This window comes from Misgurnus anguillicaudatus, chromosome 24, assembly GCF_027580225.2.
Source record: "Misgurnus anguillicaudatus chromosome 24, ASM2758022v2, whole genome shotgun sequence".
NCBI classification, from domain to species: Eukaryota; Metazoa; Chordata; class Actinopteri; order Cypriniformes; family Cobitidae; genus Misgurnus; species Misgurnus anguillicaudatus.
In genome coordinates, this window is record NC_073360.2 from 26,183,437 (window position 1) to 26,471,794 (window position 288,358).

A 288,358-nucleotide genomic window follows, 5' to 3' on the forward strand; every position below is an offset into this window, starting at 1 on the left:
CGAACAAATCTCTTAAAAGTCTTTAAAAGAAAAATATCAATGTAATGTACATTTCTGTCACAATTTCTGTCAAGATGTATAAATGTATATAAACTATAGAATGTATTATATATAACCATTATAAACAATACCCTATTATAATACTGCAGTATGTACTGAATTATAAAAGTGCTCCAGAATTAAACAACAACAACCTATCTACTTAAGCCATATTTACTATAATGAAGAAAGAAAGGATTTATAATGTTTATGGGATATTTTTGGCCACTTTTTCATATGTTTAAAACAAGACTGAAGAGCAGGCAAATGCTTAATCTGGGTTTGATTAATTGGATTTTTACTATGAACAACATTTGACATGAAAAATGTGATGTAAAAATTGAAACCAAAATACAAAATAATTGTTTTGTTTACAGAAGTATAATTCCTATGAAACTAATAAACTGTCAGCAGACTTAACAAATGCAGACTTGTGTCAGTTTTAACCATTTAAAAGCAACAAATATCATATCACATGTTCATTGCTACAATACAGTATCTTATTTCTGCTGTGTGTTTCAAAACAATTTGCCATAAATACAATACGTGACAATTTCACATTTAGTTGACATTCGGTCAGTTTCCCGGACAGGGATTAGCTTAAGCCAGGACTAGACTTTAGTTTAATTAGGAAAATAAATAGTTTTAACAAAGATGCCTAAAAACATTACTTGTGTGCATTTTGAGGCAAAACAAAGGGCACTGATGTATTTTATGATATGTTAGTGCAAGATGTTTTCAGTTTGGACAGCTCTTAAATTTATTTTAATCTAGGACTAGTCTAATCCCTGTCTGGGAAACTGCCCCTTAATGTACAGTATTTAGCTCAACTAATAGAGCATGATTCAAAAGGAACGGCAAAATAATGGGTAAAGTTTACGGGGAAGCCCTGTATTGTGCCCTATATCTTGAATGACCAGTAGGTTGTTCTGTATTAACCTCTTGAAAAGCACCCCCACTCCACCATTTAGAGTATAAGCATAACTGTGGTATCATTAGAAAGAAGACACTTTGAGCTTCATTTCCCAGTTTTCAAAATTATTTTAAGATAAAAATTAATAAAATTAGAGAGGCTGAAGTACATTGTAATACATTTTTTTTGCATAACATCTTTTTTAATACTAAAACTCTTAATGATAACTATGTGTGTGAAACCTAGAAATGCAATGATGCCAAAGCCACACGTCTAAAGAAGTTATGTTTCACGTTTGAGGTCAATAGGCCCAAAAATGAACTTCTTACAAGAGTTTTTGTAAGACTAGTGCCTTTTCTAAGTGCCAGTAAGCCCCAAAATAAAAGTCTTTGTTTACATGCATACACGTTCGTCCTTTTTTTTATTTATCCTTATGTAAGTGTATAAAATGCCGTTTCCACACCAGGAAATAAAACGTCACACAAAGATCGTTGGATTTGTTATCTAATTGGCTACACATTCTGTCTATCAATATTTTCCATGAAGTCATTGGAGGAATGAGCGAGTCAGATGACGTCACGATATTTGACAGTGCTGTTTGGATATTATGTATTATACTCCCACCTACTTTTAGAAACAAACTATGACCGCTGTTTTGAATGCGAATGTAATCTCATATTCAAGTGTTACGATGTAAATAGTCCTCAGATTGTATATTATTTTCTATTACAAGACGTTCATGTGAAATCTGATGTAAACAATGGACAATATATCTAATATATCGTATTTCACAGATTATACGCATTTGTGGACAATACTGGCCATTGGATGTATTTTATTGGAGAGTTTTTATGGGTTATTCACACATCTGAAACAGACTGGATTCGATTCGCGATCGTTATATCAACACAAAGGTAAGGAGTCCGTTACTATTTTGCATGTTGTCATCTGGACTTCTGTAACAAAATACTATATTTATGATGCTAGAGCATCTGTATCTCAAAACAGAGACCATACACTGATGCTAAACCTATAGCCCTTTTAAACTATGTATAGTAATGTTAATAGTATCATTGTTTGTAGACAGTAGGCTATATAGATATTGGTAGCAGCGTTAAAAAAACTGACGTCTTTCCGCCCCCGAGCTAGTGCGCGTCGAGTGGTTAAACACATAAATAAAACACTTAACTGCACTTAACTGGCGCAGGCCTTTTTGAGTGTGTGTGTGTGTGTGTGGGTAGGTGATGTACACCTTTAAATTAACATGACTCTGGCATTTTTTGGTCTAGAAGCCTAATCTTGGTCTAGTTTTAAAGAAGACACTTTACAGTTCCTTTCAGTCGGTCACTACGATGTCACATCTTGACCGATGAATTAGGAACATGTTTCTCGGGACCAATCTACTTCGAGAAGCTACTAAATCGCCAATGATCTTGGCATGCAGGTATTTGCATCTGCCGGCACCACCCCGCTGCGCGATCATAAAGTGAGCAGCAGGTGCAATACCAAATCAGCTTTTTACACTTAGAAAGCCAGCAGATATCTGCTATTGAGAAGCTCTCACCTTTCCTGCTGGGAAACATGCCCCCTGCTAGAAGTTGGTTGGACAGACAGCACCACAGCGGACATGTCTGTCGCTGCAGCATGGGGGGTTGTCTATTTCCAAGGTCAGTTCGGATCCGCTCCCACCTTCGGGCCGGGTAGCACAACCTGAGTTCGACCTGGAAATGGCGGCCTAAAAAAGGCGGCCATGCTCTCTCGGGCGGCAGCAGCAGTAGGGATGGAGTATACTCAAACCTCCACTGTCCCGGATTTACGACTAGTATTTTGGAGTTGCTCGGACGTCTCAACCCACACCTCTAATACCTTTCTTCCCCAAGGTTCATTATGAGCTGACTCTGTCCTGGAAAACTTGGTTTTTCTCTCGTCACCGGCCATTTTAGCCATCACCCCTCACCTCTCTCTTTGGCAGAACTGCTAAGGGCTATGTTGAAGCCCCTACAATGGAGTGGGCGGTTGCGATGCAGCTGTGTCCAGCCACCGCTACCTCCTGGAAGGACCGAAACAGGTCTCACCTGTCGCATCTCGCCCGTCATCTCCTCCTGTGTATTCAGAAGAATCTGAGGTCTCTTCATGCTATTCACATTCCGGGATTGCCCAATGTAGTGGCCGATGCGCTTTCACAAGCAGCGCGCCCCAGCGAATGGCAACTTCACCTCCAGTCGGTTCAGCTGATTTGGAGTCGTTTCGGCAGATCGATCTGTTTTTCTCACCAGAGATGACTCATTGTCGCCTGTTTTATTTACTAACCGACGGTTCACTTGGAATCGATGCACTGGCACACAGCTGGCTGCGGGGTTTGCCCAAATATGCGTTTCCCCAAGTGGGGCTTCTCACACAACTCTAACCTACTCTAGATGCACTCTAACCTACCGCGCTCTGTTCAAACTTGCCTTTTCCGTATGGAGCGAGATATGCGTCTTTATTACATGCGATAAATTAAATGATCTGAGAGAAATAAAACTATTTGAAAGAAAAAGTTATCACACTGATAGCAAAGAAGCATTTCATGAGAAAAAAAAAAGAATATTTGAGAGAAAGTTTTCATACCAATAGCAAAAAATAATAATATTTGAGACTAAAAAAAAGTTTTGAGAGAAAGTATTTTCTCATGATAGAACATAAAAAGTATAAATTTGAAATTTTTAAAATTATTTTTGAGAAAAAAAATCTCTCAAGTATATGTTTTTTGCTATTAGTGTGAAAACATTTTCTCTAAAAAAAAAAAGTGTTTCTATCAAAACGCTTTTCTTTGCTCTCGATGCAATTTCTTGCTCTCGTGTCAGGATTTTGCTTTCTGTGTGAAAATTGTGTCATGGGCGTGGCCACGTTCCTATTGGCCAGTCGGGAAAGCATCGTCTTGTCTTGGGAATCGAACTGAATCATTACACCGTTGTTCGGTTCACCTAGATAGATGGCGTCTCTGCTTTTATTTGAGCACGGACACTCTAATGTTTGAGTAAGATGATGACACACAACTCGATGGATAGCTGGCTGAGCAAGTTCACAGCACTGAAGATTAAACATTAAAAAATGAAATGGTACTCTTATTCATGAATGAATGTGTATTATATTATTAGCTTGCTAATCGCTAATTAGGCATCATGCTAGGTAAACTTGCAAATGCCAAATGAATGTTTTGATTCACTCCTTATTTAGTGAGTAGTGATCTAGTTTCTACCTTTGCACTTGCTAGCCTCAAAGCACCTGAAGAGTAGCTGCTTGTTCATCATATACAACCTCCTGTATAACTTTTAACCAACGTTAGTGTGCATGGAGGAAGTACAGAAAAATAAGGGACGCCTAGCTGCCGCAGCGCGGGGGGCCACACACGTCGGGGCTACGCCGGTGACCACAGTCCCGATGTACGTGCCAGTGGTGGTATATCATAACTTAAATGTGTTTTTTTGTTTTCATAAAAATATTAACATTAATACCATTATAATAAGATAGCTGCTATTGAAATCAGTGTGAACAGATGCACTCAGTCTCTCAATATCAATACACAGCTATGACAATAATAAATAGGGCAACAAAGTAATAATAATAATAATAATAATTTGTTACACTTATTTAGCGCTTTTCTGCAACACTCAAAGCGCTTTACATATAAAAGGGGGAATCTCCTCAACCACCACCACAAAAAATAAGCTTTGGAGGAACTTGTGAGATTTGAACCATATTTAACTTATTAAATTAACAGATCCATATGTAGTGGTACAAGGTGATTGACATGTAGTGGCACAAGGTGTTTGACAGCTGTGTTCACCTATCGGATCATCAAATATCAATATCAATAATGTGTTATGTTTGTAACAACACTGGGTGTGTTAATTGTAACACATTGTTTTATGTTAAACTATTCAACACATTATGTGTTATTTCGTATTGATTTTGAGTTCATGTAAATAAAACACTAGATGTGTTGTCCGATGTCTCAATTGAACACATTCGTTTTAAGAGTGTATGTAAAACAAATCGCGTCCCGTATTGATTTGATACGCGTCATTTTGCCTGTAAATACGGGACGATTTCGTGTTTCACGGGACGGGTGGCATTGCCACCTTCCATGCACAATAACGTTGGTTGAAAGTTAAACAGGAGGTTGCACATGATGAACAAGCAGCCACCCCCCAGGTGCCCCGAGGCCAGCAAGCGCAAAGGCAGAAACCAGACCACCACCCACCAAACAAGGAGCGACCCAAAACATCCATTTGGCATTTGCAAGTTTACCTAGCATGATGGCTAATTAGCGATTAGCAAGCTAATAATATAATACACATTCATTCATGAATAAGAGTACCATTTCATTTTTTAATGTTTAATCTTCAGTGCTGTGAACTTGCTCAGCCAGCTATCCATCGAGTTGTGTGTCATCATCTTACTCAAACATTAGAGTCCGTGCTCAACCAAAAGCAGAGACAGCATCCATCTAGGTGAACCGAACAACGGTGTAATGATTCAGTTCGATTACCAAGACTGGAGAGACGATGCTTTCCCGACTGGCCAATAGGAACGTGGCCACGCCCATGACACAATTTTCACAGAGAAAGCAAAATCCTGACACAAGAGCAAGAAATTGCATCGAGAGCAAAGAAAAGCGTTTTGATAGAAACACTTTTTTTTTAGAGAAAATGTTTTCACACTAATAGCAAAAAACATATACTTGAGAGATTTTTTTTTTCTCAAAAATAATTTTAAAAATTTCAAATTTATACTTTTTATGTTCTATCATGAGAAAATACTTTCTCTCAAAACTTTTTTTAGTCTCAAATATTATTATTTTTTGCAATTGGTATGAAAACTTTTTCTCTCAAATATTCTTTTTTTTCTCATGAAATGCTTCTTTGCTATCAGTGTAATAACTTTTTCTTTCAAATAGTTTTATTTCTCTCAGATCATTTAATTTATCGCATGTAATAAAGACGCATATCTCGCTCCATATTTCCGCTGTAGAAAACAGCAGCGATTGATGGACAGAAAGCAGGAAATTACAGTAATAAACCATATATTGCCAAAAAGCACAATATGTTTTCTTTAGGAGCAATTCTAATTTTTTGATAGCTCAAATGGTTGAAGAGTTAGGTTGAATCAAAAAACAATGTATTTCCATGGATCTGATTGGGTGGCCAAGCTGTCAATCCACCCGTAGATCTGCCCCTGGCTGAACGCTGATCCTGATGCAATGAGACAAATTAAATAAACAATAATTAAAATAGCATTAAGATAATATCGCAGCGGTTCTCATTTTAATGTCTTTTACAAATAAATTTGTATGATTTGACTCTATATGAACACTATATATTTGGCATTGTAACTTGGTTAACATGTTTGTCATTTCTGAGGACGGGCCAGAATGATTTTAACTGAAATATTTTGACAGCGCAAAGCAAAGTGCAAAGAGCGGGCAGCCTGTTGTAAGCTCTAACATTTACATCCACCTTCCTTTTGAATTTGCAATCTACATTGGCATGCACGCAAAAAAAAAGGAACAATTATCTTACATAATAAAATACTTTAACTACCTGCTATCTTGGTATTGTGAGCATGTAAATTTTTAAAATATATTTTGTATCTAAAATTATGAGTGGAACATTTTATGCATCTTTATTTGACATCAAAGCATCAGATCCTGCAGACCCCTGGTTGGGAACCATTGTTCTAGAGCATGTTTGATATGGGTTACCCAAAGTGTTAATTAATGCATTAACTAACAATTGAAAATTGAATTGAATTGAACATGATTATTCATGTACTGTTATTGTAAAGTGTTACCAATTTTTGATTGAGGGTATAGGGAGCTAGTTTGGACACAGCCAGTATTGTTTTCTTTGGAGAAAATGCTCTTTAAATGTACAAAATTAATTATGACTGATAACTGAGTGTACATTGGTTGTAAACTCATTATTGAGGTGCATTATGGGATTAAATTAGGGGACTTGATCATGTCCACTATAATTTCGAACACCACTACAAAATTTCTGTCCCCTCAAATAGTGCAATATTTAAGCTATTGTGTAATGAGCTATTTTGGACACAGCCAGTATTGTTTTCTTTGGATAAAATGCTCTTTAAATGTACAAAATGACTGATAAACTGTGGGATTTCATATACACCTATAAGCAATAACCGTGTGTCTCAGAGGAAATGTGCCAGCTTTACCAGCAGTTTTTAAATTGTTAACATTCACCAGCACCAAAACAAAATAAGCTGTGGATTAGCAGAGAAATGTGCAAATGGGGTTTTAAAAAATGTCAGATTCTGCTTTTGAACTTAAATGTTTTATAAAAGTTTACACCAAGAATTTCACTGCAAGTTGTATCCCGTGAAAAACAGTGTAGGTGACATTAAATTACTATAAACTTTGGGATATGGCTCAATGTACACATTTAGTTTGCTTCAAATGTGTCTTAAGGCTTAGTGTAACTTGATTCACTGCAAGCACACTACTGTCATTCTGATCTAGACATACTCCAATAAAAACTCTGTTTAAAATTCTGATAAAAATTCACTTAAATTAAAACACCATCATTAGTGAACATTTCTGAGTTTTTTTTCTTACTGCAATAATCAGTGGCAATAAAAACAACATACATTTTATAAGAAATAAAATACATTGTTATTGATGAATAAAATTTATGCATGAAATGATTGTCAATAACAGCATGCACATGAGGCACTTAAAAAAGGGTAGAAATATAATGTATACTGTATATATCATGAAAATAATATATAAAATATAAAACAGTTTTACACAAGCTTTAGTTGTTCAAACTGTCTATACTTTTCTTGAAGCAAGTGACAATTTTCTGTCGGATTTCTTTAGTTTTAAAACCATAAACCAGTGGATTCACAATAGGAGGAAACACCAGAGCACATATAGAGAAAACCCTGCGCAGATACGCTGGAACATATTCAGATCGATGTGCAATAAGAGGGAAAAAGGTGTTGAACTCCAAAAACAGAAAGACCACCAGATGAGTACCACATGTTTGAAGGGCCTTATTCTTGGCATCAGACTGCTTCTTTGTAATACAAGTGATCAGTATATGAATGTAAGTAAATGCCACAATAGAAAGTGAAACAATATGATAAAAACATAAAATAAACAATCCATAGATGTTGTTTACTCGCGTGTCCTCACACACAATTTTCATTATAGATGGATTGTAGCATATAAGCTCATCCATGTAGGTCTTACAAATCTTGTATGGCAGAAGCAGCAAGAAAAGTACAAATATAATGACAAAATTAATGAACCACATTCCAGTTATAATTCTCAACAAGTTATTATTGGTCATAATAGCACCGTATCTTAACGGATAGCAAATGGCAATATACCTGTCATAGGCCATAGCTGTGAGAATGATATGAGATGCACCTCCATATATGTGCACAAAAAAGCCTTGAAGGAAACACACAGAATAGGAAATCAATCTTTTCTGACACCAAATGCTATACAATAGCTGTGGGAAAAGACTTGTTGCACCTATTGTGTCATTGATAGGCATGTTCAATAACAAAATGTACATTGGTTTGTGAAGATTTCTATTACAGCAAATAGTAAAAGCAACTGTTAAATTGCAGATTAAGATGATTAAATATGCCAATAATCCAAATATGAATGCTGAATGAATGCTTGTCTCAGACAGCTCCAATGAGTGAAGAGTCAGCATCAATGACAGAACAGATTCATTTGAAGACATGGTGAATAGATGACCTCTATATTTTTACATCAACACTATACACAGAATCAATTTTAAATAAATGACATTTAAATCTCATCCGAACTTTAAAGTTATGTTGCCGCACCGTCTTTCATTTTGCCCAATCCAGCAACTTACATCCTGTTAAAAAAGCAAACCCTGTTTTACTAGAACAGGTTAATCCTTCACAAAACTATCAATTAAACCAAACAACAGCATAACAGAGTACAAAGCTGATTCTGTAGCATGCAAGATGATGAATAAAAACACATTACTTTATAATAGTTAATTACAATCATTAGTTCACTTCACAGATTGTTTGTAAGCTATGAAGTGGCTGTTGATATTTTCATAAAGGCCTAATGTTTTATAATTGTAATGTTTATATCACGTTGTTACATTTCATATGGCTAATGCATAAAATTTGATAAATGCAATGTTTAGCCACCTTAAGTGTTCATCCTTCATCGCTGTTACAATGTGCTTTGTTGATATCCTCTGTAATCTGATTTATACTCATTCTTTGTTTACTGTGTATTAACTATGGCAAGGGGTGTTGTTATGTGACGTACATATTACAGTTATATTTTCAAAATAACAAATGACATACTGTACAAGGAAATATTTCCCATGGGAAATTTCACTTTTGTTTTGCTGAACCCTTTTAAAAAATACACATTTGTACCCGAAGAGTGTATCTAGTAACTCAAAGGTACATACTGGTTACATATAAAGAGCTCAGATGCAAAATCCTCTAAGTGTTTCTGACTTATTTTTTTCATTTTTCATCTTTCTCTACTGGCTACTGATTGAACGAATATCAGGTACAAGGCGCTACTACTGACTTTCAGAACTTTCACTGGGACTGCACCGGCATACTTTTCCACCTTCATACATTCCTACACCCTATCCAGAACCAATTACATTCAACAAATGAGCGGCACCTTGTGTTACCTTCATAAAATGGCACTAAATCACGTTCCTGCTTATTTTCCTTCACTTTCCCTGCTTGTGAACTGATCTTCCTATTGCAATCCGGTCAGCCACATCTCTTGCAACATTCAAAAAACAATTAAATCTTTCAAAAATACTTGACATAGATAATGTAGATCGCTTTTTTATCTCTTTTCTCTTTTCAGCTGAGAAAAGAAAAAACACCAACTCTTTGTTTTTCTCTTAACAGGTATTGTTTCTGTCAAGGATCAACAGGAGGCTCAAATGCAGGTGAATAATACAAAAGTTTTATTTGAACAAAATGACCACAGATATACATAGGTTGTAGAACTCTGTGTTTGTCAGTGACTGCCTTAGTTTGTCTTGGCCAAGAACCCCTCCGTATTTTTCTAGGTGCGGAAGCACCTTTGAAAGAAAGTGAAGGCTGACGAAACTGCAGCCTCGGGTTCCTGAGAATGAAACAAGGGAGGTTGATAACCTAGAGAAGACTGAAATGGGGACATACCTGTCGACGCTACAAGCAGGGAGTTGTGAGATGCTAGGCAGCGGAGATCTCGCTCGAGATCCTGGTTGGCATGTTCACATTGTCCATTGGTCTGAGGGTGAAAACCAGATGACAGACTCGCAGTGGCCCTGACTTGTCAACAAAACTCCCTCCAAAACCGAGAGACGAACTGAGGACCCCTATCTGGGACAACATCGACCAGAAGACCATAAATGTGGAAGAGCTGGTTGATCATAATCTCAGCAGTCTCTATGACAGTGGGGAGTTTGGGTAGGGGAATACAAAGAGTAGCTTTGAAGCAGCAGTCAAGAACCATCAGAACAACAGTATTACCCTTAGATGGAGGAAGCCTTGTGACAAAATCTAAGGCGATTTGTGACCAGGGACAGGAGGGAATGGGCAAGGACTGAAGCAAACCAACAGATGGCTGATTACAGTTTTTAGTTAAGCCAACACAAACTGCCTAACATCGCCCTGCATGGCAGGCTACCAGAAATGTTGGCGAATGGCAGACAACGTTCTGTGAACTCCTGGATGGCAGACTAGTCTGGATACGTGGCCCCACCAGAGAACCTTGCAATGCAACGCAGATGGAACAAAGAGCCTACCCGCCTGACACTTTTGCGGTACTTGAATCTTTCGTCCGGCCTTCCTCACCCGTCTTTGCACACCCCAAAAAAGGGCGCCGAGTACCATTCCCAGAGGAAGGATGGTCTTGGTCAAATCCTTCCTCTCCTGCAATGCAAATAGATGAGAGAGGGCATCTGGTTTGACGTTCTTGGAACCTGGCCGGTACGACAGGATTAAATGAACCCGGCCAAAAAAGTGTCCAGCGGGCTTGGTGAGAATTTAGCCTTCTGGACGAACGGATGTATTCTAGATTTTTATGATCTGTCCAGACTGATAAGGGCTGTGCTGTACCCGTTGACGCCACTCACCCAGAGCCAACCTGACTGCCAACAACTCTTGGTTACCTTTGTCGTAATTGCATTCAGCTGAGTTAAGCCTGTGGGAATAGAAGGCACAAGGTTGCAACTTGAGAGAGCACTGCGCCGACTCCAACCTCAGAGGTGTCCACCTCAACAATAAACTGGAGAGCAGGATCTGGAACAGAAAGCAAAGGTGCAGAGATAAAACTGGACTTAAGTTTATCAAAGGCCTCCTAAGCCTCATTATTTCACCTAAATCGGACATTAGAGGAGGTGAGCGCCGTAAGGGGTGCAGCCACTTGACCAAAATTCCTGATGAATCGTGGGTATACATTGGCGAAACCCAAGAATCGCTCCAGAGCCTTTCTAGAATCAAGAATAGGTCAGTCGGCAACAGCCTTCACTTTGGCCAGATCAGGTCTAATCTGTCTCACCATGACCCAGGAACGAAATCGACTTCATATGGAATTCACACTTCTCAGCTTTAATGAAGAGTTCGTTTTCCAGCAGCCTTTGTAGAACTCTGCGAACGTGCTGAGTGTGTACCTGTCTGGGCAGGAAAAAATCTGAATGTCAACAAGGTACACAAAGACAAACTTACTAATCATGTCCCTCAACACAGCATTAACCAGAACCTGGAAAACCGCAGGGGCATTAGTAAGCCCGAAAGGTAGGACCAAGTATTCAGTGTCCAGTGGAAGTGTTAAATGCTGTCTTTCACTCATCTCCCTCTCTAATACGAACAAGATGGTAGACATTGCAGAAGTCTAGTTTAGTAAAGACCTAAGCTCCCTGCAAGTATTCAAAGGCTGAAGACATAAGAGGTAGGGGGTACCTGTTCTTAACCATGATGTCATTCAAACCTTGATAGTCAATACAAGCTCGCATGGAGCAGTTCTTCTTCTTAACCCGCACCAGCAGGAGAAGATGTTTGAATGTATTTGTCTATGACCTCACGTTCAGGACTAGACAGGGAACATAGACGACCCCTGGGCGGAGAAGTGAGGAGGGAGGGTGAGGAGGAAGAGAACAAGCCCGGGCTTTAGAGAAGACCAGCCCAAGATCCAGATACTTCTCCAGGACTCCGGCAACATCCCCATCCTTAGTCTGCAACACAAGAGAAGAGGAGACTGGAGACAGAGCAAGACCCAGACAATAATTAAGACAAGATGTTTATTAGACTGTGTATCACTGCTGATACGCAGGCCGGGCCTCTGGCTTTTTTTAGGCTTCTCCATCTTTTTATATTTTTCAATTTAATAACCTTTTGACAGACATTGATGATTGTAAAACAAACATAGGAAAATGTTTAACCTATCGCACAAGTCTGCTATGCACTGTTAGGTCCCGGGCTGTTCGGCGGCTCTGTGTGTGTTCTTACCTTTGTGGGTGTGTTTTTCTGCTGTGAGTTGTCGCTGATTTCCTCTGCCTATTTATTTCCCTGTGTGTTTGTCTTTCGTTGTGTGCTTGTGTTGTTTGTTCCGGGTGATCATCACCACGATTGGCTGCTCTGATTTCTAGTTTAGTCTGTTTTCCTTGCCTCAGTGGGTTCGTTCCCAGGATTCGCTGTTTGGCTTGAGCTCCAGGATTCTAGTTACTGTTTCACCTTTTTGTGGATTTACCTTTTGTCTCTCTCTCCAGCTGTCTGTCGGTGGTTCTTGTCTTCAGAATGTTTACCCGCAACTTTGTGACTGTGGATTATTCTCGTGTCTCTCTTTTTAAGCTGGCGCTCGGTATTTCTTGCCTTTAGAACTAAACCGAAGACTCTTTGTGACTCTGGATTATTCTCCATCTCTCTCTCCAAGCGGGCGCTCAGTGTTTCTCGCCTTCAGAACAAAACTGAGAACTCTTGGTAACTGTACATTATCTTTGTTTCCATCTCTGGCATCTCTGGTATGCCTCAGATACATCCAGGGTTGCTTTCATTTTTACTCTACTCATCAGGAGGGCGAAAGACTAAGGAATGGCTGTGTGGGAAGCAAAGGCACAGTGTTTACGTCCAGCTTTGAGAACCTATGTGCCGAGATGCTGAAAATGTTTGATCGTTCGCTCCAGGGCAATATGGCGGCCGCTGAGCTGGTAAGATTTATTCAAGGAAAGAATTTAGTTTCTGACTACGTCATCAGATTTAAGACTCTCGCCCCATCCAGTGGATGGAATGATGCTGCCCTACGAGTCCAGTTTCTCGATGAACTTAAATCTGAGATTAAAGATGACATTGCATCACACAATCTACCTTCGTCCCTGGAGGCGGCGATCGAGTTGGCGGCGATCGACATGCCACCATCAACGTAGTCATCGTCACTCTTTTATTCAGTACCTCACAGTCTCCTCACCTCAGGAACCCATTCACGGACACTCACCACCTCCTGCAACAGAGGGAGAACCCATGCTACCTAAGAACCCGCCTCCTAATTGGTTATGCCTCTACTGCTGTAAGCCGGGGCATATGGCTGTCAGTTGTCTGACAAAAGGTTCTTCCCGCCAGTAGAGCCAGGAGTACCGGTGGGCGCATCTTCAGTTCACAATCTTCCCGTTGCCTGTACACAGCTTTCTGTGATCATTCATTTTAATAACTTGGAGCTGAGGCAAGTTTTTTGGACGCTAATTTAACCGAATCCTGTGCATTCCTGCTGTGCCTTTAACCAAATCTTTGTCTGCTTGGACGTTAAAGGGTCAACACATGGCACCCCTCCTGTAAGTCTCTTCGTTTCTGGCAATCATTGTGAGGAGATTGAATTTTACATTTTACACTCTTCTTTATCTCCCATCATATTGGGGCACGATTGGTTAGTCAAACATAATCCTAACGTTGATTAGCAGAATCGTCTTGTCATTTCTCTTGTCTTGGTCCTGCTTTTTCTGGTTTTGTCTTGTTCTGTGTTTCAGACTCCTGCTGCCGATCTCTTGGGGTGCCGGTGGAGTATTCTGAACTGCATCAGGTGTTCAGTAAAGCCCGAGCCAACTCTCTACCCCCTCACCGATCGTATGATTGCTCTATCGCATTTCTCTCAGATACTTCTCCGCCTAAAGGTCGAGTTTATTCCCTTTTTAAACCTGAAAGAGAGGCTATGGACAAGTACATTAATGAAGCGCTTAGTCTCGTTCCCGCTCCACCTCCCCACCTGGGGCTGGATTTTTCTTCGTTAAGAAGAAGGACGGCTCTCTATTTCTGTCTATTGATTACAGAGGGTTAAATGATATCACGGTTATGAATAAATACCCCCTACCTTAATGTCATCTGCTTTTGAATTATTACAGGGAGTCTGTGTGTTCACTAAGTAAGATCTGTGCAATGCTTATCACTTGGTGTGTATTAAGGAGGATGATGAGTGGAAGACAGCATTTAATACTCCCTCTGGGCATTACGACTATTCCGTTTTACCGTTCGGCCTATCTAACACTCCAGCTGTCTTCCAAACAATGGTTAATGAAGTGTTGGAAGACATGATGACATTCTTATCTTTTCTCCCACTATGCAGATACACACCCAACATGTTTGCCTAGTTTTACAACGGCTATTGGAAAATCCGTTATTTGGCAAGGCGGAGAAGTGCGAGTTCCACAGGGAATCGGTTTCATTCCTGGGTTTTGTAATCGCCACAGGGGAAATACATCCCGATCCCACTAAAGTCAAAGTGGTCGCTCATTGGCCAGTTCCCTACTCTCATAAGGAGTTACAGTGAATTCTGGGTTTTGCCAATTTTTACCGGCGTTTCATCTGAAATTTTGGTCAGATCGCTAAAACCCTTACCGCTCTTACTTCCACTAAAGTGTGTTACCGCTGAAATAATGAGGCTCAGAGAGCCTTTAATGATTTAAAGTCCCGTTTTATCTCTGCTCCTGTCCTCTCTATTCCAAAGCCGGCTAATCAATTTATAGTGGAGGTGCCTCAGATGTCGGGGTGGGCACCGTTTTGTCACAGCGGTCACCCGTTGATGGGAAAGTGCACCCGTTCAATTTTCTCCCATCGGTAAAACCCAGTGGAGTGAAATTACGACATGGGTAATCGGGAGCTGCTGGCAGTCAGACTCACTTTAGAGGAGTGGCGTCACTGGTTAGAGGGAACCTCGGAGCCCTTCCTGGTCGGACTGATCACAAAAATTTAGAATATATCCGTTCAGCCAGGAGGTTAACTCTTTCACCGCCAGCATTTTTCATGATTTTCACAAAAGTTTAATGCCTTCCAGAAAATGCTCCTTTTTAAATATATAAACATATAGTATATTAAATAAAAGAACAGACCCTCTGCTTTCAAACAAAAATCTGTTTCATCCTACCTCCATGTGTTCTGTTTTTATCACCTCTCAAATATGTGTAGGTTTCATCAAAAACAGAAAATTTTTGTGAAGGACTTTTGATAGAGATCAGATGCAGAGCGATCTTTAAAACATACACGGACTTACAGCTGTTTGCCCTAGGGCAGTGTTCCCCAAATCTTACCCTGGAGGGCCGGAGCACTACAGAGTTTAGGTCCAACCCTAATCAAACTTACCCACCTGTGATTTTCTAGTGATCATGAAGAGCTTGATTAGCTTGCTCAGGTGTGTTTGATCAGGGTTGGAGCTAAACTCTGCAGTGCTCTGGCCCTCCAGGGTAAGATTTGGGGAACACTGCCCTAGGGCAATACTTCCGTTTTTTATAAGTTGCGGAAGAGTGCCACCTGGTGGATAATAGCGGTATTGCAGATTGACGAGATATCTCGTCAATGGCGGGGAAAGAGTTAACATCCAGACAGGCTCTCTGGGCACTTTTCTTCGACGGTTTTAACTTCGCCTTTCGCTTGGTTCTAAAATTGTCAAACCTGATGCTCTCTCTCGTCTGTTCGATCACTCAGAATCCGAGTGGACTGACACAATTCTTACGGAGGGGAGGGTGGTCGGTGCCCTCATCTGGGGGGTCGAGTGGTGAGTGAGAGAAGCCAGCCGAGGGGTGGAAGTTCCAGAGGGGTGTCCATTGGGTCGTCTGTGGGTTCCTGAGGCGTTGCGCTCTGATGTTATCCAGTGGGGAAACTAATCCAAATTTGTCGGTCATCCTGGAGTTCGGAGAACGTTGGCTGCCATCCGTCAGCATTTTTGGTGGTCCACCATGGGCTCAGATGTCAGACAGTTTGTGTTAGCCTGTCAGGTTTGTGCTCATAATAAATGTTTTTCATTTCAATTTCATTGCGACTTTAAACTTAACTTGTGATTTGATGAAAATATATATTTTATATTGATGTTATTGTAGGCAAGTTAAGTGTTGATTTGAGAGGCTCAATTGATCAAACATGTTGTCAACTTGCTGTCGGTCGCTAACAGCTTGGTTATCATAAAAACTTTAACAAACAAAAAATGCTCTAAAATGTAAATAAAAAATAACCATTTTGCCATTTAAAACAAAATTGCTTTAATTTGCTGCAAGAGCAGTAAAGCTGTGTAAGGAATCTGTGAGTTATTTTTTGCTATTTCTGCAGATTTCTTCTGCAAAAACTATGCTGAATTTTGCGGAATGATATAAAATGTTTTAAGCATGTTGGTGACCTGGTAAGGGACTACAGATGTAAAATTCTGGCATATTCATATGGCTGAAAAGCTATTATGTTTCCTTAATATGTATCGTCCCTTTTAAATAAATAAATACAAATTTTTGCGGAATGATATAAAATGTTTTAAAACAATCTGAGAGAATGTGCGCTGTGATTATTACAAAACAATAAATAGTTTATAACTATATTATACATTTTACTTAAGGATTACTCTGAATTAAACAGGACCAACATGAACCAACAGATAATGTGCTGTCATGACCATAGAGTTTTATATAAAATACACATTTACTGTCTACAATGTAACAGTAAAAAGAAAAGGCTTCTCATAATAAATGTAGCGTATATCAAGATAATTTCATCAGTTACAACACTTCCGTTTGCAAGATATATAAATAAATAAAAAAATATATATATATAAATATAAATATAAAAAAAAAAAAAAATATATATATATATATATATATATATATATATATATATATATATATATATATATTTGAAAAAATAAATATTTATTGCATCACGTAGTGACAGAGACAATAGAGATCTCATCAACTTCTTCGCGGTAAGTTTTATTTCAAGTTTTACATATCAAATATCAAATGGTTTGTGCTTTCTCTCATAAAAACGTCACAGCAACCAGCACACACTTCTACTCACATACACACGCATGCGATGCAGTGACTAGTATCTGCGGTCACAGATTCCTAATAGGAGGATTAAAAAGGTCGGACTAGGGCTGAGAATTCTAATAATAAAGGGCCAGGCTAGGGCTTAAGTGTCTCGGGCCAGGGTCGAGTCAGGGCATAGATTTCAGGCCCGTGCAGGGCTCTACCCCCATTCACTATTCCCTTAGTTTTCTAATATAGTCTATGTGAATGAGGGAATGGAAACGGGTAAGTAAATTTGGACACTAAGCAGTGGAAACGCTCTGGGAGCCACTCTGGGAGTGAAAATGGTTTTTAAAAAAATGAAAGATTTTGAGAAACCAATAAATATAACAAAAAAAGTGAATGGGAAGGACTGCCATGGAACTTGGTGTACATATTACATGATTTTCACACTAAGTTCTATTTATACGCATCTACTAGACTAATCAATTTAAACACATTACTAGTGAAAAAATTTATGATACATAAGGTTTGGTGACTTTTAAAGTTTTCAAAGGTTTTTTCTTACTGCAATCATCAATAAAAGCTAAATTACTTAAACAACACTATAATAACTAAAATACATTTTTATTGATGAATAATCACATTTATGCATGAAATTATTGTCAACAACAACATGCACACGAGGCACTTGAGAAAGGGTAGAAATATACTTTATAATGTATATATCAAGAATATAATGTTTCAAATATTAGACATAGTTTTTACACAAGCTTCAATTGTTCATACACTGCCTATTCTTCTCTTGAAGCAAGTGACAATATTCTTTCTGATTTCTTTCGTTTTAAACCCATAAACCAGTGGATTCACAATGGGAGGAAACACCATAGCACATATAGAGAAAACCCTGCGCAGATACGCTGGAACATATTCAGATCGATGTGCAATAAGAGGGAAAAAAGTGTTGAACTCCAAAAACAGATAGACCACCAGATGAGTACCACACGTTTGAAGGGCCTTATTCTTTGCATCAGACTGCTTCTTTGTAATGCAAGTGATCAGTATATGAATGTAAGTAAATGCCACAACAGAAAGTGAAACAATTTGACAGGAACATAAAATAAACAATCCATAGATGTTGTTTACTCGCGTGTCCTCGCACACAATTTTCATTATAGATGGATTGTAGCCAGGGATGGGCAGTATTTCAAATACATGTATTTAAAATACGTATTTGAAATACAAAATAGTATTTTGTATTTTGTATTTTAAAGCCTTTGCAAAAAATGAAATGTAATTTGTATTTAAATACATTTAAGATGAGTATTTTTGTATTTTTAAAATACTCAAAATACTTTGAGCCAGTCAACCAGTCAGGGTGCTGTTTTCATGCATCAACTAGTTAAGCAAATATATCTGTGCAGCTTTTAGTGGGCAATAATTGAAATGTTGGAGTGGGAAATAAAGCAAAGGCGATTGAATTATTGGGTGTGATGTGATTTGTGTTATAACTGTCGCAAAAGGAAATTCAAATTCACACTTGCACGTTGGCAGGCAGTTGCACGCTACACTTGCACATTGAGACTGAGACAGAGTGTTGAACGCTGACAAATTGGCCTACACTTTTGACCTGAAGGAAAACCACAATTTTTTTATATTTTACTATGTTCTTACCTCAACTTAGACAAATTAATATATAACTATCTTTTTTCAATGCATGGAGAAAGAGCACATAGTTTGCAGCATTTCGACCTCAGTACGCAGTAACATCTTCACAGGAGTAATGATGTTACTGCGCCAGAGGTTGAAGTGCTGCAAACTAAGTGCCCTTCCGCCATACGATATAGTTCTCATTTTTTATTCACTTAAAAATCACGTTTTATTTTGTGCCACCATACTTACTTGTGTAACTATGTAACAGTCTTTAAATACGGAAAACATGGAAGTGTTTGGTGGCTTCTAAATTCATCCCTGTTTGGATTCTAAGGAATAAATGGGACTAGGCTAAATGCTAACACATTCACGGCATGCTGTGCAAAGATTAAGTGCACATACAGTATTGAAAAAAGATAGGCATGTATCCATTCATCAGGTAAGAACATAGTAAAATATTGAAAAACTGTGTAAACCTAAAAGGCTTTTATGCTTGACGTGCTTTCCATTGTATAATTCTGTGAAATGACAGAGGGCGACTCGTGAGTAATTGTTCTCAAAACCATCAAAAAGCAGCAATGAGAGGAATTAGTTTGCTGAATAATTTGTCTCGTGAGACGTTTGTAAATGCATGGATTTCTTAACATATAAACTGATTAGGTTGTGGGTCATTTTGACGACACATGAAAAAGTTTTTATGATGTTTTTATAAAACATCACTTTACTTGAAGGGGTGTTCACAAGGCCGACATGACACATTCACAATCACAACATGACACGTGTCATGAATATGAAGGAGATTTTATGGATGTTTATGACAACTGTCATTAATTGCAATAAAAATGACATAATTGAACAAATGACAAAGATGACATTGTTTGAGATGTCTTTGTTATGACAACTTGACATTAAAGCAACACTATGTAGTTTTTTTACCTTTAAATAATGTCTCTAAAATTATTTCAGTGATACAACAACTTTTAACCGGACAAATTGTACTGTTGCTGCAACCTGAGCAGCCTCCTAGCTGCTACAAGCACACTCTGAAAGTGGCGATGGAGGGTAAGAAACACAGCCCGCCCCTTCCCCTGCCTGCAGAAGAGTGTCTGATACCAGGCACTGTTGCGCTTTTCAACCACATGAGGGAGCTGTAAGTCATTTTTACATGGAAACTACATTGTGTTGCTTTAACCCATACATCATAACTTGCCATGACAACTTGACATTAACCAAGACAACATAACTGACCTCTTTTTACCAGTGATACAAATATAATTTGTCATTAAAATGTCATTAAGTGTTAATACTCTGTTAAATAGTTTTTATAACAGCATCATGAATATTCTTCAGTTCATAATGTTTATTTGACCGAGTATTAATAATATTTGACATAGTATTAACACTTAATGCCATAACAAAGATATCTCAAACAATGTCATCTTTGCATTAAAAATTACATAACTGAGTAAATGACACTTAATGGCAGTTGTCATAAATGTGCATAAAATCTTCTTCATGTTCATGACACGTCATGTTATGATTATGAATGTGTCATGTCGGCCTTATGCACACCCCTTTAAGTAAAGTGTTACCAAGTTTTTTTTCTAGTTTTCTATTTTTTACAGAGCAGGGGAAAGCAAGAGGTACGTAAAATAAAATGAAAGTTTCTAAGTAGTTGCACACATCTAAATCCTTTTTGGCATTCAGAAATAGACCCAGATTTCAGCCTAATATGGCTACTTGCACTGAATCACCAATTTCACATGTATTTTGTGTATTTTCAAAATACAAAATACTGTATTTGTATTTAAATACATTTTTCCTCACAGTATTTTGTATTTGTATTTAAATACATTTTTCGACACAGTATTTTGTATTTGTATTTGAAATACATTTCCATGTATTTATGCCCATCTCTGATTGTAGCAGATAAGCTCATCCATGTAGGTCTTACAAATCTTGTAGGGCAGAAGAAGAAAGAAAAGTACCAATATAATGATAAAAGTAATGAACCAAATTCCACTTATGATTCTCAACAAGTTATTATTGGTCATAATAGCATTGTATCTTAACGGATAGCAAATGGCAATATACCTGTCACAGGCCATAGCTGTGAGAATGATATAAGATGCACCTCCGTATATGTGCACGAAAAATCCTTGAAGAAAACACGCAGAATAGGAAATCGATCTGTTTTGACACCAAATGCTATACAATAGCTGAGGAAAAAAACTTGTCGCTCCTATTGTGTCATTGATAGGCATGTTCAATAACAAAATGTACATTGGTTTGTGAAGATTTCTATTACAGCAAATAGTAAAAGCAACTGTTAAATTGCAGATTAAGATGATTAAATATGCCCATAATCCAAATATGAATGCTGAATGAATGCTTGTCTCAGACAGCTCCAATGAGTGTAGGGTCAGCATCAATGACAGAACAGATCCATTTGAAGACATGGTGAATATTTTCCCTATAGATGACCTCTATATGTTTACATCAACACTACACAGGATGTATTTAAAATAAATTAAATTTTAATCTCATCCGAACTTCAAAGTTATGTTGCCGCACCGTCTTTTATTTTGCCATATCCAGCAACTTACATCCTGTAAAAAAGCAAAGCATGTTTTACTAGAACAAGTTAATCCTCCATAAAACGATCAATTAGACCAGTGTAACAGAATACAAAGCTGATTCTGTAACATGCAAGAGGATTCATAAAAACACATTACTCTATAATAGGTAAATTACAATCATAGTTCACAAATTGTTTGTAAGATATTTTGTTGTTGTTAGACTTAAAATAAATGTTTAATGTAATATGTTTAAATCACATTGTTACATTTCATATAGCAAATGCATAAAATGTGATAAATGTAATATTTAGCCACCTTAAGTGATCATCCTTCATCACTGTTACAATGTGCTTTGTTGAAATTCTCTGATTTATACTCATGGATTGTTTGTTTACTGTGTATTAACTATGGGAATGGGTGTTGTTATGTGACGTACATATTACAGTCATATTTTTTCAAAAAAACAAATGACATAATGTACAAGGCAATATTTCCTATGGGAAATTTCACTTTTGTTTTGCTGTTTTACTTTGAAGGTGCAATGATTGTTTAGGTTAGTGCAATCTATGTTGATATTGTGTCTGCTACAGCATCATAAAAAGTAAAAAGTACAAAAAACTACACAGAGCACATATTAGTACCACATACTGGTTACACAGTGAGCTCAGATGCAAAAAACTTTAGGTGCATCTGACATATGTTCTTCATTTTTCAGAACACATTAATATTGCTGTAAAGTGAATTACAAAAGTGCCCCAGAATTGAACAACTACAACATATTGTCTCAGTTACTTATGTAACCCTTGTTCCCTCAAGGAAGAGAACTGAGACTTCACATCGTAAATGACAAATTGGGAACGCGTTTCGCGAGACCAGTCTACTTTGAGAAGCTACTAAAATGCCAATGAATTTAGCATTAGGGTTGCCATCCGTCTCAGTTTTACCGGGATTGTCCTTCTTTTTAATAACCTTATCACCTCTCCTGGGACACTGAATGTCTCAGTTTTCGAAAAGCTATATGTGGATATGTAATTTAGAACGACAGGTGGGATGCGCTTCTCCTCAGGACTCATCATAAAGCCATGCTGAAGTGGTCTCATATGGAGCAGCCCGAGCAGTTTCCTGCCGCTGCTGTTGCCATATGCCCCAGGAGCCTCTAAAATCTTCCCTTTGAATGTATTCAAGCAAATCAGTATCTAATGTACACACGCTTCTGTTAGAAGTGCTGTTAGTATGATCAAGTCCAGTTCCATACTGAGAAAAGAAATCCTCTGCCTGGGACAGAGTTTGCTCGTTTCTCAATTGACCAAAATCCCCAAACAAGCAAGATCTCTGTGCTGGCAAAGCACCTGATGAGACAATCATCTAGATACGCCTATATTTGCACACCGCTCTCTTTCAGGGTTTTTAAGCCCCCTCCATAACTCTTGTGAAGACAAAGGGAGAGAGAGAAAGCCAGGTACAATTAATTAACTCTTTCCCCGCCATTGACGAGATATCTCGTCAATCAAGAGAAAACGCTTCCCCGCCAATGACGAGTATTTCCGTCTTTCCGCAATACCGCTATTATCCACTAGGTGGCGCCCTTCCGCAACTTTTTAAACCCAGAAGTATTGCCCTCTGCCTAAGTCTGTTTTAAAGATCGCTCTCAATTGGATCTCTATGAAAAGTCCGTCACAAAAATGGAATTATCTCTGCTTTTTTCTCAAAATGTGGTGTTTTTGCAGAAACCTACCCATATTCAAAAAGCTGATTACAAAAGAACTACTGAAGGTAGGATGAAACAGCTTTTTTTGTTTGAAAGCAGAGGGTCTGTTCTTTCATTTGGTATATTGTATGTTTATATATCTGAAGAAGAACATTTTCTGGAAGGCATTTAACTTTGGTGAAAATCATGAAAAACGTTGGCGCTGGCTGGCAACTTTTTAAAAAAATGCTGGCGGTGAAAGAGTTAAGGGCTGTAAAACCCTGACCTCATCTCGGCTGGAAGGACCGGCTCGATCGCGTCTTTTGCCAGTACGTGCACATCGACAGCTTTCACCGTAATGAAGCGAATGCCTAAAATTTGGGGGGATGCTGGAAGAACTGAATGGCATAGCTGAGATGGATCGTGCGTAAAAGCCAACGTGACAGGCTTGAAAGCTGTTGGCAAGCCCCCAGATACCGAGCAAGAGGGATGACTGGTGTACTCATGGTGAGCATAGTGGAGGTGATCACGATGTGTGCTCTTTGGCCACACTGACAAAGGTGTTGTGGGACAGGGGCGGCCGCAGGAGGATACCCTCGGCGAGACGCAGACTGAGGGGCAAATGTCAATGGGCCAGGTGTTGTTTTTTTCCAACGCGGCCTGATCTGAGCGACCGCCCCAGTCTGTTTTTGGCCCACCGAGAACTGCTGAGCAAAGTTCTTAACGGTCTCGCCGAACAGGCTGGCCTGGGACACTGGGGCATTTAGGAGTCAGGTTTTATCAGATTCCTGCACATCGGCCAGGCACAGCCAGAGATGGTGTTCCTGGACCACCAAGGTGGACATTGCATGTCCGACGGCTTGTGCAGTGACATATTCTCACAGGCGAAAAATGCACCCTTACACTGCTAACGCATATTTTAATCTGTAAGTAGACTCTGTCTGACTAAGCTCGCGCTATAGAATGTGAATGCCTGGTTTAAAAAACCTTTGAGTTGTCCTACACGCGACGCGGCGCTTTAGCAGTGCTTCGCCTTCTGAGATATAGTTCCCAGTTTTTACTGTACATGGTTAAAAGATGGCAGTGTCTCATATGACTTTGTTATTTGTACACGCTGTGACACATCACAACATATAAATAGGCAAGTTGGCGTTATTTTGTCACTTATTGGGAGCAAAATTCTAGCTGGAGCCATTTACTTCCAGTCTTTGTACTAAGCTAGGCTAGTGGTGGGTGCTTACGGGACACACAGAGATGAAAAGGGTATGTATCGACTTATCTAGTTCTGGGGGATACAGTGAATAAGCATAAGTCCCAAAAGGTCAGCACAAAAATGAGAAAATAGAGCATAGACATATAGAGCTGATCGATCATCAAAATGTAAATAAGAGTGTGAGTTCTGTAAAGCTCTGTTATGGACTTCGGACTGCCTGTCATCCCACAACCGATGTACACATGTTGGTCTATACATATGCATAAAGTCCCATTGTGCAGTAATGATGTCACAGGGTGACTTAGGGCGGAACCAAAATGTAGAGGAGAGGTTCCGCCCGGACCAAATTTTTCCAAACACCGGATTACTTCCTGGTTCTCCGTGGCAACGTAAATCAAGCTAAATTCATCACAGGTGTGCAAAGAAGGAAGCGATCACTGATTGGGCGGTCCCTATGATCACTGGGGACTTAAAAGATGGGCTGATGGAGCAGAGAAGGGTCGATTTTGGGCGAGTGAACTTCCGCCTTGGGCAACATGAAAAACACCAGCCTCTAAAGAGTCTACAGGCCCCGCTGATCCAGCGACCGCTAGGAAGCGGGCGGAAAGAGTGCGGGGCTGGTTCGGGCGAAAGGACGTCGTGGATATTTTCAAGAAGGAGTTCGTTTTTGTTCTGACAATCGTTCAGTGGGCCGTTCGCCCTGTTGTTATTGTGTGCTCTGCTTTGCAGTCCGGTCAGCGCGAGAGTCTGCTGAGGAGTTTGAAGACGGCTGGGATTCGTTGATGATTTGCTCTGGTGATATCGATGGAGAAACACTGGTTTGACTCACACTGGTAAACAGAAGACTTTACAGCTGTTGAAAGTAAGAGCGGGAGAAGAGGAAGAGAGAGACACAGGCTGAGTACATTTTACATTGAAGGCTCTATGAGAAGTAAGCCGTTTGTATTGTCATGTGCTTGCTGTTGTTAACAGCCGACTGAACGTGAGTAGACTAAGGAAAACGGTGGAAGTGGATTTACAGCGTGGTGAAGAGTACAGCATCCGCCTACGGAAACAAACAAAGGAAACAGATTGTCAGTGTTGTGAGTACTCTATGTATAATCTCTTGCACTATTGTGAACTGCTGTTCCAACGTGTATTTTGAGCCTTAGTGGCGAGGTTGGCCCCACCACGGAGCAAGGCGGTGGGCGAGCCGGAGTCGAGTGTTTCGGAGAGAATTAAAGGACCACTGCAGCGACGCTTGTATTGCCAGCCACCTATTTACTATTCATCGGGCCAAAAGGCAGCCCGACGGAGAGGGGCTGTGAACCTATTTTTATTCACGTAGAAGAGTGAAGAGTGCTGTGGGTGAGTCTGAGACTTTGCTGTGAGATTTACACTTAACTGATTGCTGTGATGCTGTGTGGTGTTTCTAGCAGCCCTTTCCATTGAGCTGGCCGTGAGACAACAAGAGGCTGTGAGGCTGGCAGCCCATTCATTGTTTATGCTGTGTGTGTGGCCCTTGCATTGGAGATTCGGTGGAGCGCTGGTTCTGTCTTCTTTGGATGCGGCCGCTCCTGAGTAGTGTGAGCCCCAGTATTTAGACTAACCCCTGTGTTACAGCTATAAGCCTACAGTGGGAGAGAGAAAGAACCAGAGCCGGTGACCGTGAGAAACTTACCTGTGTGCGGCCGCTCGTGAGTAGTGTGAGCCCCAGTACTGAGATTAACCCCTGTGTTACAGCTATAAGCCTACAGTGGGAGAGAGAAAGAACCAGAGCCTGTGACTGGAGAAACTTACCTGTGTGCGACCGCTCGTGAGTAGTGTGAGCCACAACATATTGAACGAATTGACTGTTTTAGTGTTCTTTCTGCCTCCAGGAGGAAAAGGAGGGCGCCACGGGACCAACAAAACAAGGTAAATGAGCCTTACCTGTTTGCCTTTCCCCCCGACAGTGTCTTGGGCCTCAGACACTTGGTCCCCTTGGTCCCCTCTCCCCTTCTCTACGTGTCATAGCCCACCTGGAGGGCAGAACAGAGACCTTTTAGTTTTAGACTTCCACTTTCCCCATCCCCCTATCCTTTTTAATTAATTTAAATAAAGAATATATTTTATACTTACCTGTTCTTGTGTTGTTTGGTCATTGGGTTGGCTTTGGGACCTCCTCGAGGTGGAAACTAGGAAGGGGCGTGGCTTATTTACAGTAGCGGCCAGCCCCGACCTGTGACAATAACACAATCCAAAATTATGTATTTACACACATTTCAAGTAGCACAGCTGTATGTAAATACGTAAAATATACTGTACGTAAATAAATTTATTTTAGCAGTAGCTATGTGCACGGAAGGCTGTACTGTACCCAGTTAAAATTACATTATGGCTCCAAAAGTTTTCCGATTTAAATACACCTTAAGTTGTTTTTGCAAGAAGACAGACAATATTTTATTCAATTAAATTCAATTTTGTTTATACAGCGCTTTTTACAAATCTTTAATTTGCACGAGCTCACCAAAATTGGACAGTTGGAGACTGGAACATGGTTGCCTAGTCTGATGAGTCTCGATTTCTGTTGAGACATTTAGATGGCAGAGTCAGAATTTGGCGTAAACAGAATTAGAACATGGATCCATCATGCCTTGTTACCACTGTGCAGGCTGGTGGTGGTGTAATGGTGTGGGCACACTTTAGGCCCCTTAGGATCAATTGGGCATCGTTTAAATGCCACGGCTTACCTGAGCATTGTTTCTGACCATGTCCATCCCTTTGTGTCCTCTGATGGCTACTTCCAGCAGGATAATGCACCATGTCACAAAGCTTGAATCATTTCAAATTGGTTTCTTGAACATGACAATGAGTTCACTGTATTTAAATGGCCCCCACAGTCACCAGATCTCAACCTAATAGAGCATCTTTGGGATGTGGTGGAACGGGAGCTTCGTGCCCTGAATGTGCATCCCACAAATCTCCATCAACTGCAAGATGCTATCCTATTCAATATGGGTCTACATTTCTAAAGAATGCTTTCAGCTTCTTGTTGAATCAATGCCACATAGAATTAAGGCAGTTCTGAAGGTGAAAGGGGGTCGAACACAGTATTAGTATGGTGTTCCTAATAATCCTTTAGGTGAGTGTATTATATAATAGGTGCGATTTTATTAGATTTTTTAGTTTAGACTTAAATTGATCGACTGTGTTTGATTCCCAAATGGGTTTTTTTTGGTAAATCATTTCAGAGCTTAAGGGATAAGTAGGAAAAGGATTTACCACCTTTAGTTACTTTTGATACTCTAGGGATAATTAAGTGACCTGAATTACGTGTGTAATTACGAATGTACGTGATGGATTGTTTTCTGATAGTAATTCTCTAAGATACGAAGGTGCTAGGCCATTTAAGGCTTTATAGGTGTTTTGCAATATTTAAAAATGTATGCAATATTTAACTGGTAACCAGTGTAAAGATGCCAAAATTGGTCATACTTCTTAGATGGAGTAAGCACTCTTGCAGAGGGGTTTTTAACCAGCTGAAGCTTGTTGACCTGATTTGCATTGCATCCTCCAAGTGACAATAGAGTGACAATAGTCTATTCTCAAGGTCATAATTTATGGTCATAGTTTGGCGTATTTTTGAAATATTTCTTAGATGGAAAAATGCTGTGCGGCAGACGTTGAAGATATGACTATCGAAAGATAGATTGCTGTTGAACATCACACCTAGGTTCTTGACTGTGGAAGATGGCACCACAGTGCAGCCATTCAAGGCGATCGCCCTGATCTAGACATAGTCCAATAAAAACTCTGTTTAAATCCTGTTATGTGAGCATTCACATGAATTAAAACACCATTACTTGTCATTACTAGTGAACATTTCTGATATTTGTATGGTTTGGTAATTTTTACATTTTTTAAAAAAGTTTTGAAAGTTTTTTTCTTACTGCAATCATTAGTGGCAATAAAAACTAAAGTACTAAAACAACACTATTAGAACTAAAATAAATTGTATTTATGAATAAAGACATTTATGCATGACATGATTGTCAACAACAACATGCACATAATAAAGAGTAGAAATTATGTTATATATTCTCTTGTATGTATATGGTATATATCATGAATATAATATATCAAATATAAACAGTTTTTACACAAGCTTCAGTTGTTCATACACTGCCTATTCTTCTCTTGAAGCAAATTACTATATTCTGTCTGATTTCTTTGGTTTTAAAACCATAAACCAGTGGATTCACAATGGGAGGAAACACCATAAGAGATGTTGAGAAAATCCTGCGCAGATACGCTGGAACATATTCAGATCGATGTGCAATAAGAGGGAAAAAAGAGTTAAACTCCAAAAACAGAAAGACCACCAGATGAGTACCACACGTTTGAAGGGCCTTATTCTTTGCATCAGACTGCTTCTTTGTAATACAAGTGATCAGTATATGAATGTAAGTAAATGCCACAATAGAAAGTGAAACAATATGATAGAAACATAAAATAAACAATCCATAGATGTTGTTTACTCGCGTGTCCTCGCACACAATTTTCATTATAGATGGATTGTAGCAGATAAGCTCATCCATGTAGGTCTTACAAATCTTGTAGGGCAGAAGCAGCAAGAAAAGTACAAATATAATGATAAAATGAATGAACCACATTCCAGTTATGATTCTTAACAAGTTATTATTGGTCATAAAAGCACTGTATCTTAACGGATAGCAAATGGCAATATACCTGTCACAGGCCATAGCTGTGAGAATGACATAAGATGCACCTCCGTATATGTGCACGAAAAGGCCTTGAAGGAAACACGCAGAATAGGAAATTGATCTATTCTGACACCAAATGCTGTACAAAAGCTGAGGAAAAAAACTTGTTGCACCTATTGTGTCATTGATAGGCATGTTCAATAACAAAATGTACATTGGTTTGTGAAGATTTCTATTACAGCAAATAGTAAAAGCAACTGTTAAATTGGAGAGTAAGATTATTAAATATGCCAATAATCCAAATATGAATGCTGAATGAATGCTTGTCTCAGATAGCTCCAATGAGTGAAGAGTCAGTATCAATGACAGAACAGATTCATTTGAGGACATGGTGAATAGATGACCTCTATATGTTTGCATCAGCACTATACACAAGATCAATTTTAAATAAATGACATTTAAATCTTATCAGAATTTATGTTGCCGCACCGTCTTTCATTTTGCCGTATCCAGCATTAACTTACATCCTGGAAAAAAACAAAGCATGTTTTACTAGAACAGGTTAATCCTTCACAAAACTATCAATTAAACCAAACAACAGCATAACAGAATACAAAGCTGATTTTGTAGCATGCAAGATGATGAATAAAAACACATTACTCTATAATAGTTAATTACAATAATAGTTCACTTAGCCAATTATTTGTAAGATATTAAGTGGTTTTGAGATTTTCATTAAAGCCTAATGTTTTATAATTGTAATGTTTAATATTATGTTGTTACATTTTTATATGGCTAATGCATAAAATGTGATAAATGCAATGTTTAGCCACCTTAAGTGATCATCCTTCATTGCTGTTACAATGTGCTTTTTGATATCCTCTGTAATCTGATTTATACTCATGGATTCTTTGTTTACTGTGTATTAACTATGGCAAGGGGTGTTGTTATGTGACGTATTACAGTAATTTTTTCAGAATAACAAATGACATACTGTACAAGGCAATATTTCCCATGGGAATTTTCACTTTGGTTTTACTTTGAAGGTGCAATGATTGTTTAGGTTAGTGCAGGGTCTCCAACCTTTTTGTGTGCAAGGGCTACCACAATGGATAAAACAATGGATACTTTTTGATATAGTCTACTTAAAACATTTTTACTTAATTTATTTTACTTTGTTTTACCATTGTTTAAAATGTAAACATACATAAAAGCCATATAAAATATAAATATAATATAAAAATATGTACTTAATAAATATTACAACTGAGACTATTAAAGAGAAAAATATGCTGATTTTCCAGCTCCCCTAGATTTAAAGATTTGATTTTTACAGTTTTGGAATCCATTCAGCTGATCTCCGGGTCTGGCAGTATCATTTTTAGCATAGCTTAGAATAATCCATTGAGTCTGATTAGACCATTAACATCACACTTAAAAATAACCAAAGAGTTAACAAAGACCTCTCAAAGTAATCAGGAAAGAGCCCAGCTGAAACTCTAATGCCAGGAAAAGTGGTCCCTCCATTGTGGTGAGCCAGGCAATGAGAGGGGCGCCCCATGGCTCACCTACCAGTCCTTTGACAAAAGAGCGTTTTTTGAAACAAGCTGTGGGCGAATGCCCTGTAGTTGAAATTAACATAGCGGAGGTAGCTGTGAAGTGTCTTTAAAGGCCGGGGTATACCTTTTTTCTGCGTCCAGCTCACCATCGCACACTTCCGCACAGCTTTCCTAGTATACTCTGCTACACAAGGATGGCTGCGTTCGACACTATACGCAATACTAATGATTTCTTATTCAAATTATTACTCTACCAGGTTGTCAGGGCAGCACTGATTTGGCGACATTTACAATACATTAAAACATTAGGATAGGTGAAGAAAAGTAACCGATCCACCATTGCAAACACAGGTTAAAACAACAAGCAGACAAAAACAGGAATCAAACATTATTGTAACGAACATGCTCCACAGCTTTCTGTTCTTGGAAGATGTAAAAATTAAAGAAGAAAAACCCTAGTGTGTGTGCAAATGCTGTCTATTTCCTATGTATAATTGTTTGTAGTGGAGTGTCCTGTCTAAATATTTTCACATGAATGCACTGTTGTACATGGACTGTATACGCAGTGTACATGCACTGTCTTTGAGGTCTCAAATTTTGGACGATGACGAAAATGATGAAAATTATGTCATGCTGACGTCTCTAGTATTCTTTCGGCTTTAGACACAGGCAGTAATGTAAACACATTGGCAGAAAGCTTTTTTAGCGGGAAGCTACATGGGGGGGATAGGCATATGCACAGCACCATGAAATGGCTCAAGATTACAGCTGCAAACAAATTACCACTCCCGTATTTGGGGTATGTCGAGTTGGATATCTAGGTAATGGGGGTGACAATACCAGGGTGTGGTTTCTTGATAGTCTGAGATCAGAATGGCGGGGAAGCTGATAAATTACCTCCAGGCATCATTGGCATGAACACTGCCCAGCATTGCAAGCAGCTGATTTTAGCTGAGTTTGACAGTGCACTGGGGGGAACGTTAGACCCAGATTGGCAAGTGGCTTTTAGTAAGCAATGTTTGGGCCAACCTTTACAGTCTGAGTAGCTGGAAAATCCAAAACACTGGTACCTGCAGCCTCAGTTACTACAATCCAGGTCTGGGTGCATAAGGAGCCACCCTATGCTAATAGTGTTATAATATTTAAACCAGGGTCAATGCCATTCCAAGGGGATTGGTCTTAGAGCCTACAGCAGTCTTGTCTAGTAAATGTGTGTTCCCTGTACAGGTGTTGAATCTAGCTTCAGAGGGTGTTTGGCTACCTCCTAAAACAAGATTAGGGGTACTGTCCCAGGTTCACAAGGTTGAAAGTAATTCTTGCAAAGTGGAATCTCAGTGAGTTTCTGGGGATCATGAGGAGATCACTTTCCATGTAAGCTCAGTGGCAGAGGTCCAAGGTGATGTACCGTGTCCCATAGATTGTGTGCAAAGGGGGGAACTCCAGCACAACAGGCTAAGTTACAAGCATTGCTGAGGCAATGCGCAGATGTGCTTGCCATGTCTGACAATGATCTCGGCTGTATGAGTACTTATGGATGCCGTTCGGTCTTTGTAATGCACCGGAGACTCATGCAGGCCGTAATGGGCGAGCTTGTGTCCTGGTTTATTTGGATGATCTGTTGGTATATTCAGATATATACGAGAGTCACCTAACCAGGCTTGAGAGTGTGTTCCGGCTGTTGAGAGAGGCCAGATTAAAGGTCAAGGTGGAGAAATGCCACTTTCTCCAACCAGAGGTCAGGTTTCTAGGGCACCTTGTATCAACCCAAGGCATAGGCCCTGATCCTGACAAGGTGATTGCTGTGGTGCAGTGGCCAGTGCCTAATATGGTCAAGGAACTGCAATCCTTTTTGGGGTTCTGCAGGTATGGCCACAGGTTTATTGCAGGCTTTTTCAAGGTGGCAGGACCTTTGCATAGCCTAGCATAATCTATTGAGTCTGATAAGACCATTAGCATCACGCTTAAAAATAACCAAAGAGTTATTAAAGACCTCTCAATGTTATCAGGAAAGCAAGGTGACGGCCCCAGACGAAACTCTAATGCCAGGAAAAGTGGTCCCTCCATTGTGGTGAGCCAGGCAATGAGAAGGGCACCCCATGGCTCAACTACCAGTCCTTTGACAAAAGAGCGTTTTTTGGAACGTGCTGTGGGCAAATGCCCTGTGGTTAAAATTAACATAGGGGGGTAGCTGTGAAGTGTGTTTAAAGGCCGCGGTATACCTTTTTTTGGCATCCGGCTCGCGCACACACGTGTCTACACAGCTTTCCAAGTATACTCTGCTACACGAGTATGGCCGCGTTTGACACTATACACAATACAAATGATTTCTTATTCAGATATTACTCTACCAGGTCATCAGGGCAGCACTGATTACATCTGTACACTGATGGCATCCCTGTCACTCAAGTGTACAGACGTATTCCTCCAAATCAGTTTGAAGAGGTAACGGAACATATTTCCGGTCTGTTTAAAAAGAGAGTCATCAGAGAAAGTTCAAGCTCATATCATGGTCTGGAAATCTGATGGGAATTTGTGCTTGTGCATAGACTACCGCAGGTTGAATGCAAAGATCCTAGACGCACTGTGTAGAGCACAGGTATTTTCAACCATAGACCTTGCGAGCGGTTATCACCAGGTAGCTGTCCACAAGAAGGATCGTCATAAAACCGCGTTTGTAAACACATTCAGGCTGTATGAGTACTTATGGATGCCGTTCGGTCTTTATAATGCACCGGAGACTCATGCAGGCCGTAATGGGCGAGCTTGTGTTTCAAATAGTCCTGGTTTATTTGGATGATCTGTTGTTATATTCAGATACATACCAGAGTCACATAACCAGGCTTGAGACTGTGTTCTGGCGGTTGAGAGAGGCCAGATTAAAGGTCAAGGTGGAGAAATGCCACTTTCTGCAACCAGAGGTCAGGTTTTTAGGGCACCTTGTATCAGCCCAAGGCATAGGCCCTGATCCTGACAAGGTGAGCGCTGTGGTGCAGTGGCCAGTGCCTAATATGGTCAAGGAACTGCAATCCTTTTTGGGGTTCTGCAGTTATGGACTCATGTTTATTGCAGGCTTCTCCAAGGTGGCAGGACCTTTGCACGATATTGTGAACACAATGAGAAATGTGTATTAACCCTTTTTTAATCAGCCGAATTTCAACCAAAGGGGGTGTTTTATAGTTGGGCTACTGTTTTATTTGTTTTATTTATTTTTCTTTAAACTGAATAGGCCATTGTAAAGGAATATTTACAGTGTATTTGGATCGTGTGTCAATTTAATTCCTTTTTATATTTCTTGTAAACTTTGTTTACTATAATATATCACATGGGGGGGGGGGGATTTCACAGTCATTAATGCTGTGTTTTTGTCTTAACTCAGTCGGAAATAAAGAACCCATGTTACATGTATGGCTGTTATTGAGTCTTTGTTATAGTTTTACACGGCCACATACAGTATATATCCAAAGTGCAAGCACACATGTAAGGCACTTGTAAAAGAGGAGGAATGTCTCTTTTGAGTACAGTCTACTTTCACCTGCACTGTACATATTACATACTATCGGTATTAGTCTACTTTTTGTATGGTTAATAATAACGTCTAAACAACATACTGAAGTTTGATGGTTTTATTAAAGAAACAAGCATGTAATATTTTGTTAAATGTGTTGAATGCAATTTAAGTTAATTTAAAAATGACACATTTGTATGGTATCAACATTCAAGCATCCAATTTGGCATCTCTAATTCACAATGTTTTTGGACCGTGCAAGGAAACCTGAGAACCCAGAGTAGACCAAGGAGAACGTTTAAACTCCACACAAGACCTCCCAACATAACAATTACAATATATTTGTTATTATAACATAATTCAACATATTTAACAACATTTAAACTGAATAAATTATATTTAACATTAGAGCTAAGCTTTTTCATCACAAAGACTAGTTATTCATCATGTACAAACTGGCCTCCTCAATGTAGGGTGTCTTCACAACTAAACTTCCACAGATTTGGAAGTGAAATGAATCAACATCAAAGCATAAAAATAACTGCATTGGATTTACATCTATGGCACTTGTAAAAAGAGTAAAAACAATGCATATACAGTACATACTCATATATAAAGCAAAACATGTTTCATTACATCATTTTTAGACAACCGTTACTTCAGACACTGTTTATCCTTCTCTTAAAACAACTGGCAATATTCTGTCTGATTTCTTTGGTTTTTAAACCGTAAATGAGTGGATTTACAATGGGGGGAAAAATAAATACACATATAGAGAGACCCCTGCGCAGATACGCTGGAACATATTCAGATCGATGTGCAACAAGAGGAAAAAAGGTGTTGAACTCCAAAAACAGAAAGACCACCAGATGAGTACCACACGTTTGAAGGGCCTTATTCTTTGCATCAGACTGCTTCTTTGTAACACAAGTGATCAGTATATGAATGTAGGTAAAAGTCACAACAGAAATTGAAATAACAAAGTATAATATTAAAGTAAACAACCCATAGATGTTGTTCACTTGTGTGTTTTCACATACAATTTTCATTAAAGGGGGGTTATAGCAGATGAGATCTGTCATCTGTGTCTGACAAATCGTGTAAGGCAATAGAAGAGCAAAATTTACAAACATGATAATAATATTAAAGAGCCACATTCCTGTTATAATCCTCACTAAGTTATCATTGGTCATGATGGCATGGTATCTCAGTGGCCAGCATATGGCAGTATACCTGTCAAAGGCCATAGCGGTAAGAGTTGAGTAAGATATGCTACCATACATGTGCACACAAAATCCTTGAAGAACACAGACAGGGTAGGAAATGGATCTGTCCTGAGACCATATGCTATACAAAAGCTGAGGAAAAAGCGTTGAAGCACCCATAATGTCATTAAAAGGCAGGTTTAGCAACAACATATACATTGGTTTATGAAGATTTCTGTTCAAGACAATGGTTATAATAATTGTTAGATTGCAGACTAAAATTGCCAAGTATGTTGTGGTGCCAAATATGAATGCAGGGTAAATTGATGTCTCAGGCAGGTCCAAAGAGTGCAGAGTTAATTTCAGGGAAAAAACGGATCCATTAAAATACATGGTAAATGTTTATCTGTCAAACCTAAAAAATAAAATGTGTGTTTACATTATCAACATAAACAGTCCAAATCTTACTAGAACTTTGAAGCTATGTTGCTGTCCAAACTTGAAATGTCATTTTTCAGTCTGAACTTTTGCTCCATTCAACCTGGAAAAAAAGACTACATAATAAAATATGAATGATGGGTAAGTGAACAAAATAAGCTGACTTTGCTTATTCCCTTAACAAATCAGAAGAATAATGGATCAAGATTTGTTTGTATCATTCTTCAGCACTTTTGAAAAGTTGATCTGGACTTTTCTGATTTATACTCATGTTAACCATGGGACTGGCTGCTATTTCTGGCATGCACACATTACTTCATGAGGATAACTTACTGCATAAAACTATGGTTCACATATACAGTATGGGTTTCTCTTTCTATCATGAATAAAGACAGTATGCCCTCTGCTGCCCTTTGACATATATTACAATCATATATCTATTTCATTTATTACCCAATTATAGGGAGTAGTGAACACTGCATACTCTCTAAACCAGGGGTACCCACACTTTTTCCTACCAAGGGTCAAAAATTAAACCTGACTGAGGGCCGTGGGCTGAAAGTAAATGTTGTTATATTAAAATTGAAGTTGCCCTGATTCTCCTAATTTATAATTTTCTAATATTTAAAAATAAATAAGCAAACATTACTCTGTAATGTCTGGGGGTCCCAGCCCCAGGGCCGGCCCTGGGCATAGGCGGAATAGGCAAATGCTAAGGGCGCCGCCGACCTCTTGGGGCGTCCGTGCGCCCAAATTATTATTTTTTAATATATGTATATAAACATTTAACTATAAATATTTAATTTTGCACAAGAAAACAGCAGTTATTAATGAATTATTAGTAGCATATAATCTCGGAAGATTGTGCTTGTTAAATAGCTCTGTGGTTATACTGCACTGAAGCTGCAGTTTAAAATATAAACCCAGAATTCAGCGAACGTCAAGAACAAGATCAGAACGGAAACAACAATCAGACAGAGACGCAGAATTTACATAATGTTACACAGACCATGTTTAAATTTCAATGTTTCTACACAGAAATACCAACTTGTTCACTTTGTTTGGTATTAATAAGCTGCGCATTGGAGTGCTGGCCGCGGTGCTGAAGACGCGCTCAGACAGAGAACTGGTGGCACATGCATAGATATTTACGTGCAACCTATTGGAAACTATTATTCGTTATTATATAATTATTATCCGTTATTTTACTTTATTACTTCCACTTAAGAAGAGTTTTGCACTTTTTATTTTAAAATTTCTCTTTATATAAATACTATTTTGTACTTAAATCTATAATTTCATCATTTTACTAACCAAACTCATCTGCGCTTTCAGATAGGTTGCACGAAAGGGGAAAAGTATAGCTTTCTTCCCCTTGAGAAGAGTTGTGCACTTTTAAACTTAAAAAAATATATTTCTTTACAAAAAAACTTTTTTCTTCTATTTAAAAGCTGTAATTTCGTTATTTTACTAACCCAACTAATGACTCCTCCGCTTTCCAGCAGATTGCACGTAAATATCTGTGCATAGTGCCATCACGCGTCTTCAGCCCCGCGGGGAGCAGCCAGCACTCCAATGTGCAGCTTATTAATACCAGACAAAGTTGGTATTTCTGTCCAGAAACATTGAAATTTAAACATGGTCCGTGTAACGTAATTTAAATTTTCGCGTCTCGGTCTGATTGATGTTTCCGTTTTCTTGTTCTTGACGTTCGCTGAATTCTGGGTTTATATTTTAAACTGCCGCTTCAGTAATGTCAAGATCAAATGCCTGAGTGACAGGGTATTGCGTGTATGTGTGCGTGCGTGTGTGTTTGTGTGTGTTTCCAAAATATTTTCAAAATTAAGAAAAACTAGACAAAGCTGTGCATTTTTTTCCTGTGTAAGTTTATGAACAAAATGATTGGAACACAATTGTGATTCTAAAGGGCACCAGGTGAAATCTTGCCTAGGGCAGCAAATTGGCCAGGGCCGGCCCTGCCCAGCCCGCAGCTCTACAAATGTCTGGAAGAACTGCGAGCCAATGCCGAAGATTCTTGTAGAGTGAGCATGTAAATAAAACGGGCAAGGAATGTCTTGCTTTTGGTATGCAAGGGCTGTAGCATCCACAATCCAATGGGACATCCTCTACTTGGTAACAGTTTTCCCTTTCTGCTGACCTCTGTAACAGACAAAGAGCTGGTCTGAGGTTCCAAAGCTTTGAGTTCTATCCACATAAAGACATAGTGCCGTAGGCTATAGGACATGACAAAGCCATGGTTCCTCCGAAGGCAGCGGTTGCAAATTCACCACCTGATCTCTAAAAGGAGTGGTGGGAACTTTGGGCACATAGCCGGGCCGACGTCTCAGTGTTATGCTGGATTCAGCGGGTCCAAACTGAAGGCACGAATCGTTGACCGATAATGCATGAAGGTCCCCTATTCTCTTAACAGAAGCCAATGCGAGGAGTGTTAGAGTTTTCCTTTTTGAGATATTTGACTACCAAAAAAGCCACTACCTTTCTCGCTTAACGTTTACACATGTTTATCATCTAGGTCAGGTGTAACAAATAATCATCTTTGAGCTTACCTGCTGTAAGATATAATGCAAGGCTAAATTTTAATCTTCTTACATTTGATTTAATATGTGTAAATGAAGAAGTAATTTTAGTAAAAGTTGTTCAGGAAATCAAAATTCCATAATAAACCTTAAACTTACTTCAATAGAAGAGCTCAACACTAAGGATTTTTGGCAAAAAAAGTAATTTATTTAAAAGTATATATGAATTATTAAATTTTTACAAAGTTACAGAAGTTACACTCAAGACCAGTGAGTGATTTTCTCTTCCTCTTTTGTTTTACTTTAATGATTTTAACAGGTATACTGTTTATTATGCAGGCTTTAGACCAAATGCAATAAAATGTTTACATTTGTCACGGTTAATCCGCATCATGTTTTGTATCTGTTCCGATTGTCATCACCTAGATATTTGTTAATTGAGTGCTTGTCTTGTTATACCTGATGTCATTTAGTCTATCTGTATTTATTCCTTTGTCTGTGTTATACTCACTGCCAGATCATTGTCGCTAAATCCATGTCTGTACCTGTGAATCGTATTGAGTTTTCCTGTTTTACTTACCTGCCCGTTGTTTGCTTCTTGTGTTTTGTTTCATGTTTTGTTAATAAATGTTTATCATTCATTGTGAACTTCGCACTTGCGTCCTGATTCCTGCTACCCATTGTGATATAATGATCCGGCCATTAAAGGACGCAGCAAGTTCGAGGAAAGGAGCTTCCCCTAACATTTTTTTAAGGGGGAGTAGTAGACATTGGGATCTGCAAGCTGTGAAGTCCCGATGCCCATTTGAGCTAAACGAGAGGGAACGCTAGGAACTCCAGGCTTAGCTCAAGTTGGCCATCGCCACGCTTTATTAATTCCCTGGGGTTGTCGTTGCAACACATGAGCCTGTTCCTGTGATGGTCGAATCTGTTGAGTTGGTTCCCCTGAAGGTCGAATCTTTTGGGTCGGTTCCTGGGATGACCGCCGCCATGCTTGATTCAGTTCTTGGGACGGCTGCCGCCATGCTTTATTTATTCCCTGGGATGGTCGCTGCCATGTACGAGTCTGTTTTCCCGAGATGGTTCGAGTCGGTTCCTAGGATGATCGAATCCTCGTTGGTTCCCGTGATGGATGAATCTTCGGAGTCGATTCCCACTATGGTCGAATCATCAGAGTCTGTTTCCGAGATGGCCGTTGTGAACATTTTACCTGGGCTTTATTAAACATGGATGCAGAAGAAGGTTCGGAACTGTCCGAATATGTAAAGTCACTGATTCTGTGGGACTGTGACTGCTATTTTTGTACATTAACAATGTAGTACTTGTATCTTGTTCTCACTGGAAACATTTTAACCAGGTTTTGGATATTTCCTAAACAACATATGAATTACTTTCGGCTGGTTTGGGGAATGTTGTCAAGGCTTATTGTCTAATGTAACCTATCGCTGGGCTGACTATGATTAGCAATGTGGATTATTTTAAGAGACCATTCAAATGTGGCACAAAAATCTATCACTGTATGTTTGTTTAACATTTAAAGCGTAACTAAACCCCTGGTCAAAGCCTGACTCCACCCACAGGCCATATTTGAAAAATGCAAGAAAAGTGGGCAGATCCCAACAGAGATAGAGGGGACGAACTAAGTGTATGGTGAGATCGTAACAAGGGCGTGGTGAGCTTGAACTTGCTTACATTATGAGGCATTTTTTGGACCCAACATCCAATAGGAAAATTCAACTGCAGTAGCCATAGTTCAACCTGAAGAGGGCAGCACTCAGACGTTTTTACACCATATATTGTAGTATTGAAACACTTTATACCCAAATGTCAAAAAACTTACTAAAAGCAATGAACAGCAATAATAAAACCCCATGCTTACAGATCATTAACTAAAAAAAGACTTCTCACATATAAAACAGAAACTTGCTGATTTGTACTAGATAAAACCAACACACCAGTAAATATGCATAGATTATTTTACCTGATATGAAGTGTGCACTGCAAACACGAGCATTATTTGTGTTTGTCTCCGTCCATTCAACCACATTTGTTCTTCTTTTTTTCTGTGAAGGGATGTCTGCCGGGATTCGGAAAAACTTTAGTTTTGAACCAAAACTGATGTTCCTTCTATTTTGGCAGCCAAAAACACAACAAGACGACATTTTAAAGTCAAACCTCAACCTTTTAGTGCACCTGCTATGAGTTTTTTCTTATGTTTTGCCTCCAGCTAGAGTGGTGATGTCATAGTGACGTAGGCGATTAAGGTGTCTATTATACTGCCTGATTGGTTTTAAACTAAACCACGTCAGATTTTCTGCCATGGGATGATGAAAAATGTTTTTTAGCTGATAGTTTTAGTCTTAGTTTCAGTTTTTGTTTATGAAAATAAACCTGATGCAGGGTTCCCACAGGTCCTTGAAATCCTTGAAAGTTTGTGAATATGGGAAAAAAAAATTCAAGGTTCTGGGAAGTTTTTGAAAATATACATACATAGATACAGGTCAAAGTGCTTGAATCTATTTTATGCAAGACGTTTTCTGGAAAAAATATCCATATTATTCCCTGTGTAGTGTAGGATAATATCATAAAAAATTTAGACTTTTTAAGCACACGTGCTAAACTGTTCACTTTAAATGCTTATATCTTCTGTATGCAAATGTGGATTCATACTAAATTTTTTTTTGCATAGTTGTGTTTGAACATGAAAATGTCTTGGGTTACGTATGTAACTGTTGTTCCCTGAGAAGGGAACGAGACACTGCGTCTCTCTTGCCATCCTTCCTGCGTCCTTGTAATGCCGTTTTTGGCAATATTTCAGCGTTTGATTACTTAAATCTTTCTTGCACTTCCACTTTCAGAGGAATCGCGCAGCTGTCCTCCTTTGAGTTGCACCTCTGTCTTTAATTTGATTCGTCATCATTTTGACTTTATCTTACTTAATGGGGTGCAGCGCAGACCTGTTTACCCGTTGGCAGATTATGTGGTTTAATTGAATCCAGGTACAAATGGGTTTGGGTGGGTAGACAAAATTTAACAACATGAAATAACGGCTTTAATGGCTCAAATTTAATTTCAATGTAGGGCATCTTCACAACTTAACTTTCACAGATTTCATAAAAGGCATTAAAATAACTGCATTGAATTTACATCTATGGCACTTGTAAAAAGAGTAAAACAATGCATATACAGTACATAATCATATATAAAGCAAAGCATGTTTTTTTACATCATTTTTAGACAATCTTAACTTCAGACACTGCTTATCTTTCTCTTAAAACAAGTGATAATTTTCTGTCTGATTTCTTTAGTTTTTAAACCGTAAATGAGTGGATTTACAATGGGAGGAAAAATAAAAAGAGATATAGAGAAAACCCTGCGCAGATACGCTGGAACATATTCAGATCGATGTGCAATAAGAGGAAAAAAGGTGTTGAACTCCAAAAAGAGAAAGACCACCAGATGAGTCCCACACGTTTGAAGGGCCTTAATCTTTGCATTCGACTGCTTCTTTGTAACACAAGTGATCAGTATATGAATGTAGGTAAAAGTCACAACAGAAAGTGAAATAAAGTGATATAATACCATAGTAAACAACCCATAGATGTTGTTCACTTGTGTGTTTTCACATACAATTTTCATTAAAGGTGGGTTATAGCAGATGAGATCTGCAATCTGTGTCTGACAAATCTTGTAAGGCATTAGAAGAGCGAAAATTACAAACATGATAATAATATTAAAGAACCACATTCCTGTTATAATCCTCACTAAGTTATCATTGGTCATGATGGCATGGTATCTCAGTGGCCAGCATATGGCAGTATACCTGTCAAAGGCCATAGCAGTAAGAGTTAAGTAAGATGTGCTACCATACATGTGCACACAAAACCCTTGAAGGATACAGACGGGGTAGGAAATGGATCTGTCCTGAGACCATATGCTATACAAAAGCTGAGGAAAAAGCGTTGAAGCACCCATAATGTCATTAACAGGCATGTTTAGCAACAACATATACATTGGTTTATGAAGATTTTTGTTCAAGACAATGGTTATAATAATTGTTAGATTGCAGACTAAAACGGCCAAGTATGTTGTGGTGCCGAATATGAATGCAGGGTAAATTGATGTCTCAGGCAGATCCAAAGAGTGCAGAGTTAATTTCAGTGAAAAAACGGATCCATTAAAATACATGGTAAATGTTTATCTGTCCAACCTACAAAGTAAAATGTGTGTTTACATTATCAATATAAATAAACAGTCATTATTAAGTACAGTCCAAATCTTACTAGAACTTTGAAGCTATGTTGCTGTCCAAACTTGAAATGTCATTTTTTTGCTCCATTCAACCTAGAATAAAACACTACATAGTAAAATATGAATGTGTAAGTGTATAAAATATGCTTACTTTGCTTATTACCTTAACAAATCAGAAGAATAATGGAGCAAGATAGTTTGTAATAGCATATACATTCATATTTATGAATTTGTATTTATTTGCATTAGTTAAGCTGCTAATTCTGTTCATTTATAAGAAGCAGATCTGATATTTAGTTACCTCAGACATATCTTACAGTATGTGATCATCCTTCAGCACTGTTGAAAAGTTGATCTGGACTTTTCTGATTTATACTCATGTTAACTATGGGAAGGGCTGCTATTTCTGGCATGCACACATTACTTCATGAAGATGACGCACTGCATAAAACTATGGTTCACATATACAGTATGGCTTTCTCTTTCTATCCTGAATAAAGACAGTACATTGCCATCTGCTGCTCTTTGGCATATATTACAATCATATATCCATTTAATTTATCCTCAATATGGAGAAGTGCACACCACATACTCTCTAAACCAGGGGTGCCCACACTTTTTCCTAGCAAGGGACGAAAATCAAACCTGACTGAGGGCTGTGGGTCAAAAGTAAATGTTGCTGTGTTATATTAAAATTAAAGTTGCCCTGATTCACCTAATGTATAATTTTCTAATATTTAAAAATAAATAATCAAACATTACTCTGTTTATGCATAACTAATGCAGTTTGATTTTCAAAGGTAACTGTTGTAAAAAAAGAAATCATTTTGCCAATGATTTAGAAATTTCCTTTTGTCTGTGTGCCACTGCATCAACCTCTCCATTATTAGCCTATAGTACCTGAGTCCATTGAGTTTCGTGGTGCATGCTTTACACCTTCAAGTATGCATGTACATTAAAAAATATTCACTTTATTTCCTTGCATTTAATCTTTATTTGACATTTTTGTAATATACAAATAAAACAAATAATGTTACATTTTAGAAAATGTTTAATTAGAAATATGGAAATCTGCATCAATGACGTATATCCTTTTTCCTTATCTCACGTGGCATGATGGACCAAATTAAAGGTCATTGGCCCTAGTCTGGGCACCTCTGCTCTAATCAAATGGTACTAAATACTAAAAGCTTGTAATCATAGAGGAACCATTTTTAGCACTATATGGCATCTATAAAACACCTCTGTAGAACCATAAATGGTGCTAAAGCATGACTATAGCACCACATATGGTTCAACAAAGCTTAATATGGTTCTACCCAAGTGCTATAAGTTTTACGCAGTTTAGCACTAAAAATGGTTCCCCTATGATTACGAGCCAGTGAACAACTTTTAGTGCTATTTAGCACCATTAGAGTAGCGACATTAAGTTTGGAACACACCTTTTATGGTTGTTATTCACCTGCTGCCAGAATATGTGGTTTGGGTGGGTGATCAAAATTTAACAACATGAACTAACTGAATGTAGGGTGTCTTCACAACTAAACTTTCACAGATTTCAAGTAAGTGAAATTATTCAACATCAAGGCATTAAATAACTGCACTGGATTAACCTCTATTGCACTTGTAAAAAGAGTAAAACAATGCATATACAGTACATACTCATATATAAAGCAAAGCATGTTTTATGACATCATTTTTAGACAACCATTACTTCAGACACTGCTTATCTTTCTCTTAAAACAAGTGATAATTTTCTGTCTGATTTCTTTGGTTTTTAATCCGTAAATGAGTGGATTTACAATGGGAGCAAAAATTAAAACAGATATAGAGAAAACCCTGCGCAGATACGCTGGAACATTTTCAGATCGATGTGCAATAAGAGCAAAAAAGGTGTTGAACTCCAAAAACAGAAAGACCACCAGATGAGTACCACACGTTTGAAGTGCCTTATTCTTTGCATCAGACTGCTTCTTTGTAACACAAGTGATCAGTATATGAATGTAGGTAAAAGTCACAACAGAAAGTGAAATAAAGTGATATAATACCATAGTAAACAACCCATAAATGTTGTTCACTTGTGTGTTTTCACATACAATTTTCATTAAAGGTGGGTTATAGCAGATGAGATCTGTCATCTGTGTCTGACAAATCTTGTAAGGCATTAGAAGAGCGAAAATTACAAACATGATAATAATATTAAAGAGCCACATTCCTGTTATAATCATCACTAAGTTATCATTGGTCATAATGGCATGGTATCTCAGCGGCCAGCATATGGCAGTATACCTGTCAAAGGCCATAGCGGTAAGAGTTGAGTAAGATGTGCTACCATACATGTGCACACAAAACCCTTGAAGGATACAGACAGGGTAGGAAATGGATCTGTCATGAGTCCATATGCTATACAAAAGCTGAGGAAAAAGCATTGAAGCACCCATAATGTCATTAACAGGCATGTTTAGCAACAAAATATACATCGGTTTATGAAGATTTCTGTTCAAGAAAATAGTTATAATAATTGTTAGATTGCAGACTAAAACGGCCAAGTATGTTGTGGTGCCGAATATGAATGCAGGGTAAATGGATGTCTCAGGCAGATCCAAAGAGTGTAGAGTTAATTCCAGTGAAAAAACGGATCCATTAAAATACATGGTAAATGTTTATCTGTCAAACCTAAAAAATAAAATGTGTGTTTACATTATCAACATAAATAAACAGTCATTATTAAGTACAGTCCAAATCTTACTAGAACTTTGAAGCTATGTTATGTCCAAACTTGAAATGTCATTTTTCAGTCTGAACTTTTGCTCCATTCAACCTGAAAAAAAAGACTACATAGTAAAATATGAATGCTGGGTAAGTGACTTTGCTTATAACCTTAACAAATCAGAAGAATAATGGAGCAATATAGTTTGTAATAGCATATACATTAATATTTATGAATTTGTATTTATTTGCATTAGTAGAGCTGCTAATTCTGTTCATTTATAAGAAGCAGATCTGATATTTAGTTAACTCAGACATATCTTACAGTATGTGATCATCCTTCAGCACTGTTGAAAAGTTGATCTGGACCATTCTGATTTATATCAATGTTAACAATGGGAATGGCTTCTATTTCTGGCATGCACACATTGATTCATGAGGATGACGTACTGAAACTATGGTTCACATATACAGTATGGGTTTCTCTTTATAACCTTAATAAAGATATTGCCCTCTGCTGCCCTTTGACATATATTACAATCATATATCCATTTAATTCAGACTGATCTCATGGAAAGTCGTGTTATAGTCACGCAAAATTTGATGAATTTATTTGTGTCCATGGCACAGTTTTTGTCATGCCTTGAGCACGAATGTCTTTTTCGCGACACTCACACAGATTACTATAAATACTTTTTTTAGTTTCATTTTATGTATTGTTTTTTCATTGTTTTTCCCTATTTTCTTACCATTGTCGCTTGGGGTTGCGATTAGAATCACTTTCTGTTACATTTTCAGACATCTAAACCACAACTTTAACCCCAACCCAAGGCGAGAATATTTTAAAAACGGAAGAAAAACATGTAGAAACCAATACATAAAAGTACATCCTAACCCAAACCCTAAATCTAATCCCAGCTCCAAGTGACAATGATTTAAAAATAGAAAAAAATGAGAAAACAATACATAAAATGACACAAAAAAGAAAGTTGTGCCACGGACACAAGAAACTATTTCTAGAAATTTGTGCGTGTGTCACAAAAAAGACATTCATGCTCAAGGCACAAAAAGAAGCTAAATTTTGTGCCATGGACACTAATGAATTGATAAAATTTTGCGTGACTAATTTTGCTATTGAGGGAGATGGCCTGAGACTAGATCAACACCAACACATTTGGCAGCTCTTTTAGAAGTGGAATAGTGTGTTCACCTTGCGTGATGATGACTATGGCAGGACCAATGCAGTACAGCATCAGATACCACGCGTGTATCCAATGGGGCTATATGAATTTGACTGTATGCCTTTTGGACTGTGCAATGCATGATTTTTGTTAATTTATTCAGATGATGTGGTTGTGTTTTCCCCTGATTTGACAGCCATCTTCACCACTTGGAACAGGTGTTTTGGAAGCTGTATGACCATGGCCTGAAGTTGCAACCAAGGAAGTGCAAGTTGTTTCAGCAACAGGTCATGTAATGAGAAATCAAGGAGTAGCGACTGACCCTCAGAAGATCGCTGTGGTGAAGGAATGGCCTGCCTGTTCCACAAACCATCAAACAGGTGCGATCCTTTCTGGGCTTTGCGGGGTATTACAGGAGATTCATTCATGGCTTTTATCAACTTGCTGCCCCTCTTCATGCCTTGTTGAAGGGAATGACCACTGCTCCACAAGGAAGAACCCAGGTGAATTGGATTGAAACTTGCCAGGACTCATTTGACAGGCTAAAAAGGCCTTGGTGTTAGCCCAGTCCTTGCATATGCTGACTTCTCTCTACCCTTCCAATTGTTTACTGATGCCAACCTGGAGGGGTTGGGAGCAGTACTGGCCCAAAAACAGGTTGGACCAGAGAAAGTTATAGCTTTTGCCAGTCAGAGTCTAAGAGTCAACCACAGGTTATGTCCTGGTATCTGATCATGATCACTCCACTCGTCTATCAGCCCCAGCCCACTGCCTATACACCTGCCATCACCTTAGTCACATCGAACCCAGAGAGAGACCTGCTGACTGTAGCTAGTGAAACAGACCCAATGGTACAGACCTCAAGCCTAGTGACAGAAGGATTGATAAATGAATTGGAGCATCCACGCCTGATGACAGAAGAACTGACAAATTAATTGGAGCATACAGTACCACCTGACACCCTGCCCTGTCCACCAAGCCTCTCTATGAGTCCAAGAGGTGGGGCAGTAAGGCGGTTGCAAAGAACCACTGGGGCAGCCCCCAACCAGGTACGGGCACATATAGATAAAAAAGTGGTGGGGAAATGGACTGATTTAGTAGTTTTCTTTCTTTTTCTTGAATAATTAGAGACATCAGGGGTTTACTGTGTGCAGTATGCTGTTTGATGGTTACTGTGTGCAGTAATATGTTGGCACTTTGAATTGTAGTGGTTATTCAATGTACATGTGTGTTTAGGTGGTCGCTTGCTTCTAGCCCCAGCAATACCTATCGGGTGCAATACCTCTGCTGTCTGTGATGCTGTTGGTTATCTTGGTGCTCTCTTTTAGCCTCTGGATTGTCATTCTTGTGGTCTTGGCCCAGTGCTGCTGTGAAGCCTGCTGTCACAAGTCGGAGCGGACCACCTCTAACGTGAGTCACGCCCCTCCCTCAGTTTCCACCCTGAGGAGGTCCCAAAATGCCCCAATGACCAAACAGACGAGAAACAGAATAAAATATAACAATCTTTATTTAAATATTAAAAGAGAAGGGGGAAAAGGGAGTCTTAAAAGGTAAGTCCTAGGACTTTAGATGGCTCTGAGTCACTCCTGACTCACACGGGGACCACAGGTATGTCTTCTAAACCTGTCCTTATTTTCTTCGTCCACACGTGAATTGGGTTGAATATCCTTAACGTTGTCTCCCCCTTCGTGTTTCTTCACAGCCTCTCTGCCAGGACTTAGAGGGACAGAACACAGGTAGCTGGGTCAGGTAGGTACACTGGGCTCTGGACTTTGGGGTGTACAAGTGAGTCTACAGGTTGGTACACTGGGCTCTGGGCTTTGGGCGTACAGGTGGATATACAGATAGGTACACTGTGCTCTGGGCTTTAGGCGTACAGGTGAGTATACAGGTAGGTACACGGGCTCTGGGCTTTGGGCATGCAGGTGAGTATACAGGGAGGTACACTGAGCTCTTGGCTTTGGGCTTACAGGTGAGTATACAGATAGGTACACTGGGCTCTGGGCTTTGGGCAGACGGGTGAGTATATAGGGAGGTACACTGAGCTCTTGGCTTTGGGCGTACAGGTGAGTATACAGGGAGGTACACTGGGCTCTTGGCTTTGGGCGTACGGGTGAGTATACAGGGAGGTACACTGGGCTCTTGGCTTTGGGCGTACAGGTGAGTATACGGAGAGGTACACTGGGCTCTTGGCTTTGGGCGTACAGGTGAGTATACAGGGTGGTATTGGTGAATGGTGTGAATCTTCCTTTCTTAAAATAAATGTAAACAAAACTAAGGAAATGCTTATTAACTTTGGTAGGTCATCTGTGTCTCTTACTCCAGCTCTTATCAACAGTCAAGTTGTGGAGCAGGTAGAGACCTACAAATACCTGGGGACAGTCATTGACAATAAGTTATGCTTTGAGTCACAAGTAGATGCAGTTTGCAAAAAGGCTCATCAACGTATGTATTTTCTTCCCAAACTTAGAAATTTTAACCTGGATTCTGCTTTTATGAAAATGTTTTACACTTGTTTTATTAAATCAATACTTACTTTTTCATTTATCTGTTGGTATGGTTCACTCTAGATGAAGCAAAAAAACTGTCTGAGTTCTTTAGTCAATGTGTGTAAAAAAATAGAAGGCTAAGGCTATTATCGCTAATCCTTCCCATCCCATGTCAAGAGTTTTTAATGTTAAATTCTGGGCGCCACTATAATGTTCCACGGTGTAAAACCAATAGATTCAAAAAGTCTATGATCCCAAGAGCTATTAGTTTTTTAAATGATTGAGTAAAACATACTGTATTATTATATGTTTTGTATGTTGTATGTAACTGCTGCTGTAAACCAAATTGCTCCATGGGGGACAAATAAAGCTAAACAAACAAACAAACAAACAGGTACACTGGGCTCTTGGCTTTGGGCGTACAGGTGAGTATACAGGGAGGTACACTGGGCTCTTGGCTTTGGGGATTCCCTTTATCAATATAATGCTCTAGTGGACACTTAGGAAGAGATACAACACCTCTCTGCTTCGGACGAAGTGGGCAAATGGAGGTACAGGTTGAGGCTGCTGCACGTTGGGCCTAGCACGCCCACAGGTGGTATCACAAAGGTGGGTATATTGAGGTAGGGGGCCACACCATGGGATGTCCTGCTCGAGTAGGCCATTCGCTTCCCTCTCCTCTCTTCCAAACAACAGGACAAGAGATCTAGACAGGGGTGGGCATCTACAAGCACTCAACAGATGTATAATCATACACAGAGACAGCACATCTACTTGTTTCACACAGCAGCCAATTCAATTTTCCCTCCTTCGATACTCCACACAATATTCACAGCAAATGCTTCATATAGTTGCCACAGCGCCACCAGGCGGGGGAAAGGGGATTAAGGAGTCGCAGTCGGGTATATATATGCAGAAGACAGCCGTTCAACGTCACCACTCCACTCTTCTACGACAGGGCTCTTTCTTCAGCCTATGGAGTGATGTCTGACAACACTGACACAGCACAACACTACAATTTCAGGTATACACACGTCAAAATATACACCCATCGCACTCCACACACTCACTGTGAATTAAAGCTCCACTGTGTACTTTTTTGAGTTAATTCTTAGCAAAAACCCATGTGTTATTTCAAAAATATGTGCTTATTCATGTGTAATTACTTCCACCCACTAATCAAAGTATTCTCGTAAGTGTAGAATCTGCTATTTAAAATACATACGGGTGATTTGCTCGACTGGCGCATCCATGTTGTGCCTCCATCTTTGAAATACATTTGCCGACGAGGGACATTTCTGAAATTCAAGCTCCGCCTTTCGCGCTTTCAGTCACTCACCTGGCCGCTAGCTGAAGCCTCCGGAGGTTGCATGTGTAGGCGGTAAACGTCATCGAGACAGTCTTATTTCAGAATATTAACAATTATAAAGCTGACAATTATTCTAAGTTAATTGTAAATTGATGTAATATGCTTATGACTTGCGAATGTAAGGCTCAGTTAATTTAAATAAACCAGGCTTGATGACGTATGCAGCCCGGATATGCGACCTGCGTAGACTGAATCCTTCGGATTTTACAACAGCCGCACACCGTGATGATCCCGCGATCTAATGCTTTGCTTAGAGGCAGATTTGAAAGCCTGTTGAAGAACTATTCTCGAGGACATTAAAACACGTCACCAAGGAAGCTAAACGGGGATTTAAAACGACAACGCGACAGGAAAAACATCAAGACCAAGTCAATATTGGAGTAAGTTAATGTTAGTTTACCAAGATCATGAGGCTCATAGGACACAGAAGTTGCATACTTTCTATCTTCTCCACAGGTAATTCAGCATATTCGTTTACATCTATATACAGACTATGTTGTAAACTTGAAGTTTTATAGTTCTTTGGCTAACTATAGCATGGTTATGCATAACACTTGTTAGTGTAACCACGCATGTGGTTTAATGTGTTCGAACAGCTACACGCCGTCTCTCCGCCAATTTATGTAATCTGAGGAACTGAGATAAATGTTTTTCATCTTTTCTGACCTCTAACACAAACACACGGTGTACAGCGCTATTTTTAGCCTTTCATTGATAAAAGCGTCTGATCTGCGCGTCTTTCGTTTCATTTTACAAGCGTGTGAAAGTTGAGCGATCTTATTTCACCAATATCAGAGAAAGCTCTTACATTAACATGGACATGTAACGTTTACTTAAAACATAAGCATTGGACTCTGACATACAGTAATACTACATAATATTAGTTTGCGTCCATTTAAACCCGTCATTACTCCCGCTCATGATTAAATGACAGGAGAGGGACTCGTCCACAGACCATCTCCTCAGTAATCTGGAGAGACGCGGTCGAAAATGGACAAAAAGAGACGGATTTAAACACCAAGTGTAAACGTAATGTGTCTCTCTCGTCCACTTGTGATCTGATCGACGAAAACACATCGTAATAGCAAGTTTAACAGCCCCTGTGATATTTTTCCTCGCGTCGAGTGTGATTTTAAGCGGACATATCATGACAATCAGATTTTTTCCATGTTAAACATAAATCTGTGTGCTTTGATGGATCACAGGCAAAGGACATTGCAAATTTTTCATTTTTTTCATTGCTTTTGCTTTGTAGCTACTGGAAGCCATGTTAACCTTGGCATGACACGGCCGGGCCACCGTACGAGTTAAAACGCGTTCTGATTGGGGGGGGCTAGAAAGTAATATTCAGTTGGTTTTCATATAGACTTTCACCGCTAGATGGGAGTAGATCCTACACAGTGGAGCTTTAAGGTCAGAATCACAACGATGGGCCGGGGCTATTGTCCTGAAGAGTCGAAGGCTGGTAAAGAGGACGACCATATGAGGACATCGGGACCACAATCTCCAAAACCCGCTCCTTCCTCTCCTCGGTCATTTCCGGCTCACCCACCGAAGTCCTTGTCACAGGTGGGGCCGCTCACGCACTGATCGAACACACAAGGGATATACTGGGGCACAGTATTACCACAGATGTCACTGACAAGACAACAATTGCAACATAACTCACAATTCCATTGACACTCGATACTTCCCTCTCTCTTCCCGAGGTCTGGTGTATCCAAGGACAATAGTAAAACAAATTCTCCATTCCTTCCTCTTCTCAATGTACTTCCGGTGACTTCCCAATACACACAGTCTCGTCAAGGTAAGCAGCGTATGTCAACACAAATACTTCGAAAGGAATGCTTTACTACTTAACTCCGTCGTTCTTCAGCCCAATTCTCTGCTTTAACTTCGCCCAGTCTGCAATATCCGCACTAATATGTCTGTCCAAGCACGCCAATCACTCCGTCTCACCCACAGCGTTGGTCAGAATCAAACTTCCATTTTTCTGTTCTCCGGATGTCTTATTTATGTGCCTCCTCTTCTATGAAATGCCCAATCACCAATAGCCACGCTTATTAAGCACACCTGAAGCCCGTAAGACCTGATTTTGGTTGCCCGGAGTTACCGGAACTGGCCGGGTGTTCCAGTGAAAATGGTCCAGGCAGAACTATTTCCGCCAATTTGGGTTCTGTTGCATAAAGTCACTCTGTGACATTGCCTTGACTACCTGGGATCTTCCTTAACGCTTGATGTTTGCTGCTTAGAGTACTGTAACTTTCTCCTGCCAGTTTGACGACTGCTGTCCGGATGTATTAGCTCGACTGCTTGGAGGGAAGACCACTGGAATGGACTGCCACGAAGCCACCGAACTTTAACCTTGGCTAATTGGCTATAGAGACTTTATTTTAGTGAACTTTTTCTCTACGTAACAGTGTTTCCTATTTAATGCTTGCTGGCCCATTAATAAAGAGTATTTTTGCATTCATTCATTGACAGTCTGTTTTATTTTAATATTTTACGTCGTCACTAGGTGACATTAGCTGCAGATCCTTGAATTCTTTCCTGGCTTAAGTAAAACAATACTATAAGAAATAAAATTAATTTTATTGATGTCTAAACACATGAAATGATGGCATCAAATGATTGTCAACAATAGCATGACCATGAGGCACTTGAGAAAGAGTAGAAATTCTGTTATATGCGATTGCTGTGTAAAGCTAAATTTAAGGTTTCAAATGGAACAATATTTAACAAAATGATTAAGCCATCTCAAGTTGTATTAGTCTTTTTCATTGGATAACCTGACGTCATGACTTTTTCCCCCCTGTCATAAGGGAAATAATCCACACAGACACATACCTTACAGACACTACAGTATATAAAGCTCAAAATAAACATTCAAGTCAGGTTACTGCAAGTCAGTAAATCATACATTTTAAAACAATTGTTATGTCATCTGAAGTTTATATGTTACTGTGCATAATGTAAAAACTAGATGATGGATTCCTAAATGTGCAAAATATATTGTAAGTATTTTAAATTTAATGCATATACCCATCTTCAAATGTTATATATTTATTCATTACAGAACTATGATGTTGTTGTTATATTTGCTTTTATCTCTTCTTTGTTACAGTTCTGGCCTGGAGCAGGTGTCATGTCTTCAACAAGTAACCTGTACAATGTATCATCTCAGCTTTCTCTTGAAGGCTATGATCTTCCCTCTGATAAGGCCATCATTGCATTTGTATTTGCAGCTCTGAATTACATGATCATATTGTTTTGCAACTCTTTTCTCTTGTTTACTATCATACACAACAAGGCTCTGCATCATCCCATGCACATCCTGCTGATAAATTTGCCTATCAATGACCTTGTAGGTGCCACAGCCCTGTTCCCACATATCATGAAGGAGCTTCTCTTTGACACCCGGACCATATCGTTCTCTGCCTGCATTTCCCAAGCTTTCTTTATACACGTGTATGCATTGGCTGCTGTGTTCATTCTGACAGCTATGGCGTACGACAGATACATCGCCATCTGCCAGCCCATGAGATACAATATTATTATGAACAATAGTCATCTCATAAAAATCATCTCATTGGTTTGGCTATCAAACTGGGCACTAATGATTGTTCTTTTCATATTGCTGTTGCGTTTGCCCCGATGCAGGTCTTACCTCTCTAATACCTACTGCGATAACCCCTCCTTGCTGCAGATGGTCTGCGCAGACACGACCATTAATAATATTTATGGACTCATAATCACAGCTATCTGTCAGGTAGTGACAGTAGCTTTGATATTGTTCACATACCTGCAAATCCTTATAGCGTGTTTCAGAAACAAAAGCTCTGACACGAGGAGTAAAGCTTTGCAGACGTGTGGTACGCATCTTATCATCTTCCTATTGTTTGAGTGTTTGGGCCTTTTTACAATTATCTCATACAGGATTAAGGATATTTCTCCTCACTTAAGAAAATTCAGTGGAGTGTCTGCTATGATAATACCGCCGACACTGAATCCTATTATATATGGACTGAAAACCAAAGAAATCAGGGTCAGTGCGTTAAAACTGTTTCAGCGAAAGATTTATGCATCATGATGTGAATTAATAACCTGTTATCTGTTTTCTGTTTTTCGCTCACACTTATATATGCTGGTGATAACTATTAATCAATATCACATGATCCTACCTTGTACATGTTACATTTCAGAATGTTTAATGGGGATTTTGTAAATGACTACCTGTTGGAAAGGCCTGTTCTTTTGTGTTTTATTTATCCACTTTAACTCCACCTTAAACGTCACACACGTGATTTTCCTGAACTTTAATTTCTCTGAAGAAAGTCCTGATTTAAATAATTCAAATAGCAGTAATAATTTGCTGTGTTATGATTCAAATCTGTGTGCAGATTAGAAATAATAAATGTCAGATAATATTTCATTATTAGAAATGATCTATAAAATCATGTTTATGATGCATTATTATGGTAACTGAGCCTCTCACCAGCAGTACTAAGCACTAGAATAGATGTATGAATAGCAGCACTGTACTGTAAATACAAAGAAATGTAGATATCATTTAATAGAGTTTATTTGATTAACTTGGGAGGGACGGTTCTTAGTTATTTTGTGGTAACCATAGTTTTACTACAGTAACCATGGTTTTAGTTGTTACTGTAATAAAACCATGGTTAATTTTCGTAAAGGTGAGTTTAAACCTATGGTTCAAATACAGGCAACACACAAACTGATAAAATGTTACCTTGTAATGCACTTTAAGTGGCTTTGGGTACAAACGTCTGCTAAAATGCATAAAAATTTAATCAAACTTAAGACAAATAAAGTGAAAAACTGACAGAACTAACATTTCAACACTATATGATTTAAATAGCTTAATTAAAATTGTAAGTTTGAGTTTTTTTGTGTCATGTATTTTCTTTCGAAGGAGCACATACACTCACCTAAAGGATTATTAGGAACACCTGTTTAATTTCTCATTAATGCAATTATCTAATCAACCAACCACATGACAGTTGCTTCAATGCATTTAGGGGTGTGGTCCTGGTCAAGACAATCTCATGACCTCCAAACTGAATGTCAGAATGGGAAAGAAATGTGATTTAAGCTATTTTGAGGGTGGCATGGTTGTTGGTGCCATACGGGCCGGTCTGAGTATTTCATAATCTGCTCAGTTACTGGGATTTTCACGCACAACCATTTCTAGGGTTTACAAAGAATGGTGTGAAAAGGGAAAAACATCCAGTATGTGACAGTCATGTGGGTGAAAATGCCTTGTTGATGCTAGAGGTCAGAGGAGAATGGGCCGACTGATTCAAGCTGATAGAAGAGCAACTTTGACTGAAATAACCACTCGTTACAACCGAGGTATGCAGCAAAGCATTTGTGAAGCCACAACACGCACAACCTTGAGGCGGATGGGTTACAACAGCAGAAGACCCCACCGGGTACCACTCATCTTCACTACAAATAGGAAAAAGAGGCTACAATTTGCACGAGCTCACCAAAATTTGACAGTTAAAAACTGGAAAAATGTAGCCTGATCTGATGAGTCTTGATTTCTGTTGAGTGATGGTGTCACTCAACAGATGGTGTAATGGCTGGTGATGGTGTAATGGTGTGGGGGATGTTTTCTTGGCACACTTCAGGCCCTTAGTGCCAATTGGGCATTGTTTAAATGTCATGGCCTACCTGAGCATTGTTTCTGACCATATCTATGCCTTTATGACCACCGTGTACACATCCTCTGATGGCTACTTCCAGCAGGATAATGCATCATGTCACAAAGCTCGAATCATTTCAAATTGGTTTCTTGAACATGACAATGAGTTCACTGTACTAAAATGGCCCCCACAGTCACCAGATCTCAACCCAATAGAGCGTCTTTGGGATGTGGTGGAACGGGAGCTTCGTGCCCTGCATGTGCATCCCACAAATCTCCATTAGCTGCAAGATGCTATCCTATCAATATGGGCCAACATTTCTAAAGAATGCTTTCAGCACTTTGATGAATAAATGCCAGATGGATTTATGGCAGTTCTGAAGGTGAAAGGGGGTCAAACACATTATTAGTATGGTGTTCCTAATAATCCTTTAGGTGAGTGTATATTGATACTATGTCATATAGCTCTTGTTTCTTCTGTTGATTTTTAAGATAATACGCATTATCAATATGATATCTTGTTTATTCATTCAGTTATAAAGCTAAATTTAAGGTTTTAAATGGAACAAGAACCAAATGACTTTCCTAACAAAATGATTAAACCGTCTCAAGTTGTATTAGTGTTTTTCATTGGATAACCTGATTCAAAAAGACACTGACATCATGACTTCTTGTTTTTTTCCTGCCATAAGGGGAATAATCCTCACAGACACATACCTGACAGACGCTACAGTATATAAAGCTCAAAATAAACCTTGAACCATCAGGGCAAGTCAGGTTACTGCATGTCAAAGTCAGTAAATCAGACATTTTAAAGCAATTGTTATGTCATCTGAAGTTTATCTGTTATTGTGCCTCATGTAAAAACTAGATGATGGATTTCTAAAAGTGCCAAAATTAGTGTAAGTATTTTAAATATCATGCATATACCCATTTTCAAATGTTATATATTTATTCATTACAGAATACTTTGGTGAACTACTATATTTGCTTTTTCCTGTTCTTTGTTACAGTTCTGAACTGGAGCAGGTGTCATGTCTTCAACAAGCAACCTGTACAATGTATCATCTCAGCTTTCTCTTGAGGGCTATGATCTTCCCTCTGATAGGGCCATCATTGCATTTGTATTTGCGGCTCTGAATTACATGATCATATTGTTTTGCAACTCTTTTCTCTTGTTTACTATCATACACAACAAGGCTTTGCATCATCCCATGCACATCCTGCTGGTAAATATGCCTATCAATGACCTTTTAGGTGCCACAGCCCTGTTCCCACATATCATGAAGGAGCTTCTCTTTGACACCCGGACCATATCGTTCTCTGCCTGCATTTCCCAAGCTTTCTTTATACACATTTATGCAGTGGCTGTTGTGTTCATTCTGACAGCTATGGCGTACGACAGATACATCGCCATCTGCCAGCCCATGAGATACAATATTATTATGAACAATAATCATCTCATGAAAATAATTTCATTGGTCTGGCTATCTAACTGGGCACTAATGATTGTTCTTTTCATATTGCTGTTGCGTTTGCCCCGATGCAGGTCTTACCTCTCTAATACCTACTGCGATAACCCCTCCTTGCTGCAGCTGGTCTGCGCAGACACGACCATTAATAATATTTATGGACTGATAATCACAGTTATCTGTCAGGTAGTGACAGTAGGTTTGATTTTGTACACATACCTACAAATCCTCATAGAGTGTTTCAGAAACAAAAGCACTGACACGAGGAGTAAAGCTTTGCAGACGTGTGGTACGCATCTTATCATCTTCCTATTGTTTGAGTGTTTGGGCCTTTTTACAATTTTCTCATACAGGATTAATAATATTTCTCCTCACTTAAGAAAATTCAGTGGAGTGGCTGCTATGATAATACCGCCAACACTGAATCCTATTATATATGGACTGAAAACCAAAGAAATCAGGGTCAGTGCGTTAAAACTGTTTCAGCGAAAGGTTTATGCATCATGATGTGAAATACTAGTCTGTTTTCTTTTTTCTCTCAAACATTCAATTAAAAAAACTATTACAGTAGACATCAGTTTGTTTACTAATATATATAAATATATATATATATTAATATTACTATTAATCACTATCACATGATCCTACCTTGTACATGTTACATCATCAAGATGTTTTATGGGAGGCCTGTTTTTTATCCCACTATAATTCCACCTTAAACATCACACCGATTTTCCTGAATTATAATGTTATTCCACCTTAAACATCACACCAATTTTCCTGAATTATAATGGGGCGGTTTCCCGGACAGGGATTAGACTAGTCCTAGACTAAAACATTTTTAAGAGCTGTCCAAACTGAAAACAACTTGCACTGACATATCTTCAGATACATCAGGGTCCTTTGTTTTTCCTCAAAATGCACACAAGTAATGTTTTTAGTAATGCATGTTTGTTAAAACTAGTTATATTTTCTAATTAAACTAAGGCCTAGTCCTGGATTAAGCTAATCCCTGTCCGGGAAACCGCCCCTATATCTCAAAAGAAAGTCCTGAGTTAAATTATTCAAATAGCAGTAGATGTTAGACTTTGGTTAGACTATTTACTTTCTGACTCCCACAAAAAGAGGATTTAAGAAGGCCTGTAGACAACACTTCAATATAGCTTAACCTAAATAAGCAAACTATTTATTTAGCTGGTTATTGTCACATATGTGACCCTGTCTGTTAAATCCAGGCTAAAGTCTTCAATAGGGAGCATCTAAGTTTGATTTCACTCACTGATTTTGATCTTTTACATGGCCTTGCTTAGTCAATATTAAAGATAAAGGTTATATTTTCACAAAATGTTTTTTTTACATTATGTTGGATGTATTTATGTAAAAAACAGTAAATAAAATCAATACTTTGGATTTATAGTTACATATAACAATATTATTATTTTCTTGGAGATAACTGTTATGTACATGGTATGCAAGGTTTGGTGGCCAATCATTTAGCAAAAAACAAAACAAATCAATGAATAACAATTCCAGTTTAAGACCACAAGATGGAAACCTTATCTCATTTTTCCAATGATACCAGTGACATTATAGGTGTTCAATTTAGAAAAAGACATGCAACCCAGTCAGTCATTTAACTTTGCCTTTAATTTGCTGTCATTCTGATTCAAATCTGTGTACAAAATAAAAATAATAAATGTCATATAATGTATAATGTTTATTATAAGAAATTATCTAGTTATGAAATCATGTTTATAATGCATTATTATGGTAACTGAGCCTCTTACCAGCAGTACTAGGCACTATAATAGATGTATGAATAACAGTATCATTTAATATAATTTAATAAAGTTTATTTAATTAACTTGGGAGGAACGGTTCAAAGAAATTTTATAAAATATAAAATTTTATCATTCACTCTTAAAACGAATGTGTTAAAATAATTAGTGTTGTCTAATGTGTTGTCCTTAACTTAACACGTCTCTGTGTTATTTTTGGAACAACACACTTTGTGTTGTTTTAACACATCTCTATTTATTTGAACTCAAAATCAATACGAAATGACACATAGTGTGTTATATAAACAAAACAATTTATTGAAATTAACAAATGCTTTTTTGAGTGTATAAATTATATTATATAGTGTATAAGTTCTGTATAATCTGTGTTCCTGTATCCAGCGCATATCTGTTATTGTAATATATCGTGGTTCAGACAAAAGAGATGAATAAATTAATCTCACTTAAAAATATCCAGACCAAATTTCACTCCAAACACGTTTATTGTAAAGAAAATGAAGCCTATTTTAGGAACCCTTAGTAATTTTCATGTCAAATAAACACTTATAAACGCATGCATATGTTTTCTTTATACCAATTCAACTTAATAAAGATGACATTTTATGTCATGCATGCCCTTGCGAAAATTAAACATGTTTTTTTGGTGTATTGATTACTATTATCAAAACCATGTTTTTTTTTTTTGTAACTGTAATAAAATCAGGGTTCATTTTCGTAAGGGTGAGTTTATATGGTTCAAACACAGGCAACACACAAACTGATAAAATGTAGGCTATACCTTGTAATGCACTGTAAATCACTTTGGAAACAAATGTCTGCCAAAATGCATAAAAATGTAATCAAACTTAAGACAAATGAAGTGAACAACCGGCAGAACTGACATTTTAACACTATGAATTAAATAGCTTCATTAAAATTTGTGTCATGTATTTTCTTTGGAAAAGGCACTTATATGTCATATAGCTCTTGTTTTCTCCTTCTGTTGATTTCTTGTTTATTCATTCAGTTTGTGTGCTTTGAATATACTGTAGCAAGCATTGTGTGCATGTATCTGTAATACAAGTGTTTCATGTTTATTATTCAAAACATTTTATGAAATCTAATGTGTGATATTAAAGAGGTCATACCTCTGTATCATTTGGAGACATGTTAAATCAAGGATTTATATTGCAGGGACAGGAGCTCTCTTATCTTTAAATTTAATTTCAGTAAGCTGTGATGATAAAGGAATACAATGAAATAAATAATATAAAGTCATACAATGAAACAACACAGTAACACGTCACAGAATGTTGTATAGATGTTAACAACAACAATGTTAACAAATGCAACCTTACGGTATAGACTTTCTTATAATGCTTTATAGTTTTTTAATTTTACATTATTATTATCATGTATAGTTCATGTCTAAACTAATGCATTTTTATTTTAATGTTTCACTGCATTCATTTTAAAGAACTAAAATCAAAATATTTGAACAGACCAGATCAAAGGCCCCATTTACTTCCATAGTATTCTTTTTTCCTACTATGAAAGTCAATGTGACCTCTGATCAGTTTGATTACAAACCATCATCAATATATCTTTGTATTCATGAGAATAAAATACATGTATACAGGTTTGTAACAGCACGAGAGTAAGTAAATGATGACTATCCCTTTAAGTAGATTTGAAACAAAAGTATTTGATGAACGTAAAATAGGTGCTGCATTTGGTTATTATCATTATTTCATTTATGTTATGAATATAATATGTACTGCTTATGTTTTGCGTCTGATGCTTAAGTGAGTTACACTGAATTGTATAATCTTGATTAATAGCATGTTTTCTCATGTGTCAAAACACTGTGTCAACGAAATGCACCCTCACAATTATGCTGCAAAGCACGGTCATGTGATAACAGTCTTTGCTCTCCTTGGCTGTGAAAATAATGTGTCATCAGAAGCTTATTTTATTATCTGGAGACCTGTTAGTCTTGCATGTCAAGCTTTTTTATATATATTGTAGCAAGTGTAATACTTTGGGATTTCCCTTGACATTCGTTAGTTTAATGAATGCACTTAATGAATGTTTAGTAAGTGTTTGTTTCTCTTGTGGCTCCTGAGAATACAAGTAGGTTTGTCAAAACAAGATAATGAGTCTCAAAGGGATACGGGTGAAAAGTGGGAAGAAAATTATAGTGGGAGCATAAAAATGTATTTTAAAATAAACAATATTTGAAATGGTTACATCAGATTATCATGGCTTGGTATTGCAAGCAATTATTTGGCCACTTACTGTATAGTAAAACTTAATGTACTTAGGCCTTAAAGACACAGTGTTGTAGATTTTGAAGTATAAAATGGCTTCTGTTCCGCCAGATGTGTTCCTGGGTATAGCAGTTTACAAAAAACCTCTCAAAGCATCAAGACTAAACACATCTTTTTAGATTGTGTTGGGTAGATATGCTCTTTGTATGGATTCAAGCCTCCAATGCTTACAATCATCAAAATCTTTTAAAGTCTTATACAGTATGTTCAAAAAGGTACAGTTCATATTACAGAAATGTATTAAAATAATGTATTAAAATACACATGTAACACATGCTGATAACACTTCAATAATGTTGTATCAGTTAATATAAATGCATTAAATAACAAAAAAGTTTTCAGCATTTATTAATCTTTTTTAATTGCAGTTAATGTCGATACAATTTGTCATGTTAGTTCATTAACAAACATTATTAGCAGTTTCAACTTTATATATAAATTAGTAGCCTAAATGCTAAAATTAGCATGAACTAAGATTAATAAATGTTAGATGCATTATGCATTACCTAATTTTTAACAAATACAACCTTATTGTAAATTATTACCTATGTGCTCATACATTCACCTAAAGGATTATTAGAAAAGCCATACTAATACTGTGTTTGACCCCCTTTCACCTTCAGAACTGCCTTAAATTTTACGTGGCATTGATTCAACAAAGTGCTGAAAGCATTCTTTAGAAATGTTGGCCCATGTTAATAGGATAGCATCTTGCAGTTGATGGAGATTTGTGGGATGCACATCCAGCACACGAAGCTCCCGTTCCACCACATCCCAAAGTTGCTCTATTGAGTTAAGATCTGATGACTGTGGGGGCCATTTTAGTACAGTGAACTCATTTTCATGTTCAAGAAACCAATTTGAAATGATTCAAGCTTTGTGACATGGTGCATTATCCTGCTGGAAGTAGCCATCAGAGGATGGGTACATGGTGGTCATAAAGGGATCGACATGGTCAGAAACAATGCTCAGGTAGGCCGTGGCATTTAAACAATGCCCAATTGACACTAAGGGGCCTGAAGTGTGCCAAGAAAACATCCCCCAAACCATTACACCACCAACAGCCTGCACAGTGGTAACAAGGCATGATGGATCCATGTTCTCATTCTGTTTATGTCAATTCTGACTCTACCATCTGAATGTCTCAACAGAAATCGAGACTCATCAGACAAGGCAACATTTTTCCAACTGTCCAATTTTGGTGAGCTCATGCAAATTGTAGCCTCTTTTTCCTATTTGTAGTGGAGATGAGTGGTACCCGGTGGGGTCTTCTGCTGTTGTAGCCCACCCGCCTCAAAGTTGTACGTGTTGTGGCTTCACAAATGCTTTGCTGCATACCTCGGTTGTAACAAGTGTTTATTTCAGTCAAAGTTGCTCTTCTATCAGCTTGAATCAGTCGGCCCATTCTCCTCTGACCTCTAGCATCAACAAGGCATTTTCACCCACATGACTGTCGCATACTGGATGTTTTTTTCCTTTTCAAACCATTTTTTGTAAACCCTAGAAATGGTTGTGTGGGAAAAACTCAGTAACTGAGCAGATTGTGAAATACTCAGACCGGCCCGTCTGGCACCAACAACCATACCACAGTCAAAATTGCTTAAATCACCTTTCTTTCCCATTCTGACATTCAGTTTGGAGTTTAGGAGATTGTCTTGACCAGGACCACACCCTTAAATGCATTGAAGCAAAATGTGATTGGTGGATTAGATAATTGTATTAATGAGAAATTGAACAGGTGTTCCTAATAATTCTTTAGGTGAGTGTATATGGGTTTAAGATGTTACATGTATAAAATTGCATGTATAAACTCCTCTCATGCCCCCTCTGAAACTACGACCCTATGGTTTGAAATCATGTTAATGCATTTTGCATCAGCAGTGAGTAGGCTAATGGGTTTGTAAAAGACAAAGAAATACAGCACAAATGAGTTGTGAAATTTGATTGGAGGGTGACAACATTTTACCTTTGCTACCAAGAACAAAATATTTTGTTCGTTTTTTTCCCTGTGGGCCCAATTTTCTCATTAAAAATGTTAAGACTACTTTATACCTAAATAAACTAGCTGAAGAAAGGCTGTGTTTAGACATAATAACTTTACTAATTGAATACTCATGAGAAACTTTTTGGTCATTAGCAAGACATAGACAAGACATCTAATTATTTCTAAGTTTGAACAACAATAGTTAATAAGACCCAATTAACTCTTCATCAGCTTTATAAATACAATCCTTCATAAATCTCAATTTCTTGCTGGAGCACAGCGGGATTTCAACAGTAAGGTTGCGAGACAGTTTGGTAAGGATTTGTTTTTAATTTATTTGTCAGTTGTAACTTTGCTCAGTACTCATGTTGTTTTTAACTGTGTTGTCTATTGTATTGATGTATATTGCTGACAAATCTGTTTATGATGCCGTGAAAATGTTACCAAGGTCTGTGAAAATCCAGCTAAAGTCATGTATTTGTGATTTGCTGTTTCTATATAAAATCATTTTACATGATGTACAGAACATTCTGTCAAAAGATAACCTTGATATCTTTAATAGTGACTGAAAAAAGATCACGCAACAGATAGAAATCAATGATTGAAATTAAACTTTGATGTAAACTTATGAGACTTTAACCTGGATTTCACAGACAGGGCCACAAATGTAATCAATATGTTGTTGAGTTTATGTCATTTTTTAGTAATATAATGTTGTTTTAGCGTAATTTGGAAGAAATGTTGTTAAAATGTGATTAATGTTTTTACTTTATCTCCTTAAACCTATTCCCTTGGTTTCACAGACAAGGCTTCAGGTTTGTACTAAGACACATGTTTGAGCTGTCTTAAAAAAAAACTTGTACTTACAGATCTTACACTGTAAAAAAATTCTGTAGAAATTACAGTATTACTGGATATTACTGGAGCTAGTTGCCAGTAACTTACTGTAGATTTTACATTTATGTTATTTACTGGCGACAGTTTGTTCAAAGTTAAATGAACATGAAACATTTTCAGTCTTTATCTTCTACAGTAACTTACTGGCAACCAGCTGCATAATTACAGCTAATTTTTTACAGTGTAAAATATGCAGGGTGACATTAATTTGTCTCAAGATACACATCTGTAACGTCCTTGTCTATGCATGTTTATAAAAATGCTTAAACATGTTAATTTAACTAAGGCCTATAGTGGGTTTAGCTAAGCCTTGTCTGTAAAACCAGGTCATTATTTATTTAACGCGTAAACTTATTTTAATCTTTATTTTTCCTCAGATTTACAGGAGCGCAGATGAATTTTTCAGTTGCCTTCAGCAATGGGACGAATCTTATTGATGATGGATTTTATCTAGTTGCCTTCCGCACTTTGACCAATAAAAACTACCTAGTTTTGGCCTTGTCCATCATCTACATAAACACCTTGATGTGTAATCTTGTTTTGCTGGCTGTGTTCCTAATGAATTCAAGTTTACACAACCCCAAATATCTCGCTGTGTGTAATCTAGCCGTTGTCGACATTTCAATGAACAGTGTTATTATTCCTCAAATGGTGCCTGTGTTTGTGTTTAACCAGAACCGACTTTCATTTGGAACATGCTTTTCTCAAATGTTTTTCATGCATTTCTTTGGTGACATGGAGTCTTTCTCTCTTGCTCTTTTGGCTTACGACCGCCTGATCGCCATCTGCTGGCCCCTGCGTTACCCCACCATAAACACCAACCCGAGGATGATGCTCATAATAGCAGGGATTTGGTTTCTGGTTTTTCTGCTTGATATTTTCCCAGTAACTCTGGCTGCCATGTTGCCTTACTGCAGGTCCAGAGAGGTTAAAAGCTGCTGTTGCGAGCACGGTCCAGTATTTGTACTGGCCTGTGCGGACATTTCTTACAACAAGAAACTGGCTACAGCTAAAACACTGACAACTTTACTGGGACCTTTGATATTTATTATTGCCACCTATGTGATAGTGGTGGTGGCAGTGCTGCGCATTGCATCCATAGCACAGCGCTGGAAGGCCTTTCATACCTGTCTCAACCACCTGCTCCTGGTCCTGATCTATTACATGCCAGTTATTCTTGCATATGTACTAGGGAACCTGCGGTTAATTCAGTATATGGATATTCTCACAGCTGCGCTGACCGTGTCTGTAACTCTTCCTCCAATGTTGAATCCCATCATATACAGCTTAAAGACTGATGAACTGAGAGACAAAATAATGAAGTTTTTGAGAAAGCCAAAGGTGGCACAAGAGATTCAAAATTAGGTTAATGGTTAACTAAAATCATATTTCTTAAAAAAAAATAAGGTACTTTAACTATAATAACCAAACTTCACATTTGAAAGCCATGTATAGCAGAATTTGTGTTACAGAAAATGTTTTGGTTTTCTACATAATTTTGTAGTTGTAATAATTGTAATTCACAATTATTCTGGATTAAAACAGTTAATGCTTTAGTATTTATTTTAGAGGCCATTGTAAAGTCCACTGTACGACCATCTTAGATCATAAAAGATTAAATGTTTTAGCAATAACATGTTGCTGCTGATCATCTGTAAAACCATATGTAATACTTCAACAAAATAATTTAAATAAATGTATTATCTCCTTAATTCATTTAGTAGAGAAATACATTGTCTTTTTTGGCAGCTGGTAGACAGCTCAGGTATAACATTTTATTACATTTTAAAATGGAATATAGCTAAAAATCACAGACTTGTCATATAAATTCTGGAAAAAATATATTAAAAAATACATTAAAATATATATGGATATTGGATTTTTGTATGATTATTGTTTAAAATAATACATTTGCAAACTCATATTTGTCCACAAGATGGCAAATGTGATTTGTCTGCACTGCAGCTGAAGATTTGCAGATTATAATAGTTGCCTTCATAATTGTTTATATATTTTTATAAACATTTTTATGTTTGCTTACAAACTTACCAAAATAAAGGAGGGTGCCGAATTGTCAGGCCAAGATGCTATCCAGAATAACAAAATTCATTATCAGAAATTATTTTGAATCTACTTAAAACAAACATATTCCTCTAATGAAGTAAATATGATGTAATGACCAATGCATAGTAATGGAGCAATGGGGGACAGGTGCTTGCTGAATCGGCCTCTCTCCAAGATACAAGCATGAGTCTCTAACCATTTTATAGTTGCTGTTTATATTAATGATAATGTTCACTAATTGTCTGGTGAGCATTCTTAACACCATAAGATATATTTTTTACAGAAATATAAAAATACCACTCATGTGGTCATGTTTGCCACCATTATTAAGGGTTGTGTGTTAATTGTTTTTTTTACCTACAATAAAACAAAACTAAAAGGATGTTGTGGGCATATCGGTCACTATTCCATAAGGATGAAACTTTAGAGAAACCATTCCTATACTGTGAGCTTACCATTATGCACAAAATTATATAATTTTAATGATAACAAGCAATACATTTTTAGGTGATAATGTGCTATGAATATAAATTGGTTTCCTTTGGAGAAGAAAAGCTTTATTGTCATTACAAGCACAACAAAATGAAACGTGTGTCAGCCTCCATCATAATTTGAGTAAATGTTCACATATTTACAGGAAGATGAGCCATATAAAAATACTATACTACAGTATAAACAAGTGCCGAATATTAACCGTTTATTGTATAACAGAATAATGTTTAATGTTATTGCAAGGGTGCAAATGCAGCGTATAGGCCTAAAGTATAGTTGCCAGGTTGTAAATGTGAAAGTAAACAGAATATAAAAAATAATTATTTATCAGGTTGTAAATGGTAAGTAAATGTAGAAATGTTAAATAAATAGTAATGTATACAGCTGCAAAGTTGCTTGGGGTAGAAAAGTATTAGCAGGTGAAGTTAGATGCAGCTATAAATATTGCATTCATTTAATGTCAAACAGTTATATAAATATGTAAGTGTAACTTTTGCATATCAATCAATCAATCAATTAACTTTTATTTCTATAGCACATTTTGCCAACAAGAACAGTCTCCAAAGTGCTGTACAGTAGCAATGATAGACAATAAACAGGCACACAAATACTAAACCACAATCATTTAAAATAAATAAATAAAAACAAAATAATAAAAGACACAGGACCACATAACTCACGCTGTGTTAAAAGCCAAGGAATAAAAGTGGGTCTTAAGACGAGACTTAAAACATTCCACTGTGGGTGCCGCACGGATCAGAGGAGGCAGAGCGTTCCACTGGGGCCAACTACAGAGAAGGCCCGGTCCCCCCTGGATTTAAGTCTGGACTTAGGAACCACGAGCTGGAACTGGCCATTTGACCTCAGTGAACGCGCCGGTGTATAAATTTGGATGAGGTCAGTGATGTATTGCGGGGCCTGTCCACTCAACGCTTTAAAAACAAACAATAAAATCTTAAAATCGATTCGAAATCGAACAGGAAGCCAGTGCAATGAGGCGAGGATGGGGGTGATGTGTTCGCGCTTTTTAGTTCCTGTTAAAAGTCTAGCTGCAGAGTTCTGGACTAACTGCAGGCGCGAAAGTGCATTTTGGGATATTCCAGTATAAAGCGAATTGCAGTAGTCCAGATGTGAAGAAATAAAAGCATGCATGACTAGCTCAAAATGTTTCAACGTAAAAAAGGTTTAATTTTAGATAAAAGCCGAAGATGGAAAAAACATGATTTAACGACTTTGTTAATTTGTTTATCCGGTTTAAAATCACCGTCTATAGTGAAGCCAAGGCTGGTGGCTATGGGATGCACATGATTATTGAGGGGGCCCAAATCAACCATAGTCCTAATGGGACCAAATAACATTATCTCAGTCTTTCCCTCATTTAGAATTAAAGAATTCTGAGCTAACCAAGCCTTGACGTCACTTAAACACTCAAGTAGGGGTGTCAGAGGAGCATGATCATTTTTAGTCAGTGGCAGGTATATTTGGCAATCGTCTGCATAAAAATGATAAGAGATACCATGTCTTTTAAAAATCACACTGAGAGGGAGAAGATATAAGGCAAAAAGAATTGGCCCAAGAATTGATCCTTGGGGGACTCCACAATTTAAAGGAGCGGTGGAAAAAGTGGAGTCCCCCAGTCTAACAGTAAAACATCTCCCAGACAGGTATGACCTGAACCACTCTAGCGCTGTTCCCCTGACACCCACACAATTTTCTAAACGAGATAAAAGTATTGTGTGGTCAACTGTGTCAAAAGCAGCCGTCAGGTCTAAAAGTACTAAAACAGCAGAATCACCCGTATCAGTTATTAAAAATAAATCATTAAAAACCTTTAAAAGTGCAGACTCAGTGCTATGGAAGGTTCTGTAACCTGACTGGAAAGTGTCAAAAATGCAATTTGCATCTAAAAAAGGCTGCAACTGTGTAAATACACTCTTCTCTAAAATCTTCGACAGGAATGGTAATTTAGAAATTGGCCGATAATTTGATAAAGTTGTAGGGTCAAGACCACTTTTTTTAATCAGAGGTCTTGACCCTAACAGTATCAATAATGAGATTAAAGATTTCAATAATGTTACAGTTATTGAGAAGTTGTTCTTTGTTCATTGTTGAACACATGAATCTGTTACTTCCATCAAGACTTTCTATTCAGATGCAACTTTTGAAAAGAAATCTGAATATTTTGTTTCTGATCTCTTTAGTTCTAAAACAATATATGAAAGGATTTACCAAAGAAGAGCCAAGCATGGCCCCTACCATTAGTCCATTGCGTTCGTCTGTTGTTAAAACCACACAAAGTCGTGTCAAGACTATCCGTACAAACATTGGAACATAAAAGCAAATGATTACTATCAAATGACTTAAGCACGTATTAAACATGTTCTTCTTATCGCCCTTCAAGGTCATTCATGACAGCTACTATTTTCCTTATATAAGACAAGCAGATGAAAGAAAATGTGCCGAACAGCAGCACAAATGTAAGGGTGGATATCATGTTAAAATACGGATTTGGATCCACACAATTGGCCCTGATGAGAGCTGCATACCTGCAGAAAATGTACTGGATGTTTGAGGAACAGAAGGGCAGAGGAAGAACAGTAGCCAGGGGAAATACAAGGACAGATCCGGCCACCAGCCACAGCGAGACGCTGATCAGAACAGTCCGAGTTCTATTTAAAATGGCATGATAACGTAAAGGATTGCTTATGGTGATCAAACGATCCAGCCCCATGACAGCAATTGCAAACATCTCCTAAATAAAAGGCACACGTCTGAAGTATACAGGGGATAAAGGAAATAGTTTTATAACCAGCTTGAAGGATACCTATTAGTGATGCGCTGGTCGGCGTTTTTTCCAACCCGCGGGTCCCGCTTTTATGAAATATTTGGCCCGCCCCAACCCACCCCGCAACACTGTATCTATTTTTACAACCCGCACCGCCCCGCGACCATTAAAATAGACATAAAAAGAGGCTTTATTTCAGCCTAAAAGTTCTTGGAAACAAACAGCCATTAGATTACATCGCCCTGTAAACTGGCAACAAGATACACGAATGAGCCATAGAAACCAGCATGGTCATATTAATATAGAGATAGGAGAATGATAAACCAGGGGTGTCCAATACGTTGATCGCAAAGGCAATGTTGGTAGATCGCACGTAAGTTAACTGTGTATTCTCATGCTGCTCCATGCCTCCACGAGAAAATTGGCATTATGAGTAATTGTGAAACACGTAAGTCTTTTTGAGTTGCTGTGCCTTTCTTCTCATATGTGTTTTTATAAATCTTATGCCTGCCCGCTGCAGCTCAGTCATGTAAACTTCCGAAATTTACAAGGATGCAATCACCTCGCATTCTTGCCTTCATGCACGAGCTGATGCGCGTGCGCCCGAGAGAGAGCGAACGAGGAGAGAGAGAGGCAGCGTTGTGCTGATATATGCTTCTGATACTATTGTAATTTTCTTTCTAGTTTGTTCCACTAAATCTCCGCTATTTTAAACAGTACTCGACATGTGCTCCAGGATTTTTTTTTACTTCTCAAGAAAATAGAGTAATGGTGACAGCCCTAAATCCAATGTAGAGATATATGCAGTATAGTCCACGCATTTAAAGTGTTTTTAGCATGTACTAGAACTTGTCGGTTTTATCATTTTAAAAGTAGATCACCACACAAAAAAGCAGCATTTGTAATATCTATTCACAAATTCCCTACCTTAATTTCTTCTGCAGATCGTCTTTCATCTTTTAATTCTCCGTTTGTTTTGTTGTTGTGGCTTGCAGCGGGCGGGAGCTACTTGGCGCTTCCGTGACGTGACGCCAAAGGTTTGGGGATATCAAGTTACGTTGCGCAAGTTACACTGCGGAAGTTACGTTGCCACATAGGCCTACGTGAACATAATAAAATGTAAAAATATATATTCCCAAATATTTAACTCTTTCACCGCCATTGACGAGATATCTCGTCAATTAAGAGAAAACGCTTCCCCGCCAATGAGGAGATTTTCCGTCTTTCCGCAATACCGCTATTATCCACAAGGATTCCGCAACTTTTTTAACCCGGAAGTATTGCCCTATGGCAAGCTGCTGCATGTCCGTGTCTGTTTTAAAGATCGCTCTGAATAGGAACTCTATGAAAAGTTCGTCACAAAAATGGAATTATCTCTGCTTTTTGCTCAAAATGTGGTGTTTTTGCAGAAACCTACCCATATTCAAAAGCTGATTACAAATGAACCACTTAAGGTAGGATGACACGTTTTTTTTTTTTTTTTTGAAAGCAGAGGGTCTGTTCTTTCATTTAGTATATTGTATGTTTATATATTTAAAGAACATTTTCTGGAAGGCATTAAACTTTGGTGAAAATCATGAAAAACGCTGGCGCTGGCTGGCAACTTTTTAAAAAAACGCTGGCGGTGAAAGAGTTAATATATATGCTACAGGGAATTAGACGCAACATGCAGTTTTTTAATTTTGTTTTTAATGACCCGCCCCAACCCGCCCCGCATTAAAGTTACAATTTCTTTTCCCGCCCCAACCTGACCCGCGGGTTACCTGCGGGGCCTGTGGGTTAAGAGACGACCCGCGCATCACTAATACCTATCATACTTGGACAGACACTTCTTTTGTATAGCATATCCACTACAGCTAGGTTACATATAAAGATATTAATAGGCTGGTGCAAACGTTTATCCATGCCAATGAAACATATGTTGGCAGTGTTAGCAAACATTGCAAAAATATATATCAGAAGCAAAATATCATGGAGTGCACAGATGCTTGGAAAATGAAACTAAAATACTCAAGTAGTGTCCACCTCTGCCGAGCAGTGACTAAGTTTGTGGTAAAGGGTTTGCATCCGTTTGCCACAGTAGATGTATCTGCATTTCGGTAGGTTAATTTGCTGTATTTTGTCCAGCATCATGTCTTTTCAAAAGAAAATAACATGCATAAATGACCAAAAGTTGCATGTTTTATGTCAGTCTAGTTCTGTTTTATTAATTCCTAGTCCTATCATATATTTACTGGTTGAGAAACACTTCCCTAGGGTATATGTCCCTGGACTTTACTTTAAGAAGTAGCTCACCTACTTTTAAGTTGGTTTTTCTGAGGTTGCTACACATAATTTGTGTATACTCTGTTCTGTGTCTTCTGAACAGATATTAAAGCGAGTTAATACAAACATACAAATTTGTGCTTATTCCCTCACCCAATGAGAATCGATAAGAGAATCGATAAGGAATCGGATCGATAAGCAACATCGATAATGGAATCGGAATCGTTAAATTCTTATCAATTCCCATCCCTAGTTGTTTGCTATAATGGTAACTTGATGTGTTTGTGTCTTACACAGTGTCAAAAGTTTAAACTCTTCATTTTGTGGGCTGTCCACAGAGAATACTGAAGGGGTTAGAATATTATCAAAAATGTCATCAAAAAGTTGATTTATTTCACTAATTCCATGCAAAAAAGTGAAACTTGTATATTATATTAATTTATTACACAGAGACTGATATAGTTTAAATGTTTATTTCTTTAAATTTTGATAATTATAACTAAGGGAAATCCGAAATTCAGTATCTCAGAAAATTAGAATATTACTTAAGACCAATAGAAAGAAATAATTTTTAGAAATCTTGGCCAACTGTAAAGTATGAACATGAAAAGTATGAACATGTACAGCACTCAATACTTAGTTGAGGCCTGAATTAATGCAGCATGGAGTCGATCAGTCTGTGGCACTGCTCAGGTGTTATGAGAGCCCAGGTTGCTTTGATAGTGGCCTTCAGCTCTTCTGCATTGTTGGGTCTGGCATATCAAATCTTCCTCTTCACAATACCCCATACATTTTCTATGGGGTTAAGATCAGGCGAGTTTGCTGGCCAATTAAGAACAGGGATACCATGGTCCTTAAACCAGTTACTGGTAGCTTTGTGCCAAGTCCTGTTGGAAAATGAAATCTGCATATGCATAAGGTCAACGCAGCCTTACCCCAGGAAGTTTGAGAGCACTTCATACTTCAGCAGGAAGTATGAAGTGCTCTAAAACTTCCTGGTGTACGGCTGCGTTGACCTTGGACCTCCGAAAACACAGTGGACCAACACCAGCAGATGACATGGCACCCCAAACCATCACTGACGGTGGAAACTTTACACTTGACCTCAAGCAAAGTGGATTGTGTGCCTCTCCTCTCTTCCTCCAGACTTTGGGACACTGATTTCCAGAGGAAATGCAAAATTTACTTTCATCAGTCCTTTTTTTAGCCCAGGCGAGGCACTTCTGGTGCTGTCTGTTTTTCAAGAGTGGCTTGATACAAGGAATGCGATAGCTGAAACTCATGTCTTGCATACATCTGTGCGTAGTGATTCTTGGTCCAGCTGCAGTCCATTCTTTGTAAATCTTCCCCACATTTTTGAGTGGGCTTTGTTTCACAATCCTCTCCAGGGTGCAGTTATCCCTATTGCTTGTACACTTTTTTCTACCACATCTTTTACTTCCCTTCGCCCCTCTGTTAATGTGCTTGGACACAGAGCTCTGTGAACATCCAGTCTTTTTTGCAATGACCTTTTGTGTCTTGCCCTCCTCGTGCAAGGTGTCAATGGTCATCTTTTGGACAACTGTCAAGTCAGCAGTCTTCCCCATGATTGTGTAGCCTACAGAACTAGACTGAGAGACCATTTAAAGGTCTTTGAAGTGTTTTTAGTTAATTAGCTGCTTACAACGTGGCACCAGGTGTCTTCAATATTGAATCTTTTCACAATGTTCACAATTTCTGAGATACTGAATTTGGGAATTTCATTAGTTGTCAGTTATAATCATCAAAAATAAAATAAATACACATTTGAAATATATCAGTCTGTGTGTAATGAATGAATATAATATACAAGTTTCAATGTTTAAATGGAATTAGTGAAATAAATCAACTTTTTGATGACATTCTAATTATATGCCCAGCACATGTATTCATTAAACTGAGCAGAGTTCTGTTATTAAAGGGGCAACTTTACTTTACTTTACTTTACTTTACTTTACTTTACTTTACTTTACTTTACTTTACTTTACTTTACTTTACTTTACTTTACTTTACTTTACTTTACGTGTTGTTTATTTTGCTTGTTATATAAATAAACTAGGTTTAAAGTACTTTGTTGTTACCGGAAGTTACGTGTAGACCACGACAGCCGCTTGTTTATGTTGTTTCTGCTGAGACCGTCCATATGATCACAAGTTTTACCTATACTGTTAGACAAAATTAATGTGTGCACACATGTCAAGATGTTCAAAACAAAACTTTATAAACTATAAAAAAGTACAAGCAAACTCAAATTCATCTAACAAAAAATAACAACTGTATAAGTTTTCATTAATACTATGGGCCCTATTTTAATAATCTAAGCTCATTGTCTAAAGCGCACAGCGCAAGGTCTAAATGGGCGTGTCCGAATCCACTTTTGCTAATTTAACGACGGGACAAATGGTTTGTGCGCCGAGCGCACGGCCGAAAAGGGTTGGTCCTATTTTCCTAATGAGTAATGGGTGTGTTTTGGGCGTAACGTGCAATAAACCAATGAGAGTCTCAGCTCTCATCTCCTTTAAAAGCCAGTTGCGCTGGCGCTATGTCTAATGCCTATTTAGATGACAGACTTTGTAAACTGAAAAACTAAGTGGAGAAAGAAGATCCCCAGTTTAAGATCAATGTTAAATAATTGTGTTGTTTTTCACTTGTATTGAAATTGATAAATTGGCTTTTAATTGCTTTAAATGAAGTTTTATCAGATTTAAAGACTTTAGTGGATGTTTGGATTAACACATGAGGAATATCTTCATTTATGTCTGGACATTGAGGAAGAGAAGCGTTTATCTTTAACGTTACCTAATGTGGCATGACGAGGGGGTTGGGGGATACCTTTATGACAAAAGCAAAGATTTTGCATAAAACTCCGACTACGCCACCCCGGGACTTACACCCGGGGAAATAATCCTTACACCCAAAGGGCGATAAGGCACACAAGTTCGTTCCTCAGTAAAAGTGAGCAGGAGACGTGGGTATAATGATGGTTTAATGGAACTAAGGAAGATATGTAGTGCTCCAACCAAAAAAAGTGTACTTAGTTATAAGTCCATGTACTTCAGGTGCGTGGAGCCAAATGAGTAATTGAGTAAAGAGAGTGGCTAGCCGCACACTGATCCACTTGTGACAAAAAGTCTACAACAACATAATTTTTTATTTATAAAGTGCAAGTGAATATAAAAACAGACAAGGCGAGCAAACGTTTCAGCTCTTGCTTTCCTCAGTGCTCGATTGACAAACAAGATTCACCCTTTTTAACAAGTCAGTAATTGAGGTCAATCAGCTGAAAGCAATTATCTCAGGTAAGTAATTTGTAAACAATTAACTCAGGTCAGTGATTACCTCATTAATCACTTAAGCAAAATTCACAACCAGTTACAACAACACTTTGAAGGAAATATGAGACATCACCTGTAGAGAATATTAGAGTTTTACAAAAAACATGATAGTTCAAGTTCTTCATTCATACCCTCAGGAAATAAAGATTTCAACTCAAAAATCCGAAAAGCCTCCCTTTGGAGTAATTTTCTGTCTCTATCACCACCTCTCCTGTGGGGGAGAATCCTCTCGATGCCCAGGAACTTAATGTCAGCTGGAGAATGGTTAGCAGACTTGAAATGCCGAGAAATTGAAGATGTATCATCCTGTCTTCTAATAGCACTAGTGTGTTCAATTATTCTTGTGCGTAATGCACGTGTAGTTTTGCCAACATACAGTTGTGAACATGGACAAACGATGATGTAAATCACATGTGTGCTTTTGCAGGTAATCAATTGTCTAATCTTGTATGTTTTTAGTGTACGAGGATGTGTGAATGATTTACATTTAACATACTTAGTACAAGAAGAACATTTGTGACATGGGAAGTTGCCTTGGGCATCGATGAGAGTGGTTGGAGGCGAGATATGGGTATCAGCATGAACCAGTTTGTCCCTCAAATTAGAGCTCCTGGAGAAAACACAAAGTGGTTGATCATTAAATATGTTCAATAGTTGAGGATCACTTTGAACAATATGCCAATGTTTCTTGATGATGTTTTTGATATCATTGCTCAATGGACTATATGTGGATTTGAAAGTACATGAAAAACTCTTGTTTTTTGTATCTTTGGTCAAGTTGGTCTCTTCGTGTCTTTGTATTTTAGAGACCTTCTTAAGAGCACTATCAAGCCACTTGTTAGGAGAGCCCCGTGATTTAAAGTCCATGTACATAGTCTGGGCTTTCGACTCAAAGTCGTCTCTCCTGGAACAGATACGATGGAGTCTCAAGAATTGACTATAAGGTAAGCCACGTTTTAAGGGTGTTGGATGAGCACTATTGGCATGAAGAAGACTGTTCTTGGCTGTATCTTTTCTATAGAGGGAAGAGACTATATGGTTATCTACAATTGAAATAGAGGTATCTAAGAAATTGACATCTGTGAACCCCACATGATAGGTAAATTTGATTGAGGGCCTGAGACAATTCATATATAGGACAAATGCTTCAAAGTCACTTTCAGATCCCTTGTAAATAACAAAGCAGTCATCAATGTATCTCTTGAATAAGATGATGTTGTCAAGGAAAGGATTGTTATTGAAGACATACAAGTCCTCCAAAAAGCCCAAATATAAATTTGCATAATCAGGAGCCATAGTGGCCCCCATGGCTGTGCCCTCAACTTGTAAATAGTATTTGTTTTCAAATAGGAAGTAGTTTTTAGTGAGCACCATTTTGGCCATATCAGTGATAAATTTTGTCGGAAGACCCTCATCATCATAGCGGAGGTCAAGAAAATGTTCTAAAGCCAGAAGGCCTTCGTTATGTGGAATGTTAGTGTAAAGTGAGGTCACATCCATGGTTGCCAGTATAACATCACATTGAACATATTGTAGAGTTGCTATACATTGTAAAAAGTCAGCAGTGTCTCTTAAGTAGCTAGGAAGGGAAGTAACCAGAGGTCTCAGCACAAAATCGACAAAGTTAGAGAGTGGTTCAGTCAGACTATTATTTCCTGCAACTATGGGTCGTCCCGGTGGATCAACCAAACTTTTATGTACCTTGGGTAAGATGTAAAAAACAGGTCTGGTCGGAGAACTATTCAGTAAGTATTGCATCTCTTTATCAGAGATTAGCTGATGAGCATGTGCTTCCTGAATAAATATCTCAATCTCCTTTTGAAACTGAGTCGTAGGGTCTGATGACAGGACTCGATAGTAGCTACTGTTATTGAGTTGGCGAAGAGCCTCATTAATATAGAGTGAACGAGGCATAACCACCAGACCACCTCCTTTGTCAGCAGGTTTGATGATAATGTCTTTGTTCTGACATAGTTCTTCAAGAGCTTGTTTTTCAGAAAATGTCAAATTTGGTTTTAAATTCTGGGATGATGTCTGTTCAAAAAGGCTAGACACATCTCTTTCCACTAACCTACAATATGTCTCTATAGAAGAATTAGACACAGGTGGACAGAAAGTGCTTTTAGGTTTAAATTTTGCTCGACCATAGTAGTTATATGAGTTCGGTTGATTCACCTTCTCATTTTTGTACCAACATTTCAGTCTTAAAGTCCGAAAAAACTTGAACAGTTCGATTTTTGTAACAAAAGGATCTGTGGTTCTAGTGGGAACAAAGCTGAGACCTTTATTTAGAAGACTTACTTCTTGTGGACACAGTTCTTGACCGGTAAGGTTGAAAATCAGCTGGTCTTTTGACGTGTTCCCCTCCTCAGAGTAGGTTGTAAAGTGTCTCCTCTTCTTCCCACTTCTCCCCCGACGGGTGGTGGTGGTCTTCTGCGAAGTGGATATTGACGTGCCATTCTGTGATGATGTTCTGGTTCTCTGGCGTTGTCTAAAAAATCCACTTCACTGTCACCACTGGATGCAGAGGTGTGTCGAGTCTCGTCCTCAAACCCTACCTTCCGTGAGGATCTTGAGAATGTACTGTTACGGTTGAGCCAAGGATAGACTCTGTTTTCTTTATAGTCTAAAGTATCTCTACGAAATTTGCGAATCTTCTTTTGTTGTATGTCTTTCTTGAATTCTCCCAAAGAGGTATTAAGTAATTCCAGTTGTTGGTTAAAGTTGACTTCACCATGAGATGCTGTAATAGAGGATTTGGTTTCTTCAATTTCTTCTCGTACCTTATTTAATTCCTTTTGTGTGAACTCAACTACAAGGAGGGTGAGGTCCAGTGAGGCCTTGTTCATGATCTCACACCATTTCTTGCAGAATTCAGGATCTCCGCCGCCGATTGTTGGTGCCTTTTGTATTCTGAGACCTCTAGGAATTCTGCTAGCTCTCCAATACTCACTTAGAGTTGAGCCATGCAAGTTGTATCTGATCTCTTTCTCCCAAAGGTACTTATAATGTTTCATGGAGTTTTGAATTGTTTCTGATTGTAGCACATTGGTTTCAGCTCTAGGAAAGAGGATATTCTCAGAATCTTCAAGATTATAGGTGAATGTAGTGGCCTTGGAGTCTGTGATGAGATTGATTTCAGCAAACGACGACATCTTGATATGGAAGGGCAGCATACAAAAATGTAGACTAATGGAACTAAGGAAGATATGTAGCGCTCCAACCAAAAAAAAGTGTACTTAGTTATAAGTCCATGTACTTCAGGTGCGTGGAGCCAAATGAGTAATTGAGTAAAGAGAGTGGCTAGCCGCACACTGATCCACTTGTGACAAAAAGTCTACAAAAACATAATTTTTTATTTATAAAGTGCAAGTGAATATAAAACACTTTAACAATAAGACACAAAACATTACACCACATTAATCACAAAACAGAATTATACCAAAAACAACAACACGTACAATATAATATAAAATGCCCTCACTGCTAAAATGCAATGACCGGCAACAAATCAAATACACAAACAAATGAACACAGTACCAACCTACAGGGCTGAGGCTACCCACCGGAGTGATCTCTGGCGCGAGTTATCCACAACCACACTTTCACACCACACTGTGAACTCAAAGCACACGCTTATACACTTCAAAAATGTGTAACACAGTAAACGTTGAAGCGTAACCACCACTACCACCACCACAAGATCCATCCACCCGTGGGAACCTCAGCTCCTGAAAGTATAAACAATACACAAATACTCAGACAAAAATGATATAAAAATAAAAAGCAAAGAAACAAAGGAGTAAACGGGAAGGGCGCCACAGTCCATTTGCCAACTCCAAATGCACCGGACAGTCCTTCACTCGGATCTTAAAATCAACCCTGAACTTAGAAACCAGACAGTGTACAGTCCAGCATACAGCAGAGAGGATAAGGTCGGTGCTACCGCGATGCTACTCAGCAGCACGAGAATCAAACACTCACGAGGGACAGGACGTAGAACAAGAGGGAAAACCCGAATAGTGGTATCACCCCAGACAAATAACAGTTTTATGGCATAGCTTAACCCACAGCAGATCAACCAGCGGCCAACTGAGGTTACACAGTCATGTACCACTACATGTAGAAGGGCACCAGCACGCTGGACAAACGACACACTGTCGCTATCGTTAAAAACACCCCGGGGAAACACAGGACATGACGCATTGCAGGGAGCAGCCAATCAGCGCTTAAAAAGGGACTGCCCCTTCCTGATAGGTTATATCAGCTGTCAATCACAACTCACCTAATCCTGCTACACTAAGAAGAAGAAGAACAATGGAAGACGCAATGGAGGAGGATATATTCCTGAAGAAACTGTAAGTCATTTGTCTTCATTTATATTTGCTATCATGTAATATGTTATGGCTTGTGCAGTTCAGCCTACATAAGCAACATCAGCAGACTGCACGCTTCGGATTTTAAAACTTTGGCATTGTTTACAAACGAGGGCGCGTGATTTCACGTAATGGCGGATTTCATTGTTACATGCTGTACAGTGTTAGACACAGTTATTCACTTTCGTATCCTTCATGGCAACTTTGAGTAATGCTGCACTGCTGTATCTTTTAAGTGTGTGCTGCAATATGACTCCATGTTTACATGCTTTTACAAACGAGTACGCGTGGTCACGTAATGGCGGATTTCATTGTTACATGCTGTACAGTGTTGACACAGTTATTCACTTTCGTATCCTTCATGGCAACTTTGAGTAATGATGCACTGCGGGACCTGCTGTAATATGCTATTGTTTACATGCAACGCATTCCATACATTGCGCTTTACACGTGACACCGTTTTATTATGAGCTCCGCGTTGTTTACACGGAGACGCAAGCTCGCATGGACTCCATATGCGATGTGTTTTTAAAGTTCATACTCGCTTACAGAAACACGTTTAAAACTTTTTGGACATAAAGTTATATGGTAACATGAGCCACATGAAGTTTACAGCTCTGTTGTTTATCAGTTTCTTATACAAGTTAAGTTTTTAAAAAGGGTTCGTTTCCAAATAAACTGAAAATGTCCTACTGGCCTTCATTTCTATTTTGATTTTATTGTTAACTTCTTAATAAACCTCAAACAAACATGTACATTTGTCCTCACATTCTTCACTGTAGTTCCTTCCTGCCTCATTATGCAGCTCATTATGCGAGCCTTTGTTTGCTAGCTGTCAATCAATCCTTCTCGCATACTGCCACTCTAAACAAAAAGTGTCTTACAATTTCTAAATCAAAATATTGGTTTATGTGAATGAGTAGGAAGGATGATTTTCACATAATTTTAAAGGGACCATTTAAAATATCCGCCAAAAAAAAAAAATCATACTCCACACTCCAAACAGACGGGGGCAGTATACCTCCAGAAAGTGAGTTGGTCTATTTTAATTTAGCAGCTGCAAATTTAGCAGCATATATCAAGTTTGATTTACATTAGCAACTAAGTTATCATTAGTCACAAAAAAATATCAGTCACAAAAAAAAACATTCGGTCTCTTTAAAATTGCAATGTTTTCCGCTACGTTTCGTGCGTCCATTTGGTGTTCATTATCATCGACGACATTTCAAGCTTCTTAGCTAATGTTACATTTTAGCATCAGCTTGGTAGATAACGAGTGAAAACCGGATCGGATCTGTGGGTAGAGCTAACTATTAAACGTTAACAGCTAAGGATGCACGATAATTTGCATGCGATAGTCATTGCGCTTCTCGTCAGTGAAGCCTGTTTCTTGATTAAAAGTGAATCGCCATTAGCTGCTTTCAGATGGAGCCACATTTACTGCACAAAGCCGTAGTTCATGTACAAGCTGAGCATAGGTTATCCCAAGGCCTATTATAAGTGAACTTCTAGCGAAATACTAACAGCATCTTACTTACCAATCGAAAAGAAATGTTGTCATTTGGGAGTCGAACCTCATTTCTTTTATGTCCATTAGTTGTCTCCAGCGATGAAAAGCAGTGCCAGTATTTACTCTGGTTCGGTTCCTTTATTTATCATATTTTATTTGTGATTCTGAGCGCGTTGTTCCCTGCAGCAAATGGTTGTGGTAGTGGTAAATGTCTCTTGCTTTAGCCATTCTTCCGCTCTCTTCCCTGAACTGAAATACGTCCGAAAACCCTATTGCAAGGCAGTAAGGCATGTCCGAATCCATGGCTGTCCGAATTGCATTTCTCTGAGCTGCCTTCATGCTTCTTAAGTCAACAAGTCAGCTTCGGACGCAGCGGTAGTAGTAGAGGGCTGTACTCCCACACACGCGACTTATTCGTGTATTGCAGTTTGGCTGGCGGTTATGTGCGTGGCCCGAATACCGCCTCCCATTGTCGAAACTGGTATTACAACACCAGTCGGGCTGTAGCTAGTAATTTAGCATGCTAATTCAGATTGATATTTCTGCAGCACTATACCTTGTCATTTTTTAAATGACATCTTTGCCCTTATTTCTTCTCATTCTTTTGATGCGTGTAGCTAATTTTCTAAAATCTTTTACCTCAATTATTACAAATGGCACCTTTAAAGAAAGACTACTAGATTCTGTTCAGGAAAGTCTTGTTAAAACATGTTTAGTATGGGTTTTGTGAAATTATATCAGTGACGTAAAATTTTGGCTATTTTAAAAACCACGCATAAACCATTTTCTCTCAAAAATACAAACATGTACATACATGTAGCTCATATAATATTTTTGCCCAGTTTGTGCTGAACACAGTGGTATGAGACACTTGCCATTATTATGTTTTAAAGCAACTGAAAAAAGACCAAATGTAAGAGCATGTCAGAACCTCTGACAGTGTCCCAAAATGGTCGGACCCCAGAGGGTTAAGCATTACTTAAAATTGTTTCTCATCTCACCATATCCACAGGTACAGAGTCATCATATAAAATAAATCCGTGAGGTAGCATAAAAAAAAGTTGCCTCAGTTTTAGTTGCCTCAAAATAGCAACGCGCCAACAATGCACCTTAACACCTCATTTTCAGGCCAGAACGCTCATGGGCGCAAAAGAGGGGGCAAATGCATTTGCTATTTAAACAACATGGCGCTAAACGTAAAAATGATAATTGTGCAGGGTGGAAACTAGCAAAAGACACTTGCATTGCGCATTGCGCTGCATTGCGCCGAGTGTAAGATAGAGCCCTAAATAAATATTAAGGTAGAAGTTGTAACTGTTAGTTTGGATTATTGGAGGGGTTGTCTCCTCTCATGACCCCTCTGAAACTACGGCCTTACGGTTTGAAATCATGTTAATGCATTTCACATCAGCAATGAGTAGGCTAATGGGTTTGTAGCGGTAAAAGACAAACAAAATACACCACAAATGAGTTGTGATATTTGATTGGAGGGTGACGACATTTTGTCTCTGTTACCAAGAACAAAATATTTTGCTTGTTTTTTTCCCTGTGGGCCCAATTTTCTCATTAAAAATGCAAAGACTACTTCATACCTAATAAACTAGCTGAAGAAAGGCTGTGTTTAGACATAATAACTTTACTAATTGATTACTCATGAGAAACGTTTTGGTCATTAGCAAGACATAGAAGAATCTAATTATTTCTAAGTTTGAACAACAATAGTTAATAAGACCCAATTAACTCTTCATCAGCTTTATAAATACAATCCTTCATAAATCTCAATTTCTTGCTGGAGCACAGCGGGATTTCATCAGTAAGGTTGTGAGACAGTTTGGTAAGGATTTGTTTTTAATTTATTTGTCAGTCATAACTTTGCTCAGTACTCATGTTGTTTTCAACTGTGTTGTCTATTGTATTGATGTATATTGCTGACAAATCTGTTTATGACGGCGTGAAAATGTTACCAAGGTTTGTGAAAATCCAGCTAAAGTCATGTATTTGTGATTTGCTGTTTCTATATAAAATCTTTTTAAATGATGAAAAGAACATTCTGTAAAAATATAACCTTGATATCTTTAATAGTGACTGAAATAGTGACAGATCACCCAACAGATTGAATCAATGATTGAAATCAAACTTTGATGTAAACTTATGAGACTTTAGCCGGGATTTCACAGACAGGGACACAAATGTAATCAATATGTTGTTGAGTTTATGTCATTTTTTAGTAATATAATGTTGCTTTAGTATAATTTGGAAGAAATGTTGTTAAAAATGTGATTAATGTTTTTACTTTTATCTCCTTAAACCTATTCCCCTGTTTTCACAGATAAGGCTTAAGGTTTGCCCTAGACTAAGACACATGTTTGAGTTGTCTCAACAGAAAAAAAACTTGTACTGACAGATCTTAAAATATGCAGGGTGACATTAATTTGTCTCAAGATACACACCTGTAACGTCCTTGTCTATGCATGTTTATAAAAATTTAACTAAGGCCTATAGTGGCTTTAGCTATAAGCCTTGTCTGTAAAACCAGGTCTTTATTAATTAAACCCGTAAACTTATTTTAATCTTTATTTTTCCCCAGATTTACAGGAGCGCAGATGAATTTTTCAGTTGCCTTCAGCAATGGGACGAATCTTATTGATGATGGATTTTATCTTGTTGGCTTTCGCACTTTGGCCAATAAAAACTACCTAGTTTTGGCCTTGTCCATCATCTACATCATCACCTTGATGGGTAATCTTGTTTTGCTGGCTGTGGTCCTAATGAACTCCAGTTTACACAACCCCAAATATCTCGCTGTGTGTAATCTAGCCGTTGTCGACATTTCAATGAACAGTGTTATTATTCCTCAAATGGTGCCTGTGTTTGTGTTTAACCAGAACCGAGTTTCATTTGGAACATGCTTTTCTCAAATGTTTTTCATGCATTTCTTTGGTGACATGGAGTCTTTCTCTCTTGCTCTTTTGGCTTACGACCGCCTGGTTGCCATCTGCTGGCCCCTGCGTTACCCCACCATTAACCCCAATCCGAGGATGATGCTCATAATAGCAGGGATTTGGTTTCTGGTTTTTCTGCTTGATATTTTCCCAGTAACTCTGGCTGCCATGTTGCCTTACTGCAGCTCCAGAGAGGTTAAAAGCTGCTGTTGCGAGCATGGTCCAGTATATGTACTGGCCTGTGCGGACATTACTTACAACAGGAGACTGGCTACAGCTAAAACACTGACAACTTTACTGGGACCTTTGACGTTTATTATTGCCACCTATGTGATAGTGGTGGTGGCAGTGCTGCGCATTGCATCCATAGCACAGCGCTGGAAGGCCTTTCATACCTGTCTCAACCACCTGCTGCTGGTCCTGATCTATTACATGCCAGTTATTCTTGCATATGTACTAGGGAACCTGCGGTTGGGGTTGGTTCAGTATGCTGATATTTTCACAGCTGCGCTGACCGTGTCTGTAACTCTTCCTCCAATGCTGAATCCCATCATATACAGCTTAAAGACTGATGAACTGAGAGACAAAATAATAAAGTTTTTGAGAAAGCCAAAGGTGGCACAAGAGATTCAAAATTAGGTAAATGGTTAACTAAAATCATATTTCTTTAAAAAAATAAGGTACTTAATAACCAAACTTCACATTTAAGCCATGTTAAGCATGTTAAGCAGAATCTCTGTTACAGAAAATATTCTGGTTTTCTACATCATATTGTAGAACATTTTTATAATTTGGTTCATGTTTAAATATCACATTGTATCCGTTTTAAATGGCTACATCAATGCATTGTCTCTAAAATGTAAGTAAGGACAAAATACAGTATGTATGAATTACAATACATGACACTGTAAATTGTACTTGCATATCAAGCTTTCATTTTGTAATTCACAATTATTTTGGATTAAAACAGTTAATGCTTTATTTTTAAATTTTAGAGGCCATTGTAAAGTCCACTGTACAACCATCTGAGATCATAAAAGATTAAATGTTGTAGCATTAACATGTTGCTGCTGACCATCTGTAAAACCATATGTAATACTTCAACAAAATAATTTAAATAAATGTATTATCTCCTTAATTGATTTAGTAGAGAAATACATTGTCTTTTTTGGCAGCTGGTAGACAGCTCAGGTATAACATTTTATTAAATTTTCAAATTGAATATACTAAATAGCTAAAAATCACAGACTTGCCATATGAATTCTGGAAAAATATATTTAAAAAATACATTGAAATATATATGGATATTGGATTGTTGGATCATTATTGTTTAAAATAATACATTTACCAACTCATATTTGTCCACAAGATGGCAGGAAAAGACAGAATATGATTTGCAGATTATAATAGTTGCCTTCACAATTTAGAGTTATGGTTTGTTTATATATTTTTATAATTTTTTTATGTTTGTTTACAAACTTACCAAAATAAAGGAGGGTGCTGAATTGTCAGGTCAAGATGCTATCCAGAATAACAAAATCTGAATTGTTTACAGGGTTAATAGGGGGGAAAAGGTTCATTATAAATGGGGACCGCATGAAACTTAAAGAAAAAACAAACTTTTCTTTAGCATATGGGCCTTTCAATATCAGAAATTGGGGACAGGTGCTTGCTGAATCGGCCTCTCTCCAAGATACAAGCATGAGTCTCTAACCATTAGGCCACGACTGCCTATTACTGAAGAGGTTATTATTATTTTTTAAACATTTTATAGTTGCTGTTTATATTGATGATAATGTTCACTAATTGTCTGGTGAGCATTCTTTACATCATAAGAGATATTTTTTACAGAAATATAAAAAAAACACTCAGTTCATGTTTGTCACCATTATTTAGGGTTGTGTGTGAATTGTTCTCTTTTACCTAAAGTAAAACAAAACTAAAAGGATGTTTTGGGCATATCGGTCACTATTCCATAAGGATGAAACTTTAGGGAACCATACTGTGTGAGCTTACCATTATGTACTAAATGACATAATTTTAATAAAAACAAGCAATACATTTTTAAGTGAGAATGTGCTATGAATATAAATTGGTTTCCTTTGGAGAAGAAGAGTTTTATTGTCATTACAAGCACAACAAAATGAAACGTGTGTCAGCATCCATCAGTACATTATATAATTTGAGTAAATGTTCACATATTTACAAGGAGATAAGCCATATAAAAATACTATACTACAGTATAAACAAGTGCCAAATATTAACCATTTATTGTATAACAGAATAATGTTTAATGTAATTGCAAAGGTGCAAATTTGCAAGTATGAGTATAAACAGTGTAACCTTAAGCAGTGTATAGGCCTAAAGTATAGTGGCCAGGTTGTAAATGTGAAAGTAAACAGAATATAAAAAAAACTATTTATCAGGTTGTAAATGGCAAGTAAATGTAGAAATGTTAAATAAATAGTAATGTATAAAGCTGCAAAGTTGCTTGAGATAGAAGGTGAAGTTAGATGCAGCTATAAATATTGCATTTATTTAATGTCAAACAGTTATATAAATATGTAAGTGTAACTTTTGCATATACAGCATAAATAATAATATTAAATATTTCAATAATGCTACAGCTATTGAGAAGAAGTTGTTCTTGGCAAACAATCCATTGAACACATGAATCTGTTACTTCCATCAAGACTTTCTATTCAGATGCAACTTTTGAAAAAAATCTGAATATTTTGTTTCTGATCTCTTTAGTTCTAAAACAATATATGAAAGGATTTACTAAAGAAGGGCCAAGGATGGCCCCTACCAACAGTCCATTGCGTTCGTCTGTTGTTAAAACCACACCGAGTCGTGTCAAGACTATCCGTACAAACATTGGAACATAAAAGCAAGTGAAGCACATTTTCTTCTTATCGCCCTTCAAGGTCATTTTCATGACAGCTACTATTATCCTTATATAAGACAAGCAGATAAAAGAAAATGTGCCGAACAGCAGCACAAATGTAAGGGTGGATATCATGTTAAAATACGGATTTGGATCCACACAATTGGCCCTGATGAGAGCTGCATTCTCGCAGAAAATGTATTGGATGTTTGAGGAATAGAAGGGCAGAGGAAGAACAGTAGCCAGGGGAAATACAAGAACAGATCCGGCCACCAGCCACAGCAAGACGGTGATCAGAACAGTCTGAGTTCTATTTAAAATGGCATGATAACGTAAAGGATTGCTTATGGCGATCAAACGATCCAGCCCCGTGACAGCAATTGCAAACATCTCCATAACCCCACCTAAATGAAAGGCACACGTCTGAAGCATACAGGGGATAAAGGAAATAGTTTTATAACCAGCTAGAAGGATACCTATCATACTTGGACAGGCACTACTGCTGTATAGCATATCCACTAAAGCTAGGTTACATATAAATAGGCTGGTGCAAACGTTTATCCATGGCAATGAAACATATGTTGGCAGTGTTAGCAAACATTGCTGAAATATATATCAGAAGCAAAATGTCATGGAGTGACTTTTGAAGGGCAGAACCTAAAGTGATGGAGATTAGTTCCGCCCGGACGACAATCCCCGAACACCAATCACTTCCGGGAACTCCGGGCAACCTAAATCTGGGCTTTATTGGCAGCAGGTGTGCAGATGAGTGTGGCGATTGTGGATTGGGCAATTTGATGAAGAGGAGGCGTATAAATAGGGCATCGGAAACACAGGAAGAAGTTATTTTATTCCAGCAGATACAGTGGGTGAGACAGAGCGGTTGGGGTGAGTGGAGAAACGGATGTGCTGTGGATATCTCTACTGGGCGAAGAGAAACTGAGGAATTGGTGTGAACAGATACTGGGCTGAGTATAAAATACTACCTTTATCGAAGTGTCATGTGGAAATGTGTTACTTACTTGGAAGAGTTCGTAAACAGTGAAGACTTACCGGAAGTACAGTGAAGGAGGCCGGCTCGAGTAGTATATGTACGGTGGGCCGTGTCTACATCGGATATCTGGATTTTGTGAGTACACTAAATTGCCATTGTGTCAGTGTTACCTTGCAAGTGTGGAATATCAGTCTGCCTCTCGTGAGTTGTGACTAGTGTGCAAGCGGCCCCACCGTGGAAAGGACTGGTGGGCGAGACGGAAACAGCTAAGGAGGGAGGACGTTGCATTGTCGTGGCAATGATTTCGATTACTCAGGACGAACCTCCGGTCCAAACGTGGTGTGCTGACCTTATTTCACTGGAGTGTGTGGAGTGCAGTGGGTGAGTCTTTCTTTGACGTGTGTACACCTGAAGATTGGAGTGGTGTGCCGTGTCCCTGTTGTCAGCATTCACTCCCTAGGCTGGGAAGGAGACCCTGTGTGAAGAGAACGTGTACTGGCGCTGGGGGCGACCACTTTTAGATACATGCCCGCTTGTGACGTCTGATCCTTTTTCCCCACCTGGTGGTGGCGAGGCAACGATATCAAGTAAGGGACGGAGTGAATAGTGAGGGAAGTGTTGGCTGCTGCATGGGAAACTAGCTGTGTGTGTATGATTACCTGTTTGTGGAGTGTCTTTAGAGGTTCGCCCCTGTCTAGATCTCTTGTCCTGTCGGTTGGAAGAGAGGAGAGGGAAGCGTTCGATTCACTCTTTTGGTACATCTTGGGTGCAACAACCTACCTTCAAGTGTCGTGGCAAATAGATCCTCCCCAGTCTCCCAAGCTTCAAAGGGCTAAAGCTTGTAATCCACCTCTCCGAGGGTCTGTGAGTTGTAACCTTTCCCTGCCATTCTGTATCCTCACCGTACGCCTAAAGCTAAGAGCCAGCGTATTGCCCTTCTGTATACTCACCGTACGCCCAAAGCTAAGAGCCAGCGTATTACCCCTGTATACTCACCTGTATGCCCAAGTAAAGATCCAGTGTGCCCTTCTGTATACTCACCGTACACCTAAAGCTAAGGGCCAGCGTATTACCCCTGTATACTCACCTATATGCCCAAAGTAAACACTCAGTGTACCCTTCTGAATACTTACCTGAACGCCCAAAGCTAAGAGCCAGTGTAATACCCCCTTCATATTCACCTGTGCGTCCAAAGCTAGGAGCCAGCGTATCATCCTTGAAGACCCAGAGTGTCTGCCTGTATTTTTACCTGTTTGCCTAAAAGCTAAGAGCCAGTGTTTATCTCTGTATACTCACCAGAGTGTTCAAAGTAAAGGAGCAGTGTGTCGTCCTGTATATCCATCTGAACGACCCAAGGCAAGAACCCGTGCAGCCATCTTGCACCCCTGCCTATATCCTGAAGGCCAAGAATCCAGCACGCTTGTCCGCATACTTACTGGCTTGTCCACCATACTAGGCCCAGACGCTGCCCAAATACCTACCTGTAAACCTTCTAGGGGTTCTAGTGTCGAGCCCAGGAACTCGATGCTAATAGCATCAGGTACTTACCTCATAAATTCTTCAGTGTTACTTACCATCTTCATTCTTCATGTCCAGGAAAGGAAAAGGCTCTGTTGGCAGTCCTCCTGCAATACAAACACAAGACAAGCTGTGAATAATCCTGTTGAGGTCACGTGTGGGGCAAACCAAAAAGGCCTACCTGAAGGTCCCCGTGACGGAGTCAGAAGCGACTCAGGATCCATCCTCTCTGGCCCAGAGAGTTGATTTTAGTATCCCCTTCCCCACCTACCTTTTAATTTAAATAAAGATTGTTTTAACTTACTTACTCTCCTTGTGTGTCTGGTCATTGGGGTGTTCTTGGGACCTCCTCGAGGTGGAAACTAGGGAGGGGCGAGACTCACGACCTGTGACAAAAACAACTCCAGTGACTAGTTTGCCCTGAACAGTGTTGAATCACAAAATCACAAATTCAGAAATGATTTTTGTTGAAACATTTTGAGATGGCATGGTTCTCTGGAACAAATATAAACAATAATACAAGTGCAATTATAACAAACTCAACAAAACGAAAGCTCAAATAAACAATTGTTAATTTCCTTGTATGAGCTTCAATAACGTCGTGAAAGTCTTGTTTAGGAAAGCAAAAGCCTTCTTGTTCATTGGTTTTCCCGTGACTCACTTCAAAAACCCATCTCATGTGGCATTATCCCTTTTGTGTGGGTAATATATCAGCATCTCTTATAATCTTATAGCACCATAGTAACAAGAACAATATTTGACTGTCAGTTGTTTGCTATAATGGTAGCTTGATGTGTTTGTGTCTTACACAGTGTCAAAAGTTTAAACTCTTCATTTTGTGGGCTGTCCACAGAGAATACTGAAGGGATTAGAATATCATCAAAAATGTCATCAAAAAGTTGATTTATTTCACTAATTCCATGCAAAAAAAGTGAAACTTGTATATTTTATTCATTTATAACACACAGACTGATATAGTTTAAATGTTTATTTCTTTACAACTAAGGTAAATCCCAAATTCAGTATCTCAGAAAATTAGAATATTACTTAAGACCAATACAAAGAAAGGATTTTTAGAAATCTTGGCCAACTGTAAAGTATGAACATGAAAAGTATGAACATGTACAGCACTCAATACTTAGTTGAGGCCTGAATTAATGCAGCAGGAAGTATGAAGTGCTCTAAAACTTCCTGGTGTACGGCTGTGTTGACCTTGGACCTCCGAAAACACAGTGGACCAACACCAGCAGATGACATGGCACCCCAAACCATCACTGACTGTGGAAACTTTACACTTGACCTCAAGCAAAGTGGATTGTGTGCCTCTTCTCTCTTCCTCCAGACTTTGGGACACTGATTTCCAGACGAAATGCAAAATTTACTTTCATCAGAGAACATAACTGTGGACTAGCAACAGTCCAGTCCTTTTTTTTAGCCCAGGCGAGGCACTTCTGGTGCTGTCTGTTGTTCAAGAGTGGCTTGATACAAGGAATGCGATAGCTGAAACTCATGTCTTGCATACATCTGTGCGTAGTGATTCTTGGTCCAGCTGCAGTCCACTCTTTTTAAATCTTCCCGCACATTTTTGAATGGGGTTTATTTCACAATCCTCTCCTGTGTGCCGTTATCCCTAATTGCTTTAACACTTTTTTTCTACCACATCTTTTCCTTCCCTTCGCCTCTCTGTTAATGTGCTTGGACACAGAGCTCTGTGAACATCCAGCCTTTTTTGCAATGACCTTGTGTCTTGCCCTCCTCGTGCAAGGTGTCAATGGTCATCTTTTGGACAACTGTCAAGTCAGCAGTCTTCCCCATGATTGTGTAGCCTACAGAACTAGACTGAGAGACCATTTAAAGGTCTTTGAAGTGTTTTTAGTTAATTAGCTGCTTACAACGTGGCACCTGGGGCCTCATGTATAAAGCATGCGTACGTACAAAACAGGGCTGGAAACGTGCGTACGCCAGTTCCCACGCAAAGGTTGTGATTTATAAAAAAACAAACTTGATGTGAGAATGGGCTTGCAGGGTGGGATATTAGGATGATTCATGTACGCACACTTGCAGGTGATCTGTGATTTATAAAGGGAACATTGCTTTTTTTATAAGTCTTCATAATTTTTGGTGTATGCCATTTTTGGCTTTTGTGCGTACGTAGACTTTTAGTAAGAATCCTACGAACAGTTTAATACATGAGGCCCCAGGTGTCTTCAATATTGAACCTTTTCACAATATTCGCAATTTCTGAGATACTGAATTTGGGAATTTCATTAGTTGTCAGTAATAATCATCAAAAATAAAAGAAATACACATTTGAAATATATCAGTGTGTGTAATGAACATAATATACAAGTTTCACTTTTTAAATGGAATTAGTGAAATAAATCATCTTTTTGATGATATTCTAATTATATGCCCAGCACCTGTATTAAACTGAGCAGAGGTCTGTTATTAAAGGGGCACTGTATAACTTTTAGAAGGATCTCTTGACAAAAATGCTATATAATATACAAATTATATATTTTCAGTGGTGTATAAAGGCTTTGCATAATGAACTGTATTATTTTTATTACCTTAGAATGAGCTGTTTTATCTGACGTTTTACACATCTGGTCCGAACTTTACTTCTTTTACTTTACTTTACTTTGCTTTATGTCTACGTGTTGTTTATTTTGCTTGTTATATAAATAAACTATGTTTAAAGTACTTTGTTGTTATTTATTCCTAGCGTAGTTTACCGGAAGTTACGTGTAGACCACGACAGCCGCATGTTTATGTTGTTTCTGCTGAGACCTTCCATATGATCACAAGTTTTACCTATACTGTTAGACAAAATTAAGATGTGCAGTCTGTGCACACATGTCAACATGTCCAAAACAAAACTTTATAAACTATAAAAAAAGTCCCAGCAAACTCAAATTCATCTAACAAAAAATGTACAACTGTATAAGTTTTCATTAATACTATGGGCCCTATTTTAATGATCTAAGCTTATTATCTAAAGCGCACAGCGCAAGGTCTAAATGGGCGTGTCCGAATCCACTTTTGCTAATTTAAGGACGGGAAAAATGGTTTGTGCGCCGAGTGCACGGCCGAAAAGGGTTGGTCGTATTTCCCTAATGAGTAATGGGTGTATTTTGGGCGTAATGTGCAATAAACCAATGAGAGTCTCAGCTCTCATCCCCTTTAAAAGCCAGTTGCGCTGGTGATTATGTCTAACCCCTATTTAGATGACTGACCATGTAAACTGAAAAACTAAGCGGAGGAAGAAGATCCCCAGTTTAAGCTTTATGTTAAATAATTGTGTTGTTTTTCACTTGTGTTGAAATTGTTAAATTGGCTTTTAATTGCTTTAAATGTATGGCTATCCAATACCATCAAAAAATAATTTACAAGTATGTAAGAAAAGGTTTGTACTCTAAAAATACTTTATTTGTAACAAACAGAAGATAAAGAATTTACAAACAGCTCTCTGCACATTTCAGCACTCGGACAGCGGCATGAGTTTTTTAAGCATTACTTAAAATTGTTTCTCATCTCACCGTATCCACTGGTACAGAGTCATTTTATGCAAAAAATCCGTGAGGTAGCATTAAAAAAAAATTAAACGGATGCATTTGTTTAAAGCAAAGCATTTATTTACTTACCAGGCTACAGGTGAAGCAGCCCTTTTGTGCCTTCTAACGTCTTTTATATTCAATCCTTGTGCTGCTGCACATTCATGTATGTGATAAGCAAACCCGCGTTGTCGTCCCGTTTATAGGCGCATATGTAAGATAGAGCCCTAAATAAATATTAAAGTGAAAGTTGTAATTGTTAGTTTGGATTATTGGAGGGGTTATCTCCTCTCATGCCCCCTCTGAAACTACGGCCTTACGGTTTGAAATCAAGTTAATGCATTTCGCATCAGCAAGGAGTAGGCTAATGGGTTTGTAGCGGTAAAAGACAAACAAATACACCCAAATGAGTTGTGAAATTTGATTGGAGGGTGACGACATTTTGTCTCTGTTACCAAGAACAAAATATTTTGTTCGTTTTTTCCCCTGTGGGCCCAATTTTCTCATTAAAAATGTAAAAACTACTTCATACCTAAATAAACTAGCTGAAGAAAGGCTGTGTTTAGACATAATAACTTTACTAATTGAATACTCATGAGAAATGTTTTGGTCATTAGCAAGACATAGACATCTAATTATTTCTAAGTTTGAACAACAATAGTTAATAAAACCCAATTAACTCTTCATCAGCTTTATAAATACAATCCTTCATAAATCTCAATTTCTTGCTGGAGCACAGCGGGATTTCAACAGTAAGGTTGCGAGACAGTTTGGTAAGGATTTGTTTTTATTTGTCAGTTGTAACTTTGCTCAGTACTCATGTTGTTTTCAACTGTGTTGTCTATTGTATTGATGTATATTGCTGACAAATCTGTTTATGATGGCAGGAAAATGTTACCAAGGTTTGTGAAAATCCAGCTAAAGTCATGTTTGTGATTTGTTGTTTTTATATAAAATCATTTTAAATGATGAAAAGAACATTCTGTAAAAATATAACCTTGATATCTTTAATAGTGACTGAAAAAAGATCACGCAACAGATTGAATCAATGATTGAAATCAAACTTTGATGTAAACTTATGAGACTTTAGCCGGGATTTCACAGACAGGGTCACAAATGTAATCAATATGTTGTTGAGTTTATGTCATTTTTTAGTAATATAATGTTGTTTTAGCATAATTTGGAAGAAATTTTGTTAAAATGTGATTAATGTTTTTACTTTTATCTCTTTAAACCTATTCCCCTGTTTTCACAGACAAGGCTTAAGGTTTGTCCTAGATTAAGGCACATGTTTGAGCTGTCTCAACAGAAAAAAAACTTGTACTGACAGATCTTACAATTTGTAGGATGACATTAATTTGTCTCAAGATTCGTCCTTGTCTATGCATGTTTATAAAAAAATGCTTAACATCTATATTTAACTAAGGCCTAGTGGCTTCAGCTAAGCCTTGTCTCTAAAACCAGGTCATTATTTATTAAACCCGTAAACTTATTTCAATCTTTATTTTTCCTCAGATTTACAGGAGCACAGATGAATTTTTCAGTTGCCTTCAGCAATGGGACGAATCTTATTGATGATGGATTTTATCTTGTTGGCTTTCGCACTTTGGCCAATAAAAACTACCTCATTTTGGCCTTGTCTATCATCTACATCATCACCTTGATGGGTAATCTTGTTTTGCTGGCTGTGGTCCTAATGAATTCCAGTTTACACAACCCCAAATATCTCGCTGTGTGTAATCTAGCCGTTGTCGACATTTCAATGAACAGTGTTATTATTCCTCAAATGGTGCCTGTGTTTGTGTTTAACCAGAACCGACTTTCATTTGGAACATGCTTTTCTCAAATGTTTTTCATGCATTTCTTTGGTGACATGGAGTCTTTCTCTCTTGCTCTTTTGGCTTACGACCGCCTGATCGCCATCTGCTGGCCCCTGCGTTACCCCACCATTAACACCAATCCGAGGATGATGCTCATAATAGCAGGGATTTGGTTTCTGGTTTTTCTTCTAGATATTTTCCCAGTAACTCTGGCTGCCATGTTGCCTTACTGCAGGTCCAGAGAGGTTAAAAGCTGCTGTTGCGAGCACGGTCCAGTATATGTACTGGCCTGTGCGGACAACTCTTACAACAGGAGACTGGCTACAGCTAAAACACTGACAACTTTACTGGGACCTTTGACGTTTATTATTGCCACCTATGTGATAGTGGTGGTGGCAGTGCTGCGCATTGCATCCATAGCACAGCGCTGGAAGGCCTTTCATACCTGTCTCAACCACCTGCTGCTGGTCCTGATCTATTACATGCCAGTTATCCTTGCATATGTACTAGGGAACCTGCGGTTGGTTCAGTATGTTGATATTTTCACAGCTGCGCTGACCGTGTCTGTAACTCTTCCTCCAATGTTGAATCCCATCATATACAGCTTAAAGACTGATGAACTGAGAGACAAAATAATGAAGTTTTTGAGAAAGCCAAAGGTGGCACAAGAGATTCAAAATTAGGTAAATGGTTAACCAAAATCTTTTTTTTTTAATAAGGTACTTTAATTATACTTACAAAACTTCACATTTGGATGCATGTTAAGCAGAATTTGCTTGTAAATTGTGTTACAGAAAATGTTCTGGTTTTCTCTAAGATATCATTTTGATAATTTGGTTCAAATTTAAATATCACACTGTATTCGTACATCAATGTATTGTCTATTGTCAAATGAATTACAATACATGACACTGTAAATTTTACTTGCATATCAATATTTTTCATTTTGTAATTCACAATTATTATGGATTAAAACAGTTAATGCTTTATCATTTAATTTCAGTTGTCATTGTAAAGCCCACTGTACATCCATCTCAAATTATATAGTAAGATTAGATATTTCAGAATTAACATGTTGCTGCTGACCACCTGTAAAACCATCTGTAATACTTCAGCAAAATAATTTAAATAAACTTATTAGGGTGGTTTCCCGGACAGAGATAAGACTAGTCCTAGACTAAAATAAACTAAGAGCTGTCCAAACTGAAAAGAACTTGCACTAACATATCTTAAAATACACCAAGCATGTTTGTTAAAACTAGTTATATTTCCTAATTAAACTAAGGTCCTGGCTTAAGCTAATCCCTGTCTGGGAAATCACCCTAATTAATTTAGTAAAGAAATACATTGTCTTTTTATAGACAGCTCAGGTTTTAAATAATATTGAATATACTAAATAGCTAAAAATCACAGACTTGTCATATGAATACTGGAGGATACACAACAACCAGCATAAAACACAAAACATTAAAATATAAAGTACTGTGCAAAAGTCTTAAGCCACCATCACCAGCTTTGTTGTTTTAGCAAAGTTTCATGTCCATCTATATTTATTTTTCACTCTTTTTTAAGATACAAACAGAAAATACAGGAAATATGTGCACAAAATTAACAAAACAATTTTCGTAACTAAATGTCTTCTTTATGCATCAGTCAGTATTTAATGTGACCTCTCTTGGCACGAAACACATCTTCAGCTTTTTTGAGGAGACTGAAGTCCTGAAGTCATTTGATTAGGATTAGAATTTAGGATTTAATTTTATTTAGGTTTAAGAGATCCTGCAGCTGCCTGCTATTGCTCAAGTGGAAGGGGAGTTTACCCTAAATACTTGACACTTTAGTTTATACTTTTATACTGTTAATACCAGCATTTTATATTTAATACCACAAACACATTTCCTGTATTTTCTGGTTGTATAAAGAGACTGAAAAATAATAATATACGATCACTATACAATCGCAAAAATAACAAATCTAATGGTAGCATGGTGGCCTAAGACTTTTGCACTGTACTGTATATGGATATTGGATTGTTGAATCATTATAGTTTAAAATAATAAAGTTGCAAACTCCTATTTGTCCACTAGATGTCAGGAAAAGACAGAATGTGATTTGTCTGCACTGCAGCTGAAGATTTGCAGATTATAAACTCCTAGTTGCCCTCACAATGTACAGTTACATGTGAATGATTTGTTCTGCATTTTTCTATTAAACATGTAATTATGTTTGCTTACAGACTTCCCAAAATAAAGGAGGGTGCTACATTTTCAGGACAATATGCTATTCAGAATATCAAAAAAACCCACAAAATTCAGGAATGTTAACAAGGTTAAAAGGTTTTTTGTAACGACACAATAAAGTGGAGGAAGCAAGCGCAGGCGATCAAAACAGATTTATTATAAATGATGGTAAATGCAGGGAAACACATAGAGCAAGTGAGTCCAGGATGTTGGCAATGGTGGTCGAAGGTCTACGGTGGCGTGAAGAGTGTTGAGGCGTGAAGTCAGTGAAGAGTGTGATGATGGCCAATGGATGAAACCAGGAACGAACCAAACACTCACACGGAGACGACAACACGAACACAGATCCAAACACGACGACGAGAGACGATAATCCAAGTGGAATGGCTGGAACATGAAATGAGGATCTGACAACAGGAAGAGAACTGAGTGAGTATATGTAGCTGATGGGTAATGAGGATCAGCTGGAGCGAGGCAATCATACACAGGTGACAACACTTAATCAAACGAGCACATGGCAGAGGTGAGTGAACAAACAAACACACACACACATGACACGGAGGAAACAGTGGATTTCCTACCGTGACAGTACCCCCTCCCCTAGGAACGCCCCTTGGCGTTCCCAGCCTGCTTTACCTGTAGATTGTAATCATCAATAAGGCGGTGATCCAGTATGTCCCGAGCAGGAACCCACCTTCTCTCCTCCGGACCGTAACCTTCCCAATCCACCAAGTACTGAAACCCGCGTCCCCTCCGTCTGGAGTCCAGAATACGATTAACCAAATATGTGGTCTCCCCATTAACGATACGAGGCGGGGGGGGAACCGGGGCAGGCGGATTAAGACGGGAAAAAATCACCGGTTTAATTTTGGACACATGAAACACGGGATGAACCCTCCTGTACGCCGGTGGAAGGCTAAGACGCACTGTTACCGGATTAATGATTTTGGTAACAGAAAACGGGCCAATAAATTTGGGAGCAAGCTTATTCGAAACGGAACGCATCGGAATGTTCTGGGTTGAAAGCCACACTCTTTGACCGACGACGTATCGGGGAGGCTTCGACCGGTGGCGATCGGCCTTAGCCTTGGTGCGCGACCTTGCCTGGAGCAGAGCTCTGCGAGCTCTGGTCCAGGTGCGGTGACACCTCTGGACTAGTGCGTTTGCGGAGGGGACCGACACCTCGGATTCAGTACTGACAAAATTAGGTGGTTGGTACCCTAAACTACACTTAAATAGAGACATGCCCGTAGATGACACCGGCAGAGAATTGTGTGCGTACTCCACAATTGAGAGTTGTTGACACCAGGACGAAGGATTGTTGGAAGCCAAACACCGCAAAACCCTTTCGACATCCTGATTGGCTCGCTCGGTTTGACCATTGCTCTGGGGATGGAACCCGGATGAAAGACTAACAGTCGCCCCTAACAATTTACAAAACTCTCGCCAAAATTTGGACACAAATTGGGGACCCCTGTCAGAAACCACGTCTGTCGGAAGGCCATGTATACGGAAGACGTGGTCAATGACAATTACCGCTGTTTCCTTGGCTGATGGCAATTTGGGCAAGGGGATGTAATGAGCCGCCTTCGAGAACCGGTCCACTACGGTTAAAATCACCGTATTACCCTTAGAGGGTGGGAGGGCGGTAATGAAATCTAGCGAGATGTGGGACCAGGGTCTCGAAGGGACAGACAGCGGTAAGAGTAACCCATCTGGAGGTCGATTGGAAGTCTTACCAACAGCACAAACCGAGCAAGCCAAGACGAAGTCGTGGACATCACGAGCCATACCAGGCCACCAAAATCGTTGCTTGACTAGAAATCTAGTTCTACTAACCCCTGGGTGACAAGCAACACTGGAACAATGACCCCACTGGAGAACGTCTGACCGTAACCCCTCCAGCACAAATAAACGGTTCGGTGGGCAACGAGCCGGGGGCGTTACCCCTTTCTAAGGCAGTCAATACCTTCGATTCGACCTCCCATCTGAGCGCGGAGATAATGATGGTCTCCGGTAAAATGGGCTCGGGAGTAGCAGTACGATCGGAACGCTCAAAAAGACGGGATAAAGCATCGGGTTTGATGTTTTTGGAACCCGGCCGGTAAGAAAGTGTAAAATCGAAACGACCGAAAAACAATGCCCACCGAGCCTGCCTGGAGTTAAGTCTTTTGGCAGTTCGAATGTATTCGAGATTCTTATGGTCCGTCCATACAATGAAAGGTACACCCGACCCCTCAAGCCAGTGACGCCATTCTTCCAGTGCCAATTTGACGGCCAACAACTACCGATTGCCAATGTCATAATTAAATTCCGCAGGAGATAAAAGAAGAGAATAATACACCCAAGGATTCACCATTCCGACTGAGGATGCGCGCTGGGATAACACTGCTCCTACACCCACCTCTGACGCGTCGACCTCCACTATGAATTGACGTGAGCGATCAGGGGTGACGAGAATAGGAGCTGAAACAAAGCAGCTTTTCAGTTTGGCAAACGCAGCCTCAGCTGCGTCTGACCACCTGAACGTCAAACTAGGAGAGATCAAAGCGGTCAGAGGTGCGGCTAGTTGGCTGAAATTGCGAATAAAACGCCGATAAAAATTGGCGAACCCCAGAAATCTCTGCAGGGCCTTGCGAGACTCTGGGGATGGCCAATCTACCACAGCCTTAACCTTCTCAGGATCCATGCGAACACCCTCAGTCGAAATGATGTGTCCTAGAAAAGAAACAGACTGTGCATGAAAAACGCATTTCTCCGCCTTGACAAACAATCCATTCTCTAGCAACCGCAGAAGCACTCGTCGTACATGTTGCACATGTTCTTGGAGAGACGAAGAAAAAATCAATATGTCATCCAGGTAGACATATATGAACTGATCGACCATGTCTCGCAACACGTCATTAACGAGTGCTTGGAAGACTGCCGGTGAGTTGGATAGACCGAAAGGCATCACGCAGTACTCAAAATGGCCACGAGGGGTGTTAAAAGCTGTCTTTCATTCGTCCCCCACCCTAATACGGACCAAAAGATAAGCGATACGTAAGTCCAATATAGTGAAAAAGGACGCTCACTGCAACCTCTCAAAGGCTGAAGACATAAGCGGCAAAGGATAAGTATTCTTTACCGTTATGTTGTTCAACCCTCGGTAGTCAATACAAGGTCGCAAGGATCCGTCCTTCTTTCCCACAAAAAATAACCCCGCCCCCGCTGGAGAAGAGGAAGGCTGAATGAACCCCGTTGCTAGAGAACTGGATATATATTTCTCCATGGCCGCCGTCTCTGGAATAGACAAGGAATATAACTTGCCCTTAGGCGGAGAGGTACCTGGCAATAACTCTATCGCACAGTCATAGGGACGATGAGGAGGAAGAGAATCAGCCCGGGACTTACTGAACACCTCCTTCAGGTCGTGGTACTCCCCGGGCACGTTAGTCAAATCCACTGCTTCCCCCTGAAACACAGACTCAGAAACATTAACACCAGCAGACAAAATACAAGACAAATGACACTCCTCGCTCCAGCTAACCACAGATCCGAGACGCCAATCGATCCTGGGGTTGTGTTTATGGAGCCAAGTGTGACCGAGAACAATGGGAGTCTGAGGTGAGTCTGTGATGAGGAATGAAATCTTCTCCCTATGATTGCCAGATGTGATGAGTGAAACAGGGATGGTGGTCTGAGTGATGACAGGTAACTTGTGTCCGTCAAGTGCAAAAGGTGCAATGGGGTGTTTGAGGGAGGTGAGAGGAATCTTGATCTTGCGTGCAAATTTGATGTCCATGAAACTACCCTCGGCCCCAGAATCCACCAAAGCGTGCTGATCCAGTGTGTGGGTGGACCACCGTAGTCTCACCGGAAGGAGTGTTGATGTAGATGAGGTCTTCCTGGCAGAGATCCCACCCGATAGTAGCCTCAGATTTACTATCGGGCTTGATACTTTTACTGGGCAGCGCTGGATGTGATGTTCTGGGCTGCCACAGTATAAACACAGTCCAAGGGATCTCCGCCTGATCCTCTCCTCCCGGGAGAGCCGAGCTCGCCCCACCTGCATGGGTTCCGGATCTCCAGGTGGGCTGACCGCAACCTCTGACCGTCGGTGCTGATCCTCTGAACTGGATGTGCAGGTGGTCCCCCCCTTCCGTCTGGCTGCTTGGTCGAGTCGGTTGTCTATCCTGATAGTGAGGTCGATTAATCCATTGAGTGAAGAGGGGAGTTCAACAGCGCGAATCTCCTGTTGGATGCGGTCAGCCAACCCATGCAGGAAATGATCCCACTGCGCCTCTTCGTTCCACTTACACTCCGCCGCCAGGGTGCGGAACTCGATTGAGTAGTCTGATACGGACCTATCCTCCTGCCGTAGGTCCGCTAGAAGTCTGGCCGCCTCCCACCCGGCGACGGAGCGGTCGAAGACCCGTTTCATCTCCTCCGAAAGGGTGTGGAACGAAGCACAGCAGCGGTCTTGGTTCTCCCACACCGCCGTCCCCCAGAGGGCAGCCTTCCCTGTGAGTAGAGCGAGTACGAACGCCACCTTCATTTCTTCGGTGATGAACGTGCGGGGCTGCAAGGCGAAGTGCAGAGCCTGCTTGGGCTTAACTTAGCTTCTTCTTCTCGACGTTACATTAGTAATATGCTCGCTCATAATGTCGCGTCATAGCCGCAGCAAATTTGACTGCTTATGCTATTGTATATTATGTTATGCTATCTGTCGTTTTTCTGTGCTTTTAATTCTTTTATTAATGTAAAGCTGCTTTGAAACAGTTGAGTATTGTGAAAAGCGCTATATAAATAAAATTGAATTGAATTGAATAGAACAATGAGAGAGAAATGATCGACAAAACTTTGGCTCACCCGCATATTTCTCTGGAATGGGAAGGCGTGGCTCGGACTGGGGAAAACCCCCGGTGGCGATCGGCGGTGTGGGTGGCGTGGGGGGCGCAGTGGGTGGCGGTGGATGAAGTTGTTGGGCCTGGAGAGCGAGCTCGGAAACCTTCGTCACCATTGCTTGGAAAGCTCGACCCATCTCATCTATCGCCTTGTCCTGACGATCCATTCGACCCACGGCACGTTGTAAAAACTCCTCCAGATGAGATGGGGAGCGATCGCCTGCTGCTTCCATGATGGTCAGATCCTTCTGTAACGACACAATAAAGTGGAGGAAGCAAGCGCAGGCGATCAAAACAGATTTATTATAAATGATGGTAAATGCAGGGAAACACATAGAGCAAGTGACTGAGTCCAGGATGTTGGCAATGGTGGTCGAAGGTCTACGGTGGCGTGAAGAGTGTTGAGGCGTGAAGTCAGTGAAGAGTGTGATGATGGCCAATGGATGAAACCAGGAACGAACCAAACACTCACACGGAGACGACAACACGAACACAGATCCAAACACGACGACGAGAGACGATAATCCAAGTGGAATGGCTGGAACATGAAATGAGGATCTGACAACAGGAAGAGAACTGAGTGAGTATATGTAGCTGATGGGTAATGAGGATCAGCTGGAGCGAGGCAATCATACACAGGTGACAACACTTAATCAAACGAGCACATGGCAGAGGTGAGTGAACAAACAAACACACACACACATGACACGGAGGAAACAGTGGATTTCCTACCGTGACATTTTTTTTATAAATGGGGCCACAATTTTCCTTAGCATGTGGGCCTTTCCTTATCAGAAATTCACGAGTTCACACTTACAAATAAGTTGGTTAGATTAAATTAGTAAACGTATTTGGCGTGCTGTCCGGGGAGAGGGCTCTGAGCTCGGAACTGGGCCCGAACGTAGAGTACCCCCCCCCCAGTTTAGGAATTAACCTGGTGAGTGAGAGGTGATGGGGTGGTGGAGGGATTCTGAAGACTGCAGAGGATCTTTGCAGAGTCAAACTGTGACTTATATATGTCTTGCCTTTGTCCTGATTGGGTAGATATGATGATTACTGATTGAGGACAGCTGGTGTTACTAGAGTATTTGTTGATTACTGATTATAGACAGCTGGAAGTACTTAAGTGGTTTATTTGACGTGCTCCTCCCGAACTACGTTAATAAAACATCATTTCACGAGTTCACACTTACAAATAAGTTGGTTAGATTAAATTAGTAAACGTATTTGGCGTGCTGTCCAGGGAGAGGGCTCTGAGCTCGGAAATGGGCCCGAACGCAGAGTATCCCCACAAAAAGCAAAATTAAATTATTCGTACAGCAGCCGGGAACTGTACCCCCCAAAAATAGAAATGATGAGGCTGATGTTGGCTGTGTTTGCTATGCATCCGATGGGAGTTCAATACTCGCTGCGATTGGAACCGTCTGACGGAAGTTCAATACTCACTGTGATTGTACAGGAAAGCCTCGGTTGAAAATTATGTTTATATTTGGAGGGCTTTTTGCGGCCTCCGACGGAAGTTCAATACTCGCTGAAATCAGAGCCATCCGACGGGAGTTCAATACTCGCTGCGATCGGACGAGTAAGCCCTCACTGATGATGGGGTGAATGAATTATATTGGGAGGGTCTTGCAGCATCCGACGGGAGTTCAATACTCACTGTGATCGGAACCCGTCCGACGGTAGTTCAATACTCGCTGCGATCGGACGAGTAAGCCCTCACTGATGATAAGGTAGGCAATTTATATCAGGAGGGCTTTGCGGCATCCGACGGGAGTTCAATACTCGCTGCGATCAGAACTCGTCCGACGGGAGTTCAATACTCACTGCGATAGGACGAGTAAGCCCTCACTGATGATGGGGTGAATGAATTATATTGGGAGGGTCTTGCAGCATCCAACGGGAGTTCAATACTCACTGTGATCGGAACCCGTCCGACGGTAGTTCAATACTCGCTGCGATCGGACGAGTAAGCCCTCACTGATGATAAGGTAGGCAATTTATATCAGGAGGGCTTTGCGGCATCTGACGGGAGTTTAATACTCGCTGCGATCAGAACCCGTCCGACGGGAGTTCAATACTCGCTGCGATCGGACGGGTGAGAACCCGTTTGTCGATGACGTGGACGATTTGTATTAGAAAGGCTTTGCAGCATCCGACGGGAGTTCAATACTCACTGTGATCGGAACCCATCCGACGGGAGTTCAATACTAACTGCGATCGGATGGGTAAGCCCTCCATTGGCGATGAGGTGGACAATTTATTTGGGAGGGCTTTGCGGCATCCGACGGGAGTTCAATACTCGCTGCGATCGGAACCCGTCCGACGGGAGTTCAATACTCGCTGCGATCGGACGGGTAAGCCATCGCTGATGACGAGGTGGATGTTTGATTATTTTTGATTTGGTGGACTTTGCGGCGTCTGGCAGGACTTCAGAACTCAATGTGATCAGGTGGTTAAGCCCCTGCTGACTATAAGGTGTACATTTAGTACATTTGAAGGCCTAGATGTAGGCCGAAACATGTTGGTGGTATTTTTAGGTTCCATTATGAACTAGCACCTTTATTAAAGCGGTTTTATAATTAAGAAGAGTGCCTTGGTGTCCTTTGTTATTTTTGATACATTTGGTTATTTTAGATTTGGAGGGCTTTGCGGCGTCCGACGGGAGTTCAATACTCACTGCGATCGGACGGGTAGGCCATCGCTGATGACGAGTTGGATGTTTGGTTATTTTCGATTTGGTGGACTTTTGCGGCGTCTGGCAGGACTTCAGTACTCAATGTGATCAGGCGGTTAAGCCCCTGCTGACTATAAGGTGTACATTTGGTACATTTGAAGGCCTGGATGTAGGCCGAAACATGTTGGTGGTATTTTTAAGTTCCATTATGAACTAGCATCTTTATTAAAGCGGTTTTATAATTAAGAAGAGTGCCTTGGTGTCCTTTGTTATTTTTGATACATTTGGTTATTTTAGATTTGGAGGGCTTTGCGGCGTCCGACGGGAGTTCAATACTCACTGCGATCGGACGGGTAAGCCCTCGCTGATGACAAGATGGATGTTTGGTTATTTTAGATTTGGAGGACTTTTATGGCATTTGACGGGACTTCAGTACTCACTGTGATCGGATGGGTAAGCCCCCGCTGTCGATGAGATGAACATTTGGTTATTTTAGATTTGGAGGGATTTGCGGCGTCCGACGGGAGTTCGATACATGCTGCGATTAGATGGTAATTCCTTGCTGACAACGAGGTGAATGTTTGGTTATTTTAGATTGGGAGGGCTTTTGCGCCGTCTGACGGGAGTTCAATACTTGCTGGGATTGGACGGGTAAGCCCCTGTTGATGTAGACTTGAATACGTTAAGTTATTACCAATTGGGAGGGCTCTAGCACCATCCTAAGAGAGTTCAATACTCCCTGCGATCGTATGGCTAAGCCCCTCCGACAATCGAACGGGTTAGAGATGGTTTGCTGATAAAAGTTTGGTGCGTTTTTTTTTTTTTTTTGTTAGAGCAAGCATCACTACCGCAGCAGTGGAAAAAACTGACCCTCCGTTAGAGCATAGGAAACATCACTGCGGCGGTTGAAAAACTAAACTTCTGCGGGAGCAGGGAAAACATAATTGTTGCAGCAGGAAATTTATTGAGTATACAATATAGCTGGCTGTGTGTAAATTTAGTTGCTTTAAGAAATCCTCGTACCTACGTCGATCAGACTTTTGAATTGATGTTGGTTAATAATAATGATAATAATGATATTTATAAATTATAAATGTTTTGTGTACTTGTATAGTTTGTATTGGATGGTATATTGTATTATGTTTTATGGTCAGTGCATGTGGACTAGGGGTGAGCAGCGGAGTTTGTATTTGTATTCGTAACGATCTCAAAATTGTTTGAATCTGAACACAGCAAAATCACCAGCGTCAAATCCACTCCGCCAGCGCACACACGGGCACCACTACTAGGTCTGGTGGCACTCTTAAAAACACCAGCAGCATACATCCAACACCGGCGACTCCACTGCGTAATTTTTTGTTTTGAAAATAAAATGCAGGACTTGCTTAATGTTAAAAGGGGTTATTAAGAGATAAAGTTTGGAACTTGATTGGTGTTAAAAAGTTATTAAGATAGATGAAACTTGAAAACAATCTTCCAGGCGCTGAATGACAGATTCAAAGCATGCATGGACGAGCAAGTGCGCGACCTCAATATATACACACACGCAAGGTTGATAATTGTATATTGTTTTTAAAAGCTATCATGTCCGGTTCTGCTGTAAATCATGGATGGGTGAAGTTGGGGCTGCAGGTTAAGCATCAAGCCAATGCAGTCTGGGATCGAGATGTTTAATAAATCATCTAAAAGGTGAACGACGTAGGAATTGCAAAGTTGTTAAGGAGAACGCATCAAATGCTTCTAGAAGCATATAAAAAAAAAGAAAATCTCTGGTATCTTTGCAGGCAAGTAAAAATTCTCTATCCCATAAATCCAGATGACTGAGCATCACTTTTAAATGCACAGGTGATACCTACTTTGCCAGCCGAGCACCACGACTGATGTTTTTGATCAGGGTTACAACTTGATCAATGTTATAATAGTGAAGAGAAAATCTTGGATAGCGTTTATCAAAAGCTGTGTTTAAGTAACTAAAATATAATCTTTATACGACAGTAAGTTGAATGCGTGTACGTATGACGTTTCCCAGATAGGTACGTTTGCAAGATGTCTGTTAAAGATCTGGAGATCTGGAACACATCTGGTGTGTAAAACATCTTACAAAGGTTTAAGAATGAGCTGCTTTATATGCGAGGTGTACCTGTGCCATTAGGGTTAACACCTTGTTACATGTTTTAATGAAAACCCTGTTTAATATAACAGACCACTGGCTGATATTGTGCGATTTTTTATACATTTTATGTTAATGTTAAATAAACGTACATTTTGCCCGTCAGTCATCTCCTCAGTTTATGCAAAATGGTATCAGCATGGAAGCGTACTGATGTTGAACATTTACTATTCGTTACATGCATGCCCAAGATGTATGGTGAATACAGATTATGCACGGGAATATTGTCTTATTTCAAGTCGGGGTGGCTGTTGAGCAGGTCTGAAAGTGAGTAACGTCTGGATCGTTGCTGTTTGGAGACACAAATGTTTAAAATGATTCAGTCCGAATTGGGGAACGGTTTTAACTTGTTTGCCGTAAAGAACCAGTTCAAGATAATGATTCGTTCACAAACTAAACAGACATCATTAGTCGTCACAAATAGTATTTTGGGACGGGAGGCTTTCAACGTAGCCGGGTTTAAACTGTGCTCGAGGCCGGGCAATGAATACTGATGGTAAAGCGAAGCTTCGAATCTAATTGCTTCAACAATGATTCACTGTTTCTAAGCACTAGAAAAGCCTAGATATGGCACCACCTGCTGGTGAAAACGTACTACACATTTTATACAAATTCCACCAAGCAGAGGTAGGCTCTCGCTTGGGGGGCAGGAGAATAGAAGAAGGGAGCTGAGGAAGAGAAGAATATATGGCATTCGGGCCTGTACCGGTAGCGGAGGCAGCCTCACGCTACAGTGTTCGGTCAGTCCACAGCCAGAGGACAGGATTAGAAGGAGAAACCTGTTCCACTAGCGGAGACATGCTCACGCTTAGGAATGGCGAATAATGGAAGGAAGCTGAGGAAGGGAAGAATATATGGCATTCGGGCCTGTACTGGTAGCGGAGGCAGCCTCACGATACAGTGTTCGGTTGGGCCACAGCCAGAGGACAGGATTAGAAGGAGAAGCCTCACGCTGCAGTTTTCGGTCAGGCCACGGCTGGAGGACAGGATTAGAAGGAGAAGCCTGTTCCACTAGCGGAGACATGCTCACGCTTTGGAATGGCGAATAATGGAAGAAGGAAGCTGAGGAAGCAAATAGGGTGTCCGGCCCTGTGCCGGTAGCGAAGGCAGCCTTGCTCTACAGTTTCCAGTCGGAACATGATTAGAATGAGAAGGATCCTGGGTCTGAGCCGCTAGCGGAGCCATGCTCACGCTGCGAGGTTGCCATGCGTTGCCGATGGCTGTTGCTGATGATCCATAGCATGATCTGGCCTAGCTGGAGACTGTAACATCTACTCTAGAGCAAGGGTCTAAGCATATTCTATTAATAGACAATTGTAATATTTATTTATTACATATTTTCTATATTAGCTTGGATTGGTTTATGCATGTTAACATTTTAAACAATACTAAAACATATTAACAAGTAAAAAAACATTTTTGAGGAGACTATATCAAAAAGTTGCCCTCCAGATTATATTATCCATTGTGGTAGCCCCTGCTAACAAAAAGTTTGGAGATCCATGGTCTAGAGCAGTGTTTCCCAATCCTGGTCCTCGGGCACCCCCTCCCGGAAAGTTTTGGATGTCTCCTTATTTAAAACACCTGATTCGACTCATCAGCCTCCTTCTAAAATGGTAAACATGTGTCCCTAACAAGCTGATGAGTTAAATCAGGTGTGTAAAATAAGGAGACATCTAAAACTTTCTGGGAGGGGGTGCCCGAGGACCAGGGTTGGGAAACACTGGTCTAGAGCTTCTGAAGACTGCAGAGGATCTTTGCAGAGTCAAACTGTGACTTATATATGGCTTGCCTTTGTCCTGATTGGGTAGATATGATGATTACTGATTGAGGACATCTGGTGGTACTAGAGTATCTGTTGATTACTGATTATAGACAGCTGGAAGTACTTAAGTGGTTTATTTGACGTGCTCCTCCCGAACTACGTTAATAAAACATCATTTATTTTAAAGTTACTTAAAGCTAACATTTTTTAATCATAACCTGCTGGCTGTAAGACTCAGAGTTCAATTCAAATTGACTCACTGCCTATTATTACTAAAGAGTTTATTATTTTTCTAACATTTTTATATAGTTGCTGTTTACATTGATGATAATGTTCATTTATTGTATGGTGAGGTTGAGTCCTTAACATCATAAGATTTATATTTTTTACAGAAATATAAAAAAAAACACGTTCATGTTTATCACCTATATTGAGGGATATGTGTTAATTGTTGTCTTATTTAAAATGACATTGTGACCATATTGATTACTGTTCCATTAAGGATGAAACTTTAGAGGAACCTTTCCTATAGTGTGAACTTACCATTATGCGCTAAATGAGAACATTTTAATGAACAAAGCAATACATTTTTAGGTGATAATGTGCTATGAATATATGGTTTTCTTTGGAGAAGAAGAGCTTTATTGTCATTGCAAGCACAACAAAATAAAAAGTGTGTCAGCCTCCATCGGTACATTAGGCTATATAATTTGAGTAAATGTTCACATATTTACAGGAAGATAAGCCATATAAAAATACTATACTACAGTTTAAACAAGTGCAGAGTATTAACCGTTTATTGTATAACAGAATAATGTTTAATGTTATTGCAAGGGGGCAAATGTGCAAGTAGACTTATAAATATAAACAGTGTAACGTTAAGCAGTGTATAGGCCTAAAGTATAGTTGCCAGGTTGTAAATGTGAAAGTAAACAGAATATAAAAAATAATTATTTATCAGATTGTAAATGGCAAGTTAATGTAGAAATGTTAAATAAATAGTAATGTATACAGCTGCAAAGTTGTTTGGGATAGAAAGTATTAGCAGGTGAAGTTAGATGCAGCTATAAATATTGCATTTATTTAATGTCAAACAGTTATATAAATATGTAAGTGTAACTTTTGCATATACAGTACTCAATATAATATTAAATATTTCAATAATGTTACAGCTATTGAGAAGAAGTTGTTCTTGGCAAACAATCCATTGAACACATGAATCTGTTACTTCAATCAAGACTTTCTATTCAGATGCAACATTTGAAAAAAATCTGAATATTTTGTTTCTGATCTCTTTAGTTCTAAAACAATATATGAAAGGATTTACTAAAGAAGGGCCAAGGATGGCCCCTACCAATAGTCCATTGCGTTCGTCTGTTGTTAAAACCACACCAAGTCGTGTCAAGACTATCCGTACAAACATTGGAACATAAAAGCAAATGATTACTATCAAATGACTTAAGCACGTATTAAACATTTTCTTCTTATCGCCCTTCAAGGTCATTTTCATGACAGCTACTATTATCCTTATATAAGACAAGCAGATGAAAGAAAATGTGCCGAACAGCAGCACAAATGTAAGGGTTGATATCATGTTAAAATACGGATTTGGATCCACACAAGTGGCCCTGATGAGAGCTGCATACTCGCAGAAAATGTACTGGATGGTTGAGGAACAGAAGGGCAGACGAAGAACAGTAGCCAGGCGAAATACAAGAACAGATCCGGCCACCAGCCACAGCGAGACGGTGATCAGAACAGTCCGAGTTCTATTTAAAATGGCAAATAACGTAAAGGATTGCTTATGGCGATGGTAACGCTTTAGATTACAGCCCGGAAAGTACTGCGTAAGTACAGCGAATTTACAGCGTATGTTTCTGTAATTATAGTATACTTGCGAAGTACGTACGTGTAATTATAAGGGAACAATTTATAATATTTGGGGAATAAAGGGGTAACAACTAGGAAAAATACAAATAATATATGCAGTAAGTATTTTATAATTAAGGGCTAACTATTTTAATATTACATGGTATGTATGACTCATATGCTAAAAACGTGGGAAATTACAAATTATTTATACAGTATGTAATTCATAACTTCGGACTAATGGGGTACATATTTTATCATTTCATGATGCATGATGATGGAGATTACTAAACAACAAAACTTGAAATTCAATTAATGTGTTTATGCTATTTATTAGTACGATACAATTTATTTAGAATTTTTAATAAAGGTTACTTACCTTAAGAAAGAAAAAGAGTACAGGAATTTGTTGGGTCATCAAGCTAAATTAAAAATAGGCAAGGCAAAATTTTTTACCCCCTTGTTTCACGTAGTTACAGAGTAAGTACAGCATCGGCGGGCTGTAAATTAAAGTGGCACTTGTTACCCCCTTGTTTCACATAGTTAACGAGTAAATACAACATCTGCGGGCTGTAAATTAAAGTGGCACTTGTTACCCCTTTGTTCCCAAAATATTCTAAATTGTTCCTTTACAATGACACGAATGTACTTTATAAGTACACTATAATTACAGAAATGTATGCTGTAAATTCGCTGTACTTACGCAGTACTTTACTGCATATATTATTTGTATTTTTCCTGGTTGTTACCCCTTTATTCTCCAAATATTATAAATTGTTCCCTTATAATTACACGTACGTACTTCATAAGTAAACTATAATTACAGAAACATACGCTGTAAATTCGCTGTACTTACCCAGTACTTTCCGGGCTGTAATCTAAAGCGTTACCATGGCGATTAAACGATCCAGCCCCATGACAGCAATTGCAAACATCTCCATAACACCACCTAAATGGAAAGCACACATCTGAAGTATACAGGGGATAAAGAAAATCGTTTTATAACCAGCTAGAAGGATACCTATCATACTTGGACAGGCACTACTGCTGTATAGCATATCCACTAAAGCTAGGTTGCATATAAAGATATACATAGGCTGGTGCAAACGTTTATCCATGGCAATGAAACATATGTTGGCAGTGTTAGCAAACATTGCAAAAATATATATCAAAAGCAAAACAACTCCAGTGACTAGTTTGCCCTGAACAGTGTCGAATCCCAAAATCACAAATTCAGAAATGATTTTTGTTGAAACATTTTGAGATGTCATGGCTCCCTGGATCAAATCTGTATAATAATACAAGAGCAATTATAACAAACTAAACAACCAAGAAATAAAACGAAAGCTCAAATAAATAATTGTTAATTTCCTTGTATGAACTTCAATAACGTCCTGAAAGCCTTGTTTAGGAAAGCAAAAGGCTTCTTGTTCATTCACTTCAAAAACCCATCTCATGTGGTATTATCCCTTTTGCGTGGGTCATCAGCACCTCTCTTATAATATTCTTGTAGCACCATAGTAACAAGAACAATATTTGATTGTCAGTTGTTTGCTATAATCATAACCTGATGTGTTTGTGTCTACACACTGTCAAAAGTTCAAACTCTTCATTATGTGGGCTGTCAACAGAGAATACTGAAGTGGTTAGAATATCATCAAAAATATCATCAAAAAGTAGATTTTTTCACTAATTCCATGCAAAAAAGTGAAACTTGTATATTATATTCATTTATTACACACAGACTGATATATTTTAAATGTTTATTTCTTTGAATTTTTAAATTATAACTGACAACTAAGGGAAATCCCAAATTCAGTACCTCAGAAAATTAGAATATTACTTAAGACCAATAGAAAGAAAGGATTTTTAGAAATCTTGGCCAACTGTAAAGTATGAACATGAAAAGTATGAACATGTACAGCACTCAATACTTAGTTGAGGCCTGAATTAATGCAGCATGGAGTCGATCAGTCTGTGGTACTGCTCAAGTGTTATGAGGGTCCAGGTTGCTTTGATAGTGGAAAATTTACTTTCATCAGAGAACATAACTTTGGACTAGCAGCAGTCCAGTCCTTTCTGTTTTTAGCCCAGGCGAGGTGCTTCTGATGCTTCACACAAGGAATGCAACAGCTGAAACCCATGTCTTGCATACGTCTGTGCATTGTGATTCTTGGTCCAGCTGCAGTCCATTCTTTGTGAATCTCCGCCACATTTTTGAATGGGTTTTGTTTCGCAATCCTCTCCAGGGTGCAGTTATCCATATTGCTTGTACACTTTTTTCTACCACATCTTTTACTTCCCTTCGCCCCTCTGTTAATGTGCTTGGACACAGAGCTCTGTGAACATCCAACCTTTTTTACAATGACCTTTTGTGTCTTGCCCTCCTCGTGCAAGGTGTCAATGGTCGTCTTTTGGACAACTGTCAAGTCAGCAGTCTTCCCCATGATTGTATAGCCTACAGAACTAGACTGAGAGACCATTTAAAGGCCTTTGCAAGTGTTTTGAGTTAATAAGCTGATTACAGTGTGGCACCAGGTGTCTTCAATATTGAAACTTTTCACAATATTCAGATACTAAATTTGAGATTTACCTTAGTTGCCAGTTATAATCATCAAAATTAAGAGAAATACACATTTGAAATATATCAGTCTCTGTGTAATGAATGAATATAATATACAAGTTTCACTTTTTAAATGGAATTAGTGAAATAAATAAACTTTTTCATGATATTCTGATTATATGACCATCACCTGTAGTCATTAAACTGAGCAGAGGTCTGTTATTAAAGGTCCACTGTAACTTTTAGAAGGATCTCTTCGCAGAAATGTATTACTTTAGAATGAGCTGTTTTATCTACATACACCACTGGTCCCCTTACAAGGAAGTTGCCGTCATTTTTCTACAGTAGCCTTAAACATGTGCGTTTGACGTGTTTGCCCTAAACGATGGCGTGTTTGTTCTGTGGCGGCTACCGTTGCTTCTCTATGCTTCAAAAAGGAAGGGGTTAATTAAAGTCAGTGTAAAGTAAATTCAGAGAATCGTTTCTAAACACATTATAAATGTTAGAAATGTATTGCTAAAACATGTTGCAAAAACTGTGAACTGCGTATTACTGAATTGTGGAGTTACACAGTTTTTCCATATTTCTGTGTTCAGGATTATTTGTGCAGGACTAAAATCATGGCTCGATGACACACTGGAGCCACCGAGCAAGGCCTTGCCCCTAAGATTGCGGCAGCATTTAAAATTTAAGAGAAGGCAATTTTCCGTGAATGTGCGTGGTTTCAGAGCCGCCAGCAGACACGCCCCGTTTGAGAGCAAAGAATCCTCTCTGTTTTTCCAAGATTTTTTCCAAGATAACTTATTTATTGACATTTTTTCAATCATTTAAATTTGTCTGGGTGGTTAGTGTCACAATTTTCTGTTGTGTGACAAACTGAAAACACATAATATAGCACTTTACACAGACCTTAAAAGACTTACAGCATTAGGGAATGTATGTGTACTTGTATTAAATTAATAGCCAAATAATGCTTGTGGGATTTTACCCTGAGAGATCTAATCTGTATTGAGAATTAATTTACACAGTCTCCAGACTTCAGGTCCAATATCACGTTTTAATACATTTTGATACATTTTAAACAGGGCCTTAAAATAGTCAATTATAAATGTGGAATGGAGGTGGAAAGTATCTTAGATATTACCAACTGATCATGATTTCTCTGAATGTTTATGCTTTTTATGCATAAATATCGTCAGGGTGAGTTAATAGTATATACAAATAGTTTTGTGTTAAAATGCCATAATAATCTCTTATAACTATTTAGCTTTTTACTGGATATCTCCAATAAAACTACTACTAATTGGTGCTTTGTTGCTTTCCCTTGAAATTATTGCTTGGAAAACATTTGGTTATGACTCCCCCTACTGGTCTCACTAAAACATCAACAAACAGCAACCTTTAAACCATTGAAGATGTGGTGGAGGTCATCACAAATTACATTTAATGGTCATGATTAATTGGAATAAACACACATTTGCCTACACCAAAAAGATCCTACTTAACCAATGGAACAAATGAAATAAAAATCATTCAAAGACATTCAACAGCAAATTGTTAAAGGGATAGTTCACCTAAAAATAAAATATAGGAATGTCAAAAGATTAATCACAATTAATTGCATCAAAAATAAAAGTTTGTGTTTACATTAAATATGTGTGTGTACTGTGTTTAATTATTATTTATATATAGACACACACACACACACACACACACACACACACACACACACACACACACACACACACACACACACACACACACACACAGTCATGTATATATTTAAGAAAAAATTGGTTATATTTATATATATAAAAAAATTAAAAATGTATATTTATATAAACATAAATTATATAAATGTAAATACAGTATTTAAAGGCAAATATTTCTTAAATATATACATGAATGTGTGTGTATTTATATATACATACTATATACACACAGCACACACACACACATATATTATGTAAACACAAACCAATTGTGTAGTTACCATTTATCAAAATATCTTCTTATATTACAGGTCATACAGGTTTAAAACAACATGAGGGTGAGTAAATGATAACAGAATTTTCATTTTTGGGTGAACACACACAGACTTTAACTTTACAGTTTTATATACCAGATGAAAAGATAAGTGTATCCTTATAAGGTACCTAAAATATTCAATTCACATGTCATAAAAAGTTTAAGGTTAAATGTTTTACACATCCATTTGCTATAGCGCACATATCTTAAGATATGCTTTAATGTGGTATTAATTTTTTTCTGTATAAAACAATTTATTTGAATTTTACTTCCAAGATAAGTTTCTCTTTATTCAATAGATGTATTAACATTTTGCTGTATATAGTTTTTAAACAAATCAGATACAGATTAGAATTATGCACATACATTTAAAACCCTACAGAGAACCATGGACAATGGATGTAGACTTCTTTTTAAACATTGTTCGGATAAAGTTTTTATCTTCAGCTGTGTTTAAAACATAAATGATGGGATTTAACATTGGTGAAGCAGCATATGAAAGAGATGAGCTTATGATTCTTGCATTGGGAGAAAGGGAAAGCATAATTGCAGTAATGTACATGAAGATTATGGGGATGTAAGAAACTCCTACTAAAAGCAGGTGAGAAACGCAGGTCTTCAGGGCCTTTATACGTTCCTCCCAAGATGTAATTTTACTCAAGGCAAAAAATATGCAAAGATAAGAAAGGAATATTATCATTGGTGCTGCAAAGTATGAAGCTGTGATCAGTTTAGCCAAAAATGAATTTATGCTCTGGTCATTGCATGCCATTTTGTACATTGGTCCATGGTCACAGAAAAAACTTTGTATTACAGTGGAATTGCAGAATGAAAGTCTAGTAATTGCAGACACTGGTAAACCGACCAGAAAAGTGTTAAGCATCCAAAACACAAAGAAAACTGAACTCATGACACGGTTAGTTACAATGGAATGGTATCTCAGCGGTATACAAATAGCAACAAAGCGATCAAATGCCAAAACAACGAGGCTGACGCATTGTATTGTATTGAATAAATAAACAAAAAACATGTTGGCCAAACAAGCACTGTAAGCGATGTACTGTGACCCAAAAAGAAAAGTCTTCATTGTGCTGGGAATCAAGGCATTAGCTTGACCAAAGTCAGCCAAAGCCAAATTAAAAACAGCAATGTACTTTGGGCTGTGCAGACTCCTGTCAAAGGCTAAAATGAGAAGAACTGCAGAGTTCCCAATTACAGCAATAATGTAAATGCAAAATAAGAAAATATAATAATAGAGGCTGTATGGTAAACCTGTAAGTCCAGTGATGAAAAAATATTCAGGACGAACAACAGAGCTATTAACATTGATATTTAAGGTTCCCATGATCGCTTTGATTATTACAGTATGTTCAGTTGGAATTAAAAAATAACTACATTACCAATCATTTAAAGACATGCTAAAAAATTTTTATATTTTTACTCAATTTAATTTAAAAGTTATATCTTTGGTTTGTTTATAATTGCAATCTTTAAGCCCCCACAATTTTTTATTTATTTTTATAACACCACATTAGCATCAAAGTGTTCAACACTTTCAACAACAACACCATTAATACCAATAAAACTTCCAGACATAAAAAATCCACCAAATAAATTCAAAACGTGACTGTCATTATTTATCACTTTATTATTGTTTCACATATCACAAAATAAAAATGTTTTTTAAATGTCTGGCCTATAGTGGCACCCATAACAATTTATTGTTCATGTAGCTTATGCCTGGCTCAGTTGGTATATTATATTGTGTTAGAAACGCAAACGTGCGTTGGCTCGATTCTCACAGGACACAGAAATATACGCTAAGTCGCTTTGGATAAAAGTATCTGCCAGTTGCGTAAATGTAAGATGAACCCCAAAACGCTGTGCTATAAAATTACCAAAATAAATTCCTACCAAAGATCTTTAAAGTCATTGCAAATTCCGACCTTTGAAAAGCGGCTCGTGTATGCCTATATCTCGCGCACTATATAAGTTAGCCCTCAGGATAAGTAAATGTCCTAATAATGACTGTTTTCCGGATAATAAATCGAAATACGGTCGGATGAAGTCTCCTGCGTGGTGTTCAAGTCTGTTTACCAGATAAAAAAAAACCCAAACTCTGAACGTGTCCTTGGTTGTTTGTATGACCCGTATGAAGACGAATCGCTTTCAGCATCGAAGCCGCCTCACCGTGGCCAGGTAAAGATTATTTTTATGCATTATGAGTCCTGTAATGAAACCATCAGCCCCGGTGTGTAAAACACGAATGCACCACTCCGAATGGATTGCAAATGTATGCACCAGATGAACAGGCACTCGTAGTTTTCAAAAGTTTTCATCGATGAGAGAAGCATCTGGATTACTTCGGTATTGCGATTGGATTTATTGAATGAACAGCGACTGATGCGTCACCTCGGGTGTTGGCTTGTGACGCAGTTAGGAAGGCGGGGCATATAACATCTGTACAGCAAGAGGGTCAAGGTGGGGGAAATATAATGAGACATATAATAATAAAATCTTTTTTGTTCTTTAAAAAGTTGTTTTATTCTGCACTTTTAAAATTGTGTCTGCTATTGTTCAGTGTGTCAACATGTAAAGAAAGGGTTCTTTGCAGCAATGCTATAAAATAACAATTTTTGGTTCCTCAAATAACCTTTTTTAACCTTTTCGTACCACAAGAATCATTTTGTGTAACAAGGTTCTTTTAAAGGTTCTTTATGAAACCATACAATAATACAAAGAACCTTTAATAGACCTTTATTTTCAATAGTATAGCGTAAATGTGTCTCATTTTGTTGCTGAAACACTAGCATGTTAAGTGTTAAATTAAATGTAACATATGCAACATATAAATCTTAAATTATTAAACTTAGCCTAAAGTAAAAAGGTGGTATAAAATTGCTCATCTTTACTCAACGTGCAATGTCTGGTAGGTGCTCTGTAACAGAGACTGAGTGTATTCCAATTTATATCTGCTTACACATCCCATGAGGATTTAAACAATACAATGATGCAACATACTATACTTAGTCTTTCTAAAATAGCTGAAAAATAAAGGCACCTGAACACCAAAGAGATGAGGCAAATTTGTATTAAAGTTGTATCTGATCTAACATTTTCATGCTTGACATGTACTGCATTCAATTCTAAATTAATAACATTTTTATGAATCAAAATGTCATATACAGTTTATTTAAAAAATGTTCAAAGATAATAATCACAATAATTAATAATGCTGGGGTTGGACCTCACTCAATATACCGCAAAAGTCACAAGTAGATTAAAGTTGAATGGGGAGTATTAGTCCCAGTTGCCCATTATAATAATGTCTCTTGTGTAAAACTGTCCTGAGATATTATGAGAGATAATGAAATATTATTTTCACATTGACCTTCAGCTTAGCTGAGAATTCAGTTTATGTTAAATAGACCTATAGCTCCATACAGTGATTTATGTTTAACAAATATTACCAATTAAGGGAAAAATAACAATCTTCTTAATAATTTTCATTGGTTGTAGTAGAATTACACAAACTTAATCCTAACCCTATATAAATAACCCTTTATAAATTATGAATCATCACCCGGTATATGCAAAATAATTAATATGAATATTAATAATAAGTCATGTTGTTATTGCATTGTTATTAAACATTAACTTTAACACTGACTTTGGTTTTATGGAGGTTTTATGGATCAAGGGGGAGTCTATCATAATCACACTTACAAAAGAAAAAAAATACAAATGAGACTTAAGATATCTTGAAAGGCCAGTTATAAGGGAAATGATGTATTTAAAACTATGCAAAAGCAGCATACAGATAGGCCCCATATGTGGAGCTTGAAGATCAGTGAGAATGTAAAAAGTGAAACACAATCTAACAAGGATTTAAAGAAATAATAGCTGGGATTTTTTTCTCAACTGTGTATTCAGCCTGAATATATGACTTTAGATATAGTATTCTCTATAACAGCAACAGAAATAATAAACATTTAACATTCATTCTTAGTTGTTTGGTATAAAATTGTAAGTAACTAAACAAACTCATTGACATTTGCATGACACAAGGGACTTTTGTTAATGATCCTGTGTCGAGGTGAAAGTTGTAATCCATAGTTTGAATTATTGGAGGGGTTACCTCCCCTCATGCCCCCTCTGAAACTATGGCCCTACGGTATGGTTTGAAATGATGTTAATGCATTTCACATTAGCAGTGAAATTTCTCTTCTTGTTTTTACCTATGTTTTAATTTATTTGTCAGTTGTAACTTTGCTCAGTACTTATGTTGTTTTCAACTGTGTTGTCTATTGTATTGATGTATATTGCTGACAAATCTGTTTATGATGCATAAATATGTGACCAAGGTCTGTGAAAATCCAGCTAAAGTATTTTTTTGTGATTTTTTTGTTTCTATATAAAATCTTCTTAAATGATGTACAGGGCTGCGTTTCCCGATAACGTTCTCCCTTAGCGCGCTACGAAGACTCTTAAGTTAAACCTTAACTACAGGTTTACCTTGTCTAGGCGTGTTTCCCGAACTGTACCTTAGAGGGTTTCTTAAGGTATACTTTCTTACGTACGACGTTACCAGCTGCTGTCCATGGCGATGGTGCTGAATAGGTTGATATCGATTGCTCGACAATCAATTGTTCACTTTATGTAATAGGTACTTCGCTGCGTTACGAGAGAGCGGTGTTATTTATTAAAGAAACATTTCAGAAATAGTTCAAGTTACATTTATTAGGAATATCTGGTAAAAATATTTTAAATTGCAAACAACTAAATATAAACCTTGTATATTTTATTTTATATCAAACCCATGCAAAACTCGCAACTTCATGTCCAAAAGTATAATGCATAAACTGCTTCAATGCATCCATTATTCCTTCACCTTAAAGGATAATTTATATTAGGGGTTCCCAATAAATGCGTTGCACAGGGAAATAAGGTGGGTCGTGCAAGTCACCTGGCTTGGCATTACACTTAAAATGTAGAAAAACAAATTGTTGTTCATTAGTTCACGCGTTTATGTGTTTGGACACTGCGCAAGCAGCGCGTTTACAATGCGGATAACGCTTAATGGACGCATTTCTGGAGCCGCGCCTGTCTGTTAACCTTAAATATAACATAAAATATATATTATATGATATATAAATATATAGTATGATTGTTTTAGGTTTAAGCTTTGATTAGTTTTAATGTGGAAAATTTGTTGACCTTATACAAGCAATTATCAAGTGGAGCATTTTCTTTTTAATGTTTATAAAGAATATGGCATGCAGTTGCCTCAAAGTTATAAAACATTAAAAAAACTTAGATGCAAAGTCGAATTAACATCAATAATAATATTTAGGAAAATCAACAATTATGATTTCGTGATGAATGTGCTCCCGTGTGGAATGCAATTTTTTTAACTTGATTTGTTTTTTTGCAGCTAAAATAGCCGGTAAACTAAAGATTTAACGGATATGAAATGCACAAATAAAATAGTAAGATTCGCTGTATAGCTGCCTGCCATAGTTTCACCAACTCCTCCACCCAAAATCTTTTTTTAATAGTTTCTTTAGCCTGTAATAATAGTTCACAGCTGATGTTCCTTTGGAAAAAAATATAAAAAATCTAACAACCATCAGTGTAATAATGTCTAATTATGTGAATGTTTTATTCTTTAAATAAATAAAAAATGCCTAATTTAACACGGAGTGTACTTCAACTTTTTTTAAAACAGATATTTAGTTATATAGACTGCAATCTACACAAGCTTTTATCACAGTCATGGCCCCTAGCGGAGTCAAGTGGGATAAGGTATAGCTAAGAGTGCTCCAGACCAACCTTCCGAACGAACGACTTACAGAAGTGATACGTAACTAAGAACGTTTCGGGAAACACGTATTAACTATAAGGTACAGCTTAAGGTACAACTTAAGAACGACGTAGAGCTAAGAAGGTTTCGGGGAACGCAGCCCAGGACATTCTGTGAAAATACAACCTAGATATCTTTAATATTTACTGAGAAAGAGCATGCAACAGATAAAAAAATCAATGATTGAAATCAGACTTTACTGTAAACTCATTAGATTATTAGACTTTAGCCTGGATTTCACAGGCAGACAGGATCACAAATGTAATCAACATGTTGTTGAGTTTATGTCCTTTTTACTAATATAATGTTGTTTTAGCTTAATTTGGAAGAAAATGTTGTTACAAATGTGCTTATTGTTTTTCCTTTTATCTCCTAAAACCTATTCCCCTTGTTTCACAGACAAGGCTTAAGGTTAGTTTTATAAAATATGTTTTGTTTGATTACAGACCAAAATAAAGGAGGGTGCTGAATTTTCAGGCCAAGATGCTATCCAGAATTACAAAAAACATAAAAATCTGGATTTTTAACAAGGTTAACAGGTTAAGCATATGGGCCATTCCTTATCAGAAATTATTTTGAATTTACTTAAAACTAATATATTCCTCTAATGAAGTGAATGTGATGTAATGACCAATGTATGGTAATGGAGCAATTTCACCTAACTATATACAGACTTTAACCAAAGTATATACAAAAAAATGAAAGGATGTTGTGAACATATCGGTCACTTTTCCATTAAGGAAGAAACTTTAAAGGAACATTTCCTCTAAAAAATGCAAAGTGAAGTCCGCACACTGAAAGGTACTGCTCCAAACAAGTGTTTATTTTAAAGGCAACATTTCGACCCTCAGGTCTTCATCATGCCTTCATCATGCGAGCAGTACCTTTCAGTGTGCAGACTTCACTTTGCATTATTTGATTGTATATTTAGTTGTCCTGCACCTTGCCCCAATTTGGGCTTATGTGATTTGCACACCACTTTTGTGTTTTTTTGTTTTCTATACTGTGTGAACTTACCATTATGCGCTAAATGAGAACATTTAAAATACTAGAATGTGCTATGAATATAAACTGATTTCCTTTGGATTTGTAGAAGAAGAGCTTTATTGTCATTGCAAGCACAACACAATGAACCGTGTGTCAGCCTCCATCAGTGCATTATAAAATTGGAGAAAATGTTCACATATTTACAGGAAGATGAGCCATATAAAAATATACAAGTGCTGAATATAAACAGTTTAATGTATAACAAAATAATATACAAGGAAACCAAGCAAAAGTGCAAGTAGACTTATAAATATAAACAGTGTAACGGTATAGGCCTAATGTATACAGTTGCCAAATGTGAAAGTAAACAGAATATATCAAGTAAAACATTAAGTAATATTATAAGTTATCAACTATTAGGTTGCAAATAAAATGCAGGTATAAATATTGCACTTATTCCAAATGTCAAAAAGTAATATAAATATGAATGTGTAAGTATTGCATATGCTCTAAGAAAGGATGTGTTCATTTTGTACAGTGTTTTGTGTTATGCTATTTAACACATTATGTGTTGTTTTTTTACAAATTATGGGTCATTTCATGTTGATTTTGTGTTCAAATAAATTAAAGGTCAACACAAAATGTATTAAAACAAAACAAAGTGTATTTTTCCAAAAATAACACAGAGATGTGTCTAGTTAATGTGTGGTCCTCAACCAGACACAACTTGTGTTGTTTTAACACATTCGTTTCAAGAGTGTACAGTACTCAATAATGAGATTTAAGAGTTCAATAATGTTGCAGCTTTTGAGAAGAAGCTGTTTTTGACAAATAATTCACTTTTTATTCAGATGCGACTTTTGAAAAAAATCTGAATATTTTGTTTCTGATCTCTTTAGTTCTAAAACAATATATGAAAGGATTTACCAAAGAAGAGCCAAGCATGGCCCCTACCATTAGTCCATGGCGTTCATCTGTTGTTAAAACCACACCAAGTCGTGTCAAAATTACCCGTACAAACATTGGTACATAAAAGCAAGTGATTACTATCAAATGACTTAAGCACGTATAAAACATTTTCTTTTTATTGCTCTTCAAGGTCATTTTCATGACCGCTACTATTATCCTTATATAAGACAAGCAGATAAAAGAAAACATGCCAAGCAGCAGCACGAATAGAAGGCTGGACATCATGTTAAAATATGGACTTGGATCCACACAAGTGGTCCTGATGAGAGCTGCATACTCGCAGAAAATGTACTGGATGGTTGAGGAACAGAAGGGCAGACGAAGAACAGTAGCCGGGACAATAGCCAGAACAGATCCGGCCACCAGCCACAGCAAGACGCTGATCAAAACAGTCCGAGTGCTATTTAAAATAACAGGATAACGTAAAGGATTGCTTATGGCGATCAAACGATCCAGCGCCATGACGCCAATTGCAAAAATCTCCATAACACCACCTAAATGGAAAGCACACATCTGAAGTATACAGGGGATAAAGGAAATAGTTTTATAACCAGCTAGAAGGATACCTATCATACTTGGACAGGCACTACTGCTGTATAGCATATCCACTAAAGCTAGGTTGCATATAAAGATATACATAGGCTGGTGCAAACGTTTATCCATGGCAATGAAACAAATATTGGCAGTGTTAGCAAACATTGCAAGAATATATATCAGAAGCAAAACAACTCCAGTGACTAGTTTGTACTCCACAGTGTCAAGTCCCAAAATCACAAATTCAGAAATGATTTTTGTTGAAACATTTTGAGATGGCATGGCTCTCTGGAATAAATCTATACAATAATACAAGAGCAATTATAACAAACTAAACATCCAAGCAATGCAATGAAACCTCGTGTAAATAATTGTTGATTTCCTTGTATGAGCTTCAATAACGTCCTGGAAGTCTTTTATTTAGGAAAGCAAAAGGCTTCTTTGTTCATTGGCTTTCCTGTGACTCAATTCAAAAACCCATCTCATGTGGTATTATCCCTTTGCGTGGGTCATATATCAGCACCTCTCTTATAAGATTATTTTAGCACCATAGTAACAAGAACAATATTTGATTGTCAGTTGCTTGCTATAATACTATCCTGATGTGTTTGTGTCCACACACTGTCAAAAGTTCAAACTCTTCATTATGTGGTCTGTCCACAGAGAATACGGAAGGTTTAATGCTTTATTGTTTAAGACAAATATATGCTTCATCATATTTTGATACACAGAGAGAGAAACAGGTAAATAAAGACTTTAGGGAAATGAGGCAAGTGTGTGTGCGTGTGTGTTAACTTTTTTTACACAATTAAATGAACACAATGAAACTTGTCTATTATATTCATTCATTACACACAGACTGATATATTTCAAATGTTTATTTGTCTAAATTTTGATGATTATAACAGACAACTAAGGAACATTCCAAATTCAGTATCTCAGAAAATTGGAATATTATTTAAGGCCAAAACAAAGAAAGGATTTTTAGAAATCTTAGCCAACTGAAAAGTATGATCATAAAAAGTATGAGCACGTAGAGCACTCAATACTTAGTTGGGGTTCCTTTTCCCTGCAAGCAATGCGGCGTGGCAAGGAGTCGATCAGTCTGTGGCACTGCTCAGTTGTTAAGAGAGCTTTGGCACTGTGTGCAGGTGCCAGGTTCTGTTGGAAAATGAAATCTGCATCTCCATAAAGTTGGTCAGCAGGAAGGAAGCATGAAGTGCTCTAAAACTTCCTGGTATATGACTGGGTTGACCTTGGACCTCAGAAAACACAGTGGACCAACACTAGCAGATGGCATGGCACCCCAAACAATCACTGAATGTGCAAACTTTACACTGGAACTCAAGCAACATGGATTGTGTGCCTCTCCTCTCTACCTCCATACTCTGATTTCCAAAGGAAATGCAAAATTAATTTAATCTTTAAAGGTGACATAGAATGATTGAACTGAGTATTTATCCTTGTTCTGTGATGTAACATGTAGACAAAAATGTTTTTGTTTGGGTCTGTAATGCCTTAGAAGCTTCCTAAAAACCTCTCTCAAATAGCTCTATTAGGGTGGGGGAATGCAAACAAGTGGTTTTGAACCTATTTGGCTTCCCCTACTGGCTTAACTTGCAATCTCATTACTGATTGGCTGACTTTGCTGCCACTCTAAAAATGTAGCCAATTATTTTAAAGTAAAGGGGCAGGGAGATGCCTGTGATGTCATAAGCATCAGTTTTTCAGATTGGGCTGTTTTCTGGCTGACATTTCTAAAAGAGGAATTTCTATGAGACTGAGATGTTTAGAATGTCTAGAACTTTTTTGTATGTTTGTGAATGCGGGTAGACTACCATTATTCAACAAAGACATTGTAAAATGGTTTTTCATTCTCTGTTCCCTTTAATCAGAGATCATATCTTTGGACCACTCAGCAGCAGTCCAGTCCTATTTGTCTTTAGCCCAGGCGAGGCGTTTCTGATGCTGTCTGTTGTTCAAGAGTGGCTTGACACAAGAAATGCGACAGCTGAAACCCAGGTCTTGCATACGTCTGTGCGTAGTGTTTCTAGTGTTTCCAGCTGCAGTCCACTCTTTGTGAATCTCCCCACATTTTTTAATGGGTTTTGTTTCACAATCCTCTCCAGGGTGCGGTTATCCCTATTGCTTGTACACTTTTTCTACTACATCTTTTCATTTCCTTCCCGTTTCAGTTATTGTGCTTGGACACTGTGAACAGCCAGGCTCTTTTGCAATGACCTTTTGTGTCTTGCCCTCCTTGTGCAAGGTGTCAATGGTCGTCTTTTGGACAACTGTCAAGTCAGCAGTCTTCCCCAAGATTGTTTACAGAACTAGACTGAGAGACCATTAACAACAACTTTTTGATGATATTCTAATTATATGACCAGCACCTGTATTCTTTAAACTGATCAGAGGTCTGTTATTACATGTGCACTCACTGTATAACTTTTAGGAGGATCTATTGACAGAAATGCAATGTAATATACAAAAATATTTTTTGTGGTGTATAAAGACGATACATAATGAACTGTATTGTTTTTGTTATCTTAGAATGAGCTGTTCCCTTTCAGTTGGTCACTACGACGTCACGTCGTGACCGACAAATTGGGAACCGCTTCACGGAGACCTGTCTGCCTCAAGAAACCTTTAAAATGCCAATGAACTTGGCATGCAGCTATTGGCATCTGCCAGTGCCGCCCCACAGCTCGGGTATTTAATGAGAGGCAGGTGCAATAATCAAATCAGCTTTGAAAGTCTGCAGTGATCTGCATTTGAGAAGCTACTCTGCTCTTGGATAACTCTGTGTGTCGAAGTTGGTTAGACTACAGTACCTCAGCAGAGACTCACTTTTTTCTTTTTTGGAGTGTGTGTGTCGCCTCTCCCCTGCGTACTGAACAACTCATCACTAACATCTAAAGGGTAAATTTCCCTAAAAGAGCTGCAGGAGTTGAACTTGTCTTTTTAAAAACAGCTGTTCTCTTGTGTCACTTTCAGGTGCATCTTTTTAAAGATGACATTCCAGCCGTGTGTAATTTCTGGATGCTGCAATTACATGAATCCTCATGACGGCCACAAACACAGTCTCTCGTGCCTGGACATGGAGCACGCCGAGGCGGCCGTTTGCGATGCAGTTGTGTCCAGCTGGTGTTGCTTCCACTTCACGGGCCTGTAGGCATTTCTCTGCTCTGATCGAGAGTGCTTACCAAGCTTATGGGGAGTCCACCTCTGCGGTGCACGCTATGCCTTTGCTGCAGGTCCACCAGGCCAAGGCACTGAGGGACCTGCACGAGGAAGGTCACGATTCGGCAGCTTTCCAGGAACTTCAAGGGACCAAAGTCACCGCACAAGCTGTCGGACGTGCGATGTCCAGTAGCGCCATCTCTGGCTGTGGCCTGGGTGACATGCGGGAACAGGACAAAGTAAAACTCCTTAACGTTCCCAGGCCGTGTCCCAGGCCGGCCTGTTCGGTGAGACCGTTGAAAACTTCGCCCAGCTGTTCTCAGCTGCTCAAAAACAGTCTGAAGCGATCGCTCAGATCAGGCAGGCTCATAAGAAACCAACAACTGGCCCCTCGATGCCAGCTCCTCAGTCTTGCTGCGGCCGCCTACGTTCCTCCCTTGGCCACTTCTTCAAAGACGCAAGGAAACGTCGTTAGCAGTCCGCCCGCCTGCTCAGCCCGTTACAAGAGGAGAAAAAAAAGGAAATCCAAGTGGCCCTGAGAAGGGCGACCTGGAGATGGTGGGGATCACTCTTCAGGAGATGGTAAAGGCATCACTCCCACCCAGAGGAGGGCCACAAGAGGAACACAGGAGCTACAGTCGCTTGCAAAACCGTTTGTGCTCCTCTTCCTCCATCACCAGCAGGTGTGTTGCAGCGGCCGGGACCCAAACAGCGAAGCCTCTCCATCTCAACCACCCATCTGCTTAGTTCGGTAAGTGTTTCACTACACAACACTTGTTAGTGTGCCCGAAGTGAGCGCACTGACGACCTCCCCTCCTCCACTCGCTGCGGGGGGCTTTAAAACCACTGAGGGAGAGGGCATGCACATTCTGGTGTATCTCGACGATTGGCTCATAATAGGGCAGTCTTGTCAGGTGCTTTACATTTACATTTTGTCATTTAGCAGACGCTTTTGTCCAAAGTAACATACAAGTGAGGTAAACAATAGAAACAATTATAGCAGCATAAGAACTGCAATACATAAGTGCACTGGAAATAGTTTCATCAAGTCCAACACAATATACATAGCCAAGGGTTTGTAAGTATTTTTTTAAAGAAATGCAGAGATAAATAGAGAGGTAAATAGAGAAAGAGAAAAAGAGAAAGGTAAATAGAGAAAGATAGTATGTCCGTTATTAGGAAGTGAGGTAATGGCAGAAGAGATGGGTTTTAGCTGAGTCTTAAAGACAGCTACAGTGTCAGCAGATCGTGTCACGACCGACAGATCATTCCACAGTTATGGAACAGCTCCTGAGAAGGTACGCGCTAGTGTTTTTTCCCCTTTTTGAGATGGCACCACAAGCCGTCGCTCGGGGGCAGAGCACAGGGATTGAGAGGGTACATAAGGCTCTATAAGTAAGTGAAGGTAAGGGGGTGCTGACCCAGTAGTGGTTTTAAAGACCAGAAGCCAGAGCCTTAAATTTGATGCAAGCTGGAAGCCAGTGTAACTTGACAAAGAGAGGAGTGACGTGCGCCCCCTTTGGCTCATTGAAGACCACCACTCTTGCTTCTGCATTATCAATCACTCTTTAGGGTTTTGGTTGTGCAGGCTGAAAGCCCTGCCAGTAGCGCATTGCAGTAGTCCAGCCTGGCATGCTCATTTAGGAAAGGTCTAATTTTCCTAATATTGTAGAGGATGATTCTACAACCTAGCTGAATAGAAAGGTTGTGCTGAATCTTTGGTTCAGATGATATGACAAGCAGTTCTGTCTTCGCAAGATTAAGCTGGAGATGGTGATCCTTCATCCAAAGTGAGATGCTGAGATGCAGGCAGAAACCATGGGATCATCAGGGTGGAACGACAAGTGGAGTTGAGTGTCGTCCGCATAGCAGTGGTAGGAAAAGCCTTGTTTCCGAATGACAGAGCCCAGGGATGTCATGGATATCAAAAAGAGCAACGGTTCAGGCACAGAGCCTTGAGGCACCCCGGTATCGAGACGTTGGGGTTCGGAGACGTCACCTCTCCATGATACCCGAAATGACCTATCTGAGAGGTACGACTTGAACCACAGAAGCGCTGTGTCAGAGACACCCTTAGACATGAGGGTCGACAGGAGGATGCGGTGATTTACTGTGTCAAAGGCGGCAGATAGATCCAGTAAGATCAGTGTGACAAAGTGAACACCAGCGGTTCACCTTTGACGTGGGTAAGTCCCAAAAATAAAGAAAAAATCCCCAAAACAAAAATGATGGCTCAGACCGCAACTGTACTCTTGTACAAAGTGAAGTTTATTTACAGTGAATCAGGAGAAAAACCAAGGTGATATATTTATATTTACAAGTGCGGAAAACAAAACCCAAAATACCAAAAATAAATAAAACAAAACAATGACGAAAAATATACACAAGTAAATATTCACAATATATCAATAGCAACGTCTCCACAACCACTCACTCCGGTCGACTTGGTAAACAAGTCCTGATTGAGAGTCTGGCCTCCCTCTTTATAGAGCCAGACTCCTCCCCTTCAATGGGAGTTCCCATCACCAGGTAAGTATCCAGGTAAGTATTTAAAATGGCCATTAAACTCAAATACAATGAGTCTAAACACATAAACATGACATTATATACACATAACAAAACATCTCTTTGACACATTAAAAACATAATTTAACACATAGCCCCTTTAACAATGACATACAAAAACAACACCTCCCTATATACAAACATAATGGACTCTGCCAACCTTCGCGAATACTGCGCCGGCGCGGCACACTCTGTGACGTCATAAGCGTGTGCCGCTCAACCGCTCAGGTTCGCCGGCGCAGCATCCCATTCCGGAAGGCTGGCTAAACAAACAAACCAAAACAAACAAACAAAACAAAGTGTGTGCATGTGTATGAAATAACAGGATTAACTGGGGGAAATGTTGATGACTGAAATGTCCACGTGAATCGGCTTCGTGTGCACCCGCCGCCGAATCGGAGTATAATTAAGGTAAGTGTATGCGGTGTATGTGCGTGTATGTATGTGTGTGTGCGCCATAATTGATAATGTGGGTGAGAGCAGGGATTACTGACGGAGAGATGGCCTGAAGGAGATGGGTGGGTATGGGATCTAGCGGGCAGGTAGTCGAATGGTGAGAAGCCAAGACCATGGAAACATCCGCTTCAGATAGGAGAGAGAAGGAGGGGAGGGAGGATGCCTCAGAGGTTTGAGCATGCACAAGAAGCAGCGGCTCGGAGAACTGACTGCTAATAGTTTTCGTTTTCTTCACAAAGAAGGAAGCAAAATCATCAGCCGTTAAGTCAGATGAAGGTGGATGGGCAGGGGGACAAACAGGCCCGGGGTGGGTAATCGGGAGAACCGGGAGAATTCCCGGTGGGCCGCTTCATTTTTGGGCCGGTCGAGTTTTTTTTTTTTTTACATGTGTCACGTTAGTGAGTCTATCTTCTCTTAAATGACACTTCACACGTTTCGCATTGACACTGCAGCGCGCAGCCTCTGCATGGGTTGTACCATGTGAGGGAGTTTTCCCCTCCCATAAAGTTGGTTCGGTCCATAACGTGTCCAAGAAAACTTTTCTCCGGTAGGTTGGGCCGTAACAATACGCGTCTGAGAGGAGGAGGGCGTAAAAAACAGGTTGAAGAAAAAATCCATTGGAGGATAATGCTGCCAAATGTGCCAAACTTACAGATTTATTTTCAAGAGGACAACAACAGGTAACTTAAAGATAAATAAGTCTAGTAAGTTAATGATTAGCATTAGCAACGTAATTATTCGGCTAATACCGTTGTCAAACTATTTACAAGCCAACATTTTTTTTAGTTAAAATATTAGCCTTTTGTGTATACATGGCAGGCTTGTGCACAAATCAGAATTGAATTGAGAATGACTCCTAAATTCCAATTCAATTCTTGAATTTGAATTGAATTTGAATTGATGTCAAAAACAGGATCTAGAATTACAATTCGAATTTGAATTAAAGAAAGCAGAATTGCAATTCAATAGAATTCAAAGAAATTCTTATACATATTATACAGTAAGTGAAGTGTTAAAAATGAAGCTTTCAGTATATGTCAGATGTGATTGCATTACATATTCTATAAATTATATTAGTTTAAACTACTTGTACAGATTACATTAACAGGAAATGTTTTCCCCCAGCAATTAATGTTCAAAACTCTAGTCACATAACAAATAATTAAGTTAGATTTTTTGTAATTGTAATTTTGTGGAAGATTACTTCATTCCCCAGAATGCTTTACTTTAACCAAGTATTTGGAATGGTTGCCAAACAATTTTCCAAAGTAACTTTCCTAACACTGAATGTATGTGAGATTCTTTCTGTTGTGTGACTGTGGAATTTCTTTGAATTGCCATGAATTAAATTCCACTTCCTGTCATTCCAATTCCAATTCAAATTCAACTTCCTGTAGGGCGGAGTCAATTCAATTCAAATTCCAATTCATGAATTGAATGGAGGCCAATTCTGAAATTCTGAATTGTGCACAAGCCTGATACATGGCGATTCATAGAGTTTGCAAATATTATGCAAGCAGCTTCTGAGCAGCAGATAAGCCAGTTCCCCGCTGAAAATGAGGAGGCCATGAGAAAACAATATGAATTAAAGTTATTTAACCCTCAGGTTGTGTTCAGAACCATATAACACCTTTTGTGTTCCCAGTCAAAAATGACCAGCTGAAAAAAAGCTTATAAATCACTTGTTATGCTATATATTTACCCAATATTGGATTCAATATTTTTGTCAAATTGTTTTCTTTTTTAATTAGGACTGGGTTTTATATTTCTATTTGCATCTGACTAATCATAGCCCTCATAGCATTAGCAATGATAATAATTTATCAACCTTTTCTTGTGGAATAGACTCCAAAAAGGGCTGGATTATTTTTTGACCCATAATGGACAGAAATATTGGACAGAACACGCTGCTGGGTTAAAATTGACCCAATGCTGGGTTGTTTTAACCCAACTGTTGGGTTATTATAATCCATGGTTGCATAACAACAATCCAACATTGGGTTATTTTTAACCCAGCATGTGTTCTGTCCAATATTTACCCATTATGGGTAAAAAATAACACAGCCTTTTTTAGAGTGTAGAGGAATATTTTTGTTAACTTCTCATCTTAAGTGAAATATTATTTAACTTTTACCTTATTTGTTTAACCATGATATTAATAGAAACTATAGTAAGAGCTGGACTGTTGCTTTATTTATCCAATTTGAAAAAAAGTGCTAATTTGGAATAACACTATGGAAAAAGTGGGCCGGTCCTGGGCCTGAAACTCCCGGGCTGAAAAGTGACCCCACTCCGGCCCTGGGGACAAAGAAGGGTAGAGAAGGTCTTGGAGAGAGTGTGAGAGTCAGGTGGTAGTATAGGGTCTCAGCAGAGGAGACATCTATGGAGAAGGAGGCAAGAAGAGACTGATAGAGACAGATGTCAGAAGGATCTTTTGATCTGTGTCACTTCCTCTCTGCAGTCCTGAGTGTGGAGCCATGCTCATGGAGAACCTCAGATAGCCAAAGAGCAGGTGGTGTGGCCCGGGGCAGTCCAGAGGGCATAATGTGTCTAAGCATGATGTTAGAGTGGAACAAAGTGTGTCGGTGGCATTGTCAGTATCTAACAGAGAGAGTTGGCTGGGAGCAGTGAGCGTGGAAGCACCCGCTGAGGATAAGCGGGAGGGAGAGGGCGTGCACAGGTTGTGCCGGAATGTGACCAATGGGGGATCGTGTGCAGTGACTGGGGGAGTTAGGTCGAGCTCAAGAGTAATGAGGACGTGATCAGATGTGTGTATTGGGGTGACCTAGGTGTGGTAAGTGGAACAGCAGCGTGTGATAAGATCTAAAGGATTACCAGACATGTGTGTTGGTGAAGTAGGGACTCGCTTGAGGTCAAACGACACAGTCAGGGTGTTGAAGTCAGCTGCCTGTGGTTTCTCCAGGTGGATGTTAAAGTCACCAAGGACTACTAAAGGAGTGCCATCCTCTGGGAATGAAGACGGAGGTACATCCAACTCCTCCAAGAAGTGTCCAAGTTGACCTGTGGGGCGATAGATAACTAAGAAATGGATTTTAGTAGGGTGGATGATAGTAACAACGTGCGACTCAAAAGAGCTGGTGTCACATGAGGGGGTTTCCTGTTGGAATTTCCAGTCCTTTGGAATGAGTAGACCAGTTCATCCACTCCTTGACTGTGTGATAAAGTGTAGTTGTTGGAGAGGGCAGCCGGGGTGGCAGTGTCTTCTGGTTTAATCCATGTCTCAGTAAGTGCTAAAACAGAAAGGCCATTATGTGATGCTATGGCAGTAATGAAATCTGCTTTGTTGACAGCAGATTGGCAGTTCCATAAGCCAATGGGAAAAGTGAGGCAATAGTGGAAGGAGGGAGAGTGCGTAGGTTATTAATATTTCACCCGCGGCGACGTGATACAACAGATTTATGAGTTGTAATGACAGTAGAGTTTGAAAACACAGTAAAATTATATGGTGGAGTCGCGCAGGAAGAGTCGATGGTCTTTACACTCTTTGGTCTTCACACGATGAGAGCTGTACGCGGTGGACTGACTGCTTTGATAAGTGCTTCAATTGTGGGCTGAAACTCAGCAGGCTACACCCGATAACAATCAACAACTAAGTTAATGGCCTACTGTAACTACTGTAATACACTAACACACGCGAGGACACACGGGAACCAACGCAAATTGCAGCATGTGAGACAAAGGTAAACAAGAGAGCATTTCTTAGCAAGAACACTGCGCTAAAACTTCACAAGTCTGAAACAATTTCAGAAGCTCCTGGGACATATGGCTGCAGCAGAGGCTGTGACACTGCTCGGGCTGTTCCATATGAGACCGTTTCAGCGTTGGCTTCACATCAGAGTCCCGTGGGGAGCGTGGCTACACTGTCTTGCCATCTCAAATTCGCCTCGGGTTTAGACCCATCATTTCTCAGGGCAGGTGTTCCACTGAGACAGGTCTCCAGGCATGCCATTGTGTGCACGGATGCCTCCAACATGGGGTGGGGGGCCACATACAATGGGCTTGCAGCCTCAAGGGTCTGGAGCTCACCCCAGCTGCACTGGCATATAAATTGTAGGCTGTATATCTTTCTCTTGTCCCTTTCAGCAACGAGCTCCGGGGAAAAGATGTATTAGTTCGCACCGACAATATTGCGGCTGTTGCATATATTAATCGCCATGGCTGTTTACGCTCTTGTCACCTGAGACATCTCGCCCGTCATCTCCTCATCTGGAGTCAGAGGAATCTGAGGTCTCTTCATGCCATTCATATTTCGGGGTTGGTCAATACAGCGGCAGACATGCTTTCACGAGCTGCGCGCTCCGGCGAGTGGCGACTCCACCCCCAGTCGGTTCAGCTGATTTGGAAATGTTTCGGCAGAGTGGAGATAGATCTGTTTGCATTGACAGAAACTGAGTTTTTTGAGCCAGTTATTAACTATATGTCACAGGTTGGAGCGGCTTACAGATGTCATGAGTCTCGCCCCTCCCTAGTTTCCACCTCGAGGAGGTCCCAAGAGCACCCCAATGACCAGACACACAGAGAGCGTAAGTATAATTCAAACAAACTTTATTAAATTACTTAAAAATGTATGGGGAAGGGGAAAGGGAGGCTAAAATCCAACTCTCCAGTTGGAGAGGAACAATCTCGAGTCTCTTAGACTCCGTCGCGGGAAATCTCAGGTAGGTCCTTCACTCCTCTTTACTTCTGGCTATGCGACGACAATCAGCTTATTTACAAAGTGCCCCTTTGTTCTGGCTTGCACTCCTGACCGTCCAGAAACAGGTGGGGCTGCACGACGGCTGCCGGGATCTGACTTAAACCGTCCTGGTAGGTGTATGGAGGGTTTCTGCTGTTGATGTATCACTGGGCAACAGGTCAATGTACAGCTAGGCGCTTCAGAAGGGATCCGCTAGATCTGCACTGGAACATACAGTTAAGTAAAACAGGACCGTGTTCTAACGGTAGACAGAGAGGCCACAGGATCTTAACTTGAGTCACAGGTAGTATGCAATACAGTAAGTATAGAAAACGGGGCAAACGGGGGCTCATTTGGGCATACAGGTAGATGTACAACACAATATGCTGGCTTTAGCTTTGGGCATAAGGTAAGTACATAGAAGGTAACTGGGGCTTCACTTGGGCATACAGGTAGGTGTACAACACAATATGCTGGCTTTAGCTTTGGGGCATAAGGTAAGTACATAGAAGGTAACTGGGGCTTCACTTGGGCATACAGGTAGGTGTGCAACACAATATGCTGGCTTTAGCTTTGGGGCATAAGGTAAGTACATAGAAGGTAACTGGGGCTTCTCTTGGACATACAGGTAGGTGTACAACACAATATGCTGGATTTAGCTTTGCCCATAAGGTAAGTACATAAAAGGTTACTGGGGCTTCACTTGGGCATACAGGCAGTTGTACAACACAATATGCTGGCTTTAGCTTTGGACATAAGGTAAGTACGTAAAAGGGCAACTGGGATTCCACTTGGCATGCGGTGAGTATAGTACACGAAAGGACAAGAAGGGGTATAACTCACAGACCTTTAGGGAGATGGACGTCAGGCATTAACCTTTCTTGAGGCTTCAAGCAAAGACAGACGGAGATGCGGGTCGAAAGCTGCTGCTGCGTTGGACCGAACACGGCCTCCGCTGGTGTCACCACACAGGTAAGTTCAGGTAAGATGTTTCACCCGGGGTGTACTACACTGGGTGGATTGAACGCTTCCCTCTCCTCTCTTCCAACCGACAGGGCAAGAGATCTAGACAGGGGTGAACCTTTGAAGATACTCCACAGCAGGTAATGTTACACACACAGCTGATTTCCTCCTACAGCATTAACTTCTCACCGTTAATATTTCCCACTCTATCCAAACTGTTCTTACTTGGTTTAGTTATCTCACCACCGCCACATGGGAAGAGTCAGGATGTCGCCACCGGCATATGAATGAAGATGGTTACTTCGCCAGCCTCAAGGTTCACTTCTTTCACAGGAGTTCGTCCAGCGTGAAAGGTGGTTATTGACGACACGGACACAGCACAACACTGCAGTTTTCAAGTGTATACACTCACAGCAAAGGACAAAGACTCACCCACTGCACTCCACACACTCTTTGTGAGTTAGGGTCAAAACCCCATCTGACCGGGGACTCGTCCTGGAAATCATTGAGACATTGATTCCATGAGTAGTCAGATGTAGACATCGCCGCCACGACACTCCAGCGTCTTCCCTCGCTCACTGTTTCCCGGCTCACCCACAACTCCTCTCCACGGTGGGGCCGCTCACATACTATGCCACAACTCACAACAGACTCACTGATAGTTCATTTCAGAGGATTATGCTGCTAAACAAGGACTTGGGGTACTCACACTGTCGTTAACACAAGTCTTTCTTCTCTTCCTTCCAGCTACTGGACAATTACCCTGCGGCATTGTGACTTGTTTGTTACACAGTTCCATAGATAGTTCCAGTATCTGATCTAGATATACTCAGCCCGGTCTCTGCCAAATCCTTATTCTTTCTTCGCCCAGCCAACAATATCCTCAGCTTTTTGTCCACTGCACTCATCCAAAATGCTCCAACTCACCAGCCTTATCGGCTAGAATAAAACTGCCCTTCTGTTCGTCTCCTTCAGCCCCGTCCTCTTTCCGCTTGCTTCCATGTGATTTCCGGATCAACGAGGCCTTCCAACTCTTTAGAAGGCAATGAATTTCGTCCGCCTTTGGCGGAAATAAGTTCGCCCCAAGTCAACCGCGCCCTTCCGGTTTCTCTCTACCCTATTTATGTGCCTCCTCTTCATGAAATCGCCCAATCATGCATCGCCACACTCGTTTCCACAACTGTTGCTAATAAAACCCGATTTGGGTTGCCATGGAGTTGGAGGAAGTGACTGGTGTTTGAGAATCATAGTCTCTCCACCACTTTCGGTTCCGCCCTTCAGAAAGTCACTCCGTGACATATAGGCTAACTTATGTGCTATCTAACCTGCTGCTACTGGCAACTGACTTGAAAAAACATAGTTTGAAATGCGTTAGTCATGTATAAACAAAACCAGTCACCTTATCAAGGATGTAGATCCTGCTCACATCACTTTCAGCCATACTCCACAGTGTAGAAAGTTTTTAAAACCTCTTAAAGAAATTTCACCTCATGATCGCGTTCCAGCAAACCCCTGCAGACGGGTGCGCGCTCTACCCCTGCACAGTACGCATGTAGTTGTCTTTTGCTTTAGCGCGAACTGGATACCCATCTGCTGTTGTTTCATTCTGGTTTGCCATTGCATTAATTATATTTGGCTAAAATACATGTGTTTACACATGTTGCAAAGTTTTATTCTACCAGTGATAACACCTATTAAAAATAAACAAATAGTGTGCTGCTTTGTGGTCATTATTGTGTCATTTGAAATAAAGAGTTTCAGAGTCAAGCATATCAAATTGCAAAGCACCACTTTAAATACCTCTGCAAATGTTAGAGTTACGAATGAGTTGCTATTTTTAGGGTACTTGCCATAAAAAAGATAACCACATTAAATCAGATGGACTTTTGTTATTAAAAGCAAGTAATATAGGCTGCTAAAATAAAAGTGATGTGCTGTTATATTTGTTTGCCTATGTGGCTCATAGACATCGACTGTATACAACATTCAGTAGTCAATATGAAAAATTCACAAGAAAATCATAAAAAATTAATACATAATTTCCCCATAGACTTGACTAAGTCATACATACCACGTAATATTACAATAGGTACCCTGTAGTTATAAAATACTTATTATATTCTTCATATTCTTACCCCCTTATTACCCCAAACTTAAAATATTATTCCCTTATACCTACAAGTACGTACTGAAGAGGTTCCCTGTTGTTACAAAAAGGGAATGCTGTAAATTCTGTTTAATAACGCGGTATTTTGCGGGTCGTAATATAAAGTGTTACTGACTTTTTATAGACTTACAGTACACAGTTGCATCTTTATAAACTCTTTACTGAACAGTTATGTTCTTAGAAACCTTATTTCTGCATTATTATACATATTGATGTCATGTATTTATTATTATTAAACCTATATTTAACTGCCACAAACTTCTTAATGATCTCAAGATTTTATTTTGTTACTTTATTGTTGGTCTGTTTTGGGAATACCATAGGTAAATAACCGTCACTAAAATTATAGGGAAAGATTATGAGAGCTAACTTATGCTGTGATTATCCTGGGAGTTTTCGTACTGTTTTACGTCATGCAAATTTGAATGTTCTCTGATATAAATTATGTTGTCTGTTGATAACTAACTATAACCACTTATGGTTCCTCTTATAATAGGTATATAAACCCTCCTCTGAGGAACTTAACCAGCTATTCACTGGTTTAACAAAACTGGTGGATTTCAATATCAACATTTATTTTGTTTTAGAAATGTGTAATAATCTAATGTGTTGATACTTAGATCTGTATATTGTGTACATACGAAATGCTAAAACTGGGACTTAAAGGACAATTCATTGTGTCAATGGGAAACATCACTTTTATAAAGGATTTTGTAATTTCTGGCTTTCCCGGACTTCATCCTCAATATTATGGCATTGTCTCAGCAGCCCTGTTTTTTGTCTATGTGTGTACACTAATGGGAAATGCTGTATTTATGACATTATTTGTATTATCTAAGAGCCTTCAGAAGCCTGTATATTACTGCATTGTAAATCTTGCTGTGTGTGATGTACTCTTCAGCACCACTGCATTACCAAAGATAATCAGCAGCTATTGGTTTAAAGATGGAGCCATTTCATTTTTGGGCTGCTTTATTCAAATGTTTTTTGTGCATTATTTTGGTGCAGTCACTGCACGTTTGTTGTCAGTTATGGCTATAGATCGCTATGCAGCCATATGTTTTCCACTTCGATATCACAGCATTATGACAGACAGAAAAATTTTCATTTTAATCTTTGGCTGTTGGATTGTGGGTTTAATCGGCCCTTTGATGGTAGTAATAAGAGCTTACCCGCTCCCGTACTGTGCAGGAAACACTATTGTACATTGTTACTGTGATCATTATGCTATAATAGCACTGGCATGCACTACCAGAGAAGACTATGTTCAACCTGCTTTCATTAATTCAATGATAGTGCTGCTGGGTTCACTTGCTATCATTGTTTTCTCTTACTGTGCTATCATTGTGGTCGTTCTGCGTATATCGAGCGCTCAAGGAAGACTGAAGACTTTCTCAACCTGCAGTCCACAGCTCATCATTATTACTCTATTTTTCCTACCCAGATGTTTTTATTATGCATCTTATTATCTTAACGTAGTGTTTAATATTAACATAAAGTTCAGTGCTGATGTGCAGGTGGTCATAATTGTGCTGTATAGCCTGCTGCCACCAATGATTAACCCATTTATTTATTGTTTGAGAACAGAAGAGGTGAAAAAAATCTTACTCACTAAAATGAAAAGGACAAAAATAGGCGTTAAATCAAGGCCATGATCCATATGTCTGCTGATTTTCTAGCATTTAGGTTTGTGGGGAGTGTTGGAGTTTATCTCAGACCAGGACAGGGAAACACAAAAAAAAGTTTCTCAGTGTCTGCCATGATGTGTCTGTTTAAATATTGCAGTAGCTTTGTGTATGTTTTTGTTTATTTAGCACATCAATATAAGCACAGGTGTGAGACCTGTACATGTAAGAGCATTTTTTTTAAATTAACTGTTAGACGCTTGTTTACTTATTCGGTTATATTTTTTAGTAAATGATAATAAAATTAAAAAAGTGGATGTAAATAAATGTGTGCAACTGCAGAAAGGTTTATTATTCAAAAACATACTTTCAAACATACTTATAAATTGAATTTAAAGTACAGCTAGACATAGAAACTACATGTGACACTACTAATGCAGCCATCAGTCTTTATTTTCTTAAATTAAAATCTGATGTTTGAAATAATTTGTAAACCACTTCATTTATAAAAGTGGAAAAAAAGGGTTGTACTAAAGAAAGAAACAAAAAACATGTTTGCCAAACAAGTATAGGAGATGTACTGTGACTCTAAAAACAGAAATGGCAGGAATAGTTTACAGTTTTTCTCGATTGCTTAAACACATTTATTGAAATTATGCCTCATATTCTCAAAACAGTAAACACAATATGATAATGCCTCACACAATTCTCCAAACATCCTATTTTCAGGTCAAAATGAAGCTCTACACTCAAAACCATTCAGTCTTACTGAAAAACCATCATTTTCCTTCAGACAACCAGTGATGGGCCGTCAGGACCAGCAGGGCCTTGTCTGCTAGCCCTATAAAAAAATAAAAAATATTTTTTAAAAAGTGTTAAATGTTTTTCTTTAGTATTCTATTTATTTATTAGTGTCCGCAAAATTTGTTAGTTTTGTTAAGGTTGAACCGGAGTACCCTCAAACATTCACATAAAAATCTGGGCAGCTGGGACCAGCTCTACAGATACTGCTAGGCTTGTGTTGAAGGACAACACATCTGATTTGTTACAATCATTAGTGACAGAAACATTAACCAATCAAATTTTGACGTTTATTGACAGCAAATCCTCCGGGTCTGGCTAAACATGCCCAGCGCTACCCCTAACATCTGTCGTCAATTTCCAACGAAAGCGGGAATTTAGTTATTATTAAAAAAAAATGACATCCGCTGCTGCAGATACACCCGATCTTGTTTCCCCCAGCACAAGAAGTTATTTTGTTGGCCGTGTTTACTTTTTAATACGAGTAAAGGGACATGGAATGATTCTGGCTTTGACAGTATGAACAGCTTCCATAGTTTCCACCTCGATGAGGTCCCAAGAGCACCCCAATGACCAGACACACAGAGAGCGTAAGTATAATTAAAACAAACTTTATTAAATTACTTAAAAGGGTATGGGGAAATGGAGGCTAAAATCCAACTCTCCAGTTGGAGAGGAACAATATCGAGTCTCTTAGACTCCGCCGCGGGAAATCTCAGGTGGGTCCTTCACTCCTCTTTACTTCTGGCTATGCGACGACAATCAGCTTATTCACAAAGTGCCCCTTTGTTCTGGCTTGCAGGGAGACTGTCCAGTGCCCTCTCCTTTCCTGGACGTAAGGGATACAGGTGGTAAGTATTGAGAGTTTGAATGTAAGATGGGTACCTGTGGCCACACATGGCGAGCTCCGAGACGGCCCAGTGGGTTGCACTCCTGACCATCCAGATACAGGTGGGGCTGCACAACCGCTGCCGGGATCTGACTTAAACCGTCCTGGTAGGTGTATTGAGGGTTTCCGCTGTTGATGTATCACTGGGCAACAGGTCAATGTACAGGTAGGCGCTTCAGAAGGGATCCGCTAGATCTGCACTGGAACATACAGGTAAGTATAACAGGACCGTGTACTAACGGTAGACAGAGAGGCCACAGGATCTTAACTTGAGTCACAGGTAGTATGCAATACAGTAAGTATAGAAAACGGGGCAAACGGGGGCTCATTTGGGCATACAGGTAGATGTACAACACAATATGCTGGCTTTAGCTTTGGGCATAAGGTAAGTACATAGAAGGTAACTGGGGCTTCACTTGGGCATACAGGTATGCAACACAATATGCTGGCTTTAGCTTTGGGGCATAAGGTAAGTACATAGAAGGTAACTGGGGCTTCTCTTGGACATACAGGTAGGTGTACAACACAATATGCTGGATTTAGCTTTGCCCATAAGGTAAGTACATAAAAGGTAACTGGGGCTTCACTTGGGCATACAGGCAGTTGTACAACACAATATGCTGGCTTTAGCTTTGGGCATAAGGTAAGTACGTAAAAGGGCAACTGCGATTCCACTTGGCATGCGGTGAGTATAGTACACGAAAGGACAAGAAGGGGTATAACTCACAGACCTTTAGGGAGATGGACGTCAGGCATGAACCTTTCTTGAGGCTTCAAGCAAAGACAGACGGAGATGCGGGTCGAAAGCTGCTGTTGTGTTGGACCGAACACGGCCTCCGCTGGTGTCACCACACAGGTAAGTTCAGGTAAGATGTTTCACCCGGGGTGTACTACACTGGGTGGATTGAACGCTTCCCTCTCCTCTCTTCCAACCGACAGGGCAAGAGATCTAGACAGGGGTGAACCTTTGAAGATACTCCACAGCAGGTAATGTTACACACCCAGCTGATTTCCTCCTACAACAGCCAAACTTCTCACCGTTAATATTTCCCACTCTATCCAAACTGTTCTTACTTGGTTTAGTTATCTCACCACCGCCACATGGAAAGAGTCAGGATGTTGCCAACGGCATATGAATGAAGATGGTTACTTCGCCAGCCTCAAGGTTCACTTCTTTCACAGGAGTTAGTCCAGCCTGAAAGGTGGTTATTGATGACACGGACACAGCACAACACTGCAGTTTTCAAGTGTATACACTCACAGCAAAGGACAAAGACTCACCCACTGCACTCCACACACTCTTGGTGAGTTAGGGTCAATACCCCATCTGACCGGGGACTCGTCCTGGAAATCGTTGAGACACTGATACCATGAGTAGTCAGATGTAGACATCGCCGCCATGTTACTCCAGCGTCTTCCCTCGCTCACTGTTTCCCGGCTCACCCACAACCCACGGTGGGGCCGCTCACATACTATGCCACAACTCACAACAGACTCACTGATAGTTCATTTCAGAGGATTATGCTGCTAAACGAGGACTTGGGGTACTCACACTGTCGTTAACACAAGTCTTTCTTCTCTTCCTTCCAGCTACTGGACAATTACCCTGCGGCATTGTGACTTCCTCTGAACGGCCTCCTTCGACAGTACTTCCGGTGAGTCTTCCTGTTTACAATTACTCAACGTTTGTTACACAGTTCCATAGATAGTTCCAGTATCTGATCTAGATATACTCAGCCCGGTCTCTGCCTCTGCCAAATCCTTATTCTTTCTTCGCCCAGCCAACAATATCCTCCGCTTTTTGTCCACTGCACTCAAAAATGCTCCAACTCACCAGCCTTATCGGCTAGAATAAAACTGCCCTTCTGTTTGTCTCCTTCAGCCCCGTCCTCTTTCCGCTTGCTTCCATGTGATTGCCGGATCAACGAGGCCTTCCAACTCTTTAGAAGGCAATGAATTTCGTCCGCCTTTGGCGGAAATAAGTTCGCCCCAAGTCAACCGCGCCCTTCCGGTTTCTCTCTACCCTATTTATGTGCCTCCTCTTCATGAAATCGCCCAATCATGCATCGCCACACTCGTTTCCACAACTGTTGCTAATAAAACCCGATTTGGGTTGCCATGGAGTTGGAGGAAGTGACTGGTGTTTGAGAATCATAGTCTGGGTGGAACTTCTCTCCACCACTTTCGGTTCCGCCCTTCAGAAAGTCACTCCGTGACATATAGGCTAACTTATGTGCTATATAACCGGCTGCTACTGGCAACTGACTTGAAAAAACATTGTTTAAAATGCGTTAGTCATGTATAAACAAAACCAGTCACCTTATCAAGGATGTAGATCCTGCTCACATCACTTGCAGCCATACTCCACAGTGTAGAAAGTTTTTAAAACCTCTTAAAGAAATTTCACCTCAGGATTGCGTTCCAGCAAACCCCTGCAGACGGGTGCGCGCTCTACGCCTGCACAGTACGCATGTCATTGTCTTTTGCTTTAGCGCGAACTGGATACCCATCTGCTGTTGTTTCATTCTGGTTTGCCATTGCATTAATTATATTTGGCTAAAATACATGTGTTTACACATGTTGCAAAGTTTTATTCTACCAGTGATAACACCTATTAAAAATAAACAAATAGTGTGCTGCTTTGTGGTCATTATTGTGTCATTTGAAATAAAAGAGTTTCAGAGTCAGCATATCAAATTGCAAAGCACCACTTTAAATACCTCCGCAAATGTTAGAGTTACGAATGAGTTGCTTTTTTAGGGTACTTGCCATAAAAAAGATAACCACATTAAATCAGATGGACTTTTGTTATTAAAAGCAAGTAATATAGGCTACTAAAATAAAAGTGATGTGCTGTTATATTTATTTGCCTATGTGGCTCATAGACATCGACTGTATACAACATTCAGTAGTCAATATGAAAAATTCACAAGAAAATCATAAAACATCAATACATAATTTCCCCATAGACTTGACTAAGTCGTACATACCACGTAATATTACAATAGGTACCCTGTAGTTATAAAATACTCATTATATTCTTTATATTCTTTCCCCCTTATTACCCCAAACTTAAAATGTTATTCCCTTATACCTACAAGTACGTACTGAAGAGGTTCCCTGTTGTTACAAAAAGGGAATGCTGTAAATTTTGTTTAATTACGCAGTATTTTGCGGGTCGTAATATAAAGTGTTACTGACTTTTTATAGACTTACAGTACACAGTTGCATCTTTATAAACTCTTTACTGAACAGTTATGTTCTTAGAAACCTTAGTTCTGCATTATTATACATATTGATGTCATGTATTTATTATTATTAAACCTATATTTAACTGCCACAAACTTCTTAATGATCTCAAGATTTAATTTTTTTACTTTATTTTTGGTCTGTTTTTGGAATACCATAGGTAAATAACCGTCACTAAAAGTATAGGGAAAGATTATGAGAGCTAACTTATGCTGTGATTATCCTGGGAGTTTTCGTACTGTTTTACGTCATGCAAATTTGAATGTTCTCTGATATAAATTATGTTGTCTGTTGATAACTAACTATAACCACTTATGGTTCCTCTTATAATAGGTATATAAACCCTCCTCTGAGGAACTTAACCAGCTATTCACTGGTTTAACAAAACTGGTGGATTTCAATATCAACATTTATTTTGTTTTAGAAATGTTTCATAATCTAATGTGTTGATACTTAGATCTGTATATTGTGTACATACGAAATGCTAAAACTGGGACTTAAAGGACAATTCATTGTGTCAATGGGAAACATCACTTTTATAAAGGATTTTGTAATTTCTGGCTTTCCCGGACTTCATCCTCAATATTATGGCATTGTCTCAGCAGCCCTGTTTTTTGTCTATGTGTGTACACTAATGGGAAATGCTGTATTTATGACATTATTTGTATTATCTAAGAGCCTTCAGAAGCCTGTATATTACTGCATTGTAAATCTTGCTGTGTGTGATGTACTCTTCAGCACCACTGCATTACCAAAGATAATCAGCAGCTATTGGTTTAAAGATGGAGCCATTTCATTTTTGGGCTGCTTTATTCAAATGTTTTTTGTGCATTATTTTGGTGCAGTCACTGCACGTTTGTTGTCAGTTATGGCTATAGATCGCTACGCAGCCATATGTTTCCCACTTCGATATCACAGCATTATGACAGACAGAAAAATTTTCATTTTAATCTTTGGCTGTTGGATTGTGGGTTTAATCGGCCCTTTGATGGTAGTAATAAGAGCTTACCCGCTCCTGTACTGTGCAGGAAACACTATTGTACATTGTTACTGTGATCATAATGCCATAATAGCACTGGCATGCACTACCAGAGAAGACTATGTTCAACCTGCTTTCATTAATTCAATGATAGTGCTGCTGGGTTCACTTGCTATCATTGTTTTCTCTTACTGTGCTATCATTGTGGTCGTTCTGCGTATATCGAGCGCTCAAGGAAGACTGAAGACTTTCTCAACCTGCAGTCCACAGCTCATCATTATTACTCTATTTTTCCTACCCAGATGTTTTTATTATGCATCTTATTATCTTAACGTAGTGTTTAATATTAACATAAAGTTCAGTGCTGATGTGCAGGTGGTCATAATTGTGCTGTATAGCCTGCTGCCACCAATGATTAACCCATTTATTTATTGTTTGAGAACAGAAGAGGTGAAAAAAATCTTACTCACTAAAATGAAAAGGACAAAAATAGGCGTTAAATCAAGGCCATGATCCATATGTCTGCTGATTTTCTAGCATTTAGGTTTGTGGGGAGTGTTGGAGTTTATCTCAGACCAGGACAGGGAAACACAAAAAAAAGTTTCTCAGTGTCTGCCATGATGTGTCTGTTTAAATATTGCAGTAGCTTTGTGTATGTTTTTGTTTATTTAATATCAGCACATCAATATCAGCACAGGTTTGAGACCTGTACATGTAAGAGCATTTTTTTTAAATTAACTGTTAGACGCTTGTTTACTTATTCGGTTATACTTTTTAGTAAATGATAATAAAATTAAAAAAGTGGATGTAAAGAAATGTGTGCAACTGCAGAAAGGTTTATTATTCAAAAACATACTTTCAAACATACTTATAAATTGAATTTAAAGTACAGCTAGACATAGAAACTACATGTGACACTACTAATGCAGCCATCAGTCTCTATTTTCTTATATTAAAATCTGATGTTTGAATTAATTTGTAAACCACTTCATTTATAAAAGTGGAAAAAAAGGGTTGTACTAAAGAAAGAAACAAAAAACATGTTTGCCAAACAAGTATAGGAGATGTACTGTGACTCTAAAAACAGAAATGGCAGGAATAGTTTACAGTTTTTCTCGATTACTTAAACACATTTATTGAAATTATGCCTCATATTCTCAAAACAGTAAACACAATATAATAATGCCTCACACAATTCTCCAAACATCATATTTTCAGGTCAAAATAAGCTCTACACTCAAAACCATTCAGTCTTACTGAAAAACCAACATTTTCCTTCAGACAACCAGTGATGGGCCATCAGGACCAGCAGGGCCTTCTCTGCTAGCCCTATTAAAAAATAAAAAATATTTTTTAAAAAGTGTTAAATGTTTTTCTTTAGTATGCTATTTATTTATTAGTGTCTGCAAAATTTGTTAGTTTTGTTAAGGTTGAACCGGAGTACCCTCAAACATTCACACAAAAGTCTGGGCAGCTGGGACCAGCTCTACAGATACTGCTAGGCTTGTGTTGAAGGACAACACATCTGATTTGTTACAATCATTAGTGACAGAAACATTAACCAATCAAATTTTGACGTTTATTGACAGCACATCCTCCGGGTCTGGCTAAACATGCCCAGCGCTACCCCTAACATCTGTCGTCAATTTCCAACGGAAGCGGGAATTTAGTTATTATTAAAAAAAAATGACATCCGCTGCTGCAGATACACCCGATCTTGTTTCCCCCAGCACAAGAAGTTATTTTGTTGGCCGTGTTTACTTTTTAATACGAGTAAAGGGACTTGGAATGATTCTGGCTTTGACAGTATGAACAGCTTCCATAGTTTCCACCTCGATGAGGTCCCAAGAGCACCCCAATGACCAGACACACAGAGAGCGTAAGTATAATTAAAACAAACTTTATTAAATTACTTAAAAGGGTATGGGGAAGGGGAAATGGAGGCTAAAATCCAACTCTCCAGTTGGAGAGGAACAATATCGAGTCTCTTAGACTCCGTCGCGGGAAATCTCAGGTGGGTCCTTCACTCCTCTTTACTTCTGGCTATGCGACGACAATCAGCTTATTCACAAAGTGCCCCTTTGTTCTGGCTTGCAGGGAGACTGTCCAGTGCCCTCTCCTTTCCTGGACGTAAGGGATACAGGTGGTAAGTATTGAGAGTTTGAATGTAAGATGGGTACCTGCGGCCACACATGGCGAGCTCCGAGACGGCCCAGTGGGTTGCACTCCTGACCATCCAGATACAGGTGGGGCTGCACAACCGCTGCCGGGATCTGACTTAAACCGTCCTGGTAGGTGTATTGAGGGTTTCCGCTGTTGATGTATCACTGGGCAACAGGTCAATGTACAGGTAGGCGCTTCAGAAGGGATCCGCTAGATCTGCACTGGAACATACAGGTAAGTATAACAGGACCGTGTACTAACGGTAGACAGAGAGGCCACAGGATCTTAACTTGAGTCACAGGTAGTATGCAATACAGTAAGTATAGAAAACGGGGCAAACGGGGGCTCATTTGGGCATACAGGTAGATGTACAACACAATATGCTGGCTTTAGCTTTGGGCATAAGGTAAGTACATAGAAGGTAATTGGGGCTTCACTTGGGCATACAGGTATGCAACACAATATGCTGGCTTTAGCTTTGGGGCATAAGGTAAGTACATAGAAGGTAACTGGGGCTTCTCTTGGACATACAGGCAGGTGTACAACACAATATGCTGGCTTTAGCTTTGGGCATAAGGTAAGTACGTAAAAGGGCAACTGCAATTCCACTTGGCATGCGGTGAGTATAGTACACGAAAGGACAAGAAGGGGTATAACTCACAGACCTTTAGGGAGATGGACGTCAGGCATGAACCTTTCTTGAGGCTTCAAGCAAAGACAGACGGAGATGCGGGTCGAAAGCTGCTGTTGTGTTGGACCGAACACGGCCTCCGCTGGTGTCACCACACAGGTAAGTTCAGGTAAGATGTTTCACCCGAGGTGTACTACACTGGGTGGATTGAACGCTTCCCTCTCCTCTCTTCCAACCGACAGGGCAAGAGATCTAGACAGGGGTGAACCTTTGAAGATACTCCACAGCAGGTAATGTTACACACACAGCTGATTTCCTCCTACAGCAGCCAAACTTCTCACCGTTAATATTTCCCACTCTATCCAAACTGTTCTTACTTGGTTTAGTTATCTCACCACCGCCACATGGAAAGAGTCAGGATGTTGCCAACGGCACATGAATGAAGATGGTTACTTCGCCAGCCTCAAGGTTCACTTCTTTCACAGGAGTTCGTCCAGCCTGAAAGGTGGTTATTGATGACACGGACACAGCACAACACTGCAGTTTTCAAGTGTATACACTCACAGCAAAGGACAAAGACTCACCCACTGCACTCCACACACTCTTGGTGAGTTAGGGTCAATACCCCATCTGACCGGGGACTCGTCCTGGAAATCGTTGAGACACTGATACCATGAGTAGTCAGATGTAGACATCGCCGCCATGTAACTCCAGCGTCTTCCCTCGCTCACTGTTTCCCGGCTCACCCACAACCCACGGTGGGGCCGCTCACATACTATGCCACAACTCACAACAGACTCACTGATAGTTCATTTCAGAGGATTATGCTGCTAAACGAGGACTTGGGGTACTCACACTGTCGTTAACACAAAGTCTTTCTTCTCTTCCTTCCAGCTACTGGACAATTACCCTGCGGCATTGTGACTTCCTCTGAACGGCCTCCTTCGGCAGTACTTCCGGTGAGTCTTCCTGTTTACAATTACTCAACGTTTGTTACACAGTTCCATAGATAGTTCCAGTATCTGATCTAGATATACTCAGCCCGGTCTCTGCCTCTGCCAAATCCTTATTCTTTCTTCGCCCAGCCAACAATATCCTCCGCTTTTTGTCCACTGCACTCAAAAATGCTCCAACTCACCAGCCTTATCGGCTAGAATAAAACTGCCCTTCTGTTTGTCTCCTTCAGCCCCGTCCTCTTTCCGCTTGCTTCCATGTGATTGCCGGATCAACGAGGCCTTCCAACTCTTTAGAAGGCAATGAATTTCGTCCGCCTTTGGCGGAAATAAGTTCGCCCCAAGTCAACCGCGCCCTTCCGGTTTCTCTCTACCCTATTTATGTGCCTCCTCTTCATGAAATCGCCCAATCATGCATCGCCACACTCGTTTCCACAACTGTTGCTAATAAAACCCGATTTGGGTTGCCATGGAGTTGGAGGAAGTGACTGGTGTTTGAGAATCATAGTCTGGGTGGAACTTCTCTCCACCACTTTCGGTTCCGCCCTTCAGAAAGTCACTCCGTGACATATAGGCTAACTTATGTGCTATCTAACCTGCTGCTACTGGCAACTGACTTGAAAAAACATTGTTTAAAATGCGTTAGTCATGTATAAACAAAACCAGTCACCTTATCAAGGATGTAGATCCTGCTCACATCACTTGCAGCCATACTCCACAGTGTAGAAAGTTTTTAAAACCTCTTAAAGAAATTTCACCTCAGGATTGCGTTCCAGCAAACCCCTGCAGACGGGTGCGCGCTCTACGCCTGCACAGTACGCATGTCGTTGTCTTTTGCTTTAGCGCGAACTGGATACCCATCTGCTGTTGTTTCATTCTGGTTTGCCATTGCATTAATTATATTTGGCTAAAATACATGTGTTTACACATGTTGCAAAGTTTTATTCTACCAGTGATAACACCTATTAAAAATAAACAAATAGTGTGCTGCTTTGTGGTCATTATTGTGTCATTTGAAATAAAAGAGTTTCAGAGTCAGCATATCAAATTGCAAAGCACCACTTTAAATACCTCCGCAAATGTTAGAGTTACGAATGAGTTGCTTTTTTAGGGTACTTGCCATAAAAAAGATAACCACATTAAATCAGATGGACTTTTGTTATTAAAAGCAAGTAATATAGGCTACTAAAATAAAAGTGATGTGCTGTTATATTTATTTGCCTATGTGGCTCATAGTGTCACGACTGGTAACAGGAGTGAGGACGCAAGTGCTGGGTTCACCATGAAATAAATAACATTTATTTACAGAACGGAAATAAAACAACAGGCGGGTAAACACAGGAACATCCAACAGAAGGAACAGGAACAGACATGAACGTAATGACAATGATCCGGCGACAGGTGAGAAACAGACAGCAGTATAAATACACAGCACTAAACACGGAACAGGTGTGATGAATCAGTTCGTGAATTGTCCAGGTGACGTAATCGGAGACACAAACAAAACATGACACGGATCACCGTGACACATAGACATCGACTGTATACAACATTCAGTAGTCAATATGAAAAATTCACAAGAAAATCATAAAACATCAATACATAATTTCCCCATAGACTTGACTAAGTCGTACATACCACGTAATATTACAATAGGTACCCTGTAGTTATAAAATACTTATTATATTCTTTATATTCTTACCCCCTTATTACCCCAAACTTAAAATATTATTCCCTTATACCTACAAGTACGTACTGAAGAGGTTCCCTGTTGTTACAAAAAGGGAATGCTGTAAATTTTGTTTAATTACGCAGTATTTTGCGGGTCATAATATAAAGTGTTACTGACTTTTTATAGACTTACAGTACACAGTTGCATCTTTATAAACTCTTTACTGGACAGTTATGTTCTTAGAAACCTTAGTTCTGCATTATTATACATATTGATGTCATGTATTTATTATTATTAAACCTATATTTAACTGCCACAAACTTCTTAATGATCTCAAGATTTTATTTTGTTACTTTATTGTTGGTCTGTTTTGGGAATACCATAGGTAAATAACCGTCACTAAAATTATAGGGAAAGATTATGAGAGCTAACTTATGCTGTGATTATCCTGGGAGTTTTCGTACTGTTTTACGTCATGCAATTTTGAATGTTCTCTGATATAAATTATGTTGTCTGTTGATAACTAACTATAACCACTTATGGTTCCTCTTAAAATAGGTATATAAACCCTCCTCTGAGGAACTTAACCAGCTATTTACTGGTTTAACAAAACTGGTGCATTTCAATATCAACATTTATTTTGTTTTAGAAATGTTTAATAATCTAATGTGTTGATACTTAGAACTGTATATTGTGTACATACGAAACGCTAAAACTGTGACTTAAAGGACAATTCATTGTGTCAATGGGAAACATCACTCTTATAAAGGATTTTGTAATTTCTGGCTTTCCAGGACTTCATATTCAATATTATGGCATTGTCTCAGCAGTCCTGTTTTTTGTTTATGTGTGTACACTGATGGGAAATGCTGTATTTATTACATTATTTTTATTATCTAAGAGCCTTCAGAAGCCTGTATATTACTGCATTGTAAATCTTGCTGTGTGTGATGTACTCTTCAGCACCACTGCATTACCAAAGATAATCAGCAGGTATTGGTTTAAAGATGGATCCATTTCATTTTTGGGCTGCTTTATTCAAATGTTTTTTGTGCATTATTTTGGTGCAGTCACTGCACGTTTGTTGTCAGTTATGGCTATAGATCGCTATGCAGCCATATGTTTTCCACTTCGATATCACAGCATTATGACGGACAGAAATGTTTTCATTTTAATCTTTGGCTGTTGGATTGTGGGTTTAATCGGCCCTTTGATGGTAGTAATAAGAGCTTACCCGCTCCTGTACTGTGCAGGAAACACTATTGTACATTGTTACTGTGATCATAATGCCATAATAGCACTGGCATGCACTACCAGAGAAGACTATGTTCAACCTGCTTTCATTAATTCAATGATAGTGCTGCTGGGTTCACTTGCTATTATTGTTTTCTCTTACTGTGCTATCATTGTGGTCGTTCTGCGTATATCGAGCGCTCAAGGAAGACTGAAGACTTTCTCAACCTGCAGTCCTCAGCTCATCATTATTACTCTGTTTTTCCTACCCAGATGTTTTTATTATGCATCTTATTATCTTAACGTAGTGTTTAATATTAACATAAAGTTCAGTGCTGATGTGCAGGTGGTCATAATTGTGCTGTATAGCCTGCTGCCACCAATGATTAACCCATTTATTTATTGTTTGAGAACAGAAGAGGTGAAAAAAATCGTACTCACTAAAATGAAAAGGACAAAAAATAGGCGTTAAATCAAGGCCATGATCCATATATCTGCTGATTTTCTAGCATTTAGGTTCGTGGGGAGTGTTGGAGTTTATCTTAGACCAGGGCAGGGAAACACAAAAAAGTTTGTCAGTGTCTGCCATGATGTGTCTGTTTAAATATTGCAGTAGCTTTGTGTATGTTTTTGTTTATTTAATATCAGCACATCAATATCAGCACAGGTGTGAGACCTGTACATGTAAGAGCATTATTTTAAAATTAACTGTTAGACGCTTGTTTACTTATTCGGTTATACTTTTTAGTAAATGATGATAAAATAAAAAAGTGGATGTAAAGAAATGTGTGCAACTGCAGAAAGGTTTATTATTCAAAAACATACTTTCAAACATACTTATAAATTGAGTTTAAAGTACAGCTAGACAAAGAAACTACATGTGACACTACTAATGCAGCCATCAGTCTCTATTTTCTTATATTAAAATCTGATATTTGAAATAATTTGTAAACCACTTCATTTATAAAAGTGGAAAAAAGGGTTGTACTAAAGAAAGAAACAAAAAACATGTTTGCCAAACAAGTATAGGAGATGTACTGTGACTCTAAAAACAGAAATGGCAGGAATAGTTTACAGTTTTTCTCGATTACTTAAACACATTTATTGAAATTATGCCTCATATTCTCAAAACAGTAAACACAATATGATAATGCCTCACACAATTCTCCAAACATCCTATTTTCAGGTCAAAATGAAGCTCTACACTCAAAACCATTCAGTCTTACTGAAAAACCATCATTTTCCTTCAGACAACCAGTGATGGGCCGTCAGGACCAGCAGGGCCTTCTCTGCTAGCCCTATAAAAAAATAAAAAATATTTTTTAAAAAGTGTTAAATGTTTTTCTTTAGTATTCTATTTATTTATTAGTGTCCGCAAAATTTGTTAGTTTTGTTAAGGTTGAACCGGAGTACCCTCAAACATTCACATAAAAATCTGGGCAGCTGGGACCAGCTCTACAGATACTGCTAGGCTTGTGTTGAAGGACAACACATCTGATTTGTTACAATCATTAGTGACAGAAACATTAACCAATCAAATTTTGACGTTTATTGACAGGCCGTCCTCCGGGTCTAGCGACATGCCCAGCGATACCTCTAACATCTGTCGTCAATTTCCAACGGAAGCGGGAAATTCAGTTATTATATTAAAAAAATGACATCCGCTGTTGCAGATACATCCGATCTTGTTTCCCCCAGCACAAGAAGTTATTTTGTTGGCCGTGTTTACTTTTTAATACGAGTGAAGGGACATGGAATGATTCTGGCTTTGACAGTCTGAACAGCTTCCCTAGTTTCCACTTTGAGGAGGTCCCAAGAGCACCCCAATGACCAGACACACAGAGAGCATAAGTATAATTAAAACAAACTTTATTAAATTACTTAAAAGGGTATGGGGAAGGGGAAAGGGAGGCTAAAATCCAACTCTCCAATTAGAGAGGAACAATCTCGAGTCTCTTAGACTCCGTAGCGGGAAATCTCAGGTGGGTCCTTCACTTCTGTTTACTTCTGGCCCTGCGACGACAATCAGCTTATTCACAAAGTGCCCCTTTGTTCTGGCTTGCAGGGGGACTGTCCAGGGCCCTCTCCTTTCCTGGACGTAAGGGATACAGGTGGTAAGTATTGAGAGTTTGAATGTAAGATGGGTACCTGCGGCCACACGTGGCGAGCTCCGAGACAGCCCAGCGGGTTGCACTCCTGACCATCCAGATACAGGTGGGGCTGCACGACGGCTGCCGGGATCTGACATAAACCGTCCTGGTGGGTGTATGGAGGGTTTCCGCTGTTGATGTATCGCTGGGCAACAGGTCAATGTACAGGTAGGCGCTTCAGAAGGGATCCGCTAGATCTGCACTGGAACATACAGGTAAGTATAACAGGACTGTGTACTAACGGTAGACAGAGAGGCCACAGGATCTTAACTTGAGTCACAGGTAGTATGCAATACAGTAAGTATAGAAAACGGGGCAAACGGGGGCTCCTTTGGGCATACAGGTAGATGTACAACACAATATGCTGGCTTTAGCTTTGGGCATAAGGTAAGTACATAGAAGGTAACTGGGGCTTCTCCTGGACATACAGGTAGGTGTACAAAACAATATGCTAGATTTAGCTTTGCCCATAAGGTAAGTACATAGAAGGTAACTGAGGCTTCACTTGGGCATACAGGCAGGTGTACAACACAATATGCTGGCTTTAGCTTTGGGCATAAGGTAAGTACGTAAAAGGGCAACTGGGATTCCACTTGGCATGCGGTGAGTATAGTACACGAAAGGACAAGAAGGGGTATAACTCACAGACATTTAGGTAGATGGACGTCAGGCATGAACCTTTCTTGAGGCTTCAAGCAAAGACAGACGGAGATGCGGGTCGAAAGCTGCTGCTGCGTTGGACCGAACATGGCCTCCGCTGGTGTCACCACACAGGTAAGTTCAGGTAAGATGTTTCACCCCGGGGTGTACTACACAGGGTGGATTGAACGCTTCCCTCTCCTCTCTTCCAACCGACAGGGCAAGAGATCTAGACAGGGGTGAACCTTTGAAGATACTCCACAGCAGGTAATGTTACACACACAGCTGATTTCCTCCTACAGCAGCCAAACTTCTCACCGTTAATATTTCCCACTCTATCCAAACTGTTCTTACTTGGTTTAGTTATCTCACCACCGCCACAGTGGAAGAGTCAGGATGTTGCCAACGGCATATGAATGAAGATGGTTACTTCGCCAGCCTCAAGGTTCACTTCTTTCACAGGAGTTCGTCCAGCCTGAAAGGTGGTTATTGATGACACGGACACAGCACAACACTGCAGTTTTCAAGTGTATACACTCACAGCAAAGGACAAAGACTCACCCACTGCACTCCACACACTCTTGGTGAGTTAGGGTCAAAACCCCATCTGACCGGGGACTCGTCCTGGAAACATTGAGACACTGATACCATGAGTAGTCAGATGTAGACATCGCCGCCACGACACTCCAGCGTCTTCCCTCGCTCACTGTTTCCCGGCTCACCCACAACTCCTCTCCACGGTGGGGCCGCTCACATACTATGCCACAACTCACAACAGACTCACTGATAGTTCATTTCAGAGGATAATGCTGCTAAACAAGGACTTGGGGTACTCACACTGTCGTTAACACAAAGTCTTTCTTCTCTTCCTTCCAGCTACTGGACAATTACCCTGCGGCATTGTGACTTCCTCTGAACGGCCTCCTTCGGCAATACTTCTGGTGGGTCTTGCTGTTTACAATTACTCAACTTTTGTTACACAGTTCCATAGATAGTTCCAGTATCTGATCTAGATACAGGCCCTGTCCCAAATGGCGCACTTCATGTGGACTTTCGGTCTCGTGGCCTTAAATTGCGCGTGTTCGCTTAGTCCACGAGTCCGTAGGGTGTCCCATCTGTAATTTTTACGCTTTGAAGTGTGCTCATCAGTGCTTCCTTTGCCCCCTTGATGCGGTCTTCAGCGATGCCCGCACTGCAGCAGGCTTCGCGCACTATACCAACCAAGAAGTCCTTGCGAAAGAGCAATCAGACCAATCAGACAACGGAAGGGAGGAGCTCAGACTGACGGGCAACTTCTCTACCTATTTCCGGTGTGACGCTCGAGTCTGTCCCAAAATATGACTCCATTGCACCCACGTGGACTCGCATTAAGGGTCCCTAAAGTCTGGACTACATGATGTCATCAAAGTGTGGACTCTGAGGAGGACCACAAGTCCGGATTGTGCCATTTGGGACAGGAACATTCTCAGCTCGGTCTCTGCCTCTGCCAAATCCTTATTCTTTCTTAGCCCAGCCAACAATATCCTTCGCTTTTTGTCTACTGCACTCACCCAAAATGCTCCAACTCACCAGCCTTATCGGCTAGAATAAAACTGCCCTTCTGTTCGTCTCCTTCAGCCCCGTCCTCTTTCCGCTTGCTTCCATGTGATTGCCGGATCAACGAGGCCTTCCAACTCTTTAGAAGGCAATGAATTTCGTCCGCCTTTGGCGGAAATAAGTTCGCCCCAAGTCAACCGCGCCCTTCCAGTTTCTCTCTACCCTATTTATGTGCCTCCTCTTCATGAAATCACCCAATCATGCATCGCCACACTCGTTTCCACAACTGTTGCTAATAAAACCCGATTTGGGTTGCCATGGAGTTGGAGGAAGTGACTGGTGTTTGAGAATCATAGTCTGGGTGGAACTTCTCTCCACCACTTTCGGTTCCGCCCTTCAGAAAGTCACTCCGTGACATATAGGCTAACTTATGTGCTATCTAACCTGCTGCTACTGGCAACTGACTTGAAAAAACATTGTTTGAAATGCGTTAGTCATGTATAAACAAAACCAGTCACCTTATCAAGGATGTAGATCCTGCTCACATCACTCGCAGCCATAATCCACAGTGTAGAAAGTTTTTAAAACCTCTTAAAGAAATTTCACCTCAGGATTGCGTTCCAGCAAACCCCTGCAGACGGGTGCGCGCTCTACGCCTGCACAGTACGCATGTAGTTGTCTTTTGCTTTAGCTCGAACTGGATACCCATCTGCTGTTGTTTCATTCTGGTTTGCCATTGCATTAATTATATTTGGCTAAAATACATGTGTTTACACATGTTGCAAAGTTTTATTCCACCAGTGATAACACCTATTAAAAATAAACAAATAGTGTGCTGCTTTGTGGTCATTATTGTGTCATTTGAAATAAAAGAGTTTCAGAGTCAAGCATATCAAATTGCAAAGCACCACTTTAAATATCGTAATATAAAGTGTTACTGACTTTTTATAGACTTACAGTACACAGTTGCATCTTTAAAATTATAGGGAAAGATTATGAGATCCAACTTATGCTGTGATTATCCTGGGAGTATTCGTACTGTTTTACGTCATGCAATTTTGAATGTTCTCTGATATAAATTATGTTGTCTGTTGATAACTAACTATAACCACTTATGGTTCCTCTTAAAATAGGTATATAAACCCTCCTCTAAGTTCCTTAACCAGCTATTCACTGGTTTAACAAAACTGGTGGATTTCAATATCAACATTTATTTTGTTTTAGAAATGTTTCATAATCTAATGTGTTGATACTTAGAACTGTATATTGTGTACATACGAAACGCTAAAACTGGGACTTAAAGGAAAATTAATTGTGTCAATGGGAAACATCACTTTTATAAAGGATTTTGTAATTTCTGGCTTTCCCGGACTTCATCCTCAATATTATGGCATTGTCTCAGCAGTCCTGTTTTTTGTTTATGTGTGTACACTGATGGGAAATGCTGTATTTATTACATTATTTTTATTATCTAAGAGCCTTCAGAAGCCTGTATATTACTGCATTGTAAATCTTGCTGTGTGTGATGTACTCTTCAGCACCACTGCATTACCAAAGATAATCAGCAGGTATTGGTTTAAAGATGGAGCCATTTCATTTTTGGGCTGCTTTCTTCAAATGTTTTTTGTGCATTATTTTGGTGCAGTCACTGCACGTTTGTTGTCAGTTATGGCTATAGATCGCTATGCAGCCATATGTTTTCCACTTCGATATCACAGCATTATGACAGTCAGAAATATTTTCATTTTAATCTTTGGCTGTTGGATTGTGGGTTTAATCGGCCCTTTGATGGTAGTAATAAGAGCTTACCCGCTCCTGTACTGTGCAGGAAACACTATTGTACATTGTTACTGTGAATATATTGCCATAATAGCACTGGCATGCACTACCAGAGAAGACTATGTTCAACCTGCTTTCATTAATTCAATGATAGTGCTGCTGGGTTCACTTGCTATCATTGTTTTCTCTTACTGTGCTATCATTGTGGTCGTTCTGCGTATATCGAGCGCTCAAGGAAGACTGAAGACTTTCTCCACCTGCAGTCCTCAGCTCATCATTATTGCTCTGTTTTTCCTACCCAGATGTTTTTATTATGCATCTTATTATCTTAACGTAGTGTTTAATATTAACATAAAGTTCATTGCTGATGTGCAGGTGGTCATAATTGTGCTGTATAGCCTGCTGCCACCAATGATTAACCCATTTATTTATTGTTTGAGAACAGAAGAGGTGAAAAAAATCTTACTCACTAAAATGAAAAGGACAAAAATAGGCGTTAAATCAAAGCCATGATCCATATATCTGCTGATTTTCTAGCGTTTAGGTTCGTGGGGAGTGTTGGAGTTTATCTCAGACCAGGACAGGGAAACAAAAAAAAAGTTTGTCAGTGTCTGCCATGATGTGTCTGTTTAAATATTGCAGTAGCTTTGTGTATGTTTTTGTTTATTTAGCACATCAATATCAGCACAGGTGTGAGACCTGTACATGTAAGAGCATTATTTTAAAATTAACTGTTAGACGCTTGTTTACTTATTCGGTTATACTTTTTATTAAATGATAATAAAATAAAAAAAGTGGATGTAAAGAAATGTGTGCAACTGCAAAAAGGTTTATTATTCAAAAACATCCGTTCAAACATACTTATAAATTGAGTTTAAAGTACAGCTAGACAGAGAAACTACATGTGACACTACTAATGCAGCCATCAGTCTCTATTTCCTTATATTAAAATCTGATATTTGAAATAATTTGTAAACCACTTCATTTATTAAAGTGGAAAAAAAGGGTGTACTAAAGAAAGAAACAAAAAACATGTTTTCCAAACAAGTATAGGAGATGTACTGTGACTCTAAAAACAGAAATGGCAGGAATAGTTTACAGTTTTTCTCGGTTGCTTAAACACATTTATTGAAATTATGCCTCATATTCTCAAAACAGTAAACACAATATGATAATGCCTCACACAATTCTCCAAACATCCTATTTTCAGGTCAAAATGAAGCTCTACACTCAAAACCATTCAGTCCTACTGAAAAAACAACATTTTCCTTCAGACAACCAGTGGTGGGCCGTCAGGGCCTTCTCTGCTAGCCCTATAAAAAATAAAAAATATTTTTTAAAAAGTGTTAAATGTTTTTCTTTATAATGCTATTTATTTATTAGTGTCCGCAAAATTTGTTAGTTTTGTTAAGGTTGAACCGGAGTACCCTCAAACATTCACATAAAAATCTGTGCAGCTGGGACCAGCTCTACAGATACTGCTAGGCTTGTGTTGAAGGACAACACATCTGATTTGTTACAATCATTAGTGACAGAAACATTAACCAATCAAATTTTGACGTTTATTGACAGCACGTCCTCCGGGTCTAGCGACATGCCCAGTGCTACCCTTACATCTGTTGTCAATTTCCAACGGAAGCGGGAATTTCAGTTTGTCACGACAGGGTTGGTGAAGTAAGGACACAAATGCTGAGCTCGGAAAATAAATAACATTTAATGATAAAACTGGAAATCATAACACGAGGAGTACAGGTAACAAAACACAGGAACATCCAAAACAGGGAACAGACATGGTTGCAATGACAATCTACCGGCGACAAGTGTGAAACAGACAACAGTATAAATACACAACAACTAAACAAGGAACAGGTGAGATGAGCAATCAGTCTGTGAATAGTCCAGATGACGTAAGCGGAGACATACAAAACATGACACGGACTAGCCGTGACATAACCCTCCCCTCTACGAGTGGCTACCAGACACTCACATAAAACACAACAAAATCAAAGTCTGGTAGCGAGAGTCCAGGGGAGGGGTGGAGGGCTTGGAGACCCTGACGATACCGGCGGCTGCCGGGATGAAACCACAAAGCGGTGCGCCGGCCGAACCGGAGCGACCCTCATGGAACCGAGGCAGACAATTACCCCCAACTGGGAATCGCCGGGGATCCAATGCCCCCGGAAGTCGCGTCCCACCAACGTGGGAAACGGGCTCCCTCACGGCGATGACCACCCCGGGGAAATGATCGGGCGTGGTCTCCATTCCGGGCTCCCGAGACGGGCACGGCGGTGGACCTCCGAGGGACCAGAGACGGCGACTCAACTGAGCGAAGATCGCCTGGGCCGATCCCCCTCCTGCAGGAGCGAGTGATCCCTCCAGGTGAGTCCCAAGAGACCTCGGGGCAGAGCACGCCCCGATGTCACTACTCCCCCGCAACGAAATACTTAGGGAAGCAGCCCTCCCCGAACTCGCTGCGTCCAATGATGGCCGGTAGATTCTGTCACGACAGGGTTGGTGAAGTGAGGACACAAATGCTGAGCTCGGAAAATAAATAACATTTAATGATAAAACTGGAAATCATAACACGAGGAGTACAGGTAGCAAAACACAGGAACATCCAAAACAGGGAACAGACATGGTTGCAATGACAATCTACCGGCGACAAGTGTGAAACAGACAACAGTATAAATACACAACGACTAAACAAGGAACAGGTGAGATGAGCAATCAGTCTGTGAATAGTCCAGATGACGTAAGCGGAGACATACAAAACATGACACGGACTAGCCGTGACACAGTTATGATAAAAAAATGACATCCGCAGTTGCAGATACACCCGATCTTTTTGCCAATCAGCACAAGAAGTTATTTTGTTGGCCGTATTTACTTTTTAATACGAGTAAAGGGACATGGAATGATTCTGGCTTTGACAGTCTAATCAGCTTCATGAAGGCAGCTCTAACACCAAGGCTCCGAGCGCCATAATAATGTCAGTCGTGCATTTAAAAACTTTTGGTGAATGTCGTGTGGATTTGCAACTTAACGAGTAGAGAAAACGGGAGATCAGCGTCCACAATGAGAGGGTCAGAAAGAACCGGGACATTCTGAAGCGTCTTAGTGACTGTGTTCTCTTTTTGGGATGGCGAAAATTATCAGGGGACACAATGAAGATTCGCTGAACAGGGGTAATTACTTGGAAGTGTTAACGCTATTAGCGGAGCATGATGCTGACTTGCGACATCATAATGCAACGGCTACAGTTTTTACAGGACCGTCAGGAAAAAATCAAAACGATATAATAAATGCAGTGTCAGAAGTGTTGAATGATCACATCAAAGAAGCTAATTTTGTGGCAGTTATGGTGGATGAGACGACTGACTACACAGAGCAGCTCTCATGTCCTCGGGTATGTGACTGCAAAGTGACGGGTAAATGCTTTACTACTTGGCGAGTATTATATCATGCAGATTGTGGTTTTTATCAGATAATAAGCATTATTAAGGGCTTATGCACATTGTTATTGAGTGGTATGTGTTTGTCACAGGTCGAAGCGGACCACAGACTTTGTGAGTCACGCCCCTCCCTAGGTTCCACCTCGGGGGGGTCCCAAAAGCACCCCAATGACCAGACACACGAGAGAGATAAGTAAAATTTAAATCAGCTTTATTAAATTATTTAAAAATCTTTGTGGAAGGGGAAAGGGAAGTCTAAAATAATCTCTCTCTCCTCCATGAGAAGATGGGGGTCCAGAGAGTGGGGAAGGGGAGCCAGCCAACACAGGTAAGTGCTCGCAGGAAAAGGACAGGACGGAGCTCCTCCAGTTTTAAACATTCTGGAAGGAGCCTAATGAGTGGAATCATGTGTTTCATATGAGGAGACATCTAAAAACATTCTGGTTTAATACATAAGAAATTCAAGAAATTGCCATAGAAATACAATTGTTAAATTCTAGAAATATAACCTTATGCTAATCTGTATACAGATTACATAATATTTTAAACAAATCTGTATATACATGGCTCAAAACAAATAATTTTTGTACTGGCCTGGTCGGGCCAGTGGTTCATGTTTTCACTTGCCCTGCCAAAATTTTTACTAGCCCCAACAAAAAAAGATTTCAGTGTCACATATTTAAAATAATTTTAAAAAACAAATATAATTGTATACATATACATTATATTCATTGTTTTTTAAGCCAGTTGGCAATTTTAAATGTAAACTCTAATTCAGAAATTTCACACTACTCTTATCAGGGTCAATAGTTTCAGGTATATCAGGATTAACTGTGCACAGAAATGGAGAACTCATATCAAAGGAATATTTTTGTGCCTCATTTTGTGCCTCATTTCAAAAACGTGCCTCACTTTGTTGCTGAAGCACTAACATGTTAAGTGTTAAATTAAATGTAAAATATGCAACATATACATCTTAAATTCCTAAACGCAGCTTACACTTTAAGTAAAAAGGTGGAATAAAATGTACTGCTCATCTTTACTCAACTTGCTGATAGGTGCTCTGTAACACAGACTGAGTGTATTCCAATTTATATCTGCTTAAACATCCCGTGAGCATTTAAACTCTTGTTTAAACTTCTTGTGAATAGTATGCCATACAGACCCGTTCGGCACTGAACCTGCATTAATGACGACAGTGGGGCCTCCAGCCTTAGTCAAACGGGTTGACACGTATGGTCAGGTTGCGATGTTGCCGTTTTCTCGTGGTCTTGTAAATAGCATGCAATTTAGACCCGTTTGCCACTGAACTTGCATTAACGACGACAGTGGGGCTACAGGCCTTAGTCAAACGGGTCGACAAGTTTCATTTTCTCTTAAAGATCGGAAGGTGACCCTTAGTTACCATATATACCTTCGCAGTGGGCCCCCAATTTGCTAAATCCTCAACTGTGGATAATATAATTATGCCGCAATAGTTAGTCTGTCTGAAACTAAGCTGATTAAACCACATCACTGTGTGACACTTGCATTACATGTGAATGGCCCCTACGCTAATATGATTTTGTTTTTCTCTCCCTGTCTCGTCCTCAACCCCGAGGACAATGAGACAAACAGACCCAGTTCCGGTAGATGTGAAAGTCAGCACACCTCTGACCTACTGGTCGTCCTTAAACGTGATGCCCAGCTGATGCCTGACCAACGATCACCGGCAGAACCCGCTTAATCTCTGCTTAATCTCCTTATCCGTTTATATGTGTGTGTATATACATATATATCTCCCAAGGGTTTTTCCCTCCTAGGACTTTTTTTATTTCCTCTGCTAAACAGCCCGGGGTTTTTTTCTCCTAGGGTTTTTTTTACCCCGGGGAGGCAGCCTTATTGGGCTTAACTTAGCTTCCTCTTCTAGACGTTACATTAGTTATATGCTCGCTTATAATGTCGAGTCATAGCCGCAGCAAATTTGACTGCTTATGCTATCGTGTATTATGTTGTGCTATCTGTCGTTTTTTTGTGCTTTTACTGCTTCTATCAATGTAAAGCTGCTTTGAAACAATTAACTATTGTGAAAAGCTCTATATAAATAAAATAAAATTGAATTTAATTGAATTAAACAATACTTAGTCCTTCTTGATGGAATTGCAGAAAAAACAAAAACACCACAACACAAAAAGATTGTCATTACTTCGGTGTGATTGACCGCTCTGTTTTGTGTTTTCACTGTGTTGTGTTTTATTTGACAGCTCAGCACGTTCACGTCTGTCACTTGGGCGCTCTCAACTTCATAATCTCCTGCACCTGCGTCACATACCTGATCTTCATTATCTCCCCATTCGGTTTGCTATTTAATCTCTCCCTGTACTTTGTTCCCTGCGAGTTCGTCATTGTATGTGCCTTGCCAATTTATCCAATCTTGTTATGTTCGAGTCTAGTTAACACCTTTTGGTTAACAGATTTTACCTGCTCTCTGCTGTCTCACCATCTGCCAGGTCATCATCTGCCTTCTCTACTGCTGGACCTCTCAAGTCTCTCTCTGCCTCCACTCCAGCTGTCTTGGTTTGGGGATCGCTGTCCTTGTCATAGCGCAGTGGTCATCTCTCTCCCTGTCATCGCGCAGTGGTCATCTCTCTCCCTGTCGACACATAGTGGTTATCTCTCCCTGTCTTCGCGCAGTGGTCTTCTCTCCCTGGCTTCGTCCGGTAATTTCCTCACCCAAGCCCAGTCTTCTTGATATTTTGTGTATTAATAAATTTTACTGTTATCCTGCACTTGGATCCTGTCTCAGTACTTCTCTGCCCTGACAGACGAACTCGCCAGTTATATAGATCCACCGGATACCAAATCGGTGTGTGCTGCTCTCGCACAGCAGGGAGCTTGGTTGGGTCAGCACACTGCCCAGCTCTCCTCCACCTCTCTGGAGGTCGAAGCTTTCTCCTCTCACCTCACCGAGCTCAGAGCTCAGTTCAAGCAGGTCTGTAGGGAGGTCAGTCACCCTCACCAGTCTCTGGAGGTAGAGCCTCGTGCCACCAGTCCTCCTCCTTGTGACCGTAATTCCTGTCGAGCATTCCTCTCCCAGTGCTCCCTGGTGTTTGCACCTTCAACCTTGATGGCATGCTACTGAGGAAACTTGGGTCAACTTCTGCATTACCCTACTCACTGGGTGAGTGCGTGAGTGGGGCACAGCAGCCTGGGATGCCCGTGCCCCCTGCTGTCGATCTTTTGAGGATTTCCGAGCGGAAATGGAGAAGCTATTTAATCGGTCGGCTCAGGGAGATGCCGCAGCTGCCTGTTTGGTCTGTCTTGTTCAGGGGAAGCACTCGGTCACGGACTACTCCATCAAGTTCAAAACCCTGGCCACAGAGTGCGACTGGAACGACTTGCACAGTTTGTAGACAGCCTTAGTGATGAAATTCAGGATGAAATCGCTACCCACAATTTTCCTAGCTCTCTCGACTCCATCATCGAGCTCGTGCTTAAAGTGAAGGCTCGGATGCTTCTTTGCCATCACCACTGCATGCTGCGTCATAGGGATCTCTTGGATGAGAAGGCTAGTCATACCTCTCCTACTGCATCCTCCGCCGACTCAGAGCCTATGCAACTCGGAAGGATGCGTAGAAAGGGAGCAGCGTCTTCTTAATTCTCTCTGCCTCTACTGTGGCAAGGCGGGTAACTTCGCCAAAGGGTGTCTGTTAAAAGACACCGCCCACCGGTGAATCTGGGAGTCCTGGTGGGCGTTGCTTCTGAAAAAATCTCCCCTGTGTCAAGTTCCCAGTTACCCGTCATCCTGTCGTTTGGCGGTGAGGATCATTTCACCTAGGCCCTTCTCGATTCCGGTGGCGAGGGCAATTTCCTGGATGAGGAGCTGGCTCGCTCGCTGGGCATTCCTGCCGATCCCCTCAGGATACCCCTTATCATGTGGACTACACAATGTCACTTGTAAGCTCAAGATACCTCTTACCTCTCTGACCCATCCGATTGCACCGATTGCACAAGCTTCCTATCATCACTCAGACCACTGCATGAGTATCACTCATCACGTTAGGCAATCATACTGAGGACATCTCATTTTTTTGTCACAGACTCTCCACTTTCTCCAATTGTCCTCGGACACACCTGGTTGCATAAACCCAACCCTAAAGTTGACTGGTGACTAGGATCCATCATTAGCTGGAGCGAGGAGTGTCATCAGTCTTGTCTTTTGTCTGCTTGTTTCACTGTTTCTGAGTCTGTTTTTCAGGGGGAAGCAGTGGATTTGTCTAAAGTCCCCGGAGAGTAACGCAACCTGGAGGAGGTGTTCAGTAAGTCTCTGGCTGATTCTCTTCCTCCTCATCGTCCCTATGACTGTGCTATAGAGTTATTACCAGGTAACTCTCCGCCTAAAGGCAAGTTATATTCTTTATCTGTTCCTGAGACAAAGGCCATGGAGAAATACATTTCTAATTCTCTAGCCACCGGGTTCATCCGTCCCTCCTCTTCTCCAGGGGGTATGGGGTTCTTTTTTGTGGAGATGAAGGATGGGTCCCTGCGACCTTGCATCGCATGGTTTATCTGAATTGCCCGAATCACCTGGTTCACCTGAACCCACTGAATTGCCTGGTTCACTTGAGTTGCCTGTTTCACCTGGTTCACCTGAGTCGCCTGGTTCACCCGAGTCGCCTCTTTTGTCTGATTCACCTGAGTCATCTGATTTCCCTGGTTCACCTGAGTCACCTGTTTCAGCTGGATCACTGAGTTGCCTGTTTCACCTTGTTCACATAAGTCGCATGTTTCACCTGGTTCACCTCAGTCGCCTGTTTCACCTGGTTCACCTGAATCACATGTTTCACCTGGTTCACCTGAGTCGCCTGTTTCACCCGATTCACCTGAGTCGCCTGGTTCGTCTGGTTCACCTGATTCGCCTAAGTCGACCGGTTCAACCGGGTCTGATTCACCTGAGTCGTCTGCTGCACATGAATCACTTAGACTTCATCTTTCAGTTGAAAGTTCCGAATCTGAGTCCCCTGAGCTTATTGTCCGGATCATGTCTGCTGAGCCTAACTTTCCTGAGTTCTCTGTCACAGCCATAAGGCCTGTTTTTGAGTTTCCTGTTTCCAAGTTAGCTGTGTGTCATGTAGAGGCCGAGATGGTTACTCCTGTTTTCCCTATGTTCTTTAGGTCAGTTAAGATCAGTTAAGTCACTCCTAGGTTACATGGACTCTCTGTGTCACAGGTCGGAGCGGACCACCGATATCGTGAGTCTCGCCCCTCCCTCTGTTTCTACCTCGAGGAGGTCCCAAAAACACCCCAATGACCAGACAAACGAGAGAGAGAGAGAAAGTAAATGAAAACAATCGTTATTAAATAATTTAAAAGGTAAGAGGGGAAGGGGGAGGGGGACCTAAAATTTAGCTCTCTGGGCCGGGTAGAGCGTCGGTTCTGAGTCGCTTCTGACTCTCACGGGGACTTCACAGGTAAACCTTACAATTTCTTCTTTATGTCGACACGTGATCTCAAGTGAATATTCTTAGCTTCGCCCCTTTTGTGTCTCCCAAACGAACTGCAGATGGAGCTGCTCACCCTTCTTTCCTGGACAAAGAGAGTGAAGGTAGTTAGGTAAGTACACTGAGCTAGGAACTGTGGGCGTCCAGAGGGTGTACAAGTGTGTTCCTGGCTTGAAGCTGTAGACACCTAGAGAATGGACCAGTAAGTATATGGAGGTCGACTGGACTGGGTACGATGGGCATACGGTAAATATACAGGGAGGTACCCTGGGCTATTAGCTTTTAGGCGTACGGGTGAGTATACAGGAAGGTACACTGGGCTCTTGGTTTTGCTCGGTGGGTAAGTTCAGGTAGGGTGCCACACCAGGTGCTGTACTGCTGGAATGGGTTGAACACTTCCCTCTCCTCTCTTCCAACTGGATAAAGAAAGAATGGTCGTCCACCGACACCAGTTCACTTCCTCTGATACAGAGCCTCCTTCCCGGCCTAGGGAATGATTGCTGACAACATTGACACAGCACAACACTACAATTCTTCAGGTGTACACACGTCAAAAAGACTCACCCACTACACTCCACACAATCACAGTGAATTAGGGTCAGCACACCACGTTCGACCGGGAATTAGTCTTGAGTATTCGAAGGAGTTGGTACAGCGGATAACCAGATAAGGACATCAACACCACGACTTCAACACACTCCTTCCTCTTCTCAGCTGGTTCCAGCTCGCCCACCAATCCTTTCCACGGGTGGGGCCGCTTACACACTGATCACACTCACAGGGAGCACACTGAGATACAACATTTGCAAGGATAGCACTGGCAAGATGATAATTCAGCGTACTCACAGTTCCGTTGATAATTAATCCTCCCCTCTTTCTTCCAGAGGTCTGGTGTATACGAGGCGGATAGGACAATACTCCTTCATTCCTTTGTCCTCTTACTGCGTTTCCAGTGACTTCTCAATGTACACAATCTCTTTGAGGTAAGTAGTGCATGTCAACACAAATGCTTCAATAGGGATGCTTAACACTTCCTAGTTTCCACCACAAGGAGGTCCCAAGAACACCCCAATGACCAGACACACAAGGAGAGTAAGTAAATTAAAACAATCTTTATTTAAATTTAGGGCTGTCCTCGACTAAGGATTTACATATTCGAATCAGAATTGTCGAATCTTTTAATAGTCGACCGATAGTCGAATCATCTATGTGTGTGTGCATGGGTTGGGAGGGGGTCAGACCAGGTACAAATTGATAACTTTTATTTTCTTTCACAAGCAGCACACATAAACAAGTTTCTGATAAAGTGACCAAAACTGTCTCTCAAGTGATGAACGAAGACAAAACTGACGATGCATTTATATATTTTTAAGGTAAAATGTAAGGCAACATTTGTTTAATTATTCCTCATAACATTTTAAAGCCACGATTTACAGAACATCACACAAAAAACATTTTGATAACTAAACCTTAAAATAAAACAAAGGTGATCCTGCCTTGGAAACCTCTGCTAATTCAGTGTTTTTATTTAATTTGGAGATAAGCGCATCAAAGCAGTCATGACCTAAAAAAAACGACAATGAGAAATGACAAATAATTTGTGATTGTTACTGCAAATTATAAAAACTAAGCATTATATACAATTCATAAAAACACTGAAATTAATGATTTTATAGACACTACGCGTTATTATTTAGCACAGAAATACCTGCTTGCTTTCACTTTGATCATCTCCATTCACTTTAGATACAGAAACAACTGATGATATTATTTATTTCAGGAATCTCTTTTCTATCATTTGAAAGTGAACACTGACCATAATATTAAATCACAAGAAAGACAGTCGTGTCAGACATAAATATAGGTTCGGTGCAGATATTTTCTGTTTCATCACCGAAATTTAAAGAAACGGCTTACCTGTTTTGTAGTTTAACTTTTGACAAGATAACCACTATGTTTTAAATACATTTTAAAAACGTATACCCGTCGAAAACATCAGTTTTTTTATTGTTTAGTTTGATGAACTTCTAAATATGAGACGAAGAGCACCTAGCACGTTTGGCTAAATTGCATGCGCAAGCATGGCCAGCACGCAATAGTGCAAAATCTATACAACGAAAAGCAATCCAAAATGTACAGACTTAAATTAGATCAGAATTTACGTTCATAATAAATACATTTTTTTAAATAAAATAAGGTCAGAAGTAACAAAAATAAGGTCAGAAGTAACAAAAAGCGCAGAACAAATGTGCAAAATGCCTCAAGTGCACGAAAACAAAACACAAGCCAAATAGATAAATCAGATAACCCAGAGTGATTTATAAATAAAATAAAATAAAATAAAATAAAATAAAATAAAATAAAATAAAATAAAATAAAATAAAATAAAATAAAATAAAATAAAATAAAATAAAATAAAATAAAATAAATAAAATAAAATAAAATAAAATAAAATAAAATAAAATATTAAAAGAATGAAAGTATAGCCAGAATTGCCAGCTTTTTCTTTTAAATGTAGAAACAAAGAGGCAATAGTTTATTAACATAGGAACCTCTTATGGACGTGTAGCCCGGTCACAGGGTTTGCTGGATTATTTATTGAAAGCTGATACTTCACATATTATTTGCAGAATTATAATAGTATGCTGTATATTAATATATTGGGAGAAAGCTGTAATATGTGAAATCAGATTTGTGCACAGTGCACCCATATACGGCCAAAATTAAAGGATCTTCATTTCATAACACATCTGCGACGATTCGACTGTGAGATTGGTAGTCGAATCAAGCTTCTCCCATCGATGCATCGAATCTTCGACTATTCGGGGTCACCCCTATTTAAATTAATTAAAAAGGTAAGTAGGGAAGGGGAAAGGGGATCTCAAATCAAGCTATCGGGGCCAGAGAGCATAAGTTCTGAGTCGCTTCTGACTCCATCACAGGGACTTACAGGTAGGCCTTCCTACCTCTTCTTTGATTCCCACACGTGACCTCAAACAGAATATTCACAGCTTTGTCTTTGTTGATTTTTTTCAGGAGAACTGCCAGTGGAGCCTTCCACACTCCATTTTCCTGGACGTGAAGAAATTAAGATCATGAGTTACACTGATAGATTGATGAAGTGAGTACCTTGGGCTGGCGGCCACGACGTATAGGGGAGGACCCTTGACTCGAGGCTTGAGCGTCTGGCTGGTATGCAGGTGTATTCCTGGGCTCAATACTGGAGGTGCCTAGAGGGAACACAGGTAAGTTTATGAAGACCAACTGGGCCAAGTATGATGGCGTGCCGGTAAGTATACAGGTAGGTGCCTGAATTCTTGACTTTCGTCATACGGTGAGTATGCAAAGCGAATACACTGGATCTTGACTGTGGACGTACAGGTGAGTATGCAGGGAGGTACACTAGCTCTTAGCTTTAGGTGTACAGGTAAGCACACAGGGCGGTACACTGGACCTTGACTTTGGGCATACAGGTGCGTATACAGGCGGCACACTAGCTCTTAGCTCTGGGCGCACAGGTAAGTTTACAGGGCGGTACACTGGGTTTTGACTTTGGGCATACAGGTGAGTATACAGAGAGGCAAACTGGGTCTTGACCTTGGGCATACAGGTGAATATATGGGAACAATACTCTGGCTCTTAGCTTTGGACATACAGGAGGTTACACAAAACGTATGGCTGGAAATGGGTACAACTCACAGACCCTCAGAAAGATGGACGGCAGGCTTTAGCCCTTCAAAGCTTGGGGGACTGGAGAAGACGTATTTGCCACGATACTTGTAGCCTTCCTTGCCAGAACAGACTTCTCAGAAAAGGCACTTGACACAGTAACTTCCAACCTTAGGGAATACTCCCACGACGACACAGAGCCTTAGGCTCGGACCTGCAGAACTGGTAGCAAACAGAAACATAGAATTCCTTCACAGATATATTTGGGGAGAGATACACCACCTCTTGGCTTTGAACAAGGGCAGATGGAGGTACGGGTCGAAGCTGCTGCTCGTTGGGCCTAACGCGGCCTCAGCTGGTATCACCACAATGGGTAAGTTCAGGTAGGTTCTCACGCCAAGTATGTACCACGGGAATGTGTCAAACGCTTCCCTCTCCTCTCTTCCAACTGGCAGGACAAGAGATCTAGATGGGGCGGGCTTCTGAAATCACTCCACAGACAGGTAATCATACACAGAAACAACACAGCTAGTTTTCCATGCAGCAGCCAATACTTCCCTCCTTTGATGTTCCCCCAAATATTCACACAGTTCCTTATTGTTGCCGTTGCCTCGCCACTACCAGGTGGGGAAAAGGAATCAGGAGTCACAAGCGGGCGTGTATAGAAAAAGTGCTTGTCCACCAACACCAGTACACGTTCTCTAGTACAGGGTTTCCTTCCCGGCCTAGGGAGTGATTGCTGACAACATGGACACAGCACGACACTGCAATTTTCAGGTGTACAAACGTCAAAGAAAAAGACTCACCCACTGCACTCCACACTCTCACAGTGAATTAGGGTCAGCACACCACGTTGTACCGGGGATTCATTCTGAATAATTGAAGTAACTGATGCAGCGGATGGCCAGATGAAAGCGTCACAGCCACAACAATGCAACATACTCCCTCCTCTCTTTAGCTGGTTCCGGCTCGCACACCAATCCTTTCCACGGTGGGGCCGCTTACACACTGATCACAACTCACAAGAAGCACACTGATATTCAACCAGAGGTGTAAAGAGTAGCTGAAAGCCATACTTGAGTAAAAGTACAAATTCCTTACTGTAAAAATTACTCCACTACAAGTTACAAGTCACCAATTTAAATATGACTTGAGTAAAAGTATTAAAGTAACCCAATTTAAAAGTACTCAAGTATTTTTACTCGTACTGAATGTTGGCTCAAAGATGCACTAGTCCTCAACAAAAAGAGACATTGTAGGTCTGGGCAGTGAAAACTAAGAAAGTTTATTTATGAGGTTTTATTTCCTTATATAGAAAAGAAATCAAACACCTCAAAATTTTGACCTGGCAGAACAAACACAGATTAAACATAGTCATAGTCTTTTGACTAAAATTTAATTTAGTTTTAGTCATATTTTTGTCATCTGAATTGATTTAGTTTTAGTCTAATTTTATTCAACTAAATGCCATGAGATGTTTTTAGTCTAGAAATCTACATTAAATTTAATTTAAACCCATTTAATTTTAGTCTAGTGTCATTGTGTACTTGAATGTGCCATGCTGAAAAATATATAGTTAATGCACTCTGAACTAACATGAACAAACAATTAAAGCTTAAATTTGTATTAACTAACATTAACAAAGATGAATAAATAATGTAACAAATGTATTTCTCATGGTTTGTTCAAGTTGGTTAATACATTAACTACTGTTAACTAATGAACCTTATTGTAAAGTGTTACCAAATATTCTTATATATATATTCTTATATATCCATTATTTAAAAAATTCAAGTAAACTAAAGTTACATTAACAGAAATATGATAATGCATATTAAAAACGTGAAGTTGTTCATTTGAAAGATTAATTGTAAACACATGTAGTACCACCACTATCTCACATTACACTACATTTCTTCCGTCATGCATCCCTCTTTACAGTAAATACATTACAGCATACTTGATTAAATGTGAGGACAGTGAAATTGTACACTAATTATCAATCTTATAATGTTCTTAAGTTACTCGGGCAATCATTACAGGACCTCGCTGGTTTATTTTGGCTTTTATAGTAAGTTATATCAAGTTATGTACCAGCTCAGGTTAGCTGATAAAGTAGCATCAGACTATATAAACATTTGTGCTTGCCTTTGAGTTGCGGGATGACCCTCCTGCAATCGCACATCACTTTTGTTTTGATTGTAGCATCACATGTTTAACAAAGGGTCCCTTGACTGAAGCAAATGTGATATGCATCCATGTGTTTGCTCTTTATCTCTTCTCTCAGACCAGACGCGAACTTTTCTCTACAGTTTATGACATACGCAGCACGCAGATGTCCCGCTACGGTGGCTCAACGCAAGCCATTCAGCGTTTAACATCAAAGTACCGCGAGACAAAACTTCTCCATATGCATTTGATTCGCTCTCGCAGTACTTTGATTTCATACGATTGCTCTGCGCAGCGCCAAATGAAGTCCCTCAGTTGTGTGTGCGCGTGTAACCTCGCGACCACAGATTCTATCCATCATGACCCTCTGACACTTTCGTCTCGTTTTTATTTGACGAATAAACAATGTAGCGAGTAACGTTAAGTGTCATTTCAAATGTAGTGGAGTAAAGAGTACAAATACCCAATCAAAAATGTAATTGAGTAGAGAGTAAAAGTTGCCTATATTTTTGATACTCAGTACAAGTACAAAGTAGCCCAAAAAATACTTAAGTACAGTAACGAAGTACATTTACTCAAGTACTTTACACCTCTGTATTCAACACTTGCGAGGTAAACACTGACACGACGACAATTCAGCGTTCTCACAGTTCCGTTGATACTAGATCTTCTCCTCTTCCTTCCAGATCTCTGATGTAGACACAGCCGACAGTTCAACACTCCTTGTTCCTTTCTCCTTTCACTGTATTTCCGGTGACTCTTCAATGTTTACGATCTTTTCCAAGTAAAACATGTCAACATAACACATCAATGAAGATAGTTTTGATACTCAGCTCTGTGTATGTTCACGCCCAGTCCTCAGTTTCACTTCGCCCAGTCCACAATATCCACAATACATACGTCTCTCCAATCACCTCAACCGCTCCATCACACCCACAGCATCCTCTGAAATAAACTCTTCTTTCCTGTTCTTCCGATGCCTCATTTATTTGCCTCCTCTTCCTTGAATCGCCCAATCACCGATCGCCACACTCATCTGCACACCTGTCGCCAATAAAACCCAAATTTGGGTTGCCCGGAGTTACCGGAAGTGACTGGTGTTTCATAGACAATCGTCCAGGTGGAACTAATTTCCACCCCTTTAGGTTCCGCCATTTAAAAGTCACTACGTGACATCCGCATTTGGATGCCATGTTAAGCAGAATTTGCTTGTAAATTGTGATACAGAAAATGTTCTGTATCTGTTCTGTATGTTCTGTAAAATACAGTATGTATGAATTACAATACATGACACTGTAAATTGTATTTGCATTTCAAGCTTTTTCATTGATGCAATTCACAGTTATTCTGGATTAAAACAGTTAATGCTTTATCATTTCATTTCAGAGGTCATTGTAAAGAACCCAGTACACCCATCTCAAATCGTAAAAGATTAAATGTTTTAGCATTAACATGGGTGCTTTACCATCTTTAAAACCATCTGTAATAGACCTTTTGCGAGTCGACGTCACAGTTACGTCACCCGCGCATGTGGTGGCAGTGGAAATGAATGAGACACGAGTGAAATTAACAATATAACTCACTAGAAAATGTCTTGTTGTGCTGATAAGCAGTGCTTTAAGTGGGCAAGAACGCCCCGGTACTCAGTACCGCCACTTCTAAAAATAGCTCTTGAGCGTACCACCACTTCTCCGTGCGCCCAGAACGTGCTTTTAGCGTACCGGAACGCTCATTTGCACATCTGTTTAAAAATCAGAGGTTTAATTTAATCCTTTGGCTGCGCTGCTGCTTTTCAGAGCGCCCTTAATGTACGCTTCCTAATTCGTCCCACCGAGAGCAGAGACTACATTACCCCATGACTCTGAGTAGTAAAAGAACACCTTCGGAATCAGAGGACTCGCTGACATCCCACCAAGCCAGAATGATAGCTGCAGGTCAGACGCAAGCCTTGTAGGTAGGCTACGTGATAATCTCCGCTGTCGCGGCTGTCAGTTTGGTTCCCCTCGACGCAACTTCGGATTTCCTCAGCCGATGTGCAGAAAACATTCTTGAAATTATAATATACATTTAGTTTAATTGCTAACCTACAAGTAAACGAAATTTCAATGAATTTGAACGACGTGCACAGTAGTTTTACCATCCGCAAAATGTAAAACAATGGGACAAAATAAATTACTTTAGAGTTTCAAATGGCCGGTATTTTGTTATTATTGACCCCATAGACATGGTTTTGGTGTCATTTTAAAGTTTTTTTTCAAGCTCTTTCTATCTGAACAACTAGTTTTAGCATTTAACCATGCTGAAAATTTTACTTGCATATCTACCTTTTGCACATTTTATTTATGTTCAAAAGCTCTTTCTACAGTAGCTCTTTATAATGGTATTTTTTCAAAATCCTTTTGCACATTTTATTTATGTTCAGTAGCTATTTCTAGCTCAAGCAAATACACAAATTTAAAAAAGGATTTATAATTTTTTACATGGTCGTCTGTTGACTGCTGAATATAAAACCCCTTCAATATAGGAGTCGAGTCAGCAAAAAACAAAAAAAATTAGAGTACCGGCACCTCTTTTGGGCCACTTAAAGCACTGCTGATGAGTGTCAGAATAGGAATGCCAAAATAGATGACCTTTATTTTTATAGTATACCGTCGTCGAAGACACCATTTGAAGATAAACGTATGTGTTTATGGTTGCAATAAAAGCCCTCAACCGAACAGACTGGAGTGATGAAATCATCTAAAAAACTTTTAATAATTTGAATAGAAAATAATTAGAGAAGATATCCGGTGTTCTGTCCAAGTCTGATCCCTCTTTGTGTTTCTTATAGTGTTTTCATCACGTTATGTTTATAAATTATTCAGAAAGATTTGAATTGGTTCATAATATCAATAATATTACCATTTATTAAAGTTTTCGTATTTTTTGTTTTGTTTTCTATTAGTTCTTTTTACCTTCTATTTTAGCCTATGTCTTCTTCCTGTTTGTTCTAAATTATGATGTTTACTAATGAATATATAAACATAGCAAACACACACACACGATGTAAAGTGTTAATAATATATAAACAGGCCTATACAAATTAATTTGTTTGTAAACATAATAGTTTTAGAACAAACACGTAGGCTAAAAATATAAGGAAGAAATTGAAAACAGGAAATTGTGAAATATTTAATAAATGATATTATACAGAATACATGATAGTATTGCTCTTATAAGTACTTCAGCGATTAATACTGTAAAAATAATTGATTTACCAATAAAGAACAATACATATACATTACATACATGCACACAATTAGTAGCCAAGCCATTTAAACTTTTAATTTATTTAAAAAATAAACGTAACTTGGTGAAAACGTTATAAGAAACATTACACTTAAGAGAAATATAGAGGAAACAGACTTCTACAAAACACCGGATCCATAAAAATCACAGTTTAATGCTAAAACACTTCACACAGCTATCGAGAAGCATTCACTTTCTGCCACCAGTTGGGCTCCGCCCACAAAAAACATCATCTCTGTTTGCAAACACACAAAAGGTCTATACTTCAAGAATTTAAATAAACATATCATCTCCTTAATTCATTTAGTAGAGAAATTTTGTCTTTTTTGGCAGCTGCTGCTATGGGTAATGAATAATACTGAATAAACTTGTCAAATGAATACTGGAGCATACACAGCAACCAGCATAAAACACAACACATTCAAATATATATAGATATTGGATTGTTGTATCATTATTGTTAAAAAAATACATTAGCAAACTCATATCTACCCACTAGATGGCTGGAAATGACAGAATGTGATTTGTCTGCACTGCAGTTGAAGATTTGCAGATTAAAAACTCTTATTTGCCCTCACAATTTACAGTTACACGTGAATGTTTTTTTTTTGTGCATATTTTTATGAAATATGTCATGTTTGATTACTTATATAAAAAAATAAACGAGGGTGCTGAATGTTCAGGCCAAGATGCTAAAATCTGGCTTAACAAGGTTAACAGGTATTTGGGCGATTCCTTATCAGAAATATTTTGAATCTACTTAAAACTAACATATTCCTCTAATGAAGTAAATGTGATGTTATGACCAATGTATGGTAATGGAGCAATTTCACCTAACTATATACAGACTTTCACCTAAGTATATATAAAAATAAAGGATGTTGTTAGCATATCGGTCACTTTTCCATTAAGGAAGGAACTTTAAATGAATTTCCTATACTGTGAACTTATCATTATGCGCTAAATGAAAACATTTTAAAAGACAAAAGTGTGCTATGAATATAAACTGGTTTCCTTTGGATTTATAGAAGAAAAGCTTTATTGTCATTGCATGCACAACAAAATGAAATGTGTGTCAGCATCCATCTGTGCATTATAAAATTTGAGTAAATGTTCACATATTTACAGGAAGATGAGCCATATAAAAATACTATATACAAGTGCTGAATATAAACAGTTTAATGTATAACAGAATAATATATAAGTAAACCATGCAAATGTGCAAGTAGACTTATAAATATAAATAGTGTAACGTTAAGCAGTATAGGCCTAATGTATACAGTTGCCAAATGTGAAAGTAAACAGAATATAAAAAGTAAAATGTTGTATGTATTAAAACAACACAAAGTGTATTGTTCCAAAAATAACACAGAGATGTGTCAAGTAAAGCACAAAACATTAAATGTTGTTTTAACACATTCGTTTCAAGAGTGTACATTACTCAATAATGATAATAATGATTTAAGAGTTCAATAATGTTGCAGCTTTTGAGAAGAACAGTCCACTTTCTATTCAGGTGCAACTTTTGGGAAAAATCTGAATATTTTGTTTCTGATCTCTTTAGTTCTAAAACAATATATGAAAGGATTTACCAAAGAAGAGCCAAGCATGGCCCCTACCATTAGTCCATTGCGTTCGTCTGTTGTTAAAACCACACCAAGTCGTGTCAAAATTACCCGTACAAACATTGGTACATAAAAGCAAGTGATTACTATCAAATGACTTAAGCATGTATTAAACATTTTCTTTTTATTGCTCTTCAAGGTCATTTTCATTACAGCTACTATTATCCTTATATAAGACAAGCAGATAAAAGAAAACATGCCCAACAGCAGCATGAATAGAAGGCTGGATATCATGTTAAAATATGGATTTGGATCCACGCAAGTGGCCCTGATGACAGATGCATACTCGCAGAAAATGTATGTGATGTTTGAGGAACAGAAGGGCAGAGGAAGAACAGTAGCCACGGCAAGTACCAGAATAGATCCAGCCACCAGCCACAGCAAGACGCTGATCAAAACAGTCCGAGTGCAATTTAAAATTGCATGATAACGTAAAGGATTGCTTATGGCAATTAAACGATCCAGCGCCATGATACCAATTGCAAAAATCTCCATAAAACCACCTAAATGGAAAGCACACATCTGAAGTATACAGGGGATAAAGGAAATAGTTTTATAACCAGTTAGAAGAATACCTATCATACTTGGACAGGCACTACTGCTGTATAGCATATCCACTAAAGCTAGGTTGCATATAAAGATATACATAGGCTGGTGCAAACGTTTATCCATGGCAATGAAACATATGTTGGCAGTGTTAGCAAACATTGTAAGAATATATATCATAAGCAAAACAACTCCAGTGACTAGTTTGCCCTGAACAGTGTCAAATCCCAAAATCACAAATTCGGTGATGATTGGTGTTGAAACATTTTGAGATGGCATGGCTCCCTGGATCAAATCTGTATAATAATACAAAAGCAATTATAACAAACTAAACAACCAACAAAAGCCCAAATAAATAATTTCCATTTCCTTGTATGAGATTCAATAACGTCCTGAAAGTCTTTTGTTTCGGAAAGCAAAAGGCTTCTTGTTCATTGGCTTTCCTGTGACGCGCTTCAAAAACCCATCTCATGTGGTATTATCCCTTTTGCGTGGGTCATAAATCAGCACCTCTCTTATAATATTATTTTAGCACCATAGTAACAAGAACAATATTTGATTGTCAGTTGTTTGCTATAATAGTAACATGATGTGTTTATTAAACCACTATGTGGTCTGTCCACAGAGAATACTGAAGAGGTTAATGCTTTATTGTTTAAGCCAAATATGCTTCACCATATTATGAGATACAGAGAGGGAAACAGGTAAATGAAGACTTTGGGGAAATGAGGCAAGTGTTTTGTATGTGAATTAATGGCACCATACCTTTTGACTGACACTACTCAGTCTAATTCCCTGCTATTCACTAAACATCAGTCTGTCGGGTCAAAGCAAATGTCCTATGATTCAGTATTGCTTACAAAAGAAAGATATTTTTTACTTTTCCCCCTATTTTAATATTTTACACAATAAATTGAGCACAACCATACATTCTATTCTATTCATTCTATTTTTTGTATTTTATTAGTATAACATATTCATTAAACTGGGCAGAGGTCTTTATTAAAAGTGCACTGTATAACTTTTAGAGGATCTCTTGACAGGAATGCAATGTAATGTAATTTACATAACTATATTTTTTAGTAGTATATAAAGACCTTACATAATAAACTGTTATGTTTTTATTATCTTAGAATGAGCCCTTTTTATCTACTTACACTGCGGATCCCCTTACATTAAAGTCGCCATTTTGCGCCGCCATGCTTCTACAGTAGCCCTAAATGGACAAACTCCTCTACAGAGTGCGTTTTGTAACTACGTTGTCTCAGACGACGTATTTGTCCTGTGGCAGCTACCGTTGCTTCTCAATACTTTAAAAAGTAGGGGTTAACTGTGGACTAAGTGGTTGGTTGCTAAAATCTATACACAGCACCTTTAACTTAACTCTTTCGCTGCCAGCGTTTTTTTAAAAAGTTGCCAGCCAGCGTCAGCGTTTTTCATGATTTTCACAAAAGTTTAATGCCTTCCAGAAAATGTTCTTCTTCAAATATATAAACATACAATATACCAAATGAAAGAAAAGACCCTCTGCAAACAAAAAAAAAAAAACTTTTCATCCTACCTTTTGTAATCAGCTTTTGAATATGAGTAAGATTTTTGTGACGGACTTTTCATAGAGATCCCATTCAGAGCGATCTTTTAAAACAGACATGCAGCAGCTTGCCATAGGGCAATACTTCCAGTTTAAAAAGTTGCGGAAGGGATAATAGCAGTATTGCGGAAAGACTCGTCATTGGCGAGGAAGCGTTTTCTCTTGATTGGCGAAAGAGTTAAAGTCTGTTATAAAGTCATTTCAGAGACTTGTTTCTAAACAGATTATAAATATTAAAACTTTATTGCTAAAATATGTTGCAAAGACTGTGAACTTTGTAAAACGTCTTGGTTACGTATGTAACCCTCGTTCGCTAAAGGAAGGGAATGGAAACATCACGTTGTGGCTGACGAATTGGAAACTCGTTAGAGAGACCAATGAACTTCGAGAAACTACTAAAACACCAAAGAACTTGGCATGCAGGTGTCACGGCCGGGGCGGACCCAAGGTAGCTAACAGGCCACGCCCCTCTCTACTTTCCACCTCGAGGAGGTTCCCAAGACCACCCCAATGACCAGACAGATGAGTATACTACAGTTAAAGGTATCTTTATTAAATATTTAAAAGGTAAGGGAAAAAGGGGAGGGGCAGCTTAAAAACAATCTTTTTTTCGCCTCCAGGGCGAGTTGGACCAGGGGACGGGGGCCAGGAGTCTCCTTCTGTGGTGTTTTTGAACTCGTGGCGCCCTCCGCTTCCTCCTGGAGGCAAAATAAGGAAAACACAATTAACGTTGGTCCAGCACCGAGTCACAACTTATCTGACCGTTGTTTCTGTCTCTCTCGCCCTCAGGTCACTCCGTCTTGACCTCACTGGACGCAGGGGATCCACCACCAGGCACGGCTGCAGACACATGTAAGTTACACTCTGTACAGGTAGGTTACTCACACTACTGGACCTTTAATATACTCCAAAGCATCCGTGGAGACAGAGGTAAAGGGTTTCTCACTACTGACACTGCTTGGTCCTCTTCGAGGCGTTGCTGTAAACACAGGTAAGTGATATACTGCACAGGTAGGTTACTCACACTACTGGACCTTTAATATACTCCAAAGCATCCGTGGAGACAGAGGTAAAGGGTTTCTCACTACTGGCACTGCTTGGTCCTCTTCGAGGCATTGCTGTAAACACAGGTAAGTGATATACTGCACAGGTAGGTCACTCACACTACTGGACCTTTAATATACTCCAAAGCATCCGTGGAGACAGAGGTAAAGGGTTTCTCACTACCGACACTGCTTGGTCCTCTTCGAGTCGTTGCTGTAAACACAGGTAAGAGATATACTGCACAGGTAGGTTACTCACACTACTGGACCTTTAATATACTCCAAAGCATCCGTGGAGACAGAGGTAAAGGGTTTCTCACTACTGACACTGCTTGGTCCTCTTCGAGGCGTTGCTGTAAACACAGGTAAGTGATATACTGCACAGGTAGGTTACGCACCCTACTGGACCTTTAATATACTCCAAAGCATCCGTGGAGACAGAGGTAAAGGGTTTCTCACTACTGGCACTGCTTGGTCCTCTTCGAGGCGTTACTGTAAACACAGGTAAGTGATATACTGCACAGGTAGGTTACTCACACTACTGGACCTTTAATAAACTCCAAATCCTCCGTGGAGACACAGGGAAAGGGTTTCTCACTTCTGCCACTGCTTGGTCCTCTTCGAGGCGTTGCTGTAAACACAGGTAAGTGATATACTGCACAGGTAGGTTACTCACACTACTGGACCTTTAATATACTCCAAAACATCCGTGGAGACAGAGGTAAAGGGTTTCTCACTACTGACACTGCTTGGTCCTCTTCGAGGCGTTGCTGTAAACACAGGTAAGTGATATGCTGCACAGGTAGGTTACTCACACTACTGGACCTTTAATACAGTTTAATGCTATTTTCTTCGCACAATCTGCACAGGGCCCGGGCGGCCTCGTTTACTGTCAATACAGCACACACACAGCAAGCTTAGTGAAACACACGGTAAAAGCCACACTCACCACAGCACTCTGCACACGCACTCCACGTGAAGTTTAAGGCTTGGCCGCCTAGGTCTTGGCTGCTCGATAGGCGGGTTGGGCGTTGTACACGCCCGAGAAAGAGAAAAGATTTCACAGGTAAATATATTCACAACGCCCCTCTATGTCTTCCGGTTACTCCTTCGGCTTGCCTACGCATTCAACCTCCGCAGGGCCGGTAACCTTCAACACCCCCAAAAAGATAATAGTAACTCCTCTTCTGGATAACACAGAGCGTTTCGTTGTGATTGTTTACTCACGCTTGGTTGTCCAATCGATTTCCCAATATACATCCACCAGCGTCGTGTTTGCTTCTCCACATCCAAATCACATGATAACTTCCTTATTCCAATGTCTCTAACCTCTCGTCTTCCCTGAGGGATAAGTGTGAGTCAACCCAGCCGATCTCCACCGTAACAACGAGCACAAGCAACGTATGCACAAAGTGCCACCAACAACAACGTCTGACATCTTCAAAGCTCTTTATATTCTCAACCTTCTCTCCTCTTCAGCCTATCAGCGATCGCTGTGTTGATCGCTCTCACCTGAACGATATCAGGCTTGATTTAGAGTTTTGGGGAAACCCCGGGAATTCCAGTGTTTTGCCTCAGTTGTCCTGACGGAACCATCGCCGGGCAGAATCGATCTTACACACTTTTGGTTCCGCCCTCACAGATCGTCACTTGGTGACACAGGTATTTGCATTTGCCAGCTTTTTTTGCTGAGAAAGCCGAGCATCAGTGCCTGACCGGTTAGCAGCAGTGGAACAGGAAACTGTGGCGTTGGGACCTCAGGGAACGATGGCTACATTTAACTAGGGATGCACCGAATCCAGGATTCGGTTTCGGATTCGGCCGAATACTGGGCTTTTTGGCGGGGTTCGGGTTCGGCCGAATCCTAGATTTTTTTTCCACCGAACCAAACCCTAGGCTTGCGCTACGCTGGTCGACGTCACGCAGCCGTTGATTACACACATCGGGTGCTGACGTGGAGATGAGCTTTTTCTTTCGGTCAGCTGGACACACCAAAACTTTTAAACACCGCTGAAAACGCCTTGAGGACCCCAAATGCCAGCTGTTTTTCAGCCGAGCGCTTGGTAGCTGTCATGCTTCAGCTGTGAGCCGGTTGGTTGCTGTGGTAATGTCCCGCCCCTCCTCCACTGTAATTGGACGGCCGTGTGAAGACTGACATTAGCCTCTTTCACACAGTAATTCTAGTAAATTACCATGAATTTACCAGAATGAATTTACCAGTAAATACAAAAATGTGCTGTTCACACATGAAGTGACGTTCCGTCTTTTTACCAGTAAGACATCATTCACACATCAGTATCAAAATACCGGTAAACTCGGAGAGGAAGCGGAAGTTACCTGTGGCGCGCGGCCGGCGAGCTCCGTCCGTGTCGTATTTGTAAACGGCGGGTTATGACTTTAATATCCACGGTCCGTATTTTGTTGTTTTCACATCTGTGGCAAACGGTCGCGAAGTTGCTCGTGACCAAACAACATTGCGTTAGGCGGCGTCAAACGGAACCTGCGCGTTTGCACACTAGGCTTCACAGATGGTGTGCTAAGGACGTCGGCAATTTGGCAATTAGATGGTAAGCTGTTTTAAACAACTTTGGTGAAGAAATGTGGATGTTAACTTCAGGTGTGCTCGACTTTTAAGCAACATGTGTGTGGAAACGTCCGTAAACAGTCTGGGGGAAACCGCGTCACCTGTATAAAAAGCTTTCTGATTGGCCCGCCCACACAGCGCTTACCGGCAAATTACCGTTAATCTTACAACCTGTCTTACTGGTAAATTGGGAGCACTGATTTACCGGAAAGATTCTGTTCACACATGACATGTTAACTGCAATTTACCAGTAAATTACCAGTAAAGACTGTATGTGTGAAAGGGACTATTGACGAGCGGAGCTTCTCACTCAAAGTTAAATATAGTTTTCAGCGCGGAGCTGCTTGCTTATTGGAAAAACGAGCGTGTCGCAACGCATCGCTTTCATTATGCATAGGCTTATGGTAATTGTCAAAATAGTTTTTCCAACTTGTCATCCTGGCATAATGTACAGTTTAAATTAAATAAATTGAAAAATACACTGCTGTGGACGTTTTTTACTTCATTAATGTGTTTTACTGTGTTGGAATATGGATGCGAGTAGGATTCGGTATTCGGTTTCGGATTCGGCCGAATCTTAAACGGTGGATTCGGGATTCGGCCGAACCTAAAAAATCTGGATTCGGTGCATCCCTACATTTAACTGAGACGTTCCCTTTCAGTCGGTCACTACGAATCCATACCAAAGCGCCACTGAAGCTGACCCTTCCAGTTCCTGGGAAAACCTTCTAAATCCACTAAGGAGACCCACAATAGTGAACCAGTGAACTGGGAAGCGACCTGACTGAGTGTAGCTAGGAACGCTGGAGGGGTAATCGGGCCCCAAACAGGCGCCGATTTGACCAAACGACCTTCCATACTGTTACTTCGGTGTAGCACTAATACGGGCTGCAAGCCGACATGCGAGCTGGCGCTCAGTGTTCCACCAGGTGAGGAGAGAACACTAGAGGAGACCGGCTTGACGCAAACACTATAAAACCAACCAACCAGCAGCTATGTAGTTGTCTGTTAGCGAGGAACCACTAATGAGTGCCCAAGAGGAAGCAAGCTCTTAAATTAAATGAGCAGGGTGTGCCCTGCAGTTCATAAGCAAGGTCGGTAGTGTCTACTATCTAGTGAGACATCCTCTGCTTGGTAACAGCTTTCCCTCTCTGCTGACCACCATAACAGACAAAGAGCTGGTGTGAGGTTCTGAAACTTTGTGTTCTGTCAACGTACAACTGCAATGCATGTACGGGACATAACAAAGCTGTGGTTGGGTCTCCCTCCTCCAGGGGCAAATCTTGCAAGTTCACCATCTGGTCTCTGAAAGGAGTGGTGGGAACTTTGGGCACGTAACCTGGCCTGGGTCTTAGCATTACACTAGAGAAAGCAGGTCCAAACTGAAGGCACAAATCGTCGACCGAAAATGCATGGAGGTCCCCTACCCTCTTAACGGAAGCCAGCGCGAGCAGGGTCAGAGTTTTCATTGTGAGAAACTCATACTCACAGACGGCAAAGGCTTGAAAGGGGCAGCCTGCAGGGCTTTCAGCACCATGCACAGGCCCAAGGAGGAATAGAGGGAGTCCTCGAAGAGGAGCATGACCTCTGGGAACCAGTTCCTGGTGGGCCAATTGGATGCAACCAGTAAAATGTTCTCCTAGTCCTCCATGACTTTGTACAGAAGGTGTCTGTTCATTAGACTCATTCATTCCCTCTTGTGTGTTGTCATAGTTACTCATTGTCTCTGCTTTGTGATTGGTTGTTGTCCTATATATCTACACTGTTTGTTCACTTCCTTGTTGATAGTCGTTGTGTATTGTTGTATCCCGTTAGCTCTGTGTTCTTCCTAGGTTTGCCTGCCTGTCTGTCTACCTGTTTCTTGTTTTTGATTAATAAATGTTTAAAACTGCAATTGGATCCTCACTCGCCTTTGCCTCAATTGAAACACACTTAAAGGGACACTTCACTTAAAAAAAATCTTAATTTTCCAGCTCCCCTAGAGTTTGATTTTTAAACGTTTTGGAATCCATTCAGCTGACCTCTGGGTCTGGCGGTACCACTTTACCACAGCTTAGCATAATCCATTGAATCTGATTAGACCATTAGCATTGCGCTAAAAATAAACAAAAAGTTTTGATATTTTTCCTGTTTAAAACTTGACTCTTCTGTGGAAAATTAAAAGTTGTGATTTTCTAGGCCGGTATGGCTAGGAACTATATTCTCATTCTGGCGTAATAAGCAAGGACTTTGCTGCTGTAACATGACTGCAGCAGGCATAGTGATATTACGCACTACCCGAAAATAGTCCCCTTGGTTTCTTTCAATAGAAGGGGACAATTTTCAGTCGCTGCGTAATATCATTATAATATCTTAATTTTAGCACGATGCTAATGGTCTAATCAGATTCAATATATTATGCGAAGCTATGCTAAAAATAGTACCGCCAGACCCAGAGATTAGCTTAATGGATTCCAGAATGGTACAAATCACATGTTTAACTCTAGGGGAGCTTGAAAGTGAGCATATTTTCCAAAAATTTGAATGTCTCTTTAAGGTAAAAAGGTAATATAAAATGTACTGCTCATTTTACTCAACTTGCAATGTCTGGTAGGTATTAAACAATACAACGATGCAACATACAGTAGCCTACTTATAGTCCTTCTTGTGAAATTGCCAAAAAATAAAGGCACAAAAAGAGATGAGGTTTTTAATACAAATTTGTATTAAAGTTGTATCTGATGTAACTTTTCACGCTTGACAAGTACTGCATTCAATTCTAAATTAATCAAATTTTAATAAATCAAAATGTGATATACAGTATATCCTAAGAAATATTCAAAGATGCACAGTAATTAATAAAGCTGGACCTCACTTAGTATACCGCAAAAGCCACAAGTAAATTAAAGCTGGATAGGGAGTGTGTGATGTGTATTAGTCCCAGTTGCCCATTATAATAATGTCTCTTGTGTAAAACTGTCCTGAGATATTATGAGAGATAATGAAATACTAATAAATTGACCTTTAGCTTAGCTGAGAATTCAATTTACGTTAAATAGACTTAAAGCTCCATACAGTGATTTATGTTAAATAAAAATATTACCAATTAGGGGAAAATAACAATCTTTCTTACTCTTTTTCATTGGTTGCAGTATAATTACATGGTATATGGTATATTCAAAATTAACATGAATATTTATAATAAGTCACATTGTTATTGCAATGTTATTTTTTTTTACATTTTTTTAAACATTGGTTTGATGGAGGTTTTATGGATCAAGAGGGAGGTTATCATAATCACACTTACTACAATTTAAGCTTTAAAAATATCTTGAAAAGCCAGTTATAAAGGAAATTATGTATTTAAAACTATGCAAAAGCAGCATACAGATAGGCTACTGCATGTGAAGCTGTTTAAGACCAGTTAGAATGTAAAAGGTGAAATACACTACAACCCAAAAAGGATTTAAAGAAATAATATCTGGGATTTCTTTCTTAGCTCTGTATTCAGTCATATGACATATTATAGATATAGTATTCTCAATAACAGCAACAATAATAATAAACAATATTGTACATTTATTCTTAGTTGTTTGGTATCAAAATGTAAGTGACTAAACAAACAAGTATATTGATTGACATTAGCATGACACAAGGGACTTTGTTAATGATCCTGTGTCGCATAAGAGAGCTATAAATACGCCTGTTTGTTAACAACAGACACCCACAAAGACATACACTCAATGGGAATAGAGAACAAAAACATGTAGCAAATGAAGACTATAGGGAAATGGCATGCATCATGAGGTTTTTATGTTATTGTGTTTGTATCTCTAAATGTAAACATAGATAAAGAGATGCAAAAAGCAAGAGAGAAGGTCAAAGTAATTAAAATTTGCATCACTTTCGAACAAAACAACCCCAGTCAGTCGGGATCAATGAGCAGATGTCATTTTACCACAACTTTATTGACAAAACACGTGATAGTAATAATATGACTATAAGCTTGTGATCTCATTTGGTAAATAAACCAAATAGTCATCTGGGATTTTTATTCTCAGTAATCATATCATAGCACTAGGGTTGCTATTTTATTAATAATTTTAATCAAATAAATTACAAAACATCCAAATTAATGAATCAAATAATTGGCATACAGTGGCAAGAAAAAGTATGTGGAATTTTAAAGTTTTCGGAATAAATTTTGTCATAAAATGCGATCTGATCTTTATCTATGTTTTTGTGCAATTAAAGACACATTGGCCCTCATTTATCAAATGTGCGTACACCAAAATTCCAGCGTACACATGGCGTACACCCAAAACCACGGTGACTTTGAGATTTATCAATATGGACGTTGGCGTACGGCACACTCAAATCCTACACCTGCTCAGGAGGTGGTGTACGCACATTTTGAGTTAGTGCAGAAATGCGCAAACACTTCCTAACACCACAAAACGCACTGACAAACTAAAATATATGATATATTATGACCCACTGTAAAAAAAAAACATAATACTTACAAACTTCAGTGTTTATTTTTATGCAACATGGACTTCAATGTTTAATTTGAGAGACTTTACCAAAGAATTTGATTTGTATGCATATGTATTCCTTCATTTGAGAGCCTGGGTGCTTTACCTGACATTTCAGAACGAGCATGTGAGCGGAGCGGAGCGGAGCCTTGAGCGGTGCGGTACCATCAAAGCACCTTTCTAAAAAGTCCGCTCGCTCAGCACCGCTCGTTGAACCCAGAACGCCCTTTGATAATTTCAACATGATCTCACAAAGTTCTGTGGGATAGTCACGGAATTTTGTGCTCATTTTTCCGTGACATTCTCACGGATCTCCGCATATTTCCGTGGCCATGCCACGGACTTTCTTTTCCGTGACGGATTGGTTACTCAACTGCTTTTTCCTATTTTCAAACCATTGTCGCTTCGGTTTAGGGTTAGATTTGGTGCTTGAGTTTCTTTGTCACTGTAAGTATTGGTTTATACAATTTTTTCTGATGTATTCTTTTATATTTTCTAAACTTTAATCAATTGTCACCTGGCATTGGGGTTAGAGTTGGGTTTGGGTAGGGATGTCATTTTATGTAAATCTAACCCTAAACCGAAGCGACAATGGTAAGAAAATAGGACAAAACAGTTGAGTAACCAATCCGTGAGAATGCCACGGAAAAGAAAGTCCGTGGCAGGGCCACGGAAATATGCGGAGATCCGTGAGAATGTCACCGAAAAATGAGCACAAAATTCTGTGACTATGCCACGGAAATTTGTGAGATGAGGTTGGATAATTTTCTAGTTCGAGAATCTGTAAAAACGTCTAGCAACAAGTTGTGGAATTCAAGCCTTATACATAAATGTAAAGTACAAATCAAAGTTAAGATTGAGCAGGAAGAAAAAATTGAAAGGGACTGCGGAGAGACTGTAAAAGTTAGCAAATATTCATCCTGGAATCTGAAGCGGCCCATTGCAAGAAAGCACAAGGATGTGCTACGAAAACATGGTAATAATGCATCAAAAGGTAAGCTAGTTACATACCATTCGATGATAAATAAATACAAATGAAGTAAGGTAAAATGCTTGTGTTGAATGGAGCCGTAAATCCGATCATGATGACATGCGGACAAAATCATGGCCACGAATTATCTTTTATGCTACATTATTGACACTTCTTTTTCTTATTAAGTCTAAAGTATGGCCATAAATATAAAATTTGTTCCCAATATTCAACAGTTTGTTCCTTGGGATTAATTATTATAATATTTCGTCATTACTATTACAATTATTATTATTTCAAATTATGAATTAGCCTAGTAAAACATGTGGATGTCGTGGAAACAAATGTTAATTTGAATTATATCCGGAGCTTCGTATGAAACTGGATCTTAGCTAAACAACTGTATGTAAATACAGAAAAACACACTATAAAAGTTACTACATCATTTTAAAATATTATTTTTAAAAAACTTAACCGAACCATTAAGCAGACATATAATTTAGATGTAGGCAACAGTAAATAATAATAATAATAATAATAATAATAATAATAATAATAATAATAAATAATTATTATTCTAAATATCAATTAAGCGTCATTAAAAATAAAAATAATAATACAAATATTACAAAATGGCATGCAATTATTAATGTGTCTTTAATCCCGCTCTTTAAACTCCCAAATAAAACAATTTTGTTTCTTTCCACTTCCCCGGTTTGTCTTCTTTGCCGTCTTCCATGTGTCAATATCGTAAAATGAGGGCGTGGGGGAGGTGGAGACTTGAATTTATATGGGCTTGTTATTCTAATGACGATCGTTTTCATGAATGGCAGATATTGCTTACACCTGAATATCATCGGTACGCACAGTTTCATAAATCAGGCGGTGAGAGGAGTGTAAGCATAATCTTACGCCAACATATACGCCCGTTTCTAAGCAAGAATGATAAATGAGGGCCATTATGTTTGTCAATACCCTTGACTAAGATGAAGATCAGATCACATTTTATGACATATTCATTCAGAAAACTATGAAATTTCAAAAGGTTCACATGCTTTTTCTTGCCACTGTGTATTATAAATTGCTGAAACTTCTCAAAAGATGACAATGTAGCTACTTCTCATTTTCAACTCCTAAATCACTCACTTTTCACTTTATATATAACATTTGTCTGGCATTTACCTAATTTACAGTCTATCATATCAAAATCATTGCCAGTCATTAATTGGACTAAAAAGCCAAGCGATTTTGCATGAACCACCTTATCCCACTGTGTGACCCAAAGGTGGGCCCGACCCACAGTTTGAAAGCCCCTGTATTGAAGAATACAAGAGTATTACTCTTTTTATTCATTTACAGTATAAACATTTTACCATAGCTATAGGCCTAATCAGTAGCGGAGTGGCCATCGGGAGAGTCGGGACATTTCCCGGTGGGCCGGTATTGTTTTAAAGCTGCGAGGGCCGGTCTGATAATGGATAATAGTTATACATTGCAAGTTATATAGCAACCCCGTCTGGCGGTCAAACTGTGCAGCCTATTTGCTCAACACAGTAGGCTATATAAAAGTGCTCAACCTGTTCGCCAGGTTTAACCATGTTTAGGATTTTTTTTAAATATAGGGGGATTATTGAACGGCCCCTCTCCAAATTGCCATAGCCTGTCGGCCTTTGATGTGAAAAGCCGCGCCGAATACCTTTTTATTTCAGTACATATGCGGTCGAATTGATCCATCAAGCGGAGACTATTTGATAGAATGTGTGGATTAAGGATGTTTAAAATCTCTATCCTGGTGGTCAGTACTTGAATGGATAAAATCAGCACATTTGCAAAGGTTTATCTCCATATGGCTATATATCATAAATAAAATTTAGAAGGGTAACTTTGCAGTATCACATTTTATATTTCCTACTATTAGATTTCTATTAGATTTCCATATTAATAGACGAGAGTATTCAACTGAAATATATAAATATACAACATTATTATTTATCAAAACTTTGACAAAAATTATTTTCAAATTAACTGTATTCTTACAGTTATTCAAAGTTGCTCACATTATTCCAGATATGATTTGAATATTAGACGAGATAATATAACGGCAATGAACATTTCATATGCCATTAAATATCCACATAACTTAACATAACAGCATAATGAAATGAATAAAAAGACAAGGAAGCAGGATTGGCATGTAAATTATGCGGGAAAAAAAGCAATATTACTGAAATACACTCTGAGGTAATGCGCCAAACACGTTAAAATAAATAAGCAATAACCGTGGAAAAAACATTATTATCTCTCAAAACTTTATATGACAAAAATTATATTTAAAGGAAATATTCTTACAGTTATTCAAAGATGCACAAATTATTCCATATTACTGCGTTTATGAGCACATTCATCTCTGGTCTCGCTCTGTTATGTAATAGCTGATTGAGGTGCGCATCTCTGTCTTTCAACCAGGTATCATTTTGTATTACTAATTTAGGAAAATTAGCCATGATTTAATGATTTTATTAATTTTATGAAAATGTTTTTTTTTTGGGGGGGGGCAAATTGATTACGATTTGTATTACCCTAGTTTTACTACAAATAGGCTACGAGACATTTTTTTTACCACGTAGGGCCGGTGGTATATGAAATTTCCCAGTAGATTTTTTGGTCCCACTCCGCCCCTGGGCCTAATACTACAGAATGCTATAGTATACAATAACAAAATGTATTACTAAAATACAGAATACTACAATTTACCACAATTTACTATAGAAAATGCTATGGTAGACTACAGCATTTCAAGTGGACGACTTCATTTAAAACTAAAATAGATTCACTTACTTATACGTGTATAATTCATTACTTCTTAAGGGTCGGATGAGGTCGCTATAAACCCATTTTGGTGCATCGTTAATTTATAGTGGTTCCCAACTCCAGTCCTCGGCCCCCCTCACAGAATGTTTTAGATGTCTCCATATATAAAACACCTGATTTAGTTCAACTTGTTAGTGTGTTAATCGAGGAAACGTTGTGGAAGGAGCCTAGTTGAATCAGGTGTTTCATATAACGCAACATTCTGGGATAGGGGCCCGAGGACTGGAGTTGGGAACCACTGACTTAAAACATTACTTTGATGTTGCACATTAGGTGGCAAAATTGTATGAATTTGAACAAATTGCCATAAACGTCCCCTTTGTCTCCCACAATATGCACCAACCTCCTAGGGGTGAAGGCAAAGGCCTAAACTGATTTTGCTAAGTGAGAGATGTCCTCATGGCAACATATTGTGTTGACTCAAGGACAACATTTTTGTAAATAAAACTAAACCCACCCCAAACCCCAATCTTACACATAACTGAACCCTAAAATCAGGGAAATGATAAGTGAAAAGAATCTTTTAGAAGCAGTTAATCCTGGTTGTAAACTTATTCGTGAACTCGAATTGGTTGATTGAGATGTTGTCCCAGGATCAACATAATTTTGCCACAAGGACATCAACCACTGGACAAAATCAGGAGAGGCGAAAGGGAATCATACTACTGTCATCATATGCATTAATACGAATTAGCCACATCATAAAATACTTACTATGTGCCATGAGATTGTGTTGGATCTTCCCGTGATTGTTTTGTCTTAAAGAAAGGGTTTCAAGTTGCATACTATTTATTTGGTATGCATTAAAAGAACTGGTGCTAAAAGGCCTAGTCTATTGTAATTCAACATTAAGTACTTTTTAATGGTAAAGACGTAGAATCAACAATCAAATTTGTTATCATGCATATCAATGCATATTTTTTATGTAGGCCTACTTTTTATCTTGATCTTGCTGGGTACTATTTATAGCCAAATGTTAAATGTAAATTGTAGTTTATTATGTGACACTGGCACATGTCTTTAGGGCCTTATTATGTCCATCCTATAGTTGTGATATTACTTAAAACAAGAAAAATGCCTTGACCACACTATAATGACTATAGTTTATTACATTAGATTTACATAATGTGAGTTAATTGATAAAATCGATAGTCAGTCCCATCAGAAAAACATTCAAATTGTGATGTTCAAATTGTAAAATAATTCAGTATTTTCCTTTTTGTTTAGCAGTCAGTAAGTAAAGATATAAGCAGTACAACGTGGACTCAAAAACAAGCTTAATTGTTTGCATCTGTATGTACTGTACACAAGAAAATGAATACATTAAATAGCATACTCTCTTAACCTTTAACGACACTACAACATTTAAATACATTAATTCATTACATTTATCTATTCAATCTGTTTTAAAACGAAACTGTTACCAATTTACTATTAAAAGTTAATAAAAGTACATTTACAAGTTTTACTGAATTACAGTCCGTTTGAAATCCCTTAACTTGGTACAGACCTGTTTTTAAACACTTTTCGAATTAAAATTTTAATTTCAGCTGTGTTTAAAACATAAATAATGGGATTTAACATTGGTGGAGTCGCATATGCCAGAGATACGCTGATGATTCTTGCATTGGGGGAGAGATAAGTTGTTGAAGCAATAAGATAAATGCAAATAATGGGAAGAAATAGTGACGCCACCAACAGCAGGTGAGAAACACAGGTCTTCAAAGCTTTTAAACGTCCTTCCCAAGTTGTGATTTTACTTAAGGCAAGAAAAATGCCTAGATATGATAGCATGATAAGTATTAATGGTGCTATAAGGTATAAACCTGTGCTGAGTTGTCCCATAAAAAAATTAATGCTATTGTCATTACATGCCAACCTATACACTGGTCCATGATCACAAAAAAAACTTTGTATTACATTAGATTTACACATTGAAAGTCGGTTGATAAAATACACAGTCAGGACAATCAGAAAAGCGTTAAACGTCCATACTGCTGAACACATTAAAGACATGACAGTTTTAGTCACAATATTGTGATATCTGAGTGGCAAGCAAATTGCAACAAACCGATCAAATGCCAGAACAACAAGTGTGGAACATTGTGTTGTACCAAAGAAGAAAACAAAAAACATGTTTGCCAAACAAGCATTATAGGAGATGTACTGTGACTCAAAAACAAACGTCCTCATCATGTTAGGAATCAAAGCATTAGTTTCACCAAAGTCAGCCAAAGCCAAATTAAACACAGCAATGTACTTTGGACTGTGCAGACTTCTGTCAAAGGCTATAATGAGAAGAACTGTACAGTTCCCAATTACAGCAATAATGTAAGTGCAAAATAAGAAAATATAATAATAGTGGCTGTATGGTACACCCGTAAGTCCAGCGATGAAAAAGTATTCAGGGTGCACAATTGAGACATTCACATTGAATAAACTGGTATCATTGGCATTCATAGTAACTTTGAGTTTGATCTTCTGCCAGGGATGATAATAGAAATTACAAGAATACTTTAAAATGTACAGAAAGAAATGCATAACAATGTCATTTCACACAAACATTTGTCAAATTCTAAAAATATACCTTAATGTAAATTAGAATATAAACTGCATAATATTTGAAACACAGATCTGTACAGATAAACTAAACATAAATCTAAAGAAAGCCTGAGTGACCAGTGACAGTTTGATAGTAAGCTTCTTTAAATGACTCAGCTGTGAATAAAAGCTTTTTTTTTTCTCTCATAGCAAAGATCACTGGATATGTTTGTGACCGAATCCAAATATATATCCATTGATACGACCCTAGCGAGAGCATTCAGACAACACAATGATGTAATACTAAATGCTTGTAACGTGGTGCTTTAAAGAAAGCGATGAAGGTGAGAATCCATATGCAAAAGGTGTTTATTAAGTAAAATCCCAATAAGGGCCAGCAAACAAATCCAAAGGTAAATCCAGTACACGTAATCCAGAGACAGGCAAAATATATCAGGGCAGGCGGCAATACAGGCAAAATCCAGATAAACAGGCGTAGGTCAAAACACAGGAACAGATAACAGGTACAAAAACAGATTAACAGATACAGGCAGATACTAAACAGGATGTGGCGATGTAATAATCAGCCAGGAACTGGTGTACAGGAAGTGACTTATATACAAAACAGACAGGAAGTGTGAAGCGTGACATGGCATGATGATTTCAAAATAAAAGTCAGAACAAAATACAAGTACAAATAACAAAAATACACAGAATACAGAACAAAACCATTACAGAACCCCCCCCTCTAAAGGGCGACTCCTGGAGCCCAACATTCAAATAACAAAGTCCAAATAGAGGGTGGGCGGTCGGGCCAGGATGGTCCAGGGTCATGGGGCAAATGCGGGCCCGGGTCATGGGGCAAATGCGGGCCCGGGTCATGGGGCAAATGCGGGCCCGGGTCATGGGGCAAATGCGGGCCCGGGTCATGGGGCAAATGCGGGCCCGGGTCATGGGGCAAATGCGGGCCCGGGTCATGGGGCAGGCTTGGACCTGGGTCATGGGGCAGGCTTGGACCTGGGTCATGGGGCAGGCTTGGACCTGGGTCATGGGGCAGGCTTGGACCTGGGTCATGGGGCAGGCTTGGACCTGGGTCATGGGGCAGGCTAGGAGCAGGATCAAGGGGCATAAGTGAAGCTTGGTCATGGGGTAGGAATAGACCCAGATCACAAGGAGAGGAAGGATCAGAGTCCACTTCGGTCTCCGCCTCGGCGTCCTCTGCCTCCTTCCTGTGTCCGGGTACTACCCCCCCCCAAAAAAAAAACTTGGAAAAGCTTCCAAAGCCCAGGTTGGCGAAGTCCCAGGTGGTGGACCAGACAAATCAGATGAATCAGGTGAGCCAGGTGAATCAGATGAGCCAGGTGAATCAGATAAGACAGGTGAGCCAGGTGAGCCAGACGAATCATGTGAATCAGGTGAGTCAGACGAATCAGATGGGACAGGTGAATCAGGCAGGACAGACGAATCAGATGAAGCGAGCGAGTCAGATGAATCAGGCGAGTCAGATGAATTAGATGATTCAGACAGGACAGGTGAATCAGGTGGGTCAGACGAATCAGGCAGGACAGGCAGATCAGATGAGTCGGGCAGATCAGATGAGTCGGGCAGATCAGATGAGTCGGGCAGATCAGATGAGTCGGGCAGATCAGATGAGTCGGGCAGATCAGATGAGTCGGGCAGATCAGATGAGTCGGGCAGCTCAGATGAGTCGGGCAGCTCAGATGAGTCGGGCAGCTCAGATGAGTCGGGCAGCTCAGATGAGTCGCGTGGTTCAGGTTCAGGGTCTTGAGGAACCTCGGAAACAACAGAGCAGAAGGCAGACCAGACGCACCAAAGGGCTATGGCAAATTCTGAAATAACAGAGTCAATGAGACATACCTTTGGGGTTGTCAGTTCAGGCAGGGCGGCCATCTTGACGGAAGGTGCAGGGTGTACAATCGCTCTCATGAGTGCAGGTGTGGTGGTGATGATGGCTCTCTGAAGTACAGGTGCAAGAATGGTGGTGGTTTTCTCAAAAACAGGTACAGGTGCAGAAACAGGGAGGATGGCGGCCATTTTGGGAACAGGCAGGATGGCGGCCATTTTGGGAGCAAGCATGGTGGCGGCCATTTTGGGAACAGGCATGGACAGAGCAGGCATAACTGGTACAGGTGTGGGTAAAACAGGCATGACATGGCTTGGTGGCTTGTGTACATACTCCGGAGGTGTATCCGCAACACCCACAGTGAATGGTGAGCCACACAGCAACAAAGCAAAGTCAATATAACTTTCCAGAGACCAGGCAGACATATCATGAGGCATACACAGACGCAACCATTCATCCAACGCATTGTAAAAAATGGGTTTCAGAGTGTCCTCATCAAAATGTACTCGATTAGATAAATCCAAAAAGTCACTTACATAATCTTCAATGGGCCGGTGGTTCTGACGGAGTGCAAGTAGTGCATAAACAGGTTTCATGGTGCTGGTGGGAAGTTACAAACCTTTGCTGGATTCCGGGTTAGGCTGATTATTCTGTAACGTGGTGCTTTAAAGAAAGCGATGAAGGTGAGAATCCATATGCAAAAGGTGTTTATTAAGTAAAATCCCAATAAGGGCCAGCAAACAAATCCAAAGGTAAATCCAGTACACGTAATCCAGAGACAGGCAAAATATATCAGGGCAGGCGGCAATACAGGCAAAATCCAGATAAACAGGCGTAGGTCAAAACACAGGAACAGATAACAGGTACAAAAACAGATTAACAGATACAGGCAGATACGCAACAGGATGTGGCGATGTAATAATCAGCCAGGAACTGGTGTACAGGAAGTGACTTATATACAAAACAGACAGGAAGTGTGAAGCGTGACATGGCATGATGATTTCAAAATAAAAGTCAGAACAGAGCAGGATAACAAAATACAAGTACAAATAACAAAAATACACAGAATACAGAACAAAACCATTACAATGCTTTAACCAATAGTTTGCATAAACAGTTTGTTGTTGACAAATGCTGCATCTTAATCATAAAAAGGTCTTGAAAAATCAGCAATAAATAATTTTGCAGAAATGTACTGTATGAAGTGTAAAAACAAAGATTTTCTGACTGAGGGGACACCAGAAAATGCGTGTTAAGAACAGAAAATTACAGTTGAGTATAAAAACAGCAAATTATAAAGTGATGTTGTTTATGCTGTGAGAATGAAAAGCATGGAGTTTCTTCCTTTAAAAAAACTACATTTTCTTAATGAAACAGTATAACATTTGCATGGAAAATATTTTAAAATATCTGAAATGTAGTAGTAAAAGTTTTGTAATAGCGCTACAGCATTTAAAATAAATTTTAATCAGCCTGATCTCAGCCCAAACTAATCTATACTCTTCTGCACAACCTCTTTCAAATACTAAATACTTTTATTTGTTGTTTGGGTCAACATTTAGGCCCTACACAAGTTGAACATGCACCTGTCAATGTTCTGTCATGTTGATTCAATTGCAGAAAATAACACTTTAAACACTTTTAAATAACACATTTACTCAGATGAATCGGTTCAATCCTAAGCATGCTGGGAATTTTTATTTCCAGTATCCTAGTCTCAATGTGTAGGCCTTAATTAAAAACGGTAATGAATAAAATGAGTGGATGAACCTACATTTAACTGTCACAAACTTCTTAATGATCTCAATATTTCATTTTTTAACTTTATTGTTTGTCTGTGTTAGGAATAGCATAGGTAAATAATCATCACTCAAATCATAGGGAAAGATTATGAGCGATAACTTATGCTGTGATTATCCTGGGAGTTTTCGTGCTGTTTTACGTCATGCAATTCTGAACGTTCTCTGATATAAATGATGTTGTCTGGTGATAACTAACTATAGCCACTTATGGTTCCTCTTAAAAGAAGTGTATAAACCCTCCTCTAAGTTTCTTAACCAGCTAGTCACTGGCTTAACAAAACTGGTGGATTTCAATATTAACATTTATTTTGTTTTAGAAAATGCTCAGAAATGTTAAATAATATAATGTGTTGATACTGTGAATATTGTGTACATACGGAACGCTAAAACTGGGACTTAAAGGACAATTCATCGTGTCAATGGGAAACATTACTTTTATAAAGGATTTTGTGATTTCTGGCTTTCCAGGACTTCAGTCTCGATATTACGGCATTGTTTCAGCAGTCCTGTTTTTTGTTTATGTGTGTACACTGATGGGAAATGCTGTATTTATGACATTATTTGTATTATCTAAGAGCCTTCAGAAGCCTGTATATTACTGCATTGTAAATCTTGCTGTGTGTGATGTACTCTTCAGCACCACTGCATTACCAAAGATAATCAGCAGGTATTGGTTTGAAGATGGATTCGTTTCATTTTTGGGCTGCTTTATTCAAATGTTTTTTGTGCATTATTTTGGTGCAGTCACTGCACGTCTGTTGTCAGTTATGGCTATAGATCGCTATGCAGCCATATGTTTCCCACTTCGATATCACAGCATTATGACGGACAGAAATGTTTTCATTTTAATCTTTGGCTGTTGGATTCTGGGTTTAATTGGCCCTTTGATGATGGTAATAAGAGCTTACCCGCTCCCGTACTGTGCGGGAAACACTATTGTACATTGTTACTGTGATCATATTGCCATAATAGCACTGGCATGCACTACCAGAGAAGACTATGTTCAACCTGCTTTCATTAATTCAATGATAGTGCTGCTGGGTTCACTTGCTATTATTGTTTTCTCTTACTGTGCTATCATTGTGGCCGTTCTGCGTATATCGAGCGCTCAAGGAAGACTGAAGACTTTCTCCACCTGCAGTCCACAGCTCATCATTATTGCTCTGTTTTTCCTACCCAGATGTTTTTATTATGCATCTTATTATCTTAACATAGTGTTTAATATTAACATAAAGTTTAGTGCTGATGTGCAGGTGGTCATAATTGTGCTGTATAGCCTGTTGCCACCAATGATTAACCCATTTATTTATTGTTTGAGAACAGAAGAGGTGAAAAAAATCTTACTGACTAAATTGCAAAGGACAAAAATAGGCGTTAAATCAAGGCGGCCATGATCCATCTATCTGTCAATTTTCTAGCGTTTGTGTTTGAGGGGAGTGTTTGAATTGATCTCAGACCAGAACAGGGAAACACCACAGAAAGTTTGTCAGTGTCTGCCATAATGTTTCTTTTTAATGTTGTCTATACTGTAGTAGCTTTGTGTATGTTTTTGTTTATTTAATATCAGCACATCAATATCAGCACACACATTCAGTGTAAGTCCTGTACATGTAAGAGCATTATTTTAAAATTAACTGTTAGATGATTGTTTACTTATTGTGTAATGCTTTTTAGTAAATGATAATAAACTTTAAAAAAATGGATGTAAATAAATGTGTGCAACTGCACACATTCAAAAACATACTTTTTTCTTTCTTCAAGTGTTGTGCCAAAATGCCTTTGTGAGGCCTGCTACAGTGTAACCTGTAAAAATCCTTCAGCATAATTTTTCTCTTAATGTACATTTAAAAATTATAATACTATACAAAGTACTGGACAAAATTAATTCTGAAATATGTTATTGAAAAATATGTTTTTTTTTTGTTGTTGTTTTTTTAATTATTAGAAAAGCAATTTATCTTTTTCAAAGACAGAAACTGATTAGTAGTATAATAGTTGAGGATTAACATACAGTAGCTGGGTTTAAGTGCATGTAGCATTTTATTTCTTATTGCCTTACTGTTAATATTGTTCTTATTACTGTAAAGAGGCAAAATATTACAGGTCATATCGACAAGTTAATCTTAAAATTAATCACTGAATTAAACATTTAAATATAATAGATAAGGAAATTATATTAGTTAGTATATTCTGTCCATCACTCAGTATATGGCAGTAAAATAATACAGTCTAAATTTCATGGTAAAAGGGCATAATGTGAATCTCGGTTGTGACATTTTTAATACTAAAAAAATTTAAAATACCTTAAATATTAGTCTTTTCACACTTTGTTTTTATTTTGGGCATACTTCATCTCCTGGCAAAAACAAGTTGCATATGTTTCTATTCTGTTTTTGTAATTAAAAGAAAACAACATTTAGTTTCAAATACAGCTAGACAGAAAAACTACTAGTGACACCACTAATGCATAAATCAGTCTCCATTTTCTTATATTAAAATCTGATATTAGAAATATTTTGAAATCCATTTAATTTATAAAAGTGGAAAAAAAGTGTTGTTCTACAGAAGGAAACAAAAAACATGTTTGGAAAACAAGCATTTGATTCATCATGTTAGGAATCAAAGCAGTAATTTTAGCCAAAGCCAAATTAAACACACCAACATACTTCATTAAATATAATAATAGTGGCTGTAAGGTACACCCCCGTAAGTCCAGCAATGGAAAAAGTATTCAGAACGCACAATTGAGAGATTCAAAGAAATACAATTGTTAAATTTTAGAAATACAACATTATGTTAATCTGTATACAGATTACATAATATTTGAAGCAGATCTGTATATACATGGCTCAACACAAATAATTTTTGTACTGGCCTGGTCGGGCCAGTGGTTCAGGTTTTACCTTGCCCTGCCAAAATTTTTACTAGCCCCACCAAAAATAAGATTTCAGTGTCACATATTTAAAATAATAATTTTATAAAACAAATATAATTGTTTACATATACATTATATTCATTGTTTTTTAAGCCAAATGGCAATTTTAAATATAAATTCTAATTCAGAAATTTCACAATACTCTAATCAGGGTCCATAGTTTCAGGTATATCTGGATTAACTGTGCACAGAAATGGAGAACTCATATCAAATTTTTTATAAGGGAGATTTATTAATATGCTGTGTTGATGTCTCACAATTTGCTTATAATTCTCTTCATTCAGTGGACCAGATGAAATATTGATATACTGTAGCAGGTTATTTCGTGAATGTGTGAGGGGTTAAGAGCCAAACCGAATGGGAGTACCTTAAACCGGTACTTAAAACATAAACCTCAAGAAGCGCCTGTGGCACCGTGTAACCTAAAAATTAATCTTGGCATGGAGATTGCAGATTTTCTGATGCTGTGTTAGCTTGTTCTGTGCCCAAACAACAGTTGCCACCATCCTATTGAAGCAGGTCAGCTGGCATCAGAACTGGAGAGTGTAGCCATACCGAATAAAGCTCAGGACCCATTCTGAGATGTTCGGGATGTCCTGCCAGGTGTCCCAATTTGAGATAGTGGGCAAAGAGATTTGCCGGGCTCATGTGCTTCCACTCGCTTTTGAGTGTTAAGCAATGAGTTAGGTTGCTGCTTGTGTGTGGGGGAACACAACTTTGGCCAGTCAGCGAAATGCAGACTCCAACCTTTGTCTTGGTGGGGGATGGGATTGAAAGAGACGAGGCAAAAAGTGGCTCATCACCTTAGAGTTCTTCTACAGTTCAGTTGTGTGATTGTCTCCACTGAAGAGACCCAAAGAGAAAACAGGATGCGTTGAGCAGCGTCTTTCCATCCATCGCTTTAAGGTTGTTTAGGTTGAGCCAAAGGTGGTGGTAAAGCATCACCAAAAAACCTTCTCCCAATTACCTGCACCGTCTTCCTAGTAGCCTTGGGTGCGAAGTCCATAGCCGCTCTGAGGTCTTTAAAGGCACTTAAGTCCCTATTGCCCTCATCCAAGCTCTGAAGTGTCTGGGCCTGGAAAATCTGTAGCACTGCCATAGTGTGCTTTGCTGACAAGGCTTTTTTTGGAGAAAGCATAATCCTTATCATCCAAATACGGGCTGATGGCATGGCTTGTCTCGCTGCCCAGTGAAGCAGATGATGGGCAGAAATGTACAGCCTCCTCAACTAAGGGGCACGTGCATGTAACCCTAGATTTCTGCTCCGTTGACTTTAGAAGCTCTGAGCCGTTGGCATGAGTGCAGACTTTGTGGGGTGCCACCCACACTCCAGCAACCTCCTGATGCAGGTCAGATAGAATCAAGGCTTTTGGCAGCACGAGTAAATGAGTCCTGCATGGCCATAGACAGGATACTGACTAGCTCGTCATAGATAAAGGTTCTTTGCATCGGAATGGTGCTCCAGGGACTGATCCCAGTAATGTTATGCTGCCGCCAGAGACATTGATTTGTCATTCTCCTCTGCAGCCCCATAGGAAATTAACTTCAAGGCTCCCAGGTTCTCAGCAGCAAACTGTACTGGCAAGTGAGGGGGCGGAGACTTGTGGCAAGGCGATTGCACAAGCTCACCTTCTTTCATTGGCAGTACCAGCACCAGTGGCTCGGCGGCAGCAACAGGACACTGCAAAACATCACTGAGGGTGATGTTGCACCTGGTCCTGAACTCTCACATCAGCAGGTCATCACTGCGAATCTGGCGAAAGCAGACTCTGCATGGCTGAGCCCCAAGTAAAGGATACAATGCACATGAGAATTCAGCGGGTGAATGGAATCCATGCAGGGAAAGCAAATCTGCACCATCTGACTGCCGAGAGGGACGTTCGTATGATTAGAACCTGGATTTGGCCTTCCCAAATTCAAAAGCTTCCCATAACCACATGCAGAGGTGTACATACAAAAGTTTAGTCAAATTTGTATCATTTTACAGGAAACCACTTTGAAACACATAAAACACTTTTGAAAGTACTAAACATGGATGTATGAATGTGTTGTCAGTCCTCTAATAAACACTAGAATGACATCATGTCGATGACTGACGAATTGGGAACCCCTACCAAAGCGCCATGGTAGCTGCCCCTTCCAGTGCCCTGCGTAAGCCTCCTGGACTCTTGCTCTGGAGTCGCCAGGATCGGGCCTTACGCAGAGGAGGCCGGTCACTGCTGTTCCTGCCTAACCCAACCAGTGACACTTATAAAACACTGGGAAGCGTACCATTCCGGCGGGTAAGGGAACGCTGCAGAAGCCACGGCCTTCCAAAGAGGTCCTACTGTGGAATAGACAGTATGGAATAACCGCGTAAGGTTTTACTGCATATCGAAGTCTCTGGGGTGGCTTCCAAGAGACTGCACCACACAGAGCTTGCTGAGAAGCTCTGCCAGGGAAAATGTGGCTCTGGCTATACCACAGTGTATACACACAAGGGATTCCGAGGGTTGCTGCATATGGACGTTGGGCCTAGCAAAGGCTTTCACGAATTCAACAATGAGAGGCCGGCGCCAGACGCTACGCCCATCTGACTGCAAGGGTGTAGGAAGAAGTGGTAGAGTTTACAAGATGAACTTCTGGAACTAAACTAGCGCCATAATGGTCCTGCAAGCCAACACTCGAGCTGGGTCTCTCAGTGCTTCTACCCAGTTAGGGTGAGAATATGGGAGGATACCGTCTCAACACGGAGGCTGTAGAACCTAGCAAACGTGTTGGGTGTTGCCCCACCCCCCAGCTCTACAAATGTCCATTAGCGAGGCACCATGTGCTAATGCACAGGAGGAGGCAACACCTCTGGTTGAGTGTGTTCACACTCTGAGTGGCCATGGCATACCCTACTCTTTTTATCAAAGCCAGTGCGGCCAGGAGCAAAGTTTTCATTGACAGAAATTTAAGCTGCACTAACTGCAATGGCTCGAAGGGGGCCTCCTGGAGTGCTTTAAGCACCAAGGACAGGTCCCAAGAGGGTATAGATGGAGGACGAGATGGATTTAATCTCCTCGCCCCCCTAAGGAACCTGATGACCAGGTTGTGCATATCTACCGACTTACCTGCTATGGGATCGTGGTGGGTGGAGATTGCGGCAACATACACCTTAAGGGTGGAGGGGGACAGCTGACGCTCCAACCCATGTTGCAAGAACATAAGCACGACACTGACCAAGCATTTCCTGGGGTCTTCTCCACGGGGAGAACACCAGTCAATGAACAGGTTCCACTTTAAAGCATAAGAATGTCTTATAGACGGTTGATGTACGCCATGGTCGCAGTGCTGTCTGTACGGACTAGCACGTCTTTGCCCCATAACCGGCACTTTAGGTGGCTCGGTGCAAGATGTCCTGCCAACAACTCGAGGCAATTGATGTGCCAGTGCAGCTGGAGACCCGTCCAGAACCCAGAGACTGCATGCCCGTTGTACATGGCTCCCCACCCAGTGTTTAAAGCATCTGTGAATACAACAGTATGCCTGGACACCTGTTCCAAGGGCACACCGGCACCGAAGAAACAATGGATCTGTCCACGGAGTGAAGGTACGGCCGCAAACTGATGTAACATGCACACGATGGGTGCTGTGCCACGCCCATCTCAGGACTCAGTCGTGCAGCCAATGTTGGAGCGTTCTCATATGGAGCAGTCCAAGAGGTGTTACAGCTGCCACAACTGCCATATGCCCCAGGAGCCTCTGAAATGCTTTCAGTGGAACAGCCGTTCTGTGTTTGAATAAATTCAAGCAGTTCAACATTGACTGAGCACACTCTTGTGTAAGGCGTGCTGTCTTTGTCACTGAGTCCAGTTCCTTACCGAGATAAGAAATCTGCTGCACAGGTGCAAGTTTCCTCTTCTCCCAGTTGACCCAAAGGCCCAAACGTGCGAGGTGCCTGAGCATCTTGTCCCTGTGGATGCATAACTGCTCTCAAGACTGTGCCAGTATTAGCCATTCGTCGAGGTAGTTGAGTATGCTAACGCCCTGCTCCCTCATGGGGACGAGGGCCGCCTTCGCAACCTTCGTGAAGACGCGGGGAGACAGGGACAGCCCAAAGGGGAGAACATTGTACTGATATGCTCGCCCCTCGAACGCAAAGCGCAGATGGGGTGGTCTGTGTCGGGGGAGAATCGAGACATGAAAGTACGCGTCCTTCAGGTCGATGGGGACAGACGCACTTGAAAATGCGTTTATGCGTTAGCATTTTGAACGACATCTTGAGAAGTGCTTTGTTCAGTGCATGCAGTTCCGGGATCGGTCATAACCCACCTCCTTTCTTGTGTACAATGAAGTAATGGCTGTAAAAGCCCGACCTCACGTTGCCTGGAGGGACCGTCTCTATTGCGTCCTTCGCCAGTAGGACCGCAATCTCTGCCTGCAAAACGTGAACATCTGCATGTTTCACTGCAGTGAACTGGATGTCCCTGAATCTGGGCAGGCGCCGGGCAAATTGAATCGCATAGCCAGGTCTGACTGTGCAAAGGAGCTAGCAAGATGGGCTGGGAAGGGTTAATCACGCCCCCAGACACCAAACCAGTGGGACCAATGGCACCACAGATGTACCCGGAGAGGGGCAGCTCAATGGATGGCAGGTACTCAAGTCGGGGCTCTCTGTAGATGCCCAATGTGGGGTGTGAGTGTGTGTTTTGGCACTGACCTGACTCCATATTTGGACAGATGGATCGTAAAGATACCCTGTTGAGTCCTTTGAATGAAAAATCGTGTCCACTGGCGAGAGAGGTGGATGAAGATGATACAGGTATGCAGTGTCCATCATTCTTCGAGCCCTCTATAGTCCTAGAGATGGAGGAAACTGCTCTTTTTTTAAAATTTGGGTGCCGCCAGCTGAAAATCTAGCGGCGGAACAGAAATAAACAACACAGGATTTTCCACCTGGCCCTCTTCTGGGAAAGGGAGTGGTGCAATCACAACATCCCGAAGAGCAGTCTCCGTCATCTCTAGGTCGCTCGTCTCAGGGCCGCTTCCCCTTGCGTTTACCGCCAGGTTTCACGGGAGGCTGGACAGGCTGGGCTGCCCTCCCTCACCCGGCTCCACGAAGCCACTTAGATGATGGCTGCTGCGTGGGAGCAGGGACAGACAAAGGAGGACACCCTCGGCAACGAGCTGGCTGAGACGCTGTGGCTGGTGGATGATGGGGTGCAGCAGCTTTCCGCCAGGGGAGGATGTGACGGATAGCCTCAGTATGCTTTTGGACGGCCGAAAACCTCTGAACGAAGCTCTCAACCGCATCCCCGAAGAAGCCGGCCTGGGATATTCAGGAAACGGATCTTCTTGGTGTCTCGCATATCCACCAGGCATAGCCAGAGATGACGTTCCTAGACCACCAGGGTGGACATCGCAGGGCCCAGGGACTGTGGCATAACCTTGGTCGCATGGAGCCCCAGGTCCGTCGTAGTATGCAGTTCAGGCAGAACTGCAGGGTCATGAACACCCTCATGCAGATCCTTCAGCGCCTTGGCCTGTTAGACCTGCAGTAACGCCATAGCATGGAGGGCGGAGGCAGCTTCCCCCCAAGCGCGATAAGCACTGCCAGTTAGACTGGACAAGTGCTGACAGGCCCGCGAGGGGAGCACAGACTTATGAAGGTGGCCGGACACAGTTGCATCACGACTGACCGCTGCACCGAGGGAACCGCCATGTACCCTTTAACTGTCCCCCGGAGGGTGGTGAGGGGGGAGGAGATACAAGACCAGTTTCGGGCAGTGAAAGGGGCCGTCCACAATCTCGTAAGCTCCTCATGCACTTCAAGGAAGAAAGGCACCTGGGGGGAATGATGCAGTACGAGCCGCCCCAAGAAACCAATTGTCCAGCCTTGAGGGACCAGGCTCTGGTGGCGGAAATCACTCAAGCCCGACCTCCCTGGCTGCCCGGCCGAGCATAGCCATCATTTCCGGATTGGACAGCGCCACCTGTCCCGAAGGTGGCAACGTGTCCTCATCCCTCGCCCTCCGATGTCACGACTGACATCCGGTCATCTACAAGAGACCCGAAGGACAGGGACGGTGCGCCCGTAGGTGGCCCGCCAGCTTCCCTCTGCATCTCTACAGGCTTCCTTGAGGAGTGAGGGGCCTCGGTGGGTTGCTGCCCAGCCGCAGTATTCCTCACTGTAATCCTAAGGTCGGGGCACTCCAAGCCCTGCGCAGCTCGCAAGACTGCGATGGACATGTTCCCGCAATGAGGATATGAACCATCCACGAATGCTGCCTCCGCTTGTGCGAACCCAGTGCATGTCATGCAGCGATCGTGACCATCCGTAGGTGCCAAATATCTGCCGCATCTAGAAACACACGAGTGGAAAGCCATCTTTAAAAGACGCGAACACACCCGTGAACAAAGGAAAAATGCTATCTTTAAAAAGACTCACAAACCCCCGTGAAGCTCTTTAAGTAGAAGCTACTCTTTTAGTTTGCTGAAGCTGATAGGGGTAGCTGGCCAACGCCAGAAGAGGTGAACGGCCGGTACCGCTACAGTGCTGAAACGCCAACAAAAAACAAGAAAAGCTCTCTCTCCAACTCTCAGCTGGAGCAGAAAACAACTACGCGGCTCTGAAGCGAAAAGTGAAATGCAGTTCAGCTGCTGGCTGTATTTATACTCTCCCGGTGAGGCGTGGCATATGCAAATACTGCATGCCAATGTTCATTGGCTCTCTCTGGTTACACTTGAAGCAGATTGGTCTCTCTGGCAAGCTCCCAATTCGTCTGTCATTGACGTAACGTCGTAGTGACCAACTGAAAGGAAATTGAGTCTTTATCTTGTAGATGATAAAGTTATTCTGAATCAACTGAAGGGTGGCAAATTACTTTTTTCATTTTATATATCATAACAGTACTTAGTTGTGTTTTGCACATACAATAAAAAGCAAGGAATTATTCATGCAAACAACCAAAGAAAACGTTGTAAATGGGCTCATTTTGTAGAGGAGGACCTTAGCTAAAAGATGATTTAGCATTTGTGGTTATCTGCGCTATCTGAGGCAGCTCATCCTCAAGTTTCACGTAAGTTTAAAAAAAGACAATTTCATACCTAATTATTCATTAGAAGATTGTTGGAAATGTGATGATAATAGAACAAAAATAATGATGGAAACTTATTCCTGTGAATGAGAGCTTTCATTTGATATAAGACTTGCACATGTTTGTCATATTTGAAAAATATGAAATATATGAATATTGAATAATATACAAATTCAGGGGCGGTAGTGTAAATTAAGTGTAAATAATTTTCTTACAGTAAAATATATGTCACAATGATGCATATCTGCAGAATGTAGAGATTCTAAGCTTTCAAACAGTATCACATATGGGGTTCTGGCCTGGGTCCAAGACAGACCATTAAAAATTAAGGAATATTTCATAGTAAGTCATTTTGGACCCTGTACAGGGTCTGCAGAGTTCATGGTTCCTCTTAAAACAAACATATAAGCCCTCCTATACATTTTCTAACCAGCTAGTCATTATCAAAGTTCCTTTTGTACTTTTAGAAAATGTTCAGGAATGTTAAAAAGGTGTTGATACTGTGAACTGTATATTTTGTACATACAGATATCACAGCATTATGACAGACAGAAATTTTTCATTTTAATCTTAGGCTCTTGAATTTTGAGTTTGGTGGACCCACTGATGATGATCATAAGCGCTTACCTGTTTCTTTACTGTGCAGGAAACACTATTGTACATTGTTACTGTGAACATGTTGCCATTACAACACTGGCGTGTGCTGACAGAGAAGAGTATGGTTATCCTGCTTTTACTTATGGAATGATAGTGCTGCTGGGTTCACTTGCTATTATTGTTTTCTCTTACTGTGCTATCATTGTGGCCGTTCTGCGTATATCGAGCACTCAAGGAAGACTGAAGACTTTGTCCACCTGCAGTCTTCAGCTCATTATTATTGCTCTGTTTTTCTTACCCAGATGTTTTAATTATTTGTCTAGCAATATTAACATAAAGTTCTACTGATTTGAGATTGGTCATTATAATGATGTATAGCCTCTTGCCACCAATGATTAACCCATTTATTTATTGTTTAAGAACAGATGATGTGAGAAAAGTCTTAGTGGCACAATTGCAAAGGACAAAAATAGGCGTTGAATCAAGGAGGCCATGATCCATATGTCTGGAGTTTATCTCATGACGAGACAGGAAAACACCTCAGACATTTGGCCAGTGTCTGAAATTATGTGTTTGTTTAATGTGTACAGTATACCGTTTTGTACAGTATATGTTTTTGTTAATTTAATAACAGTTTAATCAACATCAACACACACATTCAGTGTCCTGTACATGTAATAAGAGCACTAATGTTATTGTAACTGTTAGTTGCTTGTTTACTCAGTGTGTTATGATACCTTTTAATAATTTGCCCTGAAGAAATGTATTCAATTGCAGATGTATTTTATTTGTATTTTGAGAAAACTAAAGACATGACAGTATTTGCCACAATGGTATAATTTAGAGCTAACAAACTGATCATACACCAAAACAACAAGAAGGGTCATTCAAACTAGATGATAACGTTAACTATAAAAATATAATTTTCAAAATCGTTTAAACTGAAAGAGAATAGAAAGTTCACAAAACAGCTATATGACAATAAAACCACAAGAATTTTATCACTTTCGTGGCAATTTTGTTCCAACAGATGAATGATATAATATTGACAGCAAATCAAATCTTCTCAAAATTAAAGTGTTTGTGAAGTTTGAATAGGAGATAAAACTGGGGAAACTCTTTACTGAGGTCCGTAACATAAAATACCGGCTGGATGCGTTGTAATGTTTTTAGTCTACTATGTTTTTAGTTTTTAGTACTACACTGACTATGCCAGTAAAAATAATAGGCTTTAGATTTACTAGATTTATTAGATTTACTGCTAGACATACATAAAACACAGTTAAGGACATCTGCTGTAATATACATTATAATAATATATATACATAAAAAAAATAAACAGCACAGTCATTTTTAAAATGATCTTTTTAATTGGTGGTTTTTCTTCATAAGCATTTTGAAAATGATTTAAAATGTAATTGATGGGATTTAACATTGTTAAAACAACAAATGACAGAGATGTGCTGATGACTCTTGCATTGAAGAAAAAAGAAAACATAAATGCAACAATGTATATGCAAATAGGAGTTATTATATCCCAACCGTTAATGACAGTACAACATTTAATTACATTAATTCATTACATACATTTATCTATTCATTCTGTTTTAAAATAAACTGATACCAATTTACTTTTAAAAGTTCATAAAAGAAAAGTACATTTACAAGTTTTACTGAATTACAATCCGTTAAAAATCCCTTAAATTGGTACAGACCTGTTTTTAAACACTTTTCGAATTAAAATTTTTATTTCAGCTGTGTTTAAAACATAAATAATGGGATTTAACATTGGCGGAGTGGCGCATGCCAGAGTTGCGCTGATGATTCTTGCATTGGGAGAGAGAGAAGATGTTAATGCAATAAGATAAATGCAAATAATGGGAAGAAATAATGACGCCACCAACAACAGGTGAGAAACACAGGTCTTCAAAGCTTTCAAACGTCCTTCCCAAGTTGTGATTTTAGTTAAGGCAAGAAAAATGCCTAGATATGATAGCACGATAAGTATCAATGGTGCTATAAGGTATAAACCTGTGTTAAGTTTTGCTATAAATGAATTAATGCTATTGTCATTACATGCCAACCTATACACTGGTCCATGATCACAAAAAAAACTTTGTATTACATTAGATTTACACATTGAAAGTCGGCTGATAAAATACACAGTCAGGGCAATCAGAAAAGCGTTAAACGTCCATACTGCTGAACACATTAAAGACATGACAGTATTAGTCACAATATTGTGATATCTGAGTGGAAGGCAAATTGCAACAAACCGATCATATGCCAGAACAACAAGTGTGGAACATTGCATTGTACCAAAGAAGGAAACAAAAAACATGTTTGCCAAACAAGAATTATAGGAGATGTACTGTGATTCAAAAACAAACGTCTTCATCATGTTAGGAATCAAAGCATTAGTTTCACCAAAGTCAGCCAAAGCCAAATTAAACACACCAATGTACTTTGGGCTGTGCAGACTCCTATCAAAGGCTATAATGAAAAGAACTGTACAGTTCCCAATTACAGCAATAATGTAAGTGCAAAATAAGAAAATATAATAATAGTGGCTGTATGGTAAACCCGTAAGTCCAGCGATAAAAAAGTATTCAGGATGCACAATTGAGACATTCACATTGAATAAACTGGTATCATTGGCATTCATAGTAACTTTGAGTTTGATCTTCTGCCAGGGATGATAATAGAAATTACAAGAATACTTTAAAATGTACAGAAAGAAATGCATAACAGTTATTTCACACAAACATTTGTCAAATTCTAGAAATATACCTTCATGTAAATTAGAATATAAAATGCATAATATTTGAAACACAGACCTGTACAGATAAACTAAACATAAATCTAAAGAAAGCCTGAGTGACCAGTGACAGTTTGATAGTAAGCTTCTTTAAATGACTCAGCTGTGAATAAAAGCTTTTTTTCTCTCATAGCAAAGATCACTGGATATGTTTGTCACCGAATCCAAATATATATCCATTGATACGACCCTAGCGAGAGCATTCAGACAACACAATGATGTAATACTAAATGCTTTAACCAATAGTTTGCATAAACAGTTTGTTGTTGACAAATGCTGCATCTTAATCATAAAAAGGTCTTGAAAAATCAGCAATAAATAATTTTGCAAAAATGTACTGTATGAAGTGTAAAAACAAAGATTTTCTGACTTAGGGGACACCAGAAAATGCGTGTTAAGAACAGAAAATTACAGTTGAGTATAAAAACAGCAAATTACAAAGTGGTGAGAAGGAAAAGCATGGAGTTTCTTCCTTTAAAAAAACTACATTTTCTTAATGAAACAGTATAACATTTGCATGCAAAATATTTTAAAATAACTAAAATGTAGTAGTAAAAGTTTTGTAATAGTGCTACAGCATTCAACATAAATTTTAATCAGCCTGATCTCATCCCAAACTAATCTATACTCTTCTGCACAACCTCTTTCAAATACTAAATACTTTTATTTGTTGTTTGGGTCAACATTTAGGCCCTCCACAAGCTGAAGGTGCATACCTGTCAATGTTCTCATGTTGATTCAATTGCAGAAAATAACACTTTAAACACTTTTAAATAACACATTTACTCAGATGAATTGGTTCAATGCTAAGCATGCTCAAGCCTAGCCTAGTCTCAATGTGTAGGCCTTCATGAAAAATGATGACTCATCTGATACCGTATGTGCTCTATTGAGCATGTTAGACTCATCAGCCTGCTGTTTCAATGTAAATTGTTATTATAAAGCTCTTTTTTAAAGAATACATTGAAAATGTGAAATAACACTGTCTACATAACATTTACAGTAGATGAATGTATGGAAAACAATAAGAAAACTACAATACTTACAATGCTCTATTAAGCATGTAAGGCTAATCAATCTTCTGTTTCAAGGTATTGTTATAAAGCTCTTTCATTAAGAATACATTGAAATGTTAAGAAACATACAATAGAATAATGTATGGAAAACAACCAGAAAATGAACAAAAGTCAATACTTTTTATAGACTTGCAGTACACGGTTGCATCTTTATAAACTCTTTACTGGACAGTTATCTTAGAAACCTTAGTTCTGCATTATTATACCTATTGATGTCATGTATTTATCATGAACCTATATTTAACTGTCACAAACTTCTTAATGATCTCAATATTTAATTTATATTTTTTAACTTTATGGTTTGTCTGTGTTATGAATACCATAAATAATCATCACTCAAATCATAGGGAAAGATTATGAGCGATAACTTATGCAGTGATTATCCTGGGAGTTTTCGTGCTGTTATACGTCATGGAAGTCTAAACGTTCTCTGATATAAATGATGTTGTCTGGTGATAACTAACTATAGCCACTTATGGTTCCTCTTAAAAGAAGTGTATAAACCCTCCTCTAACTTCCTTAACCAGCTAGTCACTGGCTTAACAAAATTTCAATATTAACATTTATTTTGTTTTAGAAAATGTTCAGAAATGTTAAATAATATAATGTGTTGATACTGTGAATATTGTGTACATACGGAACGCTAAAACTGGGACTTAAAGGACAATTCATCGTGTCAATGGGAAATATCACTTTCATAAAGGATTTTGTGATTTCTGGCTTTCCAGGACTTCAGTCTCGATATTACGGCATTGTTTCAGCAGTCCTGTTTTTTGTTTATGTGTGTACACTGATGGGAAATGCTGTATTTATGACATTATTTTTATTATCTAAGAGCCTTCAGAAGCCTGTATATTACTGCATTGTAAATCTTGCTGTGTGTGATGTACTCTTCAGCACCACTGCATTACCAAAGATAATCAGCAGGTATTGGTTTGAAGATGGATCCGTTTCATTTTTGGGCTGCTTTATTCAAATGTTTTTTGTGCATTATTTTGGTGCAGTCACTGCACGTCTGTTGTCAGTTATGGCTATAGATCGCTATGCAGCCATATGTTTCCCACTTCGATATCACAGCATTATGACAGACAGAAATGTTTTCATTTTAATCTTTGGCTGTTGGATTCTGGGTTTAATTGGCCCTTTGATGATGGTAATAACAGCTTACCCGCTCCCGTACTGTGCGGGAAACACTATTGTACATTGTTACTGTGATCATATTGCCATAATAGCACTGGCATGCACTACCAGAGAAGACTATGCTCAATCTGCTTTCATTAATGCAATGATAGTGCTGCTGGGTTCACTTGCTATTATTGTTTTCTCTTACTTTGCTATCATTGTGGCCGTTCTGCGTATATCGAGCGCTCAAGGAAGACTGAAGACTTTCTCCACCTGCAGTCCTCAGCTCATCATTATTGCTCTGTTTTTCTTACCCAGATGTTTTTATTATGCATCTTATTATATTAACATAGTGTTTAATATTAACATAAAGTTCAGTGCTGATGTGAAGGTGGTCATAATTGTGCTGTATAGCCTGTTGACACCAATGATTAACCCATTTATTTATTGTTTGAGAACAGAAGAGTTGAAAAAAATCTTACTGACAAAATTGCAAAGGACAAAAATAGGCATTAAATCAAGGCGGCCATGATCCATCTATCTGTAGATTTTCTAGCATTTAGGTTTGTGGGGAGTGTTGGAATTTATCTCAAACCCAGAACAGGGAAACACCACAGAAAGTTTGTCAGTGTCCGCCATAATCTTTCTTTTTAATGTTGTCTATACTGTAGTAGCTTTGTGTATGTTTTTGTTTATTTAATATCAGCACATCAATATCAGCACACACATTCAGTGTAAGTCCTGCACTGAAAGAAATGATTCAGTGAATTTGATTAATTTTTTTGAGGTAAGTGGTTGCAATCAATTTATTTAAACAAAAAAGATTAGTAACGTAAAATAAATATAAAACTTTTGTTTAAATGTAGCTTAAATAAATTGATTGCAACCACTTACCTTAAAAAAATTGATTAAATTCAGTGAATCGTTTTTTTCAGTGTGTACATGTAAGAGCATTATTTTAAAATTAACTGTTAGATGATTGTTTACTTATTGTGTCATGCTTTTTAGTAAATGATAATAAACTTTAAAAATGGATGTAAATAAATGTGTGCAACTGCACACATTCAAAAACATACTTTTTTCTTAAAGTGATGTGTCAAAAAATGCCTTTGTGAGGCCTGCTACAGTGTAGCCTGTAAACATCCTTCAGCATAATTTTTCTCTTAATGTACATTTAAAAATTATAATACTATACAAAGTACTGGACAAAATTAATATTGAAATATGTTATTGAAAAAGATGTTTTTTTTTTTTAGAAATTATTAGAAAAGCAATTTATCTTTTTCAAAGACAGAAACTGATTAGTAGTATAATAGTTGAGGATTAACATACAGTAGCTGGGTTTAAGTGCATGTAGCATTTTATTTCTTATTGCCTTACTGTTAATATTGTTCTTATTACTGTAAAGAGGCAAAATATTAGAGGTCATATCGACAAGTTAATCTTAAAATGAATCCCTGAGTTAAACATTTAAATATAATAGATAAGGAAATTATATTAGTTAGTATATTCTGTCCAGCACTTACTTAAGTTCACTAAGTAGATGGCAGAAAAATAATATTGTCTAAATTTCATGGTAAAAAAGCATAATGTGAATCTCTGTTGTGACATTTTTAATACTAAAAGTAATTTAACATACCTTAAATATTAGTCTTTTCACACTTTGTTTCATTTTGGGCATTCTTAATATACAGCTAGACAGAAAAACTACTAGTGACACCACTAATGCATAAATCAGTCTCTATTTTCTTATATTAAAATCTGATATTAGAAATAATTTGAAATCCACTTAATTCATAAAAGTGGAAAAAAGTGTTGTTCTAAAGAAGGAAACAAAAAACATGTTTGGAAAACAAGCATTTGATTCATCATGTTAGGAATCAAAGCAGTAATTTTAGCCAAATCCAAATTAAACACACCAATGTACTTTATTAAATATAATAATAGTGGCTGTATGGTACACCCCTGTAAGTCCAGCAATGAAAAAGTATTCAGAAAGCACAATAGAGACACTCAAAGAAAGACTGGCAATCGTGATAACGTTGTGTTTGATTTTCTTCAAGTGCTGAAAACAGCAATGGCAAAAATAGTTTAACATGTAAGACATTTACAAAATTGCCATAGAAATACAATTGTTAAATTTTAGAATTACAACCTTATGTTAATCTGTATACAGATTACATAATATTTGAAACAAATCTGTATATACATGGCTCAACACAAATAATTTTTGTACTGGCCTGGTCGGGCCAGTGGTTCAGGTTTTACCTTGCCCTGCCAACATTTATACATATACATTATATTCATTGTTTTTTAAGCCAAATGGCAATTTTAAATATAAACTCTAATTCTGAAATTTCACAATACTCTTATCAGGGTCAATAGTTTCAGGTATATCAAGATTAACTGTACACAGAAATGGAGAACTCAAATCAAATTTTTTATAAGGAAGATTTATTAATATGCTGTGTAGATGTCTCTCAATTTGCTTATAATTCTCTTCATTCATACATCTTGCCATTGAGTTCAGTGGACCAGATGAAATATTGATATACTGTAGCAGGTTCTTTCGTGAATGTGTGAGGGGTTAAGAGCCAAACCGAATGGGAGTACCTTAAACCGGTACTTAAAACATAAACCTCAAGAAGCGTCTGTGGCGTGCGTAACCTAAAAATTAATCTTGGCAAGGAGATTGCAGATTTTATGATGCTGTGTTAGCTTGTTCTGTGCCCAAACAACAGTTGCCACCATCCTATTGAAGGGGGACAGCTGTCATCAGAACTGGAGAGTGTAGCCATACCGAATAAAGCTCAGGACCCATTCTGAGATGTTCGGGATGTCCTGCCAGGTGTCCCAATGTTGAGATAGTGGGCAAAGAGATTTGCCGGGCTCATGTGCTTCCACTCGCTTTTGAGTGTTAAGCAATGAGTTAGGTTGCTGCTTGTTGGTGGGAGAACACACCTGTGGCCAGCCAGCGAAATGCAAACTCCAACCTTTGTCTTGGTGGGGGATGGGATGGAAAGAGACAAGGCAAGAAGTGGCTCATCACCTTAGAGTTCTTCTACAGTTCAGTTCCGAGGAAACAGGATGCGTTGAGGAGCGTCTTCCCATCCATCTCTTTAAGGTTGTTTAGGTTGAGCCAAAGGTGGTGGTGAAGCACCACCAAAAAACCTTCTCCGAATTTCCTGCGCTGTCTTCCTAGTAGCCTTGGGTGCGAAGTCCATAGCCACTCTGAGGTCTTTAAAGGCACTTAAGTCCCTATTGCCCTCGTCCAAGCTCTGAAGTGTCTGGGCCTGGAAAATCTGTAGCACTGCCATAGTGTGCTTTGCTGACAAGGCTTTTTTTGGAGAAAGCATAATCCTTATCATCCAAATACGGGCTGATGGCATGGCTTGTCTCGCTGCCCAGTGAAGCAGATGATGGGCAGAAATGTACAGCCTCCTCAACTAAGGGGCACGTGCATGTAACCCTGGACTTCTGCTCCGTTGACTTTAGAAGCTCTGAGCCGGTGGCATGAGTGCATTTTGTGGGGCGCCACCCACACTCCAGCAACCTCCTGATGCAGGTCAGACAGAATCAGGGCTTTTGGCAGCACGAGTAAATGAGTCCTGCATGGCCATAGACAGGATACTGACTAGCTCGTAATAGAAAAAGGTTCTTTGCATCGGAATGGTGCTCCAGGGACTGATCCCAGTAATGTTATGCCGCCGCCAGAGACATTGATTTGTCATTCTCCTCTGCAGCCCCATAGCAAATTAACTTCAAAGCTCCCAGGTTCTCAGCAGCAAACTGTACTGGCAAGTGAGAGGGCGAAGACGTGTGGCAAGGCAATGGCACAAGCTCACCTTCTTTCATTGGCAGTACCAGCACCAGTGGCTCGGCGGCAGCAACAGGGCACTGCAAAACATCACTGAGGGTGATGTTGCACCTGGTCCTGAACTCTCACATCAGCAGGTCATCACTGTGAATCTGGCGAAAGCAGACTCTGCATGGCCGAGCCCCAAGCAAAAGATACAATGCACATGAGAATTCAGCGGGTGAATGGGATCCGTGCAGGGAAAGCAAATCTGCACCATCTGACTGCAGAGAGGGAAGTCCGTATGATTAGCACCTGGATTTGGCCTTCCCAAATTCAAAAGCTTCCCATACCCACATGCAGAGGTGTACATACAAAAGTTTAGTAAAATTTGTATCATTTTACAGGAAACCCATTTGAAACACATAAAACACTTTTTAAAAAGTACTAAACATGAATGTATGAATGTGTTGTCTGTCCTCTAATAAACACTAGAATGACATCATGTTGATGACGACGAATTGGAAACCCCTACCAAAGTGCCATGGTAGCTGCGCCTTCCAGTGCCCTGCGTAAGCCTCCTGGACTCTTGCTATGGAGTCGCCAGGACAGGGCCTTACGCAGAGGAGGCCGGTCACTGCTGTTCCTGCCTAACCCAACCAGTGACACTTATATAACACTGGGAAGCGTACCATTCCGGCGGATAAGGGAACGCTGTAGAAGCCACAGCCTCCCAAAGAGGTCCTACTGTGGAATAGACAATATGCAATAACCGCGTAAGGTTTCCTGCATATCGAAATCTCTGGGGTGGCTTCCAAGAGATTGCACCACACAGAGCTTGTTGAGAAGCTCTGCCAGGGAAAATGTGGCTCTGGCTATACCACAGAGTATACACACACGGGATTCCAAGGGTTGCTGCATATGGACGTTGGGCCTAGCAAAGGCTTTCACGAATTCAACAATGAGAGGCTGGCGCCAGACGCTACGCCCATCTGACTGCAAGGGCGTAGGAAGAAGTGGTAGAGTTTACAAGATGAACTTCTGGAACTAAACTAGCGCCATAATGGTCCTGCAAGCCGACACTCGAGCTGGGTCTCTCGGTGCTTCTACCCAATTAGGGTGAGAAAATGGGGGATACCGTCTCAACACAGAGGCTGTAGAACCTAGCAAACGTGTTGGGTGTTGCCCCACCCCCCAGCTCTACAAATGTCCATTAGCGAGGCACCATGTGCTAATGCACAGGAGGAGGCAACACTTCTGGTTGAGTGCGCTCACACTCTGAGTGGGCATGGCATACCCTACTCTCTTTATCAAAGCCAGTGCGGCCAGGAGCAAAGTTTTCATTGACAGAAATTTAAGCTGCACTAACTGCAATGGCTCGAAGTATAACAAGGCTTAGACTAACTTGCATGTTCTGAGCAGGTGTTGTCAGTGAACAGGCTGTTAAACTGTTGGCTAAGTTACAGACACTCGTGAAAAACTGATGCTGATTATCTGGGAAACATTCTCTAACAGCAGTTAAGTTGTCATTGTTTATGTCAAAGTTGTGCATTTGTTGTAACATTAAAACAGGAGATCAGACTTACTCTGTGCTGCTTAAAGTGATGCTCGGAGCTCCATTCCTCTGTAGGTGTGCGAGGCTATGCTTTTTTATTGGTTGTTGCGTTAAATCTTACAACAGATACAACAGTGTTATTTTCCGACTGGCTGTTGTGTGGCCTCTTTCTTTTTTTTGATTTGCTGATAAGCGGCAAGTTCGACTAGAACTCCAGGGGAGACGGGCTTGATAGAGAGAACGGTGCGGCCAGATACGGTACATTTTGAGCGGTGCAGGATATTAAATATATGATAAATAGTTTTTAGTGGGGCGGGAGTGCATGACTAAAGACTGAAAGCATGGCAATTATTAGACCGGCTCTTGCGGCCTCAAAACACTACCGGCCCACCGGGAAAAGTCCCGACTCTCCCGATTGCCACTCCGCCACTGCATGTAATCAGTGGCGGTTCTAGACAAATTTCACTAGGGGGGCCAAGGAGGGGCCAGTGTTTTACCAGAGGGGCACATAAAAAAACGGTAAGAAATTATATTTAAAGATTATAGGGGCGGTTACAGGAATTAGTTTAAGACAGGACTAGGTCTTAGTTTAATTAGGAAATATAACTAGTTTTAACAAACATGCCTTACTAAATACATTACTTGTGTGCATTTTGAAGCAAAACAAAGGACACTGGTGTATTTTAAAATATGGCATTGCAAGTTGTTTTCAGTTTGGACAGCTCTTACATTTATTTTAGTCTAGGACTAGTCTAATCCCTTTCCGGGAAACTGCCCCATAAACTTTATCTTACTTTACAATCATATAAATCTTTATTTAATACAAGTGAGTGCAGGTGCAAAAGGGGAGCTTGGCTCTTTTCTAAAGCCCCCGAACCGAAAATCATGCGAGCATACTCAATAAACTTTATGAAATGCAAACTTTTATAAAGACAAACGTTTGTTTTAGTTTACATATAAACACACATTGCTAGACAGTTAGGGACCACAATCTAATCAGTAGGCTATTTAAAATAATATTTATTTTAAATTGTAAACATTTTTATATGACACATTTAATTATATTCCTCCAATTTTATGCACGTATATGTAAGAGCATAATTACAGCGCTTTTTACAATGTGTAAACTTAAAAAAATTAGCGAGATGTTGGTTTTGCCGGTTGTTGATGAGTAACAGCTGTGAATGATCACCGCGCTTAAGCAGCCACGTCACAGGAGAACAAGTGAACAGTGTCCCACTGTCAAGTGAGCTAGAGTCCTTACCAGTGCCCAAACCTGCATACACATTCTCAACATCGGAAAATTGGGAACGAATTGAGACACTCGCTGAGCAGCACCCAGCACCCGCAGCCAGATACAGTGGGTGGGTGCGCCGCTCTAATTTGCCCGTTTATAACGTTATGCGTCGGATTAGTTCCGCTTTTGGCGCTCGCGTGTAAAATCAAAATAAATGTATACTTTTTTATTTGGTCAGCAAGGGGTGGCCACAGGGGTGGCCACAGGGGTGGCCAGGGACTTGTCTACAGAGGCACGGGCCACCCTTGGCCTCCGTGTAGAACCGCCACTGCATGTAATCCTAAATGGTTTTGTAATATTGTATTGTAACCTCCTCTTTGGTTGTGTTTTGTTTTTGTTTTTGTTTTCTGTTTTTTTTTGGCAGATCTTGGGCAATGTTGTTGTAAAAAGTTATAATTAACACTCTGGGGTCGGCTGCGGCGCGGGCGCCGCCAACTCTTTATTTTTCAATCACTCCGTAAAGAGACTTAGATAACTCTGCTGATTTTGGACATACAGATTTGATTTATACATCATTTAAAACGTTAAAGTGTCTAGTTTTTTTTCTGTCCACTCCCAACAAAAACAGAATGTTGTGATTTTCGCAAAATTAAGAAAATAAACATGATGCGCATTTTGTTCTCTGTCCCTCAGTGAAGCCATTTCAGAAACGCGTCAGAAAATTAACTGTAACTTCACGAATACATGTCATATAAACAAAAGATAAATGTCTCCATAATGCTTGGAATGTCAGCTTTTAAATGATGTAAGTGAGATCGAAAACATATATTGTCATTCGGTGTAAACTGTATGAGAAGTAGGAGAGGGACCGTCTTTCTAATGTTACCTGATTATCTGTAATGAGAAGAGATCGCCACGCCCCCGCGCCATTGAAGTGAATGAGCAGAGACATCCATATGCATAACTTGTGCCTCCTGCAGTCAATGGATACGCAATCCACAACCCAGTCTCTCCATTCCTTGTTGTTTCTCCAGACGCGAGTGTTTTCTTTGTCTTCCGTCAAACAGTTCACGCGATGGGAAACGCATGCACAAACACGCGAGTCAGGAAATCGACGCGGTTTTTGGTATTCTTATAAAATACGCCACTGCAAACAGTACAATCCTTATTTAGTTGCGTCTAAGCATATATCTCCGCACAGCACGTTTATTAAACACAGGATCACTCGCATGTGAACACATAAGTTAATAGGCTTGTTCGACTTAATGCGGCACCACAAGAACCGGCAGCCGAATGACGTCAGAGTTTCGCGAGAGCGATTTAAAAGCAAACTCTTCCATATAATTTCGCGGATCACTCTCGCGGTAGTTTGACGTCACCCGGCTGTCGATCTTTGCAGCGCCGCATGAAGTCGAACAAGCCGACTGCTTTCATGAGCAACACGTGAGGTAATGGCGGCGGCTGTAAACAAACATTGAGCAAGTTTATCGTGCAAGTTTATCATGCTTGTCCCTTGTTGTGTTTCTACTATAATGATATAATGATTACAAAAACACAACTAAGAGTACAAACAACGATAGGCAGTTGTTCTTTTGAGCTTTTTGCTGCACACAAACCCTGTGTTCACTTTGATTAGGCTACCATGGTTTTAAAAGGTAACTTATAGCCTACATGTGAAATTAATGTAATATATATATATATATATATATATATATATATATATATATATATATATATATTGTGTGTATTTACATTTAAATTGAAAAGTAAACCATCATGGTTTTACTACAGAGAAAGTTACATTCCTGTTGAACATCCCCACAAGGCTCATGTGGCTCATTATGCAACACTTTTGTCTCTCAGCTGTCAATCACTGATTATTCAGGAGCATTCCCGCCTCCACGCATACAGCCTTTCCCAAGCAAAAGTGTCTTAGAAATTGTAACTCAATATCTTGCTTTATGTGAACGAGTAGGCCGAATGATTTTCACATCATTTTGAAGAAAAAACTCTAGACTACTAGATCTTGTTTTGAAAAGTCTTGGGAAAACATGTTTAGAATTAGTTTTGTGGACTTATATCAGTGACTTAAAATTGTTGCTTTTTCAAAAACCACGCATAAACATTTTTCTCTCAAAAATACAAACATGTACATACATGTTGATTATATGATATTGTAGCCCAGTTTGTGCTGAACGCAGTGTTATGAGACTTTTGCCATTAATATGTTTTTAAGCAACTGAAAAAAGCACAAATGTCAGTGCATGTCAAAACTTCCCCAGGGCCCTAAAAACCCCTTAGACCCCAGAGGGTTAAAAATGTTCAATAAACAAAGAATCACAAAAAAAAGAAATAAACAACACAGGATTTTCCACCTGGCCCTCTTCTGGGAAAGGGAGTGGTGCAATCACCACATCCCGAAGAGCAGTCTCCGTCATCTCTAGGTCGCTCGTCTCAGGGCCGCTTCCCCATGCGTTTACCGCCAGGTTTCACGGGATGCTGGACGGGCTTTGACTGGGGCATCGTAATGGGAACTCCACCCCTCTTAAGTAGCAGAGTCTTGACCGCAAGACTGCGATGGACATGTTCCCGCAATGAGAACATGAACCATCCACGAACGTTGCCTCCGCTTGTGCCAACCCCATGCACGTCATGCAGCGATCATGACCATCCGTAGATTCCAAATATCTGACGCATCTAGAAACACATGAGTGGAAAGCCATCTTTTAAAAAAACGCGAAAACACCCATGAACACGGGAGAAATGCTATCTTTAAAAAGACTCAAAAACCCCCGTGAAGCTCTTTTAATAGAAGCTACTCTTTTAGTTTGCTGAAGCTGATAGGGGTAGCTGGCCAATGCCGGAAGAGGTGAACGGCCGGTACCGCTACAGTGCTGAACAAAAAAACAAGAAAAGCTCTCTCTCCAACTCTCAGCTGGAGCAGAAAACAACTACTCGGCTCTGAAGCGAAAAGTGAAATGCAGTTCAGCTGCTGGCTGTATTTATACTCTCCCGGTGAGGCGTGGCCGGCATATGCAAATACTGCATGCCGATGTTCATTGGCTCTCTCTAGTTACACTTGAAGCAGATTGGTTTCTCTGGCGAGCTCTCAATTCGTCTGTCATTGACGTAACGTCGTAGTGACCAACTGAAAGGGAATTGAGTCTTTGGGCCCTATTTTAACGATCTGAAACGCAAGTCCGAAGCGCAAAGCGCAAGTGACTTTGTGGGCGGATCTTGGGCGCTGTTGCTATTTTCCCGGCGGGAGAAATGAGTCTTGCGCTGGGCGCAAATCAATAAGGGGTTGGTCTGAAGTAGGTTCATTATTCATAGGTGTGGTTTGGGCGTAACGTCAAATAAACCAATCAGAACGTCATCCAACATTCCCTTTAAACGCACGTGCGCAAGTTCCATGGCGGATTGCTATTATTATGGCGGATTTACCAGGCGCACGCCAGGAGCGGTTCACAGCCGAGGAGACCGACGTTCTTGTAAGAGCAGTCAAAGAAAGAGAAATTATTTTGTATGGGGATGGGAGAAACCCGCCCAAATCAGCGTCGGTTAAACAGGCGTGGGAGGAAATAGCCACAATTGTTTCGTCAGCTGGCATCCCCAGGACGATGCACCAGTGCTGCAAGCGCTACAATGATATCAGGAGACGGGGGAAGTCCAAGCTTGCCAGCATAAATCGGGCACGCCGTGTAACGGGAGGTGGATCTGCCTCTACACAGGACCTGACGCCAGCAGAGGACATCGCTGCGTCCACTCTCACTGCTGAAAGCGTTGAAGGGTTTGGGGGCTTTGAAATCGGCACCCAAGAAACGCAAGCACTCCAACCCCAAGGTACACTTACAAATCAAGTTCACATACATTAAGGTTTCTTATGAAAACATTTTATTTATCATTATTTACATAAAATAAATGTAATACAGCCACACAACAAATTTCTGAAAATATTTTAATCGTTATATGCATAATATTTTTTTAACGCAGCCACACAATAAATAAAAATAATGTAATAGCTTCGCAGGAAGACCCTGGGGTCGCGGGCCGTGCGCACGGGCCATCTGAGGAGGGAACAGCGCATCAATCAAGACCTACACGCCGTGGCAGCATCGCTAGACCAGAAGACCACCCATTCCTGCAGCTCCAGCAAACCGGATTTGAAATGCTGGAGCGGGAGCTGTCCGGGATGCGGCGTAGTGTGAATGCCCGTCTTGACCGGGTGGCGATGTTGCTGCGGCCTCTTGGACGCATCTCCTCAAGCCTGGAGAGGATTGCTGCAGCCATGGAGCGTGCCCTTTCAAGCGCACCACCACCTCCTGTTGTGTCTCCTCCTGTTATGCCTATTCCTCCTTCCTCCACATCTCCGTCCACCCGTTCCACCAGAGGCACACCGCGCAATGTCATTCCAGGACCCTCAGGTGTCCAATCCCGCCAAGGCGCGCGTCGCAAAACTACCAGAGGTTAAGTGGCATTGGCACATGCAGTTCACCATCACGTCTCCTTAAGTCCTCTAATATTTCCCCATCTATGTCAACAACACAACCTTGATTTATGGAAATGTTATGTAAAACACAACACGCCACAATGATTGCTGTGACTTTTTGAGGACTGTAAAGAGTAAAGTGCCTCCTGATCTATCCAAACACCTAAAGCGCATTTTCAGAATGCCGAACGTTCGTAAAGTAAACTGTAAAGTGCCTCCTGATCTATCCAAACACCTAAAGCGCATTTTCAGAATGCCGAACGTTCGTTCAATTACAGAGCGTGTTTGTGTGTGTTTCCGATTAAACTGCATTTCACGCATTGTTGCTGGCATCAAAAATGGTGTCATCAGCCATGTCTTTAACGGATACCCATTGTCCCCTAACAGCCAACCATCCAACGGGGGATTCCCCTCGAAGATGGCAGGAATGGAAGAGTTTGCCAGTATGAATGAGTCGTGGCTCGAGCCAGGATAATTCGCAAAGACATGGGTGATTTTACTATAAGCATCGCAAATGACTTGTACGTTGATTGAATAGGTTCCCTTGCGGTTGATGTATACAAGTGCGTTTTCTGATGGGGCACGTAGCTGCACATGGGTGCAGTCTATACAACCAAGGATACCAGGGAACCCATACTTCGCACAAAATGCTTGCTTTGCTCTTTCCTGGCTGTCAGGTGTGACAGGGAATTTGATGTATTCCCCAGCATGTCAGACTAGACCTGATGTAACTGCATGTATAGCCAAACTTATGGCAGATTGTGAAATGCCTCCAATGGAGCTAAGGGGGTGTTGGAACGACCCAGACGCATAGAAATGTAATGCCCCTGTGACCTTTACTGCAACGGGCAAGGCATATGGAGAGGGTGCATCAGTCCCCAGCTCATCTGCCAGGAGATGACAGATGTCTGTCACAGCCTGGCGGGTCAGGCGTAGCTTGCGTAAACATTCCTCCTCACTGAGGGAGAGATATGTCAGTCTTGGCCAGTGATGCCGGTAACGCGTTACTTAGTAACGCGTTACTTAGTAACGCGTTACTCTAATTTTACCACTTTTTTTAGTAACGAGTAATCTAACGCGTTAATATTTCCAAACCAGTAATCAGATTAAAGTTACTTATCCAAGTCACTGTGCGTTACTATTTTTGAAATTTTCCTTAGTAAAATATATATTTTCTTGTATATTTCTTCTTGCGTCTCGGGAAGTGAAGTCAGGTGTGCGACAAGTCACGTTTTCAGCACGAGAACAATTCAGGTCACGTGTAAGCGACACAAACGTAAACAACGTACAATGGAGAGAGAAGAGAGATGCAGCTACAAAAACACTACGTCAAATAAAAAAAAAAACACACAATTTGGAGTCGCGGCACGGCGCATACAGTCAAACTAAGAGCAAGTCCCACCCGGTGATGCGAAGCAGTGAGCAGGAGTTCATCCACTACCCAAACAACAAAAGCTGGACTTCAGTGCAAAACCAGTAAGTGTGGGAGAGTTGAAGAACGAAAGTAACAAAGCGATTTTCTCCGAGCCTTGATAACATCTTAATCTCACTATGACAGCATATTAGCACATAACCTCTGAAAGAGTTGACAAATATCGCGTTATTTACTCACCGATTTCCACGTGTAGATCCAGAACTGTGTTTTCAACCATGATAAGTACATTCCAAAGCGGTCTTTTTTTCTTACAACGCGTTGTTTTTCTCGTTTCATGTGTTACAATACTGATAAATCTACAAGGTATTTAGTATATAACATCCTGAAGACTTCTCAGTTTTTCAAAATAAAAGTAAGTCGAGTTTATAGAGTAAGTAGATCCTGTCGGGTCAAAAGTAACACTTGTTAGTTTTGTCCCGCTGCTAATACTGTGTATAATATGGTAAAAAATTGATATTATTCTAATTTGATTTAATTTTATTTTCATAGTGTTCAAACTATTGAATTTTTTTTGTCTCAGCAATTTAAGTTTGTACTGTTGGTTGCTTTTGAAACATTTGATAAAACTGAAATTTAAAATAAAAATGTAATTTAATTATTTTTTACAAAGATAAATGACAAAATAAGTTTGCAGTTACATATTAAAGAGGTCATAGTAATATATATTTAATAAAAACAACTGTAACACAAAAATCTATCATGTTTTGTTGTGTTACTTTTGACCCACCTGTGTGTTACTTTCGTCCCTGCTGTCAAGGTCAAAAGTAACAATTCACTACTCTTGTTTAAAGTGAAATTATACAGAAGTCGTTTTACATTTGTTCAAAATTCCAGCTGGTTTTGATAGACCACACTTGTGAGTTATTGACCACAACAAAACTATATCTCTGTCTAAAACATTAACTTTTAAAATTAAGTTTTTCTGAAAATGGCCCCTGCTCACCCCTATTTATGTTAAGTGAAGTCAAGAAAGACTATACTTAGTTTTTTAAAACACAACAGTTCAACTTAAAATGTCAGGAGATGCATTGTTGACGTTATTGTTAAAAATGCACTTCCAATAAAGTGAGTGTTGGCAAAACCGGTTGTCATTTTTAATGTTGAGGCAGTGGGGGTGTTGGCAGCTACTGGAATGTAACTAACAAAGTAACTTGTAATCTAACTTAGTTACTTTTAAAATCAAGTAATCTGTAAAGTAACTTAGTTACTTTTTAAAGGAGTAATCAGTAATCAGTAATCAGATTACTTTTTCAAAGTAACTGTGGCATCACTGGTCTTGGCCGGTATACCCTCTCCCTCCGGCGTCTAATTCTCTGTCCCAAGACATACTCCATCTTACTGTGCAAAAGAAAAAATTTGAGCAAACTCAACTGGTAAGTTGAATACTAAGGTTTTTAATGTACTTACATATGGTAAAGGTGATTTCGTTGTCTTCCGATTTTTTTCCTGGTTCTTGACGGACAAACCAATTTGTCAGATGTCCTTATATACACATATGTCTTGTCACTTCTGGGCAAACAGGTCTGATCCGTCATTACTACAATTAGCCTGAATAATTAGTAAGCTACATTTATGTCTATTTTCTCCACATCTTTGTGCACACCACAATGATTTCGCTTATCTCATGTATTCAATTTATGATTTAATGATTTCCCTTATGTCATGTATTAATATTTTTATTGTAGCAATTTATGATTAATGATTTCCCTTATCTCATGTATTTATATTTTTTTATTGTAACAATTTATGATTTCGCTTATCTCATGTATTTATATTTTTTATTGTAACAATTTATGATTTAATGATTTCCCTTATGTCATGTATTAATATTTTTATTGTAACAATTTATGATTAATGATTTCGCTTATCTCATGTATTTATATTTTTTATTGTAACAATTTATGATTTAATGATTTCCCTTATGTCATGTATTAATATTTTTATTGTAACAATTTATGATTAATGATTTCCCTTATCTCATGTATTTATATTTTTTATTGTAACAATTTATGATTTCGCTTATCTCATGTATTTATATTTTTTATTGTAACAATTTATGATTTCGCTTATCTCATGTATTTATATTTTTTATTGTAACAATTTATGATTTAATGATTTTCCTTATGTCATGTATTAATATTTTTATTGTAACAATTTATGATTAATGATTTCCCTTATCACATGTATTTATATTTTTTATTGTAACAATTTATGATTTCGCTTATCTCATGTATTTATATTTTTTATTGTAACAATTTATGATTTAATGATTTCCCTTATCTTATATTTTTATTGTAACACTTTATTATTTGCAAAAATAACTGTTGCATCTGTGTAGATTAGATAAGCAATGCGCGTTGTGCACGCTATACATTATGGTCAGGCATGCGCCCTTAAAATAGCATAATGAACTACGCGCAACGCGCCACTGACTTTAGACTAGTTATTTTTTTTGGTTAGTAGCGCAATTGTTTTTTGAAACTGCAAAATAGCATAACAGATGGTTTGCGCCGGAACACGCCTCCTTTTTGCGCTGAACCGCCCAGGGAACGCAAGTTCATTCCCTAGTTTGCCGACGTGCGTCTGTGGAGGGAAAAACCCGCTTTGCGCCGGTGCAAAATACGAAATGATACATGCGTCACTGACAAAGTCAATTGCGCTGGGTGCAAGATAGGGCCCATTATCTTGTAGATGCTAAGTTATTCTGAATCAACTGAAGGGTGGCAAATTACTTTTTTCATTTTATATACCATAACAGTACTTAGTTGTGTTTTGCACATACAATAAAAAGCAAGGAATTATTCATGCAAACAACCAAAGAAAACGTTGTAAATGGGCTCATTTTGTAGAGGAGGACCTTAGCTAAAAGATGATTTAGCATTTGTGGTTATCTGCGCTATCTGAGGCAGCTCACGCTCAAGTTTCATGTAAGTTTACAAAAGTCAATTTCATACCTAATTATTCATTAGAAGATTGTTGGATATGTGATGATAATAGAACAAAAAAAAATGATGGAAACGTATTCATGTGAATAAGAGCTTTCATTTGATATAAGACTTGCACATGTTTGTCATTTTTGAAAAATATGAAATATATGAATATTGAATAATATACAAATTCCGGGGCGGTAGTGTAAATTAAGTGTAAATAACTTTCTTGCACTAAAATAAATGTCACAATGATGCATATCTGCAGAATGTAGAGATTCTAAGCTTTCAAACAGGATCACATATGGGGTTCTGGTGTCATGACTGGGTAGGAGTGACAGGACGCAAACGCAAAGTTCAAAATAAATAACATTTAATAATAAAAACACGAGGGCTGACACGGTGAATACAGGAACATCAACACAGGAAAAAGACAGGGTTGCAATGACAATAATCCGGTAACCAGTGTGACAGAACAAAGGCATATAAATACAAAGACAATTAAACAAATGACAGGTGTGGTGTATTGGCGTAATGAGTCAATGAAAGTCCAGGTGAGACGGATCAGTGCAATACACAAAACATGTCATGGACTAGCCGTGACATAACCCCTCCCTCTACGAGTGGCTACCAGACAGTCACATAAACACAAAACAAAAACAAAGTCTGGTAGCGAGAGTCCAAGGGAGGCGTGGAGGGCTTGGGGACCCTGGCGAAGCCGGCAGCCGCCGGGATGAGACCAACAGGACGGTTGGCCGGACTGCGCCAGGAGAACCGGAGCGATCGCTCCGAGAACCGAGGCAGACGAATTACCCCCCTCCTGGGAATCATCGACGATCAGATGCCCCCGGAAATCATCTCCCATCCCCTCGCGGAAACGGACACCCTCCCTCGGTAGCCACCCCGGGGAAATGATCGGGCGTGGTCCGTTCCGGATCCCCCTGCGAGCAGGATGGTGGTCCTCCGAAGGGACCGTTGACGACGACTCAACCGTTGGGGGACCGCCTGGGCCGATCCTCCGCCCGCAGGAGCGAGCGATCGCTCAGGGTGGTCCCCAAGAGACATCGGGGCTGATGGGGAATGAACCCCGATGTCACTACTCCCCCTCGACGAAACTCCTGGGGGAGCCACCCTCCGTGAACCTGCTGCGTCCAGTTTGGCCGGATTATTCGGTCATGACTGGGTAGGAGTGACAGGACGCAAACGCAAAGTTCAAAATAAATAACATTTAATAATAAAAACACGAGGGCTGACACGGTGAATACAGGAACACAGGAACATCAACACAGGAAACAGACAGGGTTGCAATGACAATAATCCGGCAACCGGTGTGACAGAACAAAGGCATATAAATACAAAGACAATTAAACAAATGACAGGTGTGGTGTATTGGCGTAATGAGTCAATGAAAGTCCAGGTGAGACGGATCAGTGCAATACACAAAACATGTCACGGACTGGCCGTGACATCTGGGTCCAAGACAGACCATTAAATATTAAAGGAATATTTAGTTGAAAGTAATTTTGGACAATTTTGGATCCTGTACAGGGTCCGCAGAGTTCATGGTTCCTCTTAAAACAAACATATAAGCCCTCCTATACATTTCCTAACCAGCTAGTCATTATCAAAGTTCCTTTTGTACTTTTAGAAAATGTTCAGGAATGTTAAAAAGGTGTTGATACTGTGAACTGTATATTTTGTACATACAGATATCACAGCATTATGACAGACAGAAATTTTTCATTTTGATCTTTGGCCCTTGGATTTTGAGTTTGGTGGACCCACTGATGATGATCATAAGCGCTTACCTGTTTCTTTACTGTGCAGGAAACACTATTGTACATTGTTACTGTGAACATGTTGCCATTACAACACTGGCGTGTGCTGACAGAGAAGAGAATTGTTATCCTGCTTTTATTATTGCAATGAAAGTGCTGCTGGGTTCACTTGCTACTATTGTTTTCTCTTACTGTGCTATCATTGTGGCCGTTCTGCGTATATCGAGTGCTCAAGGAAGACTGAAGACTTTGTCCACCTGCAGTCCTCAGCTCATCATTATTACTCTGTTTTTCTTAGCCAGATGTTTTAATTATTTATCTAGCAATATTAACATATAGTTCAGTACTGATTTGAGATTGGTCATTGTTATGATGTATAGCCTCTTGCCACCAATGATTAACCCCTTTATTTATTGTTTAAGAACAGATGATGTGAGAAAACTCTTAGTGGCACAATTGCTTAAATCAAGGAGGCCATGATCCATATGTCTGGAGTTTATCTCATGACGAGACAGGAAAACACCTTAGACTGTTGGCCAGTTTCTGAAATTATGTGTTTGTTTAATGTGTACAGTATACAGTTTTGTACAGTATATGTTTTTGTTAATTTAATAATAGTTTAATCAACATCAACACACACATTCAGTGTCCTGTACATGTAATAAGAGCACTAATGTTATTGTAACTGTTAGTTGCTTGTTTACTCAGTGTGTTATGATACCTTTTAATAATTTGCCCTGAAGAAATGTATTCAATTGCAGATGTATTTTATTTGTATTTTGAGAAAACTAAAGACATGACAGTATTTGCCACAATGGTATAATTTAGAGGTAACAAACTGATCATACACCAAAACAACAAGTCAAGAGAAGAGTCATTCAAACTAGATGATAACGTTAACTATAAAAATATCATTTTTAAAATCGTTTAAACTGAAAGAGAATAGAAAGTTCACAAAACAGCTATATGACAATAAAACCACAAGAATTTTATCACTTTCGTGGCAATTTTATTCCAACAGATGAATGATATAATATTGACAGCAAATCAAATCTTCTCAAAATTAAAGTGTTTGTGAAGTTTAAACAGCAGATAAAACTGGGGAAACTCTTTACTGAGGTCTGTAACATAAATACCGGCTGGATGCGTTGTACTGTTTTTAGTCTACTATGTTTTTAGTTTTTAGTTCTACACTGACTATTCCAGTAAAGATAATAGATTACACTAACTAGATTTACTGCTAGACATAGATAAAACGCAGCGTATTAAGGACATCTGCTGTAATATACATTATAATAATATATATACATTAAAAAACAGCACAGTAATTTTTAAAATGATCTTTTTAATTGGTGGTTTTTCTTTATAAGCATTTTGAAAATGGTTTAAAATGTAATTGATGGGATTTAACATTGTTAGAACAACAATGACAGTGATGTGCTGATGACTCTTACATTGAAGAAAAAAGAAAACATAAATGCAACAATGTATATGCAAATAGTACTTATTATTACATCCCAACCGTTAATGACAGCACAACATTTAATTACATTAATTCATTACATGCATTTATCTATTCATTCTGTTTTAAAATAAACTGTTACCAATTTACTTTTAAAAGTTCATAAAAGAAAAAGTACATTTACAAGTTTTACTGAATTACAGTCCATTTAAAATCCCTTAAATTGGCACAGGCCTGTTTTTAAACACTTTTCGAATTAAATTTTTTATTTCAGCTGTGTTTAAAACGTAAATAATGGGATTTAACATTGGCGGAGTCGCGCATGCCAGAGTTGCGCTGATGATTCTTGCATTGGAGGAGAGAGAAGATGTTAATGCAATAAGATAAATACAAATAATGGGAAGAAATAATGACGCCACCAACAGCAGGTGAGAAACACAGGTCTTCAAAGCTTTCAAACGTCCTTCCCAAGTTGTGATTTTAGTTAAGGCAAGAAAAATGCCTAGATATGATAGCACGATAAGTATCAATGGTGCTATAAGGTATAAACCTGTGTTAAGTTTAGCTATAAAAAAATTTATGCTATTGTCATTACATGCCAACCTAAACACTGGTCCATGATCACAAAAAAAACTTTGTATTACATTAGATTTACACATTGAAAGTCGGCTGATAAAATACACAGTCAGGGCCATCAGAAATGCATTAAATGCCCATACTGCTGAACATATTAAAGACATGACAGTATTAGTCACAATGGTGTGATATCTTAGTGGAAGGCAAATTGCAACAAACCGATCATATGCCAGAACAACAAGTGTGAAAGATTGCATCGTACCAAAGAAGGAAACAAAAAACATGTTTGCCAAACAAGCATTATAGGAGATGTACTGTGACTCAAAAACAAACGTTCTCATCATGTTAGGAATCAAAGCATTAGTTTCACCAAAGTCAGCCAAAGCCAAATTAAACACACCAATGTACTTTGGACTGTGCAGACTTCTGTCAAAGGCTATAATGAGAAGAACTGTACAGTTCCCAATTATAGCAATAATGTAAGTGCAAAATAAGAAAATATAATAATAGTGGCTGTGTGGTACACCCGTAAGTCCAGCGATAAAAAAGTATTCAGGATGCACAATTGAGACATTCACATGGAATAAACTGGTATCATTGGCATTCATAGTAACTTTGAGTTTGATCTTCTGCCAGGGATGATAATAGAAATTACAAGAATACTTTAAAATGTAAAGAAAGAAATGCATAACAATGTTTTTCACACAAACATTTTTCAAATTCTAGAAATATACCTTCATGTAAATTAAAATATAAAATGCATAATATTTGAAACACAGACCTGTACAGATAAACTAAACATAAATCTAAAGAAAGCCTGAGTGACCAGTGACAGCTTAACAGTAAGCTTCTTTAAATGACTCAGCTGTGAATAAAAGCTTTTTTTTCTCTCATAGCAAAGATCACTGGATATGTTTGTCACCGAATCCAAATATATATCCATTGATACGACCCTAGCAAAAGCATTCAGACAACACAATGATGTAATACTAAATGCTTTAACCAATAGTTTGCATAAACAGTTTGTTGTTGACAAATGCTGCATCTTAATCATAAAAAGGTTTTGAAAATCAGCAATAAATAATTTTGCAAAAAATGTACTGTATGAAGTGTAAAAACAAAGATTTTCTGGTAACACTTTAAAATAATGGCCAATACTTAATAGGTAGTTACACAGGAAATAATGCAGAACAAATGGTTAGTGCTGCATTAATACTGTTATCACTACTGGTAACTAATAAAGAAGAGCGATTAACTAATCAGTAGTTAATAGCATACTAATATTTGGGTTAAGTAACAATTAGTTACTTATTACTTATTTAATAGTCATTATTAACTATTACATGTTGAATAAATCCTGGTGAGCAATACATTAACTAAGACATATTTAAAAAGACAATTAACTACATATTAACAGTTGCTGTAAATTAATTATGATGTGTGTGCATGCGTGCAGACAAAGGTCCACTCTACTGTTTGTGTTGTTACTCGCTTCAGGTTGCATAATGTTACTTCATGCCTTTACAGTAGAATTTCTTTTATTGATAATAGTGTGGTTATTATAAAAGTACAGGATTGTGTCTTTACTAGGGGATTACAATGATTTGTACCTTAGAATACACTTTCTTATAATTCATTGTGCTAATTACTAGTACATTACCATGTTTTTAACTTTAAAATAATGGTCAAGATTTTAAGTAATTTCTTAAGATTTATGTCTTAAGTCCTTAGTAATTAACTCTTTCACCGCCAGCGTTTTTTTTTAAGTTGCCAGCCATCGTTTTTCATGATTTTCACCAAAGTTTAATGCCTTCCAGAAAATGTTCTTCTTTAAATATATAAACATACAATATACCAAATGAAAGAACAGACCCTCTACTTTCAAAAAAAAAAAAAAAAAGTGGAAGATCCTTTTCCTACTTAGCCCCTAAGCTCTGGAATGATTTACCAACCGATGTCCGAGAATCAGACACAGTCGATCATTTTAAATCTAGACTTAAAACTTTTCTCTTCAACAAAGCATTCGCATAATTTGTCTGGTAAAGGTACTTAACTCGAAATAGTTATCTGTACGGAACAAAGCACTCGCGGTCATAACACAGACCAACCCAATAAATACATAAAAACCTTATCTTATCGTATGGTCGGGTTGCGATTTTGGAACTTTTGTGTGTCTTGTGAATAGGATCCCATACAGACCTGTTTGCCACTGAACCTGCATTAACGAAGACAGTGGGGCTCCCGGCCTTATTCAAACGGGTTGGCACGTATGGTCAGGTTGGGATTTTGGCGTTTTCGTGTGTCTTGTGAATAGTATGCCATACAAACCCGTTTGTCACTGAACCTGCATTAACGACGACAGTGGGGCTCCCATCCTTAGTCAAACGGGTTGGCACGTATGGTTGGGTTGTGATTTTGGGCTTTCTTTGTCTTGCGAATAGTATGCCACACAGACCCGTTTGCCACTGAACCTGCATTAACGACGACAGTGGGGCCTCCAGCCTTAGTCAAACGGGTTGACACGTATGGTCAGGTTGCGATGTTGGCGTTTTCTCGTGGTCTTGTAAATAGCATGCAATATAGACCCGTTTGCCACTGAACCTGCATTAATGACGACAGTGGGGCTCCCGGCCTTATTCAAACGGGTTGGCACGTATGGTCGGGTTGGGATTTTGGCGTTTTCGTGTGTCTTGTGAATAGTATGCCATACAAACCCGTTTGCCACTGAACCTGCATTAACGACGACAGTGGGGCTCCCATCCTTAGTCAAACGGGTTGGCACGTATGGTTGGGTTGTGATTTTGGGCTTTCTTTGTCTTGCGAATAGTATGCCATACAGACCCGTTTGCCACTGAACCTGCATTAACGACGACAGTGGGGCCTCCAGCCTTAGTCAAACGGGTTGACACGTATGGTCAGGTTGCGATGTTGGCATTTTCTTGTGGTCTTGTAAATAGCATGCAATATAGACCCGTTTGCCACTGAACCTGCATTAATGACGACAGTGGGGTTGCAGGCCTTAGTCAAACGGGTCGACAGGTGTCATTTTCTCTTAAAGATTGGAAGGTGACCCTTAGTTACCATATATACCGTCGCAGTGGGCCCCCAATTTGCTAAATCCTCAACTGTGGATAATATAATTTTGCCGCGATAGTTAGTCTGTCTGAAACTAAGCTGATTAAACCACATCACTGTGTGACACTTGCATTACATGTGAACGGCCCCCTACGCTCCTGTAAGTCCTGTAAGTTTTTATAATCCTGCCTGTTTTTCGTCTTTTAGTTAGAGAACTGTGACAGAAGATCAGACTAAACGTTTGTGGCGTGTTAGTGTTCCCCTCCGTGTTTCAAGTTAGAGTTTTTTGTTTTCCGAAAAATCAGTTTCGTTATTTATGGATTTTTCTTTTAAACAAGCACTCGGTTTGGAGCAGGGAGACCGTCCGATCACGTCGGACGGTCCACTGGACCCTCGTCACCCCCAGAGACCAGACGGACATCACCCTACCCCGGAACTCCTGCCCACCGCAGGTGGAGAACCCGGCAGTGCGACCTGCGAGCCGGAGCTACCCTCGGAGCCCAGCATCGCCGAAACCCCGGATGTTTCCCCTGACCAGGTTGCGTGACCAGAATTTCCGGGGTGCCGCCGCAGGAGCTGCTAATGACGTCAGGGAGGACGTCCATCTCCCAGCCGCTGAGGGTGAGCCAATAACGGTCCCTGGGGTTTATAACATCTGCTCGGATTGTGCTTTGGACATTTCCCACCCCTCATCGTCACCACTGGTTGCGTCCAGCCCGCCCCTTGTAAGTCGCTGTTGGTCAGCGCTGCCGGTCCCGTCCGGTTTCCGTTTTGGATTTCCCACACCAGCCAATCCGTAGCTACTTCAGCGGACACAGCGTCACACCTCTGCTCATCCTCAGCGCGTCACCGGTGCTGGTTCGTCTGAGCCGAGGTGTGCCTCTCTGCCCACTGTCTCGGGGGTTTCTCCAGTTCTCCTCCCCCGCTCCTTGAGACCTAGAGGTCGCCTCGGCTCGTTGGACCAGCGGCCTCGCTTCGGGTCTCTCCTCCCTCCCCTTCGTCAGCTCCCGTCGCCACTACGACGTCGCCACTACGACGTCACCAGGCTACGGTCAGCCCTCTGGTTCCGCCCCTGGTCAGTCGTCGTCCTGCCCTCACCTCCGGGTTTTCCTCGTTCCCCTGTGTATCCCTCACTTAACCCTTCCGGCTCGTTGGGCTCCTCCTTCCCGAAGACGTCACCACGGGACTCCCTAGCTCTGGCTCCGCCTCGTGGCTCCTGAATCCGCCTACGTCTCGGTCGGGAGACCCACCAGCTCCGCCCCATCCCTCCGGATCCTCTGCTTCCCCCGGGTTCTCCGCTTGCGTGGCCCCGCCCTGGATCCTACCTCCGTTGTCCATGCTGTCGTCTGTCCCCAGCGTCGCCAGCGTCTCCACCCTGGGGCTTCGTCTCGTCTGGTCTTTGGGTCCTGCTCTAGACCTTCCCTCATCTTTTCATCAGTTTTTTGGACACTTTCTTTTTGTTTGTTGCTCCCTCCCACTCGCCTCTATTTGTTGTTAATCTACGGCTCGAGGTCGCGCCTACCGGGAGGGGGCGTACTGTCAGGTTTTAGTTCTGTTTAGTTTGTATTCATTGTTGTTCATCATTGCTCTTCGTGTTAGTTACCTTTAATTAGTCTCACCTGTGTTAGTTAATCACTCATCATTAGTTTCAGCTGTTTGTCATTATTACTAACCCTTTGTAGTTTGCCCTCATGTTCCTGTTCTTGGTCTGATCTCGTCTGAATGTACCGTTGTCATCGTGTTATCCTGTCTATCGTGATTAAAGTCCTGTAAGTTTTTATAATCTTGCCTGTTTGTCGTCTTTTAGTTAGAGAACTGTGACAGTTAATTGCTCTTCTTTATTAGTTATCAGTAGTGATTTCAGTGTTAATGCAGCACTAATTATTTATTCTGCATTAGTTCCTGTGTAACTAACTATTAAGTATTGACCATTATTTTAAAGTGTTACCGATTTTCTGACTGAGGGGACACCAGAAAATGCGTGTTAAGAACAGAAAATTACAGTTGAGTATAAAAACAGCAAATTACAAAGTGATGTTGTTTATCCTGTGAGAAGGAAAAGCATGGAGTTTCTTCCTTTAAAAAACTACATTTTCTGAATGAAACAGTATAATATTTGCATGCAAAATATTTTAAAATAACTGAAATGTAGTAAAAGTTTTGTAATAGTGCTACAGCATTCAAAATAAATTTTAATCAGCCTGATCTCAGAGCAAACTAATCTATACTCTCCTGCACAACCTCTTTCAAATACTAAATACTTAATATTTGTGTTTGGGTCACCCTTTAGGCCCTACACAAGTTGAACATGCACCTGTCAATGTTCTGTCATGTTGATTCAATTGCAAATAACACTTTAAACACTTTTAAATAACACATTTACTCAGATGATTTGGTTCAATGCTAAGCATGCTCAAGCCTAGCCTTGTCTCAATGTGTAGGCCTTCATGAAAAATGATAATGAATAATATGAATGGATGACTCATCTGAAAACGTATGTGCTCTATTGAGCATGTTAGACTCATCAGCATGCTGTTTCAATCTAAATTGTTATTATAAAGCTCTTTTTTAAAGAATACATTGAAAATGTGAAATATTCAAAGGAATAACATTGTCTACATGACATTTACAGTAGATGAATGTATGAAAAACATATACACAATACTACAATAATTACAATGCTCTATTAAGCAAGTAAGGCTAATCAATCTTCTATCAATCTTCTGTTTCAAGGTATTGTTATAAAGCTCTTTCATTAAGAATACATTGAAATGTTAAAAAACATACAGTAGAATAATGTCACATTGTGACTTTTTCAAACACAGGAACTTCCGGTAAGCTCCGAGAGGGAAATTGGGCCGTATTGGACACAGGTGTGAACGGTAAACGCTGCGTTTGGGGATTGGCTAACGAAGAGGAAGAGAGGAGTATAAAGAGAGCCTCAGAAATACAAACGGTGTGCTTACAAACCAATCCGGTGCGAAGAGTGAAGGTCTGGGTGAGATCATTGCTGGAGAAGGTGGAGGTTGACATTGACTGGGTGAAGAAGGAAACAAGGATACAAATTACTGGGCTGAGTATATGACATTTAATTGATGTTATGATGAAACAGTGTCTGTTTCTTTGGATGTATATTGAGCAGTAGTTTAGGAGCTACCTACCGGAAATATCGTCAAGGATGATTGACAGCGGCAGGCAGCCGATGTTGAGAAAAGAGAAGACAGCTGTAAGGAGAAAGAGACAAAGGAGGAGTGTTATTGTCATATGTGAGTAACATCATCCATTGTACTGTGCATCATTGAGGAGAGTGCATTACCCAAAGTGTATTGTGAGCTTCAAATAAACAGATTAGCGGCCCCACTGTGGAAAGAAGTGTGGGTGAGCCGGGGAGTAAAACTAGAAGCAAACGCAGGAGGCCAGGTGGCCATTTTCAGGTGCCTTTCTCTCCACCAAGAACAGCGCCCAACGAATCCCAGGACGAAGCCTAGTGAGTGGTGGCTCTGTCCTTATTTCACTTGAAGTGTGAGGAGTGCTGTGGGTGAGTCTTTTGTATTTGCCGTGAGTGTGTACACTAGAAATCTTGCAGTGTATTGCTGTGGTTGTGTCGACAGAAGCCACGCCGAAGCTAGAGGAGTCGTGGTGATAATAGTGTACGTTGAGCCTAGTGGAGTCTCACTCTAAGGCAGAATGTAATGTAATGTAACCTAAATGTAATGTCCTGCATAAACTTTGGATCCTTTCTGGCTCTGTGACAGCGGTGGTGAAATATACATGCAAGGAAGACTGGTGTGGTATATCGATAGAAAAGAGGGGAGTTTTTTAGCTGCAAATGAAGTGTGGAATAGTCATCCATGTGTGGAGCCTCTACAAAGGTGGAAGCGCAAGTGGAAGAGAAGAGAGGGAAGCGTTCGGCTCCACACGATCGTACCCAAACGTCCCATCGATGTACAGAGAGCCTCTGTGTAGGCCGTGTCAACACACCTGTCTATCGGAAGTCTGTAAGTCCATCTACACACTGTGTTGTAGCATTACATCGTAAGTCCACCGCCCCGGAGCAATACTCTGTGTGAAATACCTGTTGTGTTGAACGATTGCAGGACCACCGTATAGTCCCAGTCATCTGTAAGAATACTTACCCACCGTACCTTTGTCTACAGCTACGAGCCTCCAGGGGGAAAAAGTAAAGTCCCAGTTACCTCTGTAATACTTACCTTCGCCCACAGCTACGAGCCTCCAGAGGGGGAAAGTAAAGCCCCAGTTACCTGTGCACTAATTACCTTTGCCCATAGCTCGAGTTACCCACTACGAGCCTTCAGAGTGAGAAAGATACCTGTGTAATATTTACCTTCGTCCACAGCTACAAGCCTACAGAGGGAGAAAGAAAAGTCCCAGTTACCTTTGAACTACTTACCTTTGCATATAGCTCCGAGTTACCCACTACGAGCCTTTAGAGTGAGAAAGTAAGGTCTCAGTTACCTGTAAACTACCTACCGTTGCCCACTGCTACGAGCTGCTAAAGTGAGCATAAAGTCCCAGTCCCCTGTAAAGTGTTGTCTGTTCCACAGTTACGAGGCTCCAGGGTGGGAGCGAAGTCCCAGTGCATCGGAGGAGTACTTACCTGTGTCACGGCCACAGGCTGCCAGACTGAAGTGCACGTCGCCAAGGAAGGGGTAGTCCCAAGCACCCTGTACGAAGACATTTAAAGATTGAGTCAATTATCATTCAACTCGACGGAACCAAGTAGCAGGAAGCCATCTTCACCAGATCAAATTTTGATTGTGTGTTTGTTTTACTTCTGCCTCCAGGAGAAGAGGAGGGCGCCACGGGTTCAAGAGACCAAGGCGAAGGAGCGTCGTCCCCATGTCTTCCCCCCTCTCATTAGTGCCTTGGCCCCTGGCACCTGGCCCTCCCTCCCCCTGCAATATTCAGCTGGAGGGCAGAAGAAGAAGATTTATTTTAACTCCCTCTCTCCCCCTTCCCAACAGTAATTTTAAATAATTTAAACAAAGTTCATTTTAATTATACTTACTGTGTGGTCATTGGGGTGGCTTTGGGACCTCCTCAAGGTGGAAACTAGGAAGGGGCATGTCTTGTAACTTCTGTGGTCCACCACGACCTGTGACAATAATGTAAGGAAAACAACCAGAAAATGAACATTTAGCATAATTTTTCTCTTAATATACATTAAAAAAATTATAATATTATACAAAGTACTGGACAAAATTGAAATTGAAATAAATATGTTCCAAAGTAATGCGTTACTGTAATTCCACTACTTTTATCAGTAATTAAGATGATGCGACGTAGTTTTTTTTAATCAAGTAACGCAATTACAATTACTGAAATGTAAATGAGTTTGTTACTCACGTTACTCTATTTTGTAAAAAAAATAACATTTACAGACAAGACATTTCTGATTTAACATCGCATGACCGTGGTGGGCGGCGCAATGAATCATTAAACTTCATCATGGCTGACAGTGCATATAGAATGAACGTGAAAAATCTAAACGGGACAACATGCCTTTGTTAAAAAATTGTGCGCAAGTCATAATCCATCCGGTCTCATGTTTGTAAATTATCTTTGCCAAGCAATCCCAGTATGACATAAACTTTCATGTGTAGTCCACAAAAGCAATAAATCTGAGAAATGTTAATATATATTGTAGGACTGGTGGACAAGAGTTTATTTTTCGGAGCTGGACCATAAAACAATAAAACCACATTCTATGTCTATTTTTGAGAGACCTGTTGTCTCTCTCCACAGGGGTCACGGATACCCAGGAAATGATCTGTATTTCACCCCCTCTGTCTTCTCCCTTAAGGTTTTGGTTACTGGAAATATACTAAACACATGTAACATTGAGTATATCATATGTTGTGATGCTACAAAGGGCATCTTCATGTTTAGTGTTGTTTTAAAGGTCATGGTGCGATGGTTAAAAAGGTCTAATTTCTATAATGTTAAGAGAACGTATATCAAAGTTTAAAACTTAAGACACAGTCTGTACTACTGCGATGGGTGTCACCTCATGAGAAGATTTGTATTACAGATGGTTAACAGTCCCATTTGGTGCTCCTCTTCAGGTCACGAGAACCGACCAACCAAATCCTGATTTGAGATGTTACTATTCTTTGTCTCATTCTGTGTATATAAGGTGGCTTGGCAAGAGACTCTGGGAAGTATTCTTTAGCAAGAAACTTCCCCACACTTTGGGTGTGTGTATTCAGACATTATGGAAGTATTCTTTAGCAAGAAACTTCCCCACACTTTGGGTGTGTGTATTCAAACATCATGTAAGAAATCTTTAACAAGAATCTTTCTGAACCATTTTGGGTATATTATATTCATAATGGAAGTACTCTGTAGCCAGAGTGTCTATTGCCAGGTATGACTTTGTAACTTTTGCAACTGTTGATCATTTTAATTAATTGGAATTGAATCAAATTCTGTATGATATTGTTTAATTTATGTTTGAAGCTGAAACCTGCCTGGTATAATAAATTGTTACATTTGGCATATTCTAAATGGGTCAGTAATTCTTAATTCAAACATTATATGTATAACTGAAATTAGATGTTGATGCTTACACTTAAGTTGTCTCAGTTAAAGTTAGACTGGAGAATGCCTTGGTTTAAGTTAGACTGGAACTACCTCAACTTAGACTTGAATGGAGAAACCTCAACTTTATATAACTGAAATGGAGAAACCTTAGTTAAAGTTAGACTGGAGAATGCCTTGGTTTAAGTTAGACTGGACCTTCCTCAACTTAGACTTGAATGGAGAAACCTCAACTTTTAACTAAATTGGAGAAACCTCTTCTTAAGGCTGAATAAGTATAAACTTAAATTAGACTGGATATCCTCAATTTAAATTTATAGTAATGTATCCGCATTCTATATTTATATTATAACCATGATAAAATAATTATTGTTAAATTATGATCAGCAATACTAATATATTATTATTTAATATTGGAGTCAGATTACAAAACAGAGACAATTCTGTCAAAAGCGCCGAGAAAGGACAAGACACGCTGATAACTTCGCCCACGCCATTGGATACCGTCGTTGGGCTGATGGGTGGTTCCTTACAATATCTTAGATGTTTACATCGGCCTTCATGGAAGAGAACGATCCGCGATTGTTGTTTCCAGAAAAATATGCGTTGTACAACTGTTAAAATGTGTTAAAACTCCATAGTATGTGTGAGTGCGCAGTTTCAGTTTCAGTTTCACTCGCTCCGTATCCAACAAAACAATCCACTTGCTCTGGGTCCGTCGGACAAAACAATTCACGGACTCCGTTTTCTGATTAAACATCTTCCTTTAATCCTGTGTGTATCATTTAATTCCAACAGAAAACATGTACAAACAATATATGACCAAAGAGCGCACTACCGCCGCTTCACAAGCTGTGTCCCAATTCCATGGCCATGCCCTGCTAAGCATGTGACCTAAAAAATTGAGCACTCGGTCTTTCAAGGTGGAAGCCTCAGAACTTCGCGAAGAGAACTGAAATGAGACTGTCTAATCTTCGGAGGACCCATAATTTGCGTCACCTGCTGCACGCGCCCACCGCGCCTGTCAGCAGGACACATCAGAGACGTTTCTAGCTTATTAAAATAAATATGGAATCAGAAAAATTATAATTTATTTTAGAAAATATGACATGTTGACACAATTGTCTCCAAATTCTTAAAGAGACACTACAAAATTTTAACACACTATATATTTTCAATGTAAACATACAGAATATTTGTCTAAATGATCTAAATGATATACATAAATAAACTAAGCTTACATATTAAGATAATTTCTAACAAAAATATTTAACAGCTGAATCTAAAGCAAAATAGGCTCCTACAGTATGTGATATATTAGAGTCTTACGTGTAAAATAACCCATCCATATAATTTAATTGTTTGACTGTTCAGTACTGTTCATATTCACATTTAAAAAGCAGACATAAAAGTAACTTAAAAGTTACTTTCCCTAGTAACTAATTACTTTTGATATACAGTAACTGGCTGAGTAACTCAATTACTTTTAAAATAAGTAACTAGTAACTGTAACTAATTACTAATTTTCAGTTACTTGCCCAACACTGAGTACAACTAATTAAGCCTAAATTTTATGGTAAAAGGGCATAATGTGAATCGCTGTTGTGATATTTTTAATACTAAAAGTAATTTAATATGCCTTAAATATTAGTCTTTTCACACTTTGTTTCATTTTGGGCTTAATAAGATGTCCATAATGCCCATGCTCCAACCCATGTTGCAAAAACAAAAGCACGACACTGACCGAGCATTTCCGGGGTCTTCTCCATGGGGAGAACACCAGTCAACAAACAGGTTCCACTTCAAAGCATAAGCATGTCTTGTAGACGGTTGATGTACGCCAGGGTCGCAGTGCTGTCTGTACAAACTAGTACGTCTTTGCCCCGTAACCGACACGGCTCAGTGCAAAATGTACCACCAACAACTTGAGGCAATTGATGTGCAAGTGCAGCTGGGGACCCGTGCAGACCCCGGAGGCTGCATGCCCGTTGTACGTGGCTCCCCAGCCCGTGGTTGAAGCATCTGTGAATACAACAGTATGCCTGGACATCTGTTCCAAGGGCACACCGGCTCAAAGAAACGATGGGTCTGTCCACGGAGTGAAGGTACGGCGGTAGACTGATGTAACATGCGCACGATGGGTGCCGCAACCCCACGGCCATCTCAGGACTCGGTCGTCCAGCCAATGTTGGAGCGGTCTCATATGGAGCAGTCCGAGCAGTGTTACAGCCGCTGCAGCTGCCATATGCCCCAGGAGCCTCTGAAATAATTTCAGCGGAACCGCTGTCCTGCATTTAAATAAATTCAAGCAGTTCAACATTGACTGAGCACGCTCTTGTGTAGGGCGAACGAGTCCAGTTCCTTACCGAGATAAAAGATCTGCTGCACAAGTGCAAGTTTGTTCTTCTCTCAGTTGACCTAAAGGCCCAAACGGGTAGGACCGCAATCTCTGCCTGCAAATTGTGAGCATCTGCCTGTTTTACGGCAGTGAACTGGATGCCCCTGAATCTGGGCGGGCGCTGGGCGAATTGAATCGCATGGCCGAGACTGACAGTGGGAAGGAGCCAGCGAGACGGGCTGGGAAGGGTTAATCATGCCCCAGACACCGAACCAGTGGGACCAATGGCACCACAGACGTACCCAGAGTGGGGCAGCTCCATGGAGGGCAGGTACTCAAGTTGGGGGCTCTCCATAGATGCTCAATGTGGGGTGTGAGTGTATGTTTTGGCACTGACCTAACTCCATATTTGGACAGATGGATCGTGAAAATACCCTGTTGAGTCCTTTTTACGCACAATCGTGTCCACTGGCGAGAGAGGTGGATGAAGATGATACAGGTACGCACTGTCCATCATTCTCCGAGCCTTCTGAAGACCTAGAGATGGAGGAAACTGCTCTTCGATGATGGTGTACAGCAGCTTTCCGCTGGGGCAGGATGTGATGGATAGCCTCAGTCTGCTTTTGGACGGCCGAAAACCTCTGAGCGAAGCTCTCAACCACATCGTCGAAGAGGCCAGCCTGGGGTATTCTCGCATATCTTTAAAAAAGACGAAAACACACCCGTGAACATAGGAGAAATGCTGTCTTTAAAAAGATGCAAAAAACCCCGTGCAGCTCTTTTAGTAGAAGCTACTCTTTTAGTTTGCTGGCTGTCTACTGCTGGCTACTAATGCCCCTCCGGGCGTTCCACCTCGAAGAGGTCCCTAAAAGCACCCCAATGACCAAACACACGAAGCAAGTAAAAGTTAAAACAAACTTTATTTAAATTAATTAAAATCACTGTTGGGCAGGGGATAGGGGATAATAAAATGATTATTCTGTCCTCCAGCTGGTTCTTACAGGAGGGAGGGGGAAGAGGGGCCAAGTGCCGGGGCCAAGGCACTACTGAGAGGGGAGGGGCAGGGGAACGGAGTTCCTTCCCTTGGCTTCTTGAACCTGTGGCGCCCTCCGTTGCTCCTGGAAGCAGAATAAACAACAGTTAGTGGATGTAGGGGGTATGTGGCGACTACCTGCTCTGTCACGGGGCAGGCTCTGTTGTCTTCCAGCCATTCCACGTCTTGCTCCAGCAACAACCTTGGTGAAATCAGGTAAGTATAAGTGGGAACTCCGTCGTATCCGTAACTCTCTCTCCTCTGCTCTTTCTACACAGGGTGCCGGAGCCACTCCTCTCCGTCCGCGGCCAGCTGGGGTCCAAGCTCGTCCCGGGTGTCTACTGCAGTCACACACACAAGAGACAGGTTAGGAAAACCTCACTATATCGTGGTGCCTCTCTCCAGCACTGGAGGTTCACAATGGCAGGCTGCTGGAATAAAAACTACTCCACTTTCTCTTTCAGGTTGCTTCGGGGATGCTGCGAGGACGTTACTCCACTAGGCCCATGTACGTACCAGGTAGGTCTGGACTTCACTCGGCGCACGGGACTGAATCTTCAGTCTCTCAGGTAAGTTTGACTTTGCTCAGCTCTAGTATGGCTCTGCGGTTCCCTGGACTCTGTGTCAACAAGACGGTTCAGGAACATCTAGCTTTTAGCTCTGGCTTTAACGTGGCTCTGCGGTTCACTGGGCGTACTGCTCTGGGTCAACAAGACAGTGCAAGTACGTATAGCTTTTAGCTCTGACTCTGATGTAGCTCTAGGGTTCAATGGGCATGCTGCTCTGTGTCAACAAGACACAGGTGCGTATAGCTTTTAGCTCTGGCTCTGACGTGGCTCTGCGGTTCAATGGGCGTGCTACTCTGTGTCAACAAACAGTTCAGGTACATGTAGCTCTTAGCTCTGGTTCTGATAAGGCTCTACGGTACAATGGGCAGGCTGCTCTGTGCCGACAAGACAGTTTGGGTACATATAACTTTCATTTCTAAATCAACAGGCTCTTCAGGTAAGTATGGCTTCTAACTTTACTCTTCCTCACTCACTCTTAACACATCACAGGTGAGTATCACAGCATAGATGAAAAAGTTTGTATGTCACCTAGCCTTGGTCCACAGTGAGAAAGTGTAATCGTTACCCACTTTCACATGGTTGCTGCTGGCTGGTCACGGCCAATGCCGTCCGGAGAGGCGGTTAGGATGCAGATGGGACTGCGAGATGGTGTCAGTAACAGACCCGTCGGCTCCGTTGCCTCCCCAAGGCCAGAACGACACCTAGACTGGTAAGACAAAGGCTAGGGTCTCTCTACACACAGGGTTTGCACACAACAATTAGTTTGCATCTTCACAATTTCTCTACTTCCTTTAATTTCCACAGCAATCCGATACAGTACTCACACAATCTCCTTCATTGCCTGGATACACAGGCAGGGGAAGTTAGAAGGTAAGTCCACAATGACGATCACGCCACAGCAGCTCCACGACACACCTCGCAGCAACTGGCTTGACCTAGGGACAGTATGGGCGACAGGAGACACGGCACAGCACTGCAAATACTTCAGGTGCACACATGTCAATAATGCACACTCACCCATGGCAATCCACACTTTTGTTAGTGACAGATAAGGCCCATACCTCCACGCTGGGTCAAATACTTCACTGAAGGGAGAGATGTTTACAACCCCTGCCACAGGCGATTTGGATGGATGACACGAGTCTTCACAAAGCGCTCCAGATGTCCTGCAATCCACTGGCTTGCCCACCGGCTTCGTTCTCCACGGTAGGGCCATTACACAGCTTCCACATCAGTGTCCGCTGATTCTGTTGCCCGGGGTTACCCAGAAGTGCCGGTGTTCGGGTAAATCGGTCTGGGCGGAACTCTTCTTCATAACTTTGGTTCCGCCCTTTGGTTCTGTGTATATCGTCATGTTTTTGTTAATTTAATAAAAGTTTAATCAACATCAGCACACATATTCAGTGTCCTGTACATGTAATAAGAGCACCAATGTTAATGTAAATATTAGTTGCTTGTTTACTCACTGTGTTATGTTACCTTTTAATAAATTGCTCTGAAGAAATGTATTCGGTTGCAGATGTATTTTATTTGTATTTTGAGAAAACTAAAGACATGACACTATTTGCCACAATGGTATATTTTTGTGCTAACAAACCGATCATACACCAAAACAATGAGGGTAAAGGGCCATTTACATTAGATGATAACGTTAACTATAAAAATATAATTTTCAAAATCGTTTAAACTGAAAGAGAATAGAAAGTTCACAACATAGCTATGACACTAAAACTACAAGAATTGTATCACTTTCGTGGTTATTTTTTTCCCACAGATGAATGATATATGTTATATTGACAGCAAATCAAAACTATTCAAATTTAAAGTGTTTGTCAAGTTTAAATAGCAGATGAAACTGTGGAAACTCTTAACTGAGGTCCATAACATAAAATACCAGCTGGATGCGTTGTTGCAGTTGCAGTGAAATTGACTATGTAATGTTTTTAGTCTACTACACTGACTATGCCAGTAAAGATAATAGATTACACAAACTAGATTTACTGCTAGACATACATAAAACGCAGCGTGTTAAGGACATCTGCTGCAATATACATTATAAAAATATATATACATTAAAACACAAACAGCACAGTAATTTTTAAAATGATCTTTCTAATTGTTTTTTTCTTCATAAGCATTTTGAAAATGATTTAAAATGTAATTGATGGGATTAAACATTGTTAGAACAACAGATAAAAGAGATGTGCTGATGACTCTTACATTAAAGAAAAAAGAAAACATAAATGCAACAATGTATATGCAAATAGGACTTATTACATCCCAACCGTTAATGACAGTACAACATTTAATTACATTAATTCATTACATAGCTGTATCTATTCATTCTGCCATAAAACAAAACTGTAAACAATTTATTATTAAACGTTCATAAAAGAAAAAAGTACATTTACAAGTTTACTGAATTCTTAACTTGGTACAGACCTGTTTTTAAAAACTTTTCGAATTAAAAGTTTTATTTCAGCTGTGTTTAAAACATAAATAATGGGATTTAACATTGGTGGAGTCGCATATGCCAGAGATACGCTGATGATTCTTGCATTGGGAGAGAGATAAGTTGTTAATGCAATAAGATAAATGCATATAATGGGAAGAAATAGTGACGTTACCAACAGCAGGTGAGAAACACAGGTCTTCAAAGCTTTCAAACGTCTTTCCCAAGTTGTGATTTTACTTAAGGCAAGAAAAATGCCTAGATATGATAGCACAATAAGCATCAATGGTACTATTAGGTATAAACCTGTGTTAAGTTTTGCTATAAAAATATTAATGCTATTGTCATTACATGCCAACCTAAACACTGGTCCATGATCACAAAAAAAACTTTGTATTACATTAGATTTACACAATGAAAGTCGGCTGACAAAATATATAGTCAGGGCCATCAGAAATGCATTAAATGCCCATACTGCTGAACATATTAAAGACATGACAGTATTAGTCACAATGGTGTGATATCTGAGTGGAAGGCAAATTGCAACAAACCGATCATATGCCAGAATAACAAGTGTGAAACATTGCATTGTACTAAAGAAGAAAACAAAAAACATGTTTGCCAAACAAGCATTATAGGAGATATACTGTGACTCAAAAAGAAACGTCCTCATCATGTTAGGAATCAAAGCATTAGTTTCACCAAAGTCAGCCAAAGCCAAATTAAACACACCAATGTACTTTGGGCTGTGCAGACTTCTGTCAAAGGCTATAATGAGAAGAACTGTACAGTTTCCAATTACAGCAATAATGTAAGTGCAAAATAAGAAAATATAGTAATAATGGCTGTAAGGTACACCCGTAAGCCCAGCGATGAAAAAGTATTCAGGACGCACAATTGAGACATTCACATTAAATAAACTGGTATCATTGGCATTCATAGTAACTTTGAGTTTGATCTACTGCCAGGGTTAATACCAGAAATTACAAAAATACTTGAAAATGTACAGAAAGAAATGCATAAAAGTGTTATTTCACATAAACAATTGTAAAATTCTAGAAATATACCTTCATGTAGATTAGAATATAAACTAATATAAATCTAAAGAAAGCCTGAGTGACCAGTGACAGTTTGACAGTAAGCTTCTTTAAATGATTCAGCTGTGAAGAAAAGCTCTTATTCTCTCATAGCAAAGATCACTGAATATGTTTGTCACTGAACCCAAATATATATCCATTTATACAACCCTAGTGAGAGCATCCAGAAAACAAAATGATGTAATACTAGTTTGTCACCTATTTAGTCTTAGTCTTTTACCAAATGTCCTTGTTAGTTTTAGTCAACCAAAAGTCTTGTCATTTTAATCTAGTTTTAGTCAAAAGAAAACTCAATATATCTTAGTCAAGTTTTAGTTAAAACATTTTTGTCTTTTTTTTAACTAAATTATTTCTGGGATTATTTCTGATAATCATTTCAGTCAAATAGTGTTTCACACATCTCAGATATTGGTTGAATGTTATAATCACCTGACAAAATACACTTGTTGAATGATTTTTTTTATAATGCAACTTTGTTAACCGTGTCTGGTACACATCCACAAAAGATGTCAGCGTTCGTCCCTCGTGTTCGCTATCTATGAGTGTGGTGTTCTTCTTGCTCGATGTAGTTTCGACACAGGCTTGCAGCAACAGGAGTATGCAAAGTGATCTCATGAGAATACGTGTGTATTTTTTACGTTTCAGTGTGGTTGTACCATACGTACATTTATTTACGTTTAAAACACACTGAAATGTATAGGCTATTATCGACGTTTTGAAAGGACTAATATGTAAATTATTTACGTATTTACAGCTTTACAAAGTACAAATTTGTACATACGTATTTCTATTCATACATATAAAAATTGCGCGCATTGACGTTTTTTACTCATATTAATGACATGTTTTCAGTCATATGTTCTGACTTATTTATTTAAGACAGTTTATCCATTTACCTAATGAAATGATTTTGAACATATTAAAACTTTAAAATGAATAACATTTCTGTATGTACTTATTTTTTAGTTTTTTTGCCATGACACACAAAAACGCATTTTCTCCTATACTGTTGTAACGTGGTTGCATTAAAGAAAGCGAATGAGAGATGAATCCATGTGTTAGAGGTTTTATTTAAGTAAATCTCAAAAAAGGGCCAGCAAACAAATCCAAAAAGGGCAAATCCAACAAATGTAATCCAAATACAGGCAATATTCAGGGCAGGTGGCAAAACAGGCTAAATCCAAAAACAGGCACAGGTCAAACACAGGCAGATACAGATAACAGGCAATAGGAACAAAACAGGATTCGGATAACAGGTATACAGATCACAGGAAACAGGCTAGACATACTATTGTAATAATCAGCATTGGTCTGGTGTACAGGAAGTGGTGTATATATATAAAACAGACAGGAAGTGTGAAGTGAAACATGGCATGATGTATATCAAAATAAAAGCCGGAACAGAACAGGATGTCAAAATAAAAGTCCTAATAACAAAAATACACACAACACAAGAAAACCCAGAACAAAACCTTACAGCTGTCTTCTATGCATTATGTTATTATTGCTAGTAGGGGTGACCCCGAATGGTCGAAGATTCGATGCATCGATAGGAGAAGCCTGATTCGACGAATCGTCACAGATGTGTTATGAAATGAGGATCATTCAAGTTTGTCCGTATATGGGTGCACACATTATCTGATTTCACATATAACAGCTTTCAACCAAAATATTAATATACAGCATATTATTATAATGCTGCAAATAATATCTAAAGTAGCAGCTTTTAATAAATATTTTTAAAATCAGTCATCCAACAACCCCTGTGACGGGGCTACACGTCCATAAGAGGGTCCTATGTTAATAAACCATTGCCGCTTTGTTTCTACATTTAAAAGACAAAGCTGGCAATTCTGGCAATACTTTCGTTCTTTTAATAATTTCTTTATTTTATGTTTTTATAAATCACTCTGGGTTATCTGATTTATCTATTTGGCTTGTGTTTTATTTCTGTGCTCTTCATGCATTTTGCACATATTTGTTCTGCACTTTGATATTTCTGACCTTATTTTAGTAAAAAAAAGTATTTATTACAAACGTAAATTCTGATCTAATTTAAGTCTGTACATTTTGGATTGCTTTACGTTGTATCGATGTTGCGCTATTGCGTGCTACCCATGCTTCTGCATGCAATTTAGCCGAACGGGCTAGGTGTTCTTTGTCTCATATTTAGGAGTTCATCAAACTAAACATTAAAAAACTGATGTTTTTCGACGGGTATAAGTTTTAAAATTTATTTAAAGCAGAGTGATTATCTTGTCAAAAGTGAAACTACAAAACAAGTATAAGCCATTTCTTTAAATTTCAGTGATGAAACTGAAAATATCTGCACCGAACCTATATTTATGCCTGACACGTCTGTCTTTCTTGTGATTTAATATTATGGTCGCTTCACTTTAAAATGATAGAAGAGATTCCTGAAATAAATAATATAAGAATCATCAGGTCATTCTGTATCTAAAGTGAATACAGAGAGGATCGAATCAAAGCAAGCAAGCAGGTATTTCTGTGCTAAATAATGACGCGTAGTGTCTATAAAATCATTAATATCAGTGTTTTTCTTGTTATAAATTAATGTTTAATGAATTGTATATAAAGCTTAGTTTTTATCATTTACAGAAACAATCACAAATTATTTGTCATTTCTCATTTGTCGTTTTTTTTTTCATGACAGTTAAATCTTCAAATTAAATAAAAACACTGAATTGTAGCCGAGGTTTCCTTTCAGTCGGTCACTACGACGTCAAGTCGTGACCGACGAATTGGGAACTCGCTTAGAGAGACCAATCTGCTTCGAGTACTACTAAAACACCAATGAACTTGGCATTGAGATATTTGCATAATGCTGGCGCCGCCCCGATAGGTGCTATATAAGCAGCAGGTGCAAATATGGAAATTAGGCAGTATCTGCTACTGAGAAGCTACTCTACTCTGTTGGGATCGATTGCTGAAGTTGGTTGGACTAGCAGTACCACAGCGGATGCTTCACAGTATTCCACGACTCCATAGCCCCCCCCCCCCCTCCCCCCGCTAGAACATCTTCCAGGCCACGGAGGGGGACCAGCCGTCGACAGACCGCCCCGCCCGCCTGCCCCACCTCCTTCCCGTGGCAAACGGAAATCAAAGCGGCCCTGAGACGAGCAACCTTGATTTGGATGGGATCACTCTACGAGAGACAGTGATGGCACCGCTCCCTTTACCGGTAGATGGCCGGGTGGAGAATCTTTGGTTTCATTTTGTTTCTGTTCCGCCGGCTTCTCAGCCGGCACCCACAAAACCACAAAAAGAGTGCATTCCTATTCATTCTCCAGGTGTCCAGAGGATAGAGAGAGATGTGAGCGGGCATTCACATGCTCTTCCTCCCTCTCCTCTATCGCCAGCGGGTGTCCTGAGGAGTCCGAGCTCTCCACTAAGGAGACCAGACCACCAGCAACCCTCATCGGAGACTGCGCTCTCCACTGAGGAGACCAGACAACCGTCACCCTCAGCGGGCTCAGCTCAGTGTCACACACACACATACTGTAGATGCTTATGCTGTCACAGCAGACGTACCGGCAGTACCACCTGTCTCGCTTCGCTGCCCCACCACTCTTTTCTTGGTATGGAACTGGACTCGATCGATTTATCGGTGCGTTTGACAGAAGAACGCGTCCAGTCAATTCTAACTTGCCTCGGTTCATTTCGAGGGAAGAATGCGGTCCCGCTGAAACTATTTCAGAAGCTCCTGGGGCATATGGCAGCAGCAGCGGCTGGACACCGCTCGGGCTGCTCCATATGAGACCGCTTCAGCGTTGGCTTCACGATCGAGTCCCGAGGAGAGCATGGGGTGCCGGCATCCATCGTGTAACCATTACACCTGCGTGTCATTCCTCCCGTGGTCAGACCCCGCATTCCTCAGGGCCGGTGTGTCCATGAGACAGGTCTCTCGGCATGCTGTTGTCCACACAGATGCGTCCGACACTGGCTGGGGAGCCACGTACGACAAGCTTACAGCTTCGGGGGTGTAGACAGCACCCCATTTGCATTGGCATATCAATTTGTGGGTGTATATCTGGGACTTGAACGCTTTGCTACGGAGCTGCGAGGTAGGATGTACTAGTATATCAACCGTCAAGGCGGTTTGCGCTCCCGTCACCTGTCGCATCTCGCTCCTCATCTCCTCCTTTGGAGTCAGAAGCATCTGAGGTCCCTTCTTGCCATTTACATTCCAGGCTAGCTCAATACAGTGGCAGACGCGCTTTCCCGAGCTGCCTGCCCCGGCGAATGGCTACTCCACCCACAGACGGTCCAGCTAATTTGGAAGAAGTTCTGTCGTGCGCAGATAGATCTGTTTGCGTCGCCGGACGATACCCATTTTATTCACTAACCGAGGGCAGCCTCGGCGTGGATGCGTTGGCACACAGCTGGCCTCGGGGGATGCGCAAATACGCATTCCCCCCAGTGAGCCTAATCGCACAGACGCTGTGCAAAGTCAGGCAGGACGAGGAGAGCCTTTTACTGGTTGCCCCATACTGGACGACCAGGAATTGGTTTCCAGAACTAATGCTCCTTGCGACAGCTGCTCCCTGGCGGATTCCCCTGAGGAAGGACCTTCTTTCTCAAGGAGGGGGCACATTATGGCACCCGCGCCCTGACCTGTGGGATCTCCAAGTATGGTTGTTGAGCGCGCGCAAGGTTTAGGTGATTTACCGCAAGCGGTATCTAACACAATCGACGCGGCACGAGCTCCGTCCACAAGACGGGCTTACGCGTTTAAATGGAACCCCTTCGTCACTTGGGGCTCTTCACAATGCGAGGATCCCAGAGAATGCCCTATTAACTTTGTGCTTTCATATCTTCAACATAGGTTAAACGGTAGGCTGTCACCCTTCACCATTAAAGTTGATATCGGCACTATTTCTGCTCATCACTCACTTATCAACGGCACAACAGTTGGCCAGCATGATTTGGTTATTAGATTTCTAAGAGGCGCTCGTAGGCTAAACCCCTTGTACCCTTCTTCTATTCCTCCCTGGGATCTGTCCATGGTGTTGAAAGGGACCTCCGTTTGAGCCTTTGCAGTCTGCGAGTCTGAAGCTTTTATCAATGAAAGCTTTGACCCTGCTAGCATTGGCCTCCGTGAAGAGAGTAGGGGATTTACATGCATTCTCTGTTGACGATTCGTGCCTTCAGTTTGGTCCTGCTGTCTCGAGCGTAACATTGAGACCCATTCCAGGCTACGTGCCCAAAGTTCCCACCACTCCTTTCAGAGATCAGGCGGTGATCTTGCAAGCGCTGCCCCCGGAGGAGGCAGACCCAACCATGGCTTTGTTGTGCTCCGTACGCGTACTGCGACTCTACGTGGTCCGCACGCAAAGCTTCAGGACCTCAGACCAGCTCTTTGTTTGTTATGGTGGCCAGCAGAAAGGGAAAGCTGTCACTAAGCAGAGGATGTCTCATTGGATAGTTGATACTATCGCGCTGGCTTATAATCTTCAGGGTATTCCTTGCCCCTTTAATTTGAGAGCGCACTCCACACGGAGTGTTGCCTCATCTTGGGCTCTCGCTCGTGGTTCCTCGCTAACAGACATCTGCAGAGCTGCTGGTTGGGCGACACCTAATACGTTCATTAGATTTTACAGTGTTCGTATTGAGCCTGTATCCTCTCGTGTTCTTTCCTCACCAAGAAGGGCACGGAGAGCAGACTCGCAAGTCGGCTTGCAGCCTCCGACTGATGCTCTATAGCAGTGTCAGTATGGAAGGCCATCAGAGCAAAAATGCGTAATGGTTTGAATTGCTCTTCCTCCGCTGCCTTGGCAGCCTTTGTTGCGGAGCATTGGCTGTCAGCCTTTCACTAGCTGTATCCTCGCGAACCTACGTGTTTGGCTCGGGCTCCACATTGCATCCCACTGGGTTCCATTGTGAGTATTATTCCGTGGGGGGAAATGCAATCTTTTGTGTGCACCTGTGCGGAACATAATACGTGCATTTCCACACGAACATATTAGGTGGCGGAAGTCTCCGTGTTCAGCGCAAGTCTTTTGTCAAACATATAACACAATTCGGCCCGCAGAAAGATTTGTATTTACTTAGTTGTATATCCGTTTGATTATTGATGTAAACGTTTACGTGTCGTGTCTAAAAGCGCATGTTAAACGCGTGTCAAGGTGCTGTTTTGTTCTTTCAAAAGTGCGTGAGAGCGAGAAACTTTCTGTGACAGCGAGAATAAGGAATGCGTGATCAGATTTTTCATCTGCACCTCACGTCAACAGAGGTGGGTAGTAACAAATTACATTTACTTCGTTACATTTACTTGAGTACATGTTCACTAAACGAGCTGACATCTCAGGGTACAGGAATTCAAGATCAAACCTGAAGTAAGTGTCACATGTCTATTTGAACACTATTAATGGTCATTTCACACACTCTCCGTAAATTCATTACCAAGAATTTACCAGAATGAATTTACCAGTAAATACAAAAATGTGCTGTTCACACACGCAGTGGCGTTCCGTTATTTTACCAGTAAGACATCATTCACATCATACAGTATCAAAATACCGGTAAATTCGTTGAGAAAGCGGAAGTACCTGTAGCACGCGGCGAGCTCAATGTTGTATTTGTAAACAATCCACGTTGTTCATAACCACCGTCCATATTTTGTTGTTTTCACGTCTGTGGTAAACAGTCGCGAAGTTGCTCATGACCAAACAACATTGAATGAGACGACGTCAAACCGAAAATGCGTTTTTTTAACAACAGTTTGCACTTTAGGCTTCACAGAGGTCATGCTAAGGACGTCGGCAATTCGGCGGTAAGCTGTTTTAAACAACTTTGGTGAAGAAATGTGGACGTAAACTTCAGGTGTGCTCAACTTTCAAGCAGCATGTGTGTGGAAACGTCAGTAAACACTGCGGGGGTAAACGCGTCATCTGTATTAAAACGCTATGATTGGCCCGAAGCTGTCAGCACGGTCTGACGTCGTCCGTTCTAAATGCCGGTAATCCTATAATTTTCGTTCACACACAGCGCTTACCGGTAAATTACTGGTAATCTTACAACCTGTCTTACTGGTAAATTGGGAGCACTGATTTACCGGAAAGGTTCTGTTCACACATGACATGTTAACGGCAATTTACCAGTAAATTACCAGTAAAGACTGTATGTGTGAAAGGGACTATTGACTACACAAGCTAAGATTAGGAGAAACGTGCAAAAGATCAAAGATGGCTATGTATGCAACTCACTAATCTCAAAATGAGTTTATATTAAGTATATCATCATGTTGCTTGCTATGCAGTTACACATAAAGCAGTAATATTATTTTTATACAGAGATGGTACATAGCCAATTCAATACTGTGAGTTAAACAATCAAAAATAAATCAAAACAGAAACATTTTTGGTGGCAAAATATGGTATGCTAATAGATCATAAATGTATTCAGGATTTTAATTTGTTAGTTTAGTGCAAGTTTTAAGTAGAAAATGTTTAAGAGAAGGTTAAGAAAAGAGTTACTTACTGTTATAAAATAATGTAAAAAAAGAACTTTGCAGTAGTATTTTATTTATTATTTTTTCATTTTATATATATTTTATTTATTATATTTTAATAAAAAGTGTTTAAAACAAGTGTAAACAAATTGTAAAAAAAGTTTATAGTAATAAACAACCTGCAGTTTAATGTTGGCATTTTTTCCCTAACTGTAACGTAAATTAACCAAACCGTGGCCTTAAAACCGGGGTACACCCTGAACCGTGATTTTTGCGTACCGTTACACCCCTAATTTCCATATTTGCACCTGCTGCTTATATAGCACCTGGCAGGGCGGCGCCAGCATTATGCAAATATCTCAATGCCAAGTTCATTGGCGTTTTAGTAGTACTCGAAGCAGATTGGTCTAAGCGAGTTCCCAATTCGTCGATCACGACGGGACGTCGTAGTAACCGAGACGTTTCCAAGGCAGCCTTTGTTGCGGAGCATTGGCTGTCAGCCTTTCACTAGCTGTATCCTCGCGAACCTACGTGTCTGGCTCGGGCTCCACACAGGCACGATCACCTTTGTTGTTTTTTTTAGGTTTAGTTTTCAAAATGTTTTTTGTGTGATGTTCTGTAGATCGTGGCTTTAAAATGTTATGAGGAAAAATTAAACAAATGTTGCCATACATTTAACCTTAAAATATATATATAAATGCATCGTCAATTTTGTCTTTGGTCATCACTTGAAAGACAGTTTTGGTCACTTTATCAGAAAGCTGTTTGTGAAAGAAAATGAAAGTTACCCATTTGTACCTGGTCTGACATCCTCCCAACCCATGCAGACAAATCTATGATATGATTCGACTATCGGTCGGCTATAGAACGATTAGACAATTCTGATTCGAATATGTAAATCCTTAGTCGAGGACACCCCTAATTACTACTAGGCAATAATTACAACAAAATACAACATAAATTCACAATAGATGTTACTTTTATTCATTTGCTGTAATCCACATCTTTAAAATCCATACGATTGCGAGGAACAGATCCAAATTCAGCTCTTTATCCAGCGATCTTGATCAGAGTTTTCACCAGCAACCGTAAAGTCAGATCGCACGTTCGTTAGAATATAACATTGAATCCAATATCGTGCCTCAAGAAGCTTTACGACACATTGTTTTATGGCAGTGATGTTAACAGCTCATTGGCTCTTTGCGTGCCACGTGACATATTTGCTTCATTCCCATTTCCGGAAAAGTTTTTGTGATTACACTTGTCTGTCGTTTATGCTTTTTGTAACAGTAACGTTAAATGATTTTAATAAACTTTTTTCCGTTGGACTGTGGCTTAAAAAAATATTTTGAATGCTATATTGTTAATAAAATGTTCCAAAACATATCTGTCTATTACGTTGCATAATATAAAAAGAATACATTACGTATTTAAACATTTTGTATAAAAAGGGTTTGGGATTAGTGTAAGGTTTGGGGTAGGGTTAAGGTGGTAACTTATCGCTAAAATTGTTAAAGGGAAATTATACTGCAATCTAATGCTACGTTTAAATGTTGTAAATACGTCTACATGGTACGTTTAAGCATCTATTTAAACTTACAAAAAAAATGTTTTTTGTTTTTTAAAGTTACGTGTAAAAAACGTATAAAAGGAAAGTAACGGCTGAATATTCTATTTTTAGCAGAGACGATTGTAGACGAAAATGAAGGGAGATTTTATCTTAGTTTTTATTTTATGCAAAACATTTTAGTCTCGTCTTTTTTCGTCAACAATAATGCATGTTAATTTAGTTTTAGTCAGCGTTTTTGGACATCTGTGCAGTCTCGTCTCTTCTGACGAAATTAACACTATGTAATAAAAATGCTTTAAGAAGTTTGCATAAACAGTTTGTAGTTGACACAAACATCACCTGTCAATGTTCTCATGTCACAGGTCGAAGCGGACCACAGATATCGTGAGTCACGCCCCTTCCTAGTTTCCACCTCGAGGAGGTCCCAAGAGCACCCACATGACCAGACACATGAGAAAGGTAAGTATAATTAAAACAAACTTTATTTAAATTAATTAAAATAATTCAGGGAGGGGGAAGGGAAATCTTAAAATGACGTCTTCTCTTCTTCAGGGGGAGACCGGGCCAGAGGGGACCAAACGACAAGGGTAAATATACCCACAGGGGAAAAGCGAACGTCCCCTCTGCCAGAAAGTATATCCTCTTGGAGAACCCTTGGTCCTTCTCCTTGGGTTTTGTTGACTTGTGGCGCCCTTCTCTTTTTCTGAAAGCAGAATAAAAACACACAATGAATGATTGGCCAGGCGAGAGTGGCTACCTGCTGCTTGGTGAGGACTTGGTTCCTTAACTCTTTCACCGCCATTGATATCTCGTCAATTAAGAGAAAACGCTTTCACGCATATGACGAGATTTTTGGTCTTTTCGCAATACCGCTAATATCCACCAGGTGGCGCACCTTCCGCAACTTTTTAAACCCGGAAGTATTGCCCTATGGCAAGCGCCTGCATGCCACTGTCTGTTTTAAAGATCGCTCTGAATGGGATCTCTATGAAAAGTCAGTCACAAAAATGGAATTATCTCTGTTTTTTGCTCAAAATGTGGTGTTTTTGCAGAAACCTACCCATATTCAAAAGCTGATTACAAAAGAAGCAACAAAGGTAGAATGAAACAGTTTTTTTTGTTTGAAAGCAGAGGGTCTGTTCTTTCATTTGGTATATTGTATGTTTATATATTTAAAGAAGAACATTTTCTGGAAGGCGTTAAACTTTGGTGAAAATCATGAAAAACACTGGCGCTGGCTGGCAACTTTTTTAAAAAACGCTGGCGGGGAAAGAGTTAAGTCCAGCTGACGAGTAACTTGTTCCTCTGATGTCGTTTTACAGGGCACTTGAACGGCGTCTCCCCTCCTGTGAGCTTCGAGGTGGATGCAACACACAACACAAGGCTCCTGAGGAACAGGTAAGTGGCAAAGTGAGTATCTAAAAAGATTTGACTCTGCACTCTGGCTGACCGGACTTTTTCAGGATCAGTACCACTGAACCTTGATGTTCGGGGTGTGTGGGGTTTACAAGGCGAGTGTAGCTTTGCTCCTTACAGGTAATACTCTCTTTCATCGGTTCGTGACTTATAGGGCTTACGAGGTAAGTATGGCTTTTAGCTTGTTACAGGTTATGCTCTCTTTCGTCGCTGGATCGTCTATTCGTGACTTACAGGGCTTACGAGGTAAGTATGACTTTTAGTTTGTTACAGGTAGTGCTCTCTTTCGTCGCTGGATCGTCTGTTTTGGACTTGCCGGGCTTACGAGGTAAGTATAGCTTTTAGCTCGGACTCTACAAGGCTTTAAGGTGAATATACACAGGAAAACCCATACGTCACCTCTTAACCCTGTTTAGGGGCAAGGGGGTTCTACCAACTCGGCGTTGCTGCTCGTTGGGCCGACTATGGCCAATGTCGTCATAGTGAGGGGTTCAAGTAGAGCCGCCACACCGGGTACGTGCTGTTGACCTAGATCTGGGAGCGGACAGCTAAGCTCAGTCCACAACACAGGGCTGAACACAAGGGCTGGGTATATACGTGGGGAAATGTGAAATGATGATCACCGCCACAACAGCTCGCATAAACGTCCAGCAGAGACTTCCTTGACCTAGAGGACGAGGACAAACAACGAGAGACACAGCACAGCACTGCAAGACTTCAGGTGCACACACGCCAAAGACAGACTCACCCACCCCATTTCCGTCCTGAGATCGTCTTTCCACTCTGCCTTTAACACAGCACACACACCAGCAGCCATATCACCCTGTAGCCCAAGACAGCTTGCCCACTTAAGCTAAGCAGGGTTGAGCCTGGTCAGTACTTGGATGGGAGACCACCTGGGAAATCCAGGTTGCTGCTGGTAGAGGTGTTAGTAAGACCAGTAGGGGGTGCTCACCCTGTGGTCTGTGTGGGTCCTAACACCCCAGTATAGTGATGGGGACACTATACTGTCAAAAAGCACCGTCTTTCGGATGAGACGTTAAACCGAGGTCCTGACTCTCTGTGGTCGTTAAAAATCCCAGGATGTTATTCTAATGCCAATGATACCACTAATAAGCTGGGGTGTGGTGGGCCTTCTGGTGCAATATGGCTGCCGTCGCATCATCCAGGTGGATGCTGCACATTGGTGGTGGTTGAGGAGATTCCCCCATTCATATGTAAAGTGCTTTGAGTACTGAGAAAAGTGCTATATAAATGTAACTAATTAGGGTTTCGAGCACGAAGTGCTGAAAACCTATTGTATTTGTCTGTTTTATTATTATTATTATTTTTCCGCCTTAAAACGCGTCGCCCAGCCCAAACCGTAAGTCGTAGAAACTTGCCACTTGGTCAACTGGTTGTATATTAGCAGGCTACTCAGATACAGTGAATCAGCCAAATCGGCCCATAGGTGGCGCTATAGCAATGCTCGACGCGTTGGGCCTCATAACTCCTAAACTGGACATCAGACACTCAAGTGTATGGTATCATTGTAATCCCTGGCTCCAAACTTAAAAAATGTATATCTCCGATTTCATTTCCGTCATTAAATTTTTTCCGCTATTTCCGATTTTGTCGAAAAAAATAAAAACGAACTAGTCCTAGGTTTTTCGCTCGATCGGAATCGTTCCAGTGCTAAAATGTTCCTTGGAGTTCGAATATCAATAATTATTAAAAAAAAGTTGAACTTTCGACTCACGGTCGACATGCCACGCCCAAACGTCTGAAGTGTGTGCAGCCAATTGGACTTTTTTGGCTATAACTGGGGACAGAAATGAAGTATCAACACGACACTTGGTATTTGTGATGAGAGTCATGGCCTGAGGTTGCGTGCCTCGTTTCGTCACCGCGCCACCTAGTGGTCAGACGAATCATTTAAATGCTTATAACTTAGGCTAAGTTTGACGTATTTTCATGGGACTTTTTTACTAAGAGTTTTGAATTGTTGCCGAGTCCAACGATACCAAACATGCCAGGTTTCGCCTTACGGTTAGCCCTGCGCAGCAAAATAGCGCTTAAAAAACATGCGCGAATAACTCCGCGAGGGTTATTCTGATCGACTCGAAACAACCATACGAAGAAATTAACTTTACCTTCTGAACAAAAAGTTCTATTGGTGTTATGTTAAAATTTCCATCAGAAATGGCCGAAAATTGCAAAAAACGAAAAATTACTTTCATTTTTTGGGTTTTTTAGATATAAATGCTTATAACTCTGCAACGAAATGACATTTTTTCACCAAATTTGATACGCTGATGTCTGAGCAGAGTCTGAGGCAATACAAAAAAAATGGTATGCCTACACCACTAGTTGGCCTCATAATTGAACAAAACCTTTGACATTGAGTAAGCCCAATGGTCATACAACTGTTAACTGGTGACAACTGTACTAAACTAAAGTGAATAGCCGTGATTCTAGCTACAAGTAACACAGTCATGACCTGAGGTTGCATGCACGAGTCTGTCATAGCGCCACCTAGTGGTTATTTGTTTTTTTAACTTAAAAATACTGCAAAATTACATCTAAAATCATGAGTCATCATGGATTATGTCTTTCATGGCTTTGAGTATAATCATTGGTGGATTACAATTCACTCCCTAGCAACCGATGAGAATACCCTAGCAACCATTTACAAGAGCTGTATCTCTGTATCAGAACATCGTAGAGACATGGGGTTCGGCTCTTTTGACTCATTAACACTATTTTAACATTTTGTGACCCAAGTTTTGCCACTGCAAGCACCACTTTCACTGAATGATAACACCTTTTTTGCTGACAACTTAGAACACGTGTGTCTGGTAGCTGCGAATGACTTCACATTAAGGACGTGACATGTTTGTCCTATAGGTGCACGTGTGTTTAAGCATACATAGTCTGTATGAACCGTTTCTGACCACCTCTTTTGTTTTTGTGGATGCTGGATCAGCTTGGTCAACGATGTCTGACGTATTTGACATGTTTTAATGCTCGAAACCCGGTAAATGCTGCTTGCAGCTTTAATTATTATTATAATTGGTAAGTCTCTTTTTCAACTTCACTCGCTTCAAACCTGCTTTGATTGTTGGTCTTCAATCGCTTCATCCGCTCAATAAATCCCCCAAATGCCTCTGCCTGAATGTGTTAAACTTCCTTTCTCTGTGTTCATTTGTATATCTACATTCAAGATGTAGATATGTTTGAATATTGTTGCCCAGGGTATAACAAAGTGTTAATCTGGCCCTACTTACAGTACACAGTTGGATGTGCTCTAGTAGGCATGTAAGGCTAATCATTCTGCTGTTTCATGGTATTGTTATAAAGCTCTTTCAGAAAGAATACATTCAAATGTTAAAAAACATACAGTATAATAATGTATGGAAAGCAACCAGAAAATGAACAAAAGTCAATACTTTTTATAGATTTACAGTACACATCTTTATAAACTCTTGTTTTTAGAAACGTCTTGGTTATGTATGTGTCACACCCAGGGGCTGGCTGCTAATGGCTAAAGCCACGCCCTTTCTCAACTTCCACCTCGAGGAGGTCCCCAAAACCAACCCAATGACCAGACAACAACGAGGACAGGTAAGTATAAAAACAATCTTTATTTATTTGTTTAAATATTTAAAATGTCGTGGGGAAATGGGGAAGGGAAATTAAAACTAGTATCTGGCTCTGCCCTCCAGGTAGACCACGGCCAAGAGGGTGACAAGGAGGAAGGGAGGCAACGGGGAGGGGGTCCAAAGCCCTGTGGGCTGGGATGTGAGACTCAGGCTCCTGCCTGGTCTCTGCTATCCGTGGCGCCCTCCTTCTCCTTCCTGGAGGCAGAAATAAAAGCAGTGTGAGTGTTAAAAGTAACGTCCTGTTTGAGCACCTTGCTTACTTCGTGGAGCCTTCTCCCTTGTTCTCGCACAGTTCTGGACGTGCCGCTCACTTTTCCTTTCTATTTCTCCACAGGTGATGACTGGGACACAAAGGTGCAGTTAATTCGATTCCTCTGGCTCTCACCTTTTCTGCGGGACACAGCGTATCGTAAGTACAAGTTTCACTCGTTTCTTCTCGTGTTGTTCACTCTCTCTCTCTTTCCTTCTCCACAGGTGGTGACTAGGACACAAAGGTGCAGTTAATTCGATTCGTATGGCTCTCACCTCTTCTGCGGAACACAGCGTACTGTAAGTACAAGTTTCACTCGTTTCTTCTCGTGTTGTTCACTCTCTCTCCTTCCTTCTCCACAGGTGGTGACTAGGACACAAGGGTGCAGTTAATTCGATTCGTATGGCTCTCACCTCTTCTGCGGGACACAGCGTACCGTAAGTACAAGTTTCACTCGTTTCTTCTCGTGTTGTTCACTCTCTCTCTTTCCTTCTCCACAGGTGGTGACTAGGACACAAGGGTGCAGTTAATTCGATTCGTATGGCTCTCACCTCTTCTGCGGGACACAGCGTACCGTAAGTACAGGTTCCACTCGTTTCTTCTCATGTTGTTCACTCTCTCTCTTTCCTTCTCCACAGGTGGTGACTAGGACACAAAGGTGCAGCTAATTCGATTCGTATGGCTCTCACCTCTTCTGCGGGACACAGCGTACCGTAAGTACAAGTTTCACTCGTTTCTTCTCGTGTTGTTCACTCTCTCTCTTTCCTTCTCCACAGGTGGTGACTAGGACACAAGGGTGCAGTTAATTCGATTCGTATGGCTCTCACCTCTTCTGCGGGACACAGCGTACCGTAAGTACAGGTTCCACTCGTTTCTTCTCATGTTGTTCACTCTCTCTCTCTCTTTCCTTCTCCACAGGTGGTGACTAGGACACAAAGGTGCAGTTAATTCGATTCGTATGGCTCTCACCTCTTCTACGGGACACAGCGTACCGTAAGTACAAGTTTCACTCGTTTCTTCTCGTGTTGTTCACTCTCTCTCTTTCTTTCTCCACAGGTGGTGACTAGGACACAAAGGTGCAGTTAATTGGATTCATATGGCTCTCACCTCTTCTGCGGGACACAGCGTACCGTAAGTACAGGTTTCACTCGTGGGCGCTCACTCCGTGACGACCGGAGAACAATGTGTCCTCCGTATCTGTCGATGAACGGGCTCAAAGAGGTTAGTAGATATGACTTCTAGCAATGTGGCAGGCTTACGTCAAATGTTTGCGATATGTCGGCTGGGACAAGCAGTTCCTACGTGGCGTCGGGGGCGAACCCTCTCGACTGGCTCGATGGTTACAGAGGGGTGGACGTCACACCGTCTCACCAGGCCGAGCGCTTCCCTCTCCTCGCTACCGTTAGGTGATCGAACACTGGACAGGGGCGCCCCTTTGTAGAGACCTCGGGACGGGGAAGTTCCTACACCTCTCACTCTACAACAGCAATTTCTATACAGTTTAACACATCCACAATGACAGCCTCTGATCGTACTCACACATCTGCTAATCCTTCTATTCTTCGCCGCCACTCTCCAATTTTACCCAATGTCTAGACGGGGGAAAAATCGTTCCGAATCACCGTACTATTTCCTTAGACCTGGAGCACACTCACAACATATGCTATACTGAAGTAGATAAGGGCCGACAGCCTCTTCGTCCTCCCTCGACGACGTGTATGAAGGCAGGGGTTTATCTGACAAGACACACAATAATGCACAGCAATCCACAGCAATATACAGCACCATGTCAAAATGAAGGTTTCCACAGCACAAGGACTCACCCACCACTCTCTAGTGAACACAAAGGACACCCGTCTTCCCCCACTTCGCTTAGGTTGGATCTGGCGATGAAATATACAGCCTAGTTGGTAGTATCGTCGTTGTGACTGCTTCAGTATGAATTCCTTCGACTCACCCACCGCGCTAGTTTAGGGGTAGGGCCGCCCTCCTTCTCCTGGAGGTATCTATCACAAAGGCAGATAAATAGCAATGCGTTTCCAATATAATCTGAGTACTCACATCGAAGCCCGTCTCAGTTCCGTTTCACTTTGTCTCAGTTTAAAATGTATTCCTTTCCGTTTCCCTTTCCTGGTCCACGAATATCTTTGCCACCATACAACTTCAGCCTGTGGGAGAGAGAGTCCAGACAACCACCAGCAACACGCCAAACGGGCACAACACAGCGCTTCAACACACCAAACAACAACCCCAAACTGTGATTAAACTTTGTCTTAAGTACTGCCCTGTTTAACGTGTCCTCCAATCACCAACCGCTCTTCATAACCAGGCCCAGGTGCATCCAATTCGGCGATTTTTCCGCCCGCGGCGCTTACCGGAAGTCCGGTGTTCGTTTTTTCCGGTCCGGGCGAAAACGCTTCCGGGCGGAACCAAACTTCCATAATTTTGGTTCCGCCTCAAAGTAAAAAAAAGATCGTCACCTTGTGACATATGTAACCCTCGTTCCCTGAAGGAAGGGAACAGAGACATCACGTCGTGACCGACGAATTGGGAACTTGTAGAACTTCGAGAAACTACTAAAACACCAATGAATTCACTGCATCATCACTGCCTGGCCGGACTCAGCAATGGAACAGCAAACTGTGGCGACAGGACGTGACGTTTATGTTCTCTTCCTTCAGGAATGAGGGTTACATACGTAACCGAAACCGACGAATTGGAAGTCTTTACCAAAGCGCCACTGAAGCTGACCCTACCAGTGCCTGTGTAAACCTTCCAAATACACTAAGTAGACGGAAAAAAAGGGTTTCCCATAGGAGGCCGGTCACTACATGTTCCTTAATGCACAAGAGTAAACCAGCGAACTGAGAAGTGACCTGACTGAGCGGAGCTAGGAGCTTTGCGGAAGCCAGCCTCTGGAGGGGTAAACAGGTGGTACATGATATGAACAACCAATGGGTTGACATAAACAGACGGTAAAAAGAGATACTGGGGAGACGGAGCGGGCTCTGCTGAGGGACAAAGTATAGGATTAATCCCATGGAAAATACTTCAAAAAGAACCCCGCGTAGGGGACGCAATGTGGAGTCCCGAGCCAAACACATAGGATTACACAGAGAATGCAGCTAGTGAGAGGCTGACAGCCGATGCTCCGCAACATCAAGACAGTGGAGGGAGGTCAAAAAAGAACTTTCAGGCTTTTTGACCAAACAGCCTTTCATACTGGGACTATGGTGTAGCGTCAATATAGGGCTGCCAGCCGACATGCGAGCTTGCGCTCAGTGTTCTACCAAATAAGAACATGAGAGGAGACTGGATCTACACAAACACTATGGAATCTAGTAAACTTGTTAGGTGTCGCCCAACCAGCAGCTCTGCAGATGTCTGTTAGCGAGCAACCACGATAAGTGAGCGAGCAAGATGAAGCAACACTCCTAGTAGAGTGTGCTTTTAAATTAAATGGACAGGTAGTGCCCTGCAGTTCATAAATAACGGCTATAGTGTCTACTATCCAGTGAGACATCCTCTGCTTGGTGACAGCTTTCCCTCTCTGCTGACCACCGTAACAGACAAAGAGTTGGTAGATCGCTATGCAGCCATATGTTTCCCACTTTGATATCACAGCATTATGATGAACAGAAATGTTTTCATTCTGATCTTTGCTCTTGGATTTTGGGTCTGCTGGACCCACTGATGATAATCATAAGAGATTACCCGCTTCCTTACTGTGCAGGAAACACTATTGTACATTGTTGCTATGCCCAAGTTGCCATTACAACACTGGCGTGCGCTGACAGTGAGGGGTATAGTTATCCTGCTTTTTTAATGCAATGAAAGTGCTGCTGGGTTCACTTGCTATTATTGTTTTCTCTTACTGTGCTATCATTGTGGCCGTTCTGCGTATATATCGAGCACTCAAAAAAGATTGAAGACTTTGTCCACCTGCATTTCTCAGCTCATCATTATTGCTCTGTTTTTCTTACCCAGATGTTTTAATTATTTGTCTAGCTATATTAACATAAAGTTCAGTACTGAACTGCGATTGGTCATTATAATGATGTATAGCCTCTTGCCACCAATGATTAACCCATTTATTTATTGTTTAAGAACAGATGAGGTGAGAAAAGTATTTCTGGCACAATTGCAAAAACAAAAATAGGTGTTAAATCAAGAAGGCCATGATCCATATGTCATGTGAGTTTATCTCGGGACAGGGAAACACCTCAGACAGTTGTCCAGTTTCTGAAATGATGTGTTTGTTTAATGTGTACAGTATAGAGTTTTGTGAAGTATATGTTTTTGTTAATTTAATAACAGTTTAATCAACATCAGCACACACATTCAGTGTCCTGTACATGTAATAAGAGCACCAATGTTAATGTAACTGTTAGTTGCTTGTTTACTCAGTGTGTTATGATACTTTTTAATAAATTGCTCTGAAGAAATGTATTCAATTGCAGATGTATTTTATATGTTTTTTGAGAAAACTCAAGACATGACACTATTTGCCACAATGGTATATTTAGTGGTAACAAACCAATCATACACCAAAACAACAAGAGTAAAGGGCCGTTCTCCTCTACATCTTCTCATTTAAAGCTGCTTTGCAACAATTAACACTTGTGAAAAGTGCTATATATTGAATTGAATAACGTTAACTTTAAAAAATACAATTTTCAAAATTGTTTAAACTGAAAGTGAATAAAAAGTTCACAACACAGCTATGACAATAAAACTACAAGAATTTTATCACTTTCGTGGCAATTTTACTCCAACAGATGAATGATATAATATTGACAGCAAATCAAATCTTTTCAAATTTAAAGTGTTTGTGAAGTTTAAATAGCAGATGAAACTGGGGAAACTCTTAACTGAGGTCCATAACTTAAAATACTGTCTGGATGCGTTGTTGCAGTTGCAGTGAAATTGACTATGTAATGTTTTTAGTTTACTACACTGACTATGCTAGTAAAGATAATAGATAACACAAACTAGACTTACTGCTAGACATACATAAAATGCAGCGTGTTAAGGACATCTGCTGTAATATACATTATATATATATATATAAATATATATACAATAAAAAACAGCACAGTAATTTTAAAAACAACAGATAAAAGAGATGTGCTGATAACTCTTACAATGAAGAAAAAAGAAAACATAAATAAAACAATGTGTATGCAAATAGGACGTATTACATCCCAGCCCTAAATGCCAGTACAACATTTAATTACATTAATTCATTACATAGCTGTATCTATTCATTCTGTTTTAAAACAAAACTGCTAAAACATGTACTATTAAAAGTTCATAAAAGAAAAAAGTACATTTACAAGTTTGACTGAATTACAGTATTTGAAATCCCTTAAATTGGTACGGACCTGTTTTGAAACACTTTTCGAATTAAAAGTTTTATTTCAGCTGTGTTTAAAACATAAATAATGGGATTTAACATTGGCGGAGTGGCATATGCCAGAGATACGCTGATTATTCTTGCATTGGGGGAGAGATAAGTTACTGATACAATTAGATAAATGCAAATAATGGGAAGAAATAGTGACCCCACCAACAGCAGGTGAGAAACACAGGTCTTCAAAGCTTTCAAACGTCCTTCCCAAGTTGTGATTTTACTTAAGGCAAGAAAAATGCCTAGATATGATAGCACAATAAGCGTCAATGGTGCTATAAGGTATAAACCTATGTTAATGTTTGCTATAAAAATATTAATGCTATTGTCATTACATGCCAACCTATACACTGGTCCATGATCACAAAAAAAACTTTGTATTACATTAGATTTACACATTGAAAGTCGGCTGATAAAATACACAGTCAGGGCCATCAGAAAAGAATTAAATGCCCATACTGCTGAACATATTAAAGACATGACAGTATTAGTCACAATATTGTGATATCTGAGTGGCAGGCAAATTGCAACAAACCGATCATATGCCAGAATAACAAGTGTAAAACTTTGTGTTGTATTAAAGAAGAAAACAAAAAACATATTTGCCAAACAAGCATTATAGGAGATGTACTGTGACTCAAAAACAAACGTTCTCATCATGTTAGGAATCAAAGCATTAGTTTCACCAAAGTCAGCCAAAGCCAAATTAAACACACCAATGTACTTTGGGCTGTGCAGACTTCTGTCAAAGGCTATAATGAGAAGAACTGTACAGTTCCCAATTACAGCAATAATGTAAGTGCAAAATAAGAAAATATAATAATAGCGGCTGTATGGTACACCCGTAAGTCCAGCGATATAAAAGTATTCAGGATGCACAATTGAGACATTCACATGGAATAAACTGGTATCATTGGCATTCATAGTAACTTTGAGTTTGATCTTCTGCCAGGGATAATAATAGAAATTACAAGAATACTTTTAAATGTACAGAAAGAAATGTATAAAAATGTATTTCACACAAACAATTGTCAAATTTTAGAAATATACCTCCATGTAGATTAGAATATAAACTTCATAATATTTGAAACACAAACCTGTACAGATAAACTAAACATAAATCTAAAGAAAGCCTGAGTGACCAGTGACAGTTTGACCGTGAGTTTCTTTAAATGACTCAGCTGTGAATAATAGCTTTAATTCTCATAGCAAAGATTACTGGATATGTTTGTCACGGAATCCAAATATATATCCATTTATACGACCCCAGCGAGAGCTTTTAGGGAACACAATGATGTAATACAAAATGCTTTAATCAAGTTGCATAAACAGTTTGTAGTTGACACAAGCTGTACATCACCTGTCAATGTTATCATGTTGATTTAATTGCAGAAAATACTTTAAACACTTTTAAAAAACACATTTACTCAGATGAATCGATTCAATGCTAAGCAAGCTGGGGATTTTTTCTCCCAGTATCCTAGTCTCAATGTCCTACACATTATGGAGCTAGAAATGACTTGTCTCTCCCCTCTTCTCTACAGGGCGTTTGGCCAATGCCTGCTTCTCCGGAGGCTGGAGGTGGACACCACACGCTGCAGCAGAACTCCTGTGAATGCAAGTAAAAGGTAAGGTAAGTATCGTTTCCCCCTTGGAAGTAACTTGCTCCTTCTGTCTCCTCTCTCCACAGGCTTCTTGGACAACTCTCCTCCGTCCGTGGACCCGAGGTCCTCACAGCTTGTTGTGCAGAGCTCCTAAAGTCACGGCAAAGAACAAGGTAAGTAACTTTCAACTTGGTTCAAGGGACACTCGGTACCTCGCTGGGACATGCTGTTCTGGGCTTTACATGACTCTCAAGGTAGGAATAGCTTTGGCTCGGTTCAGATAACTCCCAGCATCTCACTGGGCGTGCTGTTTTGGGCTTAACAGGACTTTCGGGGTAAGTATAGCTTTAGCTCGGTTCAGATAACTCTCAGTGTCTCGCTGGGCATGCTTTTCTGGGCTTTACAGGACTTTTGGGGTAAGTATAGCTTTAGCTCGGTTCAGATAACTGTCAGTGTCTCGGTGGGCATGCTGTTCTGGGCTTTACAGGACTTTCGGGGTAAGTATAGCTTTAGCTCGGTTCAGATAACTCTCAGGGTCTCACTGGGCGTGCTGTTCTGGGCTTATTTGGGGTAAGTATAGCTTTAGCTCGGTTCAGTTAACTCTCAGGGTCTCACTGGGCGTGCTGTTCTGGGCTTTACAGGACTTTCGGGGTAAGTATAGCTTTAGCTCAGTTCAGATAACTCTCAGTATCTCACTGGGCGTGCTGTTCTGGGCTTTACAGGGGTCTCAGGGTAAGTATGACTCTTAGCTTTACTACAGGCAGTGGATTATCTCAATCACTACGTCTGGGTTCTTCAACTTCACAGCTAGGTATTGCACAAGAAAAACCATACATCACCTTGGCTTGTTCAAGGGCTAGGAAGGGCAGTCTTTACCAGCTTCCACTTCTACTCATTGGGCCGAGCATGGCTGGTGTCGTCCCGGGAAAGGGAGATAGATGGGACCGCAACACTGTATCGTGCGGTCAGACTGATACTGATGCTGTTGTTGCTTCAAGTAATCCACATGATGATGTGCGTTGCCATTTTGTCCTCTGGCGCGCCCACCGGCTTCGTTCTCCACGGTGGGGCCATTAAAACAATGCACAATCTCCACACACAGAATTAATCTCCACTTCCTGATGTCCCAATGCAAGCAAACAACCCGCTGTAATCACAGTTTCCGAAGCGTTGGTCTTCCTTACTCCTTAACTCTCTCTCCTTCTTCCGACAGTTCTCCAATTGTCAAACAATACTGTCCAATTTCCTTTGTGAGATTGGCTTTGTTCTCCGTCTTCAATGGAACATACACACGGGTAAGCACATAACTCTTTAAACTTTGTTTTCTTCAAAACTGATCCGTTGTTACGTCTCCAAATGCTTTGTTCCATCAGCGAGTCCTCTTCAAATGCTTCTGCCTGTTCGCCCTGTCTCTGTAACAGCCTATGCACAGCCTCACCCACAGTATTTCCTTCCAACCACAACAACATACTTCCTGTATCTTACACGCTTCCTTTATACTCATTTCAGCGTGTGAACCGCCCAGTCAGCAATCGCCACATCATTGCCCCCACCTGTTACCCATTGCCATCTTCCTGATCGCCAGTGCGGGGACCACACTTGTCTTTTTTACCATGCCACTCTGCAGTGCATGAGTTATGGGCACAGGAAAAAGTGGAGAGCTTACAATCTGGCATCAAGGCAGATTGTTGCAAGGAAGTGAGAAGTTTGGGTGCAAGGGGTGTTGTCACTGCTGGTGTCTGCTTTGCCAGCCAGCGAAAGGGGAGGGGGAGAGAAGAGGCAAGAAGTGTCTCATCACCTTAGAGTTCTTCTACACTTCAGTTGTGTGATTGTCTCCACCGAAGAGACCCTGAAGAGGAAACAGGATCCGCTGAGAAGCATCTTCCTATTCATCTCTTTGAGGTTGTTTAGGTTGAGTCAAAGGTGGCGGTGAAGCACCACCAAAAAAACATGGTTCTCTCAATTACCTGTGCCGTCTTCTTAGTAGCCTTGGGTGTGAAGTCCATAGCCGCTCTAAGGTCATTAAAGGCACTTAACATTGTTGCCCTCTTCCAAGCTCTGAAGTGTCTGGGCCTGGAAAATCTGTAGCACTGCCATAGTGTGCTTTGCTGACAGGGCTTTTCCGGAGGCGGTATAATCCTTATCAGCCAAATACGGGCTGATGGCATGGCTTGTCTCACTGGCCAGTGAAGCAGATGATGGGCAGAGATGTACAGCCTCCTCTACTAGGGGGCAAATGTATATAACCCGGGGCTTCTGCCTCGTTGACTTTAGAAAGTAGCTTTGAGCTGCCGGCATGAGTGGGGACTTTGTGTGGTGCCACCCACACTCCAGCAACCTCCTGATGCAGGTCAGACAGAAACAGGGCTCTTGGCAGCATGAGTAAAGGAGCCAGGACTCCTCCACGCTTATAGACAGGATATGGACTAGCTCGTCATAGAAAAACACTGGGTTCTCTGCATCTGTATGGTGCTCCAGGGACTGATTCCAGTCCTGTTATGCCGAGACATTGATTTGTCATTCTCTTCTGCAGCCCAGTAGGAAATGAACTTCAAAGCTCCTAAGTTCTCAGCAGTGAACTGCACTGGCAAGCAAGGGGGCGGAGACTTGTGGCAAGGCGATGGCACAAGCTCACCTTCTTTAATTAGCAGTACCAATACCAGTGGCTCGGCGGCGTCAACAGGGCAGTGCAAAACATCACATCACTCTCACATCAGCAGGTCATCACAGTGCAGGCACTCGGATCCAGCAAAAACAGACTCTGCATGGCCGGGCCCAAGCAGAGGATACGATCCACATGAGATACTGGTGGTTGAGTGGGATCCGTGCAGGGAAAGCAAATCTGCACCATCTGATTAGCGCCTGCATTTGGCCTTCCCAAATTGCCTCCCATACCCACATGCAGAGGTGTACATACAAAAGTTTAGTATAATTGGTATCATTTTACAGGAAACCCCTTTGAAATTACATAAAACACGGTTGAAAGTGCTAAACATGGTTGTATGTATTTGTTGTCAGTCCTCTAATAAACACTAGGCACTTTTAATTTTTTTTTTTCTAAAGTCTGTATTTGAAAGTGTATAACTCTGGCTCTGAGTGCTCCAGAAACTTGCAGCCAGTTTTGTTTGAATCCAGCTAGTCACTGGCAAACCAGCTGGTCATTATAAAAGTTCATTTTCAGGAATGTTAAATAATCTAATGTGTTGATACTGTGAACTGCATATTGTGTACACAGAGGACTAAAATTGATGCCAAAAATGATTCAGATTCATTGTGTCAATGGGAAACATCACTTTCAAAAAGGATTTCGTCATTTCTGGCTTTCCAGGACTTCAGCCTCAATATTATGGCATTGTTTATGTGTGTACACTGATGGGAAATGCTGTATTTATTACATTATTGATATTATATAAATAGGCGTTAAATCAAGGAGGCCATTATCCATGTCTGGAGTTTATCTCATAACTGGACAGGGAAACACCTCAGCAAGTTGTTACGTATCTGGGGCCGTATTCACAAAGAATTTTATCTTACCACTAAGAGTACTCCTAAATCGCACTAAAAGATTTTAGCTAGGAGTTTTCTCTTAAAAGTTATTCACAACGCCTTTCAGACCTACTTTTAGTAAGGAAAAATGATTACTCCTAAATTAAGAGTGAGTCTTCGTTGCTACGGATGACGTCAATTCTCATGCACGAGCTTCCTCGCAATGAGCAGAGTGATTGGTTGTTAAATGACAGGGCTGTCATGCGGAACATAACACAGACGCACCAAATCATGGAAATACAACATTGATATATGTCTGTGTTCTACATAAAAGAATAATAGTAAAGTTATCAAAATGCATATATAATGTCATGTTTGTGCAGGCCCCAGTGAAGTGTAATTCTAAAAAGGCAGAGAGAGAGAGAAAAGTCGTGAATGAAATTAAATGAATTCAAGGTAAAACCGCAAATTGCCTAATAATGAAAAGCGACATTGCATTAACACTTGCTTGGTTAATTGACATCCTATTAGCCTAAATAGACTACTTAAAGCAAGGCAATGTTGACTAATGTAGTCGTTGAATGACGGTGGATCATGAGCTCGCCAAAACGTGAAAGCCCAACTGGACGCAGGATCAGTTAATGCTGCTGGCCCAGTTGGTGCTGGAAAAAAGACACATAATAAAAGGCAAATTCGGCACTGGGATATCAAGCAAAACTAAGCGTGAGACATGGGAGATGATTTGTATGCAAATCAATGCAGCATTCCCACTTGTGTCGCGGACTCCGGACGACTGCGAGAGGCGCTGGTATTCGCTACAATCGCAGTCGAGGATTGAGATTGCAGCCTTTAAACGGGCAAGCATGGCAACAGGTAGGTCTATTATATTAAATATATAATATCATTATTGTTTCATGTAATTCTAAAAACTTCCTGCTTATCATGAATTTAATGAATTATGAAACAAATGTCATAAACAATATGCTTACATTAAAGTGTGCTTTTAAGTGTTATTTATGCTTTTGAGTTGGTGAAACTATCCATGTATGTGTTAAGGAGGAGGACCAGCACCTAAGCCACTGAGCCACATTGCATCGGTGGTGTATAGTGTCATTGGGTCAGACACCAGCATAACGGGCATTGAGGGTACAACTGATCCGGCAATGGAGCTGCTAATGGAAATAGAGGGGTAGGCTATGTTTATGCAATGATTGCAATACTTGTACATTTTTGGTGATATTTAATGATGAAATATTCAGAAATTATAAGATTTTTTTAACAGCCTACAATTTATGTTACAGGCTAAATGAAAACCCAGGTCCTTCAGATGCAAGTCATCTTCCTCTTCCTGCGCATCTTCCACCCCTGACTCTTACTGCACCTCTTCCTCTTCCAGCACCTCTTCCTCTTCCAGCACCTCTTCCAGCACCTCTTCCTCTTCCATCACCTCTTCCAGCACCTCTTCCTCTTACAGCACCTCTTGCTCTTCTAGCATCCTCTTCCTCAATCCCATCACCTGCCTCTCCCCTCACGCCTGCTGCTGGTGCAAGCCCATCACCCCTGGAAGAAAAGAAGATTAAAATGGAAATGCGTGTGTTAAAAAGGCAGAAAAGGGTCCTTGATGCAAAAGAGAGGCTAATACAATTAAAGTCTGAATATTACACTCTAAAGATTGCAAAAATGCAAAGGGAATAAACACACTGAAATTGAGCAAAAATTTGTCTGTATTCATTTGTGCATATTTGACTATTTACCCAAAGTGTGTATGGACAAAGTGATCCCTGAATGCCAGTCCACATTGTTCCACTTCATCAACAAATTGGTGTTCATTGTCATCATAATCATCATCATCATCAAACTCATCACACTCATCTCCTGCCTGTGGTATGTTCCTTTGCCGGCACAGGTTGTGAAGAAGCGCACACACAGTGATCACTTTACACGTCTTCTCTGGACTAAGGTGGATTTCACTATGTAAAACGTGGAAACGTCGCTTTAGCTGTCCAATCCCCCTTTCCACCACACTGCGTGTCTTCTTGTGTGCTCTAAAACATACACCAAGGAACAGTAAACATTATTTATTTTACCAACAACACCAACAGCCACCACTATAATTTGGAATAAGCTTTGACATTGTGGTCATGCATTGAATTTTGGCAACTAAATAATATAGCCAACATGTGTACTTACCTATTGTAATTTAACTGTGGTCCCACTTGTGGACGGAGGTAAGGTGTAAGGAGCCACGACTTACAGGGATAACCACTGTCCCCCACCAAGTGACATCCAGCTGGCACATGACGTCTCTCAAACAGTTGCCTCAGACCACTCTCCATCAATATCCTCGAGTCATGAGTTGATCTAGGCCACTTTGCAACAACATCGAGAATTGTGAAGTTTGCATCAAACACAATCTGGGTATTGATGGAGTGGGGTTTTTTTTTCGGTTTACAAACACGTCCTCATCCTGACGGGGTGCAATTATTTTAATATGTGTCCCATCTATAGCACCGACAACTCCAGGCACACCCGCAATATCCATAAAGCTGGCTTTGATCCTTTGTAGTTGGCGAATGTCTATAGAAAAACGTATGAACTGACGAATAATACAGGGTCTACAGAGTGCATTGATGGTTTGGTCGATGGCTCTGCTTACCGATGGCTGGGATATTGCTAGATCGTCGGCATTACTCAACTGCATTTTCCCCGTTGCTAGGTAGCGAAGTGTTATCAAACATTTCAATTCAGCACTGATTGGATTGTTGCGATTAGTTGGCGCTGTTATTGCATCCCTCACAAGATCCACAACAATCATTATTCCCTCACGGTTAAGTCGGTATCTTTGTAGCAACTCCTTATCATTGAGTGTCTCCAACACACTGCGTCGCGCATCCATTACGATCCTTTGTGAATAGGTCTTAGTGAGTTAGGAGTCCTCTCGACTTCTTTTAAGCTGTCCCAGACTTAGGTGCTACTTTTAGGGCTAAAATGCTTCGTGAATTACTTTTAGTGAAAAAAATTAGGAGTCCGAAAGTTAGGAGTGACACGCCCATTATTTTTAGGAGTTGCTCCTGAATTCGCCAGTTAGGAGCTACTTTTAGCCTTAAAAATCTTTGTGAATACGGCCCCTGAAATGATGTGTTTGTTTAATGTGTACAGTTTACAGTTTTGTACAGTATATATTTTTGTTAATTTAATATCATCAACATCAACACACACACATTCAGTGTGAGTCCTGTACATGTAATAAGAGCACCAATGTTAATGTAACTGTTAGTTGCTTGTTTACTCAGTGTGTTATGATACTTTTTAATAAATTGCTCTGAAGAAATGTATTCAATTGCAGATGTATTTTATTTGTGTTTTGAGAAAACTAAAGACATGACACTATTTGTCACAATGGTATATTTTAGTGGTAACCAACCGATCATACACCAAAACAACGAGGGTAAAGGGCTGTTCACACTAGATGATAACGTTAACCATAAAAAATATAATTTTCAAAATCATTTAAACTGAAAGTGAATAAAAAGTTCACAACACAGCTATGACAATAAAACTACAAGAATTGTATCACTTTCGTGGCAATTATTTTACAACAGATGAATGATATAATATTGGCAGCAAATCAAAACTATTAACATTTAAAGTGTTTGTGAAGTTTAAATAGCAGATGAAACTGTGGAAACTCTTAACTGAGGTCCATAACTTAAAATACCGTCTGGACGCGTTGTTGTAGTTGCAGTGAAATTGACTATGTAATGATTTTAGTCCACTACACTGACTATGCCAGTAAAGATAATAGATTACACAAACGAGATTTACTGCTAGACATACATGAAACGCAGCGTGTTAAGGACATCTGCTGTAATATACATTATAATAATATAAAAACATTAAAAAACAAACAGCACAGTCATTTTTAAATGATGTTTCTAATTGGTGGTTTTTCTTCATAAGCATTTTGAAAATGATTTGAAATGTGATTGATGGAATTTAACATCAGGTTAATTTAACAGGTTAGAACAACAGATTGATGACAGAGATGTGCTGATGACTCTTACATTGAAGAAAAAAGAAAACATAAATGCAACAGTGTATATGCAGATAGGAAAAATAACAGGTCTTCATGGACTTATTACATCCCAACATTTAATGACAGTCAGGGGTGGCAGTTTGTGTTGAAAAGTGGTGGGGGCAAAAGATCAGATATAAAATATTACAGCAAAACGGGAAAAATATTGAATAACGGCGCACGAAAAATGGGCATAGTGTAGGGCAGTCAACAACATGAAAATACTTAACATAAAACCCTGAGCAATGTCAACTTCACATGTAACAGTCCCTACAACACCAGCTCAACCGAACAGTGCCAAACTGAAAACAGCAGCACGTTAAGTTACAATGAAATTCATTAAACATACCATAAGCATACAATACAACATATGTGACCCTGGACCACAAAACCAGTTGTAAGTCACACAGGTATTGTTTGTTTTTTCAGAACATTTTAACCAAATGCTTTCAAAAAGTGGTGGGGACCTGTCCCCAGTGTAAATGACATCTATGATGACAGTACAACATTTAATTACATTTATTCATTATTATTACATACATTTATCTATTCATTCTGTTTTAAAACAAAACTGTTAACAATTTACCATTAAAAGTTCATAAAAGAAAAGTACATTTACAAGTTTACTGAATTACAGTCCGTTTGAAATCCCTTAACTTGGTACAGACCTGATTTTAAACACTTTTCGAATTAAAAGTTTTATTTCAGCTGTGTTTAAAACATAAATAATGGGATTTAACATTGGCGGAGTCGCATATGCCAGAGATACGCTGATGATTCTTGCATTGGGGGAGAGATAAGTTGTTAATGCAATAAGATAAATGCAAATAATGGGAAGAAATAGTGACGTTACCAACAGCAGGTGAGAAACACAGGTCTTCAAAGCTTTGAAACGTCCTTCCCAAGTTGTGATTTTACGTAAGGCAAGAAAAATGACTAGATATGATAGCACAATAAGTATTAATGGTGCTATAAAGTATAAACCTGTGTTAAGTTTAGCTATAAATGAATTAATGCTATTGTCATTACATGCCAACCTATACACTGGTCCATGATCACAAAAAAAACTTTGTATTACATTAGATTTACACATTGAAAGTCGACTGATAAAATACATAGTCAGGGCCATCTGAAATGCATTAAATGCCCATACTGCTGAACATAATAAAGACATGATAGTATTATTAATAATTGCATGATATCTGAGTGGCAGGCAAATTGCAACAAACCGATCAAATGCCAGAACAACAAGTGTGAAACATTGCGTTGTATTAAAGAAGAAAACAAAAAACATGTTTGCCAAACAAGCATTATAAGAGATGTACTGTGACTCAAAAACAAACGTCCTCATCATGTTAGGAATTAAAGCATTAGTTTCACCAAAGTCAGCCAAAGCCAAATTAAACACAGCAATGTACTTTGGGCTGTGCAGACTTCTGTCAAAGGCTATAATGAGAAGAACTGTACAGTTCCCAATTACAGCAATAATGTAAGTGCAAAATAAGAAAATATAATAATAGTGGCTGTATGGTACACCCGTAAGTCCAGCGATGAAAAAGTATTCAGGATGGACAATTGAGACATTCACATTGAATAAACTGGTATCATTGGCATTCATAGTAACTTTGAGTTTGGTCTTCTGCCAGGGCTGATAATAGAAATTACAAGAATACTTTAAATTGTACAGAAAGAAATGGATAAAAATGTTATTTCACAAAAACAATTGTCAAATTTTAGAAATATACCTTCATGAAGATTAGAATATAAACTGCATAATATTTGAAACACAGACCTGTACAGATAAACTAAACATACATCTAAAGAAAGCCTGATTGACCAGTGACAGCTTAACAGTAAGCTATTTTAAATGACTCAGCTGTGAATAAAAGCTCTTATTCTCTCATAGCAAAGATCACTGGATATGTTTGTCAATGAATCCAAATATATATCCATTTATACTACCCTAGGGAGAGCATTCAGACAACACAATGATGTAATACTAAATGCTAATTAAGTTTGCATAAACAGCTTGTAGTTGACACAAGCTGTACATCACTTGTCAATGTTCTCATCTTGATTCAATTGGAGAAAACACTTTTAAATAACACATTTACTCAGATGAATTGGTTCAATGCTAAGCAAGCTGGGAATTTTTTCCCAGTATCCTAGTCTCAATGTGTAGGCCTTCGTTAAAAATGGTAATGAATACTATAAATGGATGACTCATCTGATACCGTATGTGCTCTATTGAGCATGTTAGACTCATCAGCCTGCTCTTTCAATGTACATTATTATTATTATAAAGCTCTTTTATAAAGAATACATTGAAAATGTGAAAAATTCAAAGGAATAAAACTGTCTACATGACATTTACAGTAGATGAATGTATGGAAAACAATAAGAACATAAAGAACGTCAAGACATGTTTGTAGACTTACAGTTCACAGTTGGATGTGCTCTATTATAGGAATTCTTCAACCTATTTAAATATGAATATATTATTAAATTGGGTCACATTTGTAGTAGTGAATTTTTGTTTAGAAATTGGTGCCTTCTAGAAATGCCAGAAAATGTATATTTGGCTCATGTGGATTAAAAACATCAAATCCTAGAATGCATTGCTTCGCTGCTCTACGAGGCCATGCCTACCGGTTCAAGAGGGCAGGCAGGAGGAGGTACACTCAACTAGGCTAGCTACTACCAAGTTGACTCGAAAACTGAAATGACGGTCAACGTGAGTCTCTGTGGCCTCATACACACAGCAAACTTTTTTTTGGACTTTTACAGGTGGTCCACATTGACTGAATAGCTGCCACACCTCCTGATTACAATAATCATAAACTCACAGCATTATAAAAGAGGACTGAAACTTACCATGGGCGTGCTGTCCGGATGCTGATCTCCCTTCCCTACACGTGTGCTCTTTGGCTGGTAGACAACACGATCGATCGAAGACACGAGTGTTCAACGCACGCAAGTATTCCTAGAAAGGGACATTCTGTATTCCTCCTCATAATCTATTGCCTGATGTTTATGCTCTAGCGCTCGTGTCGCTGTTTTGTTGAGGATTGTTCTGCTGATTCCTCTTAGGATGAGAGCTGCCAAGCCACGCTGGAGCTGGACCGCCTGATAAACAACTCGAGTGAGTGGGAGAGAAAAGCGTCATTTCCATCCGGGACAGGAAAGTAGTTCCCTTTCAAGGGATACTTGACACTGTGTCATGTAATGACATTATGGGGAACGCTATGCAGCGTGACGCTCGTGAATATTGTGTCAACTAGGTCTATATATAGACGCCGGCGGATGATGTCAAGAGTGACTAAATCTATATCTAGTGAGATTAGATTAGATTAGATTAGTTTAAAAAAAAAACTAGGGAAACATGGATAAGAGAAAGGGATTTAGAAGTGTGTTACCCCCTGTCCTAGATTATTATTGACGGGGATAGCACGAGCTTTGTGTGTTTGGTGCGGACTACACGCACGCTTTCCCCGAGGGGGAGGCGTGCGGGCATTGTGAGGAAATACAATTTAAATGCTCCGCTCTCGATGGGTTTTCGCAAGCGTGGTTCAACGGGTGCCCGTGAGCGGCTTCACCCGTTTTTATCCGCGAGTGTTGTGAATTACTCTAGTTCTGAGGATCTAGATGTAATTAATGTTTATACAGAAAACAAACCCCGCAAGCCTCGTGGTTCAACGGGTGCCCGTGAGCGGCTTCATCCGTTTTATCCGCGAGTGTTGTGAATTACTCTAGTTCTGAGGATCTATATGTAATTAATGTTTATACAGAAAACAAACCCCGCAAGCCTTGTGGTTCAACGGGTGCCCGTGAGCGGCTTCACCCGTTTTATCCGCGAGTGTTGTGAATTACTCTAGTTCTGAGGATCTAGATGTAATTAATGTTTATACAGAAAACACAAAGCTTACTGATTTATACCCTTTCTCCATGTTACGAAGAACTATTATGTTGTGACCCGATCGGCTGTAACAATCTAATATTGACTTTACTGACCAGCACAAAGTGAAGGCTGCCAGTGAACTTGACGAGAGATGTTTAACTTTCTTCCCTGATTTACACTGATAAGTTTTTAAACGGAAGACCATGCAGATATGCAGACTCCTCTCATTTATTGGTAAACACATCAGCGAGTTTCTTAACCCTTTTTGGGGGTTTTTTAAATAATGCAGATACGGCAAATGCCCGTATTGAAAGTATCTCGCGGTTTATTTGTTGCGAGAGACAGCAACAATGTAAATGGATTAACAAGTTTATATGGTCGCGGGTCGCGATGGAGCATGCCTTCGCAATATTGGCATTCTTCACGTATATCAAGCAGATATTGTATGAAATAAAGGGTGAACCTGAATCCTGTAATATTAGATGAGCTCAGGAGAGCGGAGCTTCTCTCCGTGCTACTAAAGAAACGGGTTTTTCCTCGTCGCAGTTTCCCCCGAGAATCTGCATCTAAACAGTATGAACACAACATACAGATAACAAAAACAGAGTGTTGTCTCTCGTGCCCCCCCTCTCCCTCAGAGAGCTTGGGGGACGAAACAACAACCAGCAACCAGAGAGGCATATAAAGGCTGATCTGAGAGCAGTCAATGTCTCAAATCATAAGGCTGCGTTAAAGGGGACCTGTCATTCACAAGTGGCCTCTTTAGGCACTTCTCATAGAGCACAGATAAAACCTGTGCCCGATGTGCCCTCACATACAAAATAGTTGGTTAACCCCTTATGTTCCGTCTTCATTAAAGAAGACCTAATTTTTGTCTCCATTAAAAAAGACATATAAAACAGAACAATAGGGCATTTTTAGTAGCTCAGCTGTGCCCTGCCGGTCCTCCGCTTCAGGGCAGTGAGCATTCTGGAATCAATCTCCTTTTTAGGGCATTTTTTCTATGAGTGAAAAAAAAGTCACAAAATGGCTGCTAGAGGTTATAGAGAGAGGCTACATAATTCAGTTTGTTTCCCATCCTCCCAGGTTCGGAGGGGTTTTACCCACCGAGGTGGGCCCCGGAAAAAGACCACCTTATTAAAGGAGTAGGTCATTGCTTTATAGCCATTATTTTATTGTACCAAAGAAGGATGGAGGGCTGAGGCCTATTTAGATCGATCTCTGAAGAGATAAAAATTCTAAAACTGACAATTCCTTTTATTGTGGCGTTAATCAGGTCTGAGGACTGGTTCGTCATGATACATTTTAAGGACCCCTATGTCCATATATCTATCCTCCTGCAGCATCTGGAAATCCCAGGTTTGCTTTCGGGGGCAAACCATACCAATATCGGGTTCTGCCGTTCAGAGTAGTTCTTTCACAGCGCATAATGCATGGATTTAACCCTTGCTCCTCTGAGACTTCAAGGGATCCAAATACTTAATTACATAGACTATTGGCTTGTGTTAGTCCAGTCTCGAGACATGGCAGTTCGGCATCGAGATGTCGTCCTTGCCCATATGAAGCGCCTAGGGCTACGGAACAATGCCAAAAAGGGCATTTTAACCCACTAGCAGAAAATATTATTTCTTTGGGTAACTTGGGACTCAGTGAGGATGTAGGCACGTATGTTTCCTACACACACAGAGTCGATCCTGGCATCAGTGTCTAGGATCAGATAAGGCCAATTTTACACCGTAAAGCACTTTCTAGAGTGTTAGGTCCGTTGGCGGCAGCATCTCGTATTAGGGAGTCCTGAGGTCGCGCCCTCTATACAGACTGGCGCATCAGGTTCTCCTTTGGTCTCACGGGAAATTTTTTGTCATTCAGACATCCCCAGGGTCCAGAATGTGAGAGCAGACACCCTGTCGAGGCAGGGGCTGAGGTTGTAAAGCCCATACTATTCGAAAGATTATGGTTTAAAATGGAGATTACTCCAGATTTAAGATCCACTATTTCTGTTTTTATGCTCCTATTACTAAGGGCTCTCTTTAGTGTTTTGAAAGCCCTTTTCATGGCCTCTTTCAAACACATTTGACTTGTGTGCAGATACATTTCTGTCACTGAAGTTAGCCTTTTTATTAGCCATCATAGTTCAACAGGTGACCGCAAGTCGGCTTCATCCGTTTTAACTGTGAGGGCTGTGAATTACTCTAGTTCTGAGGATCTAGATGTAATTAATGTTTATACATAAAACACAAATGAGCTCCACACAAAATTAAAAATATTTTAAATGGAGACTATTCACAACTCGGTTTAGTGACAAACATTTATTTCCAAACTGCCCAGTGGCTTCAGTTCTGGAATTTTTCCAAAATCGGTTTTCATCCGGTTTATATCCATTTACTACCAGAGTATAGGCTGCGGCTATCTCTGTGTCTATGCTCCTATTTCTAAGGGTTCTATCTGTAGTGCTTCGAAAGCCCTTCTTATGGCCTCTTTCGAACACATTTGACTCATGTACAGATACATTTCTGTCACTGAAGTTAGCCTTTTTTATTAGCCATCATGGTTCAACGGGTGCCCGCGAGTCGGCTTCACCCGTTTTAACTGTGAGGGCTGTGAATTACTCTAGTTCTGAGGATCTAGATGTAATTAATGTTTATACAGAAAAACACAAATGAGCTCCAGATGAAATTAAGGCTATTTTAAATGGAGGCTATTCACTACTCGGGGTAGTGACAAACATTTACTTCCAAACTGCCCATTGGCTTCAGTTCTGAAATTTTTACAATACCGTTTTTTCATCCGGTTTATATCCATTTACTACCAGAGTGTAGGCTGCGGCTATCTCTGTTTTTATGCTCTTATTACTAAGGGCTCTATCTGTAGTTGTTTCGAAAGCCCTTCTCATGGCCTCTTTCGAACACATTGATTCATGTACAGATAAAGTTCTGTCTCTGAAGTTAGCCTTTTTATTAGCCATCACTTCTCTGAGGAGAATGAGTGACTTCTTATTCATGCCTGGAGTTCACTTCAGACGAATTAAGCTATTTTAACTACCTGGTGTAGTGACGACATATTTCGTTCCAAACTGCCCAGTGGCTTCAGTTCTGGAATTTTTACAATACCGGTTTTTTATCCGGTTTATACCCAGAGTATATGCTGAGGCTATCTCTGGTTTCACACTCGTATCCCTGAGGGCTCTATGGGTAGTAGCATCACTTCTCTGAAGAGAGTGAGTGACTAACAAGCTTATCAGCTGCTTCTTCATGCCTGGAGTTTCGCTCCAGGCGACATTTAAGGCTGTTTTAAATGGAGATTATTCACTACTCTGTGTAGTGACAAACATTTACTTCCAAACTGCCCATTGGCTTCAGTTCTGGAATTTTTTACAATACCGGGTTTTCATCCGGTTAATATCCATTTACTATCGGAGTATATGCTGCGGCTATCTCTGCCTTCACGCCTTATTGCGTGGTACATTTAGGATGAGGCCTCCTGCCCAAATCAGAGTTCCAGTATGGGACCTGGCAGTAGTTCTGAAAGGGGTTCTTTATGGCACCTTTCGAACCCATTAACTTGTGTACAGTTAAGTTTCTGTCACTTGAGTTAGCCTTTTTATTAGCCATCACTTCTCCGAGGAGAGTGGGCAACTTCCAAGCTTATCAGCTTCTTCTCTACCCTGGAGTTTGCTTCAGGACATATTAAGGCTATTTGCACCCAAGACCGGGTTATGTTCCCAAGGTTCCTAGCAATGTGGCTAGAACATTGGTCTTTCAGGCTTTTCATCCTACTCCTCAAGAGTCGGCGGATCAACAGAGGCTACATCTTCTATGCCCTGAGGGGTTTTTAGAGGTTTACATTAATAGATCTTCCACCTTAGAAGATCCGACCAACCTTTGGTCTGTGTTTGGTTCTCCAAGAGAGAACATTCTTCCTCTAAACAAACAATCAATAATTGATTGTGGAGGCTATTTTTATAGCGTATGAGGTGCACATTATGTTTTCACCTCTGCGAAAATTAGGGCACACTCGACTAGGAGTATGGCATCTTATCTGGCCCCTTTGTCAGGGACCTCCGTGCTTTGTGGTGTGGCGGGATCATCTCCCACACACATTTTTATGAGGTATTATGTTTTTAGACCTCCCTTTTCTACCGGGATCTCAGGTCTTTATGTCTTAAGTTGTGCGTAGACACCTTCACACTTACAGACAGTCACAATTAATTATGGCGTAGTGGGTATCTCGTTCCCCATAATGTCATTACATGACACAGCGTCAAGTATCCCTTGAAAGGGAACGTCAGGTTGCGACTGTAACCGTGGTTCCCTGAGATAGGGAACGAGACGCTGTGTCCCTTTGCCATAACTCCTTGTGCCTGTAGCATTCGCTTCAATTTTAACAGAAGCTGTTTGACCTATATTATTTCCGCCTATTTATAGCCTCGCGTTGCCACGTCACTCTTGACGTCATCCGCCGGCGTCTATATATAGACCTAGTTGACACAATATTCACGCGCGTCACGCTGCATAGCGTTCCCCATAATGTCATTACATGACACAGCTTCTCGTTCCCTATCTCAGGGAACCACGGTTACAGTCGTAACCTGACGTTTTTCTGCATTGGCCTACGAAAAAGCGTTACGCTCTGCTGTCGCTTTTGTTTTGTATTGATTGCTGCTATTTCTCTTGTTTGGGTCGGAGGAGTTACGCTGCCTTAGAGGAGACACTACTTCTGGGATTTCTAGGGCTATATGAGTTTGAACGTGTGCCCTTTGGGCTTTGTAACTCACCAGTAACGTTCCAAAGACTTATGCAGCGCTGTCTTGGCGAATTTCTGAATGAATCACTATTAATATACCTTGACAATGTCATTGTATATTCACCAAACTTTGACTAGCACCTCCAGGATTTGGAAAAAGTATTTGAGTGACTCAATACCCATGGCTTAAAACTCCAGCCCAGAAAGTGTAAACTATTCAAGAAACAAGTGACCTATTTGGGATATACAGTAAGCTCGGCAGGTGTGGCCATTGACCCTGAGAAGACAAGTATACAATCTGATATCGCCCAGAGCAATGCGTGTGGTATGCACGACAGTAGGAAGACCCAGACTTAAGTCAGTTACTCTCCTGGAAATGACAGGGCCAATCTCTCCCTGTAGAAGAACAGGTGGGGCTGAGTGAGGGACTCCAACAGTTCTTATGTGAGTTGGACCAGATTGAAGTAAGCCAGGATGCCCTGCGGAGTGTAACCAGAACAGAGGGGCATATGGGTGAATCCTTCAGCCAGATCCTGGTCCCTAATACCCTTAAGAAAACTCTGTGGGAGGAATACCACATAGAAGGTGGCCACCCTAGTGCAAAGAAAACACTCGCCCTGCTGAGGAAGTGGTTCTTTGGTATGGAAGGAGACGGGACTCGACTCTGTGGGCTTTGGATTGTCCTAGGTGTGTAGTGTACAAAGCAGGCCGAGTACGAGCACCCTTGGTGCCCATAGAGACTTCATATCCATTTCAGATGGTGGGCATTGACTTTCTGTCATTGGGTCTTCCAGGTGATGCGTATCCTTATATTCTGGTAATGACTGGATTTGTTCTCGAAGTATGCCCTTGCAGTTCCTACCAGGGATCAAACCGCAGCCACCACTGCTAAGGCAGAATGGAAGAACTTGTTCCAG

The 288,358-nt window shown here is 39.9% G+C and overlaps 28 protein-coding genes and 5 pseudogenes across 28 annotated transcripts in view; 14 read left to right on the top strand and 19 right to left on the bottom strand.

Annotated features, from left to right (window-relative positions):
• Window positions 1–45, top strand: part of LOC129438209 (olfactory receptor 52J3-like) — a 933-nt gene extending 888 nt beyond the window's left edge. The window contains exon 1 of the mRNA XM_055196849.2: window positions 1–45. This exon is cut by the window's left edge and continues 888 nt beyond it. Coding sequence (XP_055052824.2) covers window positions 1–45 — 45 coding nt within the window.
• Window positions 46–7,773: 7,728 nt separating this feature from the next.
• Window positions 7,774–8,718, bottom strand: LOC129438842 (olfactory receptor 52E4-like). The gene has a single exon (XM_055197751.2). It carries the CDS (start codon window positions 8,716–8,718, stop codon window positions 7,774–7,776), a length of 945 nt encoding a protein of 314 aa, XP_055053726.2.
• A 9,312-nt stretch (window positions 8,719–18,030) lies between these two features.
• LOC129438202 (olfactory receptor 52E4-like) lies at window positions 18,031–21,359 on the bottom strand. Its single transcript, XM_073863352.1, has 2 exons — window positions 20,840–21,359; window positions 18,031–18,449 (listed from the first exon to the last, which is right to left on the bottom strand). The coding sequence occupies exons 1-2, from the start codon at window positions 21,357–21,359 to the stop codon at window positions 18,031–18,033; spliced, it is 939 nt and encodes a 312-aa protein (XP_073719453.1).
• A 7,156-nt stretch (window positions 21,360–28,515) lies between these two features.
• On the bottom strand, window positions 28,516–29,454 carry LOC129438204 (olfactory receptor 52E4-like). Its single transcript, XM_055196844.2, has one exon. The coding sequence runs from the start codon at window positions 29,452–29,454 to the stop codon at window positions 28,516–28,518; it is 939 nt and encodes a 312-aa protein (XP_055052819.2).
• A 5,333-nt stretch (window positions 29,455–34,787) lies between these two features.
• LOC129438210 (olfactory receptor 52J3-like) lies at window positions 34,788–35,726 on the bottom strand. Its single transcript, XM_073862714.1, has one exon. The coding sequence runs from the start codon at window positions 35,724–35,726 to the stop codon at window positions 34,788–34,790; it is 939 nt and encodes a 312-aa protein (XP_073718815.1).
• Window positions 35,727–41,557: 5,831 nt separating this feature from the next.
• LOC129438205 (olfactory receptor 52J3-like) lies at window positions 41,558–42,496 on the bottom strand. The gene has a single exon (XM_055196845.2). It carries the CDS (start codon window positions 42,494–42,496, stop codon window positions 41,558–41,560), a length of 939 nt encoding a protein of 312 aa, XP_055052820.2.
• A 1,778-nt stretch (window positions 42,497–44,274) lies between these two features.
• LOC129438203 (olfactory receptor 52J3-like) lies at window positions 44,275–45,213 on the bottom strand. The gene has a single exon (XM_055196843.2). It carries the CDS (start codon window positions 45,211–45,213, stop codon window positions 44,275–44,277), a length of 939 nt encoding a protein of 312 aa, XP_055052818.1.
• An 8,239-nt stretch (window positions 45,214–53,452) lies between these two features.
• Window positions 53,453–54,397, top strand: LOC129438199 (olfactory receptor 52Z1P-like). Its single transcript, XM_055196839.2, has one exon. It carries the CDS (start codon window positions 53,453–53,455, stop codon window positions 54,395–54,397), a length of 945 nt encoding a protein of 314 aa, XP_055052814.2.
• A 2,615-nt stretch (window positions 54,398–57,012) lies between these two features.
• Window positions 57,013–57,957, top strand: LOC129438200 (olfactory receptor 52Z1P-like). Its single transcript, XM_055196840.2, has one exon. It carries the CDS (start codon window positions 57,013–57,015, stop codon window positions 57,955–57,957), a length of 945 nt encoding a protein of 314 aa, XP_055052815.2.
• A 6,788-nt stretch (window positions 57,958–64,745) lies between these two features.
• On the top strand, window positions 64,746–66,080 carry LOC129438198 (olfactory receptor 10A6). The gene has a single exon (XM_055196838.2). The coding sequence runs from the start codon at window positions 64,833–64,835 to the stop codon at window positions 65,802–65,804; it is 972 nt and encodes a 323-aa protein (XP_055052813.2). The 5' UTR covers window positions 64,746–64,832; the 3' UTR covers window positions 65,805–66,080.
• A 3,063-nt stretch (window positions 66,081–69,143) lies between these two features.
• On the bottom strand, window positions 69,144–76,898 carry LOC129438843 (olfactory receptor 2A7-like; annotated as a pseudogene).
• A 6,158-nt stretch (window positions 76,899–83,056) lies between these two features.
• LOC129438214 (olfactory receptor 52E8) lies at window positions 83,057–85,247 on the top strand. Its single transcript, XM_073863098.1, has 2 exons — window positions 83,057–83,118; window positions 83,872–85,247. Exon 2 carries the CDS (start codon window positions 83,888–83,890, stop codon window positions 84,863–84,865), a length of 978 nt encoding a protein of 325 aa, XP_073719199.1. The 5' UTR covers window positions 83,057–83,118; window positions 83,872–83,887; the 3' UTR covers window positions 84,866–85,247.
• Window positions 85,248–86,924: 1,677 nt separating this feature from the next.
• On the bottom strand, window positions 86,925–89,849 carry LOC129438844 (olfactory receptor 2A7-like; annotated as a pseudogene).
• Window positions 89,850–93,909: 4,060 nt separating this feature from the next.
• LOC129438215 (olfactory receptor 10A6-like) lies at window positions 93,910–95,876 on the top strand. Its single transcript, XM_055196854.2, has 2 exons — window positions 93,910–93,952; window positions 94,695–95,876. The coding sequence occupies exon 2, from the start codon at window positions 94,711–94,713 to the stop codon at window positions 95,680–95,682; it is 972 nt and encodes a 323-aa protein (XP_055052829.2). The 5' UTR covers window positions 93,910–93,952; window positions 94,695–94,710; the 3' UTR covers window positions 95,683–95,876.
• Window positions 95,877–109,980: 14,104 nt separating this feature from the next.
• On the bottom strand, window positions 109,981–111,877 carry LOC129438845 (olfactory receptor 6N1-like). The gene is made up of 2 exons (XM_073863353.1): window positions 111,497–111,877; window positions 109,981–110,538 (listed from the first exon to the last, which is right to left on the bottom strand). Exons 1-2 carry the CDS (start codon window positions 111,875–111,877, stop codon window positions 109,981–109,983), a joined length of 939 nt encoding a protein of 312 aa, XP_073719454.1.
• Window positions 111,878–115,573: 3,696 nt separating this feature from the next.
• LOC129438846 (olfactory receptor 51I1-like) lies at window positions 115,574–116,542 on the bottom strand. Its single transcript, XM_055197752.2, has one exon. It carries the CDS (start codon window positions 116,540–116,542, stop codon window positions 115,574–115,576), a length of 969 nt encoding a protein of 322 aa, XP_055053727.2.
• A 6,348-nt stretch (window positions 116,543–122,890) lies between these two features.
• Window positions 122,891–123,832, bottom strand: LOC129438201 (olfactory receptor 6N2-like). Its single transcript, XM_055196841.2, has one exon. It carries the CDS (start codon window positions 123,830–123,832, stop codon window positions 122,891–122,893), a length of 942 nt encoding a protein of 313 aa, XP_055052816.1.
• Window positions 123,833–127,823: 3,991 nt separating this feature from the next.
• Window positions 127,824–134,021, bottom strand: LOC141361694 (uncharacterized; annotated as a pseudogene).
• Window positions 134,022–138,263: 4,242 nt separating this feature from the next.
• Window positions 138,264–139,235, top strand: LOC141361695 (olfactory receptor 4B13-like). The gene has a single exon (XM_073863354.1). The coding sequence runs from the start codon at window positions 138,264–138,266 to the stop codon at window positions 139,233–139,235; it is 972 nt and encodes a 323-aa protein (XP_073719455.1).
• Window positions 139,236–144,664: 5,429 nt separating this feature from the next.
• Window positions 144,665–145,636, top strand: LOC129438849 (olfactory receptor 6N1-like). Its single transcript, XM_055197753.2, has one exon. The coding sequence runs from the start codon at window positions 144,665–144,667 to the stop codon at window positions 145,634–145,636; it is 972 nt and encodes a 323-aa protein (XP_055053728.2).
• A 5,645-nt stretch (window positions 145,637–151,281) lies between these two features.
• Window positions 151,282–152,247, top strand: LOC129438850 (olfactory receptor 6N1-like). Its single transcript, XM_055197754.2, has one exon. The coding sequence runs from the start codon at window positions 151,288–151,290 to the stop codon at window positions 152,245–152,247; it is 960 nt and encodes a 319-aa protein (XP_055053729.2). The 5' UTR covers window positions 151,282–151,287.
• A 4,886-nt stretch (window positions 152,248–157,133) lies between these two features.
• Window positions 157,134–158,615, top strand: LOC129437347 (olfactory receptor 6N1-like). The gene has a single exon (XM_055195483.2). The coding sequence runs from the start codon at window positions 157,421–157,423 to the stop codon at window positions 158,390–158,392; it is 972 nt and encodes a 323-aa protein (XP_055051458.1). The 5' UTR covers window positions 157,134–157,420; the 3' UTR covers window positions 158,393–158,615.
• Window positions 158,616–177,445: 18,830 nt separating this feature from the next.
• LOC129438851 (olfactory receptor 2A7-like) lies at window positions 177,446–178,387 on the bottom strand. Its single transcript, XM_055197756.2, has one exon. It carries the CDS (start codon window positions 178,385–178,387, stop codon window positions 177,446–177,448), a length of 942 nt encoding a protein of 313 aa, XP_055053731.2.
• Window positions 178,388–193,160: 14,773 nt separating this feature from the next.
• On the bottom strand, window positions 193,161–194,231 carry LOC129438218 (olfactory receptor 1M1). The gene has a single exon (XM_055196855.2). It carries the CDS (start codon window positions 194,220–194,222, stop codon window positions 193,176–193,178), a length of 1,047 nt encoding a protein of 348 aa, XP_055052830.2. The 5' UTR covers window positions 194,223–194,231; the 3' UTR covers window positions 193,161–193,175.
• Window positions 194,232–198,307: 4,076 nt separating this feature from the next.
• LOC129438219 (olfactory receptor 2AT4) lies at window positions 198,308–199,282 on the top strand. Its single transcript, XM_055196856.2, has one exon. The coding sequence runs from the start codon at window positions 198,308–198,310 to the stop codon at window positions 199,280–199,282; it is 975 nt and encodes a 324-aa protein (XP_055052831.2).
• Window positions 199,283–206,177: 6,895 nt separating this feature from the next.
• LOC129438855 (olfactory receptor 2A14-like) lies at window positions 206,178–208,977 on the top strand (annotated as a pseudogene).
• Window positions 208,978–210,180: 1,203 nt separating this feature from the next.
• LOC129437349 (olfactory receptor 1M1-like) lies at window positions 210,181–211,146 on the bottom strand. Its single transcript, XM_055195484.2, has one exon. The coding sequence runs from the start codon at window positions 211,144–211,146 to the stop codon at window positions 210,181–210,183; it is 966 nt and encodes a 321-aa protein (XP_055051459.2).
• A 1,908-nt stretch (window positions 211,147–213,054) lies between these two features.
• On the top strand, window positions 213,055–214,029 carry LOC129438856 (putative olfactory receptor 10D4). Its single transcript, XM_055197759.2, has one exon. It carries the CDS (start codon window positions 213,055–213,057, stop codon window positions 214,027–214,029), a length of 975 nt encoding a protein of 324 aa, XP_055053734.2.
• An 18,365-nt stretch (window positions 214,030–232,394) lies between these two features.
• On the bottom strand, window positions 232,395–233,709 carry LOC129437350 (olfactory receptor 1M1-like). Its single transcript, XM_055195485.2, has one exon. The coding sequence runs from the start codon at window positions 233,439–233,441 to the stop codon at window positions 232,395–232,397; it is 1,047 nt and encodes a 348-aa protein (XP_055051460.2). The 5' UTR covers window positions 233,442–233,709.
• A 12,289-nt stretch (window positions 233,710–245,998) lies between these two features.
• On the bottom strand, window positions 245,999–249,720 carry LOC129437352 (olfactory receptor 51A4-like). The gene is made up of 2 exons (XM_073863160.1): window positions 248,771–249,720; window positions 245,999–246,436 (listed from the first exon to the last, which is right to left on the bottom strand). The coding sequence occupies exons 1-2, from the start codon at window positions 249,718–249,720 to the stop codon at window positions 246,397–246,399; spliced, it is 990 nt and encodes a 329-aa protein (XP_073719261.1). The 3' UTR covers window positions 245,999–246,396.
• Window positions 249,721–261,139: 11,419 nt separating this feature from the next.
• LOC141361776 (5S ribosomal RNA) lies at window positions 261,140–261,256 on the top strand (annotated as a pseudogene).
• Window positions 261,257–269,593: 8,337 nt separating this feature from the next.
• Window positions 269,594–270,559, bottom strand: LOC129437353 (olfactory receptor 1M1-like). The gene has a single exon (XM_055195489.2). It carries the CDS (start codon window positions 270,557–270,559, stop codon window positions 269,594–269,596), a length of 966 nt encoding a protein of 321 aa, XP_055051464.2.
• Window positions 270,560–279,452: 8,893 nt separating this feature from the next.
• Window positions 279,453–280,418, bottom strand: LOC129438861 (olfactory receptor 52K1). Its single transcript, XM_055197760.2, has one exon. The coding sequence runs from the start codon at window positions 280,416–280,418 to the stop codon at window positions 279,453–279,455; it is 966 nt and encodes a 321-aa protein (XP_055053735.2).
• Between the last annotated feature and the right edge of the window lie 7,940 nt (window positions 280,419–288,358).

Bases quoted from the DNA above. Each gene is read 5' to 3' on its own strand.
- LOC129438842 (XM_055197751.2), bottom strand. From the start codon at position 8,718: ATGTCTTCAAATGAATCTGTTCTGTCATTGATGCTGACTCTTCACTCA.
- LOC129438202 (XM_073863352.1), bottom strand. From the start codon at position 21,359: ATGTCTTCAAATGGATCTGTTCTGTCATTGATGCTGACCCTACACTCA. The intron at 18,450-20,839 runs ATGAGCTTATCT...TATTTGAAATAC, and splicing joins GATTTGTAAGACCTACATGG to TGCCCATCCCTGGCTACAAT.
- LOC129438204 (XM_055196844.2), bottom strand. From the start codon at position 29,454: ATGTCCTCAAATGAATCTGTTCTGTCATTGATACTGACTCTTCACTCA.
- LOC129438210 (XM_073862714.1), bottom strand. From the start codon at position 35,726: ATGTATTTTAATGGATCCGTTTTTTCCCTGAAATTAACTCTGCACTCT.
- LOC129438205 (XM_055196845.2), bottom strand. From the start codon at position 42,496: ATGTATTTTAATGGATCCGTTTTTTCACTGAAATTAACTCTGCACTCT.
- LOC129438203 (XM_055196843.2), bottom strand. From the start codon at position 45,213: ATGTATTTTAATGGATCCGTTTTTTCACTGGAATTAACTCTACACTCT.
- LOC129438199 (XM_055196839.2), top strand. From the start codon at position 53,453: ATGTCTTCAACAAGTAACCTGTACAATGTATCATCTCAGCTTTCTCTT.
- LOC129438200 (XM_055196840.2), top strand. From the start codon at position 57,013: ATGTCTTCAACAAGCAACCTGTACAATGTATCATCTCAGCTTTCTCTT.
- LOC129438198 (XM_055196838.2), top strand. From the start codon at position 64,833: ATGAATTTTTCAGTTGCCTTCAGCAATGGGACGAATCTTATTGATGAT.
- LOC129438214 (XM_073863098.1), top strand. From the start codon at position 83,888: ATGAATTTTTCAGTTGCCTTCAGCAATGGGACGAATCTTATTGATGAT.
- LOC129438215 (XM_055196854.2), top strand. From the start codon at position 94,711: ATGAATTTTTCAGTTGCCTTCAGCAATGGGACGAATCTTATTGATGAT.
- LOC129438845 (XM_073863353.1), bottom strand. From the start codon at position 111,877: ATGACATCTCAAAATGTTTCAACAAAAATCATTTCTGAATTTGTGATT. The intron at 110,539-111,496 runs GTAACGCTTTAG...CATCGCCATAAG, and splicing joins TGGATCGTTTAATCGCCATG to CAATCCTTTACGTTATTTGC.
- LOC129438846 (XM_055197752.2), bottom strand. From the start codon at position 116,542: ATGGGAACCTTAAATATCAATGTTAATAGCTCTGTTGTTCGTCCTGAA.
- LOC129438201 (XM_055196841.2), bottom strand. From the start codon at position 123,832: ATGCCATCTCAAAATGTTTCAACAAAAATCATTTCTGAATTTGTGATT.
- LOC141361695 (XM_073863354.1), top strand. From the start codon at position 138,264: ATGGGAAACATCACTTTTATAAAGGATTTTGTAATTTCTGGCTTTCCC.
- LOC129438849 (XM_055197753.2), top strand. From the start codon at position 144,665: ATGGGAAACATCACTTTTATAAAGGATTTTGTAATTTCTGGCTTTCCC.
- LOC129438850 (XM_055197754.2), top strand. From the start codon at position 151,288: ATGGGAAACATCACTCTTATAAAGGATTTTGTAATTTCTGGCTTTCCA.
- LOC129437347 (XM_055195483.2), top strand. From the start codon at position 157,421: ATGGGAAACATCACTTTTATAAAGGATTTTGTAATTTCTGGCTTTCCC.
- LOC129438851 (XM_055197756.2), bottom strand. From the start codon at position 178,387: ATGCCATCTCAAAATGTTTCAACACCAATCATCACCGAATTTGTGATT.
- LOC129438218 (XM_055196855.2), bottom strand. From the start codon at position 194,222: ATGCATTTCTTTCTGTACATTTTAAAGTATTCTTGTAATTTCTATTAT.
- LOC129438219 (XM_055196856.2), top strand. From the start codon at position 198,308: ATGGGAAACATTACTTTTATAAAGGATTTTGTGATTTCTGGCTTTCCA.
- LOC129437349 (XM_055195484.2), bottom strand. From the start codon at position 211,146: ATGAATGCCAATGATACCAGTTTATTCAATGTGAATGTCTCAATTGTG.
- LOC129438856 (XM_055197759.2), top strand. From the start codon at position 213,055: ATGGGAAATATCACTTTCATAAAGGATTTTGTGATTTCTGGCTTTCCA.
- LOC129437350 (XM_055195485.2), bottom strand. From the start codon at position 233,441: ATGCATTTCTTTCTTTACATTTTAAAGTATTCTTGTAATTTCTATTAT.
- LOC129437352 (XM_073863160.1), bottom strand. From the start codon at position 249,720: ATGAATGCCAATGATACCAGTTTATTTAATGTGAATGTCTCAATTGTG. The intron at 246,437-248,770 runs GTCTGTACCAAG...AGTGAACCGCAG, and splicing joins CGAAAAGTTTTTAAAAACAG to AGCCACGTTAAAGCCAGAGC.
- LOC129437353 (XM_055195489.2), bottom strand. From the start codon at position 270,559: ATGAATGCCAATGATACCAGTTTATTCCATGTGAATGTCTCAATTGTG.
- LOC129438861 (XM_055197760.2), bottom strand. From the start codon at position 280,418: ATGAATGCCAATGATACCAGTTTATTCAATGTGAATGTCTCAATTGTC.